General features: G+C 42.3%; 3 protein-coding genes across 6 annotated transcripts; 2 read left to right on the top strand and 1 right to left on the bottom strand.

Moving 5' to 3' along the window:
- The first annotated feature begins 13,732 nt into the window (after positions 1–13,732).
- LCLAT1 (lysocardiolipin acyltransferase 1) lies at positions 13,733–136,777 on the top strand. Of its 4 annotated transcripts, XM_074863888.1 has the most exons (9): positions 13,733–13,877; positions 14,040–14,151; positions 20,303–20,413; positions 27,077–27,190; positions 54,677–54,845; positions 58,177–58,375; positions 72,291–72,437; positions 81,153–81,269; positions 132,546–136,777. In XM_074863888.1, the coding sequence occupies exons 5-9, from the start codon at positions 54,681–54,683 to the stop codon at positions 133,052–133,054; spliced, it is 1,137 nt and encodes a 378-aa protein (XP_074719989.1). In that variant the 5' UTR covers positions 13,733–13,877; positions 14,040–14,151; positions 20,303–20,413; positions 27,077–27,190; positions 54,677–54,680; the 3' UTR covers positions 133,055–136,777. The 4 variants fall into 4 exon arrangements, with proteins under 4 accessions (XP_074719989.1, XP_074719986.1, XP_074719990.1 ...); XM_074863885.1 differs by lacking the exons at positions 20,303–20,413; positions 27,077–27,190; XM_074863889.1 differs by lacking the exons at positions 20,303–20,413; positions 27,077–27,190; positions 54,677–54,845; positions 58,177–58,375.
- A 41,556-nt stretch (positions 136,778–178,333) lies between these two features.
- On the bottom strand, positions 178,334–224,990 carry LOC141941891 (calpain-13-like). Its single transcript, XM_074864868.1, has 21 exons — positions 224,754–224,990; positions 213,535–213,604; positions 212,566–212,684; positions 208,304–208,437; positions 206,310–206,484; positions 205,383–205,454; positions 203,552–203,637; positions 201,676–201,750; positions 200,690–200,853; positions 199,117–199,262; positions 195,901–196,058; positions 194,320–194,356; positions 192,560–192,622; positions 191,461–191,518; positions 190,355–190,422; positions 188,599–188,667; positions 187,424–187,502; positions 184,382–184,498; positions 181,352–181,407; positions 180,275–180,327; positions 178,334–178,382 (listed from the first exon to the last, which is right to left on the bottom strand). Exons 1-20 carry the CDS (start codon positions 224,988–224,990, stop codon positions 180,301–180,303), a joined length of 2,010 nt encoding a protein of 669 aa, XP_074720969.1. The 3' UTR covers positions 178,334–178,382; positions 180,275–180,300.
- LOC141941220 (heat shock transcription factor, Y-linked-like) lies at positions 218,439–223,923 on the top strand. Its single transcript, XM_074863557.1, is given in 6 exon segments — positions 218,439–218,448; positions 218,868–218,923; positions 222,875–222,937; positions 223,033–223,146; positions 223,182–223,308; positions 223,733–223,923. Coding segments are annotated over 6 exon segments (561 nt in total).
- Positions 224,991–243,795: the final 18,805 nt, after the last annotated feature.

Here is a 243,795-nt window from a genome sequence, read left to right as displayed (position 1 = left end):
TATATATTCTGTATGATCCAAGTGCTTAAAATTGCTTTCGACTGTTGACTTCAGCGGAGATGAATGAAAGAAATTTACAGGACCACTGCAACCCAGGCTCTTCCCACGGTGTGTAATGACCCCAGGAATATCTCCTGTGTACATCATTCCTGTCCGTTCCAGGACTTACCAGGGCACTGTGCAAACCCTACAGCAGAGAGGTCACGGCAGCCACCGGTGCCGAGCTCCCGCACTGCCAGCTGATGGCCACTCAACAGGAAACAGCTACACGGCACAGATGGCTCGTAGGGCCATTGGGATGGGCGCCTTCCGGAAAAAAAGGAAAAAAAAAGAGAAAGGGACAGAACTAAAAAGAAATGCTTCAGTACGAGTGGGAAAGATGAGTCGTGTTCCTCACTGAAACTGTCCAGACAGAGTCTCTTACCTCTGCCCACGTCATGCGATGTGTTTGGACAGCCAGGAGGATGGTTGGATGTGTCATCCAAACATGGAACAACGCTCTTCACTGCTCCACCGTGACACTGCCCAGTCAACACGGCTTCCCTTGGACATCAACCACACATGATGGAGGGAGAGGTGAGCGAATCTGCCTGGATACATGCCCACAGACAATTTGTTTTGCCTCTTTGCTGCTGTTTGGACTATCTCTGTCTTTTCCATGTAGTCTCCTCCTTCAATCCTGATGTCTGTCCTGATGCTTCTTGCTCTGGATACAAGGCCATGTATTGTTTTAATGAGGGTTTTCAGGAAAGGAGAAAGTGCCTCCCTTTTCTTACAGAGAATGTAGGTTTACAGGGTCTTAGAAGGATTCTCTTAGGTTTTCTGATTATGTTTCTAAGTTTAGGATGGGCACAAAGCATAAATTAGTCAGGCAAAAGGCTATAATAAGCAAAACCTGGAAAATATCCAAATCATTCACACTTAGCATTTCCCGTGTATACCTTCCCAATAATTTTTAACTCCACAGCTTCATCTCTAAGAGTAATGCTTAGTTTTGAACTGAGCTAAATGTGGTGAAGAATCCAGCCTAGAGCTAACTGAATTAGTACCTAGCCCTTGGGTATTTCGTAAACTCCAAATAGACCCAGTAAGACAGAAAGGAAGGGGAGAGCAATAGATTTTGTAATTAAAAAGCTGTCAGTCTCCTAAAGTTGACTAAATGAGTTCAATAATCTACGCCTTTCAGAATGAAGGTAAACATTTACATCTTCAGCCTCAAATCATTTATAAGCAGTTGCAAATGATGGCATACATGTAGAAATACCTCTCATGGTAAATACTGCCTTGGGCACAACCTATTCAGCATGAAGCAGCAGCCTCCAAATAGTTTGAAATTATAGTACTGAGCAGAGCAGGTTACACCAACCCAACAGACAGAGGAGGTGAGGTTCCCACCTCCAAACTGGGATGATGCAATCTCCCAGTCAAGCGCAACTGAGAAAATAAAACAGTTTTGGAAGCCACAGTTATTCATTTCCAGCCGCCTGAGATCCTGAAACCTCAAGGACCCTTGTGCTCAGGATATACTGATGTGGACACCTGACTTTTACCATAGTACCTTGGAGAAAACAGCATCACAGTTGCACAGGAAAGTGGTCTGTCCTATGTGTACCTGGATTGCTTTAACAACACGCCATAAAGCAGGCTGAAATAGTTTTTCTTCCACCTCTGCCTGTAGGCTCTATGAGGAGGTATGAGTGTGGTAAGAGTAAGCGCAGTTCAGGGGGGTAGACCACACTGCAATGCCAGTTTGTTGATAACTGGACGTGAGTTGATGGCACTCTGCTGCCTAAACTCCTGCCATGCAGCTCCATGCCACATGGCCTGATCCATCCCAAGGGTGGTGTGGAGCATCAGTGGGTGTTGTCACCAGGTCTTTGGGTGGCTGTGCAGGCAGGTGAGAGCTCTTCTATCCATAGCACTGGCAGCGAAGTTGGGGTCCTCTGTCACTGCCTTGGGTAGGATTGCTCACTGATGCTGACCCCGGTTGAGGTGCTGGAGCCACAGGGGTCTCCCTGGTGGACCTTTTCACCAGAGAGAGGGAAGGGAGGGAGGTGGACCCCTGCCAACAGATCTGAAAAAGAGGGGTCTTTTGCTCATTATCTGGATATATATTGCCATTGCTGGTTTTGCCTGGCTTTATGACTGTGCTCCCTCTTGCCTAATAAAGATCTGGGAATGCAAGTGAGTGGTGGAAATCCATCTCTTTAAGAGCTCTCGGGGAGGGTATGTTTAGTTTTCTCGGGTTTCTAAGTGGAGATTGGAATTTAGTCCTTTATCAAGAGGGGCCATGGGTATATTAAATCCAGACATTTTTCTCTGTTGTTAACCACCTGGCAGAAAGGTTACGCTAATTACCTCAGATGTATTTTCTCAAATTTTCCTGCTTCTATTATGAGCATGAGGCTTATGTCAGAGGAACCAGTCTGACTGCTGGGAAATGCAACCTGTCTTATCCATGTCTCAGTTCCCAGATGACAGAGAGACCCTCACGGGAGGCAAGGTGTGGAGCCAAAAATGGGCAGGTTATGATAGATGAGCATGGCAGAAATGATCCGATGCTGCTACTGCAGAGCTCTAGGTCTGTATGTATGGGGCAGCGAGTTGACAGGCACCGTGCCAGTAGACAGTGTGAAAGACTATGTGACTTGGACCTTGGCTTAGTAGAAGCAATGAAAGTAACTTTCATGCTGTGCAAATGGCTCTCTACCTTCCTCCTAATGCTCAACAGACATTTTTTGGGATTGCCATTGCGAGAATGATGGGAATGGTGAAGCGTATGTTGGCTTGGTCTGGAGAGGAAGGAAGAGAAAGGAACAAGAGGTGGGAGAGAGGCCATGTTAAAGATGAGCTTTCATATTCTCCAACAAATCTGTGCCCTTCTAGCAAATGCCACAGTGTGGCTAGCCTCATCTCATGCCCTGCAGTATCGCTCATGCAAAATAGAGTGTTTGGCCTTTTATTACTTTTCCTTGTGTAGTATTTAGTATTTTTTTGCTAAGGGTGCCTAAAAACTTGGACATGTTAAGCTGTGGGCCAGGCTTCAGTGGAAACTTAACAGCGCTAGGATTTTCCTGGAAAGCAGCAGTGTTAATTTTTATCTCCATCCAAAAACAAATTGCCCAGAAGTGACAGTGGCAAAACCAGTTTTTGGTAGAAAAGAAAATCATTGTAATGCTCAAAAGAGAGAAGGACAATAAAAAGTCACAGTTGAAAGGGGAGAACAGTAAAATATGATTTGACCTTGTTCTTTCAAGATGAGGCTCAGGCATGAAACTGCACTGTGGGCTGAAACTCTTACATTTAACGACAGATCTTCTGAAATGCTCCCACCAGATGCTTCTGTAGATTGGAAATGAGCAACAGGGAAGAAATATGGTATTTTCTTACATGATGCAACAAGATGTTGTACTTCCTGACCACATATAAAATGAATTTACAACGGAAACATGCCAGAAATGCCTGAGGGTAACACTAGCCATAGCAGAACACAGTCTTTTTTTTTTTCTCCAGCATTGAATAGCAGGACTGAATGTCATTTTTCTTAAAACAACACCAGGATGGGAGGCTGGAGAGTGAGATCAAGGTTCCATGTCTCATAGGGCACATCAGGAAAAAGTTATTGTGTAATCTCATATGCACATATGTCCTCTGTCACATACACTAAGATAGCTCTCAAGGTTATTTATTGCAACAGACCCCTACAGTGATGACATTATGAAATTAGCATTATTACTATGAATAATTGCATAATTTTCTCTGATTCTAGTTATTTTTGTTCTCTGCTAATACATGCATGTCAATGCTATTCATCGCTGGAGTGACTGGAAACATTTCACATGGTTTGCAGCGGATAGTTTTAACATCCTCCAAGCAAAGGGGAAAAGTAAACCTTGACTCTTTTTGGCCTTGAAACTACGCAACAGATTTGCAAAAAATTTTAAGCACGGGGCTACCAGGTCTCTGTCGAGGTCACCGTAACCTATAAAAACACTCCCACTGATTTCATTAGGCTTTATATTACACTGGAAAGACCAGAGCAATCAGAGCTGTCTATGATGACAAAGAATGGAAAAGAGGGATAGCCAACCTCGTAATGCATGTTCAATAGTAAATTGACCTGCACGGAAACCTGTGCGTCTCAGAGAGCTGAATGGCTGTGCTGAGTGGTAGGTTATGAAAAGCCATGCAGCAAGAGGGGTGAATTCAGGTGCTGGTTACAACAGTGTAAATCTCACTTTCAGCATAAGCGATGCTTTACACTTTATGCAGGGAAGAGGAGAAAACACCACTGGGGAGTAAGTTGAAAGACCTGGAGGATCTTAATGCCTTAGTTAGGGCTCTTTGCCTTAGTGTCAGCTCTTCCACACTGGTGCACATATGCTATCCTAACCACAATGCTATCCGAAGCCTCCATCTTGGTTAACATTTCATCATTCACACTCTGGGAATTATCATTTCCTCTAGACATGCTGACAAAGCTCATTGTTTATTGCTCACAGCATGTCAGAACTGCTGGTTTTGCTTTGGACTGCAAGATGTTTGGAAAGCCACATGCTTTTCCTGAAGCCGGCTCAGTCCCCTCCGTGCCAGCCTCAGCTGCTGTGTTTGCTTTTGCCCAGAATGCCAGATCCTGTCCACGATGAGCCAGAGCAGAAGAGAGTGTCTGTTTGAGACTGACCAAACAGCACTGGATTTCATGTAATCATGGCCTAATTCTTCCTGCAAGCTACATGTACACCCTTTCCAGCAGAGACGGGTGGCACTTTTCTACCTTCCTCCCTTCCGAAACCACGGATAAGCCTGTGAGGGTGATCTGGGGATGTGCCCATTGTACCATTCCCCCCACCCAGGGGAGATTACGGCTATTCTTGGCAGCAGTATTGTCCATGGAGGGATTATAACAGGCGAGGAGGCCATACACCACCCCTCTGGAAAAGAAAGGAATCTTTAGCAACGGCCCTGTGCTCTAGGTCTCCCTGTCCAGAAACGGGGGCAACACCTGTCTGCTCACTGACCTGTTACAACACTGCAGTCACGAATGGTTGCCAAATGTTGCAGTTGGAGAAACGCAGATCATTATTTATTAGTTACTGCATTTCATATAACAGGACATACATTTTTCCATAAGTCCCTGAAATCAAACTAACACAGGACTAGTCCTACAGATCTGTACAATGTTACCTCTGACCTCATGGCTGAGCCCTCATTTCAGTCCAGGAGGAGTGGGAGCTGAGTTTTTGATGAAGGCTCAATTTCTGTCTTGCAGGGAAAGTCCTGAACCACATAATCTGATTTCGCCTGCATGACCTGTCCTGCTCACAGCAGTACCCCAGGCAGAAGAGAGGGTGCATGGCACAGGAGCTGCCTGGGACTCCTGCACATGAGCTGAGGCCACCTAAAGGCAGGCAGGGAGGCCTTCTGCCTGCCCAGGAACAACAAATGGCCCAGGCGGAAAGAGGGCAGCTGCATGTGATGAGCGGAGGCAGAGCAGCTGGAACGGACCAAGAGCTGTAAGCCCAGGAGAGCAGCAGCCAGGGGCTGTCCTCAGCACATAGCAATTTGTGGCCAGGGATGAGTGGGGTGATGGCAGAACTCCTCATTACATGGGGCAGACATGCTCAAAGGCACAGGACACAGTCTCCACAGGATGAAGGTCCCTCTGCATCCAGTGACCCAAAGTTGGGTTGCTCTCCCCGTGGCAACCCCAAAGGAACTAGTCCAGTCCAGGGAGGTAGTAAGGAGAGGTGGTGGTTTGTTATCACTGGGAAATCAACAAGTGGTTTGAACAGTTTTTTGGGAGGGCAGAAAACTCCTGAGAGTCACTGGTGCTGATGACAAACAGCAGCTTGACCGCGAAGCACACAGGTAGGTGCATGCTACTGGGAGCGCTGCCTTTCCTCGCTTCCCACCAACACCTCACTCTGGCTCATTTGCTGCCTTGGCCTGATGAGACCCTGTAGATGTGACCTGTCTCTTGGAGCTTATTATCCCACATTTTATTTGCATCACACTGGACCTGTCCAGGTGATTAAACAAAACACATCTTTTTAATATTGTTGTTGTTTTTACTGTGCAATTGCTATGTCCTTTATTAGGGCTTTGCTTTTCCTGTGAGGAATAAGCTCTGGAAACTTGGATAGGATCCTTTGGCTCACACCAGAAAAGGTAATAAAATCCTGGGAACCCAAAATGCTTCTCTGTTGTTTTCACCAAATATCTTTTCCCATGTTTCTTCTCTGTTCTGATTTGTTTCCTGATTTAGGGAAAATTTCTTCCTAACCTGCCAGCTTTCCTCCTGTCCAGCAGACCCAGGCTGAGAGGCTGTGAGAGGCTGTGGCCAAGTCCTCAGAGGGCTTCACAGACTTTACTTCCACTCCCCACCACACTTCTGACTCTCCCTACAGTTACAAGGCAGGCACTTATTTTCTCATTGTTCCGGTTTCTCCATCTGCCACCTTATGATATAATACTTATTTACCTTTTCAAAGCATTTTAAATCTATGTAGGAATGCATTATAAAGTGCATTAGTGTTATTACTATTCTCCATTGTGTAACTTTGAGAAATGGCTTATGTAAGGCTGTCCCCTCTGTCCCCTCTCTGACCCCCATCCATTGTCCCGGTGCTGCTGCCTCCTCCCACAACAGCAATAATTAAGCTCCGGTTTCTCAGTATCTCCCTCAGGCTCCTACCCAGACCTTGGGGAATAACCATCTAGTCCCCTCTACATTGGTCCAAAGATGAGCAGCTTTGGATTTGAAGATCCTGCTGCTTCTCTTTCCGCACCTCTGTTGAACATGCATGCATTAGAGTCCCAATATATGTTTTCAGAGGCTCTGGAATGACTCGTATAATCTCAAAGCCCCTTTTTCTGGCATCTCTAATGTACCCCATGAACAACAAACTTACTTCCTTATAACTATGACATGAGTTTTATCGGGAGGACATTTGTAATCTTTTACTCCCACACTCTCTCAGGCTCAGCTTTCACAAACCAAGTATAGTAGGACCATAAGAGCAGTCAAGTAGTAACCTGAAGTAGAACGTATTCAGATGGAATGGTGGGAAGACTGAAGCTCCCAATGAGAATGACATAGCTGAATGCTGATGTGCTACTGACTGTGACTTGTTTTCTCTGCCACAGCATTTTTCTTTTTAGTAGGTAAGTTAAATTTTTTTGTTCCTTTTATTTTCCATCATGCCAAAACACCTATTTTCAGTGAGATAAAAGGCTGTCAAAACAGCAGGTAGGAGCTTTCACTAAACAGGCTGGCAACACAAATCCAAAGGGTGCAAACTAGTGAGACTCTTGCATGCTCCTCCTCCTCTTTCTCTTCCTCCTTTCCTGAAGGATATTGGCCCACATCCTTACCATTTTATGTGAAACAGCTGCCAGGTTTCATGCCAGAGGTGACTGCATTTCAGAGACAAGAAAATGTACTGCTGTGTTGCTGCCAGATACTGATCTCATGTACATTAGCCTTGGTTTTTCAAACAGCTCCATTGGACTTTGGTGGTGCAGCTCCAGCCTGACCCCAGTGTAAAAGAGATCTGAGCCCATTCCACTATTTTTTGGCATTCAAAAAATGTAAAGTATGTGTCTCATCACAATGTACCCATACATTCTGCCATCCTGTTAATTCCTGTCTCACACAGGCTCTCTCTCTCTCATAGCCAATTATTTAGACAAGAACTGGTGACTAATAGAAGCAATTTGTAGGAAACATGCTGTTCCCAAGTGACCAACAGTAAATTGCTAATGACTGACATTAGAATGACCGTTCTCCAAAGAGGAATAGTTGAAAGCCCACTGTGCACAGCACTGATCACATTTAACAACAAAACAACCCCCACTGATACTGGCACCTGCCATTTATCCTGGCTACTGCCGGCATCCTTTCTCTGGTACATCTGTAAGAGCAATTACACTGAAATGCAACAACCACGTATTTGTTTACACAAACATGAAATGTGATTTAAAACACTTCGGTAATGTGACCTTATAAACTTGATGGACAAAATATTAAAAATACGAATGCACTATAGGGAGCAATTCTGCACTGCCTAGGAGATGGATCATAGGGCTTAATAGATCGTTTCCATCTCTGAAATTTCTGAGTCATGATGAATGGAATTTCTTAGTATTTGAAACAAGAGAGGGGCACGTTTAAAAAGACTGGAGAGGACTGCAGTGTAAAATCTTTGCACTATAAAAAAGGCAGCCTTGGTTTTTATTGCCCCTGCGGGGAGTCTCCTGTGAACCAAACAGCAACTAAATCAAATAAACATTTCTGAATTAAATCCATCTTCTCTTTAGCTTTGGGGAGTTTAAAAAACCCAGTAATTTATTGAATTGCCTTTCATGGTTATACCTGCAGATGCCTTTTGAATTTGATAGCAAAAGCATTTAAACTCATAGTGTTTCCCATATCAGCTAAATCCATTATATCACCTGTGCCAGTTACTATATTTGTAGGGCAGTAAACAGAGGCCTCTATTGTTTGCTGTTCATGGGGCTGTGCATAAGAATGAGCTTAGTATGTCTCCAGAGATATAAACCTACCTTCCTGGCACCAGAAATATTATACCAGCTTAAATCAGTGCAAGCTTTCCATGCTGTCACTGCCTCCCCTGTTTTGATTTGGTGACGGTAATCTCTACTCACTGCTGTGCTGATACCCTTTGAGTCAAGGCCCCTTCTCTACTTCTGCTGTTTGTGAAAAAATTTAACAAGTGCAGCTTAGGCATGTTATGAACAGTTAGCAAATTTCCACACCTAAGAGGGTGTGTGGGCTTGGATATCTGGTTTCCTTTGCAAGCAGATGGAGAGGTGAAAATCCTTATGCGGGCTTGTCATATCCTTATCTCGAACCCTCTAGAAAAGTAGGAAAATGAAGGTGAGAAGGTGAATGATCCAGACATCAAGTAGCATAGCTCTTCTCACAGGCAGTGAAATTTGCTCAGAAAACCCAAGAGAGAGGAAAAATCCAGGTGGATATGGAGTACTGCAGTTTCGGCAAATGAGCTATATGAGGAGCATTAGGGCAGAGCATGGGGATTAGGGGAGAGCCATCCAAAAGTGTTTTCAGAGAAAAAAGAGTAGAGACCCCAATGAGGGTATCTGCGCTGCTCTGTGGGGTGGAGGTCTTTGGGGAGACCATCTCATGACCTCCCACATCTTCCATTTATGATCCCTTCTCATCTTTCCCTTTCTGTCACACAAACCTTTCCTCTTCTTCCCACTCCTTCAATCTAACATTTTATAACATCTCTGGGGCTAATTCTGCAATTGTTTACATGGCATAGGACCATTAGGAAAGCATTTAACATGTTCTGATGTGATTTAGGAGGTGGAAACAGCCATGTGACAAGCAGGCTCTTGGCAGACCCTTAAGTAGCTTGTGGGTCACAATTTGAAAACCTTTTGATGCAAGCACGGTCCAGGCCACTTAGCAACAAGAGCTCCTAGGGAGTCTCCTCATTCAAGTGACTGAGGCTTTTGCAAGGAACAGGAGAACATGAGTTTTCTTTCTGCTGTTTTTTGGGAGTTCTAGGTAGACATGACTGGCTGCTTAAAGATATTTTCCATATTGCTTATCTTTTCTTTCTTTTTGAGTGCCACATGGTCTACCATTTCCCTCAGCTCACATACAGGCCCCAAGGGGACTTAGTGTATGAGTAAAACACAGAACTAAGCAATAGTGATTAAAAAGACCCTGAATGTTTTAGGCATACTGCTGTTGTTAGTGACACTGGTTTCAAATGCTTCCCCCTCCTCTCTGCCTCCCCTCCCTTAGTGGCTTGTTATGAGCTCCATGATGCCACTTGTCACCCACATGAGCTATGCCAACACAGGATGGATGCAAGGGTCCCACTGCAAATCATAACACTAAAAACGTTATGTAAAGCCTACCCCAGCTATAGCCAAAAAATTTCTTTTTCCTGTGTTACTATCAACATCTTAAATTATTCATTCCATACATTTCCAAATCCTGTCAGTGGATGGATGGTTGCTCTCATTTCCTGTTTTCACTTTCTATTTCTCAGGTACTGGCAGAACTAGAAAGTGTGAATAATTTTTAATTTCACCCCTTTCCAAAAAGGTTTTAATTGATTCCTAACACTCCCCCCCCCCCCCCCCCCCGGTAGTCAACTCCTTATTTTTTCAGCCTGTTTTTCCACATTAATATTGCTTATGCAGCCATGCTGGCTTTCAGTATGGCTGCAAGTCCCCCTCCAATAGCTTTTGAACGTCTTTGATGAATTTCACTCAAATTTGATGGAAGGGCAGTAGTCTCAAAAATAATCACGTTCCTACAAAATCTGTTAATACAGACCGCACACCAGAGGAGTGAGAACTAAATTCATGCCCCCACTGAGCAAACATTATTGTTTCTCTTGGCAGCTGGTACTCACTGGCCAGCCTGCACCTACTGCTGCTTGCTTTGTGGGGCTGTCATCCGTGGTGCGGGGAGGAGACAAAATTAATGCAGTGGGGATGGAGGTGGGCTGAGGGACTCAGGGAGCAAGTTTGTTGGAAGTCAGGCCTTGACGTTTCCAGCTGTCCCCACAGGAATTGTTTTGTAGCTAAATTAAATCTATATTGTTTTATTTCAAACATGTCAAAAGCTTGACTTCAGCTTTAAATGGCATTATTTTTGTGGAGGTAAAGCCAGTACCTTAATATTATTTTAACAAAGCCTTCTGAAATGCACATACATTTCCAGTCAGCCGGATTCTTCCTTTTTGCTGAATACTGAACATTCTTTTCTTCCCCTCACTGTTGTCTTTGGCTGTAGAAATCGTACTTTCCACTTTCACAAAAACTGTAGGGGCATTATGAATGCCTGTATTTTTCTTGAGCAGACTTTTTGCTTTCTAACAAAACGGTTACACTAACTCACCTCATGCAAGTTCAGTGTTAAGTATATGATCATAAAGCACAAGGTGCTTATCTACTTTCCCTGTGTACTTGCAACTGAAAATTAAATTCTCCTTTGTGTTTTCTAATAGAGTGCCAAGGTGAATGGTTGAAAAGATGTCATGTTCTTCTTCAGTCGGCTGCATGTCAATGTGATAGACAAAACGATTTCTCTACAAACAGTACAAAATTGCTTTGGGGTCCTTAAGGAAAACAGAAACACAATTATTCATTATCTGTCTTGGCAAATTGTTTTCTTCATAGTTATAAGTATCCTAACTGGAAGTTTGTATAGCCAGCTGTTGGCATTGTAAGAAGGAGAGCTCTTTCACATTTTCTAATCAAATTACAAACTTTGATTACTATCTCCTGACAGCACTCTCAGCAAGAAGAAAGTGTCATTATTCCTACTACACTGATAGGAAGAGTGAAGTGATTTGTCCAGGGTCACCCTGGAAGCGGCAGAGAGTGGGCTGCAGTAAGATTCTGGCTGGTGTTTTAGTGCTCAGAGATACAAGCTAGAGTGCCAAAGCTCCTTATTTAGCAACAAAATCTTCAAGATTTTATTAACCCATTTTAGCACGGATTTCTTCCATACAGAGAGCTTCATCCTGAGAGACAATTAGCCATATGCTTTTTTGCCCATTATCAGTTCATCAAACTAATGAAAAGAGCTGTGACTTCCCTGCATTAAAATACCAAAAGCCACATGTAGATATGACTGCAGTTTCACCTCTCTCACCTTCCTATACAACAGCAGTATAACAATTTGGGGGCAGCTTTCCATTTAGCATTCCAGGGCTGTACCGGAAGGCCTATTGCAGATGCCATCACTGCAGATGCCTTGTTTCTATTCAAACTTTTGAGGCTGCCCAGGAGCCTGACCACGAGTCAATGGCTGACAGCCCAAGACAGATGTTCCCCTTGGAGCCATTCTGCCTATGTTACTTCTTTCATCCTAAGGTTTTGTGCTTAGCTACTTAAAATTCTGCAAGTTGCCTTCCTCTTGTCTTTATTTTCAGAAGGCACCAGTGAGGATTCATTTCACCTAGCTTTCACTATCTTATCAGTAAGAGTGCTACCAAAGTCAGCCACTTCAGCTCCTCATGTGCTGAGCTGAGACATCCATTTTAGGATGGAATGGGTCACTTTTTGAAGCTGTGAAGAGAAACTTGATGACTAAGTCTGAATAAATGCCTGTTTTATAGTTAGCACAAGTCTGGTGAGCTGAATCACCCAACAACAGCCTCCTGACACAAGAGACAGTGCAATCTAATAAGGGGTTGTCTTCATCTCTTCACCTAAGTCATTTTGAAGGATTTGGGATTCTATTAGTACTTTTACTTAAGAACTTGTCCAAACCAGTTTTGAGATTGGACAGGGTCTTTGGGAAGCTAGTTCCAGTGCTTGACCATCCTCATTTTGAAGAATTTCTTCTTATATCTAATTGGGATTTCTCTTGCTGCAATGTGAGAGCAATGCCTCTCATCTGTTTGCTGTGCACCTCTGAGAAGAGTCTGGCTCCACTTTCTCAATAACCTTCCACTAGCGGAAGACAACAGCTAAGTCCCCCTTTAGCCTCTACTTCTCCAGGCTGAACGAACAAATGAGATCCCTCAAAAAGGGATGACAATGGAATTTCCAACATTTTTATGACTTTTAAGATGAGATTCCCAGAAGCCTTGTTTCCTAATTTTTTTATTTCAGGAATTGACCAAACTGACGAATGCTTCTCAGCTCTGCAAAGGTACTTATCAAGGCAGTGAATTCCCACTGAATGATGGTAGGCACATCAGAAGAGCCAATGTTGTCCTCAAAACTAACTGCAGTAGAAAAGGGATGCCACCAGGGGAGTGGCTATGGGACAATGTATCTGTAAATGATTATGGGATCAGGTTTTGCCCTGGTTTTTGTACTTTGCAGCAGTTTTCCAGAGGGGCATGTTCGCCTGTGGGGTCAGAAAGATAGCCCGGGTTGCTTTGGTCCTAAGCTCTAGTCAGCTGGACATGGGCTCACTTTGGTTTTACACAAGCATAAAACTTTACTTAAAACCTCCTGGAGTTTTCCTTCTTGGATTGGGGACTTCACCAGATTTGTTTACCTTATAGAAACATACATGTGGAAAGAGTATAAAAAGGTTAACCGCGTTAACAGTGAGCGGCAGTAAAGCACGGTGCAATAAAAGCTGAAAATATTGCCAGTTTTAGAGAAAGTTAAGAGAAACCATCTCCTCACAGCAGTGAAAATCATGCCATGATCATTTTCCACTTCTCTCACACTCGACAGGCTATTTTATGAACAAATCCATGGCTAACAGTACTAGGGTTTTCCCCTTCATACAGCACTGTTGGGCTGATGAATCACTGTCCCTTTTTAGCTAATAGTTAAATTGAGTGCTTATTCTTCCCGAGCACCCGAAGCCCTCCTCTCGCACTGGCTGCCCACGGGAGCGGCAGCGCGGCTCCGTGTGCCCCAAAAGGCCTGGCCGAAATCTCCTTTAGAGGCGAGCAGGGGCCCAAGCTCCCGGCCAGGGACCCGCAGGGACTTTTGGGGGAGAGGCGGCCGAGGGCAGCGGGGCTGAGCCCCATGGTGACGGCGTGTCCCCGTGCGGCACCGGGCCGGCCACTCCCGGGCCCACGGCTCCCTCAGCCACCCGGTCGCTCCCTAGGCCGGTCACCGCAGGCGGGTGTAAGGCGTGGCGGGGTGAGGGGGATGGGGTGGCTGCTGCCCCTTTAAGGGAGGCCGGGGCCAGGAGCGGTGCCATGGCAACGGCTTGACAGCCGTGACCGGAAGTGATTGGGGGGTCAGAGGTCGCCGGTGGCAGCGGGAACATGGCGGCGGCGGCGGTCCTGGCGACGCTGGGTGCTGGCGGCGGTGCGGCCGCGCTCCCCGGGGTGGCGGCTCCCTGAGCGGGGCGGGGAGCCTCCTCCCGCCGCGGCGCTGCCCCGTCTCAGGTGAGGGCGGCCGGGCCGGGCCGGGGTGGGGTGCTGGCGGTGGCGCTGGCGCCGCGGGGCTAACCAGCGGCTCCGGGTCTCCGCCGCTGGCCCGGCCTTGCCGGTTTTTTCTCGGCGGGATGCGGCCGGCCGGACTCTCACCTGCCTCCTGTTTCTCCCCAGGCATGGTCGGCACGCTGTAGGAGGGCAGGGAGCCGCGGCGATGCCAGAGGAGGAGCCGCTGGAGGAGAGCGCTTGAGTTTGTCTGAGGAGACGTTCAGTGTGTGTGAAACGTGTACGTTACCCGAAACCTTGGTTTCAGTGCTGCTATTCTTGTTACACCTAGAGGAATAAACGGAGACTTGTTGGTATAATCTCATTGTTAGTACCTTTCCTCTTGGGAAAAGTAGTGTCTCTTGTTATGACTTGCGCATACACAGAGGACAGTTTTTACCAACTGTATCTGGGTTGTTTTCCTTGTTTACTGTGTCTGTTGTCACTTCTCCCGTTGGTACTGGCGTGTGCGCTGCTGTCTTGGCTAGATTTGCCCTCTGCCAAAGCTAAACTTTGACCTGAATGGTCTCTTGTGTAAGAAGTGCAGGGTGAGTATCGGAATAAGGCATGTAACTTTTCACAACCAGGCTTTTCAGAACACAGCTGTGGCTGCAAAAAGCCGCCTACTAAAAATAAGTACTAGAATTAAACTATGTGTTCAGCTTCACTTTGGTGCTTATGTGATACACTGTGATACGGTACTTGGTTGTCCCTAGACTATTTTTTTTAATCTCCACGTACGCTAGTGGATGGGATGGACTATGCTTGCGTAATGGGTAGCGTATTTTGCTTATTGGTTGCTGAGTATTGCCCTATCGCATTTACTTCACAGTAGCTGTCTCTTGTTTTGAAGACACCACCCACTCTCTGCTTTTGGACCCTTGGAGTTTTCAGTAGTAGTTAACGCAGCAATACTTTAATGTCTCTCAAGCACAAACTTATTCCACTGTAACACAGAGAGATGTTTGGTCTTCCCCCCCGCCCCCTTCTTCTTACTCTACAAATGGGGAAACTAGGATAAAAGAAGGAGGAAAGCCAAAGTATGTCTTAAATTGAACACAAAAATCTGAAATGAGTTGGTTGACTTTGTAAGCAGATTTTGTAGCATTATCTAATACTCTGAATTCAAAGCTTCAGTGGCAGCTGTACTGTCTGGCTCCTCAGCAAATCAAGATAAAGTTTAACAGTGTGGATACATGGTTTGGTCAGTGTGTGGGCTGCAGTTGCAGAGTGTGGTCTCACTCCTTTGCCATCACTGGCCATGGATTACTGCTACTCTTTGTAGTGGATTTCGTGGTTGGATGGTTGCAGGGACAGTTGATCTAACAGTTTTATGGGGATGGCTTTCTGTCAGATGGAAGCTGTTCTAGTGAGTGTTTGCTCTGATATGAATGAAAGCTGTTTCTCCTTCTGCACTAATGTAAACCAGCTGTGGGTTAAGTATAATGTGAAACTGTACCTTGAGAAACCAAATCTCAGATTGGTCATTCAGCAAATCAGGACTACTTAAAACTTCTGAAAAGTTTAGATTTAAAAAAAAAGTCAGCCATGTGTAGGGAATATGTGGTAAGAATGAAGGGAGTATAAGTCTGTGAAGGAACTTTCCCATCTTTCCAGAGTCTTTTCTCCATTCACTTCTTGCCAAAGAGCTTCTGTGCTGAAAATGGGAAGTCTCTTACAAAGCCTTATTTAGACCTCAGGGGCTGGTCCACCATGTGTACTCAGTGAGGCAGGAATCTTGAAAGGAAAATAATATTGTATCCTACTGTAAAAGCCAAACTGAAGTTGCACAGGGAAGCCTTTATTCTGGTATCTTCCAGCTCCTTCGTCTTGATGAGTTTTGCTTTCATGGAGTTCCCTACCCTCCTCATGAAAGCAATCTGAGAAAAAATTGGAAGTGTAATGAGGTGTCATCTTCTTATATGCCTGGCGTTTTAGCAGTGTTAGGGTTACTTGATCCGTGTCCTGGTTTTGGTTGGGATAGAGTTAATTTTCTTCCTAGTAGCTGGTACAGTGCTGTGTTTTGGATTTAGTGTGAGAATAACATTGATAATACACTGATGTTTCAGGATAAGTCCTACTTGGCAACAGCTATGTCAAGGATTTTTCAGTTTCCCATGCTCTACCAGCAAGCAGGTGCACAAGAAGCTGGGAGGGCGCATGGCCGGGACAATTGACCCAAACTAGCCACAGGGATATTCCATACCATTGAACGTCATGCTCAGTATATAAACTGGGGGGAGTTGGCTGGGGACGGATTGCTGCTCGGGCATCGGTCAGCAGGTGGTGAGCAATTGTGTTGTGCATCACTTGCCTTTTCTTGGGTTTTATGTCTCTCTCTTTTTTTATCATATTCCTTTTCATTACAATTATTATATCTTATTTTTTAAACTGTTCTTAACCCATGAGTTACTTTTTTTCGATTGTCCTCCCCATCCCACTGGGAGCGGGGAGGAATGAGCAAGCGGCTGCGTGGTGCTTAGTTGCTGGCTGAGGTTAAACCACGACAGTCCAGCAAATCCTCTCTCCAGTTGCTCAGCTGGCAGGCTGTCATGTGTTTCATCTGTTCCTGCAGTCTCTACTTCTTCAGCAGCTATTTTTAATAATGCTAGACTAGATTCTTAATCACCTGAACTGTCTCAGGTGCAAATCCTCTTGTCCTTCTGCTGGTTTTCTATTTGATTCTGTCCAAGACTTCTCCCTGTAGAGTTTCTGTCTCTTTAATTTTTGTTTAGACAGTCTTATTTGTGTCCTTTCTTTCCTGTAACTTGTCCTGTCCTTCAATGTGCACTCCTCCCACTTCTGCTTTGCCAAAACACATATTTTCCTTTTATTGGCTGCTGCTTCCAGCTTCTTGGGACATGCAGTCTTTGTCTCAGTTTATGCTTTCCTCCTACCTGGTCATTGCTTATGAGCGATCTTTGTTTTCCCCTGTCCTTCTTTCTTTCCTTATTTTGTTCGCCTCCACTTACTGTCTTGTTCAAGGTTCTCCCTTCCTTGTTCCCTTGTTTCTTCAGACTGTGGTGCTGAGAACACACAGACAAGATTTCTCATGTTCTGTATCTGGTATTGAGTTCCGTAATCTGGTTTAATGTTTTATTAGCTATGGACTGAGGAGAGCTGGCTTGTTTGTGTTGCATGTATGGTGTTTGGTCAGCTTGAGAGGGGAAAATGAAACCTTTAGAAAGTTGACTTTTTGAAACAGGTCCCCGCTGAGTGTGGCCGAAGGCTCGCAGTTTGGTTTAATGTGACTCTCTATTGGGGTTTCTTATGTGCTTAGGGGTTCAGAACTGGGGGAGTCTACTTGTCAATATAAAATTAATGGCTCCACTAGGTTCACACACTATCCTTTCTCAAACTCATGAAAGTGAATTTAATCTGCCAGCAGGCTTAGTTTTTGTTTGGCTTTGTTTTGGTTTGTTTTCTGTTTCGTCGTCCCCCCCCCCCCCCCCCCCAGGATTCCTGGAAACAAAACTGTTTCTTTTCATTGTTCTGCTTGTAAACATGTCATTCCAAGACTTTGCATTTGTGATATTAAAGCTCCCATGACTCTTGAGGGTTTTTTTGGGAGCATCCTTTGGTATAATACCTAAAGTAACATAAATAGCAGGTATCAAGGGAGCAGGTATTGCTCTCATTTCAGTGGTTCTGAAAGGTATTGCTTAATCTGAAGTGCTTTCTCATAGATCTTGTGGTGGTTTTGTTGTTTTTAAGACATCCAGCATGTTTTACGGTTGAAAGAAATCTGTATCCATTTGCTCTTCTCTTTTGATGGCAGCTTCAGAGGTGCCATGAAGGCTGAGTGAATAGACTGCCTGATGGGTCTATATGAAGCAGTTATGTGGATCACCACATATTGTTTGCAGAAAGAGAATTAATTTTTCTTGAAAATGCTCTAGTCTTTTATAAAATTACTGTTTGAAGCATGGAGGTGTTCCTATAAACTACTGTGTCCCCAGACATGCCCACAGTTCCTGGGTGCTTTAATATATGAATGATAGATTGTTTTGTACTTCTTCACCAAATCAGTGAAACGACAGAGCTGGTTGTAGTCAGAAGAGTCAAAAGATAACTAAGCACCCAGGTTTTTACAGGAGAACAAGAAATAAAACACAAGCAAGCCATTAATTTCTCCTAAGTCAAACAGTAGCAGGCAGTGCAGGTACTGACAAGTACACACAGTCCTAATTTTTTTTAATCAGGAATGGAGTGACTTTGATTTCCTGAAATCCTGTTAGTTGCATGAAGCTGGTAATGATTGTCGCAGATCAAGATTTAACTTGCTGTTCAAAGTAACTGGAATTTGTTATGATTATTTGTGAAATGAACATAGAGATTTGCAGTAAGTGTGTGATTATATTTTTTTTCCTTTCAATTTTTGCATGGTCAGTATGATAATGATTCCACCCAAATATAAATGTTAATTGCAAAGTAACAGAAAATAGGCTGTATGACCCTTCCTATTAGGAAGACCTTGTCTGATGTTTGAAAGTAAATATGTCAGTGTCTTGCTACACGCGAGAGCTTGCATGAACTGCCTCCTGTGACCACTGGTGCAGTTTTAACAGTGGTAAAAGTGCTGAGAATCCTCTGTTCAGCTTGATCAGCTCTTGGAGAGACGGAAGCAGTAGATAAAAGATTAAAAACATTTTTTTCTCAAAGAAAATTCTTTGTCTAGGTAATTAATTCCGCATCACTTGGTAATTTTGCTCTTAGGTTTCATTATGGTTACTCTTATCTAGTGTTGGTATTGATCTTTAACATCGATTTCACCAGTCTCCACACAAGCAACGATTTACAGCCTGCATTGTTCAGATCAAGTATTAGCATTATGTGTTTGAATTCAGAAGATAATTGCATATCTTGCAAATTACCCAATGGCTGTTTCATCTTGAAACATTTAGAAATCCATTTTAGTTTCTCGTAATTGTAATGTTTTAGTCAGACAGCAATCTAAACTTAGGACAGCACTTTGGCAATGATACGCTTGTTTTTCTAAAATGAGCACGGTTTCTGTGGTTAAATTTTCCTTTCATTTAAATATAGATTTTAATCAGTGTGGGCCAAACTTTTCCAACCATGTTTAAAATTAGCTCAAGCCATATTTTAAAAAGCATGTTTGCCTAATGTGATTTAACTTATGTAGAAAAATGTATGCAGAAATGAATGTTTTTGAGCTGATTAATGCTTTTGAAGTGTTTCTACAATTTATTTGCAAAAAACATTTATAGAGTAGCTCAAATATGACTTGATACTAGTAGTCTCTTTGTAGTAAATACCACTTCATGCTATGCTTCTGAAGTTTGACAGGTAGCTGTTCAGAAAGAAACTGTAAATTTGACTCATCAAGCAGCTAAGTTACAACATCAAAACAAAATAAAATGCTTGCTGTTCTTCCCGACTTCCATGCAAGTGTTGTTTTGGAGATTGCTGACGTTTTCGTTGGTCGTCTTGTACTTCTTTAGGCAGGGTATAGTTACCACTTTCAGTTGGTAAATTGAAGTTGTAAATAGATGTACAGCAAGTGTTCAGCTTTGTGTAGAGGATATTCAATATCGTATTCCGAAATAGAAGTGGAAACAAGTCTGAATTGAAGCTATCAGGTGGCTATTACAACTCCCTGAATTACTGCTAAATATTTGGTAGTTTCAGTTTCTAGAAAAGTATTAAAAAAACCCAAGCTAACAGACCCCCAAAACTGTTACCAATCTTATATCCCTGTTTTTACCCATATGAAGGAAAAAGGGTCTTTGCTATACCCAGGAAGTTTTCCAGTTGGCAGTGTCATCTAGAGATCAAGGGAGTCAATCTGTTAGCAGACTTCTCTTCAGATAGACCATGCGTACTGATCACAGGTAGGGTGAGATGCTTTTCACAGAGAAATGTGAGGACAAATATCATTAGAGGGAGATGAGTTGTATGGATTTCCATTATATGGAATGCGGTGTGTTTTTTGAGATGTGCTGGTTAGCTGTGATGCACTGCTTCTTTAGTGAAAATGATGTAGAAAAGAAATACTGTCCTGATTTGGACATGGAACTGTGAGAAATTTGGCAATTTTTCATATGCTTTATTTTATTATTCAGTTGCTAGAAGGACTAGATTCTTCTAGTTTTTAATACTTAATCTTACAGTAATCATGTGCTGGTTCAGCTGATCAATTTCATTTGCAATTTGTTTGTTCCTGTGATTTTAATGATCTGCTAGAATGTAAGGAATGTTGGCTTTGAAAAAGCTGATAATGCTATAGCAATAGTAAGCAATAGCATATTTATCAATGACTGGTAAAGCTTACCATTTTTCCAGTTGCTGCAGCTTGTGCTATTACTTTTAAGAAACTTAAATGGAACAAACACTTTTTAATTTTGCTCAATGATTTTTCTCATAAACAGGACTAACGCCCAGAATTCGTGTGGTACAGTGGGAATTTCTCAAGCGTGCAGCTCACTGAATAGCAGTTAACACGTTTTGTGCTCATTGAAAAACAACTTTTAACTCTTCTGGTAAGATGAAGCCTGGAGACAGTGGTGACCTCTATGGAAGTTAATTTTTCAAAGAGAACCCAACTGCAAACTGGCTTTCAGTCTATGGTTAGAACTTGGAGTTTGTTCCTAGTTCTGTTGTGTAAATTTTTTTAGTTTGTGTATCAGCTGCAGTTGGACAGTGTGCTGCAGGGAAGTCATCACTGGATCCTTTAACAAAGCCAAGGCTGTTAAGTCTCTGCTGGGAGTCAGTCGTCTTTTTTTTTGTTTTGTTTTGTTTTTGATTTTTTTTTTTTAAACTCTCCACTCATGGAAAACCTATTTCTCTGGAGTACAACATTTCAGAAAGTGTGAGGTAATACACTCATGCCAAGGTTATTGAGCCAGTCTGTGTAGTCTGGTAAGGTAAGGCTAATCATTTCCTTTTGGCCTCCTGCATAGACAGTAGCTTTCTTATGGTCTTCCCTCTTCAGTGTGAAAACACCACTAAATCTGTCGACTTAACTAGTGAATTGCCTTAAAAAGAAAGCAGTTTTAGCTATTTTTTTTCGAGGTCTCTTGTCCAGGTCAGTAGATTTGTCCTTAGGACAAGTAAAAATGAGGCACTGCCAGTGAACTAATTATGTGTAATTCATCATCAGATAGTGGAAACAATTAATGTTCTGGGAATTGGCATGCATTTCACATTTGGAAATGGGGTGTTTGGTTTAATCTCAAATAATTGCAGACCGTCTAGGAAGATGGAATGTAATGTTCTGGGTATGTTTGATCTTTCTAAACTTTGGGGGTAGGCTGTTTTAGAAAGGATCAGTCTGACTGCATTTTGTGCAGTCTCCATGAGATGGATAGATTTTGCACTAAAGTTTCCTTAGAAAAATACTTATGTGTCAATTTGATTTACAAGAAGTGTTTTGCAGACTCATCTATTTCTAACCATTGAAAGTGACAAAGGGTGTGTCTCTCCCAAAATTATGGCTTTGCTTAGAGAAGTGTGTTCTTTTATTAGGAACATCAGGTTTAAATTTTCACTTGAATACCAAGTTTTATATAAAATACTGACAGTTATCCACTATTTCCAGTGCTTGCAGGGGTCTGCTATTCATTACAAAATGGATACTTCATTATTTTGTCATAAATGGTTGTATCTTTAGATCCCAATTTCCAAAATTTACTTAAAATAGTAATTTTTGTAAAACTTTCGTTGAATAATTTTTTTTTTTTTTTAACTTATATTGTAATAAAGGTAGGCATTGTATGTACTGGATCCCAGTCCTACTCTGAAGAAAGAATCTTGGTCTCTTTCCTTAAATATTGAGAAGTATTTAGTTTTGCACCTCTGTTGGATACAGAGTTAGATGTTGAACAGTGTCAGCTCCACTAAACATCAAAAAAATCCCACTTTAAGAAAATGCTTTAACTGAATAACACATCTCATTTAGATTTTGACAGTGAGTAAAACAGCTTTGTGTTTATCTTGTCTGCCACCTTAATAGTTTTTGAATGACAAATGCTTGCAAAGATGTCAAGGGTTAAACAGCTCTATTTTTTTTTTTTTTTGTGTGTGTTCTTATTACAGTAGGTCATTGAAAGACCTTGAGAGATGACAGATCTGTAAAATTGAGACAAAGGCTCTGTAGTTATGGTAGTATGGAAATTAAATACAGGCAGAAGCAAATGTGGCTTGAGTGGTCACAACATGGGTGTTGCTAAAATGATTGCTGATAGCACAGGAGTATGTGTTATCTTCTGTCTAAAGGGAAAATAGCTAAAATTATGTTTTTTTTGTTAAAGTAACTGCAGTAGGCTAGTCTGTTGAAGAGCACTATGACGTGATAAGCGGCACCCTTGTGAAGTAGAGTATCTTTGAAAATATACTAATAGCAGTTATTTTTAATTGAAGAAAGAACCTTATGAAAAGTTTAGAGGATTTAATAAGCTTTGATTGTGTCAGTCACATGTTAGTTTCTTATGGTCTGCCTTCTCTCTGTGCCTTTGCAGCCTGGCAGACCATCGCCCTTCTGCAACAGCACTATGCCCTTGAATGGCTATGGCAAATACCTCACTTTTTTCTAAGGGAAGCTTTAAGTTATTCCCGTGTTGTCTGTGGCCCCAAGTGTATTCAGATTCTTGTTCTTTTTACATGTAGACGATGGCAAATAAAGGTGGTAAATATGGCTGGTTTATCTTTTTTAACTTTATGTAAGGCATCCATAAAAATCTGTTAAGCAAACTAGCATTGCACATATTGTCCATAGCTTTGTTATCACGAACACCGGGCATGCAGAATTAAGCTTGCTTTCAGAACAAAAGGTATCATTGTTGTGAGCAGAATGCTAAAACTACTTTGCATGTTAGAAAGAAGGATTACATTTCCTGTCTCCATCATCTCTCACTGTCTCTTGAAATACAGAATTAGCTGATAAAGGCATATTTAGGATGGGCTTTTGCTGAAGTTTGGAAATGTCATTTATTCATAAATGTAAAATAAGCAAACCTTAAAACTTAGGGAAACTGTCTGGTAGCTTTGGATTTCAGTGCAAGATATTCTCTATGTACAGTACTAACACAGATGATAATGTTTAGTGGAAGTATCACAAAATGACATATTGGCTAGGAAATATCCAAAAAATGAAAAATAGTAGTTGCAAAATATTGTTCTATGTAGAGTTCCACAGGCTGCAGAATATTTTAGAATGAACATTTTCAGCAATACTGAAAATGATCTGATCTGGCAGAAGAATAATATTTTAATGAATGTTTATAGCATGACAAGAGGAAAGAGAAATTATCAGCAGGTATTTCTTCATCACTTAGACTGCTGTTACTGCTGTAGCTCTTCAGCCATTTAGCTAAGGGTTTACAACCTATACAAGGACTGTGTATTACAGACTGTAGAGCAAATGCCTTTGGTCTCTATATTCTATAGAGATGCTATTTTCCAGGATTTTTGCACATGGGACCTTAGTTCTCCTGCATGCAACTGGTAAAATTCTCCCAGCTCTTAAGAATTTGGGATTTGGTGTTAGTATGTAGGAATGGCCCACCCTTAGGAGTTGCATCATCTTCTCTGAGACCTCAATGTCTGTCCCTCTCTTGAGAAAGGTTATGGTGTGCTTTACTGCCAGTTTCAGTGCCTTGAATGATTTGATGTTTAGAGTGAAGTTATCAAAAACTTTCATTTCTCGTTTGGGAGATATTTGATATAGAACCATCGGTCTCTTGTTCTTAATTAATGATTGTTTTCTTCTTAATGTCTCTCCCCTAAGCTGGACCTTACTAGGAGCTGTCAGATTTCCACCAGGCATGTACTGAAGAGCTAGAACTTAAAAGTGAAGTTCATGTTGGAATAAGATCTGGAGAGAACCAAAGTTGTGGGCAAGGATTTTTCCTTTTTCCAAATGTTGAGCTTCGGCCCCGTTAATAATATTTCTGCAAAAACATTATTGGGCTAATTTAAAGCAAAACTCTAGAGCTGTTATATCCCACATGGCATGAAACATTCCTGCTTTTTTTTTCCTGGTGTATTAACTTCTTACACAGAAAGGAAATGAATTTTAGAAAGAATGTTATACATAAACCATTTGAGACATTCTCTGTTAAGAAAATACCAGCTGTCAAGAAAGATGCAGCCAATATTGAGTTATATTAAAAACATTGTAAAGGAAATATTTGTCAAGGAAAAGTGAATTAATTAAAACATTTTAACTATCTTTGCTAGGTTAGGGAAGTTCTATATAAGCTTCTTCTAAATGCAATCATCAGTAAAAGCCACCAATTTATTTTTTTTCAGAAGGAAGTTGATTTAGGTAAGCTGTTCCTTAATGTAGAATAAAGACATTTTCTGACTACAATGTAACTAGTAGGAAAAAAAAAAAAGAAAAAAGACTTGGAGTCATTATACTTTATTACCTTCAAATTCTATAAGCTTGCTTTCATTGATTCTTCTTGATGGACAGAATTTATATCAAAAAGAAAATAGAATATGTTTTAGGATTTTCATATTAACGTTTTTATTTGAAAATCGGTTATTTTATGAGCAATTAATAGCACTAGGAAGCATTACTTTGCTTCTGTAGAGGAAAATAGTGAAGTGCACATAAAAAAGGTACCTGGATCAGGCATATGAAACATTAAATATGATAGGATTTACTCTTTCTTTAATCCAGTCTAGCCTGCTGGCTTTAAGGAGTTTTACACTGAACATGCAGATTTACTGTAATGGTTTGAAACATAAGCTGTTGGTTTAATTACTACTTTGCTCTTTTTCCCATTAATCTGTTGCTGCTATCAGATCTACCCTGAAATCCAGCAAATACAGAAATAATTATCTGTTACTGTTCTAGATAATGCCCCTTTTTAAAAATTTGTTTAGGTAAAGAGGTTGAAGGGGGAATGCTTAGATGTTATAGTTATGTGACCTACTTATATGTTGAGTTTTTGATTTTAGAAAAGCATAAATATTGTATATGGAAAGGTTAGGTCTTCCTCTGTTTAAGATATCCTACCTTTTCATTGTAGTTATTTTCTGGAAGTTCATGAAGATCAGAGTGTTTTCTTTTGCTCCTTGAAAATACTAAAATGACATTTCTCAAGTTACATGATTGCTATTAGAAACAAGCAGCTGTTGTTCCCCAAAATTCTCCTCACGCTAGGCTTGTGATCTTAGACTTTGTTAAAATACCAGTAGAAACATAAGTACCAAATGATATATGGGCTAAACTTTTTAATGTCACCCACATCTGCACACTCGAATTGACAGTTGTAATTCAATCAACACATTACCTTTTTTCCCCTTAAAAAACTTAGTGCTGTTGTATTTTAGGGATACCTAAAAGATTTAAGGAATGTGGTTTTTATAACCCATTTTACTTGTTGCTCGTGCTTGATGTTGTATAATGAACTGAAGAAAGGATTAAAGATGATGATCTGAAGGTTTCTTTAGTTAAATGCCACTCTGAGGAGTTGGATTTTGCTTTACATGTCTTGCTTATCAAGTATAACATTGTTATTAACAACAACTAATTGTGATCCTTGTATTGAAGAGTAAAGTTTCAAGTTGGACACCTATATAAAGAATGCAAAGCTTTCACAGCTGCAACTGAAGCTAATAGCAACTGTGGGTTGTGCTTGATGTACTGCACAATGACAAATATTCTGAAGAAAATTAGTCTGGAAACATTCCAGATTAGGCAGACACAATTCATATACTTTGTACTGTGGATCTTGAGTTTTAAAAATATAAATAGGATATGTTATGAAAATAAATGACTGACATGTAACATTATAGAGGCTTTCCTCACCGAAAACTTACCACTGCCCTACAATTAAGAGCAAATGTTTATCCTGCAAGGGAATTTCTGGCGAGGGGCAGACAAGAGACACATGTTAAATCATGCCGTCGTTGTCAAGCAGAAATTGAGACCTGCGCACATATTGTTGGTTTTTGCTCCGTAGTACAGGACACTAGAATTAAGACACAATCAAATTTGTAATATGTTAGTAGAAGAAGCTAAAAAGAAAGAATGGATTATATTTCAAGAACCAATGATAAAAGATAGTCAAAATGCATTATATAAACCAGATCTGGTATTTCTTAAGGGAGAAAAAGCTATAGTAGTAGATATCACAGCAAGATATGAAAGTAAAATGACAACATTAGCAGAAGCAGCAACAGAGAAAGTGAAAAAGTACCAACATCTTAAAGATACAAGAATTGACGAATGCTACCATTATTAAATTTATTAATATATTTAGTAGTACAATGAGTGTAATATGGGGGGGGGGAGGGGGGAAGTGGTTTTTGTCCTAGGTTTTTAATAGTTTAGGCTAATTTTAGCACTGTACTATGAGAAGGGGAAAAAGAAATGCAGAGTAATAGCTCTCTGTTAACCTGCTGTCAAAGCATGTGCATTGGATAAGGCAGGGTTCCTGTCTGAAAAAACAAATAAACCAGCCAGGAAGGAACAAACGTAATTCTGGTGTTTTACAATTTCTGTATGTTTGATTGTGCAGTTTCAGTATCCCAAATGATTTTTGAGTTTCATATGAAGGTAACAATTCATTAACTGTGCTGGGTGGTGCTGAATGCCCCTGATCTTTTAGCTGTGAATGTAGTAAACTAATTATGCTGCAGATGACCCCTTACTAGAGGTGATGTAGTCTCTCTTGTAAATTCTGATGGTGCTGTATCTGACCTAAATGTTTGTCAGGCTGAAACTAGCTATTGTATGTTAGACTTCCAGAGAATCACTTCATCTGTGGTCTGAGACTATGCTTTATTGGCAATCTGTTTTATTTTATGCAAAATGATAGATATCTGAGATCAATGCTGACTCCAAAGAGAAGTAACTAGACTGAGTTCCTGAATATAGTATCAAGACCACTAATCATGTCAGGGCTAGAGAAAAAAATCTGTCAGTATTCCAGGTTATTTCTACAGAGCAGTTAATCATAAATGATTATGCAGTTTGACTGAATTATACAGATCTTACTTTATGCCTCTCACTTAAATCTTGCCTTTGTCCAGAACGTTATAGTTCTTTGTATGTGTGATTGAGCATATGGTTATAGTTCCAAGGAGAAGAGGAAAGTAGCTTCTTTTAATATGTCAATTCACATTTTGAAATTTTCTTTATAGTAACTCTTGTGAAAATTGTGTTAGCCATCTAGAACCACTTTTTTCAGTTTCAGTCTGATGCCTCGGCAATCAAGATGAAGGATGTTGATCAGGATGCTTTTCTTCTGAGAAATACTGAGCCACAATGCATTGACTTCTACTGTCTAATTGGTGATAGACAGGTTTGCCCAATCTTTCTTGGCTTTCACAGTGAAGTTAAGTCTAAAAATGTACTTCTAAGTTATTTTATCTAAATATTGTAGTCTTCTATGGTATTTAGAATGAGGGAAATCTTCCTTGATGACCTGACAGACATCTTCACAGGTGGGTAACTTGAGATGCATTTTGAATGAGGTGTGCAGCTTGGAGTTTTAGTTTTATCCTAGTTTACCTTACTTGATGGTCAGTTAAATCTTCTCTTCAGCTGTTATCGAGGATACTGTAATCATCTTTATGGATATATCTGATTACAAATTACAGTTAATGTCCTGAATTCCCTGCCAGTGAGAAATAATATTCCTCTATGCACTTTTAAAGTAAGATCTTCAGGGGAAAAAAATGTTATCACTACAAAGTATATTTCTGTTATCTGTCCTGCATAATAAAAAGTGACTAAATTATATTATCAAAATGTATAACAACTTTACCAAAATTTCAGGTTGTAGATATTCTTTAATAGGGCATCTTGCAGCTGAGTCAAGCTGGTTCTTGATGTATAGAAAAACAGTTTAACAGTTTAAAAGGGTCAGTCATGATATATCTTGATGTAATTTTCCATCTATATGCTTGAGATCTTTATCTGACAGTATAGAAGCTAGAGATGGAAAGTTATAAAGAGAAATGCTTTGACTACATTAAGTGTTATGGGACAACTGATAGATGAGTCCCATTAGCCATGTTGTGTTGAACTGCAGCCAGCCATTTTGAAATATTTTAAATCCCTAGCATTCCTGAACAACTGGAGGAGAATCCTTTTCTGATATTCCTTCTAAAAGGGATTATTACTTTTGTTGTAGTTTGGTCTAAGAATTTCTGTGAAGTATCAGGAAATTATTACATTTTTCCTTAGTGACTAATGCAGTCAAACCTGATTTGAAGCTTGGAATCTGTTACCAGTAAAAAAGGCTTACGGTTACGCTGCTAGAGCTTTTAGATCACTCTAAATTTCTTATTTCCTGTAAAATACGTAAAATCCCACCAGTATAAGTCATAAGCTATTTATCTATACCACTTAATTGTATTTGTTGGATAGAGAAGCCTGTAAGAGCAATCTCGTGCAAAGCTAGTTTTGCAAGCTTTTTTTTCTGTTCATTACACTTGTGTCAATGCTATTCACTTCTAAACCCCTTCAAAGTTTCCAGTTTATCAACATTTTGAGATGCAGAAGTGATTAGTCTGAGTATCTTTGTGCTGTATGGTTTGAAGATAAGATGTGTCTATAGCAGCTGCCAAACTGAATCCTGAAACAATGCCAGGACATCTATGTAGTGTTTACTAGAATGACTTTCTCTACTTTATTTCTTGCTCTTTCACCATTAATCTCTTTCTTCTTTGCCATAATGTTAGTTATTAAAAATTCTGACGTCCTAAGAAATGCTTATCAAATAACTTATCGTTCTGTTTGTCTATTATATCCTTTTTGCATACTCATATTACTGTAAATTGCTCTGGAAAGCACTATGAAAAAGTAATGGCTTAATATAAGTGAAAAGTATTTTTCAGTTGTTGCTCATGTCTTCTAGTCTACCTAGATGTTTGGTATTGGGTCCTCTTACCAAAATATGGAGAGAGAGAGAGAGAAAAATGTTGGAAGATCAGTGAACTTTTTGTTTTGGAATATATTTATCTTTTCCTAAAGTAATTTGAACTATTTTGTTAGGCCATACTATGACACAGAACTACTGAGACCTTGTACACATTATAAAAAGCTTTAAAATTGGAAACAGTTTCACCTGTTTCCTTCTCATTTATTTTTGGCAATGATTGGTATGAAAATGTTGTCTTTATTTTCTTGCTCTTCATGTTTTGTCTTTTTTGTTAGCTTTTCTCTCAGCCTTGCAATATTGCAAAACAACATTATAAGCTTTTGCTTCATGACGTTTAAACTGTTTGAAATGGAGCTGAGGACTGATGAATGTTTAAGTAATTTTATAGTCTCTTAATTTTGCAGCTAGCAGGGAGGTATTTTCAGAAGCATTGGCATAATTCAGTTTCCCAGAAGTTGACCTTAATTATTCTGGTTTCGGTTAGGACCAGGACCAAAGGAATTATTCTAGTGGTTAAAGATGGAAACCCCCTCATGCTGAATTTGGAGGGCTCTTTCTCCTTGTTGTAGAAGCCCTGTGCAGCAGCTAAAGAGACACTTAGGGGCTTAACTTCCCAGCTAATAAAGACAGTGGATGCTTCCTGAAATTTTTTAGGGTTGAGACCCTGCACAAACACATACTAGACATACTCAAGAGAGTTCAAGGAAGGGCCACAAGGATGGTGAAGGGGCTGGAGCATCGGACATATGAAGAAAGGCTGAGAGATCTGGGACTGTTCAGCCTGGAGAAGAGAAGTCTCAGAGAGGGGGATTTTATTAATTTTATCAATACCTGAGGGGAGGGTGCAAAGAGGAAGGAGCCAGGCTCTTCTCAGAGGTGCCCAGTGACAGAACCAGAGGCAATGGGCATAAACTAAAACACATCAGAAAACACTTTTTTACTGGGAGGGTCAGTGAGCACTGGCATGGGTTGCCCAAGGAGGTTATGGAGTCTCCATCAGAGATATTCATAAGATGACTAGACATGGTCCTGGAGAACTGACGGTAGGTGCTCCTGCTTGAGCGGCAGGGTTGGACCAGATGATCTCCAGAGGTACCTTCCAACCTCAGCCATTCTGTGTGATTCTGTTGTGCAAATGTCATGCAATCTTTTATTGTTTTGAGATCACCCATAGGTGATTCACAGGGAAAGGTGATTCTCCTTAAAATGAAAGATTCCTTATTTATTCCTTTAAAGCTCTCATCAGCTGCACAGGAGATAACTACTTAACTTAAAGTTGCAGAATAAGGGGGGTTATTTAGGAAACAAAGTTCCTTTCCTCTTAAGTCTTAGGAAGTGTGTGAGTTGGCAACTGAAGTGGTAGTTTTAGTTGCTGCTAGAGGAATTTAAATGTATGTTGTAACTAAGCCACCATAGGAAAATAATTTTCTTTCTTGAGGAAGGACAGAAGCACTTGCTGTGTACTGTGTTTTGCTATAGGCTGTTTCTCCTCTTGTGTAATGGTCTTGCTCTGTAAGAAGTGAGAGAAACACTTTAAACACGGGGAAAGTATCGTTGTTAAGCTACAAAATAATAAGAGGTTTCAAGAGCATGCATAGTATCAAAACCAATTTCTCTCATTCTTGTCTTTGCTTTCAAGAGTGACAGTTTAAAGAAAATTATAAAGTGACTTTCCTTCAGGTGATGGAAATCTGCTTATCATTTTTGTAATGAAAATGCTCACATTTTGAAATGCTTGTTTATTTTCACAAGTTTGGAGTGGCTCTAAATTCAGTGACTTCAAAACGTGACTGTACATTTTAATTGGCCTTTGTGACACACACTTTGTTGTTAAATGTAACACTTTTTTTGGCACAAAAATATTTGTCCCACCTATTCTCATTCGCTAGTGGTGGGAACGGTAACATTAAAGGCTGTTTAAAATATATGAAGTGAGTTCTGGGATCACCCCTCGCCTGTTGTTTATTTTGGTTTATGCAAGAACAGTGAAAAGGAATCATGTTGGTGAAGTTCTCTCATCTGAGTAGTAGTTTTGGAGCCTGATACCACTGTATCCTGCAAGGTGTAGATTTAGACAATTCACACATCAACAGGTTTGGCTTTTTCAAGCAAGACTTGGGGCTTCTGGGATAATGAACAGTGAATGTTGGCAAGAAAGGTCACTTAGCTTTAAAGTAACCTAGAGTACATTGTACTGAATTATGGAACAAAGACTGTAAATACAGAAAAATCTTTGATTAACTTCTCCTTTTCAGTGTCTTGACCTTTATTGAGTTCCCTAGCTGACATTTTTAGAAGACTTTTAGTATTCTTTCCTTTCATTATAAAGGGTTTATTTGTGCATTTGCTCCCACATATTTCGTTGTCATCTTCTCTGCCATTTGATTTTCTTCAGTTACAACAGCATCTGCATTTCATATCAGCATGGTCACTGTAGTGGTGTAGTGATGTAGTCCTTTTTTATATCAAATTCTAGAAATGCATTTCTGTGCGTAGATGTTATCTTGGTAAGCAAAAGAAATAAAGCAAACATGAGTGAAAAAGAAAAAAAGTAGCAAAACTGATAAGCACCTACAAAAACATTTTAAAGACAGCATATTGTATACCAATTAGCAGTAAATCACATAGGGTTCACATCACAGATCTTTTTAGTTTTGAAATTATTAGCTGCATTTTCTATTTAAAGGCAATGACATATTTAGTCAGACTTAATGCAAGTGAATCATAGTATTGCATTGTTATTGCATAAAATAGTGATTGTCAGTTGTGTTATACTCTATATATTTTGGAGGGGATAAAACCCCTCTGTGCTCTGGTAGTTGCTGAGACATTTCATAGTCTGGGGTGGTGATGAACATACTATAAATAATGCAGGCAACAGGAATACATTGTTTTGTTTTGTTAGACTAGACTCCTCCCGTTGGCATCTTTCTTTCCTTTTCTTTACACCCCCTGTGGTGTTAGCAATGTAGGCTGTATAAGATTACGAATAATCTTTTTACAAGGAGTCATTGCAGACTTGATCTTTTTACATGGCTGTTCATACTGGTTCTACTGTCTAAGCTGGTAGCTCCCAGCTGTTCTTTAAAGGTCATGCCAGTGGTGCCTATTAATATGGCTGTGTCCTTCCTTTCTCCAGTTCTATCCTGCTGTTGCTGCAGCAGAATGGGAACTTCCCGCAACAGTTAAAGGCTGATTAAATCTTAGTAGTTGTCACTTTGGATGGCTGGCTAGCTCAACAAGATCTTCCTGGCTTGGAGAGACAGCTTCTCAAGAGCATGCCTTGCTCTATAATAACTGTTTGAACAAATCCCAGATGTAAGATCTAATTTTCTCCTTACTGCTTTCTTCCTCTTTGATACTGTGTTCCCTAAAGCCTTTAAGTTGTTTTATACAATCTGAGGTGCTGTTCACAGCTAACGATGCTTTCTAGTACGATATTCCATAAAATGGAACTTTTCCTTAGAACACAATACAGAGTTTAGACTTTTAAATTTTATCTTAAAAATTCCAGGAGAAGGGCGGTGATGAGAATCGCTGGTCATTTGCTGTTAAGGTTACAGGCTTTTAATCACCTCACTTCTAACTGACTACCTGCTACTGATAGTTGAGTGAAACTGAGGGTAAGACTTGAACCTTTGTTGCTCGAATGGGCAGGTTGTCTGGCTGCTGTCAGTCCTTTTTATTTATGGATGTGGATACTCAGCAACAGGGAATAAGTGAATAAGGCTTTAAAGATTGCTGGTAGAGCAAAGGAATCGGGTCTGTTTAAATAGAAGGCAAGATCAGCCTGCTAATGAATGAGTAATGTTGAGAAGGACATAAGCCCATGTATTTTATAGCTTAAGATAAATGTTAACAGAGACTAAGAATAAACTTGCCATCACTGCCTACTGCAGGCTTTCTTCCTGCACGTTCTTATGAAGTACATGGTTCAAGACACTGTCAGACAGGATGACTGGGTGGACTACTGCTGATTCAGTTTGGCAATTTCTGTGTTTCTTCCACTGGTCATTTCTTTCTTCAATACCATACAAGATAACAAAGTCACTTAAGTCAAGACACTGTAAATATTCATTCTCTATAAATGTTGTTCTGTTAAAACACAAGTCAGATTGAGTTTATAGAATCCTTTCTTTATTCAGCCTAGGCAATTTTCCAGTTTTCTGAGGGCAAGCAGCCCAGCAAACACTCCTTCAGACAATTCCTCATCATTCTCCTTTTTCCAGAATGAAAATCCAAAAATATCAGCAATGGGGGCCAAAATAACAAAGGAAAAGTGGGTGTTGCCACTTCTTGCCAGCTTTTTTGTAAATGTTCCTCTCCTTCCCTGTCCCAGAATAATAACAAAACTTCCCAAAGAATCCACAAAATAAACCAAACTTTTTTTCAGCCTCTGATCTAATTCAGAGTAGATGCCATAATGAAAATGCTAGAGAACAAGTACTGTAAAGGGTATACTTTTTATCTGACTATTAAGGTTTTATTCCTCATCTGTTAAGGGTGCAAGAAATTCTAGGGCAACTGCTAGGTCCTCGATGATGCTCAGCTGTTGATCTTGTTTCTAGGGTATCGATTGGGTTGATGCTAGTTGCTCTTTTGGTTGATAGTGAGGAATCTTAATTGGGACATGAGTGGATAGATTCTGTAGTTTAGGACAGACTGGAGTGAAATACTGTTATGAAAAACTGGAAAACCAGGGGACACAAACTCCAGAGAGAGTGATCCTAGGCTAGAGGTTCTCTGATCCATGGCTGCTTGTTCCTCCTCCAGCTTTAGTGACATGATCAGAAGCAGTAAGTAGGGTGAGGCGGTATGGTAGGCAGTGAGATCCAGGAATCAATGTTAAGCAGACCAGAGTTGGAATTAGAACCCAAGGCTATGCTGGCATAATGAGTTAATACAGGTGAAGGGCCAAAGAGCACTGCTGAGAAGCAGGATCAGAAACTAAGACCAAAGGACAACAAGAGGAGGACAGGAAGCAGGTTTTTAGAGCAATACTCAGGATGTTATATGCAGCTACAGAACAGCTGTTTGGGTTTTTTTCTATACCAGATGTGTGTGGCAACCACTAACAGAGTTCACAAGGTCAGTTCTTTGACTTGAATGCTGGTGGCTGGCTGCAGCTTGTCTGTTTTGAGTCACATGTGCTGCTGTTTTCTACAGGTTGTTCTTATTTTAGTTGAAATTCTTGGGGTTACAATGAATTGACTATTGTGAGAGTTTAAAGAGAAGGTTTTTTCCCAAAGGTGTTTTATATCAACAAGTCATTGAACTTAATCATGTTCATATGTGTGATAGGAAAGAATAATTTCTTCATCAGTGGCCTTACTAGAGGAAGTTCTGCTGCCTGGGTTTATGCATTCAAACTCTGTGAAAATGGTGCCTTTTGATCTGTCAGATCTACACGATTGATCTGTATAATGTAATGACTGTGTATGAACTGTGCCATGACACATTTAAAGAGCTAATAATTGACTCCTTGAAACTGTTTCTACCCGTATGAGTCATGGTGGGACTTATGACCTCCCTAAGATGTTTTTTGAGGATCCTAATTGTGACCATTCTCCAAAGGGCAAGTGTCTTGTGAAGTGTTTCCAGGTCAATGACTGTCAGACTGGAATTCCCAAACCAGAGGGAACAACCACCCAAACTGAGACATAGTCTGGAATCTGAGGACCATGTCTGTGTAAGAGAAGAGCTTCTCAGTTCCTGTGCTTCTGCTTCTATTTTGATTGCTAATATAGTTTCGGTTTGGGTTTGTTTTATTTTGGAGAGTGCAAAAGTTAGAAAATTTGATTAATCGAGTCCAGGCAATGTCTCATTGGAAAACTCCTGGAAAACCACACTTGTTCTAGAGACAAACACAATGTCATTTCAGTAGCAGAATCCCTTTGTGAGCCTCCTGGAAACAAAAGTTTTGCGTGAGGACTAAATTTTTCTTATTCTGAATTCATTCAGACAAATTACCCTGTAGACTTTATTTGTGGTAAACTTTTCTTGAGAAAGCCTTTTCTTGAGCCCTGTTAGGAATGAAGGCTGAATCTGGGTGCTGCCAAGGTTGTAAGCATGTGAACAGGTAAATGTATCAAGCAGAGCTCTGTGCCTCAGTCCTCTGATAAACTAGGAAGATCAGTGTCCTTTAGAGCTTCCAGCAGGTGTTTCCGAGTGTTTTCCAAACTGTTCTGATCGCCATAAAAAAATACATTGGTCTGGAACAGCAAAGCAGCTTGCTTTTCTTTCTTTAATTAGGTGATGACTTAAGATATTACGGAGGAAAGAGGATAATTTGCTTAAGTAAAGCCAACTGATAGCAGGGTGTTGAGGACCTCTCTTCATCTATAGGGATCTTTTTTTCCCCTTCTGCCTCTGAACAGTCCCAAGTTTTTGGTTTTTCTAGTGCAGGAGCAAAGACAGAAAGCCGTCTCAGAGTGTCAGGAGGGAACTAAGACAGAAATCCAGATGATGTTATTGGAACTTTGACACGTTTCCTTTCCAGCTGATTGAGAACATAGCTGCGAGAACAACATGCTTGGGAATTTTCCACCTGCCCATCTGACACAGGACAAGAAAGAAACCATTCATTTCCTGACAGCATGTCTGAAAACTGGAAGTGGAATGGTTATTTAATGTGTTTGGGTTTTTTGGCAATCTGATTCATAGTTTTTGAATGCTTGTAGTTGCCAGTTCTTGATGCAATAATTTTTTTTTTTAATTCCATGATTAAAAAGATGTAACAGACAAATCTTCAGGGTGTCAGAGCATACTGTGGTCTATTTTCTGTTTTGTTCTCCCTCTATCAGGCTAACTAAAAGTATTTTGAGGCCTGTTGTCTTCCATCAGGCTTCTGGGAAATAAAAAAGAAAGGACAGGAGTGAACAACTGAGCATGGAAAATTTTATGAAATTGCTCATTGGTTTCCTTTTCATGTGAAATTTCCCTGAATTTTTCCCCATGACTCATTTCCTTCTTGATTCCTTTTTAAGTTCATAGTTTGGCGGTTTGTTTGTTTTGTTTTTTAAGACAAGTAGGTAGCTTTTTGCTGCCCAGTGTGGCGTGGATTTTGCAAAGGTGTATATTTGGTGTTGAAGTTATCCTGTGTCTTCTGAGTGCTTGGGCATTGCAGTCTCTTCTCCATAGGGACACATGCCCTCTTTTCTCTAACTTCTCTTTACAGCCTGTGGGCAAAGACAGGAAGCAAGGCATGCACTTCCAAAGAAAATGGATATTAATCAGAGGTGTATTGTGTGACAAAAGAGGTGGTGGGAAGTAGGATGTTCTATTTTAGTAGATGTCTATTGATGGTTGTAAAGGTCTTGTATTGACAGAAGGTCAACGAGGGAATTTGTTATGGTTTCATAGCTTCTGACTTGCAGTTTTCAGTTCATGCTGATGTACACTCTTTCTGCTGGACTCCTCTAGAACTCATTCCCTGCAATGCCACCTGGCATCTACAGTGGTAAGGGCAGCTCTTTTCTGGATTGAAAACTTGCATGACTAATAATTCATTTTTATTGGAGAAATAGAAATACTGTCCAGTGTGAGAGATACAAAAGATTGATAGAATGCCAGAGTCCTTCAGCCTACAGTCGTTGCCACTTATAAAATAAGTTCTAAGGAATCCATAAATCCTTTATTTACTGTGAATACACCTGGTCTGACCAAACTCTTGAACGTGCTTGAAGCTCTACAATATAACTTTTCTTACAAGGGAAAAAAATCAAAACTTAGAGGGTTCTTCTAGTACCTGTAAGATAGGGCTTACTTATTGTGTAGAAATCTCCACAATAATACGTTCTATGCAGTTAAAGTTTAGTGTAACGGTTAATGCATCTGAAGCATTGTAAATCCTTGAAGATTTTGGCAGCATTTCTTGGAATATCTTATTCCATAAAGGTTTGTATGATCTGATCACCATACTATCTGAATGCTTCCTGCAGTGAATTAAGGCCTGTCCTGTTTTCCCCTCCTCTCCCCACCCCCTTCGAGGGTTGAAATACACCTTAGTATTTACAAGACCCGAGTATTTCAAAAAAGCATGTGATCTCCCTAGTGAAGCAAATGATTTAAATTCTAAATTAATACTTTGTTGGAAAATAAAGCTTAAATACTAGAAATAAAATTGCCTGCAGAGGTTAATTTAGTTTCCATCTACGCATTGGTAGTATCTCTGGTTTTTGTGAACACATACTACTTTTTCTGTAACTATCTGTTTCCTTTCTCTAAACTTATAAGCCACCAAATGGAGAGCCTTGAATGAAGAATGTCGCTTACTCTTTAATTAGAAACATACCTACCTGTTCTGCTCATAAGCAGTGCAGTCCTCCTAATATTGAAAATTTTGTGGTTAAACTCCTTCATCCTTAATGAAAGAAGCTTACTTTGTAGAGAAATTAAGCTGATTTCTTAGCTAGGCTTTTTCCATATCACTAATAGCATAATTTCTTTTACTTGGATAAATTACTACATCTGAAACAAGTGTGGGATGCTTGAAAAGAAGCCTTAAGAACAAACTGAAAACTGAAATCCAAAATAAGATTAAAGTAAAATAACAAAAACCAAACCAACCTACCCCACACATACTCCCACCCCAATATAACTAGAGAAATCTTCCCTGCATTAACTGACAGCTATTAAGTCATAAGAACTTGCAGTTGCTGAGAGAAAGTGGCAATTCCCAAACTGTGGCGATACTGGCTTAGTTCCCCTTTCTAAAATAAAGGGAGTTTTCCATCCATGTGTAAAGTGTAAATTCTTAGCTTGTTTTGAAGTATTAGTACATCTAAATACTGCTGTTTGTTCAACTGGATAGGAACCCTGAGCAAAAACTTGCTGCTGTGTTTGATTTTTACAATCCTGTTGTGTTCTTGTCTCTGAATGTACAAATAGCTGTAAGTATTTGTTGAAAGGCCAAGTTCTTGTAAATTAGATGCATGCTCAGAAAGTCCCTTGATAAACTAGGCAAACTAAATTTCCAAGCTTGGTTACTATTTATTCTTTTGAATTACGACTAATTTGACTGGAGACAAATGTGGCTGTTCCTGAGTCAGGGGAAAAAATTACTTGGTGAATATAGTTGTCATAACAAAAGGAAGAAAATTTTTGGAATTAGTGACACTTAAATTGCTACCACTTTAATGATTGCACTAAATAGTCCATTATTAAGGACTGGTAGCCTGTTACTAATGTATTTTATGTATATATATATAAAGAATGTGTATGGGGCAGGAGATTGGGATACTCATGGCATTAGTAATAGATTACGTTCTTGGGACTATTAGAGGGTAATGGGTTAACCTCACGGAATAGTGAGTAGGGCATCTTTCTGTCTGATGTCTGTTTTATCATCTGTCGGTTACTTTTACTAATTTATAATTTCTTTTGAAAATAGAACTGGTGAAGAGAAAATTCTAGTGGTCACAGCGATGCTTGCCCAGTGTGCATCTGGCCAAGGATGGTCTTTGAAAACAATACTGACTTTAATCAGCCAAACCTATTTTCCATATAACCATATGTATTCAATGTGTTTTACTTAGCTGTTCATGATATACTATTAAGTTTATCTGGTTTATCTAAATGAAGACTGAAGTTTCATGGTTAGCTTGCAATTATCTTTATGGAAACAAGATTATTAAATTGAAATATGGGTCAATAGCATAATAGTGGGAGATGTTAGATATCCACATGCTGGCATTTTCAAAGAGGGCAACTTTTTGGAAGATTGTTCTAGACAAACTGTTGTTGGCTAAGTGAACTGAATTGAACAGCCTTCCATAAACATGATTAAATGATCTAATGGTATCTTCTGGTTTTAAACTTTGAGGAGGACAAGACCATGACAAGTGAAATACAGTTTGAATCTAACACAGTTTCTTCAAATGTCTTCTGGTGTCATTGATGAAAGAATATTCTTTTGTATGTTTAAGTTGGCAGGAACAAAAAGAAAACTGAAGAGGGAGCTCTTTTGCAGAAGTACTTCATTTTGCAAACAGATTTTTTTCACTGCTGAAGTTTGTTATGACTCTGCACGTTTAGTCACTTCTTGAAAATTGCCATTTTTCTCTTTACGTACATTGTCACTTCTTATCCTTTTTCATATGTGTTAGTGAGTCTGATAACCTGAGTTTTGAACTGATCTCTAAATCAGCTTGAAAGGGCTAAACTTCATTATTTACTGAAACTGTTCAAAACTCCAGGCTGTGTGGGTATACAGCAGTAGTTGCATGTTCTTGTAGGAAGACGTTTATTCTTAACAGGAAACTATTCCAGGGCATTCTGTACCTTGCTCCTTCCCTCCCTTTTCTCAGAAGAAAAACTTGAAAAAACTCTTACCTGTATAGTAGTTTGCATTTGGAGGATTCTAATGGCACAAAGATGTGAGGAGAGTGAGGCATCCCTGAGGTTAAGTGTGTCTTTAGCTTCTCCTACTGTGATTGCAAATTTTACTTAGAAGTTCTGAAATATTAACCCCCTGCAGATCGAGCCTCCATGAAAATAAGCTGTGTGTATATTTGCTGCTTCATAGGAAGAGAAAGTGGAGTTTTTGTTTTGTGAAATTAGATTATAGGACCAGCCTATGTGAGTGAGTGAGATGGGATGAGGAATGAGGGGGAATAATTCCAGTGACCCAATTTAAGGTACTTATGTAAATGCCCAAAATGAAATGAAGGAAATCCGTCTTTGATGGATTGGTACTAGGTTTGGCAAATTCAGAATTGCATAAGGTAGTTTTGATCCAGGATTTTAAAAAGTCTGTACTACTTTGCTGGTATGAAGCAGGAGGTAGCTAATTTCCTTTCAATTTAATCTTTTCTCTCTAAGATTTGAAAAAAAATAAACAACCAAACCCTTACTTCAGAAACACAGTAATGTTATTATAATATACGTACAAAAGACATGAAAGCTGACTTGAAGGTGATTCTTAAAATTACTTCAATTCTTTTAGCTTCAATATCTATTTAAGCTAAAATACTTGAAGAAATGTGCTCCTTTACATAAGCACCTCTTGGTCTGGAAGGTGCTTGTTGTTTAATGTTTCATCACAATAATGGCAGCTTATATGTGCTGCCAAGAGACGATTACGTTTTCTTCTTGTGCTCAGGCTGTTCCAGGGAGATACCTTTTAAGGTGAGAAAATGCATATTTAACAAATCCTGTCATCACTGCCTATGCAGTGAGAGAGCTTTGTGTGAACTTCTTACCCCATTCCTCCAAGCTTAATTGCTCACATTTCTGTGGAGCAAAGTGTAATTTAAAAAAAAAAAACAAAGACAAAATAAAACCAAGTACTGGAATCAGATGTGATTTCCAAGGAGAGGCTTTAAAAATGGCTTATGGAAATAATAAAGATTATTTGATTGTAAATACTGTAGTATATCTACAAAAGGTGTTTTGCTTTCTGCAAGGAAAAGAGTGGGAAGTTCCATCTGATGTTGTTAAAAATTTATTTAGAAAATGAGTTGTTCCATAGTAAAATCTTGATACTTCAAATTTTTTGGGTTTATCTCCTAATGATATTCCCATCAAAGCACCAACTGCAGCTTTACCTTCATATCCTTTGCCTGATGGGAATATATCAGTGGCACATGCTGGGACTAGTGCAGGGCTACACATGTGCTATTTGACCAGCCAGTTGCTTCCAAAGAGAATTTATATGGCTATGTTATTTCAGTGTGCTCTTTGAAAAGACTGTTAATTTGTCATATAATTAAACTGGTGAAGGTGGGGGAGAATCTAAGAATGCTGGCTTTGGTGACTATTGCTAGCTTACCTTTTACAATAAAAACTGACAAAGGTGTCACCCATTTTTTCCCTCCTGTTCCCTGTTCTCTACAGCAAAAAAACCCCAAACAAATTAAAAGAGAACTTTGATTAAATAGTAAGTATGGGTAGTAATATCTTTATTAAAAACTGAATTACTATATGCATTGCTCATAAAACTTTTCTGAATACTGATGTAGAAGGTTGTTTGATATATTCAAATGCAAGGCAAGAGGGAAAGCGAAGACTTAAAGAATAGTTTCATGAACATTTGTCTTCAGAATATTTTTCTGAATACTGTTCTGACGTTCTCATCAGTACATCAAAATTAGTGATCGGATTTAATTGCTCAGCAATCCTTGGCATCACTTAGTCCAATGATTGATTCCTCTTACCAGCATTACTTTAATAATATATCTGAGCCCAAAAGAAGAGATCTTTTTTTAAAAGTTGTTGTGAACGCTTCTTTTCTTACTGTAACAGTTCAATAAAATGTTCAGCTGTGGCAGAATTGGAAAGGAAACACACGTTGTTGTAGCTTGTATCTATGTTGGAAGAAATTTTCAATATAATAAATCTTAGCTGTTGTTGAAAACTGTGTGCTCAGCAGGAATCCGTGTTTCCTCAAGTTGTTTTCAAATTTTCTCCTTACTGCGCTTTTGAAAACTACTTTACAACCAGCTTTACCCCTCCTTCAGTGAGTTAGACAAGGGTTCTTGGGAAAGATGGACGATGGAAAACTCAGGCTCATATACGCCCGAGACAGTACATTAATCTTCTAGGTTGTAATTGGCTTCAAATTGTCTTTGTTAGAAGGCATGTTGTTTTGCCTTGCTTAGCTGTAATACAGGCTTTCCAATAGCTCTAGGCTTTCCCTTTGACATAGTATGTTCCTTTATTCCCACTGCTGTGTTTTGGTTCTTTCTGTCCTTTCTCTCTGGCTATTAATCTGCAACAACAGCAGGAGCAGGTGAAAATGATTTGTGTGAGAAGAAAAGTTTTAAGAGTTAAGCAACTTTATGTAAAATTAAAAATGATACGTTTTAGCCTTGAGAAATTACGGGCTTAATCTAAGTTATTTGTGTTAATCCAAGTATATAAATGATATACAGCCTGGGATTTTTCTCCCAGCATATTTGTAGATATCATAGTAGAAGTTGCAAACATTTATCTTCTACTTAAACTATGAAAAATGTATTATTGATCTTTAAATAACTGAGTATAATTCTCTCTGCATTTCTGTGAAGAGCTTTTAAGGCCATGTACATATTAAGAGCTACCCTCATGGGAAGACAGTGCTCTAGCATAAATTCAGATCAAAGTACATCCAAGAAATCATATTTACTGTTAAGAGTGGAAGCACTCAAAAAAAGTGTCCACATACGTTCCCCTGTGAAAGTCAAAATTAAGAGTTTTAAACTTAATCACAGATTAACTTTTTCAGAGGTGTTATTGCCCTAGCTGTTGCTCAAGGTGGACCTGCTGAGGGGAGGGTTCAGAACTCTGAAGGGCAGGACCCTTGCCTTGCTTGTCACTGGGGCTCTTATATTAGTCCCATTGTGGAGAATTAGGTTTAAGACCCCGCACAGCATGAGTTAAGATATGTAGGAGTCAGTGTTTCTCAATTAGCTGTCTCCACTAGAATAGAAATTCACATGCTATTCATTCTGCCTATGAGCTTGGAAAGCAGCATCACTGCATGTTGTCTTGGATTTTTGCCTCTGGGAAAGATGGCAAGTTGACCCAACTGCCAGTTAATTAATTCATAATATTTTAGTAAAGAGTTGGGACAATTTTACAGTTCCTTATTTTATGAAAGTCTTGTAACTATAGTTTCTCTAAATAATTTGCATGCTTTTGTTAGTATTTACTTATGCTAGCATGAGTGAGTAGCTTTAATAGACTCCAAGTGATACTGTGTAATATCAGGTCTTCGATCCTTGTGTTGCATCATTTGCCATCACTACTCTTGCTCTTGTTTATCAAGCTGTTTGCTTGATGGTCATGCTGGCAACAAAAATGTTTGAGCTGAGCATCTCAGTATAGGGATAAGCTAGCTGTCTGTTCCATGCTCAGATGAAAAATGTCACTTAGCTCTGGGACACAAAAATATTTCATAGTCAGTGCTGTTATTTTTAATGCTGGCACTTCTGTGTTCAACTTTGTAGCTGTGCTTGTGATGTTTTTTCTTAACTTCAGCATGCCTTGCAGTCATGCCAGAAGTGGACTAATTTTCTTGAGGCTGTATTGTTTGAATGCAGAGCGTTCCAGGATGTAAAGATATACTGTCCTTTGGTTATTTGTGAGTACTGAGAGTTTCAGCAGTGTGTTTACTTTTGTAAGACACAGGGAGAAGCCTCAAACTGAAGAGGAAGAGAGGGAAGTGGAATGTCATAAGCCTCTGGTTTTGACAAGTCCGTCATTTATAGTTCCTCCAATAAAAGTATCGCCTCCACAATGCCCTTTGCAATGAACTCATTAAAAGCATTTCAAGAGCTCTGATTGCATTTGGGGATTCTTCTGCAAATGCAACTAGAAAGATGTATGTGCTATTTCATATATATATCCTTAGCCAGTTGCCCAGGTACTTCACTTACTAATGAGCATATTTTACAGCTTGAAGATAAGCTTCTGTTTCTGTGATACTAGTATGCTAATCAGAAGTAGCAGATTCTTTCCAGGAATTCTGTGTTTTTGTATAATCTTTTTCCTGAAAGGTCAGGGCACTTGGTAAAAGGGGAAACATAAGCCAGGGTGTGTTCCCACTTGGAAATAACTGAGAGAATGATAGATCTTGGAAGATAAATTCTTGTAGCGGGGTGGGGGAAGAAAAATCCTTATAATGAATTGCTGGATCATCAACTCTAAATCTGTCTGGCCCTAAAGAAAATTCTAGATACAGCTGATACTAAACATGTTCCATGACTATAGAAACTGCTATGTGAAGATTCCTGATATAGATATTTCTGGTAGCATGATCTGCACAGCCAAATCTGGATAATATCTTCCTTTTTTGGATATGATTTATCTAGTACAAAGATTGAGTCATTGCATCTCTTCTGAGATTCCTTTATTATTATTTCTTTTAAGGGGAAGAGGGGATACCAATAAATAACCTTCTCTAGACTCTGTCTAACCTTGTCACCTGTCTTGTTTTTCTTCCATATGATAGTTTTTGTGTAGGTCAGGGTATTCTTCATCTTCTGGCCTCTCATCCCTGAGGTATGAGCAGCATAGTTTCCTTAACTTTCCAAACAATTTTTTGCTTCAACAATCATAATCTTTTAAAAGCTGTTCTGTCTTTTTGTTCCTTTCCCCTGTCACTTTGTAGCTTTTAAGACACTTCTGTAGCAACATCAGCAGTACGGAGTCGGAGGCTGGATGTGGTCAGTCGGCCTATAACAATGCCCCAAATGTGTGTTGGGAGGCTCTTTATCTGCAGCTCTTGTGAGGCTTTCCTTCTCCCCCTTTTTCTCCTAATAGGTCTTCTTAAGCTAGAGCGTTGCTCCCACGTGTAAAATCTAGTAGTCCCTGAATAGCTATAATGGGTTATTTCCCTGACTAGGTTACTTGCTGTTCTGTAATTATTTCATGGATACTTTATTTTTGGATTGCCTAGCATCTATGTGTGCCACAGCATGTCTATCTAATGAATCTGCAACTGCCAAATGTATTTGAAGCTGACTTGAAACTCATTCTTACTGTAACATTGACTTGGTCTTTGTGATGGGAAATAGAACACCTATTAAACCACTTTTAATTCTTTTTTACAAGCTTCTTTCAGTTCTGGCAAACTTTATTAGAAACTGAGATTCTGTTTCAAATGAGCTACTATTTCACATAATACAAAGCTAAAAAGCTAAAAATCTTAGTCCTAGATGATGCTTTTTTCTGTTTGTCTTCTGGCAGCTTGGTGAAATACTGCATAAGCACTGACAGATAACTTCCCTGGTTGCTTCAGCATTGAATTACTTTATTTAGCTTCTTATGGTAATGTGTTATAGGATAAAGTGACCTTGCTAAATGTTCATGCAAGACATTTTGTTATTCATTTGTCAATAGCACTGGGTCCTTTGCATCTAAATGCAAAACACGTTACAAGTAAGAATCAAACGGTCGCTCATACCTTCCGATGTGTTTGAGGGACCAAAGCCATTCAGCTTTAACAAGAAACACGAGTTGCTTTAGTATACTATGTTGGTAAAATATTTTCTGGCTTTGAGAACACTTTAAGTTTGAAGAAAAATGTTGCGTTTTATAGAATCAGGTTCAGTAGCCCTGCAACCAGAAGCAACGTATCTGAATCAGGCTGCTGCTGTGCATGGGCTGAGAATCCCTGCTGAGAACGGAGCTTTATTAGCTCAAGTACAGATCGTCTAACTCAGCCGTGCGTCTTCCCAGGCAAGGCTTGCATCTGTGCACAGCCCCACGCAGATATGTGAAGGATGTGTTTGAAATGCAGTGCTCTGTTAGAAATGGCTTAGAAGACCTGGATCGACTTGAAGCTCTGGGGATGTCCCTTTGGAGTTCTGTCAGAAGAGAAGCTTCCCTTTGTGGCTGGTGGAAAGCTGAAGATGGGGTTAAGGCTACAGTTCTTAACACTGGTTTGTAATGTAATCTTAGAAATAGCCAGATACGCTGTTGACTGATCCTACTGGTGAGCTATGCAAATGAGATTTGAAGAAGCTTCTCTAGAAGGCTCCAAAAAGCACAGCAGAACTTAATTTCTTACCGTTAGGTCTTGAAGCAGAAATATTAGTTAGTGGTGGGACAGTAGTTTGTCAATGTATGGTTTTTGGCTATATCGCTTTGGGTGTCCCATCTTTACTAAAACATAACAGAATGAGAACAGGATTTCATGTCCAGAAATGGAACGAATGCAAATAAACTCTTTCTGCTGCTTCTAGTGCAAATGAAATGTTTGTACATTTTCTGCAGAACTACTGCATTTTTCCTCTTTTGCTTCAAAGTCTGGCAGGTAACTGATCTATTGTTTCTACTATGCTTACCTTGGAAAGCAGCCAGTCTGTAAGCATAACTCTCTAGAAAACTACAATTTATGTGGCTTTTAAAGTTGTTATAAACATGTGGTATTTGCTGATGTGTAAGCATGCTTCAAAGTGCTGTGTATTCCTGATACAAAGGTAGCCCTGCAAAATTTCAAGTTCTCTGAAGTATGGAATTTTCCAGTCATGTGGCTAGAACATTTTTAATGTTATTTGCAAATGTTTTTTTTTCTTTGATAATTGTCTTGGAAATATGTTTTAAAAAACCTGAGGCAGTTGCATAGACTCAGAGGCTTGGCAGAGTTATATGCAATTGATAATAGCAATTTATTATTATTAAGGAAAAAAATAGTGATATAAATTTGTCTGTTCTCCTTCTCTCATATAAGTACTGTTTACTGACTTACATGGTAGGGAAATAAAGGTAAGTCCCTAGTTTCTCTTTTCAGCCCTTTAACAATCCTAAGAATAGATAAAATCCATAATCTGATTTTGCAGTTGATTCTGGGTGGAGATTCACTGTCTTCAGTAAGTTTGCTGTTGGGATTTTTTTTTTTAGCATGGGGCCTTCTGAAGTTTTATAGCATGTAAAAGTGCTACTAAGAAAGGGAATAAAGTAGTTTAGCAATTGCTGTTCTTTTGCAGGTGATGACTGTCGTAGTATAAAATTTATTTTAAAAAAGCTGCTTTGGTTGAAAACAACAAACAAAAAAACCCCACACACTGTAATATTACCCATCCAGAATCAAATTTGTTTGTAGTATACATTATAACTGGAAAAAGGGGAATTATTTGGGTTAATACATTCTGTTCTAAAACTGAGAGTGGTTTTTGTAAAGGATGGTCACAAATGCAAGGCTCTCACTGAAGATTTCTCCAAGTTGGGTACCTTGCTTAAGACCTCTGAAAGTCTGCTTTTAATATCCCCCCTTTTTATTTTCATAATTGCACTCTTCAGAGTAATAGGAGCATAAGTTTTCTGTTACACTGTTACTATTCTAGTGATGGTCAATAGTTTTTGTAGCTTGTTGAAAGGGCTGTGTTTGAATTTTGTTCATATGTGTCTCCTGTATTTCTTTTGAGTTTTAAGTTTCATCTGTCTTGATGAGGGTAGAAAAGCCATTAGAAGTTTCATAGATGTATCCTTACACAGAAAGGAGGTGTGAGTTACTGTTCTGTAAGCAGGCTGAGAAAAGAGTTTTTCTTGGAAATGGTGAACACAACAAAGTTTTTAGAACCTTGAAAATTCAACATTTTTTTTAAATTGTACATTCAGGATCTGTTGCAGTATATATCAATAACTTGAAGAACTTTCACTGTTTTCAGGGAGTGATTTTGGTTCAATGCCAGTGGCAGAGATTTTAAGATACTCCATTGAACACTCTACTAGTTTTGTCTTTGATTAACTGTTCTTCAGCATGGAGCCCTTGATTTCTGTTCCCTAGCTGAGGATTCTGCGAACTAAAGCATCGGGGTGCTCTTAAACGGGGAAAAAAAAATGATTTATTGGTTTGTTTGTAACATCCGATTACAAAGTGGAACATTTAATCTGTTTTTCATAATTTTCATTTGGATTTGTTATCTGTCAAAGTTGGCCAGCTTTTTGGTCTGTTGTGGACTTTTAAAACCAGAGGACTTAGATTTGCCAGCTGTCAACAACAAGTAGCTTTTGTTGTAAAGTAGACTGGGCCTAGAGCTGACCTGCAGGTTTTGCATAATATACATAATAAAGATCCAGAACTGACCACTGCTCCATGTTTGTTGCAAGGGTATGGGATTTCATTTTGTTTTAAAGACGGGGGATGAAGGGGGTGGGAGAGAATACAACAGCTGTTCTTCATCTGTCAAACCTATTTTTGAGGACTTGTCAGCCAGGGCACTCTTTTTATATTGGCTGTTGTGTAATACAGGGCCACAGTTAACTTGAAGGACAGTGCAGAGAACAACTATATGGAAATCCATGAAGAAGTAATTAAAAATTACTTGTGTCTGTGCAATATGCATAATAAAAAATGAGGTGGCTTTTGGTAGAAAAAGCTATTATGCGTTTCTTCCTACAGCAGCTCAAATTTGTCAGTTCATCTAGATTTTCTGAATATAGTAAGGAATAAAAGCAAGCTACTTTTCCATAAATCATTCTTTTCTTTTCTTTTTTTTTTTTTTTTTTTTTTCCCAGGAAGCAGCTGTAGCTGTTGCTTGATACCCTCTTACAAATGATTTTAAATACCTTAGCTCATGCTCTCATTCAGGCTTTATTGGTCTAATGGTTGTCTGGAGCAACAGTGGAAAGAGTACAAGTAAACAAGAGTGAAAAAGCATCTGTACCCTGACTGAATTATCTGCTTACAGTATCTAAAGGCTGTACTGCAAAGAATCTCAGCCAGGTTTTTTGTGTTTGGAAAGACACAGTTACTTGGAAGAGCAAATTAAATATTCTGTTAAATTTTTTATTAAATTATGATAGTCAGATTCAGTCTTGGCAAATAAAAGATAATAAATTGTAAGATGCAACAATAATCATATTTTGTTGGTAATATTTATGGAAATTACTCATTAAGTATTGTACTTTTTACTTACAGCATCTGTAAGCTAATATCTGCTATACTGTTACAGAGGGTCAGGGATGTGGTTTGTGATGATAGTTATCTTTTATTACGCTATCCTATGTTGTTTTACTATATGTGTATTAAATCTCTTAAAAGTTTTTAAATGCAAGAGCTGAATAAAAGGAAGGTAGCTTTAATGGTCAAGTGCCTGTTTCTTCACATGTTTTTTCTGTGATAGTGATCTGCCCCATATTTGTATGTTCCTTAAAATACTGTAGTGCTCAAGAGAAGGATCAGACATAAAATGTAGTTCATAAAAGAGGTCTGTGGAGACTGATGGAGCTTCTTGCCTGTATCGTGTGGGCTCCTGATTAGAGTGGATATCTGTGCAAATAACAATTCAGCTTCTTCTCGTCATTGCTTCCCATATAACCTCTCCTATTTCTGCAGTTCTTTTAACTGAGGCACAAGTGAGAAGTTATGTGATCAAAGAGATGGGGTAAGTTGTAGATTTGGAAATACAACTGAGTCGGTCTACAAAAGCTTGCTGTAGGCAATTTTCTTTTTAAAATATGGTACTGCATAGAAACTGGTTTCTTGCTCTGACTGCAAGGATTGGTAAAAATTTCCTTTGAAATGTTATGGAAAAAACCCCATAAAATGCTCCAACAGAAAAGCCTGGTGATTTGTTGGACTTGAAACATTCTGTTAGTATGTGTCATTTCCACTGAAACTTTGTCTGCCTAGATGATGTTTTATTACTTGGCCACCTGCTTCATGGTTGCCCAGGCCCCTGTGTTACTTGCCTCGCAAGCTAGGAAGGATTGTCCGGCCGCCTGCTCTCCTGTCTAGATGATTTTGTTTAGTAATCTTCAAAACTAGTGACCAAATAAAAGTTTGGGTCATTCGTTTAATGACTTGTTTAATGGACACCCGTGAAGTTGGCAATCTCTTTTTCCCCCCTCTTGCCCACCTCCTTGAAGTCTGATTCACTTCACCCAGATGAAAGATTTCTAAAATTGTGAATATTTTATATTTTGACCTGGAAATTATGTTTCAGAATGCAAAATTGAATGCGGGAGCTGGAATTTCCAGCTCGCCCCTTTCATTTGCCATGCTTAGAGGAAATGCAGAACTAAACCAAGTCAGTTCACAGTTAAGTGCTGGCTTTCTTTGCAGAACTGTTGGAGAAAAGGCATCATTGGGTGTCTGTGTGAGTTTCTGCTTGATTTTAATTGAAGGTAACGTTTACCTTTTCCACTGGTAATTGACTGAAAGAAGAATTAAACCCAATGCCTAGTATTCCCCTTTCAGTTCTTGAAGATTAATGAACAGTTTTATTGCCTGTGCTGATTGAATGGAAACATACTGACCAGTAATAATACATTGTTGTTTTATTGGCACTAAGGAACATTTCTTTATTTTTTCAGTAGTGTAATAAAACCTGATTTGCTGACTGCATAATACTAAGTGCTTAAAAATCTCTCTAGTTATCGGGCAGCTGGCTTTGTCAGGTAGTATTGCTTAATTCCATACTGTAGGTTAAATCTTGTTTTATATTGAACCTGGAAGACAAGTCAACCTGTTTGTACAAGAACTCTGAATTAGCCAGGAACTGTTAAAGAAACGTGAAGCATGTGGTGAGTCTTGACTACTGTGAAACTTCTAGACCTTTAGTTTTAGAACTTTTTTGTGTCTTACCAGATAAACTTATTTTGCATCCTTTGCCCACTTATAAGCCATAGAAGCAGTTGTGAAGAAAAACTAGTTTTGTTGTAGAGAACAGGCTGTTTAAAACCTTTTGAAATCATCACCATAACAAGTTGTGGTTTATCTGTCATTCCAGCTGTACCTTGAATAAAAGCATGTAGATGATAAGTAAAACAAGCCAAAATCCGATCACAGGAAGGTGCCTCTGCTTTATGTTACTATGCAAACACTTTGCATAGAATATTGAAATAATTTCAAGAAAATATTTAATAAAGATGAAGTTTACAAAAATGCAACTGTTTTGGAAAGTAATTTGTCCCATTGTAGCCAAGAATTATTAAAATTGACTGAAATGTAAAACAAAAATTGTATTTTAAGAATTACTGTTTCCCGTTACCTGGAGACAGAGCATGTTTTCCTTCTGCTATGGCAACGAGAACATGTGAAATACAGTACCCCAATAACTTGGAGTTCTGCCACAAAATAGATGAAGAACTACAAGCCCAGTATGAAGGTGCAGTCTTTCTCACTGTTTGCAGCTTTCAGCCTGAGTCTTGAAATAATTTTGACCGTCTCCCCACAGCTCTGACCCACACAGCAAATGGAAAGTGGCTTTAAGATGCATAAAGGCTGTAATACGTGCTAAATCCAGTGTTGAGAGTGATTGCTGCATTAGGAGGAGATGTCAGCAGTAGTAAAGGAGTACTTCTGTTCTTTGGAAATGCTTGGCTTCTGTTATTCAGACTTCCTGTCAAAACCTTTAAGTTCACTTCTTGGGTGTCTCATCTCTGACATGAATCAGCTCCAATTTTTCTTAGTTTTGAGATTTTTAACATTTGTTTGAGATCATTTTACAAGTCCTCATTGGGTACTCCTTTCCCTTTGTGATTATTTGGTTGTTTTTAAATCATGTTTTGAAGTTGCAGGTGTGTATTTTGCAGTGATCTGTTACTTCTCTTGTTGAATGCCTATGTTAGATTTGGGATGGTTGCCATATTTCTAAGCTTCTGGGAATTTCTCAGGTGACTGACACAATGGTAAACTCGGCACAACAGCCCTTGTAGAGCTAACACAAGTTGACACCCATGTGTGGAGACCGGCCTGGCCTGGCTAGACTTGACAGCTGAGCTTGCGTGCCAACTGTGCAGTCCTCAGCATTGCAGCCTCCCTTTTCCTCGGGGTGGGTGGCCACTTGGAGAGTGCTGCTCTTCGCCTGCCCAAATGAGCTGGTATTATGATGGGGGAAAGGAGATGTGTGTATGGGAGGAGTATTACTGAGTCGAGATGGGAGATGTGGGGTGTGGGGCTGGGAGAGGGTTTGCTGTTGGGAAGGGAAAAAGGTGAGGATACAGAGCTGAGCAAAGACAGGCAAAAGAGGTTTGTTAAACAAGTTGCAGCACTGTGTGAACACGACTGTACTGCTTCAGAGACAGGGCAGTTCCCAAACTGTACTGAAGCTTTAGCAGGACACAAATTTATAACTAATTACTTTGTCTGACCAGAGCTGGCTCTGTACTATTTACAGACTTGTGCACTGTACTCCTACCTGAGCAGGTGCTGGAGCGGCTCCCACTTGACTTGGAGAGGGCACATTGACATCTCTTGACTTGGAGAGGGCACATTGCTTCTGCAGTGCACCTGGTCTGGCGAGCGTGCCAAATCCAGCCTGGGCCTTCAGCCTCTTCTCTGCCCTCCCTGCCCTAAACACAGGCAGGGCAATGCCTTTGCTGACTGGCTCAGGGCATGTGCTGTTGGCAGCCAACGTGCCCAGCAGCTTGTGTGATGAATACTCATCCTTGACTGTTGGCTAAAATGAGAGTATACGTAAATATTTCTCAAGTGACATGTGTAGGCAGATACATTTTTATAATAGATAGATAATAGATAACCTATTGTCCGGGCTGTAACTCTACCACCTGAAACTACAAAGGAAAACAAACGGGTTGAGTGTGTTAACAATTTCACTTTGTAACTAGAATGAGCTTGCTGAGCACTGTTTTCAGAAGGCCAGCTGGATGGTTACTCTCTGCTGTAAGTTCTTCACATTATCACAGGCTTCTCATTTTGCAGTTTTGCTCAAATTCAATAAGAGGGAGTTGTTTTTCTGTTCATACTTGTTTGCGTGGTATGTGCTTTATTGTGGTGGCACTAATTCAGAGACGAAATCCATCCATTATTCTAGATAAATGCATGTGTACACGTGTAAAGATATATAATGTATTAAGTATAAGCAATAAGCAAAATATGCTATGTATCACACTTCAAAAATGTGGCTGCAAGAGAGATAAATGACATCAATTAAAAACACACATGGTATCTTTTGTGTCTAGAAATAAACACCACGTTGTTTAACTCAGTGGAGTGCAGTATGACTTATGTATATACTGTAACGTTAAAGAAAATACTGCTGGGGTGCAGGTTGAAGAACTTCAGAACTTAGGTCTTTTCCATAGCTCAGATACCTTCACATATAAAGAAAAATGTTTACAAGACAGTCTGTCACATAAAATACAGAACAGATTTTTTTCTAAAATATTTGACTCTGTGCTATAATTTGAGGGAAGGATCAGTGTAAACTGTGAAAAGCTCAGCCTGTAAATAAGTGACCTACATTGCTTTCCTAAGAGTCTAGGAGGATAACAAGGCAACGTTTTTACTCATTAACTCTGTGGTTACCTGTGTGCAGTAGTCAAGTATCTGGAACTGGAACACATGCCTCTGTTATCCGGTGGCTGCCTGGAGCCAGGGTGTCTGTCTGGCGGATGTCATTGCGTCCGACTCGTTGACCAGTGGCTCTAAGCAGCCTTGCAGAGGACCGGAGCAGCTGGCTGAAGCTAAACAAACTCGTGTTCTCTGTCTGCTAGTAGGTTTTACCTATCTGAAAGCTGTTCCTAGATGTTTCCAGTTGTTTTGCTGTGTGTTGTCCTCAGAAAATGCTTGATTAGATCAAGCACATTGGATTTTAGTCCTCTCTGCTGCGTTTTGCAGTAGGTCTCAAATCTTGATATGTCAGGAGAAGGCTGTTTCGTCTAGTCCTGCTGCAGTTAATGCTTTTCTTTGCCCTTTCTGTTGTTTCTGTCCTTCTCTGGTTTTGGTTTTTTTTTTTTTTTTCCTTTTGTCCTCTGCTACCTTTATTTCAGGCTTTCCCCACACAGGTTTGCAGTATCAAATACAAGAAGGCTGTTGGAGCATTGTTTCTTCAGTGCAATGCTCTTCAAGGATCCTTTGATATGTCAGAATTAATCCTAGTTAGTGTGTGCATATGTGGATAGCTGGTTATTTAGTTCCTGCTTTTGGCAGGAAAGAGATGGCTCTGCACTCCAGGATGTAAATAATGTGTATTTGTTTGAATTCAAATTTCATTGTGTTAAAATCTGTCTGAATAGCTATCGGCAAACAGTTGTATTTTAGTGTTACTTTTTTTGCTATGCTGCAGAAGTCAGGCTAAATACAGCTTCCTGTATCCTTCTTACATTAACAAATTTGCATGGCCTCTTCTCTTGGCCTTCCTCCAAATATGTAGGTTTAAACAATTTCCTAAACTGTAAAAGTATCCCAAAATAGCACTACTTTCTTGTTACTTGTCAACATGAAGTAGCAGAAGCAAATTCATGTGCTAGCAACACTAGTTTCTTGAGTTTTGAATACTTTGGTGTGCAAACATTATTGCTATGGACGTTGCACAAAACATGCTTGAGATAAATCATGTATGTTACAGTACACAAGGCTTAATGGATTACTTTTCCATTGGTCATTTTAAAATTAAAACCACCAGCTTCCTGTTTTTCTTGTCCTGAAGTCCTGTCTGAGCTCTTAAAATTTCTAAAATAGCCTGTCAAAAAAGGAATTCAGTAAAGTGACTGAAAAGTGACTTCTACTTAACCTTTGATTTTAGAAACAATTGGTTGAGTCCTAAATAGAGGAAAACAGTCTATTTTTAGTCCCTAATTTAGAGAATTGATATTTCCACATTCGCTTTGTCATAGCTGGTGGTAGTTGCTAAATTGTGAAAGCTTGTAGCTATTACAAATGCTTGGAGGATTGCTGAGTGTTCTGTCATAATGCATTAAGAAGCTCCAAGCACTGTACCTTTCAATTTATAATAAGGGAGTCTAGCTGATAGCACAGACACTGGAATATTTCAATTCTAGACTATTGTCTTAAACAAAGTTTTTTGGTGGAATAAGTTGAAAAATAACTAATAAGGACAGTTGAAGTACAGCAGATTTCAAAGTCACAAGTTCTCTAAGCCAGGGTGGGTCAGGAGGTTTCATGCACTACTTGCCTGCCCTGTTTTGTTAAAAAGGGAACTGGTGTTTGAAACGGCTTATCAGTCTCACAAGGTTTGAGTGGTTTCTGAAGGAGGTTGCATGCAGATCCTTGTCAGGTAGGGAAGATGAGTTTCTGCAACACTGTTTGGCAAGAAGAAACAAAATGAAGAAATAGAAAAGCAAAGTTCCCTGTCTTTAGAAAGTGCTAACGTTAGTACTTTGCCAGTGACAAAACTAATGGCTGAAAAGTTTAATATAGCAGGTGTTTGCTTATATAGCTCTTTTGTACCTTTGGATAATAAAAACAGCTTGCTGAAGATTTGAGAGTGGAACTACATATCGTAATAAGTGGAGGAAATTATTATGTAGCTGATACTTTTATGACCCTTTTAATATCCCAGTGCTCCTTACAAATCACTGTGTTTATAAAGTTGTTCTCTTACAGCTGCTTGTGAGGTAGAACATTTTGCTTGCTTTTACTGTCATCATGTGTTGTTAGCAATGGAAAGAAAAGGAGGAATATTACCTCAGACCGAACTTGTGGACTTGAAGAGTTAGGTAATTACTTTTAGTTTCTCTCGCTAACATAATGCCGACTTTCTTTTTCAGAGCCATGGTGTCATGGAAAGGGATATACTTTGTACTTGCACTATTCTTGGGAAGTTTTTTTGGAAGTCTATTCATGCTCGGTCCTTTTCTACCTTTGATGTTTATCTCACCGGCCTGGTATCGCTGGATCACTGACCGCATTGTGGCCACTTGGCTCACGCTCCCAGTGGTAAGTTGCAGTTTGAGCCAAGTTCTGGGCAACTGTTTGTAATCCCACAGTTTAGTTTGCTTGCTAACCCTTTTGATTTTATTTTTTAAAGTTTTTTATGCTTTTGTCAAAACAAGCCTTAACACACTATCTATGGAGACTTAGGTTTTAGCTCAGTGTTGCAGATCGTGTGCCTCTCCGCAGTCCCCCGGTGATATCTCCATCCAGTGTCAGTTAGATGCTGATCAGAGAAAAGCAGGTGAAGCACTAGTAAGCAAGAGGATTTTTTTAAATTACAGACTTCCTAAATGAGTCATCTTATAAACTCTTCCTTTCGACTGTGCTCCAGCTATCTAATTAGGAAAATTATTCACTGTCTGGTACATTGTTGCTGACCTTCACTGTTCTCTTACTTAATCCTCTTAGAATTTAGTCCTTGTAGTTGAATTAGAGATAAATGATTTCAGGTGAAAATTAAGAACTTCCCCTAGAAATGAAGTCTTCCTCACTTATAATGCATCAACTCTATAGCTATAGGAGTCTGGAACAATAACAAAGCTCTTCCCTGAATTGTTCCTGAGGAAAGGCAGTATGAATGGGATCTGTCTCTTCATCTGTTCTCTAAAAACCAAGGGACTTTGTTTCTCTAGGCCTCTAAAGATCTGTTTAACTTCTTCTGAAGTAAAATGCTATATTGGTGTGCAGAAATACGTATCTTGTGACATAAAGGAAGATTTATCTTTATTACACATCAGATAGTTTCTGCTTCCTCTGTTTCTGTCTTGTGTGTTTTAAAGGGGTGTGAGCTGTTTCATCTTGTAAAACTTTTGTCCTTTTCATTATTACTAAATGCGATGAAATTAGGAGGGAAGAAATAATTACCAACAAAGGAAATAGAGGAATTGTTATTTCTCGTCATGATGAAATTTAGCTGATAGACCGATAGTGTCACAAAATCAATCCTTTCTCTGTCTCCCAATTTTTCTAAAATTGCAAACTCTCCCAAATCAAAAACTGGTCTATTTGATTAGCTGTCTGGGTTTTATAATTCTGGATTATTAAAACTAGTTTGTGATAACTTTTGCAGTCTGGAAGTTTGTTTTCAGCCCACACTGGACCTTAAACCAAAATAATGTGAGTATTTTTGTGAAAACGATTCTGTCTTACAAGAATCTTGGGGATTTAGATTCAAGAAAGGTGTCTCAAAAAGATTTTGCACTCGACCTTTTCGAGTCTCAGACCTTGTCTGCATTTGTTTTCTGTCCTCACACTTACTCCATTCTTAGTGAGGAGAAGCAGGTACTTGGGTTTGTGTCTACAAACAATAAACTAATGTTGCATAGGTTGGACACGCAGCAGGGAGGCTCTGACCCTGACCTCTGTGATGTAAGAAACTTCAACCTTCCTCACTCCTCTGTCATGTATTATTCCTTTCTAGCAGAGTCAGCAGGATGGGACAGTGAGAGGGGTCTTAACTGTTTCAGTTTAGTTTGGCTTATACTAACATTAGGGTATGTAGAACGGGACATCTGTTCATTATTATGTTTAACTAGATGTTAAATATGTAATAAGATTCTTATTAAACTATCAAAAAAAGCTTTTCTCCTGAAAAGAAGACAACTGTTTACCATTTTGAGCTATACGACCTGTTCTGCCTTTGCAGTGGTCCACAGCTACTCTTGATCGCAGCACCTTTGCCAGAATTATAGTGAGCTAAATTATTAATAATATTAATATTTGACACATACAATGCTTGTCATTCTGAGATCTCAAGCCATTTACGATTGTGAGAATGTCATTTCAGTTTTACAGGTGTCTTAAACTGAGAAATTTGTGTTCTTTGAGGTTCTATGGCACAGAGGTGGCACAAATATGAACAGAACAGAAAGTTGTTTTACTTCCTAGAGCTCTGTTTAAATCCCCAGACTTTGCTCCTTTTCTATATTTTTCTGGAGGAAGAATGGGGAAGAAAAGGCAAGGAGGACATTTGAAGTGCTTCTATTTTCTTATGTTGAGGCCAAATGTTAAGTTTATTCCTCTAGATGTCCAATCTTGTTTCGGTGGTTTCTTTTGCTGTGTTAAGTGGGTTGGCCTGTGTCCTGCCAGCGGCCCTGACCTTAGGGCAAGTCGTACCTCTAGGCAATATCTGTTGTTTGCCTCTGTATCTTGGATTTTGTACCTTTCCACCATGTTTCCACTAGTCATTGAAAAGGTTGCAAGGGACTAGCATTCAGTCATCCATATTTTTTAATTACTTGCTTGGTCCTGGTCTTTTGCAGTAACCAACCATCACTCCACCATACGCTTCCCTGCATGATTTGGGAATGGTTATGGGTCAGAAACCATTTTCAATAGGCAATTTGGATATGGTGTGCACATGGCCAGAGCATGCTGTTGGGCTCTGATGTTACATACCACTAGTCTAGTTATACATTTATGATCTAACTGTCCAGGTTATGAAACCAAGCTCTCTTAAACTTACTGTGTAGCTATTGCCTGCTTTTTCCTTTTGATAAACCACCGACCTGTGTTTTACAACTTGACCCTTCAGAGCCACATATAGTGGGTAAAGCAAGAAATATGTTTTATATGTGTATTTCTAGCATCACTGGCCGTTTAGGCAAAATGGAGAAAGTTGTATGCCCAGCCTCTTGTTTGTGCTCTTCCAAGTTTGAGGCTTATTCCATGCTTTGGGATGGCACTTTGTAGATGACTGTGTATCAGCATTTGATGGGCAATGCTTTTTGCTAATTGTGGGATGGAGGCTCAGGCTTCAGGGTAACACTGTAGAGCTGTACAGACCTAGGTCTACATCACTGTACTGTGTTCAAGCTTGTTTGGGATTTTTCTCTCTCAGCTGCTCTTTCTGCCATTAAGTTCTAGCCATTTTTGCAGGTGGAAGTCCACTACAACTATGTTGACCATTGGGACCCAAGCAGAAAGGAATGCAGCTTCTGATGCCTTCCCAGCCCTGATAGTATTGAGCGATAGATTATTTGTGCGGCCAGTCTCTCCTTAGATTACCTACCAAGTTATAATCCATACTGATTCCCTACTTTTTTTCCTACATGATAGTATTCTGGGAAAAACAGGGAAAAGTAAGTTTAATATTGGATATTGTAAAAGAGTGTTTTTAAGAAGTGCTCTTTAATTGTTGTTTCCTCTTCTGTTGAACAGCTGACTGTTACTGTGGAAAAGCTGGCTGCTTTATTAGAAAACAGTCAGAAGTTTGTTTACCAGTGATAATGTGAGTGAATAAGTGAAATGATATAATTCAAATTAATTTTTGTTGCTAATGGGCTGATGCTTTTCTTCTGGGAGTAAAGCCATAATACTGAGATATTATTTCTAGGCCTTGCTGGAAATGGTGTTTGGTGCCAAGGTGGTTGTCACTGGTGATGGATTTGTTCCTGGAGAAAGGAGTGTCATTATCATGAACCATCGCACACGAATGGACTGGATGTTCCTGTGGAACTGCCTGCTGCGATACAGCTACCTCAGACTTGAAAAAATCTGTCTCAAATCCAGTCTCAAAAGCATTCCGGGATTTGGTAGGTCACTAAACCCTTTAATTTGAAAGGAACATGTGTTTAAATTTTGCCCAGCACTGTCCATACCCTGTTAAATGACCTTGGTTTAAATTCTATTCCAGTATTTTTAAAAAAAAACTTGTGTAAAATATGTGGCATATTGAGTGATTAAACCGTAAATCTCACAGAGAACGCCTGGACTACATGCTTAAACATTTCTTTTTAAAGATACTACATGTGCTGCTGTTGCTTATAGGTAAAAATATTTCTGCTTTATGTACTGAAAGCATTTTTCAAAATGATGAAAAAAGATTTTAGGAGTCTTTTCAAAGTCTCTTTCAACACTTTGGTTTTGGTGCTGTTTCACCCCACATTGCAAATGCTCTCATCAGGCTTCTTTTTTCATTATCCAATTTATACTATTGAGAAGATTAAAAAAAAAAAAGAAAAGAAAAAGCCCAGTAGGCAATTGCAAAGTTGATGGTTCATTTTAATAACTGTAGTTTTAAATTGAACGTGGTTATGCAGAATATGCTGTACAGGATATGAAATAATCAGTATTAATAGTGATGTAGGCTGGAAACGGATCTGAGTTGCACATTCTCAGAGAAATCATTTCAGATTGGCCAAAAATTGTTGCACAAATGGTTTCTGAATAAATAGGCAGACTTATCTGAAATAAAAGCATCTTTTTGCATTTTATTTATCTCTTTGATTTATTTGCTGTTTTATACAAAACCAGGTTGGGCAGGATATGCGTCAACTTTATGATGTTGAAAGAGTAACCTTATTTATGTTTCCCTTTGTCAGGCCATTTATCTGAACAGATAATTTTGGCAGGATTCCATACAGAGGAACTCTCATACGGTTGCACTATTATTGTGTTCACTTGCTGGGTCTTTAGTCTAGGTAACGTACTCTTTTCCCTAATAGTCAAACGTTAAGGTCAGTTTTACTTGACAGAAGACATCTCTTTTAACGTTACAGAAAATGAGAAAATACATATTTAGATAAATGTTTTATCTTCATAATGCAGCAGAGGTGTTTTGAAATCTCGGAATCGGCTGCAAATGCAACTTTTTAAAGCAATGATGGAAGATGGAATCAGGAGTATAGTCTGAAAGATTCATAGGTTTATCTCTTCAAAAGTAGCATTTATTTTTTTTGTAACAAAACATTTATGTATGCTTGTTAATGCCGTTAATAAAATTGAAAGGTCAGCTCCAGAAGCTTGGATGCTATGTTATGCTTGGCAAAATTTGGTTCCTGAAAGGGTATTGGGAGTTGTTTAGAGATTGATTTTTCTTTTTTTAAATTTTTTTCCCAATTCTCAGTTCTGTGCATAAACTGAGCACATCTAATACATCTGAGTAGGCTCAGGCAGATGGAGCTGTGGCAGATCAATGTTAGCAGACCATGATGCCGTCCTTGTTCATAGTCTGCCATAGTAGCTTGAGCCACTAATGAAATTCTGGGCTCGTATTCCACTTTGTGGGCTGTGATGGTAGAGGTGGCACAGGCAGACATTTACTCCTGTTGTTTGCATTACAGGATGACAATTTCTGGAAGTAGATTGGGTGCCTGGGTCTGTAATGTTATAAACCACTGTTTATATGTCAGATCTCTAAGCACCCTCCACAATATATCAGCTTTGAGTACTTTGATTGCAATGTTGTGAAATTTAATAACACAACAGTATTTAAAAAATAAGCTACTCACAGGAACCCAGATGAACTACATCCTTCACTCAAGCCTTAATTTGATAATCTAAAATCATAAATGTTCAGCTTCTATTCTACCATAGTATATCTGAAAAGAGACCTTAGAAATATGTGTCTTCAGGTTCAGTCAGTCTGTGTTTTGGGTGGCAGATTCATGCAAAAATAAAGTATTCTGTATAGCCACATAGTTAGGGAAGAGTTGGAAAGTGAGAATCTTGCATGAAATGAAGATTGACTGAAAAGCTTTCATCATGAATCTGTATGAAGTTTGGCGGTGCAGTGATAGAGCAGAAAATGGTGTCCAGAGTGGACAATCCTGAATCTCATCAGTAAGAGTAGAATTTCTCCTGCTTATCTTTAATGGCCTTGCTGTGTTATGTGATAGACTTCTAACAGGTGTTTGTCAGGTTTTGTTTTTGTTAAACTGTGTCCGATGGTTTCAGATAAAAGTTTTGTTTATTTTATGAGCTTGTAACGGCAAGAAGATAACTTGAAATCAACTGGACAGTTCCAGTACACTGCAGCTTTAGTTGATACTTTAGATGGTGATCGTTTAAGGTATAATTTATATATAAATATATATATATAAAAATATATATATAAATATATATATATAAAATTTATATATAAATTAGAACAGATATTTTCATAATGTCTTTCATCTCTTTATTTATATGAATTAGTTGTAGAGAGTCAAAAGTCTAGGATTATGGAGGTATTGATATATTGGCTAAATAACTTCTAATAAATCTTTAATGGTTATTTTACTTTGAGAAATAGCTCAATGAATATTGTTTTCAGAGCAACTTTTTCTGATCTCTCAAAGGATTTTTTTACAAGCATTTCATGTAAAATTATGCGTAAAATGAGGTTTATAATGCAACCCTTTAATTTTCATGTTGCTGAAAATGTGAGTATTAAGCATTGCTCCTTTGTTGTTATAAGTACTATCCCAGTTGAGGTGTAAAAATAGGTCTATGACAGGTTATACTGATCCAAGTGGTATATATGGTAGGTGAAGGGCAAAGCTTGGAATGCAAATAGATCCAGAGCCCTTGTTGCCCCCTTTGTAGGTTAAAAGTGTAAAGGTATCGGATTTAATGAGTCTGTGTTAAAGCAGGCAGTTATTTTCTAGTTAGTTATAATTAAAATCAGAGGAGTCAGTATTTCAAGGAGAAGTACTGAGTCACTTATCTAGTTCTTAAGTTATTAATTCTTTGCATTCCAGTGTATGAAAAAACTTTAAATTGATTAAAGGTGAGCCTTAAAAAAAGAAGCCCAAAGAAAAACAGATGGTCCTTTGTTCCTGGAGCTGTAGCTTTGGCTTGATAAATTGTGCGCAGTAAAGTTTTCAAAACGAGGTATTACATTTCAGTAATCTCAATTTCAGAAACATTCTTGTAGCATTTCAGTACAACTTGCCAAAGCTGGCATCTCGAGGGAGCACTACTCTGCTGTTAGCTGTTGCTGCAGTTTCTCATCTGACATCATCAGAAACTACTGACACATTCTGCAGTGTCAGTTTTCAAGGAGAGTTTCTAATGGCATTGACAGTTTCCTATGTAGTCTGACAAGATAGGACTTCTACAGTACTTGTAATTGATACATACAATTTATATTCTCATCTATTCTCAATTAATAAGGAACAGCATTGGAAGTGATACAGATTAGGATGCCGTTATGTTCAGCGTGTACTGTGGAATACATACTGTTCGAGTGGGTAGAAAGGAACATAGACACTAGTGTCAGATGACCAGATAATCACTGGAAGTTAGTTGCATCCTTTTAATTTTTTATCTTAATAGGTTCATTTGTAAAAGTCTTCTTGTGATACGAACCAGTAAGCCTTCACTGGAAATAGAGATGTATTTTAATGACGGATGATTTGCATGTGTTTGTTGTTTCAGATAGTATTTTAATTATTGGCGGGTTTGCAGTAATATTTGGATTTTAGTAGTTAAAAGTCCCTCGACATCTACATGAAAAATAAATTAAAATTTGGGTTTAATTTGAGGACAAAAATTGAGGAGATAAATTTTTGGAAAAATGAGAGAGAGTAACTACAGAAGGGGCTACTGTCAGTCTATGGCTGCTACGTGAAAATATTCATCCTGGTTTTGCTTAATGCAGATGGAGAAGATAAATAACACTGTAATTCATTGTACAAATGTAAAGTATGCAGGTGCTGCAGGCACCATTGATGTGACCATCAATGTGACTTACCATTGTTAAGAAGACTCATGGAGACTGCTAAAGCAGGGAGTTACAGCTGGAGTGGTTTGGGGCAGGAACAGGTTAGGAAAGGACAAGGCGATAAAGGAAAAAGGAGAATAAGCAAAGCAGGCAAACCTGGAGTAGTTAGGTGCAGAGATAACTGGGTAACTGTGCAGATCTTCATCTCTGTATTCAAGTTATTCTGTGGCTAACATGCTCTTGAATGTAGGAGCTTTTTAGTTGTTTTTCACTTGTCCGGTCATTCATGTGTTGTAGCTCTCAAAGGCTCGAGTTAGGTTTGGCCTTTGTGTTAAGTACCAGGGGAAAGTAAAAAAAATGACTTGTGCTCTATTTCAGCACTGGGCTTAGCCCCACCAATCTTTTACTGCATGTCAGTTGATCCATTATAGCTGTCCATGTGTGCGAGCTTTGCCTGAAGCAAATTCAAAGTAATTTGAGTCATCTTAGTTTTCAGTGAAGCAGGGCAAACAACCCAAATTATCCTGCCTTTGCCACGGGCTAAGAGCACGCACACCGACAGCTATGATGGATCAGCTACCATGAAGTAAAATATTGGTGTCGCTAAACCTAGGAAATTTTAGCACTTAACTCAATTGGAGTATCGTTAAAGCAGCACGCTGCAGGGAATCTGTACGCATTTTTATTGCCATGGAAGTGTTTGTGCTGCCACTGCTACTTCCGTAGGTAGGAATATAAATACTTCGGCATAAAGCGTCTTTGTTCAGGTTACAGCTAGATTTGCATTCAAATTCTTATCAATAGAGCATATTGGTTTAAAAAATGAAAAGTGTAACCTACTGAACTTTCTAGTATAGTTCATATCTGAAGTATCTTTGTTATGTTAAAATAGACTGAAATGAGATTTTTGAGGAGCTATGACATTTTGTCTTCTAGCAATTCAATTATGAGCTGCCAGACTTAATTACCTTAGAGCTGTTATCCTACGTGATTTTTAAAATAGAGGTTGAAAAGTATTCTCTCTAATGGAAAGCACAATTGTTATTCTAACAGTTGTTCATGGTGAAGACAGATACGCAAGACTCTCTTGAGGAAGTTGTAAGTGTGAGGGAAAGATTATACTTTGAAGCAAAAATGCAGCTTAATTGTCTTTAACTCTACATGCGTTTTTTTTGTGGGGAAGAAAAGATTTAGGTGCCTGTTTCCCAACTGGCTCTTGTTTTTGTTCGATAATCCAGGAAAGACATAATAGGAATATTTTTGGATGAATACCACAGAAATTCGCCCAACTCTGTCAGGGGAAAAAGAATATTAGCCTATATTCCATTTAAACTTTCTTTATCCTTTCTGTATAATAAGGACTCCAGCCTCTCTGCCCCTTTTGCTTCTCTAAAACGTACATCAAAGAGTCTGAGAGTGCAAGGCAAGAAACTCCCACCTTTATGAGACCGCAACGCAGAGATGCAACCAGAGACATTAATTAGGGCCTCTTCCACCGCCTTGTTAGGCAGCTAGTCTCCCGTCCTTTTTCTGCTCTTTACTTTCATGGGCCCCCCATAAGGAAATGGAGCATCTGAAGAGGATGCAGGTCTACCAAAAAGGTATTGAACTGTAATATCTCTCACCATTTCTGACTTGCAGTAAAGATGACACATCCATAGGAGAGACTCGCACTGTACCCTGCTACTTGACACCGTTTCCCACAGCATTCTCCTGGTGAAACTGGCTGCTCGTGGCTTGGATGGGCACACGCTTCACTGGGTAAAAAACTGGCTGGATGGCCGGGCCCAAAGAGTTGTGGTGAACAGAGTTAAATCCGGTTGGCGGCCGGTCACAAGTGGTGTCCCCCAGGGCTCGGTTTTGGGGCCACTCCTGTTTAACATCTTTATTGATGATCTAGATGAGGGGATCGAGTGCACTGTCAGTAAGTTTGCAGACGACACCAAGTTGGGTGGGAGTGTTGATCGGCTCGAGGGTAGGGAGGCTCTGCAGAGAGACCTGGACAGGCTGGAGCGATGGGCTGAGGCCAACTGTAGGAGTTTCAATAAGGCCAAATGCTGGGTGCTGCACTTGGGCCACAACAACCCCCAGCAGTGCTACAGGCTTGGGGAGGAGTGGCTGGAGAGCTGCCAGTCAGAGAGGGACCTGGGGGTGTTGATTGACAGCCAGCTGAACATGAGCCAGCAGTGTGCCCAGGTGGCCAAGAAGGCCAATGGTATCCTGGCTTGCGTCAGAAATAGCGTGGCCAGCAGGGACAGGGAAGTGATCTTACCCCTGTACTCGGCACTGGTGAGGCCGCACCTCGATGACTGTGTTCAGTTTTGGGCCCCTCACTACAAAAAGGACATTGAATGACTCGAGCATGTCCAGAGAAGGGCAACGAAGCTGGTGCAGGGTCTGGAGCACATGTCGTACGAGGAGCGGCTGAGGGAACTGGGGTTGTTCAGTCTGGAGAAGAGGAGGCTGAGGGGAGACCTCATTGCCCTCTACAGCTGTCTGAAAGGAGGGTGTGGAGAGCTGGGGATGAGTCTCCTTAACCAAGTAAGTGATAGGACAAGAGGGAATGGCCTCAAATTGCACCAGGGAAGGTTTAGACTGGATATTAGGAAGCATTTCTTTACAGAATGGGTGGTTAGGCGTTGGAATGGGTGGCCCAGGGAGGTGGTGGAGTCCCCATCCCTGGAGGTGTTTAAAGTTGACTTAGCGCTTAGAGATATGGTGTAGTTGGGAACTCTTGGTGTTAGGTCAATGGTTGGACTGGATGATCTTCTAGGTCTTTTCCAACCTAGACAATTCTGTGATTCTGTGATTTTCAGATGCATTTCTTTAGGTCTTTTCACGTCCCCACGATCTAACAGCCAGACGTTTTTAATTTGCCATCTTTGGAGATTCTAGAATGACGTGGGGCTTTTCTCCAGATACGTATTGGGCAAGACTCATCTTTTTTAATACTTAGGTTTTCATGCACTGTTTCACTGTATTGATTGTATTTTAAAAATGCATTAGAAAAAGCAATTTTCCAGCCATCGTAGAGATTTAAGGCTTTGCTTTATTTTGCTCTAGTTTTGAGCAATGTGATGTTGTTCTGACTTTACATAGTACATCAAATCAAATTTGAAGTGTTATTTTAAGATGGATATTGTAACTGAATAGGTTTAATGTTCCTTAACGGCATTTATAGCATTTTAACGCAAAGACTTTGTATAAGTAACACTAATACAATGGTAGAGTTAGTCATCTGATTGTCCATATTCTATAAAAATGTCATAATTTAGGAAATAGAATGAGTATTTGAGTAAGAAGTGTCCAAATAGCATCTTTCTGATCCACAATTAAGGGATTAAATATTGATAGAATACTTTCCAAGCGCATGGTATACCTCTGTCTGGGTGCTTTTATATACATATATATCCTGCTAGTACTGTAATGATTTTTTTCCTACATACTTTCACACTTTTTTTGTGTGTGTATTGGCCGAGACACACCAATTCTTCAATGGAATATCCTTTCTAGCAGGTTTCACAGTTAAATTTTCATAGCTAAGACAGACACCACTGTATCTGACTAGCTTTTTGACAACATTAGTTTTGCCCTTACAAGGAAACCTTGTACTGTAAACATTGTTTGAAGAAGCTTCTAATTACATTATAAATAAACAATAAACTAAAGCAGAGGGTTCTACTGGCACATCCTGTATTCTCCCATAAGAGAATGAAGCAGGGCAAAGGAAATAGAGAAAGTGTTAATATTTGAATGTGACTTAAATAAATATAAAATTTAGAATATTTTGGTACTGAAACAAATGCATGGGAAATCAAAGGTGAAACTGATTAGAGCAAAACCAGAACATTTTTTTTTTTCAATTACCTTAAAATTCTGTGTTTATAACATTGCTGTTTGTTCACTTAATTTGTTTTAGTAAGAAAAAAGGTTTAGGCTTCACATACATTGGAAGAGGTGATACGCTGTCCAAGTAAATATATATATGTGGTATACACATGTATGAAATGTGTAGTCTGAACATAAACTGAACACGACCATAAAAATAATTTCAAAACAGATGTAGATTAAAGTAATGTTGGGCATCTGATAGGGCAAGGCAATAGCAAAAGCATATTGGTGTTTAGATACCTTACAAATTGATTGAATCAAGTGACTAAATAGACTGAATCAGATGTTTCACTATAAGATTAGGAGTGCTACTCTGAATCTATATTTGTGAATATTATCTCTTAGCTAGTTTTAGTAATTTTCTCAAAGAATTTACCAAATCAGATGGTAGTTGTTCAATTCATTATATTCCTATTGACTACGTTATTGGAAATGAGCATGGTTTAAAAAAAACTTACCAGGAGCCGAGATTATGCTTTACAAGATGATTTCAAGAAGCATTTATTTATTTTTCTAGTTTGTGCATTCAAACAATTACATTAAATTTAAAAAATCCTTTCATTTTCTTTCGGTTATGAGACATAAAACTAGGGGGAAAAAAAACCAGTAAAATGACTGATTCTAATTGAATTTGCAGAAATCTGTTTAGCAGTCTATACTGATGAAAACTTAACAGCGTGTATGTGTATATATAGTAACTTTAAGACCTGGCTTCCTGTATGATTTTTGATGTGCTAACATCAATACCTACAGATCTTTGAAATAAGGAACATTCAGAATTGCGTGGTTGTTGCTTTGTGGATATTTTATGCAGCAAAACACTTGGAATAACAAACTGTTAATGGACCCAAATGTTTGTATACAGTGGGATCATGTGCTTCTAAGTGATTTCCCTTATTAAGCCTAGATGTTTGGTTCCCTGTTGCCTCAAAAGCCCTGATCAGGCCCAGACCCCTGTTGAATATAGGCACACTGAATAATGGTTTTATTTTTGACCAAGGTAATACTATGAAAAAACAGTGAGTAATGCAGTGGAAGAAAAGAGGAAGGATGAGTGAATATAATAATGAAATCCCACAGTTAGGCCTTCTACTTTCCTGCTCATTTCTATAGTTTTGAATCTTTTATTGAATTTGTTTGCATGGGAGTTTAGTATTATTAGCTGTTCTGTTACATCATTGCTGTAAGAAATACATAGATATAGTTTCCCTGATGTGTGTTGGTTTGCTTTCAATATCAGCCGTAATACTGCTCTTATGGAGACATGACATTTTGGGGGATATCTAATTTCTGGGATACTTAAGGACATGTACATAAAATTGTGATACAAAACCAAAGACCTTTTTTTTTTTGGTTTTTTTTGGTTTTGCACAGCTCTCCTCTTTCTCTTTTGTTCATTGCCACCACCATCCCTAGTATCTACTTACTCCCGAATTATCTTTGCAATGAAAACACACTTAAGAAACTTCAGCTTCAAGTGTTATTTTCTTTTAAAGGATTTTGGGGTGGGGAAAATAGAAGTGCAGGGTGTTAGAATTTAAAAAGCTTTATACTTGGCAGCTAGCATTTTTAATACAGTGTTGCGAATTCTCAACCTGCATAAGCTATAATTTGCTTTATCCCCAAGGCAGTAAGGAAATTTGTGTATGCAGCGCATTTCTCTAGTTCAATAGCAGGCTTTCCTTTTTGTGCAAGTGTAATTTTTTTTTGGTGTAGAATTATGTCCTGATAGAATACATATCATTAGTGTGTATGTGTTACTTGAGATTTGAAGCTGCCTTTTTTAATTTTTCAACTCTGAAAAGCTGACCTAAAAGGTCAGTGTGGCTAGCTACTCTACCAGTAAGTTACTGCGCCGCTGTTCCGCAATTTTGAACAAGCGCTGTGCATGTGATGCTTTTTGTATGCTTTTCCAAGCAATGCTAGGTATCCGAAATGCTCCAACAAAACGAGTATTTTAGCAAAGAAATGGAGTTGCATTGTTATGAGTTCCTTAGCTTCACTGTTTCTCTGCCATGTTTTTGTAATCAATGATTACTCAAGAATCTGCAAATCAAAAGGCAAGCGTTTTTCCCCAGTCAAGTAAATGCTGCCTTTGCTAAGAAAATTCCTGTTGCCCAGGAGCTTTTAGACAACCAAAACCACTGTGCCAAAAGAACAAAATAAAGTTACTTTTGTTTAACAATGTGTGACCTAAACTTAACAATAATAAACTGAACAGTGTGTCTTACTGCAAACTGTACATGAGAAGGTACTTCCTTCTGCTGCCTATTCATAAATCTTGCTGATTAGCAAAACCTTTCATTTTGCCCAACTCTTTACTGAATTCCTCCCGTTTCTCTGTGCATTCCCATTTGGATCCCACACCGTGCCTTGGACTTGCTACATGGTGTTTTTCCAGCAGCACAGTGCAGACACACTATGGAATGGAAATCAAAGCGAGAGCTGCTTTTGCTTTGTTCAAAGGCATGCATCTGCAAGCCTCTGCTGGCTTTCCTCTCTCACTTGAATCAGGTGGGATGGTGAGACATGTAAACACTGGGCATTCTCCCCCACTGGTGCGTGGACCAGGGTTTTGGTTGAAGGCAGCCATTCATGGTTTTGTTGCCTTTCACTGGAGGCCTTAAAGCTTGAGCAAATGTGGAAGATTTTTCCACTTTTATAGATGGTAAAGTAGTTTGGCACAGTGTGCTGTGCTGGGGTAAGTGGGGAGGAAAAACCTGGGACCTTTACTGTTAGTCATATGACTGTTAGGTAATCTGCTCTTATTTGAGTAGTCAAGACTGTTTTATCTGATTAGATATACACTTAAAAATAGAAAAATTCTTCCAGAGCACTGGATGTTATCTATTGGAAAGGTTAGAAAATCAAACTTGTTTATTTTAAAAACTGGATGCCTCCCAACTCCCTTCCCTCTCTTTCTTTCTTCCTCCTCCCTGACACCCTGCTGTCCTTACATCACTGCCTCTGTTTAATTTTGTATAGCCAGTATGTGACACCACTGCTTAGGACAAGAATGGGAAACTTCTGCACTATATCCTCTGCTTTAAGGCAGTTTAGTCAGGTAAAATACAAGTCCCCCAAGTAGCAGCTTTCTTAGTAGCTAAAGGTGTTTATAATTTGATGTTCACAGTGCTGTTAAAGAGCGATTGTTAGAAAGAGTTTATATGTAACTTTCCTTATAATTTAAAGCCTTGTGCTGCATGAAGAAAAGTACGGTAGAGGGTAGGATCTAGCAGTGAGGCTTTTTTCATGCTCCCCTCCGTTATGGACCAAAATCACTCTTCGTAAGGAGCTGCTGACCTGGGAAAGTATCAACAGGCTTCCCAAGCAAGCATTTATTTTGCTTCTTCTTTCCCTTCTTTCTGCCTATGGACTCTGCTGCAATGAGAACACAAGGACTGAAAAATTTAGGGCTGATGTGTGATACCACACAATAAAATGGTTTAGCACAGTACAGGTTTTGCATAAACTAATGTAGACACTGTGTGTAGGGTACATAAAATATACAAAAGGTCTGGGCTGAGAGGTAAAAATGATTGGAAAACACCAAAACCACAGCACAATTTTCCTAATCTCTTTGTACTTTTCTACTCTGTCCCATGGAGCATCTACATTCTCAGAGTTGTAAATGGTATGATACAAGGCATCTCTCTGCTTAGAGAGCTTTTTTTCCTTTGCTGTGTCCATTTTTATGAATTCAATTTCAGATGAGGTATCATAGAATGTCTCAGGCTGGAAGGGGACCCATAAGGATCATCAAGTCCAACTGCCTGCTCCTTGCAGGACTACATAAAACTAAACTATATGACTAAGAGCATCCAGACACTTCTTGAACTCTGACAGGATTGGTGCTGTGACCACTAGCCTGTTCCAGTGACCAACCACCCTGTCAGTTAAGAACCTTTTCCACTGTCCAGTCTGAAGGTTCCCCTGATGCAGTTTCATACCATCATCTCCATGTATCTTCTAGAGGAACCAAATGCTTTGGCATTATTTAGTATTTGGTATGAAAAGATATCCTCTTAATATAACACAATGACAAGTGTGAAAATGAAGCCCTGATTAGTTCAATTTAAGATACTGGTTTTGCACCCTTGTAGTGAAATGTATTGTGGCAGTAGGAGATGATTAAATACCAGAAGAAAGCATAGTTAAATTATGTAAGTTTTTTTCAGTTACTTTAAAATTGACCTTTTATTTTTTTCCTGCAAATGATCTGTTTAAATGTGGATAGCCTCTGTTAATGAAGCTGTACTGATACTTCTTGACACTGCAGATATGGGAATGTGGTATGTGCATAAATACACATAAAATGTTGTGGTCAAAGTTTAGTTTTGTTTAGAGAGGGTTTTTAACAAGTGCAAATTTGAAAAGATTTGCTGAGACTGCATTCAGGGCGTTTCTTTTCTTCATATAACCACTTCCAGTGTTCAGTTATCTGGATGTCACTCATTATCTGAATATCTGAGACTCGTTAGGTCCAGATTGCAGAAGGCATGTTAGTTATGCGTGCTCCATCTGTTTAGTTGATTTAAAAATAAACAGTATCTACCCCATGCTACAGGTTACAAATCTTTTAAGAATACAATTAACGTTCCTAACCAATACAGAAGAGATTATGCAGCTTGGTTAATGCATTATCCAGGCTGACCGATTTATGCAGTTCATTTAAAAATTGGTGACTTTAAGTGATTTTCTAGCATATTCTTGTAAGATATTGCCACAAGCAGAATAGAAAGGGTTCCCTGTAAAGAGGAGTTGAAATAAAGTGCAAGAATAGCATGCTGTAAGTCACCAGCAAAGGAAAAACAGACTTTGAGAACTGTGGTGAGCAAAGAGGAGAATGGGAAGTTGTGATGTTTTCTTTTTGATGTGGCATATCTATCTGCAGGTTTTCTGTTGAGACACAAGCTAGCCAAGTACAGTGGTAAGGCAATGTCATGCTCCTCTGAGCCCTGCTTAAGGGAGTATCAGAGGCACGCAGTGGAACTGGAGCCCTGCTTTTTCATCCTGCTGTCTGAACTTGTGGACAGAACTACTATTATGTGATATACTATTATGTGATATAATTGTGCCAAAAAAGCCAAGAATGTTTATTGAAGATAATGACGTGTGACCCCTGAGCTGCAGGCTCAGCAGTTTTATTTACTTAACTGTGTGACATTGTCAGTTTAATGTCAGGCTGTAAAACTGCACAGTTGTCTTGTGTATTAATACAAGCAAATGGATATACATCAGATTTTTCTGTAATCAAGTATAAAGAACAACTTGTATTTTCTTCTATTAGTAAGGAAAATTATAAGAAGGTATATGTAATAAAGCCCTTGAAGCAATAGATATTTTCTGCACAATGCACATGGTTAACATGCACTACTAAGGGCAACTATGTCTATATAATGCAGCTTTCTTCTATCCTGCAGTGCATTGCTGAGATGTTTGTCTGTAGGGGCAGCACCTTCCATTGAGCAAATCAGTGTTGCAGAGATTAAGGATTTCATAGTGAGGGCCACCTCACAGAATCATAGAATCGTTTAAGTTGGAAAAGACCTTTAAGACCGAGTCCAGCCATAAACTGGACACTGCCAAGTCCACCTTTAAACCATGTCCCTAATTGCCACATCTACATGTCTGTTGAATACCTCCAGGGACTGTGACTCAACCACTTCCCTGGGCAGCCAGTTTCAATGCTTGATAACCCTTTCAGTGAAGAAATTTTTCTTAATATCCAACTAAACCTTCCCTGGTGCAGCTTGGGGCCTTTTCCTCTTGTCCTATCGCTTTTTTCTTGGGAAAAGAGATCGACACCCACCTTACTACAACCTCCTTTCATGACAGCATTGACTCTATTCTTGGTCTCTGGAAAGCTCTTCTAACTCTGGTAACTTGAGTTCTGCAAAACTGTAGCCATTCCAAATTTATTTAAATTTTTTATTTAGATTATTCATTCTTTTGCTTCCTATCCAAAACTCCTTTTACAAGGTAATTAAGTGCTCTTAATCAGAGGTGGGAGCAGGTAGGCAGCAAATAAAATGTTCTGTTTAACACAATTTATAAAATATTTTTGAATAATAGACACTGTGGAAGTATCAGAGTAAAATGTTACTAAAAATGTATTTTTTAAACTTTAGGCTGGGCAATGCAGGTTGCTGCCTTTGTTTTCATTCAGAGAAAGTGGGAAGATGACAAGAGTCACTTTGAAAAAATGCTGGATTATTTCTGTGACATTCGTGAACCACTACAACTCCTCATCTTTCCGGAAGGAACTGATCTCACAGGTAGGCTGAAGATTTACACTTGTCACCTTCTCATGGAATGTTCAGCGTGGAAATTCTTTGCTGTTTATGGAAATAGTTAAAAAAAGTTCAAGGCAGGAGCAAGACTGGGTTCTCATGGGCAGTAGAAGTTACAGTTTAATGATCATATGTGCTGCTTCATTTGAGGCACAAACGTAGTTCCACTGAGAGGCTTTGCCAGTCTTCCTAAAATAACTGTTACATTTCAAAGCATCTGATGATTGAAATGGCTTTGTATTGGTCAGTACTGTATGTACACTGCATTAGCAAAAGTGGACTTCGAAACCTGGAATAAATCACTTGCATGTTCCCATTTTCCATATTACTGGGGCAAACAGGGCAAAATCATTTCAGACCTATGGAAGAGTGATTGAAGAGGAGAAATAATGATTCTATTAGATTTCTTGACTAATGTTTTAAGAGGAAAAAATGAAGATACTTGTTCCTTAGGCCATGTAAGCAGTCTGTATCTGCCTCTCTAAGAAAAATACCTCCCTAAAATAAATGTTGACGTTATCATAAGAGTAAATTTAACGAGTTAGATCCTGTAGCATTAATCCTTAATAAAATATCTACCTTAATATAGGTATCTTCTGGCATCAGTAGCAAGCTGCTAACCAGTGTTGAAGATTACTCCATTGCCAATAAAAGAAAACATTATATGAATGTTCTGTGGTGGTTCATGCCTGCAGCATGATTTGATAAGCATCATCTTGAAACAGAAAATCAATTACAGTTACACTTATACCTTCTAGCTTATTTAAAAGATTTTTACTATAATTTCCATTGCAGATATTCTCAAGTCATATTTTATTGCAATGCCAGATCAGTAAGTACTAGACACAGTATAACAATAACTAAATATACTAATATTTTTTCTTCTGTATTCCCGATATCCTTAAAAATTGATATTTATAGTATTCAGATGCTATCGCACTGTAGAGAATTGTCATCACTTGATCAGCCTTCCTAAAAGAAGATAAATTCATTGTATGTTTTTGGACTGCTTCGCATGGTATCACTTGTTGAATTAGTTATTTTGTATCTAAAATTAGGAAGAAGGATGAAAATTATATCACTTTAATTTTTTAATTTTTTCCTTTGAATTCATGAATAACTGTCCCCTCCTAGCTCTGAATTATGAGATGAAATCTTTGTCCTATTCATGGAGTCAGGACACTCCTTGAGTCACTCACACTCTTTCTGAACAGGTGTTTCCATCTCAAGATGATTGAAAGAACTGGATTGTTTGTAATTTATTCCATAAATTATGTATACCTTCTAATCCCTCTCAATGTTCCTCAGAGGAAGTTTCATACTGCACTTTTAAAAAAGAAGAATTAGCTGAGGGCTGAGACAGCTACAGTGTGTTAACACTTGTGCTGCAGAGTCCCAAAGGCAGCGGTGGGGATGCTCCCCCCTGAATGTGGAGTTGCTTAAGGAAACACAGGGTTTTCTCTCCACTGTTGTAACTGATATAAATGACTTAGACTAAATTTAAGTATGTGGTATTGTTTCCGTTCACCGAGAAATTCATGCAGACAAGATTCTTCATTTAATATTAAAAATTTCTGAGCGCAGATTTTTGGCAGATTTTGTTTTCCTAAGGTATTTCTGTTGTTCTGCTTTTCCTTCCTCATACGTGTGTAACACATACTCTTTAACTTTGCAGTGTCAAACGGATATCCGCACTAACTGCGCTGTTCTTCTGAAGCCACCGCAGAGGGGTGGTGATCATTTCCCCCCCGGGTTTGTTGAGCAGCCCAGGGAGAAAGCAGTGTGGTGGGAAGGACAAAGTGATGGGCAGGGAAGACAACAGGGCACTGTTTCACAGAGCAGCCGTGCTGGCTTCTGGCATGTTATACTGTCCAGTTTTTAGCACGCTAACTTGCCAGCAGTAATGAATGCCACCTTGATTCTATATTTGTGCATAGTAAGATGTATAGAGACAGGAAAAAACCTGGGGCTTTTTCTGTGTGAAAGTAAATAGCTCTCCCTATCTAATTGTCTTCATAGGAAACATTAGCTCATATATTTTAAAATATTATAGGAGACAGGGCAAAATCCCTTGACAAGCTAATCCTGACCAAGCAATAAGTTTATACCATATGAAAATGATAGAACATTATAATGTATTTTGTGTAACAGTTTGAAAAAATTATTTTCAGAAAATGTTATCTTATTGACATATTAGGACCTACTGCAACCTCATGTTCCATCTTTTAGAATGAGAAATAAACCGCAGTTTTGTTCTGAATGGTCGCTCAATATCCTAGGGAACATTTTTCAAAAATAGAGGCAATGGCTCTTGTTTTCTCACCAAATTCCAAAACTGCTAATTACTTCTGAAAACAAAATTCTTCTGGCGCTTAAAATGAAAAGTAACATTGTACATGTACTTCACTGAAATGCGTAATTGCTGTGCAGCTCTGCTACTATAATTCTTTTATCCTCTCAGTGGCTGCATGCCAATGATAGATTTACTCCTCTTTAAAAGAAATTATATAATATTTTCAGGGATTCAAGAATGAAAGATTTGAAAGAAATTTAAAGTATGACTGTCTTTATACATGGGCCACTGCCTGACTTCAAGTTGGTGAGGTACTTTGTGGTGGAAGATGCTATTTAAATAAATTTTAGAAACAGTAATGTCATGAACCCTGAACAGTGTATTTGCAGACTGGATGTATAGGGTCTGAGGTAATAATTATATACTTATCTCTGATAGGTTGGTCATCTTTACACTGTGGAATACTTCAAGGTTAAAGCTAAGTGCATCAAAGGTATTTTATTGTAATTGCTTAAAAAGAAGCCATCAGCAAATAACATATAGCCAGACTTTCTGAAGCCCTGAAGAAAAATCAACCATAAGTCTAGTGCTTCTGGAAGGCTGGAATACAACCCACCACTTTACTTGTTCTTTTGTTTTTCTTGGTATTCCTTACAAGGCTCTTTGTAGTAATTTTCCAGAAAGCAATAACAACAAAACACGTTGCTGTATTGCTCTGCATCTGTTAAAGCCTCATTTCCTATGGATTTTTGTCTGTATCCCTATACATGGTCTCTTCTTCACTCCAACTTCTCCTTTTTCCTTGTGTTTCCTTCCCTGTGACATTTCCTCCACAAATATCTTGCTGCTGTCTTGACAAGAGGCATCGTGTGCTGTGGCTTATCCTCACCAATACTTGTGTTAACCGACGGACCGCTGCATGCTGTGCTCAAAGCCCTGGCAGGCTAAATACCTGTGGAGCCTGCCCTGGCTTTTCCTGTTATTAAGATCTCTACTCTTGAAGCCTCCCCTTTACTCAGCCATTGTTTTTTCTAAAATTCCCATGGAGCTTAATCATCTTTGAATCTCTTGTCTCTGTCAAACTTTGTTTGCAGGTGGCAATAGCTTCAAAAGTTAAGGGGAACAGGTGGACTGAGTGTGATTGCACAGACCTTTTTTCCTTGAGCAACAGATGAAAACCAAGTAGGAAAGCTTGCTAGAGCCCAGATTTTGGCAGAAATGTTGTGATGTGGATCACACATAATATTCCGTCTAGAAGGTAACAATGAACTGCAGTTGGATTTTTCTCTTTTCTGGTAAATGTGATGTACTTTGGTAATGCAAGGAAATACCATTCAAAGCACTGGTAGAGGTTCATTTAACATGTAGTAGTTTGAAAGTAGCACAAATAATAACAATTGCTTAACTTTTTCTTAAGATATTAACTGTGAGCCAATATAGCTTTTATGCTTTCTATGCAAACCTCTAATAGATAAATGAGGATTTTAATTTTTTTTTTTAAAGAGATTTTTTTGGAGTACTCATTTACTCTTTCACTGTCTGACACCAATATAATTTGAGAGTACTTGAATTCATAGAATTGCATGCATGCTTTTATCACAAGTCAGATTAAAGGAAAAGGTAGCACTTAAAATTCAAATTTCAGTGCACTAGTACTAGCAAAAATAACCAACTAATTGAGAGTTGATCAGAAATAGTTGTATTAAAGTTGTCAGAATCAGCTTTCAAGTAGGTGATGAGGGAAGTTTATAATTCTTTTGGGTGACGTCCAGCAAAACACATCAGCCTGGACAATGTGTGCTGGTTTGTTTGAGATAGGAGCTAATGCTGCCTATGTATTTCATGGGGAGCACAGAATAGCTTTGTGTTGGGTACAGATCTTGGAGTTTTAGTTCCAAATACTCTTCAGACTCACACGAATGCAGCTTGTTACTGCATTACGGCTTTCATCAAAGTCAAATTCTAGAGATTTTTGTTTTATTTCAAAACTCGCTCACAAATGAAAAATATAATTTTACTTTTAAAAAAATGAATTTGTTCACTTTATCTTCTGGGTTTCAGGAGCAAAAGCAATTTAACTTTTTAAAAATCTGTAACTCAAAAATCAAGAAAATGTGTTAGCATAATTTCTTCCTCCAGTTACTTTAAATGAAATTCTGAAGCGTGGTGCTTCTAGAAAGTGCTGACTTTCTGAGCTTTTTCAGTAATCTAAAAATGTGACAAATGGGATTTGCCCACATACTTTTGAGATAAATGGAAAAAAAATGTAATCAAATTATGTACCAAATGCAGCACAGGAGCAAAAAAAAGATGTAAGAGGTTATGGCCAGAACCCTTAAATTCGTGTTCTTTTATGTAGTTTGACAATTGCTCTGCAGTTGTGTCTAAAGACTCAAATAAATTGAACTTCTTGTACTTGTCACCACCCCAAAGAACATACCCTCTGAGAAGCAGCATGTATTACCTGAAGGAGAGGCAAGTCAGTGTGAGACCAGAGGAGACAGAGCATGAAGTTCTGGATCAGGAAAGGTCCCACAATATTCTCTACTAATAAACTGGCTGCTTTCCATAAAAATAAATTATTCTACTTATTCTTTCTTATCATAGGAGCAAATGGAACCAAGGAGTTAAAATGCAAGATATACCTGATAGGAATTATGAGCAAAAACTCTAGGGGTAGGTTTACTTTGTCTTAAATACAGTGTAAGAAAGATAATACTTCTTTCTAGAAGGCAACACTTACTCACATTTTTCAGAGAGAGTAAGCCAGAGGGGGCATTACCCTTAGCCACATGATGTAAGCAACCTTTTGGTATTGAGGAGGCCCAACCTGAGTTCATTTCCAGTCCCTGCTTTGAGAGCTGCTTTATGCAATTTGTGATAGTTGGTTGGAAGAAAAGAAGGGAACATACGTTTCCTCTTCTTAAGGAAGTGTTGTCACTATCAGGCTTATAAAGGCATCCTTCACTTTTTTATTCGTTCACCTAAGAATGTTGTCACCTGGACTGCAGAATGATGAGGCATCTGCGTAAGTTTTGCAGCGCTGACAGTGTAGCCTGGTCTATTGATTAAGGGATTTCAAAGAGGTGTTTGTGTGAATTCCCTCAGGTTGGAGAGGATATAAAAATGGGTTTCTCAACTTCCTGGATCAGTTTTCTAACCTTTAGCTTTCATATAATGGGGAACATCCCATTTTCTGCCTTTCGTTGAATCCAGTTATGAGCAGGAGACTTGCTCTGAATTTCCCCCAGAGATGTAGGCACAGGTGTGTCGCACAGGGGTCCCAAACAGCAGTAGGCACCAAGGTGCTTACATCAAATAAGATGGCAGTCAGTGCATTTGTTCATAAGTAATAGCAGGGTATGAAACTGTTTTCTTCAAATGCTGAGAGTAGCAGGAGGGGGAGGAAGGGCATTATTCTTTTTGGTAGAGTGAAGGCATATCCTACCCTTGCTTCAGGATTGCATCAAAACCCTTTGAACTTCCTGACTTGCTGTAATAAATATTGTTTAATGCACAAAGACCTGTGGCTTGATAGTTGTTAGGAAGGGAAGTGGGAGATGATTTTTCCAGATGACAGTGATCATTGTATTAGCTAGGAGCATTATTCTAGTTTTAATACCCCATTACACTAGGGTCATGCAAAAGGGGAAGGGAACAATCTCTGTTAATGTAAAACTTACAGTCCAGAGGCAAGACAGGGATACAAACATCAGGAAATAGCAGAATAGTGTTGGCCGCTGTGCCAGTGTCCAGCTGTTCACATGTTTGTAGAAAGGCATTGTAGTAAAGGGAAGTTTGTAAGATGTTTTGCAGATGTTTAAAGTGAGTTCTTTCCAAGTGCAGGGAGGTGCGCTAAGAGGAGGTTTGAAGATGATTGCTTCAAGGCAATGGGCAGTGGAGGTTCCAAAGCTTTTTTGCAGCATCAGTTAGGTCTTGCTTAGAAAACAGAACTGCCCATTTACTCTTTGGTTTTCCTGTGGTGCAAGTAAGAGTGTTTGTAAAACATGAAGGAATTTGTTTTCATGCTCCATCTGAAACAAAGTGCTAGTGAGCAGACATATGGAGAGGGTTTTTCTAAGTACTCTTTAATTGTGTTCAGTTTGAGATGCTTAAGACTTAGTTTTAATCTTTTTTTAGACTGCTTAACTTTATGTAGACTTATATGGCACTTCTATCTCAAAGCTTTGATTGACTTGATTTGCAGACTGCAGATGTTCCAAAGTGAAATCCAAATTCGGATATGCAGAAAATGACAAAGATACTTCTTCTGTTCTTTGGAAGAAACAATACATTAGCTTGAAAACTTTGTGATAAATTAATTTAAAACGTTTTACTTGAATCACTTCAGAATCTGGAAAAGAACTCGACTTGTATACTTTTTATAGGAACACTCTTGATGATTAATGTAATTTCTTAGAAAATAAAAAGTTTAAGTACAATACAATTATACCTAAGAGGTAGAACCTGGCTTTTTAGAGGAGCATTTAATAATTACCAGACTACTCTTGCCTTTTCTACCATACCAAGTCTTGCTCATGACTCACTTTGCAAGTTTTGCTGTTGCAGAGGTAGGGCTCCTAAAGGCAAGTTCCCTTTGCTGATTCAGAAGAATCCATTTTCAACACTGAATGGAGTAGTAGTTGAGCAGACAAAAATAGGTGCTCTGATCATGTGGTTAAAGATATATTGCATATGTCCAAGGAAAGATAAATTTAAGTTACATAGCCAAGTGTAATTTTAGTATTTCACACATTCTGTAACTTTAGCAATGCTTTTTGAAGATGTGATATTTTCAAGTATTTGTACATTTTGGCAAATCGGCAAGAATTAAATCTTTGGATTCTCTTTGCTGAATCACTTGCTTGGCTACAGGGCAACAGTTTTCCTTTCCTCCAAATCACGTGGTCAGGAAATCTGTGCACTAAATCTTAAGGTTACGTGTGTGAAGAGCGGTACTCATGCATGGAAGCAGTGAAAAATACTTGGTATACTGGTATGCTATAACATTTATTAATAGGTAGATAGTATTTCAGGAGGGACACCCACATTCCTCGATAAACAGAGCTCATGCAATTTAGGAAAGAAAAGGTGCAGGAAAGTTGCATTACTGCAAAAGGACATCTCACGCTACTGTTGATTTGTCCACTTGTGCTATTGTTCCTTTACAGGAAAAATGAAGATGACTGTAAGGTAAAGGACTTAATTAAGGAGCAATATGGTTTTTTGTTACTCTGTCTCCCATCTCTGTGAAGGTTAACTGTGGACACTTACAAAAAGAGCTGTTTCTGTGTGAAAAAGATGATCTATTGCTTAGGCAATGATTTTGTTCCATAGATTTGTTGCTGGGATCTTGTCTTTTAAAACACCTGTAAAACTATATTAATATGAGTTATTTAATAATGTAGTTGATCAAATTGATTTTTTCCATGTTGCCAAGGGAGCACTGCATGTGTCCATGGCCTTTTGGCCCCAGGGGAGGCACAACAGTACCTGCAATGGAGGAGTAAGTGTAGCCAGCAAAGTTTGGCTGCTGAGGCTGCTTGGAAGAGCCTCCTGCACATCACTGGAGAACAAATTGCTTCCTCTCCACCTGTCTAGAGAAGTTTTTGCTTTACTGTGTCTGCATCTTCCTTGCTTAGCGGGCTCTCTTAGCAACTGAAAAGCCTTTGTTTGGTTTTCTCGTGAGAGACTTCTTTTTGCCAGACGTTCGAAATGTACTTGTCACAGGGTTTAGCCATGCTTCTTTCCAAATGCCTTGTGTGTACTCTACGGACAGTAGCAAGCATGTGTTACAACACTGGTTAGTTGGTTGAAAAATTAAAACAGGATAGGTATGTGCAGTGCAAGTTGATGAATAAAATGTGTCAAGTTCAGAATGAAGACGTAAAGTGCCATTTTGATTTATTAGATTTAACTGTTTTCCTTCATTTAATGTTTTCTTTTCAAAGTAAGTTAAACATTGACCTCAAGGTATTTCGTTACATAATATTAAACGTACATTACTGTTCATTGTGTCTTTTGATTTTTTAAAAAATTAGTGAGCCAATTACACATTACTGTGAAGTGAGTATTGAAGTGTGTGAAGATTCATGAATAGATTTTAACTTATAGATTTAAGATTGCATTTGATAAATATGGAAGATTTATGATTATTTCCTAAGATGAAATGAAAGGGTAAAAAGGCTTTTCTTGCAATTTCTTGCATGTTGCTCTCCTCATACCATACTATAGCCAACTGAAAGCACACCCGCAGTCTGCCTCCATCTGAAAAGCTGTTGCACATTCGTACTGTGTGAACTGCTGTTGTACTGTTTCTGTCATATAATAATTATATGGTCTACATATATAATTCCTGGTCTACATTCACACTAATAGAAAATGGTGCTTTTTATTCTCTCCTTCAGCCAATACCAAAGCCCGCAGTAATGAATTCGCTGAAAAGAATGGACTTCAAAAATATGAGTACGTCTTACATCCGCGAACTACTGGATTCACTTTTGTGGTTGAGCGTCTAAGGGAAGGTAATCCTGCTCTGTATTTATGTTCTCTTTTTTCCTTTAAGATAATGAATCTCGCCCAGGCTGTAGAAGCTGATGTTCACAAAAACTGCTTGAAGTAATTTCAGAAAAACTTTATGTATTCTGATCACAAAAAACCCCCTTGTTTGCAACCCTACTTAAAATGATTGTAACATGGAGAGATTTGAAAGAATTGGTAACAGATACTGATACCATCAGAAGATATGCAGTGAGTGAAAATAACATTTTCACTTTTTTTTTTTTAAATATTATAGCTTGTTTAGCAGTTTATCTCAGAAAAATAGTGGAAAAGATCTCAAGGACATTCAGCCTTATTGTCTGTAGCGGTTCTTAACCCCAACTGAGTGGTTGACATGGAACACGCAGACATGTATAACACTGCCCTCTCTGAAAAGCTTCTAAGTCTGAGAGCTCAGACGACAAGTTGCTGTGTTAAATGGACAAGAGGAATGCACAGCAGCATGTAGATGCAGCAAGTCAGCTGCCCAGTGCTGCCAGCTTTTTCAGATGATGGTGACTTGGAGAAGTTGTGTAAGATAGGAGTTGTGCTGCTTGACAGAGTGATGGGTAAGAGAATGTGTGATACTTGCTTTTTTACCTAGAAACGGTCTTCCATCGCTGTATTAATCTGGGGGTAGAGATCGAGTCCCTGTTATCAGGGGAACAGAGTATAAAGATGTGATTGGTTGTTACATAGAGATGTCCGTGGGTTGTTTTGGGAATGGGCATTTTGCTGAGATTTAAGGCCATAACAGTGTTACCATTAAATAATGCTGATGTGGTGGTGATTCAAATACAGATGAGTGAATGTCTGCAGGATATATGAATGTATGGTTGAAGAAAATAAACATTTACAGTAGTTATGAAGTGACTTATTTATAGGCTAGTTCTTCAGGAAACAACAATACTAGATCTTTAACACTTACTGGATATTCTGACTGCTAGAAGAAGTAGTTTGACATTATTAAAAAGAATAAGGGCCTTAAGAATAAGGGTAGATTTCCACTCCCCCCCCCCCCCCACCCCCCCCCCACCCCTTGCTGGAATCTGTGCTTGGATTTTAGCAGCAGAGCTGGCTTGCATTTTGCCTAATTCCTACTAAGCAGATATTCTATAATAAACACTGATATCTTGTCTAGCTGGACAATACTAGCTACACCATGTATCTATTTGACCCTATCTTTATTGGACATTCAGCGGTGGACATCTTAGATTTTCATCTGTCTTGAATGTTTATTACTCAATTTGCTGCAGTAAAAAAATTTGCCACATATGCAGTTTCAAAAGCTGTTTTACTTAAAACTTTTCAGCACTAGGTTAACCTAGTGCATCGTATTTCTAGCCTGGAATAAATTTTCAGTTAAAGGAATGTTTTCCACTCAAAATATTATCAACTTAAAAAAAAAAGAAAAGATTCATTATTTGCTGCAGAAATGAGCTTTGTGGTTATACAGTCATTTTCTAATTTCATAAAAATGCCTTTCTCTTCTATTGCTGTATGAGATCTACGCAAATTAGGTTATTGGGTTATAAAAAGGAAAATATTTGAGGCTGATTAAGTGATTTTATGCAGTACAAAGCTGGGGAAAAAGCAAAAACATTCCTAGATTTTTTTTTTTGTTTTGTTCAGACTTTTAAATGCTTTTAAGTCCTACTTTTATTTAAGGTGGGCAAATATTGTGTGAAATATATAAGCTATATATATTATGACTGTATGCTATTACATAGTAAATTATGTGTGAGAAGGTAGTTCAACTAACATTTTAATACTTTGTTATGATTTACTAATACAAGAATTGGTTTTCAATTGTTTGCAAGTGTGCCAAATACAGACCATTTGTATTCAAATGTTTTATTTTTATGGACAACCTAACTGTAGTTGCTTGACTTTAAAACACTTCAGTATATTATATACCTGCATATATATGTTTGGTTTTTTTTCATCTGTAGAATATAGATATCCAGGTAGATTTTCAGATACAGATGGCACAGTTAGTACTTAGCTTTATTGTGCAGCTCTGGTTTGACTTATTTATATTATTAGAATGGCTTTTTTACAATTCTAATTTCTGATCTAGCAGTAATAAAGAAAACCAGGATTGTTAAGGATACAGTGTTAACATGAATCCCTGCCTGTTTATGGACTGTCCTAATGCTACAATAGTAGCAATAAGCATAAAAATATTCTTGTTTCCTTTTTACCAGCTCATACTGCAAGCACAAAGTGGTGTGTGTGACTTTAACATGCAGGAGGGAGTAGTGGAGGTTTTAACATCATGTTTACGTCTTTGAAAGTATTTTTGTGCAGAGATGACAACCTTATTGCCCTATAGCTCTCCTGTGAATACATTTTGGCTCGTGGCTCTTTTCCATTCCTGAGGCTCAAGTGTCTTTACTTCAGGCCTGAGTACATTATTTTGCTCCAAAAATAGGTTGATGAAGAGAGGGGGGAAATGTCATTAGAAGTTTAACTGCTTTTTGAATGTTGAAAAAACTAATTTAATTTGGCAAGAACCCTGATTAATATGCATCACAAGCTGTAGCATGAAAGAATTACCTGTTATTACAGAAAAATAACTATTAGTGAACCTTCTGAATAGAAAATTGAAGAATCAGGAAAAAATAACCTTCAGTAAAATGTTCCTTGTATCTCTGCAGGAGAGTCTTTTCCTAGAGAAAGCTCTATCTGCACCCTGACAGCATAATCCGAACAGTTAGCAGTCCTTTGCTTTCCATAGGTGGCAAAAATTTCTGAAGCATGTGAATGGATTTTTGCCAGTGATGACCAGCACTCAAATTCCTCCGTCTGCCTTCTCGCCAGTCATTATTTCAACTATTTGATCTCTTTGGCCTGTAGATGCTGCTATGATGGTTTCTAAGTTATTACTGAGATTATGGGAGCTAAGAAGAAAAAAAAATCTATATAATATCCACCAAAAAAAGCAATAAAAATTGTTTAGGCAATACATCTCGCTGGTTTTTGAGTCTCTTACCTTTTTTTCCACGTTCGAGCTCTTCATGAGTTATAGCTCTTACCCCCTGAGCTGACTCTTCTAAACAGAAACCCGGGTAAAAGCTGACTGTTTTTTCCTTTCGTTATACTCAGGTGCCAAGACAGTGAAAATATTATTTTACTTGTAAATGATCACATTACTGTTTTCCCATTCATATAAACCTTAGAATCACCCAAGAGTAAACACAGGCTATGGACATGCTTTAGATGTATAATTAATAATATGCTCAGGAGAATAAGAACTGCAGTTGTTGCTGGTTTTTTTTAAGCAAGAGGAAGACATAAATTTAATTTTGGGAAAAGTGTGTTCCTTTGTCTCAGTAATAATTTTAAGTAGTATGGTTAATATAATGTCATTGCGCATGGTAAGAGAAAATAACAGTATAAACATCAGAACACAAAGAGGGAAAGACTGCATGGTAGCTGGATAAGGTCAGCTTGCTAACTGATATGCAGTATAAAGTGTTACCTGAAGATGTGGAAGTAAGAGAGGAACAAAAATCTCAATCAGGACTAATGAAGACGAAAAAGTATTAAAAATACTTAAGCTAAACATAGATTAACAAAACATGCATTTTTTACCCCTGCAAGAAGATCATCCTTCTTGGGAATGATTATTGAATTTCTAGTCAATTGTGACAGTCTCTGTAACAGATAAAGCAGGTTTGTAAGATTCTTCATTAACCTTTACTGATGCATGTTACTCAAAATAGCACTAACCTTTTTTCCTAGCATGCTTTAAAGTTTGCTTTTGCAAACACTTTGGCCTTTGTCTATTCAGAATACTTAAAGAAAATGTATGAGCTCATTAATTACACATTTTCTCAGTGCTGAAGCACATTTGATCACTTTGATCACTTACTGTAGCAGCCAGAGGAATTGCCCTGTGGAAGACCAAACGTTTGCTGACCAAAGTGAACTCTGCAATCCCGACTACTATCACATCTGGTTAGTTGGCTATTGATGGAAAGCAAAGAAAAATGAAATAGTTGATTTTCGTCTTTCTAATTCTGTTCATTTGATCAAGTATGTCATTTGTCTCACCTCAACTGTTATGAATCCTGGTTTCAGTCAGCACCTGGTGAAAAATTACTAGAGCTTTATGCTATATTTCTTTGGGGAGCAAAGGTGAGCATTTTTGGAAAGAGGAGAGTCAGAATGTGAATGAGCAACAGAAAATTAGACACCAAAATGACGATTAGTCATGACTTTTTTTTTAAACTCATCATCACATACCTCTCTTTAACCATCTCCTAAAATCATATTTAAGCTTTTTTCAAAGCCTGAAACTTCTAATAGATGTTATGTATGGGGTCATTTTTGGCAGAACTCGAGTTAAGGCAAATCATCTCCTTTTACAAAATGTGGGACTTTGAAAATGACGGAAATGTGCAGCAATTTAAATAAGACTTTTATATAAGCATGCCTTTAACAATGTTAATTAAAAACATTTATGGTTTATATAATGCGTATGAAGAACTAGTTTGTGAGATCCTTCTGTGAAGGGTCAGGAAGTTACTCAGAAATTAAGTATAGGTTTTCAGGCCTGGTTGCGTTTCATAAAGTTTTTTCTGAAGTGCCAAATGACATTGGAAGTTCAGATGGCTTGGATGTTCAGTTTCAAAGAGAGGGAAAATAATACTAGTTGATTTGATTCAATGTTGTCTGGATTCATTGAATTACATATATTATCTTGGCATAATATCTGTAATTGTAGCCAAATAGTCTGTCAAGAGAAAATAGTTGTTTACGAATGTTTTCTTAAAATTGTTTCATGGCTTCTAAGTATTTTCTCAGGACTAAATAGTATGTGTTAAGACAGAGCTCGGATTTTAAAGCATCTTCAGAATATTATTCATACTTTTGTAGACAATCATTTCTGCCAACATTAAATTTTAACTGACCTCTTTTTGACACTTCTATATCCATCAATTTAATATCTGGATACACTGGACTGGATGTTCCTATTTTGGGGTTTATATTTTACTGGTTTTACAGTATGATGAAGAGTCAGAATTATTTGCCTTATTATAGTATTTCAGCTTCAGTTTTATTTCTGGTTCATAATTAGCCAACTGAAAAAAATATTGCAGATAACAGCTGCCAACTGCAGCATCCTAAAATAAAAAAGATACAAATTTAACATGCTTGCCTTCATTGCATATGCTTACTGATGGAGTAAAACTGTGATTCTCATGCTGTTTCCATGATTTGTTCAAAATTGATAGTTTTGCCCCAAAATAAGTATTTATATACACACAATTATAAACCACTCTGTATCTTCTGCTGTTTATACCTGAGTTTTACAGTTGTACAGCATTTCAGTAGTTGCAATGCAAGTATCCCAATCTGTTTCATTGCTAGAGCAGGAAAATTGTGTTTAGGCATTCAATCCAGGATACCTATATATAGCTATGTAAATATTTTAATCCTGTGACACTTATTGACTATTATGTAGATTCTGTATGCTTTTCTGGAAGCTATAGTATACATGTATGCATATTTATGTACTTAACTCTTAATGCCATTTATTTGGGTTATGATATAATGTGCTTATATGGCACTTTTGAGCTAATAATCTAGGGAGATGGCGATTTGCAGATTAATATATATCTAAGACAGTTAATAGACAATGATCAGCAGTTCTTGAAAGCTGACACATATGGTTTGGTTCACCTTCACTGGGGTGTGAAGTAGCCAGAGTTACATAGCAGGTCCTTGTAAGTGGCATCTGGAAGTCCTTGCTATGCATGGAGGATATAGTAAGCTGCTGTATAAAGCCTTAAATAGCTTATAGACTGTCCTTTGGAGATGATTCTGTCTTGAGCCCTGCAATCATCACATGAGCCAAGGTGCTCAAATTTGATGTATTTGTGTAAATGGTGTTTAAAGTTGAGACTCTCAATTTAATAATTCATTAACGAGACCCTCCAACTTGAAGTAGCCAGAGCATATTAACTCCCAGAGCTTTTTACTTACTCTGACTTTGAAAGAGAGGCAGGTAGAAGGCTGCTTTTATGAGTGGATGAAATGTCAGTAAGGCATGCTACCATGCTACTTCCAGAAGCTTGTCCTCTGGTGTAGATGACACTTCTACTCTGCACAGTGATGTCCGAAGCACCTACAGCTTACAAGACAGATGCAATTTGTTCTTTCAAATGTAAATCAAAGTAATACCAATTTCTAAGTTGTTATATTTGGGGTTTTTTTAAGGGCAAATTCATGCAGGTGTAAAATTCAGGTCTCTAATAACTCTGTTCATGGACTGAAATGCTCTCAGGCTGTGGTAGGTGGGGTGTATGAATGAATGGATGTATGTATTAAATATACTGCTTTCTATTTTGATACACAAAGTTTCTTTCCTCTTCACATAAATATTGGGTGAAGCATGTGGGTCTTGGTCACAGAAGTGTCTGCTGAATTATCTTCAGAGGTTTTATGCTCTCAAACTGAACCGCATAAGCCCGAGTTCAGCAGTTTTCAGGTTAATGCATAATTTGTTTTCTGTGTAACAGAGGTACAGGATGTAGAAAGGACCCACATCAAATGGCAGTAAGAGTTGGAAAATGTTTTTAATGAAAGCTACCCTCCCTCTTTGTTACTGAACAGATTTCTGACGCCCAGAATGATATGCTGGGCCACTGCTAAAATTTCTGTGGGTTTTGGCGAGGCCAGAGTTTGCACACTGACCAGCACTGCCATCTCTCAGAGCAGCTCTCGCCTGTTTGTGCTGGTTGCTCGGTGCATGCATAAACCAAAACCCGTCTGTTTTGGAAATAGGAAAATATAAGTGGCCACGTGAGCATTAACTTTAGGTCCTCAGTCGACTAATTTCACCCATATGTCTGTCAGGGTTGCAGAGATTAAGCAGCAACTCTAAACTATTGTTCCTCAGTGCAAGGAAATTCTTTCTTCCTGATGCGTGGGGTTTTGTTTTTTGTGTTGTCTTCTTTTCCTCTGTGCACGTGTGCCTCCCAGAGTCATGTTACTAAGTAGACTGATACTCAGAAATTACAGACCTATTGTGAAAGAGCTTTGAGCAGTTCTTTTAGCTGAAGATGCAATATTAGAGCTTCACTGGTTGATGTTATAATTGAACTTGTGCTTTTATGAGAATTGGATCCTGTGCATTAAATAGCATAGCCTTTGATATAGAAATATCAGTATGTAAATTGAAGCTTGCATGCCTTTTTTAGGCCTTTTGTGTGTTGGTAGAAAATTCATAACAAATTAGTTAGTTTAAAAAAAAAAAACAAACAGCAAAGACCTTTGTTCAAAAAAAGCCTTTCATTGCTAGGCATGTCTGTGAAATTCAGCAATGCAGAAAATCGGATGCAGGCTGTTGTGCTTTATTGCGATGACAGTTGTCTCTCTAATCTGGAACATGGGAAAGGGCAGCTTGACTTTTTCCAGAATCATGTTAACTGTTGATGATTACCATATCTTGCGAACATCTGCATGTGTTGGCTTTGGCATACTCCTCAGAATGAGCACCAGCTTTCTTTTAGATATTTCTGGCCTTTTGGTACATGTTGAAGTTTCTGTTACTATCTCTTCTTTCATGTGTTACTGGAGCAGTATTCTGCACTACTTGCCCCACCTCTGTGGCAAACAGTCCATCGTTTCAGTCCTCCTGGGAAGGATTTGGGTTTTCCAAACCACTCTTTTCTCTCCCCATCCTTTCCCCTTTCCATCCTCCACTGCTTTTGAGAAGGGAGCACAGCCTTTCAGTGGAGGGTTTATGGTGTATCCATGTAAGAATCACTACCACCCATAGTGTTTGCAGGTTGACATGTTGTTGTTTGTCACCCACGCATTTATGGTTTTACGTTCTTGAGCCTATCAAGATCCATCTACTGAAATAATCTCCTTACACTCTTATGTGTGAGTCATGGCTTGTGACAAGCAGATATACCATACGGTGGATCATTTTCCGTTTACCTCCTCGCAGGTTACTAATAGTCGCTGTGGTAACCATATAAAAAAAGTTATTATTTGCCAGCAGTTACCCCACAGTGGTATTAGAGGTTTCCACTGTTTTCCCTTAACTCAGAATACACAGTATCTGTGGTAACGATGTGGTAATGTTTGGCGAATGTGGACTTTTTTTAATTGCTTCAACTGGAGGCCTGGAATTATGTTAGCTCATCAGATCACATACGTAGAAATGAAGCTTGGCCACAGATGAAGTCAGGAAAGATGATTGCTTGGTGAAAACTAGAGTTATTTTCTCCAGAACTGAAAAGATGTTCCTGCTTTTTTTTTTTTTTTTAGTCTAATGTTTATCTCCTCTTCAAGGTATTTTTTAAAAAGGTTTTTCAAGTTGTTTTGGTTAGGCAGTGGACTGAGAGTGTGTGGAACAAGGTGTATCTGCTGGTCTAGACTTGGTCAGCATCTCTCTGGGTGTGCATTTTGACAGGTCATTCATCTAATTAGAATATTTAGTTGGTTTAACTATAGGGTCACTCAGACCGGCACAGTAAGTTTAGCACAGGGTCTTGCAATATCCTTGGTGCTTCCCTGAGCCTGCACAAAACACCAGAGAGTCCACTTTGTGGGCTTGTTGACTACATCCTTGTGACAGGCTTGATACTAATAAAATATACTGAATACTGTAAGAATTGTCAAAGGTATTTGGGGCTTTGTGTCAGAGTATTGAGCTTTGTGGTTGTCTTTAAATACTTACGGTTGCAGGACAGACAGTAGGTGACCCTTGGGTAAAGTTCAAGTTTATTACTCACTGCTCGTTCTTGTCAGCCAATGATTCATGATTTTGCAGGTGATGTTGGTTGGATTGGTAGCATATTTAATTATTGCTGAAGTTGAAGTTAATTCTAACAAGCAGAGGAATAGTATTGATATCTACTTATTTCACATGGCTTTACCAGATGCTCTTGACAGCATACCTATTTCTCCGCTCTGTTTATTAGTAAGGCAGATAATTGATTCAAGCAATTGAGGACAGAGGAGCCTAAACATACGTTTTCCAGGACAAAATACTGCTTTAGTTTCAGTTAGAAGATGATGTTTCCTGATGTGTTTTATTAGAAAAATAGCAGCATCTACAGGCTGAACAGACTAATCCCAAATCAGAGTCCCATTGTAGAGGAGATTCTCAATCATAATTTGATGGATTCCCCATTCTTCCACTTTTTGCAGATGCTAGCTGTTTTCATTTCCAGCTGCATTAAAGTTGCTGCAAATGTATTTTGTGTATTCCTGATACCACTTTTCTATATGAGTAATTGCTGGCAGGGGAGAAGGTCCATGGAGTATCATTTCAGTTGCTGGAAATGTTGGAATCCTCCAGCTGTTCAGATATAGCCCCCAAATCTGTAAGATAGTAATAAAACTTTCAATCTCCTCTACTTGCAAAATTTGCTGCTTATATATCATTAAACCTTAAGTAGTTTTTTCATTCCTTTCTGTTGTTACAGCTTCAGCTCTTCTTCCCTTTGCCCTCCTCTCAATACCCTGCCATTATTTTCAGGGTATACAAAAATTAGCCCAGCATCATACTTTTCCAAGCTGACTCAGATCCCTGAGTTTGGCAGTCATTTTCTCCAGAGATGTTGAGAGCAGTGCCACATTCATGAGTCCTCGATGTTGCTATGGTACTGATGCTGAAAAACGAAAAACATAAGAGGGCAGAGGAGCTTGGGAAAAATTGTAGTAGAGTGTAAATGCTTTTTAAAATAGATTTTTATCAAAACATAAACTTCAGCATAAATTCAACTCTTGACCTCATTCATCACCTTATATGTAAACTGAAATATTGCTGTCTTTAGTACTTATTTTGTCAACCTTTTCCTGAACTGCAGGATTCTGGAGAGCAAGAAATAAGGTCTTGGCTCTCAATGTTCTCACTAAACATTGGTAGATATAGGAGGGGTTTCCCTTTACTGCTGATGTGCCATGCCAGTTATTTCAAGTGCAGCACAATGTGAATTAACTGTTATAATGAAGTATATTACAGATGTAAGGTTTGAATATGTTTTCCCATAAATTCATTTTTCTGTGGAATAGCTACCAGTTAAGAATTGGAGAACTGTTTTAAAATATACATTCAATATGATAGTGTCTCTCCTTAATCCTATTTCGTACTGTTAAAAGCCAATAATATCTTAAGCATCTCTGAAATGCATATCGTCTATATTTAGACTTATGCAAAACTGTAGTTCAGTTTGTGTTGGTAATCATTGTTGATCTTGCAGTATAACAATAGAAGTGAGTGCTCTTGGTGATTATAAAACAGTTCCAGAAGCGGGGACCTGAGCAACCTTCTGGCTGGCTTGTTCTGATCACTGGTCCTTCACTGCGCTGCTCTGAAAGGAGCCAGCCTGTCCTGATGGTGTCTGGCATCGCACAGACAGTAAGGACATCTATTAAGAGAAAAGTGTAGCATGCATGATAAATAAAAAGGGAGACGTTTTCAAAAATGCTTCAGAGAGTTTGGAATTTGTGAGCAATGGCACGTTTGCGTTGGAAGTTGCTATGGGTACTGATGTTGAAAAGCCAAACACACAGAGGGCAAACCTTAGAGACATAAGGCCCATTTAAAATCCTATAAGAATTAGTGTTCTTTAAATTTGCTTGGATGCTTTTGAAAAAATCATCCCTCAAAAGGATTCTTTGCTTAAGTGCTGTCCAGGTTCATCCTGTCAGGAGCACCACTGTGATTTAACTAGTACTATTTCTGCCTTCACTTATCCAAAAGCATTCTTTCCAAAAGACCTGAAAGCTCCCTTTCCTTATCTATCATACCTTTGCTTTGCTGCTCTTGTAGCACAGATCAGAGAATTAAATGAAACACACACTCAGCAGCTACATGGCTCCTTCTTTCCTTCCCATTTTTCACTTACTATTTGCTAGGACTGTGTCTTTTTGAGGCAGGTATTTTGGTTTTGTACATTTGAAACAACCATCTCACTGGTATATTAGCATTGTTGAAGCAAGTAGCAGTTAAACTGCAGCTGTCTCAAATAGTGCACTCTGCATGTCCACAGCATTGCAAATATTTAATAAACTCCTTAATAATATATTCCAAACCATACTGAGAGGCTGTGGAGATTCATCAGGATTTATGCTACCTGTGGTGCTAACAAATTCAGCTGACATTACACACTGAGATATGCACGTAAGCATGCACTCAATGTTAAAATATATACATAATTTCTGATTTATAATAGCAGTGTTGTACATTAGGAGAGAACATTTTCAAAGGATTATTCGCCTCCTTGAAGGGATAAATTCTCTTGACTTTCAGTCTTGTGCCTTTCTGTATTCTGGCACATGTTGTAATCAACCAGCAGCATATTCTTTTTCACGTCGTCTTGTTTAGATAGCAGTGGACAGCACAGAATTCATTAAAACCGAACAGCCAAATGCTGGTAGAATATAATGAGCCTATGACTCAAATGGTGGGTTTTCTCCTGTAAGGTATGTTATATTGTGTACATACAGAGCTGTGTATATGTAGAGGAGTTTTGGTGGCTGATTTCTGTCTTTCTTTGCAAACTGTCTAGGATGAGGATCGTATTCTAAAACCTCATTAATACAGTTAGAGAAAATAAATCTTACTTAGCCTTTGTGGATTTAGGTAGTAAGGATATATCCCCCACGATTTTTTACAAGCAAAATGATTGTACTCTGCTACTCCCTCTGAGCTGACTGAAAGCACTGTGGCCAGACAAGGGCTGCTTTACACCCAAGCTGAAGAGACTGTGGTAACGAAGCCAGCGTGGGTTTCAACTAGTCAAGACTATGAGCAAAGTGAGCTCACTCAGTCTGCAAAATACTCTGGGGCATCCCCAAGCCAGTGTAGCATTGTTGTCCAGAATGAGTTTCACTAGCTTCTTGCTAGAGGTCCATTGCTGCCTCTTAGCTGGTCGAGAGAAGAAACTCAATTGAATAGGTACACATCACTTTGAAAACATTCCAGATCCACTATCCGGATGCTCTGTCTTGATATTCAAGTCAAATGGCCTCATAAGGTGCTGCATCTTTTCAAAATAAAACAGGAGAAAAACATTGGACATTCAGTTTGTATAACTAAATGCTGAGAAATAGGAATTTCAATAAGTGAGATTGAATGCAGCCCTCTTGTGGTGTATGCTTTTGAGTGAGAGAACAATGTGTTTTGCCAGTCTGGTATTTCCTTTGCTTAGAATGACAAACTTTTAACAATGTATTTCGTGCTTTTTCATTTAAAATGAAAGAATGGGGGTTAAAAAAAAGTCAGAATGAGAGCTTTTACCAGCAGGGCTTTGAGGATGATCTGCTATGCAAGAAGCTACGAAGGAATAAAGCAAGTTCCATAATCTGCAGTGTTCTCTGGAGGAGCCCGAGGGGGGGGGAACCTAAGGAAATGAACTGAGTTTCTTCCTAGGAGAAAGGTGGAATTTGGGAGTATCTGGTTATAACTCCAGAAACATTGCCTTCATTTTCAAAAATTCTATAGTAACTGTTTTACAGCTGTTATCTCAACATTGTTTTCTTAAAATATTTTGCTATCCAGAAACACATTCCTAAAATATTTTCATTATTTTAGTAGGAGAATTGTGGCAAATACAAAAGGACAAAAGTAGTAGAGGTAGCTGAAAGAAATGAGAGGCTTGAAGATGTATGCTCTGACAGCAGATTCTCAAATCCAAATCTTATACATTAATGTTTTGTGTCTGAGTAATCCAGAGCACACTTTAGGAAATAGTCGTATATCAAATGGGATATTTGAACATGGTTACATAATAAGCACCTTCTAGTTCTCAAATTTTGTTCTCTTAAAAAAAAAAAAAATTAAAACAAACAAACAAAAAAAAGCCCACAGAAGTTTTTCTAGTTTTCAAGTGATGTTTCTTTGACTTTCATTATTAAGTTGTACTTCTGCTTTATGGAGCAAAAATGTCATGTTGCTTTTCCTCCCCTGGAATTTGCTATGTATATTTGGTGTGGACAAAATCGAGAGTTATCTTGAAAAGGAGCACCAGCATAGTTTTAATCCCAGAAGTATGACACTTCACAAAAATCTTTCTCTGAAAAAAATAACCACACTAAGGAACCAATTATAAACAAATAAGAACACAACAATATGCTGGTCAGGCTTTTGTTATAAAATAAACAAAGACTACTGAGAACTGCATATATTTTGTCTGCTACTTAGCACACGCTGTAGCTAAAATGGAAAGTTCTGTAGAACCGAATGATAGCACTAAGTGAATTGGCATTTGCAATTAGTTTTCCAGTGGTTTGGTGGTATTAATAATGCAGCAGAAGGACAGGATATCCTTCAACTAAGTCAGTATGAAAAAAGGTTTTCATTAGCATTACAATGAACTTCGAGAACTAGATATTCGTACTCATTGGAAAACAGGTTTGGGGAAGCAAATTTCTCATTCGAAAATGTTTGGTGAATTCTGGAGAGTATCTAAATATGACTATTATCAGAAACTGTTTTTAGTATAGTGGAGGGATGAAGTATCTTTCTCAGGCTGTTATTGTAGTTCATAAGGTGTTATTTTCAGCAGTGTTTATTATACAAAAGAATGTTCAGAACCAGATAAATACACTAGGGGGACAGGTTAAATAGGAATACACCAAAGGAGTTACTTAAAGTACAAGAGAAACAAAATGCTGACATGGATGAGATAAATTATTCTTTCTGTTGTTTTTCCATAATAGTCTACTTTGTGGTCAAAACCAAAGAGCAGCAACTAATATATTTGCATATTTGTGGGCAAATTTAGATGAAGATCACAAGTCTTCTAATTTATCAATCAAGGTAAAATGAGATTGAAGCAATCCAGTCCAGAGGAGCTGATGCTTATCAGTAAAACCTTGGAGCTGAGAGAGATTAATTGGAAGCTATCAGATGCAAGTTGATGACGATGAATGGATAGACAAGGAAGCAGTATGCCTTTTTCTAATTGTTGTCACCACAGACCACAGGGCACTTGTGTTTATCAGAATGGTCAAATTAGTCCAGCCTTCAAAACAGAGTATGCAATTCTGCTAAAATGGAGATGACCATCTGGCAGCCTACAACAACTTTGGCATTTGCTGCCTTTGCCAATATACCCCATCCTAAACTATGTGCTTAGATTTTAGCCTGATGCCGAGCTACATCTTTATCAGCCAATAATATCTTTTAGGTGAATTACTGTGCAGACTATTACACAATAGCTCAAGATCATCCAAATTCTTAGTCTTTTCCACATACTTGGTTAGAACACTATCAGGATTTTTTTGAAGGATCTCTTCCTACACCTCCCTGCACTAAACACTTCAAATACACTTTCATGTAGTCCTTCTCACTGAATTACTGCAGTTCTGTCCTCTGCATGTCCTGATGCCTGTGCCTCAGATAGGCTTGAAAGTGTAGCATAAGTGGCCTCACCAGTTCTGCAGAAGACAGTTAATTCTTTTAATGTTCCTTCTCTCTTATGCCACTGCATCCTTGTTTCTGTCTTCATCTGAGAGCAGAGGGAGAAAACTGTCAACTCTGAACTTCAAGGGAATTAAGAAAACTCAAGCCTTCCTGATTTTGTCTTTCGGACATTTCTTCTTTCTACTGTCTGTACACTCGCCACCACATTCTTGGTCTGGCACTGACTATGCTTCAATTAAGAACTAGTCATTTCTGTGTATTACGCTTGTTCTCCTCTTGAAAGAAGCTGTAATTTGGATAGGTCCCTCCCTCAAGCATGAAAAACGTGATGCTTTGCCAACTTCCCTCAACAGAGTCACCCCACATCAGGTACTTGTCAGAAGGACCCTTCTGCAGGCTCTCTGAGACTTCTGCTCTGTCTACCTCCACCCAAGGCAGCCTTAGCTGTGCCTGATGCCTGGCAGTTGCCCAGTACAATAGTGTTTGTATCCAGTGTACGATGGATCAGATTCCTTGCCACACGGCAGATGCCTGATAGTAACATTTCCAACTTAACGTTTACTGAGATATATTTGGTTCCTTTTTTTGTTCAGTATAAATAACACACCCCTTATATGACGTTTTGAGTGAAATTCAATTAGCAGGAATACAAGTAGGGTGGAGTTCAGTAGTTTCCCTTTGTTTACCAACAGAGGCTGGTGGAGGTTACACAGTAGAGATAGCTTTGGGTTGCTGCTCTCCATTTTATAAACAGTCGTGAATAATAAGGTCCCCCCTGCCAAACTTGTGTTCTGGATGACAGCTGGCCAGCTGGTCGCTCTCAAAGGAATTTGCTTCAAGTGGGTTATGTGCTTGAATGATCATATCCATCAGATTTGAAGGCAGGTCTGTGTTGAGTAAATCTCCCAGAGGATGTGAGTACAGCTCGGTGAGGGACAGGAAGGTCTGTACCAGAACCTTGAATGGTGTGCTGGGCAGAGTGCAGAGACCTGGGGTAAGGTGTCCAGCTGTAGCTTTTCTGTGAATTTTTGACTGGGCTTGAAAATAAACGACTGTAACACGAAGTCTGGAAAGGAAGAATGATTAAGCCTCCACTAGCAAACAAACAGCAGGTAGTCATCTTGTTAACCAGAGGTGAAATTTGGTCCAAAGTGTCTAGTCCAAGAGTAGCAGATGTGAGTGGAACTTAATCCCAGAACTGCAGACTGCTTTAAGTATCTTAACAGAGAGGGAAATGGCAAAGTTGTTTTTATCAAACCTGTGACCCAGCTATTGCAATATTTCAGTATTGCTCAGTCTTAGTGTACTGTGAGAATAGAAACATCTTACAGGTTTTTTTGAAAATGTAATGGTTCTGTCACAAGGTAGAAGTTCCCTTGCAGGAATTTCAGTGCAAGATTAGGTTAAGATAACTAAGTGTCTGTTTTGTCCTTCAGATTTCTGGCAGAATCGCTCACTTGTTGAAGTTGGTAGAAAATTTCATACTGATCGTACTGGAAAGGTGGTTGGATGTGTTGCTGCACAAAACAAAAAATTATATGATGTTTATATCAAGAGTGTTTAAAATCCCAGTGTTTCAAGTAGATATTAATGTGTTTATTCTAAATCTCAGTGAGGCTTCCTCTGTGTACCTGTCTTGTATGTCAGTATGTTGGGATAATAGGTAGTATGACTTCGAGAAAAGGTAATAGAAAGGAGATGAGAGAAGGTCACTATTTAGCTGTCTGTGTTTGCTCATTTAACTTGGTTAAACTGGATGCCTGTGAGGTGTCTCTTCAGTAACTGAAATGTGCATCCCCTTTAAGTGTAAAACATCAGAAAAAAAAAGTATCAAAACAGAAGAGGTGAAGATGAGTGGGAAATTGCTACTCATCTGTTGAATGGAAACTTGATGTTAAATAAGATCTTCTTATGTTTCACCGTTTGAAACACAGTAAGAGTTCCAGGAACCTAATTATCTAGCAATGGATGATGACATGGAAATATATTAAATATACATAGATAGCTAACCATGAATACTTGATCCATGCAAAAGAAGAGCCTCGTTAATTTTTATGTAAATTAAGCAACATTGAAAGTGGCAATATAATAAGCAACAACTCTGTTCTGCATTTAAATAGAACAAAGCAGCAAATTCACATTTGCAATACAGCCTTTCTTCTTAAATTGTCTTTTCCTGGGTAGATATTTTAATGTATGCTTTATTCACAGTAAAAATGTGGTCTTCATAGGTATCGTCTTGTCTAGAAACAATCAGAGAAGTTAGCCTTTTAAAAGCTAATTTAATTCTTTGGTGGGTGTCATGTCTGTTACTGCTTTTAATGATTAAAGGGACTGGTGTTGAATCAGTGTGATAAGCAGGCATAGTTAATGCTGAGATTGCGTAAGGACTAGCTTATTTCCAAAACTTTGTGGAAGTACTGAAAAGGGATGCTTCCTACCAGGAAGTAAGAATGTTGATTGTCACTGGCCTGGCAGAGATGGGGATGCTCTGAGTGCAGACTTAGCTGCACCACGCTGCTTCCTCAGGGGAACAGCTCCAGCATGAGTTCAGCTGAGAGGTAGCTTGTTATCCGAAAGATAGGGAACTCACTTGTGGTGACTGAGTGTAGAAGAAAAACTGAGGAGCATTGAGGAGAAGGAAAATGTTCAAAAAGGTGGTGCATTTACCTTTAGCCTTCTGCTGCAGATTTCTTGATAGATGGCAATGCTTATCCTGACTCTTTATGCATGGTTAATTTATGCTGCTCGTATTACTTCATTTCAGAATTGTCCATGGATATAGAAAAAGTTCAGACACAGGTTATGTATAGAGCTTTTAAAACTCTCTTGGAGCTGTTGGTCTTTAAGGGTGAGGGACGAGGGTATTAAAGCAATTATTAAATGTATATTAATATGCACTGGTAAACAAACTTCAAAAACTGTTAAAGAACAGATGCCTTTGGCACATTTCAATGGTAAGCATATGGCTATTCAATTTTGAAATACAAATCCCAAGGCATTTAGATGAGTGCCTGTCAAATAGTTTGTCATGACAGAGGGTTCAGCTTGGAGCTGCAAATTCAGTCCTATTCTTTCTTTCCAATCTACTGATTAATTTGACCAGTTGAGCCACCACTCAGCTTCCTGTAAAACAGGAATCCTTAATCTATGGTAAATGTACTGCGAGAGACATGCAGGGCACAGTCTTATACCTCTGCGTTATACAGTGCTTTGTATTACAAACGTCTGAATATCTTAGGAATGGCTGAGGTCAAGTGTTTATGTTAGGGATAACTAAAAAAAATTAGAAGCATCAACTGAGTTCATATTATAAGGCCCAAAATAAGAATATACTCTTACTGCAAACAGTTTACATGTGCAAAGTTTGTAGATGAAGCTTTTAACACTTGTGCTGCAAGTCAAAATGACAAAATCCTAATTTTTTTACTTAGCTTGTTTCCAAATCTACAACTTTCACATGGAGTTCAAGTCTAAAATGAATGAATAATTTTATTTTATAAATGTCTGTGAAACAGAATCGAAAAATCATAGTGACTTAGCTTTATAGTTGCTAATGAGCACTGCTTTTACTAATGGAATGCTCTAAGACTTGGTCATTGACATTACAAAATCTGAGTCTTCCTTCACAGATCAGGTTTGGGCTTTGAATTTAAAAGCTGATGGTAAACTCAATATTTGAAGGCCTAATGTATTCTTTAAGGGTGAGGCCAGATTTCTCTATTGCCTTTCAGCATCCAATATCATTAAAACTTAAAGGACTGTTTCATTCCATTTGTTGGGGGACTGGTAATTTTGTTTGGATGAAACCAACAATGAAAGCAAAATTAAAAATAGAGAAAAAACGTTATAATGCTTGGAAAATTTGACACTCAGAAGTCAGTGAACATCACAAAGCTGTTTGTGGAATCTTAATTTGGCTTTCTTACATGTATATATGAGATGATCTGGTCTTTAGCTAAATGGTTGCATGCCGTTCTCTCCACACACATGTCCTCTGCCTCACTGAGCACTCACTGAAGGAGGAACTTTTAAATATTTTGTTCTCTCCTCATCTTTGGTGTGTGGCCTATATTGCACTATTCAAGCTCTTCTCTGAAAACAGAATTTCCATATAAACATCTCTGCTGCTTGCTGCTCTAGTACTAGAGTGCTTCCTGATCTTGAAGGAGTTTATTTTCACAATATCTGTATTTATCTCATGCATGTGGGAAACTGAAGTGCAGCAAGACTAAGGTCAGGTCTACTGCCTGGTTTTAGACACCTGTGGGCTTATTTTTCAGTCATAGACTTTCTGTGCAGCTGGGGATGCTCAGCAGCATGGTAAAACTGACCCTAGAAACTTCTGGTCAGCCAGACCAGAAGATGTGAAATTAAAGTCTGTTTATGAAATAGTCAGAAATAGCATACAGTTCTCTTGGGTTTTATTTAGCATGAAGATTGGTTTGAGACTCAGCTGCGTAAAGTTGAACTTGTCCTGTTTCCTCCCCCATCACTCTGTTTTGTTCGATGCAGACCTTTCTGGTCCTGCAGCGAAGGAAGCAGAGCTCCTGCGCTCTGTTGTTACACAACCCCGATTCACTGCAAGTTCAGGTCCTGGGGCAAAGTAGTATATCATCACAGAACTAAAGATAATAGCCGTTATATAGGCAGAGGCAACCTTAGATCTGGCATTTTCCTACATCTGAACTTTACAACCTGATGTTCTTTATTATTGATGTGTTTTGTTATTCTAAATGCTTTTAAACACTAAATTAACAGCCGATCGCACAACAGATACTGCTGCCATTCCTCCCCAGGCTGGGTTTCTGCTTTGGTTGCCAAATTCCCTTCCAGAGCTGTTAAATAGCTGTCCCCTTGGCATTTAAATCAAACAGCTTCCTTCCCTGTGCTGCATGGGTGGTCACAGGCAGGAGCGGTGAGGGGACATAGCATGGCCTTTTACTCACAGGGAATGAATGGTGCATGAACTGAAGGCTAGAGTTGAGAATACTCAATAAGGACAGATTCTTCCTAAATTTCAGCTGTAAACGCTATAAAATGTTTGCTGAGCTTGTGCAAAATTAAGATTCTTCAAAGGCTCATAGTTGTTAGCCAAATTTGGGATGTTTTCTTGGAAGTTGGCAAAAGGCATATTACTGACATAAATACCATCTCCTGCCAAACTTCCAAGTCCCAGTTCCAAGGCTTGGGGATGTTAGTCCTTTCCAAAGAAGAAACCAGCTGAAATTTTTCTGTGACTTTTTAAGTAACAAAAACATTTTTTCCATAGCCTCAGTCTTTGATATAGCTGAATTGCTTTAGCTGAGATTGTGGTGCCCCTTCTTCCCTTCAAAAAAATTAATCTGAGGCTGAAAGAGTCTGGAAATTTAAACCACTTGAGTCCAAGTGGTTTAAACTTGACGTTGTACATAGCAATTACAGTAGGGTCTTGTAATGAAAGACCTGGGAAATTGTAATGTGAAGGTACTAAGCCTGCTTTATAGTAAAAGAAATTGGCTGTTGTGATCTGAGTTGTTTCATACTACCATAAAATTGGTGTTCAGGAACTTTATTTTTAGGACTAAATAACCCAATCTGGACTGGACAACTTGTCCTACTTTGATTTTTGCTTGATCAGGAGAATGTGTGATACATTGGCATTGCACTGTGCAGACTCAATTCAACCATCTAAGGCTAGTTTGTTAGGATATCATCTTGCAATATGAAACGTCTTTTTGCGAAAAGAATGTGAAGAATTTTGTTACTAATAACGGCTTACCCTTTATGGGTAAAGTTATTTTGCTCCCCTCCAAGATGAATGCAGCTCTCACCCACTTCAGTGAGGATCTACTGCTTTTCTGCCTGCCTGCTCTTGCGAGGCTGGATCCTTAGCTGGGGTGAATTAGTTTAGCTCTGTTGAAATATGCACAGCTTTGCTGCTGTACATCCAGTCAAGTATTTGCCCTTCTCTTAACTAGAGTGTTTGGGTTTGCACTTGGAAGTTCAGGTTTTTATTTCCCAGCTGAACTTGAGTAAAAATAAACGGTTCTTAAGTTGCTTTGCTTCTCAACAAGTTGCACAACTGGGGTGGAGGGGACGGAGGGATTATTAGTCCACCCAAAAGCTTTGTAACCAACCGTGTAGTTTTATGTGCATGTAAAACAGCAACTGCCACCGGGGAAAAATACAGGAAAAGGATTGTTTTTCAACAGGAGAATTTTTCTTGTATGAATCACCATCTGGCCTGCAAATCCTCGTGTCATAGCAGTGGTCGTGGGGGGAAGGAGCAAGCCTGCAATGCCAAAGCCAAAGAGCGGGGGAGGTGGATGAAGCTGTTTTGTTTTGACGGCAATGGACAGTGCCAGCTCAAGTGCCAGCTTAACCTAAAGCAGGAGGGCAATCAGACCAGCTGGCAAAAGTAAATAATTCATTCTTACAGATATAAAGAGGCACCTGTCTCAATTTGATATATCTGAAGGGGGTATTCAACTTTCTGACTTCTGTGGGAGGTGGGCACCTGACGAGTCCAGGTCTCTGCAAAACCTCCTCCTTGCTCTCATGCATTCATCGTGCTACAAAATAAATAGGTAAATCTGGCACATTGGCAGTTTTCAGGGATGCTGTTCTTTCTTTCTCCAGTTGACCAACATGTCCTGAAATTTGGTGTTTGCTGTCCCCTCCTGTATATGGGCAGAGGTTGATGGGAATTTAATGGTTTATTTGTATTGATCTAGGGATAAACATGAATTCATTGGAAGTCAGCGTGAATATTAGGTGTCAGACATTGCTATTTTTATATTGCTTGTGTCTTGTTGATACATTTCATTATAAATATTTAAGAAGGAACAGTTAAACATTTTTCTTTTGTAAAGTATCTTTTAGGTTTTGGGGGGGCTGGGTTTTTTTAAAGCTTAACAAAAGCAGTATGCTTGGTATAAAATTAAGTGCAGTAAAATACTGGTAGTCTCCATTTCCAGGTTAGTCTCGCTTTGAAAATGAATATGTTAGCAATACTAAATGAGAAAAGATATTTACCAGCATTTATAGAGCTTCATCACTTGTTTGGGTTATGTATGCTCTTTCATATACAAATATTACAGATATTGTATGATTTAATTCCTGTTTTGCTTTTTAAACAAAGCCAGAGTCAGAACAAAAGAAACTATATGTTCCACTAAATGTGGCTGTTACCCTTTATTTAAAACTACTTAACTCAAAATTAATAAGCCAACAGTGGCTTGTGTGTTGTAATGACCATGATAAAGAAATAGTTTTGATAAAATCTTGACATGGTTTATGGCCTGCTGTACTTCATGTGAGACAGGATCATTCCAAAATTATCAAATATCCTCCTCACCCCAGACAAACAAACAAAAACCCTTAGACAGAAACAAAATAACTTTTTGTACTTTAATGAGATTGTTTGGTAGCCTTACAAGCAGTTGCAATTTTAGTGATGTTTATACAAGAGATTGCATAATGGCAATTTAACACATGAACGCTTTAAAAGGAGCTACAAAAGCTGAACCTCTGGGTGCAGCTGACTTCAGAGCAACAATGGAAGCCCACCTGTCTGCAGGCATGGTCTTAGAAGCAAGTACCTTTCTTCTCAACCATCCAGGAGTTTAAGCAGAAGTATTTTCATAAGATTGTTTTTAAGATTTGAAGAGTAATTATTTGTAATATAAAATCTTTCACCTGTGGTGACTCTTGTTCTGGAAATTTAAGGAGTCAGTTCATTTTTGTGCTGACCGCTATAGCTTCTCTGAGAACATCTGATGAATTGAAACTCCTGAGGAAATATGCAGTCAGTTGTAATAAGTGAATATAAAATGTGTTTTTTGAAAGAGGACAAAAGACAGACTAACTCATCCTTGTAACAGTGATAACCTTTCTTGTCTGCTGAATTTCCAAAAAAAAGAGCCACTTTTTTGTTTTTGTTTCTTGGCTGGAGCTTGAAATTCAAAGGCTCAGCCAGGGAAGGGTTTCCTTAAAACAGTGTCTTTAAAGGTTCATTAATCAATCAGAGGTTTTAATACAGTTTCTTAAATGAAGATCTGTTTGGGAACCTGATTTTCTGCCTGTTTCAATTCTGTTGAGCCTCCTGTCCTCTTTTCTCTCTCTTGTTTTCCTGAAAAGGGAACATGTAAGTGTTTGGTTGACTTAAAGCTTCTATTTGGTGGTTTCTTGAATTAGGTCTTGCTTCCCCTGCTCTCCCACTCCACCCAACTTTTTCTTCATGACTCAAGCTAATTTGTAGGTAGTAAAAGTATTGGGATCTACGGATTCTTCCTTCACCACTACTGACTTTCTTCCAGGAATGACTTAAAACCATAATGGAGCATATCTGTTGAGGCCCTCTGCAAGTTGTGGCTGTGTCTCCACCTCTTAGTAACTCATGTCAAGTCTGGCTCATTTGGGGGGAATTGTCCAGGGCTTTTTATGTGACGGTAGTTCTTCTGCCATTCCACTGTAAGTTTAAACGCTGCATCAAAGAGGTTACAGTCAAAGTAAAGTGTCAAGGGGCATCAGGCAGAATACTGTGAAAGGATGGGGTAACAGCAAGTCTCCTGTGCTCCCTTTGAAGACTTCAGGAAAACAGAGCACTGTCCACTGAAATTGTCGTTGAGAGTTTATACAGAAATCTGAGCAAAGGAAGCCATTACAGAGTAACGGCCAGGGTCTTTTAAAGGAAAATAACTAGTATCCAAAATCCTTCAGCAGCTGCTTCAGGAAGAGATGCAAGAAACAAAGAAATTGAACCAGCCCAACTAGGAATTACCTAAAGAAGCAAATGCTCTGAGTCTGCTGTCTAGATCATTAATGGTTTGCTACAGAGAGAGACAAAAGATCTGTACGTGTTACAAATCTGTGTCTAGCAAAATTTGCTTTTGTGAGCTGTGGCAGTGAGATCGTGAGCAGACAGACTGGAGGGACACATTCTGCAGCCCTGTAGCATCATGTACTGAGTTATGTGGGGAAGTGGCTCAGCTTAACAATTGAGGTTTTCAGTAAAATAGCTGCAAAATGTCTATTGGAGGCTAGCAAAATTATTCATGAGATCCTCATCCTTTAACAATGGAAGCCTTGTGAAATGTTGGTTATCCTATCACTAATTACAACCCTGTAGCAAAAACTACATATCTGCTTTTTTGTGTGTGTCTGGAGTTTTTACCCTATTCTTTTGTTACCTTAAATGGGACTTCAGTACTCATGTATTGTCTGTTTTTATTCAGTCTTAATTCCTTTGAGTTTAGTTTTTTTGGAGGGTTCCCATTATTGATGCATTGAAGAATATCATGGACAGAGGTTACCAAAAAAGGGTGTGACTTGGGAGTAGAGTAAATTTAGCACATCCACATTTTATTAAATTTATGACTCATAAAATGCTCAATATTTCACAGAATAGCCAACTGACCCTCATTTTGCTTGTGCTGATGGATGTCCTGAAGTTTTGCCAAATAGTTTTGGAATTAAATCCTCCAGAAAATGTTATTGCCTATTAAAAGCTTGAATGTGACCTTTTCTCCTTTCTCTTCTCTCTGACCTCTATCTCTGGACACATCCCATATTGAAATACTTTTTCTCCTCTGTCCATTTGGTAGAAGGATTCCACCTCCTGCACACCCTCTGTTGTGTTTTAGTAGATGTAAAAATGGACATTTTTGCATGCAGCACCATCTTCAGAGTGACATCTGTCTTTCTATATTATCTTTGTTTCTGCATCTGGACAATCTGATACTTTTATATACGGTTATTTGTAACAAGCTTCAGCTCCTCGACCAAAAACTGTTTAATTGTTAAGGGTTTTTTTTGAAATCTTGTTATGAAATGTTCCGTTTTGTTTTTTTCTTTCCATACAGCTGTTGATATTGTAAACTGCACATTTGCAGGGATGCATGTGTCTGCAGCATACGAAGCTGTGGGCTTTTTAGTAGTTTTTCCTGTTTATGGACTGGAGAATGTTTCAGATGGAGAAGACCAGCTGGAGAGAGAGCAATGTCAGCATACCCTACTGGGATTTTAATCACGCTAAATTCTGTTAATAAAATTCAGGGTCTGTATATTAACATAGAATAGCTTGGAAATGTTATACAAACACTTTTTAGTGAGGACTACGGGTCTGTGAAATGCAACTTAAAAAGTATTATTTTTTAAAATCTTTTCATTTTAGAACTGTAAAAAAGCTAAGGTTTTCTTAGCATCATTGGCAGATTTTTAAAAACAAAGATTGAGGAGTCTTTTTTCGGTAAATGTTAGAGGTAATACTTTTAATCATGAGCTAAGCCAAATCTATCAGAATAACCTTTAGTGCTGGTTTTAAAAAGCACTAAAGATAGGTGGGGTTACGGCAAACTCTGTAGGTCAGTGTATGCAGATGTAGCCCAAAATGGCTTTGCATGTATGCACTCCTCTGACCTGTGTTCTATTACAGCAACCACACGTGCAAGCGAAAAGTGGCATTGGATCTATACTCCTCATTCAATAATCGTGTGTCTGAGAAAATCAAATAACATATGTGAGGAGAGAATAACATGTTTTATAATGCTCTGCTGTATAATGCCCTGCTTCTCTTATTCACTTACTGTCTCAGCAATCACATTTGGCCACTTCATGGCTTCCTCTGCTTGTACAGAATATGGTTTGTGGATTGCAGGAAATGAGGAGAAATGAAAGCTAGAGCTGGCACAGGGAAAATTGATAAGCATACACAGAGGGGTTGTAAACTGTTCAAGGCACTGGTAACTGTGCATGGTTAAAGGAGGTTCTTTAAATTTTAGATTCTAACCTAGTAATTTCATTTGTGGTCAAGGGACTGCACAAATACACAGGACAAGCTTTGCACACCTGATTTCAGGACTGATAGTACATTAAGTTTCTGAAAATAAAAATAAAGCAATTGATATGAAACCCAAACAGCATTCTTGATGTAATTCATCTTCTGTAGACATCTTCTTTCAAACATGTTGAAACACAATATATTTTTATTAGTTACCCTGTCAACTAAAAAAAACATACTTGATTTTTGTTTTATTGTATTTTTCCTCCAAATGTATTTGTACATTTAATAGAATGCTGTCAGTAGTCACTTTCTGTCCAACTTGAATCATTTTTTTACTCTAAAACTACAGGAATAAAAAGCTTAAACTTACTTGTTTAGACATGTAGATAAACAGATATAGCTACGTATGTATATATGCAGTTTTCCAGATCAGGAGTTGATATTTTTAATAGTAAATTTTAAAAACTCAAGTGGCATTCTTTTAGTAGCTAATTAGATTTTTGGCTAATTTAGTACGTTTTAGTATATGAAAAAAGTATTTCCAGAATGCCAGAGCAGGTTATATTTGTCATTGCTTTTCTCTCTAAACCAAAATCAGCTATCTTTTTCTGTAGTACTGGGTTGGGGTCTTTTTCACACACATTCAGTGCTATAATGCAGGAATGCAGACTTTGACCTAACCAGATACAACTTGATCATCTTCATTTCAGAATGGCTACATTTTAATTTTTTTTTCTCCAAACAGCCCCTTTCCTTTCTATTTTGGAGTGGAATATAAAAATAACTTCTGTGAAGCCTTGGTTGATTTCCTCTTTAAATGCATGAGGTTAACATTTAATTGCAATTCTGTGCATGAAACAACAAGTGAACATATCATTTAGTTGTCTGATCGTGTTTCCACTTAAGAAATGGAAAAGTACAAACTCAAGTTCTGTTTGAATTAAGGCATTTTTGAACTGTTGATTGCTTTAGTTAAGCAACAGAAAAGAACGGATCTACTACACTTAGAAGTGGGCAGTTAAACACCTCAGAAACTGTTTAAAAATCTGAACCAAGCTTTTCAGCAACCAGCCTGGGTATTTTTAAAGATAAATCATGTCCTCTGTCCTAGTAAGAGCCTCTCTGGAACCCACTGGATTGTTTTGAGATCCATAAAACTGAAAGTTGTTGTAATGAATTGTATTATAATAACCTTCTGCAGGTCCCAACCAGGACAAAAATGTTCGATTTGTATCTGCCAAACATAATGGATACGTGATAAACATGCAAAAAGATATGAATCCGTCGTAAAAGAAAATTGTTCTCATACAGAATTTTGGTCATTTTTCACGTGGTGGAAATATTCCCAAAATGCAGCATGAAACATCTTTGAGCTTTAACACTGGAGAGTAGAGTGGTGGGTGGGAGAGGAGGGATTGAGGTAATTCATGTGGAATGTTGCCAGTAATGTGCCTGCCATGCAGTTGAATACTGTAAGCAGTTCTTGGCAGATTACATTTACATGGGTGAGTCACATAATTTATCATAAAGAATCCTATGTGTAATTCCGGATGGAAATTCTAGATGACTTTCATAAAGGCAGAAAAGATAATTAGACAGGCTTAAGCATGCATGTTTTTTGTACACATTGTGTATGGAGAAAATAGTCCTCCAATCTCCTAAAAAACCCTGTAAATTCCAAATATTAAGCTCACAAGCTACAACCTTGTTTTGAGAAAATGCATTAACCATCATTTAGAAATACTTTTTTGTAGCTGTAACAAAAGTCATAGAAGAGAGTGCCTGCATCTAGTTCAGGGTTGTCATTTTTATGCCTCTCTGATTGCGAATCTCTTTTTCTTTGGCTGAACGAGGTTCTTTGCAGGGATTACTCAGAGTTTGATTACTAAATAGGTACATCCTCACATGGTTTCTTATTAACAACCCTAGGTGCGATTCAGAGTTACTGTTTCAGTCTCTGCTATTAATTGTTTGGTCAAGCACTTTGCCATTTGTAAAGCAGTATAAAGGTCAGGGAAGTAAGGCTGAAAGACTAGGCAAAGGAGGGTTTTTGTTTTAGGTGTGATATTTGATGTACTGTTGGTTATTTCTATTTTTTTTTTTTCAAAAATGTTTACTCATTTTCAGCAGTGTTTTCTGTAACAAGTAATTATGTTGCGTCAAGCATTAGCACTGTTTGATCTGTCAGTTTACACATGTATATATTAAGCATTCAGTAGAAGTTCTTATTTTGAAACTGAAAAGGACTGAAAGCCTGACATGTGCTGTCTGCTAAAGACAGTATCAGCTTAATATGTCATAGAAGTAGCTTTAAGCATCTTGCACTGTAATAAGGAAGATACATGTTTTGTCAATTCCCCATCAGTTAAGATCATCATGAAAGAGTTGGGTGACTGATGGGAGGCAGAAAGCACCTTGTAGAAATTGCTGTACTGAAACACAGAACCTTAGTTTGGAAAAAAAGAAACAAAGAACACACACACCCCAAACCCAAAATTATGAATTGAAGTCCGTTCTTTTTTCTGCTAGTTGAGAGGAATGAAAAACCCAAGGAACTATTCTACTTTTTTTAAAGATGGGCTCTGCAGAACTAAAATATCCAGGAATTTAGGGCTATGCACATCTGGAGGCAGCAGCGTAGCCCAGTCTTTGTTCTGTTCTTCCATTGAGGCACTGCACCCTTTCTTGAGTATCTTCTGTTGACAACAGGAAGCATTTTGTGTGTGTGAAGGTGTCATCTTCTGATGAAGACTGATGGCAGAGGGTGATGTTTTTAGTACGGTTTTCTTCCTTCCTGGAAGTTTTTAATTTCAGGAATCTGCTGAAGCTGTTGCTGCTCTAGATAAATGAATGCATAAGGATACTGGGGGAGGGATTAAAAAGTGCTAAAACCCAGTTTTATCACAACTTGAGTACAATATTGCTATTTTCTTCTCACCTAGCCTGGAGATGTTTGTGATAAAGCATGCGAGGCATGTACCTATTCTGTAATGAAAGCACTTTTGTGTTTTGTCAGTGATGAAGAAATTCGGGTCTGAATGGCAGTGAGGTCACCTGCTGATGGGCAGGGGGCATTTGTCTGCAGGAGTGAAGTAAGTGCCTACACCTCCAGAGGGAGGTGGGGAGGGTGTGCCGATCACTTCAGTTGGAGTTTGTAGCCTGGAGGTCCTCTTGGGTCCTTCACCATTTCAGAAGAGGAACAGCTGTGGTTCCATGCCTTTGTTTTTTCCATCCGTTGCTAGCCAGGAATTTGTGAACATCCTTCTCGGATGTGGATCTTGCTGAGGTTATTCATGTCTTTGTCACCTCCCAGACTGAAATACTTCAATCCATACTTGGAGCAAATGTTCATAAGCCTCCAGAGCATTTAGCTGGTGCGTAGAAAGCAGTGGCATACTTCCTGAGTGGATTTGTTCAGCATGGACTTGATTTTTTCAGATAGCTTTGAGCCCTTTAACTCTGTAATGAATTTGCTGAAAGCTGCAGGTGTGTTGTATCTCTGAAAATCAGGTCTTGGGAACACACTGAGCTCATGTCTGTTACTCTCCTCTGGCCACCTAACTTGTTCCAGATGCTGTTCTAGGCAATAGCAACTAATAGAGGAAAATGCTACTCTAGGCAACTGTAGAATAATGAAGAAAAAATGTTCCAACCCTTGGCCCAGAGTTCGTATGAATTACAGGAGAACGCTGTGTTCTGTGTAATCTTGTTTTTGCATCTTACCAACACAACAGATGTGAGCTGCAGGTTGGGTCTTCTGCCATGAGAAGACAAGCCTGCACCCACATCTTGGATGGGCGGGGGAAACAGAGTGCGCTTATCCTCTTTGGTGGATGAAGGAAGGGGTTTCTAATAAGAAAATACTCTGTGTGTATAGCATCCAGTCCTGCCTGATGAGCTTTCCTGACTCCATGAGCTAGCAGTGGGAATACTTGTGTCCTACTTCCGTCAATAGTCAGGGGTTCGGATTCCCCAGCAGCCCCAGTACCAGCACAGCCCTTTGGCAGGGTTGGCTTCTGCAGGCTCCGTGTGCTGAAAGGGCTCACTGCAGGATTGGGGGGAGCAAAGGGAGCATCCAGGGTGGGGCAGGAGACAGCAGGTTCACTCCTTTTGGAGGTGGGTTATTATTGGATTGATTTAGCATCCTAAGAATAAAAGTGGCTTAAAACGTCCTTTTGGAGAGAAAGGTGTTTGCTATCACACTGAAGAGACTACATTTCTGTTCTGGTAACATACTGAATAGTCACATTCATATCTAGCCCTCTGTCCAGGACAGTTGTCTCAGCAATTAAAGTAGTACAGGCACTGGATCAGAAGGCTCCGTATTCAAGGTAGTCCCAGGGGCCAGAGCGCAGTCCTGAGCTCAGATGTGTTTATTTGCCCATGAGGACATGAGCCGTTCTGCTGATGATACAAGAGCATCTCAAATACGTGTCTGCCAGCTGTTCCTCCTGCTTCAAGCACTCACTTTCCCTGCATCTGAGCTCCTGTGGCAGGGCATGGTGTATGTTTCATGAAGTCCTTCCACGCGATCTCCCTGTGCCTCATACCTAGTATGATGTCAAACAGAAAGAGATTTCTGGAAATCTCCACCTCAACAGCCAGGAGGATCACTTGACCATGCTGTGGAGAGGTCAGGGGTAGTTTCAAGCATGGTATTACTGTTACCTTACCAGTGGGAACATTCTTTAAACCTAGTTACTGAATCCTCAAATGTAATCCATGTACAACAGCCCTTCTTCCAAGGGGACAAGAAAAAAAGGGGGGGTGGGTGGCAGGAAGAAAAGAAATGCAGATGTAGGTACTGTATCCAGAGCTGCATCTTGCCTGGAAAGCTGATGTCTATAAAAGGCTTACAAGCAGTCTGATAAAAGTAGTAAACATTAGTATCCCCATCTTGCAGAGAAACAAGAGGTTTTCCATAGCAGTGGTTTCCTGTGAAGTTTTCAGATTTTAAAAAGAGCAAAGAGCTGTTGATGGGCTACCTTTTTTTCTTGTTACGAACTTAAAACTACATATATTATAATGGACAAAATAGAGAATATCTGAAACAAATACCCTCATTGCTGTTCTTTAGCTCTAGATTACAGACTGAGGAGAAGGGCTGAGTTGGAGGGTCAGTCAGTTTATTTTCTTTATTTCTCCAGCCCTGCTCCAATCTCTAGTGCTGATTAATTATAACAGCAGCAGCAGATTGCATGTCAGGGCATCTTATGAAGTGAGAAATTAGGACCGTTGAAGACTACTTCACAGATGTGTGAGCTCAAAAATGAAGTGAGAATTAGACTTAAATAATATGTATAATGTTATGAACTGAGCCTGGCTTTGGGTTTCATTTTTTATTTATTTTTTGATACTGTTACAAGGGGTAAAAAGTGAAACAGTACTAAACTTATTCACAGGATTTCACAGGAATTCTGAGGACATGTCTGCAGGTTGCTGTTTGTCTCATTCTCGAGGTAGAAATATGGTGTTTAAAGCAAAACCAATATTTATTCATTCCTCTAATAAGAAATAATGAAGAATATTTATACATGTCTATTCACTGCATAGTGGACACAAAATGAAATGCAGCTCTCTCAGTGGCATTTAGGAACATGGAATTTATGATGTGCTGCAGTTCCTTGTTTATTGTGTTTATTGTATACTGTGTTTCACAATATATTGTGGTCTTGCATTTCTATCACTGTACCTTAATGTCTGACATGCCTCTGGTGCCAAAACATCACACTGTGGGTTATCCACAGGCTACATTGGATTTACGATTTCCTGCTTCACCTTTGTCATCCAGAATGTTTTCTGTGTCTTGATAGATAAATGAGTGCATCTTGCAGTAAAAATTCTATATGGGAGCAACCAGTACAAAAGCTGTGGCATGCTATACAATTAATGATAAAACTTTGGTTTTGCATTTATGTTGAATTGTGAAAGGAAGACTGAAATCTCTTTTCTTAACATAAAATATTTAAAATCAAGCATTTATTACGCCTAGATTTGATAAGGCTACTTACCAGCCTAGACATGTTTGCACACAGCAGTATCTTCTCATTTAAATTCAATCACAGTCACAAAACAAGCCTGGCTTAGACTAGCTGAAGATATAAACTTCATTTTCATCTCATTAGGCCACCTGGAAGCAACAATCAGTGAGTAGTCCTGACGTCAATGGTCTTTCTACTTCATTAAAATGTTAATTTCATGGCTTTAATTCCCTTTGTAAAACGTGCTGCTGCAGGACACTATATGCAGATTTATTCTGAAGCAGACAAATCTGCATGCCGTATTCCTTTTTTAGTGCCTTAGGTTCCTTTGGATTTTTATTTTTAGCCTTTCCTATTTTTATAAACTGCTGTGAAAAGATGATCACCATAACAACCAAAAAGTAAATATTTTCTTAAAGCAGCCCTTTGAGAATGTATACTTAAGAATCAGGAATTCAGGGCATTATGAATTTAGTGGTATTTTGCTCTGCTGTTCCCTTTTTCAGTATTCAAAAATGAGACAGGTATTGTTACTGCCTAACATTTTCAGACAGATCGTGAAGGGAAAGCGTCACGTATAGCAAACCAGAAGCAGCTACATAGATCAGCTGTAGCATCAACATTTTTAGTTGAGGTCATGCTGATGTCAGGACAAAATGATGGACTTCTAGAGCAATTTTAGAATTCTTCCTTGATATGTACTTCCTCAGCATTTAGTTATCTTCAACTTGCTTTAGGGGATACATTTCTGGTTTTATAGCATACTTCAAACTTGTATGTCATAGATTGAGTTCAACCACTGGTAGTAGAAGTGTGTCTTCAGTACAGGAGAAAAAGAGGAGCTATTGAAGGAGCTGGGACTGTTTAGTTTGAGGAGGAGAAGGCTGAGGGGAGACCTCATCACTCTCTACAGCTACCTGCAAGGACTTTGTAGAGAGGTTGGTGCTGGTCTCTTCTCACAGGTAATTAGCGATAGAGCAAGAGGGAATGGCTTTAAACTGCAACAGGGGAGGTTTAGACTGGACATTAGGAAAAAATTTTCACAGAAAGAGTGGTCGGACAGTGGAATAGGCTGCCCAGGGAGGGGATGGAGTCACCATCCCTGGATGTGTTTAAGGATCGTTTGGATGTGATGTTGGGGATATGGTGTAGGGGAGAACTTTGTAGAGTAGGGCTGATGGTTGGACTCGATGATCCCAAGGGTCTTTTCCAACCTGAATGATTCTGCGATTCTGCAATTGTTCATCTAGTCTTTTCCTCTTTTACTGTATACAAGTTGTAAACAAAAATTAAGAGTCTGTGTACTGTTGTATATTTTTCAAAGTGCTATATAAACTCTAATTATGTTTTAGTTCGCCTATGCTATCGGTAGATTGATGCAATGTATGCTTCTATTGCAGATGGTAAAACCAAAGTGCCAGGTCTGGACTTCTCAGGACCCATTGCTGATTGAGCCACCTGGCTCAGGAGTACTGTGCTCTGCTGGTGACAAGACTCAGCAATAGGTCTTCCTGCTCTACCCTGGCAGAGACCATCACTTTAGGCTCTGTACAAATCCCACTGAGCCCCCACTGGCAGGTAGTGCCAAGGCCTTTCTATGAAGGACCCTGGTTAATGTATGTACCCTGCCTGATGCTAACCTGGCTGGAGGACAAAGACCGCCAAGTCCCAGTCCAGCAAATAAAGGAGGTTTTTCTTCCTAAGCACTGGACACATCCGAAATTTTCCCTCTGGGAATCCCAGTGGGATTTTCCTGCAGCTAGCCCCAGGAGGATGCTCCTGGTAAGTAACTGGGAACAGGTAGTTAATTTGTCCTCATGCCTGCCAGGAGAGCAGTGTAGATGCAGCTGTATCAGTGTACTACCGTGCACGTCTCTGCTAGTTCTTTTGAAGGTGTGTAGCTCAAGGAGCAAAATAGAAATACGCTCTGTAATTTTAACTGACAGCCAAAATAGCTTTAAAGATGTGAATACAGTAAAGTTAGCCTTCCAGACCTCCATCAGTTTCCTATTTCAGATTAGGAAAGATAATTTACCCATGAGTCTAAAAACATGTTGGTACCTATTTTGTCACTCTTGGTGTCAAGGAGTTTTTTGAAAGTCAGTGAAGACAGGTGGACAGTAGCCAATTCATTTCCATCTTTGGGCTCTTGCCTACAACTTTATTTCATCACAGGCAGTGCCATAACTCAATGTACTAGTCAATTTAAAATGCCAAAGTGTGCCAGGGTTTTACTCTATGGATAGAATTATTCATTCATGTCTCCATTTGGTGAGAGTGGAGTGATACTATGACAACTTCTCAGATCACAGATTGATCCAGAAAAATATTCCATTTTGTAACTTCTCTGAGACATTAGTTGTTATTGCAGCAGCATATTCGCTCTTCCAACACTGTGGTTTGATTTGACATACAATATATCTTATAAACTGATCAAAGAATTTGTCACTTTGGTGTGCAGTCCACTTAAACATGAGTTACTACAGGCGTTTGAACAGAAGTTGTCAGTTTGCCAAATGAATTTTGTTGTCAGCCTTGACATTTGAAAGGCCATTTCTACAATAGAGCAACATAGTTAAAGTTGCTGTTGTCACTTAATGAACTTATGACTGTAGGTTGACATGGCTTTGGGAGAATAAAAATAAGAGCTCTTTTTTGTTTTGTGTTTCTTTTGCCTCTGTCACTAATTATGTGTAGTTCCAGAGATATTCATGCTATAATTACTTATTGTTTGGTTTGTTTACTTGTTTTTAATGCTCTTGGAAGCAGGGCAGATGGAAGAGTTGGTGGGAGTTAGTTTGTGTCACCATTGCTTAGGCAGAAAATGTACTGAGATGAGTGGTGGACTTCGGGTTTCAGCAGCTGTCATGCTTTCCATGTTTCAAAAAGTGTAACAAAGCTGCTGAAGTTCTCCTTTGCTTGTGTTTGTGCGCAGAGAGAAAGGTTTTCACCAGAACTACCTCTTAGAGCTAAACTGTCTTTGAACTCATCCAAGCTACACTGGATTTGTCATAGCCCCATCATTTATTTGTGAAAGACCAACTGGCAGTTCATCGTTCTGCAGCTCTTGAAAAGACTAACTTTTATCTGTTCCTCAGATGAGAGATTATGCTCTTCAGATAAACAGTTGCTCCTGGCTGATGAAGACATTGTGCTGTACCATGCCAAAGCCTTTCTGCAGGCAGTTCAGAGTTTTCCACCAGCCCTGGCCAGGCCTCTTCCCTAACTCTCGTTTCTCCAGAGCAGAGGTGTTGGTGCCTTTACTGGTGGTCAGGAGGGCTCTGGTCCATTCCCTCCTGGCTGAAGCTCTCCACAGTTGTTTGTAGACCAGATATGAGTGAGAATAGCAGTCTTCACCTAAAGTCTGTGCAGGTGGTGTCTAGCTTGTTCCTGGCCATTGAGACAAAATGTTGAGACTAGCGAGGCTGGATGTTGACTGTAGTGAACCATGACATACGCAAGCACTTGAGGGGAAAATATCAAGGTACCACTGAGGAACATGGAGTTTTCTAGGATGTGCTGCTGATGTGCGTGTTTCCAATCTCTGTTCGCTGTTCCTTTACTCCTTGGGATCTCCCAGTGCAGGAAGCTGTGGAGTGAGGACTGTAGGATGACTTTTGTGCTTTCAGTGGTGAGCCTGGGGGGAGAGATGCGCAGAGACGTTGTTCAGGCGGTCTTGAGGGAAAGTGTTTCTGAACTCAAATGTGTTAGATACAACAAAGTGTATTTATGGAAAACATAGCTCAACAGCATTTTCTGCTACAGTGAATAGTTTCTCTCCTTAATTAAGCATTGTCCTCTCAATGCACTGTGTGAAAATCAGGGGGCTTCATTTTTCCCAAGTTAAAATATTTAAGGAAAACAATTGTGTGCTGACAACAATGGACTTTTTAACTTGCAGGCCATTTGTTTCTATAATTCCTATGAAATAAAATTAACTGCCTAAGTTGATTTTATTCATTGTGGTTTAGTTATGTACATATTCATATTTGTGTCAAAAAGCAGTGTTAAAAACATTAGTAATGACTGCGCTCAGAGCTTTCTAGCACGCAGTGCCAACAGAGTTAAATGCTCCACCAGAGTTCAGAGATGGAAGTTTATAGCAGATATTTTCAGGAAACCAATTATAGACTTCTGTACAAAGAGGCCTGTACAAGAAGGATTTACAATATTTTCTCGCCCGTGACTTCAGCTGTCAGCCTTCTGATCTGTATAAAAAAAACAGCAGACCACTGCAGCCCATGTCTTTAACATGAAGGTACAATGCATGGATTATGAGCCTAAACCTGGTCTTGAGCAGAGTAGTGTGTTTGGCTCAGTGTTGGGCCATTCTGTACTGGGGTAAGTGGCCTCTCTCAACCTTGTTCTTGCAATACTGAGACCAGATCTGAAGATGAACCACTGGCTCATATCTGACACTCTTGCTGTCCTTGAGGTAGGAATTCAGTTTTCACTTCTCAGACTGGCAGACTGACAGCATCATGCACGTGGAAGTACAAGATGGATGCCCAGAATTCAGCTTCCGTCTGGGCACAGGAATGACTGTTCAGGCACTCTCAGCAGTCTTTGCTCATTTTCATTCAAAGGATTGACTTGAGTATAATTTTTCTAAGCATCCCTATGAACAACAGTAGTTGGAACAAAACCATTAGCAAATCATTTTATTTCTAGAGACAGATCTTTTCGCTGCTGTGCATTTAAAATTAGTGCAATCCTTCATTCATCTGCAAAGCCATGATGTTGTGTTTTCACAGATCCTGTGGAATCTAGCATCCTTTTTTCTTTTCCATGGCACTGTCATGGTAGCTTCTGTTGGTACAGCCATTCTCACATCACCAGTTAAACATAACAGAGCTGGAGCTAAGGGCATTGATCGGTGGTTCCAGCAACCACCATCAGAGGAAGCTCATCTGCTCCTGAACCTCCCCATGTCTGTTTTCCGCAGGGCACTGCAGGGTGGAGGAGCAGCTCCTTTCCGTGCTTCATTTTTCCTAGCACTTTACTAGTGAAGGGAAGAAACACTGTATTGACACCATAGAAGTGCAATGCAGGGTAAACAGTGCACGTCCTTCACCTTGGCAGGGCTTGAGTGAATGAGGTGGGTAGCAGCTGGCCCATTTTACTGGGGGGACCACCACCCCAGTGCCATCAGGATGCAATCAGGAGGATGTTTGGTTTTACAGTAAGAGTGGCTTGAGCAGCTTTTTGGTTTCTGTTTAGGAAGATAAATAGGAGACACTCAGTTATGTGCCCTGAGTACCTGTAGGGCCATACCTTCTTAAAGAAGTGCATCTTGATCGAGGGCAGTCAGTCGCACCCGCGGGCTGCAGGTAAGAAGGGCTGGAGGGGGTTTGCACTGGTTGGTCTCCCTGTCCGCTCTCCTTCCATAGCGGCTGGGAGGGTGCATGTGTTACGTGAGGTTTCACCGCGTGAGGAGGATCCAAAGGCCATCAGACCCTTCAACTTTATGGCTCCTTTCCATCAGAGGAGCTCCACCAAGTAGCTGCAGCAGGCTTTGTGTCTGATCCCGTGTCATTAGCGAGGAAAGGAACTATATAATCATTATCCTTTTTAGAAATTTTAAGCACAGCCTGTGGAGGGGAGGGGTGGCAGTGCTTTCTGACAAATATGTCACTGTCTTTCATCAGCTGATTATAATCATCTTGGAAGTTCCAGTGTGTCTGTTTTTCCCATCTTCTTTTTTACTATTGTGTTTTGTTTAACTTTCCCTAATGAGCCCAGTGAAAAGCAATTGTTCTAAATAAATCATGTACGCTACAAAGCACTGTATCACAATTAGGTTTCCATTATACTTTAATTAGGCATTCCATTATTAAATTGATGTCTTTGGCTTCTTCCAGGTCTCAGACTAATCCTGAAACAAATTCCTCTTTGTGGATAAATATTAGTCAGTCGTAATTAAAGAGTATTCATTGGAGTTGCGGCTTTTCATTAAATCCCTTTCTGATTAAGATGGCTCCCCCAAGTACTGGGCTGATTAAATTTAATAAGATTTGTCCACTTGTGTGTGTCATGGTCTGGTAGAAACTGTTTTAGCACCAGGGGATTGGGAACAATAAGTTCGTATCTTGGTACAGGCAGTCACAGGTCTAAATAAATGACTTATGCGCAGTGCTGTGCACTCACGTATCATGGGGCTCTATGGTTTGTGTGGTTGGTCGGGGGGGGAAAAAAAATGGAAATCGAATAGAATTGAATATCAAATGGTTAAGTTACATCTAGAGAGTTACAGTAAAGAACGGAAGATTAAAGTATGTTAGAGGCTCTGTTTTGTTGACTATTTCATGACTAGGGCTTTGCTGTTTAATTGAAACTCAAGTGCTTTTCTGCCCCAAACTGATTTCACTCAGTGAGATGTACAGATGAGCTCGTTTCTATGTAAATATGCCTCAGCTGCAAATTCAGATAATAAAACAGACATTCCTGACAGAAGTTCTCCTAATGGCAGAGTATGAAATGTTTTCAGAGCAAAATCCCTGTCTTGGGTTCAAAACAAGGTGAAGCAAAAGCATGATGTGGCTTTAGTGTATATATATCCGTCAGAGAGAAGTTAATAAGCCTCACAATTTTCTGTGTGCTGAAATTGTACCTCTTGTCAGGCTCCTGGTGCTGTTCTGCATTCCTCTTGCTTTGTACACAGAAATGAAAACAAACCACTGTGACCAAGAATGGCAATAGCACTAATCAGCGAGGCATGAAACGCAAGAGATTGGCTCAGGATGTGTGCGGAAGCACTCCATCCAAATATTTGAGGTGGCTGCTAGCAGGTGTTTTTTCAACATCTAGTTCATACTCTATTTTTGGTGCAGGGTACATTTTCATCTAGTGTTTTGTCTTTGTATGGGCCATATTTGTAATACTGAATCTCGCAGAAGTTTGAACGCATTTTCAGTTTCTCCTTGTGTATCCCAAATATAATGGTACTGGGTGTATCATCCAGCCCATCTTCTGTATTGCAAAGAATAAAAGTTGACCCCTAATTCCAGATTGCTCTTCCTGGGACTGCTGAAGGCTGCTGTAACCATGAGTGACACCTGAGACAGTTTGAAGAGGGCAGGGTTATAAAACAGTGTCAGGTCACTAAACAGCTAAAGAGTACTCTCTAGCGGTTGACTTTGGGTAGTGGTAAGAACAGATAGCTAAGTGCACTGAATTAACATAAGGTTACTCATCTGTAGCGATTTAAAAAAGGATTTAAATTGAGTAAGGTGAGGAAAGTAAGGTGAACTTTATATCTGAATTATATAAAAGAATAGATGTAATGCACTAGAAGCCAATAATAAAATCTCTTTTCTCTAGCAGTCATCACTTATTTACTTATTGCTACTGTTGTAATACAGCACCGGATGGTGTTATGCTGTTCATAGCACCATCCTTCCATTGGCATGAAATAAAGGCTGATGGAAAGTCAGAAGTCCATGGCATTTCTGAGGAGATAGGATGCACTTTGATCTGTTGATTACTGAGTGAGAACTGCCACAACTGCTTCCTTCTGAATAGCTACGGTGAATTACTTTTCTCTACTTACTCCTCACAGTGTCTCTCACTAGTTTTGTAGTGACTTTACAAAAATAAAGACTCGAAACAAGTTGCATGGTCAGTCTGCAGATTCGTTGGGGTCTAATGTTTCTCTATCTAAGACTGTGAAAATTATTAAAAATTAAAGAAAATCATGAGAAAATCACTGCCCTACATCCTGGCAAATCCTAAAACTATATAAAAAAAAAAAAAGTATTTGTAAAGAGTATAAGCAGTAGTTGTGGAAGAATTGGGGGAAGTAAATAACATCTAATAGAATGATCAGGAAGATTGGGAAGGGTAGCACCTTTATTTAATTTAATTTAAAATAGGTAGCCCCTATTTTAACTGGGATCCTGAAAACTAACATACACTTTTGTGCTACAACATGGCAGTTCATACATATTGCTATCCCTTATGTCTTTACAAATGTAGCACTTTTCCAAAAATTCCAGGTTTTAAGGTAGCTGCATTGTTTACCTAGCAGTAACATCCTGCAATGTTGAACATCATTGGTATGGCAGTTGTGTACGTAAACTGTTCCAGAGTGTTTTGCTTTACTGTTAACTCAGGGAGGCCAGTCAGAAATGACTGGAAATTGCAGATGCAGTAGCTGAATTCTGTCAGAACTGGATTACCCCAAATAGGGATGTTTTTTCTGCTGTAGAGATTGATGCTTAATTCCATCTGCATTGGAGAGAGATTGTTTGTCCCGGCAGAAAGCAAAGAAATATACAGGGTGGATGACTTCTTTCTCAGATTCCCAGTGATTTTAAATGGCCAACAAGTAACAGGAGTTAGGTGGATAGTCTGTTACATTAAAGATAAGAATAAGCTCTCCATGTGTGTATGGTTTATGTCTTTGATGTCTTATTTTTGCTTAATTGTCATGATACTTAGCTTTCCAGAAATACCTGGATGACTAGTTTAGCTTTCTTTTTAAAACTAATATTAAATCAGCTATTTCCTAATTTATGTACGTTTACCTGTCTAGCAAGACATCTTATCATGACAAGGTAGAGTGCATGTGATGCTTTTTAAAAGGGTGTCACTGCAGCATAGTAAATTATCTTAATTTCAAGTATAATTGTGATTCTTGTCTGAGTTTGTTGGTTGTTTGCCAAGAAACTAATGTTATAGCTTAGTGGAGTTGGAGAGTCACATACCAGTGCATCAGTGTCTGTTATGTGAACTGTAATTTTTCTGTATGAAAAAGCAATGGTATATTGTAAGTCTAGAAACAACAGGTTTTCTCCTTCCTAACATGTAACATAACTATGAAAACCAAATCCCATCTGTGTATGTAGAATAGACTTGTAGTATAGGAGGCTGGGGGAGAGCAAATATGCAGGCAGGGGAATAAACATGGCATTTCTGTTGTCTGGATTTGATAAATATAGTATGGGAATGATAGAGTAAAGAGTGGTGAGTCAGTTATGCCTGGTCATCCCTAGTGACTGAAAATAACTTGTTATTCCAACCCTTTTATCCCTCCTCTCCCTCCTTCCCTCCTCTCCCTCCTCTCCACATATTTTGTATTATATTTATAGCTCAACCAGCTTTTGCTTTGTAATTCCTAAAATAACTGGTCAGAGATGGGGCGGGAACACCAAAGGGCAGCAGCCCCCAGGCAGTCTCATGGGTGGAGCCACTGGGTCGCAGGGTTCCCCATCGTGATGGCCGGGTCCCCCTCCACCCTGCACACCCTTGATGCTCCTGCCCAGAGATTCCTCTTTTAAACAAGCCAACTGGGTTCCTGAAGTCATTATCCGGTTTGTGTTGACAGCAGTACCCAGGAGCCACGTGCAGTGTTCCAGAGGAGCTGGCTGAGGCTTTGGTAGCAGCTGGGTCAGAGGGCCCCTGTCCAGGGAGGTGGCGAGATAGGCTTGGATCTGTAAAACCTAAATGGAGGTTGTAAGCTGTTCTGAAACACGTGACATCCAGCACCACAACCCATAGCTGTATTTACCCCCTAAAGCATAGCTGTGCAAACAATGCCTGCAGTAATTATGAGCTAAATCCTCTGTATTTTGCTTCAGCTTGACATGCACCAAAGTATTTTTGTATAGTTTAATCCACAAACTAAGAATCAGTTTAGCACATGATAGCTCTTAACTTGCAGACCAGGATAATATATTTCCTGATCCACTCTTAGCTTTCCCAGCTTTCCCACAGCGCTGACTTCTCATACTATAACTGAACTACACCGTGGCTTCCTTCTTGTATTAGCTCTGATTTGATATGGAGAGGAGGAAGGGAGCTGACAGGTATGTCTGCTGAAGAAAAGAGCATCCCTTGCGTTCAAATAGAAAAGAGGGACATCCACTCCTGCTGTAACAACATTGTTTTATAGTCCCACAAGAATGACTCAATCTGTAAGAGACAGTTAAGTTGATTAGATTTTATTGGCATTACAAGTTCAGTGTAGTGATGGTGATTAAAAAAAGAAATTTAGGTAAATTATTGTTTGCTTAACTGCAGTCCTCTTTATTTTCTGGCTTACGGAGAGGGCAAGGGGAGAGATGTGCTAAAGCAGCAAAGGTGAAGCCGATTAGCAGGCACCAGCCTGGGGTGTGAGAATCTCAGGCTCATAGCTTGTTTGCATGCCCTGACTCAACTGGGGTGCCTTTCAGAAACGGTGTGTGAGGCTGTATTCTCCTCGCCTGGTTGAAGTTCCCCAGAAACCAGGGAGCAGTGCCTGCTAGCTCCCTGTTACCATTTCAGTGGCATCTCGTTTCCATGGGAGGTGGTTGCCCAGTTCAGCTGTGGAGGCTTAACAGGCTTTGCATTGGAGAACGGTGGATTTTGCATCCCAGCCCTGTTGCATATCACTTCAAATCCTACCCAAGTGTTGTCCTGACATGCTCACCATTGCTTGCTGGCTCCATTGCCTTCCAGGATATGGCAAAGGGCTCTATAATGTTTAATAAGCAGGGCTAAATATCAGCTCTCACAGCGGTGCTGTAGCTACAAGAAAGGACATAGTCTTTGAGGCATAAAACCAAAAAACAAGTAGGAATGTTAGTACTAGATGTCTATGTATGGACTTCATGAGGCCATTTTGGAAAACTACCTGGTTCTAGCACCCACACTTTGAAAAGTATGTTGAAATATTGGAAGAGATTGAAGGCTTCAACATGGATTTGAGCTTTTAAAAACACACTTCATATTGAGATTTCAGAAGCTTGGTAGGTTTAGTTTGTTCAGGAGCAATTTAGGAGGTTGGCAGATCAGACTGACACAACCACATGAACACAGACAGCTCTATAGTTTAGCACAGTTTTATGGTCAGGAAATGAAAGTATTGAAGTAATGTACACGCACACACCTCCCCCCAGTTAATTAGAAGAATTGCCTATCTCATGTTAAAAGCTTTAAGGCAGCACAGGATGTCTGTCTTACAATGTCCAATGGCAAAACAGAAAGCATTCTGCATAAGCTCCTGTGGCCTGTGTTATTCAGGAGATCAGATTAGATGATGATAACATTCCCATGTGGTCTTAAAATAATTAAATGAGGTATTTACAGAGATTTCAAAGTCAAAGCAGATTCCCCCCAATAACTTCAGTTAGTGGTATTGTTTTACATATTAACGAGATGAGGCATCAGGTTGCAAAACTGTGTGATTTAAATGTGTTTAAAAAAAGAATTAATGCTTGCTAATAGCTATGAGGATGTCCTTATTTCTCTCAATCTTTGTACCAGTCAGGTTGTCAGTACCTTGTGGCCATTCCTAGTAGTCCTCTACTCCCCTTGTGCAGCACCCAGAGCACAGCTCCTTCCTGCTGGGGAGCAGAAAGCATCCAGGGCTGTCCCTTCCCCAGGCTTCCACCCTTAAGGACAAGAGGTGCTGTTTCCTAAACTCCTACATGTCTGCAGGTGGAAGGTCTTCCTATCTCCTTGTATCACAATGCTGGTGGAAAATTGGATAGCTGGAGAAAGAATTGGTATGCAGGATCGTTCTTCTATGTTAATCAAGGCCAGCATTATCATTCTGTCTTTTTTTGTTTGCTTATTTGATTGCTACACTTACCCAAAAAAGATTTCCAATAACTACTGAGTTGAAAGTGATTTAGATTAACCCTGGCCGACACCGCTGCTTTAAAGAGGGCTGCCTGAAGTTTTAAATCTTCACAAGGATGATACTTCTCAGGAGGGGCTGTAAATCCTTGACGCTGCTCCCTCCTGATACTGTGTTCTCAAAGAAAAACGACTCAAACCTCAGGAGCCAAGACAGTAATATTTCCCAGGAAGCAGTTTTAGATGGCTTTTGTTTTAATGTTCAAAAATGTATCTTTGTTTCAAAGCTAATGTACAATACTAAGATATCGTGAAACATAACTAATTTTATTCTACTTGTTTCCATCTCTGCTTTGATTATGCTGCTGATCCATTTATTTACAGAAAGGCCAAGCCTCCTCCTATTGGGTTTCCAACAGAAATGTGTGTAAGATTGAGGATACTAAGGGGTGGGTGGGGGAGCTACACCCAGTGTTTCATGGAAGCCAGGAAATATGATGCATCTGGAGCTGTGTGATGAAGGGAGAGGTATGCTGCTTTGCAGGAGGAAGCAGTCACAGTTATATTGTGGTGCAAGGTGGAATGGACAAGGGCCTCACATATTGGTCCTACTTTTCACAGAACAGCTTATTTTAAGGTGATCATGAATATTTTGTTGAGAGCATCTCAGTATACCTCTCCCCATTCTGGCTCAACAACTCATCGGTGTGCTGTTCTGTGATGTACTGTGGTTAAGAATAGCATCTTCTCTGCTGGATCAATGCAGGAGAAGAGACTGTGTAATCCTTGTATGATTTAAAGTAATGTCAGTAATAACTAAAGTGGGACAAATTACAGCTTTTGAGATCCTTGCTAGGGATGGAAATGGGTAATAGCCACCACTGTTAATGTCAAGGAGACTTGGCTGTCTGTTCATCTTCCAGGCTGCTGAGAGTCTGAGCAGTTCATTGCATGGATTTGCCTGGGGTGCATCCTCATTTTTGGCTCACTGACGGTCATTTTGGATTTAAGAGCTTCTCTTCCAAATCTTTGTTTTGATTTGTCCATTAAATTAAAAAGCCAGCAGTGTGCCCAGGTGGCCAAGAAGGCCAATGGTATCCTGACTTGTATCAGAAATAGCGTGGCCAGCAGGGACAGGGAAGGGATCTTACCCCTGTACTCGGCACTGGTAAGGCCGCACCTCGATGACTGTGTTCAGTTTTGGGCCCCTCACTACAAAAAGGACATTGAATTACTCGAGCGTGTCCAGAGAAGGGCAACGAAGCTGGTGAAGGGTCTGGAGCACAGGTCTGATGGGGAGCAGCTGAGGGAACTGGGGTTGTTTAGTCTGGAGAAGAGGAGGCTGAGGGGAGACCTCATCGCCCTCTACAGCTACCTGAAAGGAGGTTGCAGAGAGCTGGGGATGAGTCTCTTCAACCAAGTAACAAGGACAGGACAAGAGGGAATGGCCTCAAGTTGCACCAGGGAAGGTTTAGAACTGGATATTAGGAAGCATTTCTTTACAGAACGGGTTGTTAGGCGTTGGAATGGGCTGCCCAGGGAGGTGGTGGAGTCCTCATCCCTGGAGGTGTTTAAGAGTCGGGTCGACATAGCGCTTAGGGATATGGTGTAGTTGGGAACTGTTAATGTTGGGTTGATGGTTGGACTGGATGATCTTCAAGGTCTTTTCCAACCTAGACAATTCTGTGATTCTGTGACCCTCAAGTCACTGCTTGTATAGATCCTTTTGTCTCACAGTGAGCTTGCTCAGCATTGCTCGGTCCTGGGTATGAGCAAGAAAGTGTCCTTGTCATTGATGTGGATCATAACTGAGGAACGAGCAGTGCTTGAGCACCCAAGCGATGCTTATAGCAGAGGGCATGGGTCTGTCCAGCCAGCCCACTTATTTAGGACTGTGCTGTGGCTGAACATCACTTCTGGCAGTTTTCACCAATTGCAGCTGCCTTGCAGTATTCTCTTTGCGAATGTGTGTGAAAGAAGCTGAAAATAATTTAATCCTGTCTTTTACATTCAGGCTGTTTTTTTCCCCCCCGGGATTAAAATACTGTGATGACATGGTAATATTGAACACACACAATTAAAAGTCATTTTCATTTTACCTATGACATCTTTATTTTGAATCTAGTAAGAGGCTCTTGGTTGTAAGGTTTTATAATAGGTGGGGAGATAAAAGGTTTGTCTGTGCACGTGCAAAGGAGCACAGAGGCACAAGGGCAGGCAGGGAAAACCCAGATGGAGAAACAGAGCCCCTACCCTGGCTCCTTTGAGGGCTGTCACGGGGGAGCCATCGGCCAGTGGGCCAAGGGTGACACCCATCACAGTGAGTCAATGAGAGAGGCTCCTGTCCATCACCTTACAGACTGAGGGGCGTTACTGCTTGCAGGGCTCTGGGACTCACTACAGGATGCCCAGGAGGAATGTTTGGGGATTGTGCAAAATTTATTATGGGATATTTAAGGGAGGAACCAAAAAGTGGAGAAAGAGATGGTTGAGGGTAGTTTGGGAGGAACAAGTTTGGGAAAATAGAGGAATAAGGGGTAAAAGGGCTGGTCACATGTAAATGAAGCTGGTCAGTACACTTGCCTGGCTACACCTTGTGCCTCATCAGTCCAGTCTGCCCCATCTTATCATTAAACCCCATTTCTAACTATTTTCCTGGGTGAGGGGACTCTGTGGGTGCGTATGGAGGTCTAAATGCCAGCAACTGGGGAGACTAGGGTTCATGTCTGTCGTGTGGGTGGGTATGTCAGTGTGTGAGCACTAGTGACTGTGGAGCAGGACTAGCAGGCGAGGAAGGTAAGAGGCTTGGGAGCCAGGTGTCAAAGCAGCTATAAGTCTTGATCAGATGTCAGAGAGGCCAGACGGTCACAATTTGGCTACTGGAGGGACTGCAAGGTGCAGTCCACTGACTGAGGATACTGTGGGGTCTGGGGTCAACTGAGACCAGTTTGTATGTTTGTCTCTTCATAATGCAACTGGAGAAGAGAGAATCCAGAGATAGGCTACTGACTAAGGACAGTTACTGGAGGGATCAACAGTGCGTGTGTGTCCGTGCAAGGGGTCTGCACCAGCCACTGGAGAGGGGCTGTGGCCCCAGGGGCTCATGTGTCCAGGTGCCAACACCTGGGAAGACCCAGGGCCAGATGCAGCATAGACTGTGGCCAGTTGCTGGAGGGATCCATAGCCTGTATATATGTATATAATTCCCACTGACAGACCTTTATCCTAATCGACCAGGGAGGGGAACACGATGAGGCCATTGTTTGCTTGGGTGCTGTGTTTTCTGTCCATGTTGATCCACGGCTGGCTGGCTGTGCCTGTGCATTGTACGTGTGTATTTGTGTGTGTGTTGGGAATACGTGCTGACTTGCTCCTAGCTGGGGCAGAGTGTTGCAGCAGCCTCACCTCTGCTGGGCCACCAGATGCTGCAGCTTCTAACATAGAATAAAAATTCTGCTGGATCAGCTAGTGTAGTAAAAGAAAATGTCCCAATTTTTCCGTGGAAATGTTTTTTTAAAAGAAAGCCTCTTTCTCTGCTATTACTCTGGTCAGAGCCTGGTAAGTTCTTCCTCTGCCACCTCAGAGTGCAATGCCTAAAGCAACCAGCTGTGCATTGTAGTCGCTTGAAGTAATGTGTATCAACAGAGCCTGAAGTATAAATAACTTTGATTGGAGCACAGAAAGTTTAAAAAGAAAAAGAATAGTGCTTTTGAGACATCTTGTCATCCCAAAATGGAGACCACCACATGGATTAATGATCATCTGCATGGTAGGCAGTTTATAGCCACTTAACAGTTACTACAGATAAACTTTATATTCACTCCTGAGCACTGTACTAACCTTTCCTTTCCTGAGGTACTTTTATAAAGCATAGGACAGAATATTGTTCATGGGTATGAAGGATATATAGTTTTACTACTGCAGGAGGAAAGTCGTGAGACTGTAAAGCTACTGAAACTGGTGTCTCTTTGTCCTGAAGGCCTGGGCTACCTGCCTGACATTTTAGCCTTAATGGCAGTTTCTTAGCTTAATTAGATTTCAGATGCAAAACTGTGAACATTATTGGATTTCCCCTGTCCTTCATTCCTTCCCCAATGGCATGTGGATACATGCAGGATAAAGATCCCTTTGATGTCACTAAAAGCATTGCAAAAATCATAGAATCATTCAGGTTGGAAAAGACCCTTGGGATCATCGAGTCCAACCATCAGCCCTACTCTACAAAGTTCTCCCCTACACCATATCCCCCAACATCTCATCCAAACGATCCTTAAACACATCCAGGGATGGTGACTCCACCCCCTCCCTGGGCAGCCTATTCCACTGTCTGACCACTCTTCCTGTGAAAATTTTTTCCTAATGTCCAGTCTAAACCTCCCCTGTTGCAGTTTAAAGCCATTCCCTCTTGTTCTGTCACTAATCACCTGTTAGAAGAGACCAGCACCAACCTCTCTACAATGTCCTTTCAGGTAGCTGTAGAGAGTGATGAGGTCTCCCCTCAGCCTTCTCCTCCTCAAACTGAACAGTCCCAGCTCCTTCAATCTCTCCTCACAGGATTTATTCTCCAGGCCCTTCACCAGCTTCGTTGCCCTCCTCTGCACTCGCTTCAGCACCTCGATATCCCTCTCGTATTGAGGTGCCCAAAACTGGACACAATACTCGAGGTGTGGCCTCACCAGTGCAGAGTACAGGGGGACTATCACCTCCCTACCAAAAATGGTTTGTCCACTGACAGCTTCTCTGAACTATGAACACTACTTCATTTTTGACCCACTAGAGAAGTAGAATGATGTGTCTTCCCTTAGGAAAGTTTCTTCTTAAAATGTGCAGAAGCAGTTTTTTTAAGCAGATCTTTAAATTCAGGTGGAAAAAAAATCTTTAAAATCAGTGAGTGCCCTGTGTCTTCACTTAGGATCACTTTCTTTTGCTGGTTGACTGGCACCTTGCTATTGATCTGAAACATGTGCTGTAAGGTATCTCCAGACTGCAGAGGCAACGGGCTTAACTTCAGAGGGAAACGGAGACAGGAAAGATGCTCTAGTCAAGGATGCAGGTTCAAAAGCGCCTTATTAAACATAGCCTAATGGATTTTTGTCCCTGCTCATGAATGGTCTGCCTTCGTCTGCTGCGGTGACTTTTCTTCTTTTTAACAGATCCACTTATAGCGTGCTTGACAGTGATGCATTAACCCTGTCCATATTAAAAGATGCCGTTGATAAATCAACAGAGAATATGCAGAACCTTTTTGTTCAAGTGTGCATTGTGGATCCCGCAGCTTTACTGCACGTAACACTAGCAGGGCATGCTTCTTTCAGCAGCTGTAGAAAACTGATTGAAGCTGGTCCTTTCCACATGCTTGCCTTGCCAAGGAATTAAAGCTTCAGGCTGCCATGTGTGTGGAGTTTTTAAATATGTATGACCCAAACAAGGGCCCTGTTGAGAAAGGCTCTAATCCTCTTGCATATGAAACCTGGTATTCTGGTCTCTCTTTCTGATGTTTCTGTGCTTTTGTATATGCTAAATCTACTTTGAAATTTCATTTCTTCTTGTGTAAAATACACTTTAATAGGTGAACCTTGCACCTGGGAGTTAGGAGGTACTAGTTCAAGCTGGACATACTGAACAGGACACATAGTCATCCTTTGCCTCAGTTTCCCCATTTGTAATGCAGAAAGTAATCACGGAATCATTCAGGTTGGAAAAGACCCTTGGGATCATCGAGTCCAACCATCAGCCCTACTCTGCAAAGTTCTCCCCTACATCATATCCCCCAGCATCTCATCTAAGTGACCCTTAAACACAGCCAGGGATGGTGACTCCACCACCTCCCTGGGCAGCCTATTCCACTGTCTGACCACTCTTTCTGTGAAAAATTTTTTCCTAATGTCCAGTTTAAACCTCTCCTGTTGGAGTTTAAAGCCACTCCCTCTTGTTTTGTCACTAATCACCTGTGAGAAGAGACCAGCACCAACCTCTCTACAATGTCCTTTCAGGTAGCTGTAGAGAGTGATGAGGTCTCCCCTCAGCCTTCTCTTCCTCAAACTAAACAGTCCCAGCTCCTTCAATCTCTCCTCACAGGATTTGTTCTCCAGGCCCTTCACCAGCTTTGTTGCCCTCCTCTGCACTCGTTCCTGTACGCAGCTCTTTGGACTTTGTCCTGAGTAGCTAATTTAGAAGCCATAATGTAGTGTAGACCTTTTACAGTCTAGTGTGAAGCGCTTCTGGAAGGTATCTGGGGATGCTACAGATCCATAGGTAAGGAGTAGAGGCTTCCCTGTTTCTGCTTATGAATTCACAGGCAGAAATACATCTGCACGCTGAAGGGATCAGACCAGCTGTGTGGGTGCAGGGAGTCGTGCCCAGTCCTGCCAGTCCAACACTTGCACAGAGTCAGAAAATGTGTGTCTTAAGTAAATCTGATGATTTATTGCCGATGGCCTGTATGCCAGTGGTCTTTATGTGTAAAGCCTTGATTTTTCAAGAACATTTGCATGTAATGGCAGACTGACTTTTTAGCTGCAAAGACACAAATGACTGCAAGATGGCTAAGAAACTTGCGTAGCCAAAACATCTTTTCATAGAAGGCTTTTTTCCTACGAGGGTCTCGGGAAAACTGGACTTTTCTGGTCTCCCTCTTGAGGTAAAGTGTGTAGGTTTTATGTGCCACTAGGGCCTAGAGGGCTATGGAGGATCAGAAGGAAGATATATTTAGAGATGGATATCTCTTAGAGGCATGTGTAGCAGCCCTTCCTCTGACTGGACCAGGAATTAGGGGATGTCAGTCCTGTAGGATATTTGGTATATTCTGATAACAGAAATATTTGGAGTAGGGAGAGGAAAAATGCAAGCTGTTCTCAAAATGAAAGTGCTTTGTGCTAAGGTGTGGCAGGTTGGCCATCGTTTCCCTTGTAAGGGCTGGGTTTCTGAGACATGTTCAATTTTGGCATCTCTTGGAAGGAAATCTGAAAGGTTTTACCTGTGCAGAATACAGTGATTCTCTGCTTAGATAGGATGGGATCCCATAGCTAGACAAAAGCTCGAGTACTGAGTTTTGCTCTGACAGACCTCCTAGGAGCCATATATAGCTCTTTAAAATCCCAGGTAACCTGCCACAAAACTGTCCGACAGAGATCATTATAAGACAGAACAGTTATAAAATACTCTGAAAGGCTGAATAGGGTTTTTCCCCCTCTTGTGATATTTTGGAGTTGAACTTTAGATACATAATTTTAAACATGGCCTTTTAAAGTAACTTTCTGTTCTGTCCCTGTCATTTTTAGAGCTGTAAAGGAAAGCCAAAATGCCAGGAAAGGGGAGCAAATGAAAAGGGGGAGCGAGGCTAGAGAGCAGGTTTTGATCATCTTTGCAAGAAGTGACATCATCTATGAGAACAAAAGTCTTCAGTCGCTGCAACTGGAGACAGCTTTTAGTCTCCAATTCTCTTTTGCCCCAAGCCAGCCAGCCAGCCAAATAAAAACAGCAGGATAAATCACTGCTGGCAGAATTTAACAGTTATGCAACATCCAGTGCACCATGTGCCTATTTTTAGATCAGTTTTACACTAGCAGAATTTATTTTATGAAATCTAAAAAGAATGTCTGGTCAGAGGCCGGGGGATAAAGAGGGTATTTAGGAAGTGCAAAATGTAAAAATACTTAGTACAAAGATGTACTAGCAAGCCCCACTTTGGCAATACTGGTGTCCTTTCAAGCGTGTTGGCTCAGTCAGGCATGGTAATGAAGAGTAGAGGGTTTTTGCATCAGTATTCCCTTGAATTTCTAATCTGCAATTGTTTTTTAAACGGTTAACTATACTTACTTTACCCTAATAGCTAACTGTACTGTATGTGTTTTACTTAAAGCTGGGCTTCTCCACCATTTATGCTGTACTGGCGTGCAGTAAGCAGCAGCTCACCTCCTTACAGTACTGGCTAGTCAGATTTAAAGAAATTGTGTTAACTGGAGTGCTCTGCAAAGCTGACTGAGCTACAGAGATACTCCTCATCCTTTGTGAGATACCCTGGATTTAATGAGCTCCTGATATTTAGCTGATATATGCTTTGTGTATGTTTCCTCAATCTTCAGGGAATTAGGATTGTGTATGCTGCTTGCACCAGATCAAACTGAATCTTTTTCAGTGTTCACAGGAACACGCACTAAGTTGTATTTCATTAGTTAAAAGCAATTTCAGCTTGCAACACAGGTATGAATAATTGAAGATTAGTCTCACATACTGTGCTCTTTATCCAAGACCAGACGTACATCTTTTCTAAATCTGACTTTATCCTCTCACTGTTGTAAGTCTACATTAGTTTGTACCATGTATAATTTTGTTCCCAAAGTTTTTTGCTCAGATTCAGAATGGGTAAGGATTGGGAAAAGTTTGACCTCTCAGCCTTTAGAGATTCTAGCAGATAAAACATACTCTGCATAGCTAACTTATCTTTGGGATTTCTGCCACAATTTGGACAGTTTTCAATCATGCCTTGAAGCAAATTAGTGTTCTGACCACTGCATGATCTGTATTGATCTTTTTTTCTGTCCTACCTTTCTTCTAGGTGACAATCTCGATGCTATCCATGACATAACTGTGGCATACCCCCAAAATATTCCTCAGACAGAGAAGCACCTTCTGAATGGAAACTTCCCAAAGGAGATTCACTTCCATGTCCAGAGGTATCCCATAGAGACAGTGCCCACTTCTAAGGAGGAGCTGCAGCTTTGGTGCCGGAAGCGTTGGGAAGAGAAAGAGGAGAGACTCCGACACTTCTATGAAGGTGGAAAATGCTTCAGTGCAACAGGGCAAAGCATTATTCCACCATGTAAATCTGAGCTCAGGGTCCTCGCAGTTAAGTGCATCTCACTCCTGTATTGGACGCTGTTCCCACCGGGTATGCTTGCACTGCTGTACCTGTACAGCTTTGCACGATGGTACTTTGCAGCCATGATCATCGTCTTTGTTGTGCAGCAAAAGATATTTGGTGGGCTGGAACTAATTGAACTCGCTTGTCATCGGTATTTTAAAAAGCAACAGAGATTTCACGACATGAAAATGAAAAACAATTAGTTCCAGGGTAGGGAAAAACAAAAAAATAGGTGGTTTTGAGATGTCCTGCAAATTTTATGCACAGGGAAGAATTTTTGCATGAGAATTCTCTTTTACTATCGCCATTGTTAGACATTTGCACTTGATTCTGTGAAGAGAAAGAAAAATGTTAGTTATTGGTACACGTGAAAATGGTAGTTTTTATCTCTGAATGTAATTTCAACATTGCTCTTGCAAGCAGCTAGCAACTGCATTCTGCTGTAATTAAGAAACAAATTGCTGGATTATTGAACAATCGTAAGGATGTTAATAAATGTGACATGCACTGAACTTTCATGTGGAAACCCAAACTGTCCAGCTGAGAGACAGATGTACAATGTCTGTATAATCACATTGTTGTAACGTAAGCACCAGATTTGGAAAGCTGGTAGGTTTAACGATGTTTTGATGGTAGGTGGAAGTTGGAGGATAAGTTGTTCTGTTTCTTTTTTCTATTGCAAATATTCAGACTTATTTTAAAATAATATTTTCACATAAGCTTTTCCAAACACTACTGAACTTACCACTATCCAACCATTCTGGCTTGGTCACTCAGAAGGATTCTGAAGCCTTGCAGTCTTGTGTTGTAGTACCGAAAACAGTGCTGGCTCTGCCTCCTTTTAAGTCTTAACTGATTATTTAATAGACCTATGCAGCTGACTTTTGGTTTCTCACTGTCTCATACTGTTTTGGTCTACCTGTTAGCTGTGGGAGACTTGTTCCTACTGTAGTATACAGAGCTGCGGGATAGGGGAGCTGGTTTCTTTGTTGGTTTATTGGTGCTTTTTTCTTGTAGAGGCAAAAATAAGTGTCTGTTTCTAAGGAGCTGGCATATGTTTTTCAAAAAGGTGTCCTTGTAGACAATATTTGGTGGAAAACATTTTATTTATTTTTCAAAGTAAGGCAAGATATCTTCTTTTTTTAAGTATGTATTTTGGTTTTCACATTGCTTCCTTAGGCATTTCAAGTGTCCCTGTAGATAAGTAGAAGGACTGCTTGTTCCAGGCATGTCAGCCAGACCTGTTGCAATGCATCTGATGCAATGGTTGTCTCCTGATAGGTACAGGAGATGGGTTTCAGACTTAGCACAGCACAGGAAAATTGAGGTACATCTTCGCTTTGCAGTATTCTCTTAGATTGCTTGATGACATCATTGCTTTTCCAATCTCCTTCACAATTTTTTGGGGGTTCTTTTGGGGCTCCCACTGTAACACTTTGCCTTATTTTCATGACATTCAGAAAATCTGAAGGCTTAAACTCAGACAAGGCACTTTCAAGTGTATTCCTTGTCATATATAATAAAAGTAGTGTTTATGCTCACATAGTAAAAGAGACAAATGTTGCCAGCACTTAGGAGACACTTCAGGTTAGATTTGTCTTTCAGCCTCAGAAATGTTAGACCACTTGATCAACCGCATTGCTGCAAAACCTTCCTGACTTACTATGTATTTGTTGTTTATTGGATGAAGGCTTGTTTGAGCTACACCGAGATGGCCTGGCTCCGTATGTTGAGTGGCATTGCCATGAAATGTGAAAGTACAGAGTGCAAAGTGTAACTTGTACAGTGCTGAATATCTCAGTCAGTGGGTCAGCATGGTAGACACGTTTGTTTTCTTCTAAATTCCAACACTAAACATGTTGTCTGATGTGTTTGTATCAAAGGCCATTTTTGAACGAATCACCAGCCTCTATTCAACTGTCCCTTGCAAGGCGACAAATATTTTTTTAGTCTATGCTTATAATAACTGTTTATTATGCGAAAAGTACTTGAAGCCATCTGTTTTACTCTAATTTTTTTAATCCTTTTTTTCTTAAAAGTAAATAAAACTAGGTTTATATTTAGGGTTATGTTTCTTAATGATTTTTCATATTTATATTTGTGTACCTGACGACTGGTGTTTCATTGTCACGAGTGGAAGGAGGTCCTTTCTGCACTATGAGGACTTTTTTAAACATAGTTCTGTGATATCAAAGGCATGGTTGCAGCTTAAATCTACATAGCCTGGTTTTTCTTCTCCTAATACTCTGTTTTGGTGCAGTTCCCAGCACATCCAGGTAACTCGCTGCAAGGGAAAACCTAAAAACCTCATTTATGGTTCATGCAGAGGAGATTTAAAAGGCTGCTTCTAGTCTGTCCTGAGCCACGGCTGTGCTTTCATACCAGGAGTAACCATGGCCAGCCTACTCCAATAGCCTTAACATAATCTTCAGGAATGGCTTCGGAGGACAGGTTATGTATGTTGGTGACATAAATACCAGCTTTACTTTTCTCAGTCACTCAGAGAACTTTGTGGTGTCATCAGATCTATCAGGAACATCAGCGTGAGTCTTGGTGATGGAGTGGTGAAAAATTTACGTCTGTGTGTGATTAGAGCTGGGCTCTGAAAATTAAATCAAATGCAATCCATCATTGACCCTTACAAGGGTTTTTTTCCTAGCTGGAGCCAAACACGTAACCTACTGTAATGTGGTAAACATCCTGCAAATCTGTAATTCATCCTCTTCTCTCATGTATTTGGATTGAAGGGAAAGAATAATCTTCTTGTCAGCTGCTAATGTCACATTTGCAATGCCTGACACCATGATGTGGGGTGGCACATGGCAAGTGAAGAATCCTCCTCTCACAGGGAGGGTGTTGGCTTGGTGACTGACGTAAATTTTCAGATTATGTGCATCATTTTCCATCTCAATTAGAAATGCAAGCATGGGAAAAAAATGAATAAAAAGCAAAAACTATGTGGCTGTAGAAGCTTCTTTGTTTAAAAAGTAGTTAAGGAACTGGAGGAGGATATTTCTGCAAATGCTTTTTTTTCTCTTTGGTCAAAATGTAACTTTTTACGCAAAGGGTTCTAATATACATTTTTTTTTGAGACTATTTTGTTCTTACCCTGTTTCCCTATTCAGAGTATAAGATGGCACTTAGGGACGTGGTTTAGTGGTGGACTTGGCAGTGTTAGATTAACAGTTGGACTCAATGATCTTAAAGGTCTTTTCCAACCTAAACGATCCTGTGATTCTGTGTTGGGTAAATCACTTTGAAATGTTTTCAATGCTGTTAGGTTAAAGGTGCTAGTACTCCAGGAATCGCACCCTGCCTCTCTTTCATGGAAGGCATATTGGCACCGAGACTTGTCTCGCTCATTAGCACGTTTGTCATGGCTCACCTTCTCTCGTAGTCCCAGCAGCCGCACTGCTCAGCAGTGATTGCTCTCTCTACGGGACCTGTAAGTCTTGCTTATGTTATTTGAGATCAGTGACGTGCTTTAAGGATACTGCTCTCGTTTGTTCAATCAGATGTTTCCCCATCAGCATCAGGGTTTTCCTTCTCTCTGCTCGGAACAGAAGGTTGAAATCCTGCCATCTGCGTTTGTCATCAAGCTCATCTGGGTAGCAGGACACCAGACCAAGACATTTCTCTCTTGGCTTCAAAGCTGCAAGGCCCAAAGCTGGTCTTTAAGATGTTGTCTTGATCATATGAAATGTAGTTCCTAGTTTTGTGCATTGCATCAATCTGTGTTGTTTAAAAAAGATCCGTGTTTTTATAACTTGATTTTATATGTACACTGTGTGAAAGGAAACACCAGGATACTACAAACCTACAGAAAGCCTTAGTTTTCAGAGTTCACTGATTATATTAGAATGTTTTAACCACGTACCAGTTACTCTACAGCAACAATAAAGACCTGAAGCATTGCATGTGTTTAATTTTGCTGTTTTCTTTTTACTGTGTGACGCATTCTGTATGCACTCATAAGGAACAAACCTTATCTTCAATTATATGGCTGGCTGTTTTGGGCAGACTGGTGTCCGTTCGGGTGCTCAACCCATGGTTTGTGGCTGTTGGGGTGCTATGTCTCCCTTCTCTCCATGGGAGGTTGGAAAGGGGCAGTTGGCCAGACTCAGCCTTCTAGATTCTTCATGTAAAGCGATGTGTGCAAGACATGCAGCTCAATTTTAGCCTTGCTTTGCTGCTTAACCAGTATTGTTGTGGCTCAAAAGAGCATGTTAGCTAATGATACGTAGGTAAGTCCTCCAATTTAGCTATATCCTGTTACCACCCATGTAATTACTGACACAAGAATGTATCTGTGGCATGGTTCACGTTCTTAGAGGACCTGTCTTTAATGTAACTTCAGATCACATGCTCCTTGATTTCTCTCTCCGTTCTCTGAATGCTAATCTGGTGTGGAAGGGCAAGGGCTGTGTTTGTCAGGAGCTGTTGTGCTCCTCGTTACCTAATGGGGAATAGCCTTGCCATGAGTGCTGCACCCTGCAGCAGCCCTAGCAAAACACCCACGTCTCCAGCAGGGAGCATGTGTCAGAAAGACCACAAGAAACGGAGACCCTGGTAGCAGTTTCTACAGCTGGAGATGATATTTACAATGTCTACATATGCTCAGAGCATTCAGATTAGTCCCAAAGGTCAAAATGAGCCATGCTCTGCATTGAATGGCTTGTCTCTCTGAAAAGATGGTTGTCACTTTCTCTGTCTCCTCAGAGCTGAAATATGCAATGAAAAAATTGGTTTCTCTGGCTTACCTGCCATTATAGAAAATAATAATAATGGAGGCCAAAGCTTTCACCCTCTAGCTGCCCCAAACACCTCCTTTGCAGTTCAATACAGCGGATAAAAGGTGGTCTTATTTCCTGAGGACTTTGAATCAGACCACAAGCTATCTCAACCAGAAATTATTCCTGGGAGCTGGGAGCACGGTCTGTGCTTATAACATGCTTTAGTGACTCTCATCCTAGAGAGAGTTTGTGCTGAGATGCACAAGAGGCAGAGAGAGCTCACCTCTGTCCTTGCTGGGCCTCTCAAAAGTCCCAGCATCTTTAGCAGGAGATAGGCCCTGAATTTTTAAGCAGATGTCTTTGTTTTATTCCAGTCTGGCCTCCGTATGGTTTGTCATCCCTTTTTCTGGAGTTCTTCATGTGGGGTGACTATTTTCTCTGGTGGTGGGATATGCAGGAGACTGACAAGAGGAGTTCAAGCAAAACTCTGCCTGCATTTTCTCAGATAGGCATTGCTGCTCTCAGGAGCAGAAGGAAGGGTGTTTGCTCCTTCTGAGATACTTCATGGTGGGCTGCATGAGAGAGGTGGGCAGGCAGGGGCTGGTGTGAGTGTAATGGTTTTGGTGGTCAGCACCCTCTTCCCTAAATTTCTCTCTCCATCTTGCTTGTCAGAGTGAGGAGGTGAGAGCCCCTTCACCCTCATCTGCAGGGAGCAGAGAAGCACCTTCAGCCTCACCAAAGGGAAGATCTAAAGGGGCTCAGGCCTTAGCCTTGCTTCTGTGTCCACAGGACAACACCCAGCAGAAAAGGATAAGCTGCTGCAGGCTGTGAGAGCACAAGAAGATGCTGCAGGGGAGCAGGAGGCAACGCTGGGCACTTGCTCTCTGCAGAGTCATAACCTGGCACTAACATCACTGCCTGGTTTGGCCCTCTACACCCCTGAGTTATTTCTTTGCCTGCCTTCGAGGCTTGCCTTGCTGCTTGAGCTGCTGGGTGTCTAGTGAGTGAGAGGAATGGATGTTGGTTAAGACTGGACTCGAAGGGAAATGTTAGGGATAATGGGATAGAGGCACTGGGGAAGCTGCGTACAGCTGGTTGGGAGCATCTCATCTTGCTTCAGGGGCTGAAGGAAAAGGTCTACATTAAGAGACTTGTTTACTTAGACATCTTTAGAGAAAGTGGAGAGAGAATGAACATCCTCCATGGGGTGGTTCACAGTGAGACCCACAGACTGCCCTGGGAAGAGCCTCTTTATGTTCTTACCAGACAGGCTGCCCAAATATGCTGGCATTGCCCACACATGCCTGTAGCTAGTCGGGGTGATATCTCCTCTGTCCATACTAAAGTTTCTCACTTGATGTCCTGTGTTTCAGGACATGCGAACAGCTCCTCCTGTTTCTTGTCCTGGCAGCTGTGAAAGACCCTGAGCTCTTTAAGGAAGAGTAATCCCTTGCTGTCACTAAGATTCCCATCGGCAGCCTGGGGAGGTGCCCAGCTTTCCGGAGAAGCTCGCAAAATCGCTTGTAATGCGGTGCTGCCTCGTGCAACCTGTGCATCGCCTGGCAGCCAGGTGCTCCCTCACCTCCTTGGTCAGGAGCTGTCTCATTGTGCCCCTCCCCACCACCGCAGTTAGATTTCCTTCCAGATTATCCACTGGAATGATTTGAGTGGAAATGTTCACACTGATAGGTCTGCAGGTTTGCTTCCTACAGCTTTGGACTCCCTGCCCAGTGCTGTTCAAAGAGCTCTCTCAAGCTCAGCTCTGAACTTGTTTCACTCGAGAAGTGCCCTTTTTATAGCTACTTAAGTGAAGGTTCCCACTTCTCAGGGGCTTTTGTCAGTGCTTTGTGATGGGCACAAAACATCAGAGCCAGTAGATTGGCCTCAGGGTCATGACAGGGAAACCTTGCCTCTGCTGTGAGGACAGGAGGGGGTCCGCTCCCAGCACTTGGGGTCCAGTTAGATGAGACTACCGTGTGCAGTCCCAGGAGCTGAACTCATGCTGCTTCTAACAGGCCTTAACACCAGTCCCTGGAGGAGCAGAACCAGCAATTTAAAGGAAATGCTCAAAACAATCTCTTTTGGCAGCAAATTAAACTTTTCTGAGTCCTTTCTTGCTCTCCGCCTTCCTTCCCCTCTTGCCCTCCCAGGAGCAAGAGAGGAGAAGGTTTTGGGGCACCCTCTAAGCTTCAGTTGCTTAAAGCAGGAGAACGTGATCCCGGAGCGGCTGTCCTACATGGATCAAGCCGTGCTGGCCAGGCTCACAAGGCAGGAGTGGAGGACTGCTTGACATCACAGGCTTTCTGCATCTGTCTACCCCTGGAGAGACCCACAAGGAGAGGGACCGGATCCATTTCCTTACCCGCTGCTGGTCTCCTGCGTGGACACGTGCCAGCTGGTTCATCTTGCTGGGCTACTGCATGAACAATGTGAGATCTTCACCAACGTGAGGACAATGGGATATGGAGCATCGTCCTGCAGGACCCCAGTGCTTCAGCCACCAGCTGGGAAGCTGGAGAGGAGCACTTGGGAAAGGTGCGGCTGCGCACAGACCTGCTGACCGACAGACTCGGGTGTCCTTGGTGGTCTTCTCAGAGATGCTGTGGGTAATGTGGGCCAGGGGTAGGGACAGCACAGATACCACTTACTGCAAGCCAGGGATGTGTCTGACACCAGGCACTAACACTCACATACAGGTTTGAGGCTGCATGACCATCTGGGACAGGTATTATTCCTGGTCTCCGAGGCCTTGGCTGGCAGTGAGTCCCACCGTTGCAGGCAGGACAGCACAGGATGCAGCTGACCCAAGCTGCTGGGATAATGGGCAGCAAATGTCACCTTGCTAGCAGCAGTGAGGACCAGGTATTTATTCCGGGTGCAATAACTCAGCTGCCTGTCTGTTCCTGTCCCTGGTACATGCCCAGCACATGCACCCCCCAGAGCGTTAGTCCTAATAATTCAGTGGGTTTTTGTCTGACACGGGTGAGATCAGGGCTGATGTTTAGTTGTGATCTCTGCTCTTCTCGCTCTGTTCCTGCTCCTGCACCATGTGTGGGGACACCTGTATGGTCCCAGAGCGTGGGGTGCCTCAGACTATACACCACATGCCCAGCCTGGCTTTAAATTCAGACACTGAAGCTCTAGGAGTAGTCTGACTGCACAGAGCTCAGTGTGGGCTTTTCTGGCCCCCTCTCAACGATAGATGAGCTTGTTCTGAGTCTCCCACTGCCACAGCCAGACCACTCTCCCGTACAACAACTTAAAAGCCCACTGAGGGATCTTGGCAAGCCTCTTCTGCAGCAGAAGTGCTGATGGAGCTTTCTTTTCCTTCCCAGCCACTGATAAAGAGCAGTGATGGAGGCAGCAGTCCAGCTGGAAGCATATGGCTTTTGCTGCCTTCTCTGTTTCCATGCTGGGATGAGCTGCCAGGATCGGGCTCTGTGGTCCATCACTTGGGCTCTTGAAGCTGTGCAAGAGCAAACCTGACCTTTAGGTCACTCAGCAGTCAAGTGTCCAGTGGGTGTGTGTGACATTTCCAGCCTCCTCACTGTAGATGCTGCATTCCTCTAGAGGTTTTGCTTTTCTACCCTTGCTGGGGAAAGGGAGGGGTCTTTTCCAAGAGTCCCTGAGAGTGAGTGCACAGAGATGTTTTATGCAAGATCACAGCAAGGTGTTCAGGTCTGCCTCCTCACAACATGTGAAGGTTAAAGCCAGGCTCTCAGCTTTCCACTGCTAATGACAGAAAGTGCTATGTAAGTGAGAGAGAGTCTAATTAGGGATTAATGAGAAAGGAGCCTGTGGTTTTATTATCCGTTGGACACGAGTACCGTGGATGAGCAAGAGAGGTTGCATTAGCAGCTTCCTGCTGAGTCCTTCCAGCAGGAAAGTCCTTAGCAGGCTTTCTGCATCATTTAAGGCCAAGAGGTAGAGGAGGGCGCTGAGGACAAGGAGCGGTGGGGCTTGGTGTCCTCTGCTGCAGGCTGGGACACCCCAAACCTGTGGCTCCACGGGTGGACTGAAGACCTTAGGGCAAAGACCTTGGGCTCTACATTGAGTCTGCCACTGCCCAGCGGCATGTGTCACGCAGCTCCTGCTTCCCAGGTGGTTCAGCAGGACTGGGGCCATCTCCTGGGGCTGCGCTGCTGCTGGGGCCACACACCACTGTGCCACAGACCCTTATTGCAGGTGAAAAGGGGCCCCAGCGCCATGAGAGTCTCTGTCTGGTCACAGTTGTCCCTTTTTCTCACCCTGGTGCCTGGTGGCAGGCCACGACACGTCAGGAGAGGAGCAGTCTGGGAGCGAAAGCACAGCTATTTGCTTCTGTGAAGGCCAGAGCAGAGCTCCCTGCTTTGGGATCAGCCCTCTGCCCCACTCCATCCTGAATCTGATAGCAAGGGACACTGGAAAAGATCAGATCATTGACTGTTAGACAAACACAGGAATAAAACCAGGGAGGTTAAATACCAAAGCTTGAATTAGCTTCATCATTCCTAGCCATTGCATAAAAAGTATTAAAGTTATTACAGGACATGCTGGATGCTTGTACATCAGGAACAACAAATATAGATAGAATGGTTCTTGTCATAAATACCACTCAAGCCATCTCAACAGCCCTCTTCGCCATCATGGCGCTGCTGGCAGCCAACCTGGCTGAGCAATGCCAAACCAATGGTGAGTGGTGGGTGCATTTGATGAAATGATGAAACAGCTAATTCTCTTTCTAAATAATATGAGTCTTGCATTGGTTTGTGATTAGCAGATCCCTGAACATTTCTTAAGGAGAGAAACCTCCTGACATGAGGCAGACTTCGTTTCTCTGGGTCCTCTCCATGGGGCTCTTGCTGCAAGTACTACAAGGAACCAAAGACCAGGGGATAAAAATCGCAAAACCCCCACATGTACATGCATTTGTCAAGTCTATTAATAATGTGCTTCATACTGTACTTTGAATGCTTTATTTAATGATTACTCTGCACTTTGCCACTCAGCCATTGCAGTCACATCTAGTCCTAAAGTTATCAGACGTCCAATATATCACAGCCTGACTCTACTGATGTCTTGCTTTTTGATACCAAGATGTCTTTGATACCAAGCACATGGACTTTTTAAGCCTCTTGTATCAACACAGCATGCAGTTAGGTGCTTTTGTTACTCTATTGACCAAACCAGGTGCCTTTTCCAGTGGCAGACCATTGCACCCCTAGATATAAAGTCCTTTGGTTACCCCTAGTCTGCCAAATGCTCTAACACATCCAGTTAGGAAACGAACCCAGCTTTTAGCTCGGTGTCTCCAAATCCTAATCCTCCCATCCCATCCTGCTCTGCCGCATCTCCCCCCACAGAGGAGAGGGTTAGAATGGAGGACCTTACCCCGCACACTGGCAGGAGTGGGCAGAGTGAGAGGTCGTGCTGAACCTGGAGTGCTTCCAGGGCCACTAAACCTCACTGAGTCACTCATTAAGTTGATACAGCAGGAAGTCATCAAAAATAGAAGACAGTGGAAATAAAATAAATAGCGAGGCATCCATTCACACCCTTGGCAGAGGCGATTCAGTTCCCGGTCCCCTGTGTGCCCGCAGGGAGAACAGCCGCTGCTTATTAGACAGATTATGTAATTGAAGTGGTCTATATTTGTCAGGAGTGTGTGGCGTACACACCTCGAGGGTCAGATGCCCGGCAGTTTGGAGAACATTAGCTCCCCTAATGAATCAGCAGGGAGAAGGACCTAAAAATACAACACGTCTGCAGAAGGGCATCATCGAGTTGCTCAGTCAGCCAAGGTCAGGAGGCCCTGACTGCTTTTCCAGCTCTGGCTGGGGTGGTGATGCTATGCTCAGATGCTCATCACCTCTGAAAAGGCAGGGTCCACACTGAGCTAAGCCTCCTTTCAAACTTCTGCTGTGGTCCTGGATGTTGAACCAGTGCCTAAAGGAGGAGAAAGACCGCCAATCTATGCCATAACCACCATATAGTAAAGTCAACCTACTTTTTGGGATGTTCTCCCTCTGAGTCCAGCAATTCTGGACTAACGCTAGTCCGGCTCTTGCAGGCAGGGTGCTGGGCTCAGCTGCCTGCTCTGGGTTTCAGCTTTGTGACTTAGGGCATCCTGCATGAACGGAGCGTAAAGGCTGGAAATGGCCTGGGCTGCCTGTGAGGGCATCAGCCATACAGAAGGCAAGCGATGACCATCTAAGCCCACGTAGGCACTTTCCATCCTCCTTTCTGGATGGGTAGAGCTGTAGAGAATCACTCCATTGCTCCACACAGGGTGGGGAAATCCCCTTCTGGTGTGTGGGGTGGCATCCTGGCGGTGCTCAGGTGCAGCGATCTCAGCAGCCAGTAGCTTGGCTGGCAGCAGATCTTTTATGACCTTATCCTCTTTCAGCCTGGCTGTGACCGCTGCATCCCAGTGCCATGCTGGTCTGCACTAGGCCCCAGGTGGCACTTCTGCTACGTGGAGGGGGGAAAACTGAACACAAGTGGGGTGTATCCTCCTTTATAGGGTGTAGTACCACTAAAAATGATGGAGCAGGGAAGCTCCAGCGCATCAGCGGTGGCCCACGGTCACTCCGCAACAGGCCTCCAGCCAGTTGGAGAGGTGTTTCTGCCATTTTGCATGTATAAAGATGGTTAATGAGAGCTTTTTTTTAGGAAACTGGAACAGGTGGAAGGAGGTAACAGATTGTCTCTGTTTTCTTGGTTTCTTGGTGAATTTGTTTGCCTGCAGTGCCCAAGAGCACAGCTCAGTATCCTGGTTTACCCCAGACCACTATAGGCAAAGATTGGTCTTACCCCATAGGCCCTATGCTGTGTTTGTACAGTGTCCATACACGCCATTCACCTTTTTAAGATCTTAAATACTGTGCCCCAGACCAAATTCTGCCTTCCTGTAGACCTGATGGAGGACCTGCCTGACAGAGGCAGAGAGCAGAGCCTGGCCAGGCAGCCTGTCCCGCGAGGCTGGCGATTGCCCTGATGTCGGTGCATCCCTGTCACATCCCCAGTAATGTCCTTGGTCCTTAGCTTCATACAGTTCAGCATCTGCCCCATGCAAGGGCTGGGACACCATGCTAAAGGTGGCCTGGATGGGCACGTGCAGCTCTAGGAACTGCCCTCCAGGTGAAATAAAAAAATATAGAGGGGTAAACTGCATGTAGATGTTGAGTTAGTGACCCATCACAGCCAAGGTTGATGTCCCTCTTGGTGGGGTTTGCAGAGCGCTGGTACCAATTCAAGTAACATAATCCCAGTGGCTCAATCTGACCCACTTGGAGCATCCATGTTTGTTATGGTTTGGAAAAGCTTGGTCAGAAAGTGCTTCCTTGTTCCTATTTTTGTGTGTTTCCAAAGAACAGCTCTCTCCCATGAATGTCAGGGTGGAGATTACCTACAGGAGCAGTAGAACTTTCCGACTGCTACAGCTAGTATTAATTAAGACTTGAGAGGAGGATCTTGCTGAGCTGTGGGCTGAGGAGCAGCAGTTTCTTGGGGGTGGTGCAGGCAAGAGGGCAAAGAGAAGAGGAGGGTCCAGCACTTCAGGGGCTTCCCCAGGACAGAGGAATGCAGGCAGGTGCAGGCACCATGTTGGTGCTCCATGTGGAGCTCTGCAGGTGTTGGGCACAAGCTGGAATCCTGCTCCCCACCGGAACTGGTGTGGCCAGCCTGGAGATGCTGGCAGTCCTGATTGGGAGGACAGACCCCTGGAGAAGGACCAGGAGGTCAACACCAGCAGTCACATCTGTGCTGTGGGCCTGGAGCACTGGGTATGGCATTAGTCTGTGTTGCAGTCATGCATAGTCTTAGTCCCACCTTCAGTGTAAACCTTGGAGATTTTAACATAAACCACAGGAGGATGTTCCTCCCATCATGCTCTTACTTCTACTTGTCTGTGAGGTCTCTGTGGTCACTGCAAAGTCCACCCATGCCACTGGTGGCACTGGATCAGTCCTTCTGGGCTCTCACTGGCCAAGCACCTGGGTACCAGCTCCCCTCTGCTCCCAGTGGTGTCACCGGCTGAGGCTCAGAGTCCAAATACAGCCCTTCCACATGGTCAGCCCTGGCGTCTCTGGGATGAGGCTCTGTCCCACAGCAACCGAGGAAAAGGACTGATTCAAATATAGATGCAGGGCTGGTCTTCCCACTGCATGTTTTCTGAGCGAGATAATTTATTTGGAAGAGCTGGTCCTGGCAGAGATCTTTGCACACATTTTTCTGCTCACCTCAGTCCTCCCTGCAGATAACTCAGCTGCCACAGCAGCTCCTCCTTCCCTGACCCCACATACCCTGGATGGGCTCACAAGGCACATTTCTGTCCTGCAATGGCTGCCAGAATTGCTTATTTTTAAATCCTGGGACACAAAAGCCCTACCTTTATCATTTGCCTGCAGTCCCAGCAGCTCGATGTATCCTCATTAAGCAACCACTGATCATCAAATGAACCTGACAGGCATGGGGAAATGTGGCCGCCCGGCATGCCTGCAGCTGGTCCTCTCCGCAGATGCAAAACATGGCGGGGTCTTCTCTCTACAGGGTGGGGAGAAAGGCTCTCGGGACCCCAGAGGAATGGTGAGCTTGTGCCTTCCCACTGCAGGGTGAGAGCCAGTGGCTGCAAGGACTGAGTTCGCTCCAGTCCCCCCAGATTTTCTACTGACAAACAATAATAATAATAATAATTCTTCAAAGAGGGTTAATGGGATGGAAAAATGGAAAACTGGATTATGGACCATGCAATTTTATTCTCCTCTTTGAAGACGCTATTTAAATAATCCTTCTGTTTCTTTATTTTTAATCTCTGTAGCCCACACCCTGAGGGAGGATGTCTTCAGAGCAAGAGGATCACCAGAATTTGGTCAGCTGCATGCAAGGAGACATCCAATTTGGGTGGCAGCCTGACCCCCAGACCAGGGCTTCTTCTAAAGAAGATTTGGGGAGAGGATGTATCACACAGAGATACTGGTGCAGCCCCCTGTCCAGAGCAAAAACCACTCCAATTTTGCTGTAAATGCCTGGGTGTTCAGAAGTGTTTGGACTGGTTGTGTTGGGCTTGTGTTTTGGTCAGGACTAGTCCCCAGATGGTTTCTCCACTCACCAAACTTGCTACAGTCTCCCAATGGAAAGGCCACGTTGCCTTTTGGAAGAGAGCATGCAAAACCCAGTACACGCAAAGAGGGAATCATGATGTGAAACATTACAGCAATCCCAGTGATGGGAGCGTGCTTGTAGGCAGGAATCTCTTCTGTGCTGTGGTGATGGGAGAAAACACGGTCACTGGTGCTTGTTTTGGGGCCAGGAGCCTGCTTTCTGGAATATACTGGCACTGGGCCTGCAGCAAAATTACAGCTTGACAAGGATGCTCAGGAGTCTCTGCTGGGGTACACCACCCTCAAACAGGCACCAGCTGATACATAAATTAACTTTTTCCCCCCGCCATCTTTCAGAAAAGGCTTAGGCTGGGCTCTGTAACTGCACAGTTTTAGTACAGCTCCTGTCTCAACCAAATTTCTTCAGGCACCACTAATTAAATTGAATTTACTGGGATGACAAGTGTCTTTCTTGTCTTGCCCACAGCTGTTGTGACTGCTGCTTGGGCTACAGTGCTGTCTTTTCGGTCCTGGGGCTCTGCTTGTGATAGGCTCAGCCTTGTGCAGGGACCTGCCGTGGGACCCCTGGGCTCCTCTGGGGCTGCTCAGGCTTGGGGGCACTGCCTGGGTGCCTCTCCCAGTGTGAGAACTGAGGAGCAGACCAGGGATCAGCCCAGCCTGGTTTTTATTTCTGCAAATAACTCAGGTGGTCACAGACTGGTCTGTAGGTCCCTTGTCATCCTCATGTCCGTGCCTGGTGGGGAAAGTTAATAATAGATGTTGGATGCTGCAGGAAGATGCAGAATTTAAATTAATTCCCATTCCTTCTCAGTAATAAAAATGTTTCTCCCCTAAGAGTCCCATGATTAATTGATCCAGGAATTGACAAATCAAGGATGGGAATGCATAAAATCCAATAGAAACAGATGAAAATAGCATTATGTACCATCTGATGCAGTCAGCGATGTCACGCAACGAAATGACTGCAGAAAAATAGGGCCTTGAGCTGGAGGAGCCTTCATTAAGATGTGGCAAGGGTATTATTAAGTAAAAGAACATTGATTTTGTTTGAAAGATTTGGCCATCCATATTAAATATAATCTCAGTAATGTAATCTTGGTAGTTGCTTTAAATGTCAGCCTCACTTGGCTACATCTGCTTGCTGGGGTTGCTGCTCTGAAATGAAAATGAAAACTTCATTCTCCATCACCTATTGTACTCCATTAGCAGCTTGATAGGCTGTGCCCATACAGGGAAGAATTAGCATATGGGTTCTCTATAGGGAATAAGCGTATGCCAGAAAGACCTGTGTATGTAAAACATATGTGGTGGTAACAAAACAAGTAATTTACAAAGACAAAAGCAGCCAACAAACAGGATATTTCAAAACCAGAAATCACTTTAAACTCTGGGCTTTCATGTGGGGCTTGAACACCGGGCCAAACTCTCTGCTGTTATTAATGCATGTAGATCTGCTGGGTTCAGCTCAATGTCCTCAGAAGCCCCTATCCCAAGTCCAGTCTGACAAATTCTGCTAAAGAATTCTTTTTTCTGGGTCCCAGATGTCCAGATCCATCAACAACAATGCCTGCACAGGGCTTCCATGGGGGTGTGTTGGTTGGCTGGAGAGAGGTGGCACTCAGTGATGCCCCCCATAGCTCATCAGTGGATGCTTCAAGATTGGGGAAAAGCACCACTGAACTCGCAACCTAACAGGACAGTTGATGCAAGGGTCCTCACCCAGGTGGGTGTTCCCACAGCAAAATGGTGCATGACACCACTCGTCCCAACTGGGAGCATGGGCACAGTCCCAAAGAGGCATGAACCTCGCATCCCCCAAGCCTCAGAGGAGTTGGGGATAGCATCCCCTGGGGAAAAGTGCAGGAAGGAGGAGAGGAGGAGCATCTCTGCTGGAAACATAAAGCCAAAGTCCAGTAGTACATAATATGGGCATTCTTTGCTGCCTGCCGGGGAGATCTGCTGTCAGAAACCCAGCACAGCAAATGTAAGAGGTGTTCTCATCCTCTGAGATGGATAAAAACTTTGACCAAATCCTTGCCTGTGTCCGTCTGAGCCCAAGGCACTTACTCTGCTCTTGCAGGAGATCTCCAGCCCTGCGCTCTCTCCCTCAGGCCCCGGGATGAAAGCAGCAGCCTGCAGACAGTGATGGAAACAAGGGGTGCCACCAGACAGGAGGGACTGTGGGCTCAAAAGTAGCTGTGAGGACCAAGGGAAGATTGGAAGTTTCGACGCAGTTATTCCTGCATCCCCCAGATCCAGTGGGCCAGAGGAAGGTAGCAGTGCGGACAGCAGGTGGCTAAGCACATCAGTTGCATAGCTCTGCTAAAGGAGCACAACAAAAGGCATCAAAACAATTTCCTTGAGAATCAGAAGTGTCCAGACACAGCTGAAGGCACTGAGCCACTTGACTGTAATGGAGTCAATTTTCTCCTTCAAAGTGCAGCATATAAACCTTTTTATAGCCCTGCGCCAGCAGAGCTATTTTTTCTCCCTGCCAGCTGTTGAAAGCCATTTCTGTGGCTCCCTCTCCAAGCCTTCGCCCGCTATCCTGCAGCTACCATTTCATTGCCCGCTTGAGCACTTGGAAGCTGAAAGGCAAAGAAATGGAAAGCTACCGCTCTGCTCTGACATTGCTTTGGGGCCGGGAAAGAGTCCCATACAGGTGGGGGATGGATGGGAGATGGGGAGCAGGAGCAGCCATGTGTGGCAGGGCTTGTCCCATGTTCCTCCAGTGTGAGGTCTGCTCTGTGCATCGCTTGCAGTGCTGGGGCCACAGCAAGAGGAGCTGGCTCTTTGTGTGTTGAGCAAAAAAGCGGGGGAGCACCTTGCCCCAGGATGCTGAGGACACCAAAAGCCTCATACGGGTCCAAGGGAAGAGCAGGCCCATTGGCAGAAGAAAGATCTTTGAAGAGCTGGTTGATGCACAGGAAACATCTCTGGCGCTGAGCTCCTCAGTGACATGTTGCTGGAGATGTGTAGGGTTTGTAAGCAAGAACCCTCGTGTTTTTGCCCAAATTTTATTCTCCTCCTAATTGCCCCCTTTCGGGTAATGGGTTGCACAGACCTTTGCTTTCTGATGTGGAAACCGAATGATCCTTCCTTAGGTTCATTGACTATTTTTCTGTCTCTGTTATGACTGTGAAACAAGAAACAAGATAAAATCACCGTAAAGATCATCCTGCAGGCCTTTGCTGGGTAAAGCCCACATTGCCCTAATGTAAGCATGATCAAAGTGCTAGGCTTGAAACAAGAGGGGCTTTTCCCCACGTCTTTCCTAGCAGTAACTGCAGAGTGGGAGCAGCATTCCTTGTCACTACAGAAAAGGGCAGCAACACCATGGAGTAAGAGAGCCTGGATCAAACATAGGGCTTGACTTTGGGTCACAGATGAGCCACAAACACCTGCCTCCCCTCGTGATCAGTCCTGGGGGTGTCCGATGGAAATAAGAACACAACCTCCCTCCAGAAAAAAAGGAAGATCAAGAAGAAAATTGAAAGAAAATAGATTTGTGTTGGTTGGGTGAGTCCGGTAGTTCTGAAAAACCACAGAGCACGAAGGGGAAAATATACATGGAAAGCAAAATATAGAAGCTTTTGTGTGATGCCAGCAATTTTCCTTTCCTTCACTGAGAAAGGAGCTGCATGAATGTGCGGTGTTACGATTTGCTCTTTCAAACGGCTGAGTCAAATACCAGCTAAATTACAAAGAGCCGTACGGAGACGTGAAGGACACGTAATGACAATATTTTGTCATTGCTCCCTCAGAAATGGATGTGGAAAGTGGGAAGAAGAAAAAAAAAATCGCATTAGGATTCAGATAGGATTTTGATAGCAGTTATTAAATGAAATGTAAAGGTTATTTTTAAACCCAAACCCTGGGTGCTGCTCCAAGCATGAACAGACTGGCAAATGATGTGAATTCTTCCATTTTCTTGATATTGTTCCTATGGATGTGTTTACCCCATAGGCAGGCATTGCAACCTTAAATTAAGAAAAAGGGAAAGGCAAAAGAAGAACATGCATTTTGCTGGGTATACAGTCTAAATACATACCAACAGAGCAACACCTGGAATTGATATTCTGCTGCCAGTACACCTTGCTCCAGGATAAGAGCAGCAACGAGCAGGACCAGGATTTGGAGTATGCCATGCACTGGTTCAGCTCTCAGCTCTTCAGGTCTTCCACCCTGAATACAACACTGGAGCAGATACTGAGTATACAGAGAAGGAAATGTGACTGGTGTGGTTCAAACTTGGCCCAAAAGCCTCTGTATGGATCCCCGTTGACTTTGACGAGTCAGTCTCAGGCGCAGGCATCAGGCCTGGAGGCAGCAGGAGTGAGCAGGCAGGAGGCTGAAGGGGTTTCTGGAGGAACCCAGGCAGACTTCACACCTGAGGTCATAAGAAGCTCCTGCATGTCCAGTTTCTGGTTATTGGTCTTGTAGAGTCTAGGTGGGATTCAGCAGTTCCTAGACCTTGTCCTAGACTTTGTCCTGTCTCACTGAGGGGCTATGGTTTTCATCCAAGAAGAGGGCAGAAAAGTCAGCCTTGAGATCAATCCACCAACCCTAGCGGTGTGACGGAGGTTGCAGAGTGAGGAACCATCAGCCTGTCCCAGCCCAACCACCACAGCCAGAGGGCTGACCTTCTCACTGACAGGCCAGCGTGCAGGGCTCCTTCCCATAGTGTTCAACACCAGCTGCCCTTCTTCTGTCACACTGGGCTGCAACTTTATATTTTACCAGCTCCTCAACAGTGACTTGTTTTAGATCCTCCTCTCCAGCTGTGTATTCGTCTAGGATTTCTTGCTCTCCCCCATTATTTTTTAATCTGGCAGGGTCGGTCCAATGTCAGCTGTGAATAACTCATCTGATGACTTGAGATCATCTGCCATTTCATGTGCATTGTGGTCACAAACCAGTTGTGATCCCTCCAGTATGTTTAGGGCCAGAACTAGCTATTGCACCTGCCTGTCAAGATTTTTCTCTCTAAAACCTTTCTATAATTTGCAGTGCTTCAGGCACTGGCAGCTGATACTGTTTTTTGCAAATGAGCAGTAGTTCACATGGCAAAAGGACATCCTGGAGGAGGGTAGTAAAGGTGTTTGTTGGCCACAGTGGTTATTTTCCATAGAGAGGCAGAGATTGTGACCAGTGGCATCCCTAACAGAGTGCTGCAATATGGTTGTTGATTTGGAGTTTTCCTGACCAGTGGGCTCGGTATTGAGGCCTGGTTAACAACATGCTCTTTTTCCAGCCAAAGCTTTTTCTTCTCTTCCCATTTCTGAAGACCTCAGCACTGCAGGATCTAGGCAATGATACTAAGCTAAAGTTACCTACACAAGCTCCATCTTGCTCATCCTTCCTGGGTTAATGTGGCATTATATGGCATTACAATTGGCTCAGTTAATGGTCTTTAATATTGCCACCTTATTATTTTCAGTGCTACTCATCATGAGCATCAGACATAGTAGCAGTCATACTGCTGCTGTGAGAGCTTGTGAAGCAGCGTGTGTTGCCAGCCACACACAAACAACTCCCTTTCTTCCCAGCCCAAGCATTTACTCTCCTTCGCAAGCTTCCCCTGGCTGCTGCCATTCCCTGGGAGCAGTGAGGGGAGAAGGATGCTGCCACCTTATACAGAATGGGTTGCCCATCTGTATGCTGCCCGTGGCTGTGGTCATAGATGTCACATGTGGCATCATTTGAGAAACACCAGGATAAAATGCTGAACACAAAGTGTTAAGATGAAAAGGCTACAGGCATCCAGCAGCCCTTTGCCTAAGTGAGAGGCTGTGATAGCAGCACCCCCCTGTCCACGGCGCTGTGATGCTCTTGCTCGATCCCACATTTTTCTGTCCTGGCACGTGTGCACCTGTGACTGGCTGCACTCGTTTGAGCTGTGCACTGAATGATGATGAAGTGACATCGTCATGGCAACACGTGTGGATTTCCTGGTTGCATAGCAACCTGATGCAGGCTGATGTAAGATGTCTGCTTGTTTCCTCCACTGGCTGCGCTCCTTTGATGGGTCTGTGAGATTTGGCGTTGTTTTAGTTGGGTTTTTTTTCATCTGTTGGACGTGCCATGACATCAGAATGATGAGAATGTTGTTTTGTGTGTGCACAGAGGGGAAGAGACAGAGATTATCTCCTCTGAGAGCTCTCATCCCAGGCACTGTCTTGCTTAGGAGCACTAATATACATATCTCATTTTTAGAGGCTTGATAGTACTTAATCTTGTATTTATTGTAACTACTTTATATAATATAGACTTGAGGAGACAAGAAGATGCCTTTAAGTGATTTTGTCTCAAGCTATCCCTCTTGATTTTTGCATTAGTCTTGTCAAAGGTACAATATTTTTGTGCATGGGGCAGCCTTAAACAGGTCTGATTTTTTTCACATCATCACAGCTCAGTGTTGTAGGGAAAGCTGCAGGCCAAATTTTTGTGCAGACCAGGTGTCTGCAGAGCTGGCTGACCCATTAGCTGTTTCATGGGTCATCTGCAATATAGAAAGACTAAATCCATGTTTGCAATCACATTGAATCTCTGTATACAATGTGAAATGGTAAAAGTCTGCAATGTCTTTCTTGCTTAAGGGTGTGTTTCTTTACATTGAAGCAGAAGAAGGTCTTTTCAGTGATGGTTGTGGCTTCGGTCTTAATCATCTGGACCCCTGATGGTGTATGTCAGCTGGAATATCATTTGGGAATAAATGAACAACAATTCAAAGCAGGGAACACTGAATTAGTGCTGGGGAATTAAAATAATTCAGCAAGTCCTTCCAAATCTACTGGACTATCCATTTCCCCCTGCTTGACCCTTCGCTTGTCCCATGTGGATCAATGGGAGATGGTGAAACACTTCTGGTGATGTATAGCTCGAGGACAGAAGCAACAGGCTATGAGACAGCCTGGAAGAGGGAAGGAACAGCAAGCCCTTAATGGACCAGAATCTTCATTACCAGGGTAGCACAAAGGGATACCTTTGGGGGAGGCCAGGACGACCTCAGTCAGTCAGTTGCCCTCACTCAGAGAAGGATGGAGCTGGAGATAAGGGTTTCCTGTATATAGACTTGTGCCTGTATCTTTGTGCTATATGGGACTGGAAGGCTGGGTACTTGCTGGGCATCCATGCCATCATTCATGAGCAGATACTGCCCTAAGTGGTTTGGGAGAAGTGGAGGGACTATACATCTGTCCAGTATAAAGGGGAAAAGTGCCCTGGCTCAGTCAGGAAATCCATGCATGTCCCAATAACTCCAAAATCTAAGAAGTGCTGATCATAATAAATAAATAAATAAAATAATAAATAATGAATAAAAAATATTGTTGTCAGGTTTCATCAATATGGCACTGCCAACTCTGCAACAAAGTGTTTTAAAATATCTAGAAGAGATTTGTATCCCAGGTTTCCCATCATCAGGTCCAGGAGATGCAGATGAAGAAATCTGTAAGAAGATTGATCTGAAGGTTTTTATCATGCCAAAGACAGACTGAATGGCTGTATACATCACTTCTCAAACACGCAGGATGTTATTTAGAGACAGCAGTCTCCAAACAGCTCTTCCACATGATCGATGGTAGCAAAAAGGCATCTGTCACTGTTTGACTTCAGGCTTTTCACACGAAACCATGTTTTATACTGTGTTTGCTAAAAAAAAAAATTTAAAATTACTTCAACAAAGTCTTTATTTATTTGTCAATGGATTGTACAGAACCTGGAAAACGAGCGCACCAGACTGGTGGTGCTTTTTCCCAAGGCACTCGGATGCGAGTTCCTGAGATCTGATGCCAGAGGGGCAATCAGCTCCAGTGCTCAAACACTGAAGCAGACCCTTCTGGCATATCTTTTTTTTGATATTTTTCAGGGGTTATCGTCACACAGAAATTTCCTCCTCTGAAACCTGTGTTCACAGTTTGCAGAGTAAAAAATCAAAAGAGCCTGCTTGTCAGATTCTGTGAACATGCCAAACTAAACAAAATTATTGTTGTCTCCTAAGACATGTGCCTAGAAGAGGCTGTGGCAAGCTTTTAAAAAGCCTCTTCAGTGTCATACAGGTGACCACCCGGATAGCACAGCTCTTCCTCCTCTTGTCCCATGTTCATCACCCCTCCTCCCAATACCTCATGAGTGGAGAGTCTCTCCCTTTCTCTTTTTTTTGCTTTAAATTTGTTCTCTCTCCTTTTGGGCATTAACAAATTGCATTTATTATTTCTGTCCCGTTTGGTCAAGTCATTTCTTTGAGGGATTACATCTGCAGCAGTACTTCCACTCCTCTCACACATCTGCCCCAGGCCCAAGGCTGTATGGCTCCAGTAAGGGTAGTTGGACTGCTCATCATTTTCTCCCCAATGCAATATTTTTGACTGAAAACTGACCTCAACAAACATCATTTTTCACCAAAGAGGTGGTATTTCTGTGAAAAAGGCAGCTTTGCCATCAAAAATCTCAAATGTCTGAAAACAATGTGGTAGAAAACAGATTTATTATCCCTTGGGAAGTTGCATCGGTGCATATGAACCCTTTGGAGGTGCACTGCTCTGGCCAAACCTGCAGGCAGCCAGCAGCGGTGGGGCTCCCCCCCCTCCTTGCCAAGCAGTGGGAGCAAGGAAGGATACAGCCCTGGCCACCAGCGCTTGGGTAGTCTCCAAAAAGAAGCCACCAGGAAGGGTTTGGGTCCCAGCTAGGGTCCCCCTTGGTTTCTCCTCTGCCTCCCACCATGGCCCCACTGCAGCCATGATGTTTGGGGAACATCTGTGGTTAAGAGCCGGGGTGAAGGTGGATTTTACCAACGCAGAGTCATCACGAGGAAGAGCTTTGCCTCTGTCTTAACGATGCTGAGGTAGTGCAGGCATTGCACCAGCAAGGACTGGAAACCTAAGGTGGTTTACAAACTGGCTTGACCCCAGCCACCATTATTGGACCAACTCTTCTTGCAAGCTACAAGTACAAATATTCTGTATGAAGTTTGGTGAATTTTAGTATTTTTATTTTAATTTTTAATATTTTGCAAGGACAAATGACTCTTTAGCTGGGCAAATACCACCTCATCCTCACACCTCTTAATGGGCACTGGGGGGGTCTGCCCTGGGGGGTCTGCCCTGGTGAGAGGGGGAGCTGGGTGCATACTGCACATCCCACTGCTCACTGCTTTGCCACCTCTCACAAATCTGCAGAGCACTCACAAGGAGGTGAGAAAGCTTGACTTGTTTACAACCCCTCTTCTGCTGGCTGTTGTGTTTGGATGAATGGTTTATTTTTTTTTGCCTAATTGCTTTGCTTTCAGCCCATTCACAGAAAATCTGGGAGCAGCACCAGTCTGCCTCCCCACTGGGAGTGGAAATAAGAGTGCTGGCAGATGACATTTGCTGTTATTTTTTAGTGAAGGTAATTGGTCCTTTTATATTTTTGCTTATGAAAGACTGAGAAAAGTCCCTCTGTTTACAGATCGATTTGTTTGCTTTAGTTTTGTCCCATTTGACTGATTTCCTGGAAATCAGACACAACTAGCTTTGTGGAGGAGAGACCCCTTCCATGTACTCAGCATCATACTCATCCAAGAAAAGAGGGAAACGCAACTCTGGGGTAGGCAGCAACATTGATCATGGGAGATGAGGCTGTTATTACCTCTGCACTGTCCAGACCATTAGCCCTCACCATCCACGTTGGACATTGCATTGCCCATGGGGGTGACTACAGCTCCTTCAGCTCTGCTTCTTCTCACTTTCCTCTTGGGGGGGGGGGCGCGCAATACATCCTAGAGACAGCACTGCAGATGTTCTCTGGCTCCTTTACATAGTGGCTGAGCTGAGAAGTAGGAATGAGGATATCTGTGCTAGATTCCAGCTATCTCATGTTTTGGGTTTGAGGAAGACATTTGATTTCTTAATTTTTAATGTTTTTCTCATAAATGCGACAAGGGGATTATTCTGGCATTTGGAAGGGAAACATTGCTATTGTTATTATTGATATCGATACTATTACTTATTACTTGTTGGAGTAAGAGGACAAGCCAGATGGTGGCACAATAGGTGTTGAGTGTCTGTGCAGCCCAAGGAGAGCCCTGCCCCCCCGATGCTCACAGCCTGCGGGCTGAATTGTCCTGGAAGGTGCGGTCAGTGCCAGAGGGGAACTTCCAGAAAGCAGCACGGGCAGAGCTGTGGTCTTCTGGCCAAGGCAAGTGATGCAGAAATGTAAAACGTGGATACAGCTGCCTTGGGTGAAAAAGCCTGACCCAATGGTTTCTTCTGCACATAACTTATTCCTGGATCTTGCCAGCCATGCCTCTCTGTCCTCAGAGACCCTGGGCTGCAAAACCCAACTCTGCCCTGGGCCTATGGTGGGAGGGTGAGTAAGAGTGTTGCCTGGTTTTACTCAGTCCCAGGTCTGGCTGCAGAGCCGGCTTCAAGACTCGGGAGCTGTTTCATTCAGTCCTAGATGAGGAGGACAGGGAGGTTTTTGATTACTGCTGGCAATGCAAGGCAGGATTTCTTCTTTGCACTCAAGCCCAGGTCTTCCTTCTCCTTCCCCTGGAGCAGTCATGGGTGTGCAGCCACTCGCCTCTGTATTTGTATTTTTTTCTAAACAATACCATGTTTCACCAGAAGGCTGAAATTTTCAGCCCCGCAAGTGAAACACAAGGAGGGATAACCGCAGGATGGGAGCCTTGCTCAGAAATGCCCCATGGGGCGTTTCACCTGCTGCTCTCCCCAGGGCACGCTGGTGCACACTGGGGCTGGCAGCATCTGGGGGCAGCGTGGGCCGCAGAGCCCCTCCACCCCCCCCTGCCCTGAGCTGGCTCCTGTGGAGGAGCAAACCGAGGACAAGCAGCCATGGAGCCACTGAAGCAAAGCAGGTCCACAGGAGCTGCAGCCTCCAGGAAAATGCAACTGGGGCTGCGGAAACAGGAGACAATCAAAACAGCTAAAGGCAGCCTTTTGACTCCAAGCAAAAATGTTCTGTAATGTTCATCATGAAAGAGAAAGAAATTTCGCAGAAATAGGGCAGTGAGAAAATCATCTGGTCTGCTGCTGAACAATGAGTCTGTCGGGGAATGATTGCATGTTCCTGTGCCTCTCCAGACAGATATTGCTGAACTGGTTCCTAAAGACACCCCGGGATGGGTGTCAGTGAGATCCTCAGGGAGCCTAGTCCAGCATTTCCTTACTGCTGAAAAGACCTTTCCAATAAGCAACCCAAACATTTCTCCCTTCTTCTTTAACCTGCACAGTCCCGGTCCAATCCATCTTTCCTCTGAGGTCATTTTGTGAAGACCAGTGGTTGTTCTCATTGCGGCTGCTGGCAGCTGCCCCCTGGGCACCCCCCTCTCCTCTCCAGGCAGGGGCTCGCTCTGAGTGGCTTTGTGGCAGCTGTCAGGGACAGGCCATGCTGGAGGGGAGAAGACAAGGGGAAAAGAGGAAATAAAAGCCAAAAAACAAGGGTGAGGACAAGTGGTAGCAATTTGCCTCCCAAGTTGCTCATTCCAAGCATGCTTGAATGCTGTCTTTGCATAACGTGTAGGGCTATATTTGTCCGTGAGACAGAAAGAGAAAGAGAGAGAAAATATTTTTCCATTGAGGTCATTCTTGCTCACTTTTTCCTCTAAGAAAATCGATGTCCTCTCCAGTCCTTTCCGTTCCCTCGCCCTCCACCCTGAAGACTCATAGTCCTGCCTCTGCCAAGCAGTGATGTGCTGGATTCCTCTTGCTAATGATGGTCAGGGTCTTTGGACCTCTAAATCTCACACCTCCTTGCAATTTCTTCTGGCTGTTCCCCCCAGCAAGTATCTCCTCCCCCTCCCCTGTTTCAAACCCCCTTGTTCCCCTACCTGCCCTCGTCTTCAGATGGGAATTGGGAATGGAAAGCCCTTTCCTGGGCTGGTTCCCAAGGGCTCCAGACCAGTTGCAGAGGAGAAGCCGTGGTGGGAACAATGGGCAGTGGTGCCTTTGGAGGGGGTCCGGGACCCCAAGGCAGGTGCTGCTCTATGCTGGGTCACTGCCCATAGGAATTGGGGGTCGCTTGGAGATGATTTCAGAAGGTGCATTTCCCAAGGGTGCTCGTTAGCTTGTCTGAAGGCCACCAGAAAGCCAGAGTAGTTTCATTGTTTGCCACACTCCATAGTGAAAGGATGGCACTGAAATGGAAGCTGGTCTAAAGTAGAAACTTAAAATAGATATATTTCAAGCAGATCCTGGCTCCTAAGCCTGAGACACAGCCCTCCTCCTTGCTCAGGAAGATGTTCAGATCAAGGAATGCAAGTCTTTCTCTAACGAATCAATGTCCTTGAAACATCTAACATCTGTTTAGTGTAGCCAGGGGATCTTTTCCTGTGAGAGGCAAAAAAGATCACAAAACTGTGATTAAACTTGATTTCTTTTTTGGCTTTAAATTTACCTGATAGCTGGAGAATTTTGATACTACCCAAGGAAGACTATATGGTAATATTAACATTTCTCATTCTCTAGGTACTAAACCTTCAAAACCGCAGAGCTGCAGTTGTGCAATTCAAAAAGAGATGCAGTGTCTTTTCCTGCCACTGTTAGCTCAGGTTGTGGCTGTTAGGAATGAAAATCATCACAGGAGAAAAGGTAAAGCTTCCATCAGAAAAAAAAAAAAAAAAGGCCTTTAAGCTGTGCTTGAAACCAAGCAAGTAGTGCCAACAGCCTGCAAATCCTGCTGTTTGCTTCCTGTGCTTAGAAAGGGGCAGCATGAAGGAGGTGGGAGAATGGGCTCCCCCTGATCTGCATTGGAGAGGCGAGGCCTGCTTGCTTGCAGGTACCACCCATCAGTTGGTTTTCCCAGGTTTGTTGAGTGGAGTCAAACAACCAGCCAAAATCCTGCATCCTTATCCAAACCACCCACATGGCATCAGGCAGCCGTGTATTAGGAATCTCATTGCAGGTGTTCATGATGTTTCAGAAATGCTGTTCCAGTCCTGGCTGGAGGCCAGAAGAGCACAAGATGCATAACGAAAGGCTCGGCTTGATGGTAGGGGCAGGTCTGAGTCAGTACCAGTTTGATTCAAACTAAATGTTTCCCATTACTCCTTCCAGCTTCTCTGGAGCAAAGAGATGCCACCACTTCCCTTGGCAAAGCCTTGGGGATCCAGAGGCAGAGGACAAGCAGCAGCAGGAAAGCGTTACAGGCTGGGGTCTGTCTTTGCCTGCTTACCTTGGCCAGTGGCATGCACCTCTGACCTAGGACTGACATGGTTTGATGTCTCAGCAGAGCACAACGGGCAATTTTCTTAAGAATTTTGAGTTTTTGATTTGGAAACACATGTCAAATAGGAAACTAGTCCTGGTCCAGCATAGCCCAAAGTTAATCTGAAGGTGTAATGCTAACTGGTCTGCCTTGCCAAAGGACCAAAACTCCCAAGAGCTACCCAGAGCTGAAGTCCAGCCCTGACTGCCCTGTCTGGCACCCAGGCACACATCCTCAATCCTTTAATCGCTGCCTGATGTGCCCTTTCCTGCAGAGACAAGCTGGAGCCGAACTTTGACCTCTTCCCGATTCAATGCCAAAAATAGTGGGTTTAGTGTACAGCCACCTTGGCTAACCCGTGGGGAAACCGTGGGGTGTTATTCACTGCGCTTCTGTTGAGATGTCCTCCCTAAAACTCTAATCTCAGTTTTCACGTGTTAAAAGTCTCATGTTTAGTATCTATTTCCCTTAACCTCTCTGCTATAGCGCTTCATTTTCAGGTAAGATCAGTAAAGAAGCTAACTGACTCTCAGAGCATTTGTAATACCAGCTCTTCCACTGCCTTGTTCTTCAGAGAGTTTTCATTAAGGTGTTCAAAAGCACTCCAGCATGTTTCAGGGCAACGTTGGTTAGAGCCTCTTCATTGAGTGAAAGCTGCTTAAAATACTATTTACTATTTAGATTGCATTAGCAGCCAAATCGTGAGAGGGGAAGGAGAAGGCATTTTTGCAATGGATGGGTGCTCCCTTTGCTGAAAAAGGTGCAACATGTAGCTGTAGCATGTTGTAGGTATGAAGCCAGGCAATACATCTCATGGCAGCCATGTGGGGTCGAGAACATGCCTACTGAGAACCTTACCCATCCTTTTTGCCTCTGTACTTGCAGGACAGGAGGGAGTTTAAGCTGAAAGGGCTCAGGTGATGGTGGAGAGCCAGGCTGTGCAGTTGAGCTGCTCCCTTCTGACAGCCAGAAAGTGTCTCCACAAAGCAGGGCTATGGGATCTTTTCCCAGCACCCACCTGGCCCTCAAAGCCTTCAGCCTCTCACAGCCATGCTTTGCTCATTTACGATGATATTTTAACATTTTGGATGCCTGTGAGCTAGAAAAATCTCTGACACCGCCAAGCCCCTTTAAAACAGGGCACTTAGTTTACCACCAGCTCCTTACAGCAGCTGCTCACTCTGCACTCTGTGTCTTTCATCCTTCAAGAAGAGTTGAGCAAAGTATGGGAAGCTGAGCCCCCAGAGAATTGCAGGCATCCAAAATCCATCTGTTCCTGAATTAGAATGTGAAAATGTCTGGGCTCCCCATCTAGAAAAACTCTGAAAACTTTACAGCATCATCCAGCTTACTTCACTTTGATTCTGACTTTGTTTGTTAATGCAGTTAAAAATGCAATTTAAGAAAGCACTTCAAATTCACAAGAGGAAACATTTATTTCAGAAAATGCTGGATCTTTTTTTCTGTGGGTTTTTTTTTCCCCTAAATGAAGTTTGTGATCCGATTCTTTGATGTTGGCAGACTGCTTATTGCAATGCTGCTATCAAAATTTCTGATGAGATCCCCTCCTCCCCTGTCATCTAGTCCCACTGGTTTTCCTTTTTTTTTTTCAAAAAAAAACCCAACAACCAACTGTGAAGCCAAACATTATATACTAGGACCTAGCCAAAGTCCCATCCCTGCAGGATAAGCTCATATAAAGGTTTCTAGTGTGTGTGCTCGTGGACTGATGTGACTGCAGACAGAGAGCAAGAGCAGGGGCAGATCTCTTCAGGGTGGAAGAAAAAGTTACTGAGGGAGGCACAGAGTGGGGGACCCAGCAGAGCTCTGCAGCAATCTTTGCTCAACATCATCGTAATCCAAGGGAAACTGCACGGTTTCCATATGCTCTTGTGCAAAATATCTTTGGGGTTGCTCCAGGAATAGACAAGAGACCTCCTGGGAAAAAGAAACCTTGGGGAGCTTTCCTGGGCTGGCTTGCGGCAGGGAAGTCCACCAGCCTGGAGCGCCCTCCCGGCTCCTGCAGCAGAGCATCCCTGGGCCCCGCGTGCGGGGCAGAGGCAGAAGGCTGTCAGACATGCAGGCAGGGCAAGGGACAGAGATTCCCAAGACCCAGTTGGACCTCGCAGCTACAAGACCTCCCTGCTGAAGTGATGAAGCAAAGTGGCTGTAGCCTTGCCTGGAGGTGCGGCAAGCTCCTGCGGGTGGGTCCTGCCCGTGTGACAGTTGCTCTGCTGTGACGGAGCAGGATGAGACAGCCCAGGTCAAACCACCGTCTGGCCCTTGCTTTACCTCTTATCCTGTTGGTTAACCTCATCCTGGGAGGTAGGTATGGACAGTGAGTGGAGAAAGCCGTTTGCTCAGTCTCTTTTGAAGCAGAACGGACAACTCTGGCACACAGCAGCTCCACATAATTGCTTGGGATCAGAGCCACTGGCAGGCGGAGGCAGGGCTTTGCCAGGCAAGCACTGGCAGCAGCTGCTGCCCAGGACATGCTAAGCGCTCTGCTTTCACCCATGGGCACACGTGCATGCACACACACACACACATGCACATGTGTGCCCGGCTGCCTCCTTGGCCCCCCTCCCTGCATACGCAGCCATAAATGGATTCCAGCATGATTGTGAGAGATTTAGGGGAAGGCAGATTAGAGAGCTAGCCACAGGCAAATGCAATTATGGAAAAGTAGTTCAATAAATAGAATTATGCCCCCCCACCCCAACAAAGGATTACACCCAGGATTTGGCAAAAATAGGTTAAGTGGAAATCAGGTGCTGGACATGGAGATTAACAGGGATCTGGAGACAAGCCAGTGTATGCTGATGAAGGAAAAATACCAGCATCCTTGCCTGCGCTGATCAGCATTTGCTCGGCTGCTGCACTGGGCTGGGGTCACCCTTATCCAGTGTGGAAAAACAAGGCCAGTGTTGAGATGGGTCTTCCCTGTTGCCTGCCACACCAGCAAGCTAGGGCACAGCATAAACAAAGATCAGACCTGCTCTGCTTTCTGGCTGGTCAGTAACCAAGTGACTTTTCTTCATTTTACTATGAAACATGAGAAATAATAGCTTATTCTGTCAGCATAACTTTACCAAGCACAAGTGATTGGAAACATATATGGCTATTCATTTTCCCATAGTTATTAACTAGCAAACAGTAGTTCCTTTCATTGGCCAGTCAAAAATAAAAGGCTCCAAACGATCTTGCAAATGATCTCACATTAGTACATGCTCCATTTCTCTTGTAATGGCACTCTTGCCACTGGACATCACAGCATTTTTCCTGCATCTCCATTACCTCTGGGGTTGGTATGGATACACCATCGACAGAGAATGCAGAGGCTGGGCCCACCTTCCCATCTCTCAGATCTTTAGACTCATTCTTACCTCAAGTTGAGAATTTGAGTTAATTTCCAATGAATGGATACCCACCTTGCCTCTGGCCAGAGCAGTTCCCATCATTGAATGTCCTCACAAATAGCAAGTACCTCCTCCAGGTGTTTCAGATCAGAAGGGTTGTGTAGACACATGATGGTCAGGTGTCATCTCTGCATGTGTTTTAGCTGAAACTTTAAACAATTCTTTACTCATATTTGTGCCTGGCCGGTATGAAGGGATATCAGACCTGGTAACCTTATAACACTGGGAATTTGTCTGCAGGCAGGACCACTGAGTTCCCTTGTCAAGCCAGAGCAGCCAGCAAGCTAAAAATCCCTGATATCAAGTCCACAGAAACAGCATAAAAGGTTGTTTGGCTGATGCCAAGAAGCCAATGGACCTGAGCAATTGCTGATCAACATTTCATATTATCCAGTTGTTAACACCAGGGCATCCGTATTCCCAGCCAGAGCATAGTACCGAGACTCTGCTATTCCTTCTTTATTGGCTTTAATAGCTGCTGCTGCCATCACCCCCACCACGCTGACGGCAGAGACCTGACTGCTATTTAAGCAGCGCTAAACGTAGCGCTGCCAGGAAATGACTACGAATTAGGGCTGTTCCCATATTGTCAATTAAGCCTAATTAAAATGGGAAAGGAGTTGTTTTTCCCCAAAGGGAAAACAGGTTCTGAGAAAGGCACTAACTCAGATGTTGTAACTCCAGAGGCACTTGCGTGGTGATGCTGGTCACCAGGTTGGGCTGATCCCTCTTTTCCTCCTGCTCCTGCTCTCCCTCATCTCACAGAGATCCAGATCCATTAACTAGACCTCTTAGTAGGAAAGCCACACTGAACCCAGGGTCTGCTTGCATTGCTCTGCACTTGGAGGGCCGAGGGCTGCTGGGGCTGTCCGACTGCTGGGGCTGTGCTGTGAAATAGAGGCACACACAGCATCCTCCCACCAAAAATGCACTGCTCGCAGCAGAGGGCAGAGCAGCCTGCTCCCCCCAGATTGTGGAAGAGAGGCAGCAACCAAAATAGCAAAGGCCTGGCCTATGCACGAGCTGTAAGTGAGAAACAGGCCCAAACTCTGCCTACCAAACGGGATGCTCTAAATCCTGGCAGTCCCGACACCAGCGGCTCACCCTGCCTTTCCCCACTGGCTCTAGCTGAGGGCAAATGGAGAGGCTCAAGGAGATCGTGCGATGCTGTCATCCCACGCCTTTGGAAACCTGGACACAGGAATCAGTCCCACATTCTCCCCTCCAAAACACACATAAAGGTCAAGATGTTAGTATCTTTTTAACACGTTTTTGGATCTTCTAGCCTCAGAGCTTGTGCAATGTAGCTGGGTCACAGGCTCAAGTTTTCTCCTGCAAAAGGTCTTTTGGAAGTGAAAGTTGCACACCTCACAGCATCCCCTGGCTGGGTCCCTGGGCCAAAGTCATGGAAAGTGCTGGATCAGGCCAGCTGAAAGGCCCATTAACACAGTCTCCTGCCTCCACCAGCAGACACCTTGGGAAGGGTATAATGGTAGAGACTGGCTTCCTCATGAACCGGAGGGGATACCTTTGAGCATGGTACCACTTGATTGATTCCTCTCCTATGAAGTTTTCTGATTGCCTTTCAAAGCACCATGAGGGTTTGGCAGCCCCACTGTCCCGTGGAGATGAGCCCTACCATTTCCAGGCTGTGTGAAGCAGTATCTTATCTCCTTCTGCCTTCTTGAACACACCAGCAAATTATTTATTTGCCACTCCTGGTTCTTCTGTTATAGAGACAATGAACGCTCTTTATTATGCACATCTCTCTACTGTCACTGTTGACATCTCTTTTTCCAGGCTAAGATATCCTGATCTGTTTAATGATTTCTCAACCAGAAGCTGCCCAGAAACTTCGATTATCTTCAGTGCTTTTCTCTGTACATTTTTCTATTCTTCTGTGGGGGGAAGAAGGTCGGTGCAGCACCCACAGAGCAACCCTGGTGCTACCAACATCAGCTGTGAGCCTCTGAGTTTGTGGAGGAAAAGAGGAGTTTAACATCTCCAAAGCAAGCTGTGTGCCAGGGGTCTCACCTACAAGATGCTGCAGGTACCTTGGTTACTTAGCTGACAGTATTTGGTTTGCTGGTTTGGAGAGCAAACGAGTGCTAGTCTCGAAATGAGTCTGCGGTTCAATTCTGCCATCTGCAGCTCACGTCTGAAACTGCGGGAGCCTCTCCTGCCCCACAGGCAAGCTCCGATCTGGAGGTGGGCAATGAACCCCTTATTTAAATAATTTCTCACGTGAAGTTTCTGTGTTTAAAATTTCCAGAGGTGAGAACAAGAGAAACAGGGCTTTAAGAGAAATGAATATACTGTAAATGAGATAAGGTCTTTCCCCTAATGATTAAGTAGTTAAAACACACACCTTAAATGACAAATTAAGATGAGTTTAGGCTCAGGGGAGTGTCTCCATATCAGCAGTACAGGGGGTTTTTAGCCATGTTGTTTCTCAGAAGTTCTTATCCAATCTGTCCATTTTAGAGGGGGGTAAAATTTTGTTCAAGTACATTGGCTCAGGAAACTCCACATGCCTTCATTATTTTTGCAGGAAGACAGCTGGAGCTTGCTGTTTCTTCAAAGAATGGGTGCAGGCAGATCAGCAAAAATAGTGGTTAAACATTTGTTTGAATTCATAAAACCCTGCCATCAAACAGCACTCAAACAGCTTGATAAGAGGACACTGTGATGACTTCTCCGACCCTACATGCTGCCAAACCCATTCTTCTGCCAGTGTGTCCCTCTGAACCTCCCCAGGCTGGATCCCACTGTAACCCAGGTAGCTATCATCATCTATCATCATCCCCATGCAGACCTCACTGCTTCAGATCTGCACTCCAGAGGAGAACATTGTGCTCTCTCTGTCTGAACTCCTGTATTATACATGATGTGGCACATCCCTGGATTAATGAAGTCTTCACCTAATCAGAGCATATCTTGTCAAAAAAGAGAAACAATCTGTTCCTGACCTAAAAATTTTTACTGCTGACTTTTTGCTACCAGTTACACTTGAGCTTCAGGCCTTTCTAAAGGCTCTCCCTTTGTTCAGTCAAAACTAAAAGGGAGTTTAAGGAAATTGTGCCCCCTTTTTTATCTTGCTTGCTCTGCTATTGACATACTGTGTGACTAGAGAAGGAAATAACTCTTCCATGCCTTAGTTTTCCCACCTGAGTAACAGAATCAATTCATCCATAAAGTGCCTTGAAAGCCATGAATATTTGTCTAAAGGCCTAATGCCAGTTGTTTTTTGTTAACACTATGTTAGAAGTACAGTATTATACTGAAATATCCAAAGGCTCTTGGTTAGCATCTCACACAAAATCGCCATCTCAGTAACAGCAGTCTGTTTGTTAGAGAAATGATTTTTTTTAAACGTGTGAGTCATGAATCCCTCTAATGTAGGTCAGTGGGAATGTGTGCCAATCCACCACTGGCCCACCAGCACAGAGGGCACATCTCAGGGGCGCAGCCGTGATGGCTCAGCATGGATAACACAGAGTTTCTTGAACCTTTCAGCAGCTTTGCAAGCAGCTTCTCACCGTTGCCTTCCTCAATGTGGCTCTGCAAAGCAAAGCTGTTTGCTCATCCTGTTGCCTCTTGGATGTGACTAGTGCCCAACAGCACAACACTCTCCCAGCCTCAGGGAGGAGGTGAGTAATACAACCTCAAAGTGAAATTGCACCAGGGTAAAACCCCAGAAATTATTTTTACAGATGTGGTTTAATGGAAACAGGATTCCTCTATCCCATACTATGAATTTGGCTTTAAAAACAGTCCACTGTCTATGAAGATGTGCCTGCAATGTTGTGCCTTCACATCTCAGCAGCAGAGATGAGTGATTGCAGATGTCTGCCTTTTCTAGGACTTGTTCTCATTAAATGAACATTAAATAGGATGGCTGGATCCATTGCCTACTTAAAGACCTGAGCCAAAAATACTGTTTCCCAGCATTTGTTAGCATAAAGTTGTCAGGTAAGTTGTCTGTTTGTGCCTGGAGGGAGAGTGAGGGTTTGTAAGTCCACCATAAGGTTAGCCCTGCCAGAGCCTGCGGGAAACACACTTTCCCATGGGTAAGGTGACTCAGGTCAGCATGGGGGAGTATGCCGAGATCTCTTAGCTCCCTCCTGCTTGTCTGGTGTGAAGTGCAATACAGACCTTTCCCAAGTTCCCATGATTTTGTTTCAGAGCAGCAAGACACAACAACCTCCCTGGAGCATCTCTCTGGCCACCTTTGGTCTGGGCACTTGCTGGAGGGGTCGGTGATTGCACTGGGCAACCTCCAGCAGTGGGACAGAAAGCGCTGCCTTTGCCTCTTTGTACACAGGCCCAATCCTAGCCCGTATGTGCCCAACTTCATATTCCTTGGGTCCTCTTTCTTTCTTCCAGCCACACCACGGGGTGTCTTCCTGCCCCATCAAAGTTCAGGGAGAGTTTCTTCCTTTTGGGAAGGAGAAATGATGTCAACCCTCCCCAGGTCAGAGCCAAGAGCCAAATGAGCAGTTTGAAATACTGAGTATTACAAAGACAATTTAAAAGTCCAGAATTGTCCTGTGCTGCATTTAATGAGAAATCAAATTGCAGATGATACAGAAGTACGAAATTTTGTCTGGCCTTCCCCTGGGTGCTCACAGTGTTGTATCAGCGGGCCTAATGTAACTTTCAAACTCCTTCTTTCACCACTTGTGGGGACCCAGGTATTTGTGTTTTATGTGTTGCAGAAAGGAAGCTGCAATGAAAAGTCTGATGCAAAGCCTGACCGCCGCTGTTGGCTTAAGCTGGTATCACTAAGGCACAGTGTTTCTGACAGACCAGGATCTCAGCATGGTTTTCCAGAGGTCATGCACCCTGTGTTTGGGAGGCAGAGCTCAGAAGAGCATGTCCAAGTCTACCGTGGCACATTGCTCTCCCTCTGGCTTCCTAACACCTTCAGCCTGGTGTGGAAGACTTTGGCCAAGGGTCCTCAGTGACCAAAATCTGTGGCCTTCAGGTCAGGTATCCAATTCATCTTCAAACTTTGATTTCTGAGAAGCACAGCAGTGTAACATTGCACTGGCCATTAGTGATTACTTTTTGCCTTAGAAACTTGAAACTGTTTATTTTTTTCAATGGGGAAAAAAAATCTCTTGGTTTCATTCAATGTAATAATGAAGAGGGAAGCTTTTATGCCAGTGCCTAAGAGAAAAAGAAGGTATCTGAGAAAGAAAAATCTGGCACTTGCAGTCGCTCTTTTCTTTTAACCATACTTGCCATTCAGTAAAATCAAGACAACACGACAACTTCAATTTCTATATCTCCTGTCACCTCTGAGCTCTAGGGGATGTGGGATGCTAGTCTGGGGGGGAAAATAAAACCAAGACATGTTAGCAGCTCTATAGGTTAACGACTGTGTTTAGGTCTGGCAGATAATACACACTACTAGTAAACAAAGCACCTTCCTGCTCCTTGGATGGAGGTGTGACTTGTGTCCCTCAGAGATAAAGGGAAGGGGTGTTAGGCCATGAAATGCACGGCTGATGGAGAAGGGTCACCCCACAGCTGTGCCTCCCAACTTGTCTCTGCATTTCTCCCTGCGCTGAGCTGGGAGCAATCATTACAGCCCAGTTCCTCTGCATCAGGCAAACAAAACAAACAAGCAGAGGCAAGGGGGAGTGGATATAACACACAGCAGCAGCAGGGAGGAGGCTGTGCTAGCCTTGAGCTCTCTGGCAGGGATGGCTCTCCTCCTCCTGCCTCTCCCCTGGAGGCCTTCCGCTCTGCTTGGACTTCAGTGGCTGGAGAAGCTGCCATCCACCACCGCATGCCCAGGGGCAGCCTGCCAATGCCTCTGGCACTGTCGTAAGGCAGCAGGCAGCTGCCTGCCACCCTGCAGAAGCTGTGGGGCAGGTAGAGGGCTTGCATCTCTTGCCCCACCTGTGGCATCTGCTTCAGTTCAGATGTGGATTAAGCATTGGTGGAAGGAACCATCTCACAGCCCTGGAGATGGTAACAAATACCTATGCCTCCAAGCCTAGAGAAAGCACAGAGGACACTGAAGGAGGAGGTGGGGTGTGGTATAGGGGCAAGCTTTCTGTGCACCCTTTCCCTCAACTCCTCCAAAGCCACTTTTATGGGGGCTTGTCTTCATCCTCACTCCATGAGGATGCTGCTAAATAAGGGAAGCAGGTTGGGATGCTTTAATTTTTTGGGGGTGTGTGTGTATACTTTGGTGCACATTCATTAGGTGGACTTGGCTTGAGAGTCCCTTATCTCACCTCTAACACCCACTGGGATATGTTCAGCCTCTCCCAGGCACCATGAGGGATCATGCATTGCAAGAGGATGGAGGTGGCACGAGTTTTCATCACAGTGCCTCGATGCTGCTCCTGCCTCACCTTGCTGTCTCTCTGGCTACTCTCATCCTCTCCAGATTTTCCATTTTATCATCCAGAGAATTTTGATCTCAGGAAAGGCCTGACCTAACCTTTCTCTTGAATGTTGCCAAGTGTGAGGTAGCTCACAGGATGGGCAAGAGCCATTCCTCCAACTTTTCACTGCAATCTTCCCACAAACTTTTTATTGTGGGAGAGCTCTACTTCACTAGGCTGCTCATTCCCCGATTTCAGGCTAGAAGATTATTTGCAATCTGCTTGGCTGACTTGCAAAGCCTATGCTATATCACCCTAGTGAGTACATATTCTATTGAATACAAAGTACTCCTCCTACGGGCAATAATTCTATTACCAGAGTTTGTGGGCTGTTGTGCCTCACCCTGCCATCTCAGTGGAGGCAAAGGATGGAGACATGCAGCACAACAAAGATGCAAGGGATATCGCTGGATCAGTGTCCTGGTTTAGCCAGGATAGGGTTAAGTTTCCCCAGCAGTGGGGGGGAGCTCTAGCCAGGTTATTCATATATCATGTGGACGTCACATCCTGGCGCCAAAGCGAGACGGGTCGATTAACACGTGTGTTATGCCATCGCGCTTCTCACTGCTGTATTGGTAGATATTTTGCTCTGTTCATTGTTATTACTGTTATTCTTATTGTTATTGTTGTTGTTTGTTGTGTTCCTGTTGCACTGTTCTATTGAACCTCTCCTTATCTCAGCCCCGGGGCTTTGCGTTTCACTCCCTTTGTGGGGGAGGGGCAGCGGCCGCATGGTCTCAGACCCCGGCAGGGACTAAACCACCACAATCAGTAACCATGGTAACACCTGTGAAAGGTCAAGCTGGAATTAGGACCTCTAAATGCAAAAAGGTACTGGAGACATCAGTCCATTTGAAGTGCATCTATACCAATGCACACAGCACGGGTAACAAACAGGAGGAGCTTGAAGCCATGATGAAACAGGAAAAATATCATGTTGTGGCTATTACAGAAACATGGTGGGATGTCTCCCATGACTGGAGTGCGCCTGTTGATGGCTACAAGCTCTTTAGGAGGGACAGACAAGGAAGCAGAGGTGGTGGGGTGGCGCTGTATGTTAGGGACTGTTATGATTGCTTTGAGCACAAGTGTAGCGAAGACAGGGTGGAGTGTCTGTGTTAGAATCAGGGGGAAGGCCAACAGGGCAGATGTTGTAGTAGGAGCCTACTATAGGCCACCCACCCAGGACAGAGAGGTGGATGGAATATTCTGTAGGCACTTAGGAGAAATCTCACGATCGCTTGCCCTTGTTCTTGTGGGAGACTTTAACTTCCCAGACATCTGCTGGAAATACAACACAGCAGAGCGGGACCAGTCCTGGAGATTCCTGGAATGTGTGGGAGGCAACTTCCTGACGCAGCTGGTCAGTGAACCGACCAGAGAAGGTGCCCTGCTGGATGTCCTCTTTGTGAACAGAGAAGGACTGGTGGATGATGTGGTGGTTCGAGGCTGACTAGGGCACAGCAATCATGAAATAATAGAGTTCTCTATTCTTAGGGAGGCCAGGAAAAGGGGCAGCTGAACTGACATCCTGGACTTCCAAAGGGCTGACTTTGACTTGTTTAGGCAACTGGTTGACAGAATCTCTTGGGAGATGGTCCTGAAGGGTATAGGTGTCCAGGAAGGCTGGACACTCTTTAAGAAGAAAGTCTTAATGGCTCAGGAACAGGCAGTCCCCAGGTAATGTAAAGAAGCTGGCAGCAGAGAAGACCACCCTGGCTAAACAGGGAGGTTTGGCTGCAACTCAGGGAGAAAAGGAGAGTTTACGGCCCTTGGAAGAAGGGACTAGCCACTCACAGTGATTACAAAGATGCTGTGAGGCTATGCAGGGCAGAAATCAGGAGGTCTAAAGCCCAGCTGGAAATTAATCTGGCTTCAGCAATCAAAGATAACAAGAAATGTTTCTATAAGTATGTCAACAGCAAAAGAAAGACCAGGAAGAGCCTCCATCCCCTGCTAGACACAGGAGGAAACATGTTAACAAGTGACAAGGAAAAGGCTGAGGTGCTTAATGCTTTCTTTGCCTCAGTCTTTAATAATAAAACTAGTTGTAGTAAGGGAATCCAGCCTTCTCAGCTAGAAGACAGAGACTGGGACAACAACCCCCCACAATCCAGAAGGAGATTGTCAGTGACCTACTGCATCATGTAGATATACACAAGTCTATGGGACCAGATGGGATACACCCGAGGGCGCTGAAGGAGCTGGCTGGGGTGCTTGCCAAGCCGCTTTCCATCATTTACCAGCAGTCCTGGCTGACCGGGGAGGTCCTGACAGATTGGAAACTGGCCAATGTGACGCCCATATGTAAGAAGGGTCAGAAGGATGATCCGGGAAATTACAAGCCTGTCAGCTTGATTTCGGTGCCCGGGAGGCTGATGGAGCAGCTCATCCAGAGTACCATCACACAACACATGCGGGACAACCAGATGATCAGGTCCAGTCAGCATGGGTTTATGAAAGGCAGGTCCTGCTTGACAAACCTGATCTCCTTCTATGACAGGGTGACCTGCTTATTGGATGAGGGAAAGGCTGTGGATGTAGTTTACCTCGACTTCAGTAAGGCCTTTGACACCATTTCCCTCAGCATTCTCCTGGCAAAATTGGCTGCTCACAGCTTGGATGCACACGCTTTGCTGGGTAAAAAAACTGGCTGGATGGCCGGGCCCAAAGAGTTGTGGTGAATGGAGTTAAATCCAGTTGGCGGCCGGTCATGAGTGGTGTCCCCCAGGGCTCGGTTTTGGGGCCACTCCTCTTTAATATCTTTATTGATGATCTAGATGAGGGGATCGAATGCACCCTCAGTAAGTTTGCAGATGACACCAAGTTGGGTGGGAGTGTTGATCGGCTCGAGGGTAGGGAGGCTCTGCAGAGAGACCTGGACAGGCTGGAGCGATGGGCTAAGGCCAACTGGATGAGTTTCAATAAGGCCAAATGCCGGGTGCTGCCCTTGGGCCACAACAACCCCCAGCAGCGCTACAGGCTTGGGGAGCAGTGGCTGGAGAGCTGCCAGTCAGAGAGGGACCTGGGGGTGTTGATTGACAGCCAGCTGAACATGAGCCAGCAGTGTGCCCAGGTGGCCAAGAAGGCCAATGGCATCCTGGCTTGTGTCAGAAATAGCGTGGCCAGCAGGGACAGGGAAGGGATCTTACCCCTGTAGTCGGCACTGGTAAGGCCGCACCTCGATGACTGTGTTCAGTTTTGGGCCCCTCACTACAAAAAGGACATTGAATTACTCGAGCATGTCCAGAGAAGGGCAACGAAGCTGGTGCAGGGTCTGGAGCACATGTCGTACGAGGAGTGGCTGAGGGAACTGGGGTTGTTTAGTCTGGAGAAGAGGAGGCTGAGGGGAGACCTCATCGCCCTCTACAACTACCTGAAAGGAGGTTGCAGAGAACTGGGGATGAGCCTCTTTAACCAAGTAATAAGTGATAGGACAAGAGGGAATGGCCTCAAGTTGCACCAGGGAAGGTTTAGACTGGATATTAGGAAGCATTTCTTTACAGAATGGGTGGTTAGGTGTTGGAATGGGCGGCCCAGGGAGGTGGTGGAGTCCCCATCCCTGGAGGTGTTTAAGAGTCGGGTCGACATAGCACTTAGGGTTATGGTGTAGTTGGGAACTGTTAATGTTGGGTTGATGGTTGGACTGGATGAGTCTTTTCCAACCTAGATGATTCTGTTATTCTGTAATATTCCCTATCTCTCTCCATGGTAGGCATTTCAGCTCAAACTCAGGAAGGCTTCAGGATATGTGTTCATCAACTGGTTGAACAATTCAGCCTATGAAGATGATATATTTACCCTTCTGTCTTGAATACATTGATTTTAAATAAATAATACTGTTTGCACAATAATCTCTCATCTTGCACAGCCAGCCTCGATACAGAGGTATTTCTGTGGCAGCTTTGCAGTTGACACTGGATGTCATCAAATCTAATGTGCAGCATATAAAGCAAGGAAATAATATTTCCTAGACTGGCAAGCTGTATGTATTGTTTAATCAGCACCAACCTCATGTGGACCAATTTGTCTCTTGGGAAAGAGTTACGGATTGGCTGCCTCAAACCTTTGGAATCCCAGAAGCAGCATAAAATTTCCTCGAGGTGCTACAAGGCTTTTTCCCATGGTGGTTTAGGGAAGGAAGGTGAGGGAAGGAGCTTGGATTTAAGTCTTGCAGTACTTCACCCTTAGGGTGTGAAAGGGCTTCCCAGGGGCTCCTGAGGAGCAGGCTTCTGCCTTCCAAGTGCTGCCAGTGGCATGTGAACAGTGAGAGGCAGGAGCTCAGGCCAGGGAGCCTCTAGATGTCACTGCCATGCAGCAGAAATGGACCCTGGTGCCACAGCGGGCTGGGAACACGTGGCCCAGGCACAGCTGGAGGCACAGCTGGCAGCACAGCTGGCAGCAGGCACCAAGGGCAGCACTGGCCAGCTTGGTGGAGGGCATTGGGAAACCTGCTCTGAAAAGGTTGGTGTGTTCTCAGTCTGCCTGGGCATGACACTCCCCAGGGCTGACAAAGTGCAGCTATCGCAGGGTGGGACCAGGTGCAAGGAGCATAGCCAGGAATTGCAGGATAAGGTATTTTGAGTAAGGAATTGCCAGGTAATAGTAAAATATTTCAGCTCCAGCCCTGCAGCAAAGAGGTCCTAAAGACAAGTGCTAAGGCTAAACACAATGATGCCAAATACAGCTGGTAACCCCCCCCACCAGAGCAGTGGTCCCAGCATTTGCCTGTGCTCCTGCTGAGCTGCCTACAGACAGTGGGGGTCACTCTGATGGGCTTTCCACTTGCCTCCCTGTGTTTGGGGTACTGGGAGAAGGACAGGAACCTCTTTTGAGAAAGGGTCACTGTCTCACTGAAGGCAGCAGCAAGAGCTGAGTGTTCTCAGGCTTGCAGGCATCCCTCCAGGCTGCACATGGGCATGCCTGTCCCTTACTGTTGCACCCTTGCCGGAGAGATGCCTGTGACTGCAGTCTATGGTCAGAGCATTTGCTGCATCATTGCACAGTCATTCCCTGCCTCAAGAACTGCACTGTATTAAGAAAAAAAAAAAAAAAATCATTAGTGCATACCATGAAGTCCATGGGCCAGTGGGTTGCTCACAGCCAGGGACAAACCCAGCCTTCCCCGCTTCACCCATGCACGAGGTTATGGAATAATGTGCCTTTTTTTTTTTTTTCTCTTGAAAAGTGTTTTAGTTATTCTGTATCTATTGCATGAGTTTCTCTGTGAGAAACTGAGGCACAGCCAAATGTGGAGAGGGAAGTTCAGTTACTCTGAAGTTGGTCATGGACACTCCCAGTCTCCCATACCACAACAGCAGGATGGGTTGACTGTGGGATGGGCATCAAAACCACAGCCTCTAAGGCTTCTGGGAAAGCCTTAATCCAGGCTGCACGCTCCGGGAACATCTGCAGGATCAGGCCCTGTAGGCAAGATGTGTGAGAGCTTCCTCCTCCATCCATCCTGAGATGACTTGGGCACAGCCTCTGCCAGGTAGATGGCAGACATGGGACCTCTGGGTCTTGGGAGAAGGGTGGTTAACAGCAGGGCTTCAAGATCTACATCCAGAGATTATGCTTGCAGGGTCAGCTGTCACCACTTCTGCACCAAAGTCTTTCTAATGCTAATGGTTGTCACAGATCCTACCTAATTTCATCAACTCTTCATCCCACCTTCAGTGCTAGTCCAGCATCACTAATCTCATCTGCTTCAGCTTCTGCTTCTTCACACTGCCTGCTTCTTAACCTCTTGAGGGTTTTAGCATCATGAAGATTTAAAAATAAAGCATTTGTTTGAGGTCCTCCTCTTCAATTTCTAATAGCAGATCCTCTTAGGGCCTTTCAGACTTGTGTCCCTGAGGTCTAGAAACTGATTTTCATCAAAAACATTAGAGATGATATTATCATAATTGCATGAATCTCAGAGCTTTCACAAATGCCAGAAACCCCGTGGGGATTGTACTAACGTTTCTGAGCTGGCAAACACAGATGAAGATGCACAGAAGATTTTAATATGGGCACCATCCCTATAAAGTTGACCTTCACAGCCTGACCAAAGATGAGATGCAGAAGCTTTCCCTCTTTATCTAACACCCCACTGATCTGAGCTGCCTTTGTATTGAAAGTTGGCCCCTGTGTTTGTGAAATATATTAAGCTTCTTGCTGTTGGAAATAATAGTCGCTGCTGTATTATGGCCAAATCATTGTTTTTCTCCCTATTGACCCGATTTTTTTTTTCCGGCTACCAAACACCCTTGACTTTGCTTGTGGGATGGTTAATCAACAAGTCTGTCACAATGATGGATTCCTCCTGAATTGTTGCTTAATTAGCTTGGTTGGGAGTATAAATCAAGTGGAATACCAGTTCTTCCAACACTACAGACAGGCAGCCGTGCTCAGCTTGACAGCAGTGAGTTATTACTTTCTGCCCCAGTGCAGGATCAGCATGCAGGCGCCAGCCCACAAACTCGAAGAGGCCGCAGGTTGGTCCCTGAGCCCGCCGGCATGCACAGACCACACACATTAGGGTGAAGGGTTGGCGTGATGGAGGCAAAGGTGGGCTCTGACTGGCAGCGTCTCCAGCAGCAACCGGCTGCCCGGGCTCTGGGCCGGGGCGTACATGCACCTCTCATGTGAGAAGAGCCGGCATCCCCAGCGTCTGTCCATGGGGAGACAGCTTCTGTATCGGGGATGTTTCTCCCCAGGGATGTCTGCTGTCTGCTGCTAGCTTTTTAATGAAGAAGCAACATTTTAGTCTGTGGCCTGACTAAGTTGTTAGAGACAAGGATCTTCATCTCATGACAAGCAGAATTGCCTTCCACAGAAAGCCAATTATGCATCATAACAAAAGGAAAAGTAATACATTGTGTGCAAATTAAGATTTTTAAGACTGATCTTAATGCGCTGATCTTAACAGCTTGGTATTTTTATAGATGGGACTTGCATACAACAAGAATGTATTTAAGCCTGTTGACTTGAACTGAATTTCACAATTTTACCATGTGTGGCTTCTGCGTAGCTACAAAGAGCTTGTTCCCAGTAGGTCCAAGCCAGCTTGACCATCCCTGAACTGTGTGGTGGACATCATGCAGAAGTACTTCCAGATTTCTACTTAGACTTTTTGAATTCTCAGGATAAACTAAACAAGTATACTTCTCTGAAACAGATCTACTAATACACCTTCTTAGCAAAGCATATTTATTTTTCCATGGCCACCTTTTTTTTTTATTTATCTTCTCTCTTTGCCAACATTTTCAGAGAGCTTAATTAATGATTTCAGGTGGGATGTGTAAGTCACACTTTGGAGAAGGAATCGGTTGTTTAAAAATTACTGAAAAATATTAGAATTGTCTGATTTTACTGATTTTCCTTTCCTCTTGTTTCCAGTGAAAGGGTGGGTTCAGTGGCCCCACTTGCATAAGACCTACCTACGTGAGTAATGCTCTCCAAGCTGCAGAACAAGACACTGCTGCAGACTGACCTCATGATAACAGGGTCCCTCCTTTACCTTGTGACATAGTTGTTGCTCCAGTGCGTAACGTCTCGCTGCTGAATGAGTATATCTCTTGCTAGCGTGTGGACCCTCAATGGAAACTTGTGCGGAAGGTCTGGGTAAGGCACAGTGTGAATTATATTGCCATGGCAACCCTGAATTGCTTTCATCCATCGACATTTGCATCCTTCATTTTTGGCATTTTCACAAATAGAACCTTCAGAGATTTTTTTTTCCCCAATAGTTGAGTAGAATAGATCACTAGATTTGCTTTTATCACCATGATAAAACAGTAGGAAAGCAGAGTTTGTGTGTGGGTTACAGAAAGGTTACAGTTATTTAGCAGATTCAAGTTTAACTTTTGAGCAGGAATTATATCTGAATAAGCCTTATATTTTTAAAGACATCAGGACAAAGAAAGAGAATGCAGTTCAGATAAACTTGTCTCTTCCCAGACAGTCCTGATATAGATGCTGGAAATCAGAAAAATCACTGAACAATCTGTTCTACATCTCTAATATGCCCCTTCATCGCAGCAGCAAATAAAATGGAATCCCTACAGCTGATTAACTCAAATATGCACAAGACTTTTTTTCTTTTTTTATTTTATTTATTTATTAATAAGAGGTTTTTAAAAATATCACAAAGCTTCTGGTGTTATTTATGAATTATTACTAATTTCTTCAACCTTTTCCTGGCATTTAGAAATGGCACATAAGCAAATTAAGAAATAATTCAAATAAAACTGTGTCTTAAATTTTTTTGTTACCTACATGATAGACACTCTTTCCACACAAAAGGCCTGATTCTATTGTTATGTGCAGTGAAGTTAATGGAACTGTTCCTGACTTCTGTGCATTAACCAGGAGAACCAGCCGTATTATTTACAGGAAGATGAGAGGAGATTACAGTCAGCACTTCCAGCTTGCCCAGATCATTAAGTACTACTGGCTTGCTCATGGATATGTCTCATTATCTCCTCTTCTCTCTCCAAAGCAACTCCAGTTGGCCTGAAAAGGACTCTTCATCCCAATATCTGAGTACCATCAAGCATAATCAAAAGTCCATAGGAAATCTGGCTTCGCTCCTGCACAGTGGTTTTTCAAGAACCCCATGGATGGCTCTTGTGTGGGATGGCCTTGGGCTGTGTGGCCTACTGAGGAGCAGAAAAGCCACCTAAAACAGAGATAAAGAGACTCACAGGGACAGCTGGAGGTCAGTCTTTAGAAATCACTAATGATATTTTTCCAACAGAATTTTTTCAACAAACATCATGTGTGTTTTCCCACATGGCTCATAGATTGTTAGGATCTAGTTTAAAGAGTTTCAGTCCTCTGAGGGGCCGTGCTATGACTACCCAGTCTCTGGCTGCAAGTGGCTGCTAAATTGTTCAAGCGAACTGCTTACGAACACCCTACAGGCAGAATTTCATCCAAAACTGGTAAGTGAAAATTATGATTAATTATATATTTGCAGAAGTTATGATCAGTTTATGAATGATTCATGAAAGGAAAAAAGAAGACTAAACAGACTATGAATATAATTTGCAAGCAGTAATTCAAGCAACTTTATCCCCCAAAGTGAGGTCCTCCTAGTCTCATATTTACCTAACGATAGTCTGCAGTGCATGGGGTGGGTGCTGTGCTGTGAATAATCTGCTTCAACACATCAACACATCAAAAAACAGCTGTGCTGTGACAAAAGGAAGGTGCATTGTCCAAAGGACTCTGAATGCAAAGGGCAGACTTTCAAACAAATAACTGTATGCAAACAGAGCTCAGAGGGGTGAAGGCCTCACAGTGTTGAGTGATGAAACCCAGCTCCTGATGCAGATGGACTCACTGGATGCAATTAGGAGCCAAGATGGAGGAGCATCTGGGCATGACCACTGTCCTGGAGCCAAGGGTGAAAGACATGGAGCCGTCCCTGCCTTCGGTCTGAGTCTACCATGCGTTCTCCCTGGGAGAGTGTAATTTACACCCTGATTATATATTTCCCTTTTCAACTTCTCACCAAAGCTGCCATCCAGTGTCAATTGCCTTAAGAAACAGGATGAGAGACACCAGAGATGCTGTTCATGTATTATTTACTATTGTAATTCCTGTCTATAGGAAGGCTCATCTGGATGCAGTCCCAGGTTTTCAATGAAGGTCTTGCTTTTTGTTTTTTCACTCCATTTTTGAACTGGGCTGATAACGAAAATGTGTGACTTTGCCCAAGGGTGCTCTGTGAGGTCCTGTGGTCAACCACAATACAAAGGCAGGAATGTGCTGGCTCTCCACTGCACATTTTCTCTAAGGATTGTGCTTCCTCCCTGTTTTCTCCTCAGTGCCAAATGTCTGGGACCAGCACTAACGCTTTACCATTGCAACTGGGAACAGCCGTGTCCCAGTGTGTTAGTAGAAGCACAATGGCCAACACAGTTTATGGATGTATAAACAGGACAAATTCTGCAGGAAAAAGTCCTTCATGAGGACCAAGTAGCAAAATTGGAAAGTCCAGGTAAACTTCAGGGCAAAAAAGCCCTGCTCCAGGCCTGCCATGGAGGGAGCAAACATCAGATGAAGCACAAAGCAGGAACTGTTGTTCAAAAATAAACTAAATCATACAATTCAGTTAAAAATGTGAAATCAGACTGACCAACAAATCTAAATGACCACTTATCCCCACCCTCTACTTGGCTTTACATCTGCTGCAGCTATGTAAGATATACAGGAGTAACTGCATCCCTCAGAAGAAGACAAAAAAGACAAGTTCTGCTAGTTGATCTATTGAAAATGTATTACCTCAGGTGGGAACAGGGGTCAAGTGGCTAACTGAGCCACTGGGGGTCTGAGCAACTGGTAAGACTATCAGCAATTCCTCAGAAAAACAGCCCAAAGTCCAATTCCCTTTGCAGCCCCTCTCCAGCCCCCCTCATGCTGCAGCTCTCACTTTGCTCTCTCTCAAAACCCACCATAACCCCAGGGTGAGCTTTCTATAAGGTCCCCACTCATATTCACTGTGGCCACTGTAAGGGCACCCAACCCTTTCTTCTCAGTTTGTATAATATTAAGGAGATTTCTTACCAGACGCATTGAGCTCTGACATCTCTTTAGGTGTACATGACAAGAGTCAGCCACTGGAAAAAGGAGAAGAAAAGGTGCATTTAGATAGTGATGTTACACTAAGTCTTCAGACATGTGTCTTCATACCTTGAGGCTGTGACCCAATGTCCTGCACAGGATAGTTAAGGCCTTTTTCCCTTATTACAATTCAGACACAGAAACAGTTTCCATCTGTTGCTTTCCATGATAAATTATTGCAGCAGCTGCAGCAGGGAAAGGGCAGCACCTGCATGATTGCAAGTGGAAGGGATAGCAGGCTCTGGGAATGTGGTTATCCTACAGACTACCCCAAAAAGAGGTTCAGGGCCTCTGCTTGGAAACTCTGCTCAGCTCTTAGTGCAAAACAGATTTAATGAACTGTGAGCCACTGAACTAACCACAGAGTGTAAACAGGAGCCAGCAAGATTGTAAAAGGTTTTTTTAAAAAAATCTTTTTAACACTGTGTTGTCAAATAACAGTCCCCAGACTGATAAAATGCAGCACTCAGGCATATCACTATGGAGCACAGCAGGATTTTTGCTTCAGACTAGCTGATAAAAAGCTTGATGTATCCCTGTTCAGCTAGCTATCCTTCAGGCTGTGCTTTTAAGACAAACAGCAGCAGCAAGCATTTGTCTGCTATTTCTTTCTTAAAACCAAGATGTTTTGCAATTCAGAATTAACAGATGGGGCAATAAGAAATGAGGGCATGCTTTTTTATTTTTTTTTTGTCACTTCCTCAAAGTCACTTTGAGCAATGTTTCCAGCAACGGCAGGCTGGCATCAGTAAGGGAAGACTCCGTGCTTTGGATGTGGTTGGCCACCACTGAGCTGTGCTCACCCTAGCGAGGCTGAGTGACTGGGGCCAGGGAACCCCAGGGAAATACCTCCCACCCATGACATACATCCAGCCAGGACAAACCCTCACCACTGTTGGGGTCAGAGGCAAAACCTCAAGCAATATACATCACACATCATCTTCAACTGCACCCTCCTGCTAACATATGCACTGGTCCCACTTCAGACCTGTACAGAAGAGAAGGAAGGAGCATTCTTACCTCCATTGCTGTCATCAAAACTTGTGATCCGCCCTCTGCTAAGTTTTGAAAGGCATCTAGGGGTAGAACAAATAAAATCTTATTTGATGAGGATGAAGCAAGAATGCAACGCAGACATAAGGCTGTGGCAGCTGAGGACCAGAGCTGCAATCCTTGTGCCGGGATGCTCTGTCTGGCTCAGGTGTCCGCCCGCACTGTCCTGCCCAGCCACATCCCATTCCTGCGCTGGGCACCCCCTCTGCCTTGGCCCTTGGATCGAAGCCTGGGAAGGCATTCCAATTTCAGGGCCAGAATTTGGCAAAAGTGTAGGGACAGGGAGTGCTCGTTGTGACTGCTTTCATGTCCTCTCATAATTTGTTTCAGTTGTACCTCCCACCTGAAGACTGGCAGGAGAACAGTGAACTAATGAAACACATCTTCCCACAGGGAAACTTTCTGTTGGTCCTTTTCCACCCTCCCTGGCAGTGAGTGATCACAACGTGCCCTAAAGAAAGTGGTTCTCTTGAAGTCATTAGTATGCCTTGCAAGATTTTTCCAGGGAATATAAATGCAGATGCTGCTGTTATTCAGCTAGCATTTGAAATTAACATTGCTGAAAGTTTTCTGACAGAACACTTTGCCATCAGAAAATTTAAATTCATTCAAATATTGCTATTCTATGTGCACATCTATAATGCAGTTTGACTAGGAGAAATGTTCAAATTCAAGTGTTTGGATAAAGTCAAAACACAGTATTTTGAGTTCTTTTTATTTATTTTGAAATTACTTTTCTCCTAGAAATGAGCTGTTATAAACAGTAATAAAAAGTTGAAACAAATTTAAGTCTGTCTATCCTTGAATGACACATTTCTCCAGGAGCATGTTTCCCACCCTGAATGGAAAAGGCATTGTAAGATCATGAATGTTTTGAAACCTGCTGGGCTTTAGACAAAAGTGCAAGGCTGCTGGGATAGTGTAAGAACAGGGCACAAGGGTGCATTGCTCATCTATCCCTTGGGAGTCAACCAGAGCTACCCATATAATGCAGAGCAGAGAGAAAGCAGAGAGGAAAGCCAACATGATGAAGCACATCCAGCCTATGCTTCTCTGAAGAAAGGCATAGAACAAGGAAATCCCCATGTTGCACACAGCCCCTTGACAAGGTTGTCTTTGCAGGGCTGGGCTTGTGCCCAGCAGTCTTTTTAGGAGCAAATGGCAGCGCTGGAATTCCATCCTCTGGGCAGAGGTAAGTGCCCCTTTACTACTTCGTTAACTCCGGTTAAACAGACTTTGCAAAGAAGCTACGGCTTTTGGTTTGGGTCTCATCTCTTGCTATCTTGAAAGGATGAGTAATGATTTAATGGGACAGATTTTATCTCCCCTGCTGCATTCACATCATCATAAAGGTGGACTGCCTTTTATTCCCACTTGACACCCTTATCCTCTTCTGTAACAATCTTATTCACAATGATTTGAAAAGTTTGAGAAATGTATTCCACATTAAACCCTCTCTAAAGTGATAACTGAAAGAGTTGAGAGCATTTTAATATACTCATTACAGACAGCAATGAAACTTTTAGAGATTCCTTTCCCCATGGTTGTAAAGGAGTTGTCTTTACATTGGCACTTAAAATGTACGAGGATCTTTCTTAAGATGAAAGAAAATGCCATGGTACTGATTTAGGCATAAGAATTTTCATCTACAGCAAATGACATGTATAATCACAAAAAGTGGGTGTTTACAAGTTATCTGGTTTTTAATGAAAGCATTAAGATCAGGACACGCACTGACTTTCTGAGCTGCTTCTGCTGTGCTCCCTTGAAATGGGATTCTAGGCAGTGGCATCCAGGCAGATCTGCTGACCACTACTGGCCCATAAAACGTCAGTGATAACAACACATGAGAAAAAATGAACATTCATTTCCATGTGCTGGTGAAACACAGCTCATTCTAAAGATGAACTAAATTGCTGTAGCACTGTTCTAGCACACGGGTCACAATTGCTGGGTTTGTTTAACTACCAGTATTTCCAGTCAAAATACTTATTATTAGAGTAGAAAAAATGATGCTTTTGTAAAACAGAATTCCATTTACTTTCAGGCAAAGGCTTATTTACAGACACTCCCTCCTTGCAACTGCCAGACAACAGCTGGGTGCAACACAGGGTGTGGGTTTGTTTATCCACTGAGAAGGAGCTCAGACCTCCTTACCAAAAAAATGAGAGAACTTTACTGAAGTTGGTGGGAAAAAAAATCTCTCCAGGTCAAAAAAAAAAAAAAAAAAGAGGCAGCAGCAAAAGCACCTCCCTTGCTGTGATTCAGACTTTTCTGACTTTCAAGCAAAAGAGAAAGCCTTCCACTTCAGATGTGTTGCCTCATTCCTCTTCACTGGGCATGAATGCATGCAGTCTCTCCTCAGTGGTACGGGCAATGCTCCACACCACCCTGGAGGAAGCTCTGCTGTGGACCAGGATGCTCAAGTTTGTGTGGAAGGGCACCAGCACAAGGACACATCTTGTTTTTTAGAAAATGAGTCTTAGTGCATAGGGGCTCTAAGGACAAGCCTGCAGAGGCCAGCCTAAATCCATGCAGCAAAAAAGGATTGGCAGCTGAAGAAGCTCTGGATATAAATTACCACCGTTCCTCAGGAGGGAAAAACACAGGTCAGCGTGGTGCCGCTGCAGCCCACTGGCACTCTGATGAGCTCTGATGGGAAACGGGGGACTGACCTTCCTTATGGTCCCTTTCAGCAAGGACATCACCGTATTCCCAGCTGCTGCTTTCTCTCAGCACTAAACCGCTCTCTACCAGCCAGTTGCTCCTGTGGACATGAGATAAATCTGGTTTCTGGCAAACAGGCTGCCAGAAGCAATGCCTGGACCATGCCTGGACTTTGGGCAGGTTTGTTATTTCCAAGCTACGCTGTTAGACGTGTATTATCATGTCTAGCATTGTGTCCCTTGCCTCCTGACACTGCCCTCAGTCTGGCTTTGCAAGCTCCCCTGCTGCTACATCCCCTGCCTGACAACAGGTCCCGGCGCTGAGACTCACTGGTCATGGTTTCAAGGCGCAGCATGCAGCACACAAAGTCAGAGAAGCCAATTCTCCTGGCAGCATCGCCATATCGCAAGGCCATCAGGCACAGGAGCTGCTCGTTAGCAGCCAGACCTGCGGAGGGAAGAGGAACGTCAACACTGGGGACACACTGTGGGATGATGGACCAGCTCTGATGACTCTGTGCACGCTGAAGAGAAGCAGGGGCCCTCCCTCAGCCCCCCACCCTGTCATGACGGGTCTCTGCATCCCTGGACAGCAACTTGCCTTGCCCCAGGTTTGTGCATAAGAGTTGGGGTAGAGTGATGGAAAATCAAAGTCCTTCTAGTCACTTACTTGAATTATGCCTTGGGTCAGCAAGCAGGAAACACTGAGCTAACTAATCTAGTGTTATATTGCTTTGCCTTTTTAGCTTTTATTTTCTATAAGAAAGGGGTGATTTTCTTTGGCTCATAACTGTTAAAGTCTGAGCATAGCATTTACAATACCACTGGCGCTTTCTGCTAAACAGGGAGATACCACACACTCATGCTATTACGCAGTATAGCATGCCTAGGATTCTTAATTTTTACATTTTCTCTTTTATTAGAAAATGGTGGAGGGTGCATTTCTGTTTTATTAGGTGATTATTCAGTATTTGTGTCACAGTCTGTTTGGATGGAAATTGGTATTCAATTGAATGAACAAAAATTGCCTTTTAGAATGATTCTTTTATTAGTTAAATAAAACTACCCTAAATGTGCTGGCTATATAAGAGGAATGATTTAAATATATTTTGCACTAAAAGCTGATTTGCTAAACAAAAGAGAATTTTTCTGCAGAGAGCTGGACTGATAGCTTCGGTTTAATGCATTCTTTGAGATTTCAGAAAAGTCTCATTTGCTCACCCCTAGTTTTCAGTGGCTCAGCTGGAAGAGAAGTAACGTTCCTGCTTTTTCAAACAGCTCTATACTTTTCAGTTTTAAATAAACTCATCATGGAGCTAAATTAGTTGAACAAGCGGAAAAGAAGGAAACGGTTTCTCTACACCTGTGTAGGGGAAAATACAGCCAATGGAGGTGGGTACATCAACAAACTCTGGTTGCATAAGCCTAGTTGGAGAAGGTCTCCAGCAGGAAGCAGACACACAATGCTGAATATTTAAATAATGGAAATACATTTGGGCTTAAGATACATTTCAAATGAAGATAATCCTGATTTTAGATTTTTTTCCTAGGAGGAAAAGTTAGTAATTAAAAAAATCCAATTAATGAAATTTGTTCTTTGATTCTGGTTTTAAACCACTGCCAAGAACCATTGTAGTAGTGAGCAATGAATTCTATCTCATTTTTAACCTTTTGAAGGCAATGGGAATTTAATCCAGCTCTCTCTGGAGAGCAGATTCCAGCAAGCATTGCAGTGCTGCTTACAAAATGCTACAAGCATGTCTTACACTAGTAAAACACTGACAATTTGGCATGGTCTGTCTGGGATATACTTGTTCTGAAATCTGCTCACCTGGCAATGTCTCCCAATTAACCTCATCAACAAGACTGAAATGTCAGTCCTCGCTCTTCCCAAGACATTTCAGTTATATGCTGATGCTTATTTGTAAGGTTACTCCCCACACCTTTTGTCTGCTGGATTCCTCACTCTGGTTTTAGTTGAGTTTTAAAACACAGACTTTATATTTACCTACTTTTTTTTAATTATTTTGATGCATTTAATACTGTCAGTGAGGAGTTTGTAAATACTCCAGACCAATGCTCCTCCATTTCGGGGCAGCACTGCTGTTAATGCTTTACTCTGGCAGAAAATTTGACCCATAATTATTATGCTTTGAAGCATTAGGACAACAGTGAAAATTAAGCACACACTTCTGTGTTTTGCTGGGGAAAGCACTGAACACTTTGGGGAACAGCTGGCTAGGAGCTGTGTCTAGATACCTTAGTGTCATTCCCAGAGGTAGCGCCAACCTCCCAAAGCTTTCTGGGGCTACCCACTTCTTCCTGCTTAAAAGCCAGGGCAGGGATCATCCTAATGCAAAGACGGATTCAAACGCAGCTGTCTGGCTCAGAAGGCAGCAAGAATGAGCTTATAATTTTCTTCCCCCACCCCCCTCAGAACTTCTTCTAGCCTAACATATATTAAATTTGCCATGTAACAGTGCCTTTTTATCCCTTCAAATAGCTGCACTATTTTGGCTGTCAGGACTTCTCAACGTACAATTTTCCTCCCAGTTTTACACTTTAGTGCCTCTCTTATAGAATGGACCCGGCAGCTTCTCCTTTGACATTTGGCACACCAGTGCTGTGCTCCTTCAGGCCGATGCTAATGCTCTGCCCACCTCTCACCACAAAAAGATTACATATACATCCCCTGAGCTGATGGCTTCCACAGAGAGCAATTCTGCACCGGGTTCCTCCTGGGCACAACACCCTCCAAGCTCCAGGCAGCCAAATGGGAGCTTCTCTACTGTACCATTATAAGAGGATTGCTGTCTCAGAGCTGTATTTCATGCACAAAGTCTCCAGAGAGATGACCCAGCTAAAATGCTCCACTCAACATGAAGGGGTCCCATGCACTCACTGCAAGTTTCAGCATTCGTGTAGCCAACAGAGGTCAGTGCAAACTCAATAAACGTCTGTCACTGTGGCTTACAGTCCCTTACAGACTTGTCACTGCCCTGAAGAGAAACTGCAGGAATCGGGGCAAGTGCAAGCATCGACTGTTCCTTACTCCTTTCCTCTGCTGGATGTTTTGTCCATGACCTGGAGACACTATGGATAAGCTAGTCTGCAGGCTCTGGCTAGTGCTGTGCTTCCCTGCATCTCCCTGCTGGCTCCCTAGCTGCAGTGCAAAGGGTTTCTCCCTGAAATGAGATTTCTGTCTCAATGCCCTAAAACAATGCAGACCTCTGAGCAGAGCTGTGATCTAACTGGCACCTCTGCACAATCCAAACTGCTTTCTCCCTGAAGCTCTTTTTTCTTTCCTCTCTCTTTTTCATCCTTCACTGCCACAGGGACAAGAAAGGGAGCTGCTCAGCACCTATGGACGTACCTGCTGTCTGTATTGCACTCTTCAGTTCAGACACATCAAGAAATCCAGAATGATTTCTGTCTTCCTTGCAGAAGATATCCTAAAAAACAGTGTAAAGACAGATTTCAAGCCCATATCAGTATTCCCCAAATTTACTGCTACATCTAATTATGTAGGATGCTTTTCCTCCTTAATAAATAGGCTGCAAGGAAGTTCAACAGATGAGATGGGGTGACCATGACAAGGAAGACCCATTTCCAGAAGGCTCAGATGGTATGTTACTGTCTAAGAAATCCCACAGTTTTGGGTGGGTGGAAGCCTTTTTCTCACTCTCCCTGGTCTACGAGTGCAGGCAGCAATGGGAATACTCACACCTCCACTGACAAAAAGACATTGTCTAGACACGTGAAATAAGCCATGAGTCCCTGAGTCCCGGAACGGTGTTGGGGTCATCTTTCCCATTACACCGTTGAAACCTCACAAGCCATACCTGCAGTGCTGTCAGTGGGAAGAGCACCATTGCCGGATGGGGAACTGGCACCCCATGTCCTAGGTGGCCTCAGACCATCTCAAGAGGGATGAAACAAAGTAGACCCCACCCAACCCTGAAGTTTCAGGAAACCTTCCCATCCTGCAACAAGACTGAGGAGGAAGGACATGACACAGAAGCTGCCATCCATGCCCTGGCTCTGAATTCAGGTGGGACCCTAACTACAAAGCTACTGTCCTCCCTGCTTCTAGACCTAACATTTATCCTGGAGCAGAGACATTTCCCCCAGATGAACTTTCATCTGATCTGATGTTTCCACTACAAACTGCAGCAATGAGGAAGTGACATTTTTCAGACAACTGTTCAAGAATTCATTTCAGCTTAGAAAGCTTTTTAAAAAATTGCCAGTGGTGGCTCACAAACAGAGACTTCCAGCAAATTCTGAGCCTAATTGGCCTTCCTACCTTTTCCCTCAATATTCTCTGCTCTAGAAAAGCCTCGGCTCCTCATTTGGAGCACTTTACACACACCACCGCTTCCTGAGCTGTCAACCTTTGCATGAGAGGACAAAAATCTGACCCACTAAGCAAGCAACCTTTGCAACGTTTTTCCCCCCAGTGCGTTGATATCACAGACATCTGCACTCTGCTGATGAAAAGCCCAAGAGTACAGCATCGACAGAGAAGAGAGAGCAGCCCCTGTGTACCATGTACTTAGTGAGGCTTCGCCAGAGGCGCCCAAACTCCTGCAGTGTGAGACGTCCATTCGAGTTGAGCTGTGCATTTAGTTAAGAATTGAACAGTTAATGAGAGCTAAACCTGGCTGTCTTAATCCCCAAGGATGTTGCCTTCACATACAGACAGACATAAGATTCAGTCTCTTCCGTTTGTTACTTTGTGTTGAAAAAGCCATGGTGCTCTCAATTATACTTAAATTCACCTTCTTTGGCACATTGTGCAGCTGCTCATATCTGTGCTCACAAACAACAAAAGATTACTATTTATATGGTGCCTTTAACCACAAGGGAACCTGCAGTGATCGCTTCAGCTGACATTTAGCCACGGAGCACAGAGGCCCCTGTGGATGAACGTGACCCCATGCTTCAGGCCACGCGTGCACATTGCCTTGCCTCTGAGCATGAGGCAGCACAGTATTAGCTCTGGCTGGATCCTCCTGGAGGAACAGGCACTGAAGGAGCCAAGAGCGCGAGGAGCCGATCCTAATGCTTGCTGTCAGAAGGCAGCAGCAGCCTTTGAGCCATTCATATGGCACATGTGAGAAAACACTTCCCCACCCTGAGCTGCAGGAGCCCAGGGGTGTCAGTAGACATCCCCCAGGGATCCTCGAAGGACCAGGTCTGAAGGATCTGCTCCCCTCCATACATCATCTAGGAGTCCTGAGCAGACATGCAACACCTCACCTAATGCAGCTAGGATGGTGAAAACTCCCTGAAAACAAAACTCATTGCCAGTGAAACATAAGCAGACAAATGCCACTGCCATGAAACCTGAGTGAAAAAAGCTGATCCTGTCTTTGCAGGCCAGGATATGTCACGCTGCACATGGGTTGTATGCAGCCCAGAGAGTGAAAAATCCAACCTGAATTAGAGCAGAGCAGTGGCTTTGTCAACTCTTTGCATGTGCCATGCATTCACAGTGCCCACTTAGCCCAGGAGGGGCTTTGGAAAGGGGGAAAAGTCTCTTTCACTGTCTAGATGCAGAAAGCTGGAAGGAGAGAGGGACTTCTGGTCATCTTTATTCATTACCTGTGAGTTTGTAAAGGGCTGAAAATGTCTCAAAGTTGTTTCAAGGCATGGAAGAAAGAGACAGCAAGCAAGCCATGGGGAGAAAACACACAGGGGAAAATTTATGTTTTCATCAAGGAGCCTTCTTGTTCTACAATGGCCAGAAATGTATTTCCAGTGCTGTCTTGTTAACAGTAAAAAGACTGCGTGATCCATCTAAATATGGAAGGTACACTGGAAAGGATGAATGGCCTGCCAGGCAAGTGCCTGTGATTCAGCGGTGACAGTGCTTCTCCCACAAACACCAGCTTTGCTGGCAGTGCTAGCAGCCTGCTCGGGCTGCCATCACAGACCAGTGTGGTTGCAGCCGTGATGGAAGTGCCGAGCTATGCCTGAGCTCTGTGCTGCCTCCTCTCCTTGGCTTCTGCTTGGGACCTGCACCGAAGGGTGAAGCTTAGCCAAGCCCCGGGCCTTGCAGAGGGGAAAATGAGAGCAAAGAGTTAGCTGGTAGCAGAAGGTTGACCCTCACCTTTCAGCAGGCACACCAGAGCCAGGGCATGCATGGCAAAGTCCTGCATAGACTCTGGGACAGTTATTTATTGAGGACTGTGGCTAATATTTACTTGCAGGTTCTCACACTGGGATGCTCAGCTCAGCCATAACTCAAAGCAAGGATGGGCAGAGCTGGGGAAGTTTATTGCTTCTGCTGAAAGGATACATCCATCAGAGCTAAAATGCCTCTGCATGAATCGAAGCTGAATCTTCCTCCCAGGCTGGTCATTTCATCTGCAAGGAATGACAAAACAGAAGGAATTAGCGAGAGCAAGGGGAGTGACAGAGGCATTAGGTCACCATTCAGAGGGAAGAAGGATACCACATAGCTAAAAGCCCCCAGATCTGTCTCAGGTTCTCAAACATCAGCAAGGGCTACATGGCAGGCTGAGGTCCACTGAGGGAGTCTGACATGTCTCAGACATCTCTACCGCTCCCTTCCCCAAGGACACGTGCCCTGTTTGGGATCACAGTTTGCTGCTCTGCAGAGTATCTGCCCACCTACCTGCCCTGATGGAAATTCTTCCCTTCTGAAATAAGGATAAGGGAAATTACAGTGACAAGAAAGGCCATTTATGCCGAATTAGCGAATCCTAAGAGCACTCTGAGCCTCGTGCATGACTGAGTTGGTTTGAGCCCTCTGGCTGTGCCCCTGTCTCAGGCTCTTTTCTAGGTGGGCAAGTTAGGAAGTCTGCGAAATGCTGAAAGCCAGCTCAAGGCCTCTGCAGAGGAGTGATGCAGGCCAGGGCTGAACTGGGAGGAACTGGTTGACAGTGAGGAGAGTGAGAGGCACAGTTCCCAGGGGCACTCACTGGTGCAGCACAGCCAGGGACTGAATTCCTGCTGCAATTGGTGGGGTGCCAAGCAGGAAGGGGTGCTCATGGGGGCTGCAGGGACATCCAGGAGAAGGGCAGAGGCTGTCCCTTGGCAGAACTGGGAAGGGGAGAAGAGGGTGAAATTTGGATGTCAAGCAGATGCACAGCCTTGCTGAGGCCATGCATTAAAGAGTCTGTCAGCAGCTGGTCTGGATTACATTGCCTTCTTCATGCGAATATTTCTTTGATTTTCTTTAAAAAAATAAAACCAAACTGTTGTGTATGTAAAAGAACCCTGGTGGAGGCACTTCTCATTCTTCCAAGATCTAACAGTGCAGTAAGCCACACTGAGGATTTTTTGAGGACCATCACGACACCACTAAATCCTCTGTCTAATTTACACTAGCCTAATGATAGGGAAGCACCAAAGACATTAGCTGGGTTGTAAAACCTTTACCTTGCAGGATCACATCATTAAGGAGTTGTTGCAGCTGCGAGGCATCAATAGCTGAGTCCTAATGCAGAATAAAATGCAGAGAGGTCTGTGAGCATAAAGTTTTCTTCTGTGTCACTTTTGCCTGAAACTTCTTTACTCACGCACTGTGGCAACCAGGAAGGAGCTCTGCTTATTATCAGAGCAGCAGCAGCACCCCCTCAAGAGCATAACAAAACCCTCCATGCTGCTGGGCCACTCTTTGTCCTTCCCTACAAGAGTCTTCAGGGGAGTTACAGGCAGTCCCATCACCATGGGGTACTCAGCAGTGACGGGAACACTTGCCGACTTCATCAGCCCCTAGCTGGGGAGCTGCCGATGGGCAGGCACAGCAGGCAGTTGGGTGAGTGGACTGGGAGCAGAGGCACTGCTGCCCGCTTCCCTCTGAGCCACCCATGGGTGAACCTGACTGCTCCCTCCCCCAGGGCATTCAGCGTGGCAGACAGTGTTCATTTTCACCTTCATGCACTGATATAACTATTAACTGCAAGAGGCCCATTGTGCGAAGACTTCTGGCAGTAATTTTTTTTTTCCTCTTGACTAAGTCGAGGAGTTCTTTGTAACAGTTTATTAAACCATTGAAAGCATCTCCTGTGAACACACAGAGTTTGGCTCTGAAAGAGCAGGAATCAATTACTCAAATGCTGACTGATGTTTGGTTTCCAAATGCCGTGAAGGCAAGTGGAAAATGATGCTGATGAGAGGAGGGAATACCCAAGGCTTTCTAATTGCTTTCAGTAAATAAACAAACTAAATCCAAAAACCCAGAAAAGTACACATGCAAGCCCACCACCAGCACAGCCACAAATCTCCAATCCTCTGCTGATATATGGGGGTAGCCAATCCATCCCAGCTGAACGTCCTATTTTTCTGGGGGTTTTGGCAGGTCGATCAATACTGTTTTCAAGGTATCCACTTGAGGATGGAGCTACATTTCCAAAAAACATTTTTCTAAATGGATTTGTATCAACATCATAGATCAGTTTTTCTTCTTGCAAGCCCACATGCCTTTTTTATTTTATTTTTTTTTTTATTTTTCAGCAAGATGCTTTAGATAGGATACCTGCTTAGTGTATCTTAGGAAGACAGCCTTATAGGATCTGTCCTGGTTCTGTCTTGGTACATCCTGGATCAAAGACAAAGTATGCACATAAATAATTCTGTTACAAAACAGCTGGAGGCATAAGTCTGCAGATCCAAACAACACTTTAGAGAGGGCAGGGAATGTACAGTACAGGCTGCAGTTTTAACACCCCAAGAGTAAAGTGGACTAGGAGTGAGGAACAGCTACTGCAATGAAGGAAGAAGCATAGTTTGGATGTTATCACTTAGTATAACCAGGAAGGAGCACCTCAGGGCCTGAGGAAGACAAAAGAACACATCCAGGGTGGAGTTCAGCATGTCAATACATGAGTATAGAGATACAAAGCCTGATCCTTATTGATGGCCCTCGGTGGAAACCACTGGCTTAGGGCATGTGAAGATTCATGTGAACCAAGAAAATAGAGCAGGAGTTGACTTTTCCTTTCTCTTGTACCTTCTCAACCCCAAAGCAGGCTTGACTGTACCTGAGCAATTGCAATTCAATGGTTAAGTGACTTTTTTCAACCCTTCAGTGAGGAGATCCACCAGGGACTAGGGGGAACTACCCTTACTATTATAAAGTTTCCCAAAGACTAAGCCTAAGCCCCAGTGCCTTCAGATCTGTGCAAGATAATTCATACCAGCGAAGCCCAAATACCTAAACAAGAATAGAAAGTGTGATGTGGGTACCATAATTCAAAGTCAAAACATTGGTTAACATGACAGCTGAGTAAACTGACAGCTTGTCAGTGGAAAGAGATAATAAGCCACCATTTACACTACCCCTCTAATGGGGCTTAATTGCAGGCTGGAAAGTGAATCACAAGGAAAGGACTCTGTTTTCTGTTCTCCTGAAGCAGCTTTACACCTTTGGCTTCAAAGACCTGCACTGAGTTTACACTGCTATAAATAACAGCCTCTCTCAGCAGCAGGGTTTTGCAAGCAACCGGTGAGACAGCAGCATGGACTGGAACAGCTCTGGCAACTTGCACAGTTCACGACGAGGAAGTCCAGCAACAGATGGTTGCTGAACAGGCTGAAATGTGGGTTGAACTAGAGGCACAGCCAGTTTTGAAGTGTAAATCCCCTTACGTCTCTGTAGATACTCTGATGATCAGAAGATATCTGCTTTGGGCCTCATTTTTATGGACTCCTGTGCTTTATAGGGTTCAGGTACTTAAATGAAACCATTTCCATGGGGAAGGCATGCATGACCTGCTCTCAGGTATGAGGTCTTTTAAAAAAGAGGTCAAACTCAAGCCATGACATTTTCATCAAAGTTTCCCCCTCTCTCCTCCTTGGATACATACCCATTTTACAGACATTGCAAGAATTGAGTCTCTTTGAAATGCTCTCACCCCTGCTGTATTTGGTTGGTCAAAGTGTTAAAGGTGGCAAGGTGAAAAGGATAGATGGACAGGATGACAGAGGGACCATATAAGATTTGTTTCCTTCAAAAATCTGAAGAGACATGTGTGAAGAGGAAGCGCTTTGTTGTCACTCCTGTCTCTCCAGAGAGGTACCCCCAGCTGGTCACCTGCTCTCCCAGCAAGGTTTCAGGGTGCCAGAGTCAAACTCTGGAACAGGTGCTGGGCGGTGAAGGGAGGGAAGAGCAGAGTGGTGTCTGTCTGGTGTGTGGGAAGGAAGAAGAGGAGTCAGTATAGGTGGCTACTGAATGGTCAGCTCTCTAGGAAACATCCACCACCACCAGTATCTACATCAGTTTTCAGAGTTTCTTACCATTGGCAGCACTGGGCTGGGCGGGAAGTTTGAGTTCCTAGAAAAGAGTTACAAGAGTCAAACTGGGAGAGAAGCTGCCTTTCCAGAGCACTGATTTGCAGATGTGGCAGAAGGCAGGCACTAACAGGAGAACTCACCCAGCCCAGGGCCCCACAAGGTGCTCAGCACCCACACTGCCCAGCCTGTCCCAGTTCAGTCAAGCCTGTTGCACCAGTCCTGGGTTTCTCTGTGCTGGCAGACATGAGCAAGCCTGAGTCTCTGGCTGCTCTGGGGCCACTGCCTTCCTCGAGCTGACCCTGCTGGCACCAGCAGCAGAGAAAGGGTAACTTGTCTCACTCTGAGCATGCCAGGACTAACCTCACCACACAGAAGACAGGGCTGCCCTGCCTTGAGACACATGAAATTTTCACCTGCTTTCTCTTTGCCTAGTTTAATAGGAATAAAAAACAGCATCTGGGTTATTAAAAAGCAACATCTTTTAAATGTCTGCAGACTACCTGAAATTGAAATGGGGCCACCATTCCTTCTGAGACTCACTTAGCAACACTCAATACTTGAGTTTTGCTTTTGGTAGAGAAATTAGGTAAGCCAGATGCTATTTTTATAGCATCTGCGCTATTATACAGGTTAGTGCTGCACAGACCCACAGGAAGAGGATGCCCACGCTTGATCTAGCTCAGGAAGGTCTGTGAGGGTCAGAATCTCTCCTGGAAAGTGCTACCTTCCAAGGCTGAGCAGTCTTGTGCATGACTCATCATGCTGAAGGCAGTCCAGCCCAAAACACAGACTTCTCATATTTGTTTTCCATAACTAAGGAGTTGCCTTAGTTTGTTCTGGGCTATTTTTGTCAGGGGCCAAAGCCTAGAAAACAATCTCATTATTAAGATATGGGTCTGTGAGTTAAGATCTGCAATCACTTCTACTATAAAGTTTCCTGAAAGAAAGCCGCTGCACATCTGATGCTTGAAGGTCGTTTGGTAAGGCTGAATGCTGGGCCTTGCTCTTTACTTAAAGCACACCCAGATATTTATGTGAAAATGTGATAATAACTGCCTTTGCATGAACTAAGATACCATTTTTCCACTAAACTTATCTTCAAGGCCCCTCTTGTACTCACAGGGAGCCCTACCAGCCTGTCTGTGAGATGGGCTTTTTGCTTCTCTAGGTCCCCCTCTGAATAGAATGGGACCCGATCTGTCTGGCATCTAGCTGGCATAACATAAGAAACTACATAGCAGCTGTTAAGAAAAACAAGCTCTCAGTCCTCCTTTCAGTAAAGAGAGATGTCCCCACAGTTGGGGCAGAGGGGGCATATCTCACAATTATTGTTCACTTTTGTGGCTCTTTGTACCAAAGCTGAGACTCTTGGTGGCTGCAGATGAGCTATTGCCCTGTTCAGCAGTGACCACCCCTATGCATCTGACTATACATCTGATCCCTGCTTAACTCTCGGCTGTGTCTTCCCAACATGCTTCTAGAGTATGTTAAAAGCAAATTGCCACATTAGTTATCTTGACATTAAATTGTTAAATCTTTGTACGCTGTGAGTCTGGGGTGTTTAAGGAGTACTTGTCATCTTACTCATTGTAGTCTTGATTCTTCATGAAAATTCGTAAGAGAAATTCAAATTCTTGGTCCTCTGTAGTAGCAGGAACAACAGCATAAGTTCCTGGGCTCAAGGTAAAGTATTTGGTTATGTCTCGAGTCCGGGAAAATTGTTCCAGAACTTTGGAGTTCTCCTGAAAGAAAAACATAGCTGGTTATTTCTCCTCCATGTCAGGAATCAAAGTAAATCAGGAAGTGCATCCACTGCAGCCTTACATTCCCACAGTTCTCTAAATACACACTGCATCTAAAATGCCTTAACCTCCCCAGTGGCACGAAAAGCCCATCCAGGTGACAGACTTTGTTCAAGGACACATCAAAGATGCACACAAGTGGAAAAACTGAAAGAAACAGAAGGCAAAATGAATGTGAGTGGATTTGAAGAGAACTTCAATTAACATTAAGCAGACTGGAGTTCATGAAGGAATCAAGGATGAATACTCTTACTAAAACTTCCCTGACATCTAGCGTGACTCAGAATGGTCAGAGAGCTCACTAAGCATCCCACCCAGATGACAATGCTTCAAGAGTCACAACACAAACTTTCCAGCAAGTGTCAAAAGAAAACAAATATTCTGATCTTTCTTCTGTTATTCCAGTATTTTTGCTGAGATGAAACAAATATAATGCAACCGCTATTACTATGATGACATGTAAAGATAGCATAATAAAAAACCCTTACTAAACATATTCCCCAAAATACATCAGCATGTATAAATTCCATTTAGAATGGTTATACAGCGTGGCAGAGTTATTTATGAGCCATGCCTTTGGGAGAAAATAACATAAAACTGCTATTTTGGGAGAAAAAAAAAAAAAGATGACTACTGTTACAGACGGCTGGGAGGTACGTAGACTGCCAAGTATTATGGGTCGGATCTTGAGCAGATAGAAATGGGCAGTGCTGCAAAGAAATAAATTGTGTAATCCTTCTTTTACTTTTGGGTCTCATTCCACATTCCTTCTGGTAAAAAGCAGAAGCAGATTAATATCTCAGTGGAGTCAAAACCAGTGTGAGATAAGAATCAGCCTCTATACCTTGCTCAGCTCTATCACACAACATTAAACTTCCCTCACAGCCATGTATTAGTGTTCCACATCTATATTTAATCAAAGGCTTCCTAGAGCTATCAGATATGTCCATTCTGGTTTGCATCCTTGCCTGCACTGTATTCCCCTCTCATCCTGCCAAGGTATAATACTCTTTTTACTTCACAGCAACAATTTGATTCATCTCAAAAGGTAGAGAACAATGAATGATGCTGCTAATGAATAATGGCAGTGAAAGCAGTTCAGGGAGGAAGAGTGAAGTCACACAAACCTTAACAATTGTACTCTGCTTGTGCAAAGAAAACCCCTTGTAAACTTGTGTGCAAAGATGCCACCTCTGACTGCCCTCAGGCACTGAGGCTAGACACTGGGAAATAAACTGGTTTTAGCTCCTAGACTTAGCTTTTGCTGCTACCAGGCCAGCACACTGGGCTGGCTGTGAGGAGCTGGTAGACCAGCTCTCATGTTAAAATACTTAAGCTGTGTCCATGGGGGAATACTTTCTGTATAATCTGGTGTGTGGATTTGTAACGGTTTTGTTACATTACTAAAAACTATGGTGTGACAGAGCAGCATAACTGTCCCCTTTCCCTCACTGACCAGGTGCTCCACAGTAATCCTGGTGTCTCTAGTAATGGTCTGTTCTGACCTTGCCCTTCAACTCCTGCAGAGGAGATCATCTAGGATCAGAAGCCCAAACTGAGCCCAAGGTGAGCTATGGGCTGACAGCCCACAGAGGCCATGTCATACAGACTTGAGATACTCATCGAATTTCATACATCCTTGGGAAGATACCAAGAGAGAAAAACTAAATGAACACCCCTGAGCATCAGCTGGAGGAGAAGAAAGAAATTTTAACTATAAAGCAAGAATAGAGCAAATCTGTCCCCTGGTCTGCTTCCTAATTAAAGAACCTTTTTTCAAAGGGCCCAAGACCTATGCCATCACCTCCCAGTGAGGGTCATTTCTGTTAAAATGAGTAACTAAGTAAGGCAGATACGCACCATGCAAGAGCATGTAGGGACCTCCACGTCTGGTAACTGTTGGGGGACAGCTGAGGAGGATGCTGGAAGGAGTGAGTTCCCCATTTACCACGAGCAGCAGATCTTTCTGAGTGGCACAGCTGGCCCCATGGAGTCCTGCAGGTCTGATATCTGCACAGGGCAGAGGATCTCCTTGCATAGGGATAGTGAGTTCCACTTGCTGGAGGAATGCTCTTTTTATGACACTTTTATTTCTCAGACACTGTTTTTTACGAGCTACAAAGCCATGCTCTTCATTTATGAGGAGCTGTTAGACTTATGGCATCAATTATTCAAAGTCTGAGACTAGGGCAAACCTCTCCAGTGATCAGGAGAATGTGAAGTTAGGGTCATAGCAGTCTCTACTTCCTTTTACTCTTCAGGTTAAGAACAATGCCCTCCCACCCTCCTCAGCCAACAACAAAAACACTTCGGAAAAGGCTAGCATCTATCTGCACTAGCAATTGCACTTTCAGTAAGTCTGGTAATGCTCTGACAACAACTGCCCTTGAAATGGCACCTCCCTGGTCAGTCACCAAGAAAAAAAAACAGGGAAATTGTAGTGGAGGTCCCAGGTATCTGAGTGGATTACCTCCACACCAGTCTTGAGCAAAGCCTTGCATGTATTTTTTAAATGGGTTTTGCATGGCATTTCTGTCATACAAAAGAGGGGATGAGCAAGACAGACCCATTTTGGGGAACAAGAGGCCACTCACTTCCCTACTAGACCTGGAGTACTGCTTAAGTGCTGTGGTTAGTGCTGGCTATCATGCCTTGTGCCAGGCAAGCAAGGCAAGTCACCGGTACCGCTGGGCACAGAGAATATTGCCCTGGCACATCTTGTAATCTGGGGACTCCCTGAGTTTCCCCGGGGCTATTTTGGGATGCTACAGAACTAAAAGTTCAACCTTTCCTCTCTTAAGACATAAATAAAGGAAACTGAGCCTGCCTAACTCTACTTTTCCTATGATGTTCTACAGTAGAAGGCATCCAGAAATTTACTCCAAATACTGACTGCTCTCTTTTTACAGCCCAAAAGGAAATTCAGTCTTTCACTTCCATGTACAGGTATACCCACACAGAAGACAACAGTGCCTACGTGATACCTGAGTGTGCTTACCATGGTGATCAAAAAGCCAATCTTCAGGGTTTTTGCATTGTGCATATCCTCAGCATGTTTTTGCATAAGTGAAACGACAATATTATAGGGTTTTGGGTCATAATCTGGCACTTTGAAAAAATACTGAGGGTTCATTGAAACTGCACCTGCTGAGAAAGTGTTAATAGATTAATAGTAGCCACATAGATGTCCCTGCAGTAGCCTATTGTGTAAGATCTTGCTTATAATAGACCCAGAGGAATAGGTAGTTACTGCTCCAAGATCCTTTCAATACAACAGAGCACTGTAGTCTCTACATTACCAGCAGGACTTGAGGCATCTGGAGTTAAACTAATTGCACATTAATCATTCTAGAAATCTCTGGCAAAGTCATAAGTCATGCAGATTTCTCAGCCCCGCTACATCTGCTTCACCTCTGTGGAGCACTTTCCCTGAGGCAGAAAAGCAGTGATTCTTAATCAGCCTAGTGCCTGAGCTGAAAAGGACTGTGGCTTGGAGATCATGAACACATAAAAGAAAAAGACGAAATGGTCCAAAGCTATCCTCTCCTTCCTTCCTGTTAGTGTTTGTGATGGACAAGACAGACTGTTGAGCACCAGAGGGAAAGGCTTCTTCTTGGCCAAGGTTTTGGTTAACAGGAAGCATCCCTGATAAGAAAGCAGTAAAATGCCCAACCTGGGGAAAAGGGACTGAGAAGGCAGCATCTGCTTAAACCAGTCCAGACTTTAAGCCATGTAGGTGTGTTGGGTGGCCTTGAAATCTGCAATTTAGCCTGATTGTACTTGGACAGGAACTTTACTAGAGGCTTGGTGGAAAACGCAGTTCCAATGAAAATGGCTCTGCCCACATGCTCTCAGTTCAGCCCCTGCACCTCCTCGCTCAATCCCAGTGCCCGTGGTGTGCAGCAGCAGAGGCACTGCATTGTTACCACCCTGTGAGACATGACAATCAAGGTTATGAGGAGGAGGCTGAAACCTGTAAACAAAAACCTGTTTGCTGCTAAGTCAGGGATCAGCATTGCAGAAAAAAAAAGCTGCTTCACTGACCACATGCTACCATCTTAGATTAAAAACACAGAGTCGAAATAATGATGCAGCTGTAAAAAAAGTAAGATATGCTGAGAAGATAAAAATTTTAAAAAATACCACTGATAATTGGAGCTTGCAATGACAGAAGAGTCCTTGCACAGGCAGTAAAACCAGTGGTCTTATCTGCTCAGAGGCCTTTCTACCTTCAAAAATAGAGCTTTGTAGCACAATTCTTTCATTTCATATCCATTTAATTTCAGAGGTACCCAAAAACACCCCAGCAACTGCCTGAAAGAAGACAGACAAACACATTTTGATTTAAAGAGTTCAGTGTCTCTAAATCACAAGTCTCCTGTTTTAACTCAGCAGCCACTGCTGCTGCTTTGTTTCTGCCTCTTTAGCTGATAGGTGCTGTAATGGGAAAGGGCAGGCATTAACAACCAGCAATCAATATTTCTGCAATTCGGTGCTCAGAGTGAATGTTTCACTGTAAGCACCAGTGGAGAGGAGGAGAGGACTGGGTGACTGCAGTGAGCGTTCATTACCTGGGGAATAGTTCCTGCCTGTGGCAAGGACTGGACTCCACAGGCTGATGTGGCTGTCCACGGACCATTTTGTGCAGTGCTGATCTCCAAAGTCCAGAAAGGTTGGGGTGTTGTTACATATATAGAGCCAGGAAAACTGCTCCTGGAAGTTTTCACAGGACATCCTGCAGAGAAGGAGAAAATCTCACCTTTCAGTTTGAGGCACGGGTCAGGCACTCATGTTCACCCCCATGTCTTTAAAAGGGGATTACAGAGAGCACTGCAGGCTGTAGCTGAGCTGGCTGATACCTTGCAGAAAGAGGTCAGCTCTCAATGCATTTGGACTGCTTTAACCGCACCTAAAGCCCCAGGGAAATTACAGGGCATGTTCAGTAGTACCTAGGTGGATCCCTGCTGTCTCCAGCACACCTTTGCCACTGCATCTTACTTTGTCCTTCTGCAGTGTCCTGCCCCAAACTCAAGTCTGCAGTGTCTATCTCAGACCAGCCTGCTGTTCCCCTTCTTTCCTCAGACCCTCATGGGGCAAGGGTGCACTTCCTGAATAATAATAGCTTTTCTAAAGGATGGCTTATACATGATGAAACTGGATCTGAGAGTAACCAAGAGGCAGTGAAACACCACAAGCACCTGCAGAGCAGTCAAGTGCCCAAGATCTACAACCTGCTCAGCCACCGGTAACCCCGAGCACCAGCCAGTCCAAGGTTCAAGATAGGCTTGTTATGGGGAAGGGCAGTGTGACCAAATGACTAGATCTCAGGGAGTTGGATTTTTACTTCTCTCACTTTTCATTTTTTTCACCAGCTTGTTACTTAATCTTGGCCAGCTCCACTTCTCCAGGTCTTGTTCCCTCTGATTTGCTGTTTACACACAGCTAACACAGGGTGCCTTGAGCCATCACTAAGAGCATAGAACTGCCTAAATGACTCTTTTTTAATAACAAATGAAAACAGAAAACCTGGTAGACAGAAGGATTGATAGGGAAATACCAGAATTCTCCATCATCCTTATTTCTGAGGAGGGCTTCTCTGCATTTAGGCTCAACATGGTCCCACTGAGGAGAGCTGCAAACAGGAACAAATCAACAAGCAGATGTGAGGCACAATTTTCCATCTCTTTGGCCAGCCCATTTCTCTAACCAGTCCATCAAGTCACAGAATCACAGAATCATTCAGGTTGGAAAAGACCCTTGGGATCATCAAGTCCAACCATCAGCCCTACTCTATCTACAAAGTTCTCCCCTACACCATATCCCCCAACATCTCATCTAAGCGACCCTTAAACACATCCAGGGATGGTGACTCCAGCTCCCTGGGCAGCCCATTCCACTGTCTGACCACTCTTTCTGTGAAAATTTTTTTCCTAATGTCCAGTCTAAACCTCCCCTGTTGCAGTTTAAAGCCATTCCCTCTTGTTCTATCGCTAATTACCTGTGAGAAGAGACCAGCACCAACCTCTCTACAATGTCGTTTCAGGTAGCTGTAGAGAGTGATGAGGTCTCCCCTCAGCCTTCTCTTCCTCAAACTAAACAGTCCCAGCCATGAGGGAGCAGGACGGGTGAGCAAACTGCATGTTGGGAACAGGACTGTGCTCGATACCTTCATAGCCAAGGCCAGCATACAAGCTCTTCACCTTTGCTGTGCCTGAGTTGCCCACCATGGGATGGGGAATTCTGACTCTGCCCTCCAAGCCCTGGTCACCTGTCCCCATGCTGGAGAGGTTACTGAGGTACCAAGGCATAGCACTCTGAAGTGCTGATATTACACTGACATGTAGAGGGCACATTAGCCAGTCAAATGTGTTGTTCCCAAGCAGCATGTTTATAATTAAGTGATAATTGTACTTTCTGCAGAGTTTAAGATAAATAAACAGAGCATGAATCAATAATTTACTGATTTATGCAGCTTACCTGTGAATGCGCTCTACTGACATTTCAATTATAGTTAGGATTATAGTTCAGTCTTCCAAAAAATGGGAGGATGCTGTCTGAGCAGATAGCTGTTATCCCAGCCTTAAACATGTCTGCACCGCCCACCAACCCATCCAGACACAACACGCTAGCCTGACTTTTCTCAGCAGAGAAGTTGTGAGTGTTCCTAGCAACAGGGAGAGGTGGGATGCTATTAAATCACGTAAGAGTGACACATGAACATATCTCTAGTCAGGAAAATAGTGATGCGATTCCACCAGGAAAACTAACATCTATTTATTTACAAAACACTGTTCCTCTGTTTCATTCCTTTCCTCAGGAAAGAGAAGTTAGCTTATACAGACAGCAGCAAAGCGGCCCTTGCATCTCCAAAGCTGCATGCAGGATCCAAAGAATCAGTTCAAGCCATCCAGCAGCATTTCGCCTTTGCAATAACTAAGGACCCTTTTTGTCTCTCTGTGTTCAATACTGCATAAAAATACTGCCCTACTCTCAAGGATTCTGCTAACCATCCTCTTCCCAGAATCAGACTCATGGGAGGGGAAGAAGGAGCAGGAAGGTGGATGTACAATTGCTGCAGGAGAATTCAATGGAAGCAGTCAGCCACCATCTAGGGGCACAGCCAGAGTTTACTTCAGGTAATAACAACTCCTTCATCCATGACGTATCTGGAATTACCTACTGGGAAAAATGTACACATAGACAAAAAGGGATACCTGAGCTAGGCCTAGTGAGCAGCACATATAAAACCACTGCTGCATTAGTTTTCCCTGGATTGGATTTCTTTAGACAGTTGCTTTACAGATGGAAATAACACTTGTAATGAATTGATTTAGAAATGTCTGCTTCATTATTATGGTGCAAGGCAGACATCCTTTACAATAAGCCTATAAAAGGGTGATTTTCCTTATGAGATTAAAGCTTGAAGACCATACTCATCACACCAGGGCCCCTTCCACTCCCCATGGCCCCACGGATTCCAGATTCTGATGATATGTTTCCAGCCATTCTTGTAGCATATCTGTAAAGAGAAAAGAAATATAAACTCAGTCACAGCTTTTCACAATTGCGATATTCAGTGAAGAGACTGGTAATAAAATGGATCTTCTTCTATACCTTGGAGACCTGGTTTAACTTCTGATCTCATTTGGCTGCAGCTAAAAATCAATGCCTTTTGCTACATCATAAAGGAATGACGTGTGGGAGAAAACTGAGCCCACTTTGCTTTCCTGAGGACAGTGAATAGCTGACACAGAGGGAAGCAGTGGCATTCCTGCCGCACCACATGACTTCAACGGCCTTGGGAAATACTGGTGCCTAATACTGCACATCTGATCCTGTGAGTCAGCAAAGGCAGAGACTTTGAGGAACGAGGTCACCAGACTGCCTGGAGTTAATGTCGACAGTCAGCAGGAGAGATGATGATAAACAGAATCTGTGGCTCTATATCTACAGTATTGTGGTTTCCAACAGCTGGAGTTTCTGGTGCTTTTCTCCTCTTGCTGCCATTGGTTTAAGCCAGAAGCAACTCACCTTCGCCAGTGAAGCCAAAATGGTGGAAGTGGAAAGGAGAAGCAAACCTTTTGTTTCCACCTCTCCATATGCACACAGGCAGTGTTGGAAACAAATTCTATGGCAGTCTCTTCTCAGGCAAAAGCCCAGGCCCTGGCCAACCTCAGATCATTTCCCCACAGGACACCCCCCTGGATGCCTTGGCACTCCTATAAGGTGGGACAAAGACTGTTTCTCCTCTCTGCCCACATCATGAGCAGCAGGAAACTGGAACAGCCTGCTTCCTCTCCTTTCTTGCGGATAGCCAGCTGGGGCCTTCTCTGGAGCCTGGCAAACCTCATCCTTCCATTTTGGAGCCTCCTGGCTACGAGCAAGTGTCCTCCTAGAAGAAGCACACCAACTGATGATGGCACAAAGCATGCCATGACATGAGGGGCTATGGACTAAAGCCAAGCTCATACAGGAAACCATTGAAGAGAAGGGGAGAAGGGAGAAAATAGCTTAGGGAAAACAACGTCGCCTTTGCAAAATACTTTAGGTTCTGAGATTAAAATGTGTTGTAGCTATCTTGCTTGATAGCATAGCCACTGTTTGGTTTCTTTCTTGGCCTTGCTCACTGTTAACTCTCCCTGTGTGCACTACAGCTTACTGGGGTAAGCCATGTTTTGACTTCTGGTTGTAAAAAAATCCTTCATTTCTTTTGATCTGTGTGATAAATCAGTCCTGTTTTCAGATCAGCAATATTAATATCTAGCCAGGAGAATTTCTGCATGAGTAGAACAGCTTTGAAAGATGGAGAAATGCTGTTCTTGAAGCAGCGAGTTATTTACTTTTCACACAGTGATTTCTGGCAGCTTGTGATTGAGCTGAACATATGTAGATTTGCATCATATGACAAATCCCACAATTTCAGCCAGTGCTTCTATTCCCATTTGAAACAGAAAAGTGAATTTTTTAAGAGTCAGCATGGAATGAAAATCCCCAGAAATGCTCTATTTGCTGTTGAAGTGTCCCAAAACAAAAGTGAATTTAAGTTGCATTTTTCCATCAGAAAAAATTATAAGATTCAGATATCCTCCCTCTTCCCATTGTACCAGAATTCTTCCAACTCCTGGAATTTGAACTATGTGCTTTTAACAATCCCTCCTAAGCATGAAGCTAATTAAAATTACTCTGAATGGAACAGCAGTGTGACTGCCCTGTAGTAGATCACCAGGTCAAGACCACCAGGCAGGAACAGGTCCTTGATCTTACCTTCACAGCTCCTGTGACAGTGTAGGCATGACCCTGTACAATCCCATTCCTCACCTCTATGTTCCTCCTCAGCTGCAGAAGGGAGAAAACACAACTTTTAGCTCTCTGCCGCACAGCAAAGGTACAACCATCAGCTCCCAGAACAGTCATTTGGCATGGCAGAAAAAGAGATTTGGGTTTGACCACAGCAGTATCTCAGATACACTGGCTCCAGAGGAATGTGTCTGTTGTTCCCACTGCAGCCATAAGCAGGCCAGTAAATTTAACAAAACTACAGGTCTTTACATATTTGCCAGTCAATGGTCCAGAACTGCTGCAACTGCAGAATGACCTGGACTGGGTCACTGGCAGAATTTCCCTGCCACTCACAGCCCAGCGTCAGTCACCTGAGCTGAGGGGCTACTCCTTGGCTTGTTTGCAACAGCTGAGCTTCATGTCCTGATAAACCAGGCACTACAGGAGCAATGTCACATACTTTGCACTCTTCCCTTGCATGCTGTAAGGGAAGCATCATAAAGCCTTTTACAACTTCCCAGCATTAATACCAGTAGCTTGCAAATCACAATGTGATAATAGCATCCTCTCACAGAAGAAAGGTGTTTTTTGGCCTTGCTAGAATCAATCACAAAGCTATGAGGCCAAAATCAGCCCTGCTGCAAGAGAATACCACTCTATCACAGTAGAATTAGCTAGGAGAGAAGCCACAGACCCCTCTCTGACAGATCAATCCATCTACATCTACCCAAAAGCCTTTACATTCCTTACTGCATAACCTCATGTACTTTCTGCTGCAAAAGACCTCTTCTGGTATCCAAAAACTGTCGCTGTTGCACGGAGTGATTATGGACTTCCTTTTTCACTCAAAAGAGCAATCTTTATGCAAATATGGTAAACCAAAAAAGGCATGTTACTGGCCCTGTGACTCACCGGGCCTGAGGTGCTACACCCCATCAGACACTGAGATTTATCAGCTGCTTTCAGTATCTCCTCCAGATCAGGAGGGGGATTCTTCAATGAAAACGCCATTTGGACTCCACCTGTGAGGTCTACTAAAGCATCAGAAAGGTAGCCTCCATGCAAGTTCTGGTAGGAGCCCCTCAACCTGGAAAAAAAAAAAAAAAGTTAATTAGTCCTTACACTGTGTTTTAATAAACAATACATAGTGATGGTTTCCAAAATGGACACACACATTGAGGTGATGAGCATGGGGTGATCCCGGGGTGTGTAGACATTGGGGCCAGGTAATGAAAGGAAACGTGACTAAAATACATGGCCAGACACAACACATGTCCTGTGGAATGAATAAGGCAAAGAGGGACTTTTTCATATGTATTCACGCATACCTGAGGCAGCTGCCTAGAGTCATATGCAGACACTGGAAAATAATAAGGTGCATCTCATGCCAAAGCAGACATTTTAGGGGGATGAGCTGCATTTCAAAGTATTCAGTTTCCTTCTTCTGAACAGGAAGGAAGTCAAGGGTGACTAGTTCAAATGGATGTTTCGTATCAAATGGAGCTGAACTGTTAGTTTCTAGATCGTATTTTGTCATGACTCATCACAAAAATGGCAAAAATCCCTTTTGCAAATGAGAAATAGGAAGAAGAGAGAGGTGAAGGTATTTGCACATGCTCCCAAGGCAAGACAGAAACAAGTTTTCAGCACTGTTCCCAATTCACTCTGCTAGAGTGCAGTAATAGGATAATAATTTAATATTGCCAACACAGTCCTTGTTGTTTTTATCGTGTGCTTTTTATTGAGACAGCAAATAAGCTGGAACATGCTGTACTTAGAGCAGGTAGAGCATGCTGTTAAACCCCACCATACACACTGTATTTAATGAATGTAATCAAATGAAGTCTGCAGCTAATTGTATTTTGAAGGGTTGTCCTTGTCCTACACTGATGAAAAGAATTTGTCATGGGCACTGGGGAAAAACTTCTCAAATGGGAATCTCATAAACAGCATCGCTTGCAACTTTAATTTAATAGAGGTTTGGTTTGCTTTGTAATTAAAATCTTATGCAGCAAATTGATACTGAATCCTGAGTCAACTTTTCTGAGATATCTCAGGGCAAAATGTATCCTATTCCTGAGTAGCTCAGATGCTGCTTTAACATTTGCTCATTCCTGACCAAATCTGCCAAAACAATTAGCTCTCTTCTTCAGCTCCTCTTTACTGAATTGCAAATGTTACACCAGCTTGATGTAGGGCATGTGTACCAAGTTCCAGTCCTTCATACTACCCCTAGCACAGGAATTTCTCTTCAGTGTATTTAATAATGGGCAATGTTACAGATGCTAAGGGACCACACTCTGATCCCTTCACTCCTCAGAGAATTTTTTAAAATTATTATCTCTTTATTAATCATTATTAACCTTTCAGTACTCTGGGGACCTCAGCCAAGAATCAGAGCTCTCTGCATGAAGTGAGAGCTGACCAGAGTCTCACAGGAGTGCATGTGTTGTGCCTGGGCACGTTCTTCAGTCACGTTTCCTTTCATTGCCTGCTTCAAATATCTACATGATGTCTGATTAGTGACTGTAAACAGAGGTAATCCCTGCTCAGACTCTGCAGTTTTAAACAGAGAAAAATATGGAGAAGAAAACAGAGGCAAAGAAGTTTGCTTAAAGTAAGAAGGAGATGCCCAGCCCCTTTTGTGTCACCAGCCATTATCCGGTTCAATTTAATTCTCATTTTAATTCTCAGGCGTTAATGTCCCTGAGTTGGACTGGGTACATTGAGGTCTTCAGCCTGAGACCAACATCTCCAGGTTATGTTGGCCCTATGTTTGCAAGCAGACGCTGTTCCTTGCATAAGCACAGCACAACATACACAGCTGTTAGCCTGAACTCCTCCCTGTGCGTAAAGCCATAGAAAGCATTCAGCACTAGGTGGAAGAATAGACTGGGTATATTTACTTGGCATATGCTTTTTCCAGCAAGGATGGCCAGAATTCATTTGATGTTCGAGGCTGTACGGACAGGTATCTTCCATTTAGGAATGGTAGCCGGTCATCTATCACTACATCCACCCAGTCTCCATATTGCCAGAACTGGAAATTGAAAAAAAAAAAAAAAAAGAGGAAGAAAGAGAAAAGAATGAACCTCTCTTAAGAGCTAATATTCATGCCAAGCAACAGCCACCTGAAATAGCACAGGAATTGATCTAAAGCACTCATATGTGCAAGTTCTCTCCCGAACTGCTTCAGGCCAATGGTCCACATTGTTAAACAAGCTACCAAGCAGCTGGATTTCCCAGTGGCGGGAGAAGTCATTTGAGAATATAAATAGTCCTGCAATCAGTGGGAGGAAAGATTCAACATGGGAAATATGCTAATATTCTTGGGCGATAGCAAGCATTCAAGATGATAAAAACAATCACGCAGATGGTTCAGTGAGCCTCACTCCTCAGCTGCACTTGGATTTTCCCCTGCAGTACAGCTCTTGGCCAGAGAGCCTCTGTCAAGATCCAGTCTCTAGATTTTCCTTCCTCTGTGTTTCAATTAAGACTCTGACATGCTGTCACGGACAGGGACAGTGTAGTGACTAAAGACTGTTTTGAGGTGTTATCCATCTCCTTGATAGATGAGGAGGACACAGGAGGTCTCTCCAGCATGTGGACAGAGCAGGTGTTTCTCCAGCTGATCCAGCTGATGAAACCTTTCAAGGGAGAAGAAAGGGAAAGAGATCTGTGGGGATGAACTAAAGGAGCCATTTCCAGAGTCATTAGCAGATTAATGTAGCTTAGCATGAGTCGCAATCATAAGAGGCCAAGCTCTTATTTGCGGTAATGCTAAGGACTCCAGTGGAAGTATGCCAGCAATAGATTTAGTCTAGCATGATTTTATTTCAACAGCTTTGGTCAATGAAAAACCCCAAAATGAGCTGTTCTGTTAGAAAAGCACAAGACCAGATCTGCCCAGCAGCAAAGCAGCTTACAGTCTGCTAAGCCAAAAGCAGGTTTGATCCTACTTACATTTTGCCTCACCCCAGCCTCTCACTTCCTACACTAGTGGCAGCAGGAGGTGGCAGGGTTGGACTGTCCGAACTTGAGCTCCAGGAGTGGTTTGAGGCTTCTGATTAATTTCAGCAGGATGGGGTTTGAGGAAAAGCCTGCCACTGGCTGTCCTCTGCCCAAAAGAGAGACAGGCAAAAGGACAGTCCAAAAGGAGATGTCCTTTTGGTCATCTAACGTGCCCTCCTGTCACCAGTCAACACCTGGCAGCAGGTCTGTATGGAGAAAAGGTGTGACATCCAGCCACATCTCCCCATGCTGCTTCATGTGCAAACACAACAGGCAAACAGAACAATACAGAACTGGCTCTGGGGCTTAATGCAGTTCAAACCCACTGAGTGACATTTTTCCAAAAGCCAAGTTCCTTGCCCATCTTTGGTAGGGAGCTCAAGCTTGGAGGCCTTCTGAATGCAGCACTATAATTTTCTTCAGCTGGATAAAGAGAGCTGCTTTGTCCTGACTGCTGCAGACTTTCAGATCTCGGTCTTACCTGAGCTCAGAAGGACAGGAAAAGCCACAATAGGGATGAGAAACCTCATGGAAAGTCCTAGGATGCTCTGAGAGTGCAAGAGTGGTACAGGAGAAGCCATTCTCCCCCATATGCCTTCAGAGAGGGCCAATGGCCCCAGTTTTTGGCTTGAGAGTCTGGCATCATGAAATTTCTTTATACTCTCAGGATTTAAAGTACTGCAGCTGGGAACATGGTAGTAAATGAAACAAAGAATCCCTATTTAGGCAGGCTGCAAAGAGGGAAGTTCTTCGCTTCCACATTTGTGGTGAGCCTTTTAAATTAGGACTTTATTTTTCTGTGCTTAGAAGAGGAGGAAAAAGAAATGGACAGCTGCAAGATGACAACACGCCTAGGGTGCTGCTGGTCAGACGGGGAATACTGTGTGGTTATTTTTCCTCCTTTTTCCCTTCCCTTGGCAGGAATCTTAGAGATATCCAGTTCTGGAATTGAGCAAGGTGAAAATCCCATGCCTTTCAACCACTCTCTTTTGCATGGTGCTAGAAGGCACCTTTAGGATGTGTCCTGAAACTGGGATCTTGACCACTTACGGCCTTTAAAGATTTCATCAATTTCTTCCTAAGAGCAGAGACACTAATGCGCAGGGCAGACCCCCCCTGTTTTGAGTTGATGCACTGTGCCATAACCTCCTGTGGTCCTTGCAGAATATTTGTTTTTTTCCCAGACTGAGCTGCTGCCGCTCCATGTCACAACGCGTGGCACACCCTGCCTCACAGGCGTCAGAGCTTCTGTGGCAGAGAAAGTGATTCCTATATAAACATGCGACTAACTTAATTTCTGGTGAAATAATGTCACTGTAATTATTCCCTAGATAAAAAACGTCACCCATCGTAACTGCAGCTGATTAAGCTTAACAACCTTAACTCTTGCAGCCGAACAGCCAGGGTTGTGTAGGAAGGCTGGAGCAGCCCTTTGTATTCCTGAGAGGCAACGTGCTCCAGATCCAAAAAGGTGAAAAGTTATAAGCTAAAATTTTTGTATTAGCATGTGATATGCCTTGTTTGCGATTCTTCACTGAACTGAGGACTGGTGGCTTAGCCTGTGGATGGCAGTAAAATATCTTTGATGGAATAACTGAAAAGCATTGCCGAGAAGCATTTCCATTCAGAGTAGCTTTCTCAGGGGTCTATTGTTCAAGGAAAGCCAAAAACAGTAGCATTGATTTGCAGATGAGATGATAGGGGAAACATTTCAAATACTGTAAGGTATTTGAAGGAATCCTTAAGATTTAAGGATTGCTCCTAACTAATTTTTTTAAAGCTCTCATGAAAGACAATCTAGCTTGCATCCTTTTAATGTGTTTTAAGCAGACTGGTGTCCCTTCAGCTGGTTTATCTCATACGGTGCACCTCTGCATGCTGGAAATGGGCCAAGACAGAAACATCTGGTATTCTGAGGAACAAAGGAACAGTGCAAAATTTAGACTGCCTGAAAGATAATCCTCCTGGTGCTGCTCCATGAGAGCTCTAGGGGGTCAAAGAAGTCTCACTGTCACAGAATCACAGAATCAACTAGGTTGGAAAGGACCCTGAAGATCATCTAGTCCAACCATTAACCTAGCACTGTCAGTTCCCCTCTACACCATGTCTCTCAGCGCTATGTCGACCCGACTCTTAAACACCTCCAGGGATGGGGACTCCACCACCTCCCTGGGCAATCCATTCCACTGCCTAATAACCCGTTCTGTAAAGAAATACTTCCTGACATCTAGTCTAAACCTTCCCTGGCACAACTTGAGGCCATTACCTCTTGTCCTATCACTTGTTACTTGGTTAAAGAGACTCATCCCCAGCTCTCTGCAACCTCCTTGCAGGTAGCTGTAGAGGGCGATGAGGTCTCCCCTCAGCCTCCTCTTCTCCAGGCTAAACAACCCCCGTTTAGCTGTCAGAGCTCTCTGCTTGATACTGAACTGTGTATAACAAAACAGATTTGTGAAAAAAGAGGGATGATGAATGGCCGAGTATATACTTATTCCCACTACATCCAGTTTAGCTTCTGGAGCTTAATGGGACTGCAAGGGCTTCTAATCCCACAAGATATTTGGTCAACTCAGATACAAGCAAGTAGGGCCTGCTAGTTACAATCCCAATCACTCTCCTGGGAGATTCTTGGTAGAAAGTGAGATTTACTAAAAAGCCTTGCTCCTCTCTCTGAAACAAATCTCTTTGCAAACTATCAAAAGCCTGTTCCTCTGATCTGTCTCCAAGGGTTTTTAATTTCAAGCCTTTTTCATGAGCTAAAAGGGCAAGGTGAAGTGTATGGGGAAACAGAAAACCAGTCCAAACAGATAAAGAACACAGGTGTGCTGACAGTCATAACAAACTGTCCAAATCAAAGCAGACACCAGAATGCCATCTGAAACATGTATGTACTCAAGTCTATCTGAACAGCTGGTATCTGTACCTCTGGAGTCATAGCTTTCAGAAAAGGGCTGCAAATTCCCTGAAGTGTGATTACACCACCTGGAACACAAGGAATCATTAGAAAATTTGGGATTTTCTGCAAAATTCTGAACTGGGAGTCAGTCCTGAAGAACCAAACCATCAAAGGATGTCGAGATCCGGGACTACAGTTTGGACCCCTATATAATCCAACCAGCCAAGCCTGAACAGTAGCAATACAGCAGAGAATACATACCCGGAAATGAAAAATCCCAGCATAACCATCCTGGAATCCTTGGTCTTTTGGTAAAACATTTTCCAAAAATTTCTTCTGCAGTGTCAGGGAGCCCACAGCAGCCAGCAGCCAGCAGTCACCTCAAGGGAGGGAAGAATCCCACACATTTAGTCAGTTGCTCACTGTTTGGGACCATGTCTTTAGGAGAGTGGACTTCAACATCTAAGACGTCTAAGACCCAGCTTGTTAAAAGAAACCAACATCCTTCTGTCTCCCTTTCCTCCCCAAAAATGCTGAGCCACTACCTGGTATTCACCATCAATGTCCTTTAGGAACCCTGATGCCACCCAGCCATCCTTTTCTACTTTCATGTTCCTCTTATCTTTTGCAGTCATGTTGAGAATTGCAGTCTAGAACATTGTTTAGGAAATCTTCAAGCCCCTGAGGGGGGTGAGAAAGGGGAAGACATTTCTGTATGGGAGCAGAGCTGCTCCCAAAGACAAACATGGTTACGGGCCAGGAGAAAAAGATGGAGCCGATATAGCGTGCAGACACATGTCTGGGTAAGTATGAGAGAAGATGGACAGAAATATCCACAGGAAAGAAAACACTGAGCGTCAGATGAAGACATTAGGATGAAAAGAAAATTCAGTCCTACACATGCTGGAGCTGTGCCTACTTACCCCAGAACTGTTGTTGTACTTGAAGCATCTGCCTGATCTCAGTTGGACCTCCCTTTCTATGCTTGTCCCTATATATACATAGAGGGCAGGTGCCATATATAAGTAACAGAGATTATAGCTGTTGCATCTGGGAATCCTGTTAGCAATAAATTGTGTGTGGACTTGTGTGAGTCTGGATTGACCTGCACTAATTGTTTACTGCAACTACCACGGTCCATGTCTTCCCACCGAGCACTCAGAACATAACAAAGCAATCACAGGTTATTGCTTTGTGCCAATCTTTTCCAAAACAGGAATATGACCTTACCTATTTCTCCTTGCATGATATCAAATCTGCTAACTCCATCCATGATCAAATAAGGATTTCTCTGAAGTTCCTGGAAGAAAGAAAATGCAAAGAGCAGTGTGAGTACCCAGCCTTTGCCAGCAGTGTGTTCCTGTCCCTTGAAGACCCTTGCCTGCCTAGCTTTTCCACAGCTGAAAACTATTTCTCTTGAGCCCTGATGTTTTGTTGTCTGCCACCAACAAACCAGAGGAGATACTCACACATCCCTTCTTTAGTCTGCTCAGCTATTCCTAGGAAAGGGGACTTGTGACTCGGTGCTCACTGAGTTTTCATTTGGGTTTCTCTAATGCTACCAACACCTTTCAGAGAGAGCTTTGAGCCTAGCTGCAAAATCATGCAGTTTCCTGGGGGACAGTAAGGCAGAGACACAGAGGTTTCCAAGCAAAGTGGAGCAGGGTCTGTACTTCAGCTCAGCACTGGGTCTGGGAATGTTTTACTCTCTGAGACTTTTGTGTTTCCATGCAGGACTAATACAGATCAGCCTGGGATACTTTTTGTTACTCTGGTGAGGAAGCTATAGAAAGAGATCTTAATCTCTGGCTGCAAAATCCCATAGGCCTGGCTGACTTATATTTAATTCAGGCAGAATTCTCCTTGCATTCCTTGAGAGTCTTGCTTGGGCAGTGAAGGGGGAAATGCTTCAGAGCTTAGCTTTGCACACAGAAATGTGAACCATTCTCCCACATGCATCTGCTATTGGGATATCTGAGCGCTCAGGTAGGAATGGCCCGAGCATTCCCTGTCAGTAACCTTTGGCACGCTCCAACTGAGTAAGGCTCTGTTTTGAAAGAGCAATCAGCCTTAAATAGGAAAGTCACCATGCACCTAAGAAAATGAAGAGATAAAAGGGAGAAAAAATGTCTGAGTAAGAAAAATAATACAGCATAATAATGCCCTGGCATTTCTTCTCCCCAATTGATTTGACATGCTGCACAAAAACGAGACCAGCGCACAACGTGACTCACACGGTTGCATGAACTCAGCATTAGCAAACGCTGTCAGTTTTCTGAAATGGCTTCATGGTGATCAAACCCCTCTAAGAAGTTTTCCTGTCAGGAGAAGATGCAAAGCAACGTCACTGCTCCAGGCTGGCAGACAGATCATGGTCTCACAGCACTGCTGACACTTGGGAAAGAAGTCTGGGCAGGCATCTTCCTCAACAGATGCTTTCACACAGCCATCCACACCTATCCCAGGACTTCAGGGATTTGCGATAAGAGATTTACCCATAGTGCAGGGGCAGGCCTAAGAAGCGGTGGTCACCAGCAGCAGTGGCTGTTCATTGTACAGGGAAGCAGGAGCGCTCAGTCCTTCTTCCTTCACTTCTACATATGCCCTATCTTTATCTTCTCCCTGCTTCTATTTCCCTGACAGCAGTTTGCCTCCCTCACCTGAGTGAATTCAAAATCTCCCACAAGCAGGAAAGAGTAACTTGCATGACAAGGCTCTGAACTTGACCTGTGCCTTTGTCTGTGTCTGACTTGCCAATAGTCATCCCAGAAAACCAACAGCATAAAGGAATGGGTATTTTTGTTCCCCATCATTTCTGAGGCTGTTGAAGTCCTAGTTACCCCAGGCAGGGTGGCTGGGGTCTAATGGATGTGCTACAGTGCAGAGCTGCCATGGAGGTAACCACCATATAGAAACACGAGCCTGAAACTAATGGGAAGGCAGCTGCATCTGATGAGATTCCCAAGGAAAGGGCTGATGCTCTGCTCTGTGTTGGGATGATAAAGCTCTTAAGTCTACTGTGGATTCTGATAGCCTGTTATGGAGACCGGCTGAAAAGTCAGCCCATTAGATGCCTCAGCAGATACCCTATTGCCCACATGGATGTTTGACTCCCCAGTAAGCAAACAGGGATGAGTTGAGTCATTAAGCAGGTTCGCTGAGAGAAACCAGTCATTTTGTCTAAAACCAGAAAAGACATGATCTGAAGTCAGCCCCAGCAACATGGCTTGAGTGTGCATACAGACGATTTTGTGGCTATCAGAGAGAACAAAAGCTGAACTCAAACACTCTCCCTGTCATCCCCACCCACAACACACTAAACTCTGCTTCCAGTGGGGTGTGTTCCTCACAGACTTCGGAGGCAATAACTGAAAAGCAACACAGAGTGCTTGACTAGCCATGGAAAAGAGGCTGCTCAGCAGCTGTCCCTCTGCAGAAACTATGCGGCAAATGCAAGGTGAATTCCCACTAAACTGACACCACTGCTGCTGGCTGAAATGGCAGCAGTCCTTCTCATTGCATGCACTGTGGTCAGAAATGGCGGGGCAGGTTTTAACAAGAGGTTTGTGATTCTCAGTGTAGCCACCTCTCTGCAGGCTTGAGAGAAAGAGGCAGCATGGGCACGCTTCGAAAGGATGCACTGCACAGAGCACGGGCTCTTTGCGGAGCGTTGGGTGTGAGCCAAGGAAGGGCACGAGACAAACAGAAGCTGAAGCAAAGGCAGGAGAGGGCAGTGGCAGGGAATTGCAAGACCGGCTACTCAGAAGAGCTCTGGAAGAGTACAACCCCTGAAGTCAATGGTGGAACAGCTGTTCCCTTGAAGGATGTTGTGTGGAGCCTGAACTAAATGCAGAGGATTTCTGAAAGAGCTTAGAGAGGACATAATTGTGATGGGTGCAGTGCTTTGGAAATCTGGGCCTTCTCAACCAGAGGAGAGGGAGGCAAGGAAGTCTTCAATTAGCTCCTCTTCCTTCAAAGGTAAGAATACAGCAGTCATAAACCACCAGAAACTATCATCCATTATTGCAAAACATGGCTAAGCACATAGTTACCACTAGACAAAATGTGCAAGCCTCACTATTCACTAGGGCTCAAACTGCATGACAAATAGAGAAACCACAGATTTAACTGCCTGTCCAGAAGCAGTGCCCTGTTTCACTAAGAAATGATGGTGAGGCTTTGTGGCATCTTCCCCAAGACTTTTCAGTTTTAGCTGGAGGGGGAAAGAAGAGGGAGCTCAAGGAGGCACGTGGTCTCTCTCAGAGTATCTATGAGTCCAGCAGTGAAGGCAACCATATGGGCTGCAAGTCAAGGGCTCTGCCTGAACTCATCCCCCCAGGACAAAGCTATCATCACACATTTTCCCTGGCCCACTGAAGACTTCATTATGCATTCAGAATAAAAAAGAAGTTCAAGTTCAAAACAGTTCATCCTCTAGAGAATGGTCTTATCACACAAGTACTGTTTATCCAAAGGGCAAGATGGAGAATTAATTTGAGAGGTGGAAGGACAGCGCCGTGTACATGCACTTGTCTCTAAATTTCTTTTTATAAATGCTTGAAATTTTGAAGGAAGAACAAGTCCCCAGACAAAGCTGTAGGCTAGTAGTGTAGATGTAGGCCACATGCAGACATACAAAGGACACAGTCAGACATTTTTGTGGAAAATCGGAAGCCTGAAGTGGGATTTCATAGGCAGTATAAGCCAATCTGACTGCAGGCTGCTGCTCAGTGTGGGGGTCTGGCCATGGACACTTTCCCACAGACCTCTCCACTGGCCCAGCATGATCCTGAGCGCAGGCACAAGGCCATCAAGGGTTAAGAGGTAGGAGATGATTCTTTGCAGAGGCACCTCCTGATCAGTTCACCTTAACCCTACAGTAAAATCCCAGCCCCGCTTCCGTTCCTGCCACAGCTCCACATCTTTCCCTTCAGCTGCAGTTGTGTTGCTACCCCCTGCTCCAGCTCCACCTTCCTGACACGTCCTGCCATCGTGAGCCATGGTGTTCCCTGTTCAACACACACTAAGAAAAATAAAAAGGCTGGTACTGATTGAAAGCCAAACTGTTCTCAGTTGGACAAATCTTAATTCAGCATCACTGCTGTGCCTGTAATAGTGTTGCTTTGAATTAGGAAGCAAACATGATATTGCAGTTCCCTGGGCTGAGGGCACTGCCTAGCAGTGCACTGAAGAGGGGTCAGGCACACCACTGTCACACATCCCCTAACCACAGGAAACCTCACAGAATACCTAACACAGAAATAAGCCAGCTGGAGCAATGAGGGAGGGCAGAACAATGGATAAGCTGCGCTTGGTCACACCGAAGGTCTGCCTGTTGAAATGACTTGTCTCCAACAGCTTGGAGAGGGAGAGGATAACCGAGCAAGCCGAAACTAATGCTCCTCCCACATATATCCTCCCACTCTCCATCACTTGTGGGCTAAAGGACTTCCCAGGCTGGAGGCTCCATCCACAGTTTTGTGTTTATTAGAGCTTGAGGGACTTGTGAATCCACTTCCTTGAATCTGCTTAATCTTTTTTTTTTTTTTTTTTAAACTCATATTCTGCTTTTCTTTTACATTCTCTTAGACAGGGAAAAAACAGCCTAATCTCAAGGGGTTTACTTGCACCAGCAGAACTCAATTCCCGCTTTACAGCAGAATAGCTCAATTCCTAATTGTCTGTTTTCAATACAAATGCCTGAGTTGCTTAAAAACCTCTGCTCTGCTCCAGCTCTCTCTCACAATGGAGGAATGAGGTCCTCAGACTCTGCACAGGTGGGGAGGCCACAAACGTGAGAGCAAAGTCCTGTTAAAGGACAGACTGGTGTCCAATAACGAGCAGAAACAGAAACCAGCTCAGATTTTACCTGCAATCCATTTGTTCTGTGTGGCTTAGCACTAAAAAACAATGATAATTGCAAACAAAGGAGGTATATACAAAGGAGGTAAACAATGCGGCTAATCCTGTCTACCCAAGCCTTTGAGAGGCAGTTTCCTCAGAGGTCTTGAAACCTCCCACTTGGACCGTACAGTACAGGCTGAAGTTTACAAAGTGGCACAGTGTTACCAACTAATCCCCTGTGGCCACGACAGTCATATAATCCTGCTAGCTGACTCCCCAGCCTGAGAAAAATGGAAGCAGGTGAGTCAATAGACCACCATAGGAGCACTGCTTTCCCCTCAACCGGGGATGTGTTAACTCCCCCCGCAACAACCAGCCCTTTCCAAAAGCAACAGAGCCCAGAGATACTATGCAAATAAGCCCTCCTCATCTAAAGCCTGTGCAGAAAGACAGATGTAATAAATGGTGACGCACTGCAGCTTCCTCAGCCCAGAGATATGAACTCTGAAGTCGAGGTCAGATGCAATCAGCTGAGTAGGCAAGGGCTGGGACAATGGCAGCCTGGAAATGCTGCTTCTGTTCAATTATACTGATTGCACACGCACACTCAAAAATAAAATGAATTGGTTTTGCTTTTCATCAGGGAGAAACACTGAACAGGATCCAAGGGCCTTGTGGCCCCTGGGAAACACTGAAGCTGTGAACTCCGCCACGAACAGCTGGCAAGTGGCTTTGGCTCATGCCAGAGAACAGCCCCATGGTGACAGCCCTGCAGGTAGTGCAGGACAGCACTATCCCTCATTGCCACACATTTCTCATAATTTGCTTTATTTAAGCAGTTTATGTGACAATCCACATTTCTTTTTCCCTTTTTTTTTTTTCTTGGTAGATTTTTCTTCATTTTTCCTCTGTGCTATTAGAGCTAAGTTTTTGGGTTAACTTTAAACTGTTGTTTGATTTCTTGCCTGAATAAAATCTGTCTTTTTCTCCCCTCTAGCTACAGACAGGCCAAGGCTGATGCAGTAGGAACTCCTGCTGAGCTTATTTCTCTGTAAAGATCCTAACTCCAAAAAAATTTTTTTAAAGGGTCCATTTTGGTTTAGTCAGTTCCTGGGTTCAAAGTTCCTTCATGTTGACGTTAATTCCTGGAAATTTCTGGGAATCAAATAAAATGCCAATAAAGAAATAATCATCAAAAACAGTGCAGAATCATGATAGGTACTCTGTTCCTGGAAGAAGGTTACATTTGCTTTGGGAAGGGAGAGAGGAAGGGGGGGAAAATGTGAGCAAGCCCTTTTGCAAAATTACTGAATCAAATGTCAAATCACTTTTCCCAGCAAACAAGTGTTGGCTCAAAGTGTATAATTTTCCCCAATGCTTTTTAGATGTTAAGTGCAGTAGCACAGTTCTCTGAGTCTCTGCTAAGGGGACAAGGTGTATCCCTTGCTCAAGTTCACACTAAAGCAGTCTCTTCTTGTGACTTCTATCCAAGGACTTATACACCCTACTCTTCCCTTGCCCTGACACTAGACACAAGACAAATACCCAGGGAGTCCGTGCCCTGATCCTACAGACTGTGATGATGCAGAGGAAACCCATGTCAGCTATTTCAGTCCTTTCACCATGTACTTTTCCTACGAGTCACATCAGAGGCACTCAGGAATTGCTCTCATGCTGATCCTCAAACCTCCCTTGGCTACCCTGCAGCTTTTCCCTCTCTTCTGGTTGCCCCACTGTGGTGGTGCAATTCTTACCCCTCCCCGCACCTCCTTGTTGGGATGCTTGGTGCTAGGTGTGATTCCACCCACACCCCCCGAGCTATACACCAGTCTGTGGAGATAAGGACTGCTAATGTTAACGAGCCTGGCTCCTGCCCCTCCCGACTGCTCAGAAAGGGTTAAAACAGCCCATCATCTCCTAAGGGCCTGGCACACCTGTGCCTGGGATGTGGTCAAATGGGAACAATAACAGAGTTGCACATTCATCAAGTTCTTGTGCAACTGCTGGAAGGCACCAGAAGGTATTTGACAAAAGTCAGTTATCTTGGACCCTATAAATTGCGACTACAAGGGAGACCCTTTGAGTTCTCCTGTATTGCAGCGGGCCTGTGACCAGCATCTCCCCTGAGCTGGGATGCCTCTCAGGTACCAAAACCCTTAAGGTGTCGTCTGCTGCCAGAGCTGACGGAAGGCCAGGGTGAAGTCCACCCGCTCGAGTCTCAATTATTGCCCGTTGAGAATGCCAAGGCATTGTGAGTATTTACTCTAAATACGAGAGGGAAATTTCCCTTTGAGCTTGCTTCTCTTTCACCCGCTCTTTCTCTGTTTATTGGTGTGTGGGTACATACTTCATTCTACTGGATCCAAGATACTTTTGTCTCTGCGTGTGTGTTTGTACATTTTGTGTATGTGTATGTATATATGTATAAATTAAGGTACCGTTAAGTAAGTTAGTGTGAATCTTGTCATTTTAGAATAAATAAGTCGCTTTTCTTTCTTTCAACATTTCTGAATTATTTTGTAATGATAAATTGCTGTTAGTTATTAATAAATCTAGATTTCCTGCTAAACCATCACCGTGTTAATACTTTCATCCACGACACCCACACACGTCACAGTCTATGTTAAACAGGGGACTGACCCTCCTATGTCAGCTCTTGCTCAGCAATCCCTCACTCTGTAAGGGAGCTACCGGGTCCCCAAGAGACAAAGGGTGAGCAGTGCAGGAGCAGTAGTCTGTGACCTTGAAGACCCTTCAGAAAAATCTTCAGCAACTTCACCCTCTGCCCATCTTAGCCTTTTTTTAAAGCATAAGCAACTGAAGATCTGAGACTATCCTTAACGCTTGTAATGGGCACCATATTGAGCACAATGGTGGGCTATCCCTGGTGCAGGGCCAAAGCATTGCTGAATACATGGTAATCTCTCTCCCTTCACACATACATGTTTGAAAATATAACTAATGTAAGCAAAAGTAAAGCATTCCACATTCAGCACCACCACAGTCCATATCATCTGGATCGTCCTAATCCTGTTTCTTTTGCATCTGTGTAGTATTACACATTATGATCAGAACAGAGTGAAATCTTTAGCCTAAACATTAATTGATTAAAAACACATATTCAGCAACAGCAAATCATTTCATATCTTCCTCTGTTCCACTCAATTGCTTGTGTGAAGGAAAAGCACCAAACAATGAAAAAATTTGTTCTGAACATTTTTAAAGGAGCATCTCAGTTTTTTTAAATCTGATATAACTCTTCAAGGAGAATTTCCCTTTGACTGATCTTTAGAAAAGTGCAGCTATAGAAAATACTTTGTTCAGTCTAAAATAGAACTTATCTTCCATTTCTCAAATCTGTGTGTGAACCAAAAGGTCAGTTAATTGCAGAGCTCCCGCTGTAACTGGCACCTCCAGCCCCACCTCTAGTAATGCTTGAAGTACCACATGAAAAATCTCTGTCACAAATTGCACACGTTTCAATGGATGTAAACTGAGGGCCCGTGGATGAAAACACAGCCTGGAGCCATCCCCATCTGATGGCAAACTGCAACTACTGCAGAGTTAGGAAAAGTGACGTTTCAAATGTTGTCTTGGTGCACCTAATCCACCTCCTCCTGCAGGGACTCCCATATTAAATCAGCTCACTTTACAAGTCAAAATAAGTTGTTTCTGACTGTCACCACTGACTATTGCTGTCTAAGAATCAAGCTGTTTTCTTTCTACTTTATCCATTATCCCCAGATATGAAGTCTCCAAACTCTGAAAGTAATTGGCAATTCTCTTGACAATGCACAAGGTAAAATAGAAGCAGCATGTTGCTCAACTGCTCAATTGGATCTGGAACAATGACAGCAGTTATAATTGCTATTACCACTTAAATAACCAGACACTATATGACTCAGAAAATGGAGGCTAAGAGATTATTAGAACCAAGATGCCAGTTTTGTCACAGGTACATTTTCAGCCAAATTTTTTTAATGTGAGAGGGAGATAATGGTGGAGGCTGAGAAAAATACAGACATAGGTTAAATTAGCCATGCTCTGTCAGCATGATGCAACTACGCTCACTCTGGGAGATGTATTCAGGTAGGAAACAGTCTCCCTTGGGAAAATTATAGGTCTCTCTTTGCTGAGTAGTTTAGGTAACTTAAACACCTGGGATTGTGTATCCTTACAGTTAGCACTGCAATGACCTAAGAGCAAAGAGTTTATGAACACTTCTGCACAGGTGGAAAAGTGCACAACTGAAAAACTTCAGGAATGGGGCAGTTTGACTCCTCCATGTTGCAGCCTTCCTTCTTCCTCCCCAGGGACCCACTCCCAGAGGCAACTGGACTCTGGGATGTCCTTTCAGGACATTTGAAATGCAAATACAGTTTTATTTACTTCCTGACCCTTGGCTCAAAACCTCTGCATCTCTATAAATGAAAAGCAACCACTGCTATTTAGCAACTTCTTCTGCCCCTGCTTCATTCTGTCAGGAGACAGAGACCACGTTTTGATGTCACCGTGACACAGGTTGGGTGTTGTGGTGACATCTGAGAACTTCTGGTTGGGCTCCCCAGGCAGTTGACACCATTGCCTGTTATCTTGCATCTTGTCTAGCAGGACAAAGCCTGGCTGGTGGGGAAACAGCTACAGGTAGACATTTTGGTCAAAGAGAGGAAAAAAAAAATTAAAATGGAGCCTTCTTCAGCACTGACATCCTCGATTTCTGTTCCAGACGAGCCATTTGGGTCAGCAGTCTCAGCTTTTGTCCCTTGAATACATTGTAGAAGAGCAACTGGTGATGTTGACTTAACCTCTATAATAGGAGAAAAGGCTTTTCAGTGTTCTTGTTGTGAACCCTGGGACATGAGCATATAATTTAATTTTTTGGAGGAGAGGTCTGTCAAAGCCAGTGACTTTTCATCCTGCTCCTTCCTGAAAAATCTCTGGAAAATTGTTGGAAACAATTGGTTTCAGTCAATTTGTTGGGGTGATGCCAGAAACTCAGTCAATTTGTTGGGGTGATGCCAAAAACTCTGTAGTGATTGCTGAAAAAAATCTTCAAAAGGGAAGTGCTGGTAAGGAGAGGACCTCTGCAAATTTTTGAAAAAAATTCCATGAAAACTTTCATTCATCACCTTAATCTTCATGGATTCAGAAAAAGGGAAGGTGATTCTCCAACACTTGCCTCACCTGACAAACTTCAAGCACCAACAGCAGGTTCTGCTTTTGGCAAGGTACATCAGTCCCTCTGCACATGAAATAACTGTCAGGATATTTAAGTAGGATAGATGTTCATCCTACACTGCAGTGTCTCAAAACTAGTGGTATTTGGGTTTTTAAGTCAGTTTGTATGTTTTTGAAATCCTATGCTTCTCTTCTGCTCCCAAATGGCAAAAACACTACGGTAGTTAGTACTTAACAGAACTGTATCATAACATTTTATTCCAGTTTATTCATCTTTAAAATGCCCCTGAGAGTTCTTTCTAAAATCCATGGTTGTCTTTTGTGAGTCTAATGCTTAGTTATCATATCTTTGTCTTTCTCAGTCTGGAAATGGTGGCAACTAACTCCTCTCCTTTGCATTTTTTAGTTACTCTTCTACTATACCCTTATTTCAAGAGAGATTATTCCCACCTGCTACAAACCTGTAAGCAGAGTGCTAGTGTAAAAAACACAGCACCAGCTGCATTCTCACTGGACCCAGATTTGAAGAAAGGCTGCCTGAGGAGAAGCCCAGATGTTCAGTCAGCAGTAAGGAGCTGCTTCTGCGGAGGAGAATGATCCCTTCATAGCAGCTCCACAGAGACACCCAGACATCTGCACCCAGCCACTGCTGCTGCTATGCCAAGGCCACCGTGCTGCCAAGCTCCACCATACCCTCATTCCCTGCTTGCATCTGTCCTCCAAATAAATCTTTTCCAGTTGTCTTGTCCTGTCTCTACAGTCTCACAGTTACTGTCTCTACACCCTGAGGGTTTGCTTTTAGGGAGATGAACTGGTTTGCTCCAGCCCAGGGAAGACAAAGGCCCCAGGCACTAGTGGTGGGCTCAGCAAAACCTAGCAAAAGGGCAACATGTGGCAAATACAGAAGCTGCACCAGCAGCAAATGGTACACAGCAGTGCTACGTGGTGCAGTCTGACCATGGAAAGATTCCCTAAACTAGGTCCTAGGATACAAGAGCTGAGTATGTGATTCTACCTCCCAATTTAAACATCCATATGCCACATGAACTGCCTATTAAACTGCAACTGCGAATCAGCAGACAACATACTTCATCTCATGCCTTGTCCCAATTACTTTAAAACAGGTATTGCTTTTCAGGTTTGCACAAAGTCCTCTAGAAGCAGATCAAAGTGGGAACACTAGTTCTAGTCAGGTTCAGAGGTGGAGACAAACTTCCTGCAAAAAGGCAGCCAATGAAATCATTAATGTTACAGAGGTTATCTTCCCTCCACACATCCCAGAGCAAGGATCCCTCCTTGCAGTGTTGCTCTTCCAGTGTCCCCCCCTGGGGTCTACTTCCCTGCTTAGGTAAAGGCCTTTAGCCTCTGGCCATCAGTGCCCCCATTCAGCAGCAGGGCTATGAAACACCCCAGCTGGTGTAACTCACAGTTGGCCTCTTCCATTGTATTCGCCGCAGCTTATCCTCTGGGAGGAGGTTGGGACCGATGGAGCTGACATGAGCAGGGAAGGTGGCATCCTCAAAAAGCACTCCTTGGCTCAGACATGAGGTTCGCAGGTGGTTGAAGTCCTGATTATTAAATTTCTTCAGTTTTTGGAGGCTTCCTGTTGCCCCTGTTGTTTGCCAGCCCTGCTCCAATGTCAGAGCAGAGCTGGGGGTGAACATTGTGCCCCTTTCCTATGAAGGAGAGACATGGACTGCCATTAGTTTCCCGATCTGAAGTGGTGCCTTAGGAGCGTGTGGGAAAGCAGACACCTCCACTCATCCACCCCCCACCCCCAAGAGGACTGTGGAGCAGCAGCTTGCAAAGCTGAGGGCATTCACAGTGACAAAATCCTTATTAGCTGGAAATGCCTGGGGAAAGAGTAGTCATCAAATCCCAACTGGTTTATCTTAAACCAGTGCTGTCACTGCTACAAATTCAATTTTGAGTCTTCCCTGAGGACAGAGAGCAAAGCTGTTAGTGAGCCACTGTGTTAGCACTGAGGTACATCTGTAACATAAGCGAGCATAGGGGATGGAGCAGGAGCTGCAGACACAGGACAGGAGGGAGGTGGTGTGAGCAGGGAGGTTGCTCAGAGGTACCCAGGACTCTTATGGCCATGAATCACACCTGTGCCCAGCGCATTTTTTGAGTTATTTCGTTTCCACAAGTGAGAGCTTGGAAGTCACTCCCTGTGAGACCTAAAGGCAGAGACTTGACTCTCCTTGGGATCTGCTCCAAAGACCCCAGACAGATTAGGGGGTGGCTTCCTACCAGTTTACACAGATGCTCCACCAGACTCCCTAAAGCTTCAGTGCTGTGATGGGACCAAGCTGCAACATCCAGACCTGGATCCCACATGCACTACTTGCTCATATGAGTGTGCACCAAGGTCTGGGGTTTTTGGACTCAGTAGTTCGTTTGGAGGCCAGTGTTTAAACAGATCTGAGTTGTAGATTCATATTTAAACTGGGCAGTCACCATGTGGCATCTTGTAGCTATTTCAGACTGGAGCATGTTCGAACCCCTTTTTGTTAGGGAAAAAAAAAAAAAAGGAAACAGGCAATTCACTTAGGAACATTTCACACATGTAGTGAAACCCTAGCATGGATAGGCCTGCTAATACATCTGCTGGCTCAACTAGGGACTGATGCAGAAGATAAAATCTCCCCTTGTGGACTTTGTCCCCTTTACAGTCATCAAAGAGCACAGCAGAACTCTTGCCATCAAAGATCTACTTTTGCTCCAAAGGGAGGCAGTGCATCATCGATGGAGATGCTGGACAGCGGGGTGGGAGGGCTTTTGGGACATGAGTGGGAAAAGGGCACAGGAAGGCGAAAAACTTGCATGTTTGGATGAGCAGTGGTGCCAGAGATTTAAGAGCAATTTGTTCTGTCTAACCAGAGTAGGAGCTTTCAGGTGCACTCTCCAGAGCTGTGTGGATGTACACGTGCGCACCATCTCCTGGGGATCTTCCTTCAGCTAAAAAGCTCTGTTGTGGATTTCAGAGTTCAGAGAAGTAGCAGGAAGGTTGTGCGGCCTGCCTTGCCTCCTTGTTCCTCCAGATCTTTTGTCATGCAGAATTACATGTTGCTGGATCAAAACATAACTCAAGGTCCATGCTAGTTTTCACCCTTCATTCACACTTGCCCACACAAAACCAACATTTTAACTGTCCTGAGCTGTAATTCCACTTTTTCCCCTTTCCTTATGAAAAGAGAAGCCTCTGGTGAAGTCCTGTATTAGCAGACTTTTAAGGGCAAGAAGGATCATTGTGATCACCTCCTCTGGCTTCTTGCATGACAGATACCACTGCACTTGATCCAGTGATTCCTGCCTCTAGTTTCTGGCTTCCACTTAAGATGTACCTTCTCATAGAATAGCACTGGAAAATCTACTACAAGCCCTGGGCAAGCCACTCCTACAGTTAATTAACTTCACTGTGCTAATTTCTAGCCTGAAGTCACTCAGTTTCACTTTCAAGCCACTGGATGCTATAGCTTTTTTTTAAAATTTATTTTTTATTTTTAGTAGAAGAAAGGGCTCTTTCCTACCAGACATACTTATCTGTAGATCTGATATGTTCCTGGTGCGGTACAAAGAGAGCAGATGGCTCCAGTAAGAGCAAAGCCTCAGATTTTTATTTTGAATCATTCACACATGTGAAAAACACAGGCCAGCCACACTGAAGGTGTGATACAGCCCCCCGCTCCAACACATTTACTTAGTGTCATCACCTTTCTCAGTGCTTCAAGTCATTTGGCCTTCTGGCATTTGTAACAACAGCTTAGAAAAATAAGGATTTTTGCATCTCATTGTTTTAATTAAAAGCCCCACAAAAAAATCAGATGGAATTCAGAAATCACCCTCAGCCAACAAGAAGAGAAAACATTCCCCTTGGGCTTGCATTTTTTAATACAATGGAAATAAATCTCATGTAATGTACCATAACATGACAAGGGAATGGCTTCTTCTTAACAAATACTCATTTGAAACTGTGCCCAGGCCCCATGCATGCTAAGATCTATTTCTTGCAACAGTGTTCCAGCAAAACTGATTACTAATTCTAAAACTCGAATTAAAACTAACAGAGCTTGAAAGCTGGGTCTGACATGCGTTCCCTCTCTTCTGACAGAGAACAAGAGTTTTTAGCGTGTGTGTGTGTGTGTTTAATTGTGTTGTTTAACATATCCGGAATAAATTAGCAACCAGACTGAAGAAAATAATACACTTAACTACTTTTCCCTTGTAGGAATGACTTCATCAGCAGTCTGGGGGGGCATACATGCACAGATACCTGAGCTCTGTAACTGTGCCTCTATGCAGGCAGGCCACGGGATCAGGCACACCTCGCTAGCACTGTGCTGTCTGCACCAGCATGCTCTGCCAGCCACCTCTTTTGAAGCAACATCCTGAACCCCAGCCACAGCTCTCTCCCGCTTGGCTCTCATGGGTGCATCAGCAACAGCAAAGAACACAACAGTTTTTAAAGCAAAATACTGCCTGCCTGGTTGGGGAGCTTCTTACTGTTACTGAACTCCGAGGCAGAAAGACTTTAAAGGGGACAAAGTTATAATGCAGTGGGTCTCAGAGGCGTTGGCCTTGGACTGCTCCCTGCCAAGTGACATGGGGAGAGAGGGAGGGATTTCAAACATTCACAAGAGCTGGTTCAGACATACTGTGAAACACTGGCGAAAAAGAGACTCTGACTCTCAACTAAGGAAGGAAATTATTATTCAGAAGGGGTTAAACGTACATTTACTTAGTCCTGGGATGTCTTCCAACACATTTACTTACCTGAAATGGAGAAAGAAATCACACTGAGCTTTGAATCTACTGCTCTTCTTTGATCCCTCTTCCTTCTCAGCAGAGAGAGATCCTTCTTCTTGCTGTCTGTCTCAGAGGGAGGGTCAGATGACAAAGGGTGAGAGAGGGAAGGGGAACAGTGGAAAAGCTACAGAGAGAAGGAGGAAAGGAGATCAGGCGTGACAGCTGGAAGAGATGGGGTGGAAAGGGGAACCCCTGAGGATATCAGAGGAAAAGGGTTGGTGACCTCCACAGAAACAAACCTGGGAACCCCAAGCAACCACCATATTCTGCATTAAAAATCTTAAAAGCCAGAGGCAAAGGGTGTGTCTCATCTCCCTCCAGCACTCATTCAAGGAAGATGTCAAGCAACTATTATAATCAGGTGCTCAATGGTGGCAAATGATACTGACAGCTAATTACACTTTGCATAAAGATTTATGTCAGAGTACAGGCATAATTTCCTTCAGTGGCTCCTGATATTTTTCACTAAGTAGAAGGTGGAAATAGGCAATTAGAAACATGCATCTACTTCATAGATGAACTACCCACCTTCTCCTCTTCACCAATTTTCTCAACACATTTCCACTACATGTTGGCTCAGCTGGGTTTCTGTACTTCAGGAAGAGCAGCTGAATTTTCTCAAACACTATAAAGAATACCAGAAGAGCCAAAAAGCCAGCAGCCCTTCTTCCCCCGTTTCCTCTCAAACACTCCAAACTATCAATGTACACTTCATCTTACCCATAATATTCAGCATATGCTGCAGTAATGTAAGCACACTTTCCCTCTAAGACCCTGTCATTCATGTATTTGGAGCACTGTAAAAACTTCAGGGAGTCAGTTCCAGAATTGTCTTATAATGAAGGAAAGTGTGAGTTTATTAGCTCTCCTTGCATTCAGAGAAAAAACAAATGAGAGAGTGCTGCTTTTCACCAGCTAGCCTGCAAACTGCAGAGGCAGAGCAGAGATTGGGCATCCCAAACCCCAGGTGGACAACAGCTCCTTGTACATACAATGTGTGAAAGCCTTGAGTACCTCAGAAAATCAAAACCAAAGCCAGACACTTTAGCAACCCTCCAGGAGATTACTTTCCCAGTGGCATCTTACATGACCTTCTGCCCCAAACAGTCTGTGAAATACTCCCTTCCAGCTATTTATTAAGTCAATTTTCTCCTTGCTTTGCATCCATAGCATAGGACAGCTCCAGATACCTTTTTTCTACCTCATTTAACAGCAGCCTACAGTAACTACAGAGTCCTCCTCGTCTTAGGATCTCCACTCCCACTTGATCCAATTACTTCTGACAACTTACCATTTTACTATGAAGCTCTTTCTAGGATGGCAAATTCATCTTTTCTTTCCCTCCAGGTAACATTAAGGACGGGAACTCTAATTTATTCTGTCTCTCCAAGACAAATCCCTCTCAATGTGTCTGTGGTGCTTTTCTAGCACTATTACTTGTATTTCACCTGCTTCATCCTGTACTAAGTAAAACAGCAAAGTGATGTTTTACCTGCAGTGCCTCCGGTGTAACTCTCCAGCCAACACCAACAGAGTGTCAGACTGGCTGGCACTGTCCCCGTTCTCATTTACAGGGCAGATTTTGCCACGCCTTAAGGAAACATAACCAAGTTGAAGTCAAGTTCAAGGCCAAAAGCAAGCCGTCTGAGTTGGGTGTAATAGTTTCATGCAGATACCACGCCATGGAGATATAGATATATATATATACACACTTCTATCAGCCATCCACAATGAATTGTCTATCGACCTATGTCAGTTGATAGTATCCCATGACTAACTGTGGCTTCAGTCACAGTTATTCATATAAGAAAACAGGAACTGTCTGCACGTCCCACACTTTCACATTATCTGTTTTCCTCCTCACATCAAGAGGAAATGCAGCAATAATCCTGGATCCAGGCACAGACTGGCAGGAGTCACCACAAAACAAGTTATCAGCGCTGTGTGGCATTCTTTCTGCAGCAGTAAAAGCAAGCAGATACTTTTAGGCCAACGCCTGTTAGCATTTACACTGGGCTCTTACTAAAATTCCACATCAGTTCACTCACTTGGGTAGTTCATTTCCTCCAGGAGTAAGAGTTATCCATATATTTAGGAGACGTAGGGGATGGCCTCAGTTATCCTAAAGCCCAAAGCCAAAGAATGAAAGAGTATCTAGCAGAAATATGGGAAGGAGGAGTTTATTTCATTTTTGGAAGGCCAAACTGAGATAACTTTAGGCCCAAAACTCAAGGGAATGGGAACAGCACATTCTCAGGGACACACTCCCTGGCAGCAATCCTAAGTGTATTCCTATAGCCTGTAAATGTGTTTTTGAAAAAAAAAGCCCTTGGTGTCCTGGTGGACAGCAAGCTGAACAAGAGCCAACTATGTGCCCTTTTAATATAGCAAACCATCCAGATCCTTCCCCTTTGCACAGCGCTTTCGAGACTATATCTGCAGTACTATGTCCAGTCCTGGGCTGCCCAGTGTAAGCAGGGCACTGAAAGGGCAGCAAGTCTAGCAGAAACTCAGCAGGATGGTCAGGGGGCTGGAGTACACGGCGTGAGAGAAGAGGCAGAGAGAACTTGTCTGCTCAACCAGGAGAAGGAGACCTAATTGGAGTCTCCCACTATCCAAAAGGCAGTTACAGAGAAGGTGGAGCCAGACTCTTCTTGAAGGTGCACTGCACACAGGCAGAGGCAATAGGCACAAGCAGCAGCAAAAGAAATTACACATGGTTGGAGAGAAAAAAAAGTTCTTCAGGGTGGTTCAGCCCAGGAACAGGTGCCCAGAGAGACTGGAGCATCTCCACCCTTGGAGGCATTAGCTGGACAAGGCCATAAGCACCATCACCTAACTTGGAAGTCAACCGTGCTGTGAGCTGGCGTGGGACTCCAAGACCTCCTGGGGTACCTTCTCAGAGAACTATCTCTCTGCTTCACTGTTTCTGGAGCTGCAGCTCATGCAGCAGCATCCAGGCTAGCTTCAGGCTGGCTGGGCTGCATGCAAGTGGGACATGGCAGTGGCAGCGCAGAAGTCCACAGTGGTTGCAAAGGTCACCTGAAGACCTGCATAGTTAGTGCACTTAAAGCACTGTGCTAAGGCCCCAATGCTATCAATAACCAAGCTAGTACATGGAAAACCAGCTCAGGTTATGGCTGCATGTACGCAGCAGGTTAGGTACTTAGCCCAAGAAAGTACCCTCTCTTTTTCAAGCTACCACAGCTTATTCATCAAAAGAAAAGTTACTCTGCAGTGAATGTTCATGCAGTTTAGCTTGGGGATTAATAGAAGAACTTACCAATGCGTAATTCTTTCCTTACCTGAAGTAACAGAATCACCTGGGCTCAGAATTTTCTTCAGAACAAGACTATCTACTTGGACTGCAGTCTCTTTGAGGTGGGATGCTAGCGGTTCCCATAGTGGCTAGTCCCTAGGAGCTGGGGAGATGAGAACATAAAAGTGCTCATGAAAAAGGCAGTTCAGCTTCTTCATCAATGTTTAGTTTAGTTCTGTGGGTCTTAAAGCTGTGTACTTCATCCTGTCTACTCACATTCTAGGGCTTTCATTTCCTTGTGAGATCTCAACATTTAGCAAACTCTAATAGGAAATGCATCCATGTAAATTAGAGCAAAACCTGCCCCAGAGAGCAGAACAGGTGCAGTTTTCCTTTAAGAGTCGTTTTCCACAAGCACTACATAAATAAAAGCTGATTGCACCAGAAGCAGGGAGCGAAGATTTCCTTCATTGCAGGAAAGGAGCTCTGGGGTGATAAATGCCAGTGCTGCTAGCTCATCTGACAGCACGCGTGCTGTTAATCGCCTCCTCTCTGGGGAAACGGCAGGTATATTCCCCTCCAGGTATGGTGATTCATTGTCTGGAACTGATATCTCTGCTTAAATGGTGGATTAACATGATTTAAGAAATATTCATTGCAAAGTTGATTAGAAAGCACCATCACCAACCTGGCAGGAGATTTCAGTTATTGCAGCATGACACCATTTTGAGATTGTCAGCTTTTCTGCAGAAGGCTGTATTGATGTGTCCATTTTCACAGTGGCTCTAGAGAAGGAAACCCAGAAGGCTGAAGGATTTATGTGTGGTAATGAGCCTTTGGATTATTTGCTCTCCTAAGTATTTGTGGAATCCTGCAAGGAAAAAAAAAAAAAAAAAGCAGCATCTGACTGAAAAGCACAGGGCTGTGCACTGGGAGAGCAGGAGTGTTTTCTCCTAGTGGCACCCTGTGAGATTGTGGCAGATGTAGCATGGCCCAGACTTGAGGTTTGCTTTTGCAGAGCAGGGACATTAATCCACCTCAGGGTACCTGTGCAGTTTAATGCACTCATGAGTAAAAGATGCTGAGGGATCACTGGAAACTCAAAACTGTTTCTCTGCGGTCATCTACCACCTCAGGGCTGTTTAAAAGTACAAATAAAGGAGTGGCCCTACGCTTAGGACCAACAGCTGTGGTGTGTTCCTTCCTCTGGTCCAGCGGCACTGGCAGCAAAGGACAAATATCAGGAAGCGCTGTTGAACCCGTGTTTTCTGTGAAGTTAGCATGGCTTGCGAGGTCTCAGCTGGCACCACAGAATTTCACATATTTTGGGATTTAATGAACCTTTATTCCTCTCTGCCCTGAAATGAAAACACACAAAAAATGCATAAAGCCACGCCTTCTTTTAAAAGAGATTTTAAACTAAATATATTTACCTCCTCTCCACTTTGCCCAGCTTTCCTGAGGGCAGACTGCTGTTCTGTGTAGCCAGCCACCTCTCTGAAGCAGCAAATTTTGTATCATCTTTTGGGGTTGGGGGGGTGGGGAGAACAGCATAATTTTGCCCAAGTACTGATGGAAGCTTTGGCATTAAGAAAGGCAACTCTCTTCACTCCACCCACAGAGCTTATGTGCTGAAGTATTAAGACTGCTATCTTTTGCAACATTTCAGACATATGTCTTCATTTCTTACTTCTGCTGCTTTTACCCCTGTGAAGATCACACTCTTTTTAGCAGAAATACTCCCAATTTACACCATTGTAAATAAAAGAAACAGGCTGGGAATTTTTCCAGGGTAGTGAACACAGCTATGTTTTGTGTAAAGGAGGAATCTTCCTTCAATCACCTTCACATTTGCTGCAGTGATTGGGTGTCCCACTGCTTTTGCATTACAAGACTAATGGAAGAACACTATCAAGCCGTTTCATTTCCTCGTTCATAATTTTTTATGTAGGTCAAGTGTTACCATTTATTTGCTTCTCTTAGACAAGATGCACGGAGGCTATGAATAATATTATTCATAGACAATCTCCTTTGCTGTGTGTTCGTGAACTCGTATTTCTGGCAGGACCTGCCCTTCTAAAGCACAAACTTTTATGACTGTATAAACTGTCAGGCAAATAGCAAAGTCCTACTTCAACATCTGTTTTTACCCAGTCCTCACCCACGAGCTGCCCCTCAGTGAGAATTCACCATGAGCTGCAGCACTTTGCCATATTCACATATGAATCATTTTGCTCGTAAATGAAGTACAACTGCTGCTGGAGTGAAATGTGGCAGCTGCTTAACAGTACATAATGAATCTGCACAGCTAGATGCTACTGCCACTTGAGGGAGGGGGGATTTGGTGTGAAAAATATATCTCTCTGGAGCCTTATTTTCAGAAGAAATATCCACCGACTTCAGAACTACAGCAGGAATTCTTCAAGAATAAAAATAAAAGAATAAAAAAAACCAGGCAGCCTGCTACCAACACCCATATTAGCACTAGAATTTCCCAGCGGAATATTTTCCTTCAGTAAAATGCCAATCTGTCAAACATGAAAGCCACTAGCAATGAATTTTTACCATGAGAAAGACACAATACTTTTGAATAATGCCACTAGGCTCCATTTTGATTTTGGAATAGGCTCATTTTTTGCTTATGAAAAAACATATCACTTCAGGATCCTCTCTGTGTTATCCAAAAGGTTTAGCACTGCAATGTAAAAAAGATTCCACGTGTTATTGCAACAGCTCACTACATTCAGTCTGATGTTATTTTTCAGAACGTGGTTTCCCAGGAAATTTCGGACTTTGTTTTTCATTTGAATAAGGAATAGAATATGAAAGCTCTTTGAATGTACTGAACCCTCTACAAAACTGAAAGACCAGTTTAGCCCCACAGCAGCTATCACTGAAACTCTCCATGAGAATGAGTCTATCCCATCACCATGAGTAACATCAAAGCGTTTTTTAAACCGACCTCTCATGACGTTATCCTTGCGAGTGACACAGGTACCCTTTCATCTGGCCATAGCACTGCTGTTTTGCTTTACCAAACTTTGCTAGTAACGGCTCAGAAATTTAAGTAAGTGGACTAAGTAAGTGAATGAGCACTTCTGCTCTTCTCACCATGGTGTCTCTTATCTACCTCTTCATAATTGGGGTACTGGGTTCCATGAAACAGCAGGGACTCCATTAGAGCCAGACTTTTGTGGAGGGTGCGTCAAAATGAAGTTCTTGTTTTCATCGGCATATGAGCCCTTGTTTGGCATTTCTGCGTCCAGCCCTTGTTGAAGCCCTGTAGGCATGAGATAATTTATTTCACGCTTTTTTGTTTTGTTTTTGTCTTGGTGTGAACAGATTGCAACAGTCTCACATTTGTTTGTTTTTCAGAAACGTTCCTGCCATCCTCTAATGAAGAATCCTTGGCCTGCAGATCATTCACAGACAGTTTACTAGAAACATTAGCAGTTCAGAGTCCTCCCCTCAGTCTTTGCTGATTAGTGGCATATATTGCACAACTCAGCTTCTTCTTCCTTACATCTTGTCATTTGTAAGGTGCCAATAAGGATGCACTGCTGGTGTTCCAGTCAGATAGGCAACTTGCTGTCTATTTTTCCACCTTGCTCCCACAAGACAACCAACACCTAGAGATACTAAAGGCTGCAATTTGAGACAAGCCAGATAGATGCTCTGGGTTCCATGTTCTTCAGTATACACTCAAAACCTGAAAATGGGGTTACTATCCAAATCAGGGCAGGGGGAGAAGAGGGATCTGAAGCTGATTATGGCAAACCCTAATACTGTCACAGTGGAATTAAGACCATGAGGTAGCTGGAAGTCACAGACATAACATCCTAGCCTTGGCCTGTAAGAAGCCCTTGTGGAGCTTCTCCACCACAGAGTGTGTTGCATGCTGACAGTATTGGTCATTGTTTGACTATATTGGATCCATGAAATACAAATAATGAGAGAGAAGGAGAAACTGAATTAATTTCTCAGACTAACACTTCCATCAGCAAACTCCTAGAAATTTAAGAGATAAAAAACCATCAGGCAGATAGTTTTGATGACTCTGGCTTCATCTTCTCTTCATCCAACAGAAGCGACCTCATCTGAAGCAATAATACCCAATAATACATACTTGCAAGGTACCTAGCAATTTAAAAAGCAAGTCTGTCTTGAAAATGGATGGAGAACATGCCAAAACACAGAAACTTGCTCGTAATGTCTGAAAAAAGCATGTTCATCTCAGTTACCACATTAAGTATAATAGGCACGGGTCTTTCTGCCTCCAGGACAGGGCAGCAGGTAGTTCTCCTTGCTGCCCCAGTGAGCACAGGCATGAGGCTCCCAGGATCATGTTGTGTTTCCATGGAATATGCAGGGTGCCTAAACCAGGTGGTTTTAGCATTTAGATAAATTCTGCATGTGCCCCACTGCAACCAGGAGTTACCATCCATTGCTCTCGATAACTGACACTCCACAGTTCCTCTCACATACACTGAGCCCAAAATCACTCCCATCCCAGAGCATCTCCTGCTCAGCAGAAGGTGAATCTCAGCACAAGGTGGAGTGTGGCTTCTGTCATTGCCCTGCATTCAGCTGCTTCTAGAGCTTTCTGTGAAAAAAGGAGTCCACACAAGTAAAAAACAAAACACCACTCATAAAGAAGGCAGGCCAGTTTATAGCTCTTGAGGCTATACCTGTGCAACACTGTTCAGTGGTGTTGCTTCAGCTCAAACCAAATGTGAATATGACCCCTTATTTGAAAGGCTCCAGTCAGGAGTGGGCTTCTCCAATAATCAAGACAGTTTTGCTGCTGAGGGCTGCAGTCAAGGGAGGAGGAGAAAAACAACAAGGTTTTATATAGAAAGAGCTTAGTGATTTACCTGGATGAACTTTTAATACCAGCACAGAGCTGGAAGGAAAGAGTATTTGTTCTTTTGCAGTATGCTCTGGTGGGTGCTCTAGTGCCTAGGACTCATGAGACTCAAGCCCATCTGAGCTCAAAGACAAGCAAAGACCATCTGGTGGTGAAGGTCTAGATAAGAAGGGGAGAATTTATGGCACAGACCCAGTGGTGCCCTCCCAGGGGCAGTCACCTTGAGCAGCACGGCATCAGGGCTCAGCCTGGATTCAGACATAGAAATGGCTAAATGCCTGATGGAGAAAACCATCCTCCTCAAATTCAGTTTTCCAAGAACTGCGAGGGGCCAGCTGTGACCTGCGTGAAGAAAATATATCAGCACATGCCACTGCAGCACCCTTGAAAAGAAAGAATCTATGTGTTTGCTCTCAATTTTCAGCCTGTTGCCACATGCCTGTGGTGCACTGGGCACGCTGGCTGGCACGCTGTTTCCCACGCTGGCCCTTTACTATATCTTCTTTCTCCTCGCTGTGCTGGCAGCAGGCTCCCATTACGTGGATGAGCAGCTTCAGAGCAGCTCCAGCCCTGAGCTCTTTTGTCAGGATAACAGTCTCCTCTCAGAGCTGCACAACATGCATTGATAATGCAGGTCTGCTCTCTTGGCTCTGCTCTATCAGTATGCAGAACAATGAGGAATGGTACTGTATCTGAGGTATTAATTACATACCTTAAATAGATAGATTTAGCTAGGGCTCAGTGCAAGTAGGGAGAGCAAGATACCAGTACAGAGAACAGCATATGGTCCCTAGTGAACATTTCTGACACTTTTCGTTGACATTTCAACTAATATTCTTCCCTGTAATGAGGAATGTATGTATTAAGGAAGTGCATTATAGATTGCATTTAACATTTCCAGCCAAACTACACTATATTTCTGAACACACTCTTCTTCCTGGGGGAGGAGGAAGGGGAAGACTGAACCCTAGAAAACTTCTGTGGTCAAGCACAGGAGGCTATGGGTAACAGTCACAAACAGGGATAGAAACAGGGCCAAAATATAGAACAAGAATGTAAACAGAAGGGCAAAGTCTCAGGTATTCTACAGAGGATCACTTCTGTGAAAATTATTCCATCCAGTAAAAAACTGTAAAATGCAAGGCAACGCCTGAAAGGGAAGAGGGACACTGTAGGAGTGGACAAGGCTCAGCAAGACTGGCCCCAGGGTGAAACAGACTTGGAAATGGTTGCTCCCCATTGAGGTGAGCAAAACTGGTACAATACCATGCTGGGAAGCACCTAGGAGAATCTGAAAATAAACTGGAAAACAACATGCTAGTGCCTCAATTCCTGGTGCATTTTTAGTTTCAATATTTTCTGAAACAGAATGCGTTAATTTTAAATTTGGTGAGCTTATTAGAAACTCCCAGACCAAATCACTAATCTCACTATACTAGCACTAATATAAAAGAGAGTTTAAGACGGAACAAGAGCTGGATGAGCAGCTGTCACATCCCCCCCAGCCCACCTGATGAGAAGGGTCTCGTCCTTCTCCCAGTCATCTAATTTCCTCCAGCTACTGTTGATGCTGGTGACCCATGCAGATGCAAAAAGGGAGTGAGTATGGAGCAGAGCTCAGTAAAGCAGTTCTCCTGACTCACTAATGGAAAAGAAAAGGCAACACCATTCGAGCAGCTCTCAAGAACAAATCGGGGACCTTGACTCTGCACAGTGAACCATCAAAAGTTTGTTCTCCAGAGCAAGAAGATTTTGAACTTAAAAATAATCAGTGCTGGGACCTCTCTGTACTGTCACATTTTGTTCACTGATGTGGGATAAGACTATGAGGCAATACTGAATCAAGTCCCTTGTTTACTGCATCCAAGAGAAAACTCCGTATAAGCACACGTGTGATGTGCTGAAATGAAGACTAAGCTATTTCTCTCCTGCAGTCTGAATTTCAATTACTGTGCTTGTTGCAGCGTACTGAGACCAGACCTCGGTAGCCATTAGCTGGAGAATCAAACTGTAATGTGTTTGACCCAATATATGTCCTGGTGAGTGACAGAGAATGGTATTGAGGAGGAAATACCGTGGGCTGTGATGGATCGGATTCCTGGAACAAAGAATTACTTTCCTCTTCTCCATTCCCTTTATATCCTCCTGCCAAATCACCAGGGATGGTGCTATTAACTATGGGCTACAGAGAGCATTGCAGCATCTTGCAAGGAAGTCACAAAGACAGGTTTCATACTAAATAACTGGACTGTCAGAGAGAGAGGAGAGGACACTGCATTGCTGCGAGACAAAAACTGAGATATATAAAGTATAGCTACCCCATCTTGCAGCTTTTTTGGGGCCACAGGCTGCTATTTATTATGTGTGTACAGTGCCTCATACAATAAAGACTTTGATCCCTGACTGGAGCTTCTAGGAGCTCTGTAATACAAACAGTAATAACAAACAATTACTCCATATCAGAATGATGAATGATTAAAACATTTTATTGTGTTTAACAATTGGGTATATAAAAAACACAAGGAAGTTTCAGAACAGTTAATCTTTAATTGTGGGTTGTTTTTTTTTTATTAACCAAACTGTCTTAATAAATCTCTGGGCATTTCATTAACGAGCACAGTTGTGGAAAAGCCAAGTGATTATCATAAAAATTATGTTTTATGAAGATTTCTACGCTTTTGTTTTACTTGCTGTGTTACCAGGCCTGCAGCACAGGCCACAGAACTACAGTGCGGACATACAGTCACTTTTTTACCTCTACCTCCTTTCAAGCACACACCCTTTGCCTTTTTTGCCACTACCACCAGTGGCAGTTTGGAGACAGGTTAGACCCTGTTATCTCCTTCAACACTGCGCAGTAAGTGAAGAGGAGAGTTCAACAACTCCTCATGACTACTCATAGTGGACAACACTAAAGTCGGTGGCTGGGACTGCCAGGGCGGTGCCCCACCCTTTGTTACCTTAGCGCTGCAAGGAGTTTGAGGTGCATGCTTTATACCCCTTTGTGTTTGCCAGAACTCCAGAGAGAAAATTTTGCTGTCAAACATTCACAGAGAGACAATCTAAAGTGAAATCAGAAAGCATTATTTGGAAAATGAATTCCCGTTTATAATTCAAGAGTCCACCTCAGAAACCCACCTGAAATTCTTGTTTCTCTAACAGGCTCAAGGCCTGGATTTCCAAATAAAACGATGCACAGCTGACTGCTGGCTTCAGGATCCAACCCAAAGGCCACCGACTTTGACAGAATGATTCAACAACTTCAGTGTACCTTGGAGAACATCTTTTAGGACAAAGCAGCAGCACTCTAGCCCCACCTGGAGTCAATGGCCACATCATGGATACTGAGCCTTTATCCCTACTGTTAAAGACAATGGGAGACACCAATGGCCTAAGTCTGTCCCTAAGGCCAAGTGGCATGTGCCCATACCACAAAACTTACTTTTTCCCCAAAAGAAGGCAGTCTGATCCAGGCTGGCAGGGTACTGGCGTTTGCAAACTACCATCTGGTAAATAATAGTTGCCACTTTGCTAACCAGCAAAAACAAACTCTTTGGGTTAGTTTCAGACCTGAAGAAAAGCCCATATGCCTGAAGACTTCCCTGTTTCCTTTCATCTGCATCTATATCAATAGGTCTAACACAAGATGCTACATCTCCCTGCCAGCCTGACCTTGCTCTTCATTTTCACCATTCCTGTCCAGCACTTCCCTAATGCTTGCCCTCACACCTGCATTTGTGCAAAGCAATTTGTTAAAGCTTGTGTCAAAAGTGCGTAAAAAGTAAATATTTGCAAAGACCAGCTCCACTGACTCTACCTGCTATTACCTGGGGTTGTGTTCCTCATGGACAGTCAGGTGTTACCAAAGCACAGGAAAGTTGACTTGTGTTGCTGTCATCATCTGCAGTAGGTATTACAGCCTGAACTGTGGTGCCCAAAGAAGAATTATAGCTAATGCAACACCCAGAAAGCCTCTTAGCACCAAACCAAACACCAGGCTTCAGCCTGAGCTTGGATTTGACTCACACACGGATCTGTTTACCCTTGATTGAGTAAACCACTTACAAACACTTCCAACCAGCCCCGTGGCCCAGAGAGCAGAGCAGAGCAGAGCAGAACAGGGCCAGGCCACAGGGTGTCCTGCCCAAAAGTCACACCAGCACCGTTGGTTTCACAGAAAGTTAACGCCAGGTCCAAACTCCACCCTTGCACATAACCAGACATTTCCCATTGATTTCTCTATCCCTTCCTCCAGTGACTAAGAGGAGGTATTGCCAGATGACTGGGTGGTGGCAATCTGAGAGGGCCTTTCATAATGGCAACAACAGGGTAGCTTAGCAAGCCTGTGGACATCCTCATTTGAAAGATAGATCAATGGGCTGGCATTCAATGAAAGTGGCTTATAATCCCGCTGTTGTTTTTCTGAGGAATTATCTTTCCTCTTTTTCAAAGGTGGTGTTTTTTTCCAGGTTCCTGCTACTTTCATGTAGTGTTTCTACAAATGTGTTTCTAAATAATTTTACTGGCAAGAATATATTCAAAAATAGTGTTCTCAGAAAAGCTTTCAGTAATGGAAAATAGATTGGGTGTTGTGTAGACCGAGTCACTGAAAATAGAGTTTCTATCATTTGGGTGAAAACACACAGAATTTCCATATCAACTGACCAGTGTGGTGTCCAGTCTGTAACTAACAAGATGCAGAAAGCTTTAATAAATCCTTATTAAAGAAGGCATTCATACCAGAACAAATCATCCCCTTCTACTTGGTTCTTTTTCTGGTAAAAGGGAAGAAATAATATGTGACAGATGCTGATAACTTTGCTCAGAGTGCTTCTGCAAGATACTGAGATATGGCAAGGCAATGCATGGATCAAAAAGTTATCCCTGTCAAAAGAAGCTGTAGGAAATTCCACTACTATCATTTGTCAATAAGCAGCCCACAGCTGTTTCTTCCTAACTCTGGATCAAATTCTTAAGGCATAGGTCAACTACTAAGGATTTTAATGACTTACTATTTTTAGTAGTACAAAACATTTTAAGGTCACACTCATTTTAGTCAGAAAATAGAAACACATCAAGTACCTTAATGCATTCAGACCAGCTAATCAACACATCAGCACAGCCAGGATTTTAAATCTCAAATACCTTACTTTGAGCTGCTCACGGACTGAAAAATTCATAAATCAGAAATGACTAATGGCCATATTCAGCAAATAATTTCAGACAGCAAATGCATTTGAGAAGCCCTCAATCTGTCCATAGGAAGACCAGAAATGATAAGAAGAGCTGACTTTGGCTGTCCTCTGGGAAATGATTTACTCATAGGAAACCCCAGTTGTTTGGCTCCCAAGACACTGGCCCAGAGGAGCTGGACAAGCCTGGATCCAGCTCAGGGCATGCTCTTGACAGTAATAGCAGCTGCCCTACAGAAACCCTCAGGAAAATGTTTACAGAAGCTACCATATATTTTTTTTTAAAAAATAAAAATCTCTATCACTCCATCTCCTGTGTTGGCTCAATCCATCAGGACAAGAAACATCTGTTCCTGCAGTGGCTGGCTGATCTCTCCACTGAACCGCACGCGTGGCAGTAACAAAGCATGTGAGGTTTTAAAATTAAATTTGCTATGAGATTGAAATCGGGCAGATCTGCAGCAGTTTCTGTAAAGCCATATACACCCAATTAACAGCCAGCCATCGGGCAGTCGCAGCACAGGCACCACAAGGTGATTCCAAACCCTCAGGCCCATTCCCTGACCGCAGAAGAGCTCCCGTTTGGGTGTCACCCCAACTCCTCCCCTAGACCCGGCTGGGGGCCGGATTCAGGGCAGTAGCCATTCCAAGACACCCAGGCTCAGGGGATCAGCTAGAGGATTTCACCTTTTGGATGACAGCACAGCTCTGAGGGACACCAGCCATGAGCAAGCTGAACAACACTGCTCCAAACGCTCCTGCTCATCTTCCTGCTTCCCTGGGAGACCCCGTGGGCAGCAGAGAGAGGAGTTAGAGCTCTCAGCTCCCTCTAACTTGGCAGAGAACACTTTCTTCCCCAGTGTAGTCCGTGTAACCTGTGCCCAGGGCAAGGTGCTGCTGGCAGGTGGCCACCACCCATGAAGAGAGGTCCCAGCCTAGCCCAGCCCCTCAGCCACCATGGTGGCACCTCGGGGAAAACATGCTTAAGGAATGGAGAAATGCCATAAAGACAGAGGGAGGAAAAACGTGAGAGAAACTGCCCTTCAGAAAACAATCAGAGAAGGCAATTCAGCACCTGGGAATCCTCCTCATGGCTTCCCCCTCCACCCAGGGCAGGGCTCCCAACAGCCCCAGCCACACACCATATCCCTTTCTAGTGCAAAAAGGCAGCTTTTTGTTTGCCACCTGTGTCTGCCTCACATGTGAGAGACCACACATGAGCTAGAGCACAGGTGACTGCACACATTTAAATCCTATAGATACATGGAGCAAAGATGTGTCCCAGGAAACCCACCTCTTTGCATGAGGGACACTGTGTGTGCAAGAACATGGGAGAGCCAAAACCATGTGAGCACACAAGGACCACAGCACAACCACCAGTGCTGCATCTGAACACCTTATTCCGTGTTGAATCACATGCCAGATCTGCTCACTCTTTCCCCTCCTGCACATATCTAATAAAAATGAAAAAAAAGCTGCCACTTACGGCCAGCCGATCAGCCCCAGCCAGCCGTACGGTTCCATGCTGGATATAGACTTTACTGTCAGATACTCTCTAATCAAGTGAGCTGTTTTGCAGGGGTTGTTTTTTGGTTTTTTGGGTTTTTTTATTTAACTTTTTGTGGTTGTTTTGTTCATGGCTTCGCTGTGCTAGCAAAGTTCTGCTGGACTCCTGGGCATATCACTCACACCGCAGTCCGTGCATGCCACAGACAGGGTTTTCACTGGAGTTCAATGTAATTGCTACCATTTATCACTTTAATAGTCTAATGAAGGTGAGATGTAATTAGAAAGGTGTCAACTGGAATATGGAGTTTGTTTTACAATTATCTATACAGCAGGTAACCGCTGGCACAGAACAGCGCCTTTTAAAAAGCTGGTAATATGTGGCATAAATGTTCATCACTGAGTGACTTAAAGTGACCCACAGCCACGTTCTGTAATTGCTGCCTTTCTTTATAAGTGCTTGAAAGCAAACACAAAAAGATTGAGCCCCTCCCAAGGTAGCTTTTCCAGCCAATGAAGATGGTTTATGTCCATGCAACTGAGCCCATATAACTGTCACCTCAACTCCATTCCCACTTGCAGAGTGATCAGCAGTGATTTTGCTTGAGTGATTTTTGTCTGTGTAAGCAAACTCAAATGAATGCAACAATAATAAGAGCTCCCAGCAGAGCTATTGCGAAAAAAAAAAAAAAAAGTCTTCAGAAGGAAGCACATAGCCTTCTAATTGCACCCACCAAAAAAAAAGAAATTTAAAAAAAATCACTGAGAATTAAAAGCAGTTTAGGAAGTTGCATTGCTTTCTGTTTTATTCAAAATAAATGTTTATAGGGTAA

The sequence above is a fragment of the Strix uralensis genome, chromosome 3, assembly GCF_047716275.1.
Source record: "Strix uralensis isolate ZFMK-TIS-50842 chromosome 3, bStrUra1, whole genome shotgun sequence".
Taxonomy (NCBI): domain Eukaryota; kingdom Metazoa; phylum Chordata; class Aves; order Strigiformes; family Strigidae; genus Strix; species Strix uralensis.
This window is presented reverse-complemented; position numbering and strand designations above follow the sequence as displayed.

What these genes read in the sequence shown, in the direction of transcription:
- LOC141941891 (XM_074864868.1), bottom strand. Translation starts at nt 224,990, where the DNA reads ATGTTCACCCCCAGCTCTGCTCTGACATTGGAGCAGGGCTGGCAAACA. An exon ending in CTGGGATTTTTCATTTCCGG is followed by an intron (nt 208,438 to 212,565) that starts GTATGTATTCTC and finishes TTCAATTTCCAG; the next exon opens with TTCTGGCAATATGGAGACTG. An exon ending in AAGGGGCCCTGGTGTGATGA is followed by an intron (nt 201,751 to 203,551) that starts GTATGGTCTTCA and finishes TCCTGTTTGCAG; the next exon opens with CTCTCCTCAGTGGGACCATG.
- LCLAT1 (XM_074863885.1), top strand. Translation starts at nt 54,681, where the DNA reads ATGGTGTCATGGAAAGGGATATACTTTGTACTTGCACTATTCTTGGGA. An exon ending in CAAAAGCATTCCGGGATTTG is followed by an intron (nt 58,376 to 72,290) that starts GTAGGTCACTAA and finishes TTTAAACTTTAG; the next exon opens with GCTGGGCAATGCAGGTTGCT. An exon ending in GGAAGGAACTGATCTCACAG is followed by an intron (nt 72,438 to 81,152) that starts GTAGGCTGAAGA and finishes TCTCTCCTTCAG; the next exon opens with CCAATACCAAAGCCCGCAGT.